This window comes from Cyclopterus lumpus, chromosome 6, assembly GCF_009769545.1.
Source record: "Cyclopterus lumpus isolate fCycLum1 chromosome 6, fCycLum1.pri, whole genome shotgun sequence".
In the NCBI taxonomy this organism is placed as follows: domain Eukaryota; kingdom Metazoa; phylum Chordata; class Actinopteri; order Perciformes; family Cyclopteridae; genus Cyclopterus; species Cyclopterus lumpus.
The window spans coordinates 18077800-18365552 of NC_046971.1; the positions used below are offsets into that span (position 1 = coordinate 18077800).

Consider the following 287753-nt stretch of genomic DNA (forward strand, 5'->3'; position numbering starts at 1 on the left):
TCAATGCATTAGGTAAAAGACAAAGAATAGGATAATCTTTGTGGTTCAAACTTGCCCCTAAACCTTCAGCTGCCGCAAACTGGGATGAGTGGGCTGGAGAAACGGAGGCCAAACCAAACTCACAGACCGAGGCTGTAAAGCATGACGCGTGATCCGATTCTGAGCCTGCAGGGTTGTTATCACACCTTCCTCCTACTGTCTCTGTGATACCGCAGCCCACGCCTCATACTGCGCTTCAGTCCTCCCTGTGCAAAAGATTTCCATAAGAGAAAATTAAATGAACATGTGAAATCCCACGTTTTCTGAAAGCGGAGTAGGATATGAATAAAAAGAAAGAGATGCCAAACATGGAAGGAGGGGTGTGGGGGAGGGAAAGCGGGGGCAGCAGACCAATACCATAACTAAAACATCTGAGTGTTGCTCACTTGAAAAACATTTGGACTGGTTTTCCAAAACCTTCCGGAAGAAAGACTCTCCTCGGAGTAATATCCTTTAGAGCAGCCCGGCGCCGGCTGGTGAGGGCTATGAGAGTGAACGCCAGTAAATGGACTGATCTACTGTTTGAGAGCACGCTGAGGATGCCAGAAGGAACTAAACCTCCGAAATAAAGCACAACTAAAATGTTACTAACATTTCTATCTATTATCCATTTATGGAAATAGAGTAGGGGCATTCAATAAAAAATTCAACGAGGTCCAGTTACAGGAGATTTCGTCATGCAAAGGTCGAAATATCACTGATGTTTACTTGTGCTATGATTTAGTGCCATATATTATATACATATATATATACATTATATATATTGAAGTAACCTCGTAGTTGTATCAACGTCTGTAGGTAGTCAACAACTGACTGTCAAATCAAATAAAGACAATTTATTAATATTTCAACAATATTAATAATCCGTTTTTAAATTGAACTGGATGAATTATAAACAGAAATAGTATAGACTTTAATAATTAATACATGTTCATCTCATAGTTCAAGTAAAATAAGGAGTGGGTTTTTAGAAATAAAATACATAACAGAAAGCTTTTAAAATATGTTTATCTTAAAATAAAGTAATTCATTTTAGAAAAAATGGTTTAATGCCAAGTTCATTCAGGTATGAAATGATGTCAATTAAACAAGCCACTAAATCCATCTTCTAAAAAGAAAGAAAATTGTGTGTGTCTGTACTGGCTCTTGTTTGATGACTTGTAAACTCGTTAGAATCTTTCTATATCTTATCCCGTAATAAAGTATTCAAGGACAAACGTGCTTAAAGTACTTTACATTTCTCACAAGGAAACTATACATTGATCTCCACCACATTGATCAGATTGGGCTCTTCGATTGATTATTTTCCGTGCCTTCATTTCAGATTTGAGTGGATGGGTTTGCTTCACATTGCTGCTTTTGAAAAATTGTCACAGTCTCCATATGAGACACTCAAACTGCCCGTGGGAAGAATGAACATATAAGTTTCCATTCTTGGTTAAAGCCTCTGTTTTTGTTGTCGACGTTTATCTTTTTTTCGAGCACGCCATTTGAAACAACCTTCTATTTTGTCTCTCGCCCAGTCTCTCCCCTGTGGGTGTATTTATAACTTGATTCGCGCCACTTATCGAATTACACATATTTGATTGGATGAGTAGCATCACATGATTTACAACGCAAGCAGGGAGACCTGAACGAGTGTTGTTAGGTGCCATTATCTATTGGTTATAGGTCCGGGTCCGAATAGAGCGGTATCTGGGCCCGGCCCGGACCCGGACCGCGGCACACCTGTTAGGGACCCATGTAATGCTCCACGAAGCTAACCAGCAAGTAGCTTAATGTGTCTGTCGGATGTTTGGAGCCGACTTGGGTGCTGAGAGTGAACTGAACCAGTGAAGCTGTGGTCTGAACTGCTAAACAATGACCTGAATCTATAACACTATAAAGCTATGTAAAGATGCTATCTGAAGATCCATCACTTTAAGTGACCCCTTTCCCTTTGTCATTTTATTGTTTTATGAAAAAATAACAATTAACACTCTTGAACTCTCTTTTAAAGGCTAGTGCAGGGTAGCTAGTCCAGGCCCCTACAAAGGGTCACAAGATAAACGTGAGGGTTTGTCGAAGAAAAATTAAGTTCTGCGACACAAATTGTTGAATGGTACAGTTATTCTAATCAAACTATCTGAGACGATTAGAGGGGAAATGTCTCTTTTGGAAGTGCTACCAACTCGTACACATCTGACAGATGGGGGCCACCTGCTGATGGTCCGCAACAGTATTAAACTGAGACTGTTTCATAACCAGTTGAAAGTTCCTCACAGTAACTTAGTAAGAGATCTGAGTATTTTTTCCACCACAAAGACTGTATTGTAAACTGACTGTGATTATTAGTTAATTAGTTATTTACCCACTGAGGAGCCTACTGTTAATCACCTCATGTTTGATGCTATTAACCATGTCCTCGCTCTTGCCAGACCTCCTATGACTGCTTCAATGTGCATCATCGGAAAACAAATCTCAATAGCCCAGACATTTCATAAGCTATAGATGTCTTTTAAAATATATAATGTCTAGTGCCTATTACCTTGTACAATGCTTAATTACCCGTTGCAGTATTACAACAGTTAAGCATTCACCATATCTCCATGTGGAGTGTGTTTTCCACCCAAAAGGGTGATAAAGGACAAGGTAATTTGAGTATTTAATATTGTAAAGATGTAAAGCCATAATTTAGATCCTGCTGACAGTTAAGAGGGGGCTCCGACCTCAATCATACATGAATATGGTGCTTTAATGTATTGCTGTTGATGAAGCTTATTCGCCAATGAAGTACTTGTTGAGGTTCACTGGTGTCTTTTTAAACTGCAGTGTGTGTGATAATGCTGACGGGGCTAAGTTTGACGGAGGGGGGAGTCTGCTTGCCTTTACCTTGAGGAGCTCTACCCAAGATGCAGCTCCGCCAGCTGTCCTTTTGATGTTCGCTGTGAAAGCCCCTTATTAGGATCAGTGGAAAACAAAATAAATAAGCTGTGAGTGAACTTGTGCTAAAAACAAACGCTGAGGAGAGATGTCCTAATGCAAACATGTTAAGTTGCTTAGAGAGCAGAGACAGAGAGGTAAAGATGGCCTCTGAAGAGCAAGGGTGCATATGGAGGGCTTGTGCGTTTGTGTGCATCTGCACTGTGCGCACAGGGGGAAATAACAGCCTTTGAATGATGGGTGTGACAGAGGCTGATGTCTGCTCAGGGCCCGTGTGGCTCCAGTAATAAAGATACTGTGGCTCAAAGTGGTTTCATTCTATCTTAAATGCTCCTTAATCTCTCCATAAAGGACATCTCTGGCTCCCAATAATGAGAGTGACAAATGCAACCTGTTGGTGGAATTTTAATGGTTATGTCAATAGAGGTAAAGCTGCTGAGCTTACATTTCAGGAGAGCTCAATGTATTTTCTCATCGTTTTTAAGCATTTTCATAGAATTCATTCAGACAGGGCTATTGATACAACGAATGCACTTAGCTTGTGGAAATTACAGCCAACCTACGGTAGCTCTCAGCACTTTAGAGACAGAGAGAAATTATAATTATTATATGCTGTGAGAAGCTATCTTTAACTGCTGATGTAAGTCTAGGAGTAGGGGATGTTTCTCTGTTCATCAATCAGAGTTTTCACAAGTCCTTTTAACTGGATTGTCAATATGCTGTGTGTTCTTCTCTCACCGGGCACTGACCTCAAATCAATGCTTTCATACAAGGAGGGAAATTTGTGGAGCGCACAGAGCGTCATAAATTGTCCACTGCCGCTCTGCTGCTAGATGTCACCTTTGTCATCATGTAGCCATATCTCCATTATACTGCATGAGCATACAGGTACACACATGTTTATGTATGCCCACGTGCACAGAGGATGACATTGATTTTGATCAAAGCATGTGGTTATGTGTCAACGTTGACGGCGAGAGAGAGAGAGAGCTCATAATTTGACGACTTTCTTGCTGCTTGCCCAGATAAGGACCATAAAGAATCAACTGTGGGATAATGAACCTGCATGACACACCTACAGCTGGAGGAGCGACTGCAAGGACGTCTCACAACCTCCTTCGCTCCCACATCTCATTATGAGCAGCGAATGGTTAAGGCGTGTAATTACAGACAGGTGTCAAGGCAGAGCAGGGGGGGGGATGTACGTGATAGAGCTTATTTGACTGACACAACAGCGGTGCTGGAAGGTCAAGAAGGTGCTTATCAAACTCTCGTTGGAAACTGTGTCTGTGCTTCGTGATACCGGTAACCTGGAGCCTGTAATATTCATCTGTTTTGAATTGTAATCAGTTGTTAAAACCATTTTTTAGCAATTAAATTGTGGGCACCATGTTGCAAAGGAAATAATGAACACTAATTATGTCTGTGGTGTTGTGGTTGAAGCGACTTCTTGTTTGGCTCGATGATGATTGACCTATACACTCCTATACTATAAGTATTTACCTGCTATCTGACTATTGATGAGACACCACAAGATCTCACCGACCGACACCAGTACTCAGTAAAGACTCACCTCACCCACAGAACACAAGACAATTTGAATTGTTTTCACTTCTCGTGGGTTTATTTGCAACACACGTATTACAAGCAAACCGAGTTGGTCCGGAAGCACAACTGATGAACAATGAACATTCAGGACACTATAAAGTAGTAGTAGCCACAGATGTCTCGGGGAAGAGACATCTGTGGCTACCTCCAAGATGTTGAACTTGTTGTCAGATTGTGATCTTGAACAGAGTAATAAAATGCCTCCCCGCCGGTTGCTCCTCACGTCTACTCTGACCTCTGTTATGTTGTCCGGCTGGGCAGCGTGGATCACTCATTCTCAACCAGGAGTTACTTGAAATGTGGGAAGATTGTGGATTAGCTCAACTAATCGAAATTACAATTTGAGTGAAGAAATATATGCCTATATTGAGTCAGCTGTAACACTGCACATTCAGAGTGTGTGGAAACTACTTAGAAAGCAAACAGATACGTCTAAAAGGTTAGCTGAGAGTAGCTAAAGGAAATGGATAAATAAGTGTCTTAAAGTGATGGATAAACAGTTAAAGTAATGGATAGTGGTTTAAATGTGTCAAAGAAGAGGTGCTTGATTTCATCTGAAAATGCTTTGGGGTGTGTCTAACAAAATAGTTTAGGAACCACTGGTGGAGATTACCAGCATGCTATTTTCCATTTCCCGACAGCTGCATACATCTCATATTTGTTACCCATATTGATAAGACCTCAATTTGTCAGCCCAGTTAAGGAGACAGAAAGAGGTTGCTGGTATTGAGTGCAAAGAAATTGGTAATTAGCTGACGGCTGACTCAGGCCACTTGCGGCTTTGTGTGTCAGGGTGGTTATGGAAAAACCGATGAAGCACATCTCCCCGGGTGTCATAAAGCTTTGCTTTATGGTCAGTTTGTGTAGCCTTGCAGATTAAGTTCAAAGAAAGACGGCCAATCTTTTCTCCATGCATCTTAAATCCTGTTTCTCCTCAGCTGGATGTGTAGATCAGTTCTGTGGTCTGTGCTGAGATATCCCTGGTGTCAGCAGTGATAGGGCAGCTACAGGAAGGATGGAGAGGACTGGGTGTCTAAAAATACATTATTAAAGGGACAATTTCACCTCAAATGTAATAGTACTCACAGAACACCATGGCCCGACACTCTCATGTTAGATACTTTCCTCTGGAGTGGCTTTCTTCGTCGGCATATGCATTAAAGCTCATAGCTCCACGCGGGCTAAAATTGCAGCCTCCATATGAAGGCAAGAAATGATTCATGCAATGAGTTCCTCCTTAGAATCTACTTCCAGCATTTATCTCAAGAGAGCAGCTCTTCGTGGAGATGAATGGCACACTTCCTTTCTCTGTTTAGACACAAAGACCAATTTAAAATGTGGGAACTGGCAGAAAACCTGCAACTGTCTAATCTCTAAATATACTCCACTGCAGACAGTTGCCACTGCTGAATGATCCAGGTATTATTCTTTCAAGGGTCAAAGTTAACTTCAAGCACAGTGTGAGCAGCTGGTGTTCCCTTGTGTTGGAAACACATTTGTTACTACAGACACATCAGCTGGATTGAAATTTGGCTCAAAGACAAGCCAAAATACAGAGGGGATTACAAGATAAGAGAATGTGCTCTGTTTTGAATAATTTATTTTAAAAAGTCTAGAAAATACAAACCGTTGAAATACACTGACAAAAGAAATGTTCAAACATATCCAGTCATAACATTAGCACGCTTGCATTGCAACAGTTAATCAGTATTAACAAATATGTTCTCATATTCTCAACATCCTCACTTGGAAATTGAGCTGTTGTGGCTATATATATATATATATATATATATATATATATATATATATATATATATATATATATATATATATATCTATATCTATCCCCGTTCTTCCTGTCTTACTCTATAATGGCAGCTGCTCTTTGAATTGTTTTTTTTCTTGTCTGAAATTCTGAGAGAATTGAATAAAAAAACAGCGTAATATCTCCATCACATCATGATTCAGTGTTTTGCTGAACAAGTCGAGAACACATACAGCAGTACAGACTTTATTCTAGATCAATACCTTTCCCCGTGTCACAGACGCTTGACATTTGGCACTTTAATATCTTTAACAAAATTAAAATATTTTTAAATAAGTATTAAATTACTTTAGGCATTATTCAAAAAATAAGATACATTATACATTCATTTAATCAGCATCATGACAGAGAGTAAAATAAGCTGTAATAAATAAACAGTTTTTTAAATGTTTTTATCTAATCTACCATGTGATTGGTTGAAAGGTCCTATTTTCCACTACACTGTGAGACAGGTTTCTGAGTTCGGCTGCAGAGTGAACCTGCTTGTATCCCAGCAGAGCCAGAGTGTCGTTGCACAGGTTCTGCACAGTCCTCACAATGTCGAAGCCCAGACGAAGCCTCCAGCTGTCTGCTGTCGCTCTGGAGTCTCTCGAGGTGGAGTACCTGTAGTTCCACTCCGAAGGAGATGACACGTTACTGTTGGTGTTCTTTTCAATCCACGTCCGCACCCTGTCCTCCATCTCAAGCCCCACAAACCTGTAGATCTCAGTGGCCTTGTCTTTCGGATTGAATGCCAGGTCCTCATATCGCACCAGCAGGTAGCGTCCCCGCAGCCATGCCGGCCTTTGCAGGCCTGTTTCTGCAGAGGCCGCCATGTCTTTGCAGGTACTGGTGATCTGCGTCAAGTCCACATATCGAGGCTGCCGTCCTGTCGCGTTCCATATTTTCCAAGCACGGAATTGATCTGAGAAGGCCATCATGCGTGAGGCGAGGATGGCTCTGGGGTCTCTCACCAGGTGGACAATCTTCAGGTCCAGACGTGGATCCTCTGTCAGGGTGCGCAGGTCCCCCACCTCAGGGACCCGCACAGTCTTGATGGCTACATGTTCCCTCGACAGACATGACATAGAGGCTTGGGTGAGGTTCAGGGCTCCGCACTTCTTGGGACACCAGGTTTCATCAGGTGTAACAGAGGCCGTTACATCCCCTGCATCCAAGCACACGGGAGGGGAACAGAGTGCGTGGCTTGAGCTTCGGCGGAAGAAGGAGCCTGTGACGTGGTCCTGGGGCTCCGGGCGGATGTAATTCTCCATGAAGTGAAGGTCACAGGTGTACAGATTGAGGAGGAGGTCCCTGTATGCTCCAAGCAGAGCCCGGCGGTCCAGGGTGCGACGCAGCCTGCTGCTAGAGTTGGTGAATGCCTGCTGGACGTGGTAGAGAGGTTCAAATACATAGAAGATCCCTGGGTGCTGGTTGAGGAGTTGCCCGGTGAAGGAGGAGCCGCTGCGTGTGGTGGCAAACAGCAGGATGTGCTTCCGAGGCGAATCGACCGGCCTCCAGCTGTCATCGCACAAGGCTCTCCACCTGGAGTCTAGAGGCAAGAAACAACCAAGTCATACATTATGTTACATGTTTAACTTATCTGATACTGAAGTCAGTTGCATCATGAAGTCTTACTACAGGCTTATTAATAACATAACACAAGCTGTTTTACCTGTTTCCTAGAGCCAGGTTCTGATCAAAAGAGTAGTTATTTCACTTATTCCATAAGAGTTAGTTCAGCTCATGAAAGTGAAAATGCCGGTTTTCATCATAATTCAGTCCTGGAGAAAGTGAACGACTGAATCAAGCCAATAAAGCTTAAATAATTTAGATGGTAAACATGCCTGAGTAAGTTGCTTGTCTGCCGGTGGTTACCGAAGGGGCTTATGAAATGGCGGATCTCTAAATATAGTGCAAATAGCTAACGTGTAATTACTGCTGATGAGGAGTTGATTGCAAAGGGGATGTTACTTTCATACACAGGAGCTGCAGCTACAGCTGCGCTATGAGAGCGGATTAATGGAGATAAATTGGAGGATAATTGTAAAAACAAATCACATATTTCATTTCTCTATCCTCCCCACTTGTTGGGAGGTCCCTCGTTTAATGATCTGCTTTCCTTTTTCTTAATTTTCAGTCACAGTTTTGATTCTGACTCTTTACTGAATCTCTTTGCATGAATATTACCAATCAAGTGTGTGCCTGTGTGTCCCCCTTTCTGGTGCTGCACAACCAAGTTTTGGAACAACACACATACATTTTAGGTATAGTTTCTATTTTTTTGTGCAATACATACTGTATGAGCTTATACACCAACAGCTGTATACATGTTTTGCTCTCCTGTAGCGAGGAAGGACAGTACGTGGGACAATCTTGACTGGCTATGGAGGCGTACCTCTGTGGTGTCTGGTCTGGCAGCGGTAGGTTCCCTGACAGGGCCCAGACAGAGAGTCCCTCAGGGTGCGGATGGCTGTGTACTGGACCCCAAGAGAAGCACACACAAGCAGCAGCACCGTCTTCCAGGAACACTCCATCCTGCCCCCCCCTCTGGCTCTACATCCTTCACGCTGACAGGGAGGCACAGAGACACACACAATTAGATTTCATTTTGATGCATGTCTTCAGCTTCATACATGTGCAGCTCCCACTCCTTTACCCCTGCAGCCTTCCACTGGTGGCCAATGAGCAGCTCTTGCTGGAGCAGTTAGGATGCTTGCTTAAGGGCACTTAAACAGGAGAAGGTAAAGTATGTCACAAGAGCTTTTCACTTTTAGATTTTCAGGGCCAGTTCAGAATGTGAACACTTAACCTATTCATTGTGTAACAGTGTTGTCTATTGAGAAACGATCTATAATACTCTCATGTCTGTACTCAGCTTAGCATAAAGCCAGAAATGGACAAAAAAGTTAGTCTGGGTTCATACCTATAAAGCTTACTTAATAAAATGTTATATTGTGTTGATTGGTGAGCTTTAGAGGTTTTGGTAGACAAAAATTGTTACCTTCAGACCGCCGAGATAGCTGTTTTCCCCGGTTTCCAGTCTTTACGCTAAGCCAAGCTAACCCGCTGGTTGTTGCTTCATATTAGCAAGTAAGTGAATAAGAATATTTACATGAATGTAAAAAAAAGTATTCCTTGAGAGCCCATACGTTTGTGTTTCTTAATAAATGCAGAATGAAGGAGAGGTTATACTCTCTGTCTTTCCCAGTAGAGCAAACAGACAGCACCCTTTAGCATTTCTACCAGAAGTCGCCTAGAAGCTTTGGATAAACAGGTTCAGGATTTGCTTCCTCGAGGATCCACAAATTTGTTTTGCAGAAAAACACAAAGGTCGGACCTCTACTGTGAAACGTTAGCCGCATTTTCCCGATCTACAACAGCTCCCCTATTCAAGATAGCCTTCCCTGCGCACAGTTGCATAATTGCATTTCATTTTTGCTTTCCTCTCTTCTGGGTAATTAAGCCTCTAAGCCCAGCAGAGAGCTACATACCCAGATAAATATAGCTGTCTTCACATAGATGAGTGGAGAAGTTTCCTTTGTACACTTCCGAGTTTTTTGCCACTGGGCATGAAAGAGCAAAGGGAGATGTAATTTTCCAAATAGTTTTTGGAAAAAAAAGGTGCTGCCATCCATTTGTCCCTTCGCACCAAACTGATGGTAATCACACCAGATCCCTGGGTGCAAAGTGTGTCTCCATCACTCACTGAGGCAATCATCATCAAAACCACAGGTATGTATATGACACATTAATATATATATATATATATATATATATATATGTATGTATATATATATATATGTATATATATATATATATGTATATATATATATGTATATATATATATATATGTATATATATATATATATATATATATATGTCATATTACTGACAAAAATAAATATTGCCTTCCTGTTTGCTTCTTCACACCCTTTTTCTGTCAGTCTGTCTCTCTCTAGTCGGCCTCTTGTTCATTAATGATGTTTATGTGTCCCTGGCAACTCATATCCTCAGGAATGTATCACACTGAGCTCAGATTGGCTTTTGATGTTCCATTAATCACAAACAGCGTAAAACCAAAGACATTTACTCTGTGGGTGAGGGGAAAATAAATCGAGTTGACATCATGAGCCATTCTGTTTGAATATGACAAAAAAAACAGCAATCGCGGAATGAACCCATCAGAGGGAAAAACTTAGTTGCAGACAGAATGACAGAGTTAGGGATGCTGTACCGTTTGTCTCTTTTTCCAGAACAATTTTAAAGCCGCACAGTGTCTTTGTGCATTTGTTGAAAGACAGAAAAGATAGGTGAAAAAGGAAAATAAGCATGCATGACTGCATATAATGGAAAGCTTTGACCAAGCTTCTTACCATCTCTGACACTTGAGAAAAGAGGGGGAAAATCTGTCAATTTGACAGTCCTGCCATTCATACCCAACATGTCCTGCACAGCTGGCTGACCAAGGCACATCCTATGATTCCTCTGCGACAGGTTTTGTTTTCCTTTCCAGTGCTACACACCCTGCTGCCCTCTGGAGAATGAGGACAGATGCTTCAATGGATTAAAGCAATTTGATCTGCAAATCCTCCTTTCTCCCTGGCTTATAACTCCTCCCGTACAGACACACACCGAGAATAATAGACACTCTGTCAACCGCTGGAAAGGGACTACGAGCTTCAGATGTCTCAGCTTTTGTTTCCCCTAAACAATAATAGTGCTTACAGGGAATAAAAGCCTCGGGGACAGGATCAACCAGAAATTACACTGTGCGGCGCACGCTGCTCTGGCAGGTTTGAGTTGTAAATTCAGCAGCAGTTGCTGCTGCTACGTTTACGTAGCTAGCAGCAAAGGTGTTGGAGGTATAATGACATTTGGGCATGGTGCGGGAAAGGCAATTGCCTCAGTGGAAAATAAAGGCAACAAATGAGGTTAGAAGTTAGTGATGAGGATGGGACTGAGGGATTTGGGATGCAAGTGATTGAGGGATGTGAGAGTGCCAAAGATTTTTCTATTAAGGCACCCCTGTGTGTTCACAGATCTTGTGAGTGAGGCAGTTTATTGGCAATGATCAATCCTGGGGAACAGAGAGTTGAGCAACAGTATAGCAACGCCAAGAGGAGCTTCAAATCTCCAGTTAGTCCTTCTCCATCTATACCTTTTCCCTGTCTCTTTCTGTCTTTAAACTAACACCACATACACACACGTATACATGCAGAGTGCCACAGGCGGAAGGCAGAGCGGCGTGCACAGGAGCTCCATCTGACCCCGGGCTACAGAGGAGCTCCTGTGATAGGAGAGAAGATGAATCTTGTCCTACATCATTCCTCCAGCACACACGGAATAAAGGTGCTACGCAGAAGAAGGAAGAACAGTGCAAAGTGGGCAGTTTGAGTGTTAAATGAAACATAACTAAGAAAATAATCAGTAAAGTTAAGTGAGGATGAAATTAATTAATAGTATAAGAGACCTGCAATTTTTTTCATTTTTCCGTTGAAAAGATGTTTAATAAACAACGTTGAAAATTGGTTTTAAGAGTTTTTTCTATCTTCATCTTTTTTATCCTCTACATTGTGCAATAGCGTATATTGCCATTTTAGAGCCTAACTAAGAAACCACATCCACATTTCTCAGCTGAAGGACAGTATATTGGTAAAATATGTTCTAAACGTGAACATTCAATCAACAGCTACAAATAGTTGGTGAAAAAAACTTTAACTTTTAAACATCTCACGGCTCACAGTAGTAAATACGTAGTCATAGTAACACATCAACAGTTTCCACTTACTGGACAAAGACCATGTGTTATTCATTCATTTGTATTTATTAAGCAACAATATAAATATAACATGAACAATGTACTTTAAATACAGCTACAATGAAATTAAAAAGACACACTTGTTGAACTTCATCTCCCTGTACTTCTTTAAATGTTATTGTTAAAGCCACAGAGCCGGTCTCAGGTGGTCTTCAAGGTGGACATCTGTGAATAAAACAAGTATTAAAAAAGAATATTCACTTTTGAACCAGTTTTTTTAATGTCTTTTCGCCGGTGGCCATAGTTGTTTATTAAGCGTCTTTTCAAAAGAGAGATGCTCACTGGGATATTGCACAGTATACTATTGTATATTGGTTGTATGTAGTACATGTTTACCCTCTTCTTGTTTGTACATCAATGTGTTCCTTCCCATGTACGCTGTATGAAGCCCCACTCACTTCCTGTCATGTACATGTACAACTCAATGTTATAACGCAGGGCTCCAGCGACAGCCCATAAAGACTCAAGCCAGCATTCCCTTACAGTGTACACACATGTTTATGTTTACTGTTGGTCCATGCTGATGTAGCTACACGCTAACATGCTAACTACAAGCTAGCAGCATAACATGATACTAATGGTGCTGATTTGGGGGTAGCGTCATTGTAATAAAGTAGTTCAAGTACTTACAAAGTGTGACCTTAGCGTGAAGCCTCACGTGTATGACGTCAGCTCGTTCACTTTCGACCCGCAAAGTCCCGCGGTCCCTTTCAAAAGTTGTAGAAGCGGTCCTTCAAGTATGCGCATGCGTGTTCCAGCGGTAAACACGCTCGTTATTTCCGTGGATGTTCAGAATGCCCTCTGCTCCCGTTACAATGTCCCGGGAGCCTCGTGCCGCCCGCATGCGGTCTATAGTTCCATATGTATGACGTCTTATATGAAACATTCAGATCACGTCTGTGTGTAGACCACATTTCACCGACCAGTGTAATATGACTTTGGAGAAATACATAACCAAGACCATCTCTCCTTCAACCTACAACTGAAGACATCAACACATCAACATTATCAAACAAACTTGTGTTTTGTAACACGTTGATGTTGTAACCGCTCAACAGAGTCTGGCTGTAACAGTGATGAAGAGCACACGTTTGCACCTGGAAATAGTGAACATATATTTTCAGAGATGTATACCAATACGTACTCAAATCTACAGCGGCTAAAAATAACTTAAAACAATCGTCGCCTTCTTTGAAGAAACAAACACATCTTCACAACATTACGCATCGTAGCAATAAGCCGATAAAGTAAGACAGCTCACTGTAAACTCACCATGACCGCTGAAACAGTTTAAGTCGCTGTGTGGAGTAATCATAGATATATTTACTCTGTTCACCCCTCACATTATCACTGTCATAATACTCTTTGTCGGATTACAGCATCTTGTTCGTTAGAAAACAGTTCAACATCGCAGCGCGTAAAATGCAACAACAGATTATTTTTTTTAAAAGAAAAAGAAAATGTAGCCTTACCATAGACGCGCTCGATCAGATACAGAAGGACTTCTACGGCCGCTTCCGTCCTGTGCGCTGCATTTGTAAAATTGTCTATACGTGTGTGTGTGTGTGTGCGTGTGTGTGTGTGTGTGTGTGTGTGTGTACGTGTGCGGTTGCGTGTGCGTGTGCGTGTGCGTGCGTGAGTGTGTGTGCGTGTGTGTGTCGAGCGCTGCCGCCGGTGTGTCCAGAAGTGGATTCAGAGCTCGAGATGCGCCATGGATGGAGAGCGGCGAGAGGCAGAGCGAGGATGCGTGTCTCGCCCCTCCAGAGACCACACCGACTACTGGAGCCGAGTCTCTAGATTGGATGCAAGATTGCATCGCCGTGCATTACGCTTTGATGCCGTAGGGTACGTGTCATTGCGTCTTGGAAATGCATCTTATCTTAACAGGCAGTAAATATAACCAACGTAGTGAGATATCAGTCTCGCCAAAAAAAGAAGAAAAAAAAAGGCTGCTTCTTTTGCCACCGTGATTTAATTAGTTTGCAGGTGTAGGAGGATTTCATTGAGGCAGCTTACAGCTGTGCATTAATGATAATTTCCTACCAGGAGTGTCATTCCTCCTTCTCTGTCACTGTCATGCTCTCTACAGGGTTTCTCACCACACACACACACACACACACACACACACACACACACACACACACACACACACACACACACACACACACACACACACTTCTCCCATATGAGATAACAGTGGCACAATGACCTCTATTTTTCCTCATTCCAGTGAGGATGACTGCTATCATCATATGAATCCCCCCCCCCCCCACACACACACACACACACACACACACACACACTCTGCTGCAGACTCACGGTGTGAAGGGATAGGTGCCATATCATTGCCCCCGGTGGGTTACTGCGGGGTCAGACTTGGCCTTTGACAGCTCCATTACTCCTGGGAATGGGGGTCGATTCTGTTTGCGCTCTTTCAGATTTATCCCCCCGCTGTGGCAGAGTCACGCTGGCTAAAGTATGTCTTTACTGTGATGTGCAGACAGATTGGTGAAATAATGTCGCTGTCGTTGATGCATCTCAGTTCTCACTTGTATCATTTCTGCTGTTGGATGATTTAAGCCTTAAACCTTCCATCAGGGGGAGATTAATAGTTCCAACTGTTCTGCCGTCTGCATCTCACCCGTGTTTAAACCTTTCAGGCAGTATACCACAAAACAAAGGCAGAAAGAAAATTATCTCAGGAATAAGAACTGGAGAGGGGAGGTCTACCTACGGGGATGCAGAACAGGGCTGAGGCACATCACTAGCCAAAGGTCTTCCTGTACAAGCACACACAAAGTAGGACAAGTTGCCAAGAATGCCCAGTGAGTGGAGCGTGTCCTGTCCTCCGCACCCCTCAGTGCTGATCCCTCGCTCTGCCTGCCTACGGCATCGATTCCCCGGCTCTGAGCAGCCGAACGCCCCCACACCGTCTTGCTGAGATATGAAGCAGGCAATAAGAAAAAGTTTAAATTTCTGTGAGCGAAAACTGAATCCTCAGCGGGCCTCCCTGTTTAGCTAAACCTACCCACACTTGCTCCTCACCACACACACATGCAAAGAGCATAACATCACATTAGAGATTTGGAGTGCCTTTCATTTTCCTTTTCCAGAACTATCAGGCTCTCAACAAATGCCTCGCCAATCTGCACTCTTTCTTCCAAATACCTCTGTGATCCACCCCGTATCTGATATTTAACATGACAGCAGTCTTTCATCATAAAGCGGATGGAAATGCAGCTAAAACCTCTCTACTGTTCGGGATAACCTTGTCTCCTTAGCTCACTTTTCTATATCTGGAATGGCAACTTTCACTTTCTTTTAAAGATTGCGATCCGTCAGTCAGGTTATCTGTCAATCAGCTTGTCACAAAGGCAAAGCAGCTCTCACTAAAGTTAGAAATTTGCATGTGGAGGAAAGCAAGTGTTTCTATAGGCTTTGTCTCATTTGATGGAGCGAAAAAAATAAAGCCTTTATTCAGACCTCCTCCGCTTTAAGTGCAATAAGCAACAACTACAAGTATGCCCACGGAGACAGCTACATTTATTTCAACAAACAACAGGGCACGCTTTCTCTTGTTCCCAGTGGCATTGCACTGGCAAGACCGGAGAACTTCTCTAGAGTTATTGTGGCTTGGATAGTAGCAACATCATGCAGACACTCCATTATTTAATTCAAAGTTAGACGACAATATTGATGCATGCTACATATATGTCTACCATACTGGAAACAGGTGGAAACTCCTAACCTGGCTCTGGCCAAAGGCAACAACATACTCACCACCACCTTCAAAGGTTCCTTCAGACCACCGACTGCTCGGTTCAGACAGGAAGCAAAGCGAACTTTTGCTTTGTGTCATTCGTGCAAATTTGACTGCTGGACGATTTGTGAAGTCTGTGTTTATTTTTCCCAAACCGCCAATAAACCAAATGTAGAGATGTTAAACAAGCTACCAATCCTGTGTGCGTGTTTGCGTTCAGCTCCACAGAAGCTTTGGCTCTTATAGTTACTTATCTCCAGTTTTTCTCCCTTATCTTTTCATTCATTAAATAGAGGGCAAATTGCCCCGATGTCTAATGATTTGGATACTTCTACGATGTGAGCAGTAACTTCGCGGAGTTGCCATTGGTTGCCTGGCAACAAAAATCAAAGTGTTTTTTACACTTTGATTTTTGAACTGATTAAACCAATGTGATATAATGGATTTCTCAAAAATGTAATTGAAAGTTAGTGGGATTCTTAATATATATCATGATTTCTAATCCCAGGCAGGCTCTCCCCCCCCCCCCCCCCCCCCCACACCTTTTTTTGAACAATAGATATGGAGTTTCCACATTTTTACATCTCTGAATTCAATGATGCTGACCCCAATCAGACTCATGTGGTGTCTGAGTCTGTTTGATTGCTTGTTATCCTGAAGCCCACAGAACTTCTGACTGCGCTCACCTCAGCTCAGTGTTCAGTAAGCCATTTCTGACGTACATTTGTTTCGCCCGGAGACATTCACATCGCTGGCTGTTTTCTATGAAATCTCCAAATCACAGAAGGAGCGGACCATCTTTATAAACTGAAGCGTTCAGCTAACATTTACCCAGCCGTGGAGTTCCCGCCCTCCCTGACAATTTGGCAAGGCTTCATTTATTGAATGTAAGCAGTACGGGTTGCAAGTCGAGGTGCTGCACTGCCGGCAGACTGAGAGAAATCCGTTGAGTGACACACAGGATGATGAGAGGAAGGAGGAATGTGGGACATAGAGAGAGAGAGAGAGAGAGAGAGAGAGAGAGAGAGAGGCTTCCGTGGAGAGGAGGAGAGGAAGAGCAGGAGGGGGAACGAGACCGTTTACACACGCCATCTGTGCATCAAAGGTGTGGCTGTGCTGGCTTGCCTTCACGATGCACGTCTGTGTGATTGTTTTTGAGAGATCTCTTGAATATAGATGGTCTCATTTTCACTCCCCCTGCAATTGTTTTTATTTCATCTGCACATGAGTGAGCAAGTCAGCTCTGCAGTTGTGTTGTAGAACCCTGCTGTGCAGCAACAACAACCAATCTACTTCCAAGCTAAGACTTGTAATCATCTGCCCTATGCATGCGCGTAGCCCAACACTTGTAATGAAATTAAATCTTGTTCCTTTCTTTAAAGTTTTCTCCCGGCACCCATCAAGACATCCATTGACAACTCTTTTACTTCTTACATGCCAGAGGAGCCAATTACATGACTGCGCTTTTTCTCGTCTCGCTCCCTTTGCTTGCAAGAAGACTCTCTTCTCAAAATGTTCCGTCTGAAGCTTCACACCAACACATGAAAAGGTATATAAACTAATTGTCACCTGTAAACATCACACTATGAAGCACCATCATGCCAGGGGATTATGAAAACAGAATGATTACCTCTGATGCACCTTCTACTCTCCAACAGTTTCATCACACAAGGGAGTTCAAGTTTTACAATGTGACAGAGTATCACAACATCACAGCCCATTAGTCTCTAAGTAATAGACTTCAAATCAAATCTACTGAAAGCCTTTGAGACTTCCAGAGGGAAGTTAGTTTTATTGAGAGAGTTTGATTGGTCCTGGTCTCGCTTGGATTGCCCCTCTGAAATAACAGACATCAATTCCTGCGTGGCTGCGATCCAACCAGATACCTCCACATGTCTGAGTAGCGAGCAGACCGCTATTAGGAAAGAAAAACCCCTGGTGGCTCGTCTCCCTCCTGCCTCTAACGTCACTGTTTTATTTATTTTTTCGCTACCCAAAGGCTTCCCACTGAAAGTGTTTCTCCTCCGAGCATTTTTTGCTGTGAAACCAGCCCAGCAGCAGTGCTCTCTGGTGCATAATTGGTGCCATTAGCACAACACATCACACACTTTCGGACACTTATGCAGGACAGAGGCATCAGCGAGGAACACCGTGCTTTCTCTCTCTCTTTCTGTCCCTCTCTCTCCTCCCACCGCTCTCTAACCCACCAACTGTTTCACACTCACAGGGCTCACAGCCATCACATTTGTGAGAGTAATGGGCCTGGCAAATTACAGCAGATCGGGCCTCCGCAGGCTCAGACCGGCGGTGACCAGGGAACACCGAGCAGACGTGCTGATTCTACAGAACATAGCCTCCTGATCGGACAGAAAGAGGTGCCCTGGGAGGGGGGCAGGGGGCACCATGGTGCTATCAAGTTAACATCTGCCAGCTGTGATTTTGTTTGTTACATTGGTGTGAAAAATGGAGTGCGTACGTGTGTGTGTGTGTGTGTGTGTGAGAGAAGACTTCCGGATAATCTTGAAATTTGGAGTCCAGTCACGCGTCCCGGTGTGCTCTGCAGAAGTAGCATGAGCCCAAATGAACACAAGAGTCTCCGACTAACAAGTTGTTGAAACACAATTTCCTTGCTGATTGAATCGATTATTCTTCTAACTTTTGTTCTGCTCGGCCCCTGCGATGGCTCAGTTTGCTTTTGCTCAAACACACATGCAGCACAGATAGAGGCAGGCATGCAGGTGAAACCCGCCCTCCCACACACACACACACACACACACACACACACACACACACACACACACACACACACACACACAGATGGTCTGAGAGATGCTTCGACAATTAAGCCGATCCATTTAAAGTCTCTCACTGTAACTAGCCAAAGGAAGCCGGCTGCTGGATCTTGGTGTTCTCAGAGGCGTGCTGATTCCTCGGCGCTCCATCTGCCTCCCGGGGGCCTCTCTGTGTGACCGAGCCCTTTCTTAATTACACCTGAGAGCACCGAGCAGCTGCTCCTCTTTCACATCTGTGTCTGCATCAATCAAGCCTGTGAAGGGGTATATGGAAAGGAAACTGGCAAATATGGAAGACACTCTCTCCCTCCTTCTCTCTTTTCACTCATCGGATTGATCCGTGCTTCTCAAACAGAACAAAAGATTTTTGGTCAAGTTGTCAGCAACACTTTGACAACTCCAAAAAGGCCGTCTGTTCAGTGCAGGTGCAGTATCAGATATTGGCCCAACATCAAATTAAATACAACGATGGAATAAGATTTGTTTTGTTTTATATATAGCAGCTGAGAAAATATTTCCAAACAGGAGCCATATTTCTTCTTTGTATGTATTGGCACTGCTGTGGATCATAAATATGTATCAGGGCTCCAAAAGGTGAAGTGTGTAGGAGGAATACAATCTGGCAGTTGAAAATATTGCTGCAAACACAACATCTCCAGATTGTGTTGCAAGATGAAAAAAACAGTGGTTTTGGCTCATCGATGTTGCAGCTTGTTGCTGCCTCGCTGTACGCGTTTTGCATGTGCAAAAGTGCAGCCTGTAATTTGACCCCTGCAAGTCAAAAGTAATGCGGCACCAAAAAAAAGAAAAGTTAAAAATATATATAACCCAGTTTTAAAGGACAATTTACAATATGCATATTTATTTTTGTTGCCAAGGATTAGATGAGAAGATTGATACCGCTGTTGATTGTCTCATTTAACTCTTGGCTTGAAAGCAAATGATCAAAATTCCCATAATGTCCGACTATTCCTTTAATGCACTTCACTAGAAGAGGTTGAAAAAAAGACATATTGTCAACATTATGTTATAAACCCCTCCACATTATTGTGTCATAAAGATCCATTATTTAAGGTTCAATAAAAGCCTTATGGGCATAAAATATAAATATACGTATGTTACTGCAAATTCATTGATCAATTTAACAATCTGCAGAATGGATACAGACACAGATTCACTTTGTATAGAGCAGGTCATGATAGCGATACTGGAGACACATATAGCACAAACACAAACAAGATCTAATGTGTACACTTCTGTCATGATTTCCTGGACAGGTTTCTAAACATATATGATACATTTGACAATATAGGATTACTCTCGTGGGAGGTTAGAGGAGCAGCAACTGTTATTGGAGCTTGTTGAGAGAACAGGAGCCTATCCAGGCCCAGATGTTGCAGACAACTGGAGGGAGAGCGCACGTGTTTCATTGGCCGTGCAGCAGAGGAGCTCGGGTCCACCTTCTGCAATTAAACAACCTGCGGCTCCTGCATATTAACTCCAAACACTATATTGATTCAATGGATAATCACAGTCTGAGACGAGCATTTGCTCTGTCACTTTGGAAGTTCTTCTAACTAAACAAATCAGATTACATACTGAAGATGCAACATTTTCCAGATCCTTTCTTAAAGTGTTTATTCAAATTCATGACACTGTGGCAACTGCACATATTTTGGTAAAATAAAAACAATACATCCCACTGTATATAAGTATGTATAATAAAATGCAGGGCGGAATCAATATGAACACCGTCAGCTATAGTCAATAACACATACAATCACTTATATACTGTATTGCACACCAAAAATATTGGATCTGCAGCAGATATTCATTCAATATCTGCGTGTGTTTTACGAAATAACTTAAGGTACATTTTGATCAACGATAGGAGAACTCGTACAAAGATATTTAAACATGTTCATTCGTTGTTTGTTCTTCCTGCATCGACAAGATGTGGCGACAGCTTGAGCGTGTTCCTGTGAATCTAAAATAACATTTAAAACATTAAACATTTAAAAACATTTCTATGGTCATTTCACAGAGACCCCTGATGAGTAAGATTATCTAAATGTAGAAACGTGTGTGACTCTCTGTGACTCTGTTTGTGAAGGGTGATTAAAAAGGGAACTGTTTGTTGGCACGCCATATCCCCTTGAGAAGGTGATTTATAGTAGGTGGATGTTGTGATTACAGTTTATTTTTGCTGCAGGAAAAATAGCTTCACTAACCATTCACTAGCCATTCACTAACAAAGACCACGGCAATAGCGATAGGAGTTTACGGATGGAACGAGAGGGTTGGATTAAGGAAGCGGAAAGGGGTCGAGGGAGGAAGGGATGTGGGGGAGCAGGAACGAGAAGGGTAGAGTGGGTCGTGGAAAGAAGGTTGGAGGGGTGCGATGAGAGACCGCTGGCGTCCGGTGGCCGGTGGGAACGGTGGGAGTGGAGACTTGTGAGCGGGGGCCGTCTCTTCAGAAGCTCTGGTGGTGCAGTCCCCTGTTGTACCTGTAGTCCTCTGGGAGAGGAATAGAGAGAGAGAGAGAGAGAGAGAGAGAGAGAGAGAGAGAGAGAGAGAGAGAAATAGGAAGACAAGAACAGGGTCGGGGGAGGGATGTCGGAACGGGTGTCGAAGAGGTAGTGAACGGTTCGTTGTGTACTTAGGGCTCGGGTAAAACTCAGGCTTAGTTTGGGACGTGGTCTTCATTCCTAAACTATGTTTTATAAAACACCATTAAAACTCATTGAGTGTACAAGTAAGGAAACAAGTTAATTTATATAGATACTAACAAACATTACCTACAAAATAAATAAATACTTGGCAGGAATAGGACTTTTTGTTTGGGATTCTTTTGACACTCGAGCTTCAGGTAGTTTTCTGCCAATATGCTCTGCCTTAAGGGCGCCAAACAATCTGTTGATAGGTGAGCAGCCTGACTGGTTTTTAGTCATCATCTGAAGTCAAATAACAGCCATACATACCACAGTGTCAGCCCATCAGATAAGTTAAAAACACAGTACGGGGGGGGAGGTTGTACACTGTGATGGCTGTATTGAATGACATTGCGACAGCATTTTCTTCTTTTTAGAAAGAGAAGATTTTGACAAAATAGAGTTTTGAAAGAAGAAATTGCATTTATCAGATCTATAAATCCAGTATATGTCATTAATTCCTAAAGAGCGAAGGGGAGGAAGGTCGCATCAGAATGAAACTGAAAGTTTACTACGACTCTTTCACATTCACCGACTGCTGTTTTATTATGTTTATTTATTCATCACTCAGAGTTAAAACCTCAGTACAACCAGGATCCACGTTCATGTGTATGTCTTTGGTAGCTGTGGCCTTTGCTCTCCACTTTTTAGCAATCACAGCAACAATCCCTCCAACCACCAGCAGCCCCACCAGTCCTGCGCCCACGGCATAGCCAGTAACATTAGAGACTCTAGATGGATCGGTCTGGCTGGTCACTGGTTTTGAGGTTTCAGGCTCCAAAATTCTGACACTTTTATGGATCGACGTCAAATTGGTCTCCTGTTTAAAGATGCACTTTTGTGGGCCATCCCCGTACGGGCCATCGCTGAATTCATCTTCCCCAGCACCTTCATCCTCATTATCCTCTTTGTAATCGTCCTCTCCCAGGAACCCATGGTCTAATAAAACAACACACCAGTATGTTCCTTGATCTTTCGCCTCCAGGTGGGAGATTGTCAGCGAGGAGCCATTCTCAGACAGAGACAGTCTGCCCCTCAGATCCTCTGGGATGGGAACAGTCTCGTCCTTTGAGTCGTGGATAAGTTCATTCGTGCCTGATGGTTCTCGGCGGTGCCACTGCACCCTTTGGGAATCATCTTTGCCAACATCACAATTCAGCAAGGCGCTACCACCTTCAACAACAACCAATTCTTGGGATTCCCTTTGGGGGCAAAGAACCAGCAAGTAGTGCATTTCAAGCGTGGAGGAGATGCATGAATAGTCCCCCCTAAGGTCATCAGAGAAAGCAGGAATTACCAATGAGAAGTCTTCAGATGTGTCACCGTATGATATGTACATTGTCACGCTGCTACCATTGAGTTTCCCAAGTGGTGTCTGCCATTGCTGGTTGTTACCATCAGAGGAGCATTGTAATACCACTTTGTCCCCGTCTGAGGCAAAAACGTTACTGCTCTCACCGCGGTCAGGTGGGTACATGCTTTGGAAACTGAGACAATTCTTACCTTTGCTGACAAGACAGATATAATGCTGGTCATTCTTTAACGTGCTGCTGTCGAGCAAAAGCAACGCCCCGTTGTCTCTGACCTCCACAACACCCTGTAGCTCCTCCACCAGAGGGTCCAGCGACACACTGCTATCCAGGAAGAGTGTGGGCTTATAAATTGGATACATCTCGTAGTACCAGCGCACAGAGGTTCCCTCCAAACCGATGGAAGTGTTGTTGCACAGAAGCTCAGCCCCTCCATCTCCTTCCTTCACAAGGATCTCTTCAGATTCGACTTCCTCATTGCACACGGAGAGCTGCTGTGTGTGCTGTTCGGCTAGTGTCTGGTTCTGCCAGCATTCCCTCCGATACGTCCCTGAGTCCTTGGGTGTGAGGTGACTGATCTGGAGCCCGAGCAGGTACTTTTGTGTGTTGATGTGGATGCGATTCTGGAGCTCCGCAGGACATGTAACGCACGTGTTGTCGGCCGAGGAGTTGCCAAGCAGCTGGTCTTCCTCCGGTTCACATCTATAAACAACAATATAATCCGCTCCAAAACAATACCCCAACTCGATATTGGTGCCCTCTGCTCTGAACACGAGCTCCGCTTCCTCACTGTAGATCTGGTGGACGAGGAGGAGGGGAAGTAATAACTCCAGAAACCTGATGGAGGTCATGTTGTCTGCCTGTCCTGGGACATGTGTTTGTCACACTGCGGGAGGTGTGCTTATTGTATCCACTTTGGTTTGTCACTTTAGGCCCACCTCCTGCTAACATCAGTTTCCTCCTCCATATTCTTCCACAGACACACTCTCAGTGACAGAGTGAGAGACATAGGAACACACACACACACACACACACACACACACACTCACACACACACACACACACACGCACACGCACACAGAGACTGACAGTGAGTGACTGGTGTGGGTGCAAACTCCACACTTTCATAGAATTGTGACAAGTCTCAGACAACCAATGACGCTAAACAAAATCCAAAAGACAGAACACAAAAAAAAAGTGATGCTGGTTGAACATTAACGGTGTTGATGGACAGGTTTTCACTCACCTGCGGGCGTGGCCAGTCAATATGTTATGAGGGAGTGTTTATGTGCACATGCATTTTGTGGGTTTTCTTTATCATCATACTCTTATTCAGTGAGTCCACTCATCTGAACTAAATCTAGTAGTATCAGGTAATCTATCTGGCAGTTTATTATGTTTTTTCTTTGGTACTCTGAGGAAACACAAAGGACTCATTCAGTCTTGTGTTTGTTATCAGCTGGAAGGCGCTGTGTCTCCATGGTTTCAGACGTGCAAGGGTCAGTAATATGACACGCAACATAAAAGCTGTACAATCAGAATACCCTTAAATCAAACAAAATTTAGGAATGTAGTGGCCTCGTAATGTTGCACTTTGCATCAGTATATGATGTTTTGAGACTAACTGTGGGGGGAGTATAATCAGTTGATACTAAACTGCTCCGCTTGTTAGTTAATAATATATTTAGCTTCCCTCATCTTCTGCACAGTAAGTTAATATGTCACCACAAATCAAATGTTGATTATTGGCTCTACTACTCAACGAGATAAATGCATTTCTTACTAGCGTTGCATTCAAGTTTAAATGCCTCTTGTTCAAAATCGCACAGCCAGAAAACCACAGTAGGAAAAAAACAAAGTTAAACCATGTGGTACACAGTGTAAAGCGTTATTTCTTTTTTAAACTGTGATTGACTGTGCTCATGACAAGGCAGACTCCCTAGCTTTCTCTTTTGGTTTCTCGGGTTGGTAAGTGAACAGCTTGCACTAGTTTTATATGACAAAGGACAAGCACACCGAAGGAAAGTCCTGTACTTTGCAGAAAGTGGTTCAAGGCATAGATTTGGTATCACGTTGGCTTTAGAAGAAATGTCTGGCCACTCATTTGAATGAATGGATGCGAAATCAGCACTCCCCGTGTAATGAGGCACATTTTGATTTCTTAGCTCCACAAAGCATCACCGAGGGCGTGAGCATGTTCAATGGGTCAGCCACAATTTACTTGTCATGCCTCTTCCACTTCATATGTCTGTGACTTTGTTTCAACATTTAATCTGAAACCCTCCATTTTGTGTCTTATTCATGCTGTTGTTCTCTGAGTTTGACTGCGCTGTAGCCTGGTTACAGTTAGTCATTCATTTGTCCCAGTAACTGCCATTAAGTCTCAAGTCTAGACAAGTTACGCGTCTTACACCAGCTACATATTTATCAGACGTGCTTGACAGGAATTGGATCACAATCCCAAACCGATAAGAGGACTCTGATGTAATATGCTTTAGTTACACCTCAAGTGCTGCTCATGTTTTAAGTTCCTCGTTGCTGCAAGAAACAAAGGGAGCGTTGTAGCAGGAGAGGGTTACTACTGATTGTGTGATTTCACTCAAACCCTATTCACATGCAAGGCAACTCTTTAACATTCCATGCAGAGTGAATGGCACTGTTCACTCTGCAGGCCCACATGTAGTTTCATGCCCTCTTCTAACTGTAAAGAAAGTCATTTCCCATGAAACACAATGTAAAATCCAATCTTTGTCTCTCTTCTGTGTTTGTGATAGTTGGACATAATTTATCGAACTAATGAATTTCAGTGCTCTCTGATTACCAGCTGAGTCCTGTCAACATATTGGGTATTAAAAGAGAGAGAAACACCAACCTGTTTTTTTTCCTTTGAGGCGCATTATCTGTTTACTAGTATACATAAACTATAATGAACCCAGCTACCCACTCAGCAGCAGCAACAGCTTCTGTGCTGCTGAGGGAACAGCTTGCAGAGCTGATGATCAAGCATCATGATTAAGCACCAACTGCGAGAAAACTCTCCATGTGTTCAGTCCAATTCAGCCCTGTGCTGATTGCACTCATCAGGGCCCCGTATGCTGCAGGGTTTGGAGGTGCACCAACTGCGGTTTGAGATACAGAATTTTGCCAGAATTATTTAATTGCTGGACATATGGGCTGCAATACTAGAGCAGAGCTTTGAAAAGAGGAATGAAATGGGGGCATTGGGAGCTTAAAATCAAACACTTTTATACACTGCCTGGTGCAATTTTCCTAAAAAAAAAAAGATACTGCAGGGTCACGTTTGAATGAATCAGTTCTCAGTTGTAGTTCTCGGCACCGCCTCTGCGTGGCGCGGTGGGTGCACAAAACAACAGAGACTAATAGTAGAAGAAGAAAACCCACTTTCATAACAAAACGTCACATCCTCCGACCGCTGCTCTCGGTAAGTTCTCAACATGCACGCCTGTGTCAAACGTTACCGATAATCACCACGAACCAGTTAAGAGAGGTTAAATCCTGCAAAGCTCCTCTCTCTTCTAGCAACTAACGTTGGTTAACTATCGAATACCTTTTTAATGTTTCAGCAAATAAAACACTCGACGTTATTTAAGAAGTCTTTTATTTTGAAATCGTGGAATACATGCATTTTATTTATCCGCGCAAACTCCAGTGAGATGTGACGATGTATTGACTCTGCGCCATAAAGTAGGACGGCGTTATGCCTTTGAGTGTGTTACCTGGTCGTGATTGGTCATTGACTGTGACTGGCTCCTGCTTTTCCTTTTTCCCGTATGCAACATCTGGCACCAGCTGTGCCGAATAACCATTATATTCTGTGTTATTAAGGTATGGCTATGATGAATGGCATTGCCCAAAAAAAGCATACACAATTCACATCAAGGTCAAAGCAGGGGGGGGGATTACAATGTAATTTTAATAGATATGATCACTTTACATCAACAGTGTGTCAGTTTTAAATTAACTCAGGTCGCAGCTCAAAGGTTTCCTGGAGGAAAATACATAATACAAATACATTTGCTGTCAGCAATCTGTCAATACTTCCTAAAAAGGGGGATTTCAGATAAGTAGCTCAACAGTGTTTGTTTGCATTTAGCTTGCTTTTCTTATCGTTGTGGCTCAGTGACAAGTCATCTGGAAGCTCTATGAATATCTGCTGGCTGTGCATAAAATCAGGAGGATATTGTTGAACTGCGTCATAGTTCTGTGTGAATAGTGGAACAACACCGATTAGTCATGATTCTCAGTCTCCCGTCTCCATAGATGCACGTGACCGGCCGAGCCAGCCACCTCTGGCCTGACAGCACCATCACAGCTGCGACAGTTGTTGGATTCTTGGTAACTTTGGGGATCTTACGGAGCATCGCTGCAACTGCCTGTTCCTTCTAGCTCCCACTGCTACCTCAGGAGATGAAGCGAGTGCTTTTAGGCTTATGTTATGTTATATGCCTGCTTGGTTGTCACCCACTGCAGTTCCTTCTTCTCTCGCTCATTTAGGTGATCTGCCGTAGGACTTTGCCTCGATGTTGCGTTTGATTGCGACGTCCCTGTGCATACGTGCCACAGCTCTACCGTTACCCCGAAGACCGTGTGCAACACTGAGCTCAGCAGAGAACCAGCAGACCGTGGAAGCCCTCTATGATCTCTCTGTGGACATCCAGAAGGTCCGGAAATTAAAGGGCTGGGTTCTGCGTCAGAGCCCAGCCTACACTAAGGAGGTAGCTGACATGTTGAAGGACATGGGAGCCTCGGGGTCCATCATTGCCCAGATTCTAGCAGTTCACCCCGAGGCTGTCCTCTGTCACCCAGAGCAGATCCAGGCTCAGCGGGAGCTATGGATGTCTGTGTGTCCAAAACAGAAAGAGCTGGTCGGTATCATTGAGAAATTCCCAGCCTCCTTCTTCACCTCGTCGAGCCACCATGACAACCAGCGGAACAACATCGCCTACTTTCAGAGCTTAAACCTCAACAAGCGCATCATCACCAAGCTGATGGCCAGCGCTCCACAGAGCTTCAGTCAGCCAGTGGAGCAGAACGAGCTGATGGTGCGCACCCTGCAGCAGGCCTACCAGGACCTCGGGGGTGAGGAGGCCAACATGAAGATCTGGCTTCAGAAGCTGCTGAGTCAGAACCCGTTTGTTCTCCTCAAGCCCCCCGAGGTGCTAAGGCAGAACCTGCTGTTTCTGAGGGCCAAGGGCTTCAGCACGGCCGAGCTCCTGCGCCTCCTGTCCAAACTTAAGGGCTTCGTCACCGAGCTGAACCCGGACAGCATGCGCCGCACTCTGGCGTACTCCCAGGACACCATGGGCTGCTCCGAGGAAGAGCTGCGGGAAATCGTCCTCAACTGCCCGGCAGTACTTTACTACCCTGACATCATTCTGGCTGAGCGCTTTAAGGGCCTCCTCGGCGCTGGGATCAGCATGTCTCAAATCAAGGAGACTCCGACCGTTTTGGAGCTGACCACGCAGATAGTGAATTATCGCATCCAGCGACTGAGGGTGCGCGGTTATGACGCAAGGACAGGTAGTCTGGAGGTCCTAAATGGCACGAAGAAGGACTTTGAGATGAGCTACGGGAAATTGAAGTTAGGTAGAGAGAGGCCAATGTTTAACCCCGTTGCCCCTTTAAAAGGAGATGACTGACAGGTTGAATGGACTAACACAAGGGAATTAAGGCTGTGTATAAGTGTATTGGTGATTATTTATATCTGTATTTTGTCAGCATCAGATTAGAGTGTCTTAAGGGTTTTACGGTGCACTTATTTCAAGCATTACATTCAAAAAGCTGCACACTTTTACTGCAGGTGTAAATTGATATTGTAAGAGACGAGCATGGTTATGCAACGGCTTCCCAGAGTGATATCAGAAAGTGAGACAAATGCAATGGCATCTAAACGTGTCACTCTTTTTAGGGAAGATGTAGTTCCTCGCCAAATAAAGAATTTATTGCAGCTTATTTATAAGTTACCTCATTACAATGACTTCACATAAAAATGCTGCATGACATAACTGGGCAAAGACAGACATGCTGACTGGTCTAACAAATGCATTACTGAATATCACTGAGGACAAACACAGCTTTTCAAAGCATTTTATTTACAGCCTGTGCAAGTGTCTCAGTTTCACACAATGTTCTTGGCAGCACTATTGTTATCCTCAGGGAGGAAATCCAACTGTCTCACATATCTAATGTTACAGATGGCGACACTTTATTATAAACCAATTCACTACTTAAATGTCATATCATTTCAAATTAGTTTCATTGCACCCACACCGAGGGATAAAACCCGTTTTTGTCTTTCAGTTAGTTTAATCAAAATAGATGTTCCACTATGTTTGGCTTTATTAAGGTGTTAATGTCCGTGCATCATATGAAGGTAAAAAGACCCACATTGATTTGAGTGTAGGTCACAAAATAAATATATAATCTTTCTGAGCATTGTCAAACCAAGAGATTGCATTGGAAAATGGTCCCTCGTCTTGTTTTGAATTCTTAATGTTTCAAAGCCAACAAAAGCCCTCGAAACATGCGGAAGAGTGCCTTTAATGGGAGTGAGCTTCACAGCTAATGAAGCCATGACTTTATGCCTCGAGCTTCCCTCGCTGTCATAATGTGGATGATGGGGGTCACAACAAAGAGCGAGGACTTGCTTGTCTTGAGGGTGTGTGTGTGTGTGTGTGGAAGGGGGGGGTATACGTTAACAACTTCCACTGCCCATCTGCTGCCGCCTGCATCACTCTGCATGGCTCTGTAGTCATGGTGATAGCCACGAGGCAGATGATGCAAAAGTGAGTGTATCTGGAAATGAATTTGAGCTCCGCAGATGGATGCTTGACTAGAGTTCATTTTTAAACCATTCACAACACGGAGCCCCTGAGGGGGCAACAACAATACCTCAAGTACTCCACAGCTGATATACTGAAGGGTTCTTATTTTACAGAGACAATTTCTTAAAAACATCATTTGGCAAGGACTTTCAGTGGTGCAGAGCAATAAATACAAGGAGTTAATCAGGATGTATCAATGTGAGGCAGAAGAGACGAGGCCTCAGGTGTGTACATGCAAATTACCTCTATTTCTTACCCGCTGTCCTCTTGTCCTTGTTGCAGTTTCAACCTGTGCTGTGCTTTTGAATCACACAGACAAGCCAGAGAGGTTAATAAGATGGAGTATAAACTGCCCCTTTTCATTTCAAACATGACACTGGTAGGTATTAGCCACGCTTAACAAATTGCTTTTATGGGTCGTATCTCACCGGAAACAGATGACATCTGCAATTAAAAGCTATGATTTCCAGCTGAAACCAGAGCGACCACCAAGTCAGTGTGAGTTACATTTTATAAAAAATATATATTCATTATTATTATTATTATTATTATTAATATCAAAAGCAACTAATGTAGGAGAAAAATAAGCTATTGCATCTGTAATAATCCACAATATTCAAAGAAAAAACTAAAGTTACCATATAAATTTGAAGTTAATTTCCAGCCTTTTTTGCTCTGGTGTTTCATTCCTTATACAAACATTTGCATCATGGATTGTGATTCAAGCTCAAGAAGAGACTGCTACCTGCCCCCCAGATGAGAAAATCCAAAAATAACAAATGCCTACATTCTGCGGAAGGTAAATAAATGTCACATTGATGGATATTCAATGCCCAAAAGGTAAATACCTTTCTATATTGAACATCGCATCTGAGATTCACAATTTTGAAACATTGGCTCGCCTGTCGGTAATTTTGCTTGAGGTGAGGTGCAGTCTGTTGGGATCATTTCACCGCCACGTCATCTTTTATATCATACACTCTTTCATACATGCCTTATTTTATAATCCAATTGTCCATATAAAACAGTGGTGGTCATTGCGTGTCCTTCATACTCAGAATACTGCTCCTTTTAGGATCTGATGGTCATACCATCCTATGAGTTTCTTTCATAGTAAACGATATCATGAAAATTCCATTGAAATGTCAAGATTTAACATAAATAACGCCATGGTATAGTTTGGCAAAAAATGCAATAAAAAGTCAGTATAAGCCAATGTCAAAATCATAAAGTAACGATTTCACAAAAACGTAATTGGATAGTTTGGCAAATATCATAAAGGTAATAGCATAGTATACATTAGAAATAAAATGGCAAATAAAATGTAAAATTATACTATGCCATAAAACATATTAACATTCTTCTATACATATATAATATAATATATACATATATAATATAATATATACATTTAATGGTTTAGTATTTCATAAAAGATTTAATAGTATAATATAATATAGTATTAGATAAAACAGCCATAGTATAATATTCCATAACAATGCCATATAATAATAATGAAGAAGTGCCATACATGCATGCCATACATTTGTAGAATACAAATTATAAAGAGGCATGATGGTATTTCAAACAAAGATGGTAAAAAAAATCACAATAAAGTCATATTATAGTATTTCATTAAAAAAAAAAAAGACATTAAAAAATGCCATAGCTTTGTATGACATACATATGGCAATAAAAGGTCATAGGATATTAAGTATATTAAGTCAATTCTTTTAAATTAGTACTATGACTTTTTTTATGATAATTTTGTTGGCATGCTATACTAATAAGACGTTCAACTTACTATACTTTGACTTGATATGACATTTTATGATAGATTGTACTATGTCTAAGAAAATGTTTCAACATAATATATACAAATAATGAATGATTTTTTAAAACATACTATTCTATGACTTTTTATATAACACCTAAACTTTCTTTATGAACATTATTAAGGTATAATTCTTTGACTCTTCTCATTTTTCGATTTATGACTAATGCCATACTATAACTTTTATCATGACTTTTTTCAACATAATATACTTTGACATACTTTATAACTTACTCGACTATGACTATTTATGACATACTATATCATAACCTTTTCATGGCACGTGAAATACAATAGTATAATTATGTCTTCACCGTTTGAATGTGTTATCCAATCACCTATACTAAGTATATGCGTGCTTATGAGTCATTGTATCCTATACGGAGAAGGGGGGGGGGTGAAGACAATACAATTTCTCTCGTGTTGTTTGTTACTGAGTTCCTGAAAATGAGATCCTGTGGATCCTTTTGATATATAACTTTTTATTACAGTCCCTGAAAGCTGCAGGTCTGCTGAGACCCTCAGCTCCTTTTATACTTTTGTGTTTGCTGTTGCCTTTATCAATGTCTGCATCTCACTACTACATTTTATTTCTCTGCAACTTTTATTCTATTTTTAGCTTTTTTAAAAATGTTTTACTAACTGTTTTTAATGTTTAATGTTAATTCTTAATTGTTTTACACGCAAACAAATTGGCCTTGCCTTGCTTTACATATTATACTATAACTTTTGTCATGACATTTTGAGACGTAATATATTACGGTACTTTTTCCACACTATATACTTTATGGCATTTTTCTGGAAATCATATGACATGACTTCAACGTGACTTTTCTCATGACATTTCACAGCATACCAAGTCTCTTAATTGCATCCCCGTTTCCCTCACTTGCGTCTTTTCCACGCTCACATTGACATTCACACCTACAGGCTATTTCTGAGACATCCATCAACATAAGCTGCATGTCTCTGTGGGAGGAAGCCGCTGACACATGTGGGGACACAGGATCCCTCCTGCTGTGAGGCGACCGTGAACATCAATCAACCTTTCTTATTAAATTGAATGACACATTTCATGGCATACTATATTACTACAACTACACAAACAAACAGCAATCCACCCAACCTTTCAGAAACGTTATGCATATAACACGTATCAAATAAGCATTTCAATCTGCATTTTGAAGCTCCAAATGTGTTATTAGTATTTTTTGTGGAAAGAAACTGAAGATTACTGAAAACACTGGATTGTGAACCGTGAATCCCTTGTATCAGGACCTTATTTTGATTAAATATTCCAGAAATGCACAATTCAATTGTTTGTTCTAAGATTTACTGTCCACACTGCTGAGGAGAAAACTGGAGATTGGTTATAGACAGGAGATATGATCACTTTAGACTTTTAGACATCAGCCGTTCTTACTGTTGTTGAGGCACCCAGACAGTGAAAAACGTTTTCACTTTGCTTCGAAGAAAGCTATTTATAAAAACAAGTAAATTGCTGCAACATGAGCGTCAGGACCACAGAACCTCAACACATTCTGTTGTAGACTGAAAACTCATCTCTTCTGACCTCGGTTCACTAACTAATATAATACATAAATAACATATTTCTTTGTCTCTTATTGTTGCTAAATGTAGCAATTGAAACAGTTCAACATATTTGCTGACGTTGATGTAGTTGTATGATTCTGGCAAGTTTGGATCCACATGGTTGAATGCACTTATTGGAAGTCACTTTGGATAAAAGCATCAAACATTTACATTCTCAAAAATGTGACGTAAGAAGATACTTTGAAAAGCGAGTTTACTTCATATTGTGTCAATTAATTACATATTTTAATAGTTTTGAAGTCCATATCATCTCTCCAAACCAATTGTTCATAGAAAATCCGACAAAAATATCCAATTGATTTGTACAACTGTTATCAATTCAACACTATTATTATTATGAGTATTACAGATGCACTTAACAAAGAAAGATATTTCTGTTTTTATTTTGAGATTTGTTGATACACTTCAGCTGGACACGAGGATGAACTTAAAACTGTCAGAGTTTCATCCTCAGTACAAAAGATCAGACATGTTTGCTTAAAAAGGAAAATAAGTAAATGTATATTTTAGAGAGCATTGCTGTAAGAAACAACAAATCAGTGTATAAAGTGAAGGTTACATTATGAGTTGAGCTTTGTGGAGCATGCTGGATAAATTCACACATTTTATTCAGGACCAAACCAGCAGCTGTCATAAATTTTGTCTAATTATAGACAAACTGGACTTCTGCGCAGGCCACAGTGCTCACATTGTGAATGAGAGCTTTCCTTTAATGATGGGTGGTCCTGCCTCCTCAACACTGTTGTCATGAAGGTGAACACGATCAACAATGAACACCACATTTCTGACCAAGAGATAAAGAGGTTTTTATTGTCATTGTTGTTATACAACGACATTTCGTTTGAGGCCCGCAGCCAGCCAGCAGCAAACAAGACAGACGAGTACAAGATAAAAATACACAAGGATAAACAATGTACAAGATAAAAATAGAGGAATGAAATACGACCAAAGAAGTGACTCAGCAATAAAGGTGAAAATTAAAACAACAACAAACCAACAGCGATGAGTACCAAGTCCGATAGTTCAGGGTGATAAAAGGCTGAAGTCAAACGGTTGTGGGTTCAATCCTGATGTTTCAGAGTGGATCTTCATATTCAACACCCACATGGGAGAAATGAAATATGCAATGAGACAATGGTCAAGTGTATGAAATCAGATAGCTCAGGGTGAATGTATGTCGTTCTTGCAGTCATGATGTGATGCAGTGACTCACTCACTATGACAAACTAGAAGGAAAAGTTTTTCTACATGTTAAACCTGTGTACCCATTTAGATATCTCTGAAATAACCTGATTATCAAATGCAAACCAAGTCAGAGGAGGTGAACATGTCCTTTCATTGACTCACGCAGAGCCGTCGTGGACAGGGCCTTGCTCTGAAGTGTCAGCGTCAGCAGAATGAGAACAAAGAAAATCATGCAGGTTAGAGAGGTATGATGGGCCACCATGGTTATGCTTGGACAGATGACGAAGATACAGAGAGTCAAGACTATAACATATGACCTCCATCAAGGAATTAGAGGTCGGGAGACTCAGCAGGGCTACACGTCCAAAATGGGCTCTTACGACAGTTGAACTTAATCCCCAACCTATAGGGGTCCGGTAAAGCGGCCACCTGGACCCAGAGACCGGGGAGATAAGGGGGGTTTAGTAGATGTGTGTGTGTGTGTGTGTGTGTGTGTGTGTGTGTGTGCGCTTTACGGGGTGGATAGACTTACATGGGTGAGAAATATATATGACAAGAACGAACCGGAGAGCGACAGGTGTCGAAAGATGATAAATGACTAAAGGCAGAAACCCTGGTGGTTCACATCTGGACGGGGTTTTCTAAATGCAAGTACAAAGGGAGGTGGAAGCTGAAGAGGTCTCTGAGGGCCGATAGGTCGTCCCTTCAGGAGCAGATTCAGACTATAAAGTGTGGCGCATGTTCTTTTTACAGTCAGTTGACTCGGTTTGCTTGTAATCTGTGAGTTACAAATAAACCTACGTGAAGTGAAGACGATCCCGTCCCTCTTGTGTTCTGTGGGTGTTCGTTTACTGAGGTCCTGTCTGTGACATCCGGTGGTGTCTCACTAGTAGTCAGATAGCAGATAGTTGTCAGGTAATAAGGTTTTAAAAAGTTAAGCATCACAACAACAAACCAACCACAACAGTGGCATACATGCAGTGGTATGAGATTGTGTCACTATCTGTTGCTTTGGAGCGAGAGAACGAGGGGGTTATGGAATAGAAAACTAAATGTATTTTATTGTTTAAATGCATCCCTTTTTTTACTTGAAATGAGAAAAGATCATCCATTTATTATTTGAGTATTTATTATTTATAATTCATCCAGTTAAATTTGAAAACAGACGATAAATAGTGTTGATATTATTCAATTGAATGTTCTATATTTGAAATGACAGTCAGTAGTTGACTCCATACAGACATTAATACAACTGTTAATACTGCAGCTCATGTGACGTCGCCACCATCCGGTGTAGCTAGGAACTGCATCGCATATCAGTGGACGTTTAGTCAAAAATTCCCCCACAAAAAGGGAGTTCAAAAATATCACATGGTCCAAAAACCGACAGGAAGCAATCCACAGATGTGCATGTGTGATTTTATGTGTACTAATGGATGTGTACAAATGCCTATATCTTCACATGTTTGATTGGAAATAAAATGCGTGCAGAGTAAATTATACATAATAGCAAAGCTGTTGTTTTTTTTTTATAGATGTGTGTGTGTATAGTGACATTTGTGTGCAACATAGTAAACATTTGTTTTTCTGTGGACCTTTCAAGTCCAATAAAAACTTTCATAGGTAACTTTCCTACCTGGTAACAGTCGCCTTCAACCCAACAGGGAAGCAGGTCTGAAATACATGAAAACAATAAATGTCCCACAGGTTCAAAGCCAGTGTTAGGCTTCCCAACTGACGGCCAATGACAAGAGGTGCTCCTTCCTCACTCCACCAGCCTGACCCGACGTTGCATCTTGATTACCTCTTGCAGATAGTTTACTTCTTCTTTAATTTAATTAAGGTTAAAGGTGCATGCTGCTACCTGCTGTACCGGATTGTGAAACGTCTTGGCTTTATAATGGCGTTTGTCATTCAAAAACAATAGCATCAAATAAAAAACAAACTGTTGACTTTAAAAACAAGTTATATTCGGGATATTAAACCTCTTTCATTCAAAGAAATGTAAATAAAGCCCTTCTAACGTACCAGTGTGTCTCCTATCTCTTCTCATATCGACCACATGCCCTTCAGTCTTTTTTTCCCACACTGAACTTCCTACACAACATTCTGCAGTTACATAACTCACATGCATCCGATACCGTCTTTTTCCAGTATTTCCTCACTTTAATCTACAATAAATAACACATTATTTTCTACATTTACCTCCATCAGTTCTCCCTTTGAATGATGTTGTTATTTCTACCCCCAGAGACATTATCACACATTTCCTTGCAGGTATTTTTCCAGCAGCTGGCATCCTTTAAGTTGTATTACTGTCTCCTAATGGCTTTCATCGACCACTGTCACCTTCTTTTCTTACAGCCCCTGTAAGTAGTCCTGTTGTTTTCAAAAACAACAGACAGTGCTCACAGCAGATGAGTAATTGACTTGTTACATCTTCCAACCACTCAAACATTAAACTCTGCAAATAACTCAACAGCACGCTGACATGATTCTCCCACTGAGCCCAGTCTAATGACTCGGAATCATCACTGCTGCCCATGTGGCCTCTGTGGGTGGATCCTTTGTAAGAAGCTGCATGTAATCTTATTCCGATAACTTAGACCTGTAGTACAGACCATTATAAGTAAAAGGCTATCAATACAATAGGTAGAGGGTACAGACACAACGCCCTCTGTAATCGGTGAACGTTGGTGGTCAAATCTGGTATATAATGTTATTCAGTCAGCAGAAGCATAAAGGTCAGTCTTCTGTTCGTTGTCACATTGATATGCCTCCATCTAGTGGCGAAAGAGATCACATAACGCTGGATGAATAAGGCCAATTTTATTCAAAAGTAAAAAATGAATTCACAAATTGTCAAATGTTACTACATTACAAACACGACCGATTGTCTAAATACAACAAAGAACAAGCTGTAGAATTTCTCCATGCATTTCTAAATCAAAACTGTTATTATATAATCAAAGCAAACCAGTAGGACAATTCACGTGTGGCTTTCTACGCGGGCATCTGTCATGTCTGCTTGGAAAGGACCCGATCTGTATACCCGCAGCGCAAGCTGTCATTGACATAGGCCTCCGACTGACAAACATATCATCTGTGCAGATGCAATATTACTGAGGAGGATGACGAGATGCGAACAGGGGATGTATTTTTAAAAACCAGAGCAGATCATAATGTCCGACGAAGCAGTGATGGAAAAAGAGAAAGGGTGAGACTAAGTGTTTAAAGTATACTTAAGAGACTACAAAGGGTATAAAGGTCCTATTTACACTGCAACGCTCACTGATTATATGATAAGAGTATTAACAAGACTTTGGATTCTTCCACGCACATAACGACACTGTGTGGGTTTTGGCAGCACGTGTCTGACCAGGTCAGTTTTCTGATCTTCATGGAAGCTAACTACACCGCGTCACCAGTCTCCTTCTTGAATACTTGGAATCTGTACTTAATGCCATTCTCTTCTTGAATTCCACTCGGCACATCAGGAAATCTGGTTTAGAAACGAGAAAAAAAAACGAAAAAAAAAAAAAAAAGGGCAAAAATGTGTCAAATACATTAATTAAATGGATGAACAATATCCATACTTAAATGAGCTTTCATTGTGGAAGAAACCCTTCTGACTTAAAACAAGCAACGTACTCAGACTTTTTCAACAAACATCAAAGTTACAAAAATCACTCTCTCAAGGGGGCGGCAGCAAAGCTTTACACATTTAAAATAACTGCATGTAAAGATCCCTCTTTATGTAACCATTAACCATGAACCTTTAACCTTTCAACACAGGCGCGTTCAGACGTGGGCCCCCGAGCCTCTGTGGCGAGGACAACCTGCACGATAATAATCTGAGGAGGAGACGAACACATACCCTTCTTGTTTTTTAAAGAGTCCTCGGTCAAACTCAGGGAAGAAAACGTCGCAGTCGAAGTCGGCCATGACGTCCGTCAGGTAAACCAAGTCACACCACGGGTGCTTCAGCGCGTCCTGATCATCAACAAGGAGCAACAGAGACATTGGTCACGATAACAGAATGGACAACCTGACTTTTCCATGAGTATTGCAGCCCAATATGAGACATGAACAGTCTTTTATTGTGGAAGGAAACATACTGACATAAGGAGGAAGGAATCTAAGCTTTGCATTTGTGTGGCTCCACTTGGCACTGAACATTTCAACAGTTTCCTGTTCACCCTGCTGGTGTGAGATCACGGTTATTTCCATACTGAACTACGGGCTGTTACTCTGTCATTAACCGGCGTGCTGGTGTGTGCACATCGTTATGATCTTATAAATATGACTGAGTGGACCGGTTTGAAGTTGGGTGGGGCTCTGAACACTGGATAACAGGTTTGTGGAAACATGTGTGAAGGGAAGCTCAGCGCTCCGGCTGGTTTACCTTGTAGACCTGCGTCCCTCCAACAATCCAGATCGTCTCAATCAAGTCAGCGAGGGGGGGCTGTGCAGCCAGACGGGCGGCAATGTCCAAGTCGTGACACAAGAAGTGTGCGTGATCGGGAACCGTCCTGTGAGAGGAGACATCCCCATTAGTATGAGAAGGAGGAGTGACCATGAAAACCTCGGATGTGTAAATGATTGTTGATACTCTCACTCCATTGTGGTGCTCAGCACCGCATGCAGAACATTGGGCAGTGGGAAATCCAGTTTTGGGACAGAGTACCAGCACAGTTTCCCCCAAACCATCATGTTCATCTTTCCTGAAATAGAAAAGAATACAATATGTCACACTGAAGTCCAAACTATTGCAGCTCTCACGGCTCTTCTTGTGGCACATTGCACAGGATAGATAACACATCATGGTATCTGTACTTTCATGTCCCCTAAAGGCTCTTTCAGATTTAGCAAAGTATGGATATTATTTTGGTATAAGTACCAAAATACAGGTGGGATTGTGGCTCCGGTTTTAGAACCCAGTCCTATATGAGCTTTAATATGATGTAACATTGATGTTGAGGAATACCTGGTCTCGACACCCCCGTCACATGGCTCCTAAAATTCTTGAATTCAGATCTGCAAGAGTCACATTTTCAATGTTATCGTTTTCTTTTTCAAGTTCTAATAAGTCAGACAACAGTCAGCTCTGTTAAGCTCATACATGATTATGTACTGCCGCTTACAGTTTCCACAGAGAAAATGATGCCTGAGTGAATACGATGTAGTCATACAACACAAATCTACTTTTGGTTTTACTGTATTGTGCAAGCTCCCCATAAGGCACCACTTGTATAACTACTGTATATCCTACTTGCTCTACTGTACCACTATACTTCCATCCCTGTTAACTTTGACACTAGTGCTGCAGCATTTTTGATTCATCAAGTACATAATCAGGAATGAAATGGCAATGTTAACAACTTCATTTGGCATTTGTTCAGTTAAGAAATACCAAGCATGTTTACTCTACGGTTTCATTGTATCGTGTACTTTTGATCCAATAAAGTAAGCATTATAACTAAAGGCGTTTAAACTCTTTCCTCAAAACTTTACCAAGAGGTTTGCAGAGAACGATCATTTGTTTTACCTGTATTTTAGCTATTCTTATTTATTTATTTTTAGCTTTTAGGATGTTTTAATTATGTAAAGTGTCTGAGTATTATGAAAAGCGCTATATAAATCAAATGCATTATTATAATTATTTTTATTATTAACGAGATGTAACAGCAACAAAAAGAAGGATGACGACTGAATAAATAAATACATCAATAAATAAATAAAAGCCTGTTGAGCTGTCCTGTTGCGCACACACACACACCGATAGGCTACACTACACTATAACATCAACACGAAATGTAGCTCACGATGTAAACACGTATAACTTCAAGCTGAAGCGCCGTGCAGCCTACCTGCACAAAGGGATTATTCCAGGTAGGCTGCACACCTGGCCGCATTAAGTCATCACTCTTACGGTAAGTCCCAGGGCATTTCCCCGTCCTTCCCGATGCCCCCGTCATTGCAGGCCGCTGCGATGAGGCGAACCGGCTTCATCTGCGCGCTGTCCCCGCTCATCTCCAAACTCGTCATCGCATGAGCGCACTGTCACGAGCACGCACTCCCAGCCTGCTCGCAGGGGACCAATTTATAGAAGCTCCACGTGAACCATCGCCGCCCACCGACACCGAGTCAGCTGTTCCTCGACTCAGTCATTCGTTAGTCAGCCACACGAGGTCCATGTAATACAACTAGATACATTGACAGTCTTAATCTTATGTGAGAATGGCTGCCGATTATATAAATGAATACATACAACGGTTGGTAATTAACAGATACAACGTGGCTTTTCTCAAAAGATGATATTTGAGTACCTAGAAAAGTGCAATATTTAATTGAAAGTTTTATTATCATTATTATTATCTATTTGAGCGTTGAGCTCTTCAGTGGCGGAGTGACGTTTTCTCTATTGAAGGGCACCGATTAGTGCATTGCATCTTTTTTCCCACCGGAAGTGGACTCTTAAGGGCATTTATGATCATAGCATAGGATCTTTTCACTGTGTTTCCTCCACTGGAAAGGCACTTTATGTTGCATCTCTCGTAGGGAGCTTCATTGTGTGTTCTCTTCTAAAAACGCCCATCCCATCCTGAAATCAGCCAACGCGAATCAGCTGGCCATGTGATAGTAAACAACAGGATACGACGAGGGACAATATCCAGACAGGTGTTACACCCCAACTGGTTTTCAAACCTACTGGTGTCCCTACGCGTGCGTTGCGTTGTGTTCACTTAAAAGCTGCAGCGGTGGTCTGTCTCCGTCACCGGATTCGTCACACATTCACAAACATATTGCTGGAGATGTTCAAGACACATTTCATATCCTTTGCGCGATTACGATCGTATAAGTGAGCACTACGTCCACGTATGAAGAAATACATTTTCGAAAAAATATATATAGAAAGATCGCAACGACCTGGATTCGATCTCTGTCGAGCAAAATGATCATGTCCTCGTTGATAATTAAACACATCTGAAGTCGTTTAAAGATTGACTTATAATGTCACATCTCGTCTGTGTCCAGGGAACAGTTTGGTCTAGGTGATCTGAAAACAACTGGTAACCTTGAGCGGACCTCCTCAAATGTACTGTTACGTTTCGTGCGATTACAGCTTGGAATTTACTACCTAGTCATCCATCTCATACAGGTAATACTTTGTCATTTAAAAAAACTTAAAGGTGCACCTTGGGGCATAAACCAGTTGATATTAACTACTTGACAGTTTCCATCACTTTTGTAGTCATCTGATCTTTCTTTGTATATATTGCTGATATATACATATACACAATATACATCCTAGTCCTCGACTGCACTTTATTTTTTTATTATTCTGTTTACTATTTTTTTAACAGCTTATTTCACGTCATGTTTTGCACGTTTGTATGAATCATTTTGTCCTTTCTGTGGACCCCAGGAAGATTAGCGGCCGCTAAGGCGTCAGCTAATGAGGATCCAGTTAATAAACTAAACTAAACCAGTGGATCCACAGGCTACTTAACATGTGCAAAGATATCTGCAACATTTGAGGAAAACAGGATAAAAATGGAAAAAGATGTGATATGCGACACACTATCGCAAATTATTTGTCTCAAGTTTACATATAAGTGCAAATACAGGCAACGGAGAATAAAAGAAAAATCAAAAGCATAAAGACAGTTTAATTTATTGCCATTTCAATACAGTTAGAATTTGGCCATTCTTGATACAAAAATACATTTACAATCACGTGGGAGACCAAAGCACATGCATCCACAGTGGAACTTTGAGTTTTGGTTACAGAATATTTACAAAAGTAGTTTTGAGACCACAGAACCAAATATACAAAAGCAAATATTTACAAAATATATAATGGCCTTTGTAAGGCCGGCTGAATTTTCAAACCCAAAAGCCTTGCTTCTAATAGTCCTTACGACTGTACATCAGGCTTTTGTGTACTGAAAAGAGAAAGGAAAAAAAACATTCTCACACTATTCACGACAGTGTGAGCTTTGATTTTGTGTTTGCTTTTGAGAAAAGAAACAACCCTTTGTCATCTCGGTCATATTACGTCTCAGTGCCAACACAGGGCCATACACAGGAAATATTCCATATTCTCCGGATTGTGTTGTGGTTTCCCATCATTTAAATGACAATGACATTTCAGATTGTCATTTTCACATAAAGATGTAGAGCCCAAAGCAGTCAAGGGGTTAAAAATCAGCAGCTGAAAAAACATTTAGCTGATTTAATACAGTTTCACCCTGATGCCTGACTGATGTGGGGAAAAGGGCATTCGTGATAATGACTGGTGGTTTTAACAGTTACACACTGTAGTGGAAGACAATAGGTTGGCTCACAACACCCTTGTTTTGAGACTTTATAGATCACTTGTTTCTTCCTTTCATACGTTGCTTTCACCGGCTTCTCTCCCTTCAATGTCAGCATTGTCTCTGAATTCCTTCCGCAGTTCCTGAGATGTGTGACGCGTCCGATCTGGATACCAAGATGTGTTATGGAGCTATAGCATTATCTATAGTTGTTAGTTACAGTTACAGCTGTGTCAGCTGAGGGCACTGCAGGAGAAGATGACTGAGGAAACCTTTGTATTCTCCTTTCTGCACACTATTTGCTCTGCCTCCAGGATTTAGAGCTGCTTTTGAGTTGAGTTTCTTCATGCCGCCGCTTCTGTGTGAAATTACCTCTTTCTGCAATAAAACATAAAACAGTAACAAGTCAGTAAATTGAACAGTAAAGTGAATATACCGATCAAGCCAATACTTCCTTTTGCAGTTCAGCAACTTGGATGAGGGCCTTTTATTGTTTTTGAATATAAGAATCAACTTAATTTGGCCAAGTCTGCGTGCACATACAAGGAGTTTGAAGCACTGTTATGCACACTAGTGGAGGAAAATGGGAGTAAATGTTTAAAGTGTTTTGTGTAACAAAAAATAAATACTGAATGGATATACATGGACTGGTTGATTATGTACAGTGTGTACTTTTAAAGATGTCTAATTACATCTGGCTTGTTTTGGGAGAACAGCAGTAGTTTAGTTAGGATTTAATAATTAAGCTTAATATTCAGTTATCAAATCCGGCAGACCGGGGATAGCAAATATTTGCCATCACGCTGCCAGCTGTCCCACATTTCCTGGGCATCAATTTTAGCCATGTGTAAGGACTTTGCGTAAATACAATTTTCAGTTTCTTGTACAATTTTAAATGTATGTCATGTATTAACATTCAAAGAACTGTATTTTAACCAATGATAATGTTAAACAGCCAACCTACATACCTGTTCGAGATGTTCCTGCATATGTGGAGAGGCCTTCAGAGGACCCTCCAGGACCATGACTGGTCCCAGAGTTGACTCCTCCGACACTACTGCCGTTTGCACCATTGTTGGGATTGGCAGGTACTGTTGCCAGCAGGCCTGAAAGGAGACCAAAGCATGTTCATTTACCCACATGACAACACTTGTTTGTGATGACTATAAAGAAATATTCGCTCTATATTGGCTCTTTTGGTCTCATGAAAATGTTTCTCCATGTGACAGCCAGACTAAATAGTTGCTTCAAAACAGCAGAGCTACCACTGGGGTCTTATCTGCAAATTGGCCCTTTTCAATCACAAAACAGAAGCATTTATTTAGTTGTGGCTTATTCTATGGCAAAGTTGTGTAATTTGTCAAAGTTGTCAAGTTGTCAACGGCAAAGCAATTGCTCCGAATCAAACGGCAAGTAAGCTCTCATATCTCCTGTCCATCATGGTGGTGTATGGGGTTGGGTCTCATAACACAGGTTTCATAGGGAATCCTGGATCGCAGGAGTGACTAAAAAGTCAGAACTATATGAAAAGCCATTTCCTTTTAACTTTTTTTACATATTTGGTTCATGTCCCTACCCAGTCCTCTGTAGCTGGAAAGCTGCTGGTAAATCTGCTTCATGCGCTCTATGTTGATGCGGCTGGCCTCAGCATGGTTCACCATGGGCCTTGGGTAGTGGACTCCAATGGTGCACTTGGCTGCCTTCTGTACTTCCTCCGGGGCATTCCAAGGATCATAGATGTATTTGGCTGGAAAGCCTTTCAATATGGGCAAATAACGCCTGGAAGCAGGGAAAGAAGAGAATGAAGACGGCTTTGGAGGATAACCCATGTGTGGAACATGATATAAACCTTATATTATAAAAGGTAAAGTAGTATATTGCAGCACACTACAGATATGTGTGCGTGTTGTCTGAGATGTTACAGAATTGCCATAGTAGATGTGTTATTGTTCAAACACCAGTAATACAGAGTGTACAAGCGTATTGGCATGGTAAATTAGTTCACACAAATGTGCCTCATTGTTCAATCGATTACTACACATGACTGGATTGTGACACGCCTTGACTAATCAGTCCCCCTCGCCCCCATGTGAGGCTACAAAAGTATCAGAAGCTAACAATGAGATATTAGTTCCCCATTTGAAATGGTGTACAAATACACATGCCATCATGAGGTTTTGAAAGCACGTGCTTTTATATTCACGTGCTGCAGATGGAAGGACTGACTGACCGTATGTAGTCCCCATTGGGGTCGGTGCGTCGTCCAAATCCCACAGGGCAGTAACAGTGGAAAAACTGCTGGAAAAATGAACTGCAAGAAAGCCACATCCAACTGCCAGCATTGACGCTCCAGTCCGCATCTATGAGCAGCTCTTCAAACACCTGTACAAGACACAGCGAGTGGACAGTTGAGACAACGCGTGTACGGACATTCATTTAATGTAACTCTTCTTTTTTTGTCCACCGTATGTACTTAGATAGTACATCCCTTTGCTCTGTTCTTACCTTCATGCCTTCCTCCCAGCTGACCCAGAGGTCTCCCCTGGTGAGGAAGCAGGCCACAGCATGCCTCGCCAAATGATGGATCCACCCCTCCTGCCTCAGCTGGGTCATAATGGCGTCTATCCAGGGAAAGCCTGTCCGTCCCTCTGCCCACTTGGCCAGCGCCTCTGGGTTTCGGTCCCAGGGGATCTGTACACAAACAGGGTTTCCCTCCATCTTGTCAAAGCAGGGGTTGTTGGTGGCAGTCGTATAGAAGAACTCCCTCCACAACAGCTGGCCATACAAGGAAAGTGGTGGGGTGTTGTTCTTCTTGACCTGATAAGATAAAGCGCACAATATTACTTCAAAATAAAAATTGAAATACAAGTAAAATGTTTTTTTTCCAAATATGAATTGTTTGTGTTGTTTCTTGTCTCAACTGTGGTCCTTCATACCTTCTTGTAAAGATCCGTAAGTTTGAAGTAGAAGAGCCGACAAGAGAGACATCCAAAGCGCAGGTAGGGGCTGAGGCCTGTAGGACTGGCCAGCAGGGAGTTGGCGTTCATACGTGGACGCTCAAAGTTTGCCACCCATGCCTGAAAAAAAAGGTGAGTTGACTTTAATTAAATTATCCAGCTGTTATTGCTGATAGAAAATCACCTAAATACATACAATAAATCAAGTCTGAGGAGGTGAAAGAAATCCTGCAAAGTCTCTTTCAAAAATGTGTTTTACGCCACATCTTAGAATCCGTTCTAGCAATCTTTTATGCCTTAAGGTTTATTGGCTTCTGCTGAGAAATGTTTTTTTTTTTTTACGATGATCAATCTTTTCTTTCTAGTTATGATGAAACTGATCTCATCCCCCCATTCTAGACTAAATGGCATCCAATAATTGTAATTATAAGTCAAATAAAAATGTGCAGGCCCTCTCTTGTCCATTTGTCTGCTTTACATTTCGTTCTATCTTTGTCATCGTTATCTAACAAATAGTGAGACGTTTACCAGATATAGGCTGCCTTTTATTATTATTTTAATTCAGTTTTAATTCTACAGATGTTTCGACATTAAGATGGTTCAGATTAGAGGGAAAAAGCTGCTGGCCAATTAATTGGCAGTTACCATCCACACAAAAAAAAAAGAATCTTTGACTAAAATTCTTACAAAATTGTTGAACATAACATCAAGTCAAAGTAATGAATACTTAAATAAATAGTGTGTGTAAATGTGAAACTGAACAATAAAGTCAAATGAATGAAAAGGGGCTGCAAAAGTTTAGCCAACATTTCCAAACCCTATTGCTAGAAAAAATAATGCCTTTCTGAAAAAAATGTAATTCAATGTCGTCACACAGTTATGGCTGAAGGGCACTCCTGTGCCCCCCCCCCCCCCCCCCCCCCCCCCTCCCGACCCCCCCCACCCCACACTCCTAGTTTGAAATACAATTGCCAGTCCATGGGGTATTGAACAGTTGTTTTGGTCATTATCAGGATTTAATTACATACACAGATATAGTGGCCCTCGTAGTGGCCCCGATACAACTGCGATGAAGTGCGCCCCCGTGTGACTGGTGGTGGCTGTGCAGCCATCGGCCACTATCGGAGCCCAGTTCCACCAATAACAAAAGGTTTGTAAGACACCCCATCTCATGTGACGTCCTCTAGTTCAGATGTTTGACACACCTGCTACCTAAAGACCTTTGTTAGCCGCCTTCTAAACCCTTATAACAGGAAGTCCATAACAAGTCTAATTTGTTTCCCCGGGGCATGAATAACTAATGTAAACACTGATGTTACCTGAAGCCCAGAGAGTAGAGTGCAGCTTTTGTAACCAAACCGGAGACTTTTGACACTCATGTTGTCAAAATAGACATTGTGTGTTTGATCACCATCAAGCTTTTACCTGCGTCTATTTCTATTTTTAAAATGTGTCTTGGGTCAGTGTCCACATGTATGTAATGACTTGAGCTAAGTAAGCAGTCAATCTAAAGCTAATCATTACTATATTCATTTCTTATGCTGTGCTTATGCTGTGTAGTAAACGGTATTTTTACCTTTCTCTCCAGATGCCGCTCTAGCCTCATGAGGGCTTCGGTTTCTCCACCCGGCCATACTGCTGTGGTCAGGCCCTCTGTCTCGAAACCTGAAAAACAAACACATTCAAATATAGATTCAAAAATTGTGCAAAATCTGAGACACTGATATAGTTGTGTATATAATATATATAGATTTTTTTTTTTTTTAAACTTACCAAGCTCTTCCAGGGAGGGCACCGCAAACTTGTCATCGTGGTCTTCGCTGATGGGTGTGGCACATTTTTCGATGACCTCGGACGTGATTGTCTCTGCAGGCAGTTCCACAGCATCCATACGGTTGACGAGGGCCTGGAAGCGCTTATACGTAAGAGGAGACTGACCATCGTTGAGTTCTATGATCCTTTAGGAAAGAGCAACGTGAAGAGAATCAACACAAGTCTTCACAAACACAAAGCAGGTGGGGCCAATCAATACTGTTTTGCAATGGTAAAATATAACATTGCTTATGTTACAAAAGTAGAAGCAGAAATTGCATGGAGAATTGTTTGTGTCTAATAAAAGTCAGATGCCGATGTAAGCAGGAAGTGATGTGCAGGGTCACAGGGCAGGAATATAAAATGGGCCTCTGTCTTGAGACTGAGTACTATAATGTCACGGACTGCCTTGGGTGTCTGTCACCAATTTTTTGATTTGCATAAACGGACAAAGACAACTTTGATTCAGAGACTTAATTCTTCATTCCCGATTGTCTGAGTAAATCAGCCCATAATTTCAAACAGGTTTATTACTACAGGACATTTGTTTCAACTAAAAGTGTAAAGTCACTCACTTGTCCAGATTGTAGAGGGTGTGAGCAGTCCGCACCATGACCTCCACTCCAGCCTCGCTGGCTAGTTTTTGGATGGCAATATCACGTTCCTTGCCAAACGGCTCCGAGTCATACTCGTAAGATAGACGGGTAGTCTGCCATTCCTGAGGGACAGCAATAGATTTTTTTGTGTGCAGAAATTTGCCATCAACATCTTCCATCGATTTTCCGCCACTGTTACATGAGCTATAACATTATATTAAACATTATTTTAAAAGTTGCAGTTTATTTCAGAACAAAGCTAAGTATAAGACATCTTCTACTCCAGTTCATCGATCGTACCTTAAAAATGCGAGGGAAGACATCTGTAGGCTGGCCTCTGATGACAAACAAGCGGGAGTTGAGTTTGCGCAGGCTGGCATCTAAGTCCTCCAAGCATTGCAACAGAAACCTGGAGCCAAGCAGACAGAATGATCAATTACTTGATTATAAACCAGAGGGTTACAAGATAAATGTATTGTCATTGTACAATATACACACACAAACAAACCTATATTATATGAGGAGGAGGAATTACAGTGTCTCAAAGTGGCTCTACAGTACAGGTCGCTGATACTTATGTGCCGCTTGCCAGACACCAGCAGGGTGAACAGACGGGGGTGTCTTTGAATACCCTCGGGGGTGTCTTTGAATACCCTCGGGGCTCTCCAAAAGCACATTGGTCACCAATATCACCATCATTACATTACCCAACAGTAGTTTGGTCTATTTAGCAATATTATCATCTAATCAAAACGTTAAAAGACATAACCATACGGTTCGAATACACAAATGAACAGACAAGGTAAAACTAAAATAAATTGTGACCATCAGTGATATTTACAAAATGTTGCATAAAGGCTACAGAACACAAATCTCTCATCAATAAAGAGTGTTTTCATGTGAACAAACTGCCCTCTTCTGGTGAAGTCTTTTTACACACAGTCGACCATACACAGCTCTTCATAATGTCACCAAGACCAGCAGCAGACACACGATGGTGAATGTGCCATCTCTAAGTGAGGTAACTTCCCAACATGCATTACAGTGAGAGGCAGAAAACAGAAAAGTGCTTTCATCTGACAGACGCTTCAGCATTTAACCTTTTGTTAACCTTGTTAAATGAATAATAGACTCTGGTCTTAGAGAAGTGTGGTGGTTTTGTAACCAATCGTATGGTTGTAGGAAAGAAGTCTTGTGTTGTAACATGAATACTAATTATTAAAATATGAGTAATCCTTCTTTTACTCTCTATTTGAAGATTAAATAGAGTGTCAAACTATCATTCTACTGTCCTGGGTTTTCGTCAACACTTGTTATTATAAACAAACAACCTGCACTATGTTGAAACAGATTAAGAGGTTTAGCATTACAGGTGAAGGAATTGAGATGGAGGAGAAACTGAGCATTTATTGTGAACACCAGTAAACATGGTGTATGTGTGTGTGTGTGTGCGTTTCAAGTAGGTCAAAATATTGAAGTCGTGATGTAATCCCCATGGCAACCCACTGACCCAATTTCAGCATCAGATTTAGTAAGCAGGAAAACTGTGTTACTGCGTTTACACACCTCTTCTCAAGACATGTAGGTCAAAGTAATTTATTTACATATGAATTAAATTATGGACAATAGTCCAGTGAATTCATACCCAACTGGTACAATGAGGCCAAATCAGCAGAGGAGAGATTCGAGGATAACGTCAGACAATTTGTAAAAAATCACTTTAAATATTATATATCTATTCATGTAGTTGTGATTTATTTCTATTAATTGTATTTCAGCTAAATGATTAGCTCCTTGTGGGCATAGAGTTACCAAAGCTACTGGGTGCAAAACTGATACAATCATATGCCAAAGGCCGTTACCAAGGAAACAGTCAAAGAGAGACACATTAAGATGCCATGCTCATCAAGCTCGGTGGATTCTTGTGTGAATTGTTGCCATTTGTTTCTTGTGATACAAGCCTCACACCACAGCCGCGTCAATATATATAAACCTGTTTGCTATAAATAAGAAGACCATACCAGATAAGAAAGAAAACATCAGTATCGAGTGTATGACATATTGGACGGTCACTTGCTGATGTTGAACAGTGGCCAAAGTGAGTTTTCTGCCATACATGTTAATTCATTGATATATATGGCAGAAACGCCTGATGTCTGAAGGTGCATTATGTTCCTATTTTAAAAGCAGGATATGTCAGCGCAATCAAAACCACGAGGAATTAAAATGCATAAATCCTTAATGTCTATGAACAGGTTTGTAAATAAAATATTCAGATTGTATTACAAGTTGCATTTAGTAAACTGTATGCTAGATTAGTAAATGTTACACAGCCCTTTAGAGAGCCTCGCTTTGCACTTCTTCTTTTCCTGTTTTTCTTTTGGCACTATGAAAGCTCGTACTTGTTTACAGCTCGAGGGGAAGTGACCATCCTTTTTTATTATAGTTGATTTTAATTATGTACTAGCTCTGTGGCACTCTGATATTCTTGAATGAAGAGTGCCTTACAAATAGAATTCATTATTATTATTATTATTATTATCCACGTGGCGACATCCCACGCCTACACTTAGAGAAACACAGGCTATTTCCAAAGTCAAACCAGTGCAATCCTTTTTTTAAGTGATGCATGAGAACACAAGACACATTGGACAGGGCGGTGGGTAAATCAGTGTCTAGGTTTGTGGTGAGGAGTACATATTCTGCTTCACCCTCCACCCGCACTCACATGTAGCTAGTTCTGACACCCTGCCCCACCCCTTACCTCCACCTGTTGATGCCCACATTGGAGGACCCTGCAAACCAGGGGTCCAGGATGTAAACGCAGCGCAGGGAGTCCGCATCCCGGATCGAGTCCCTCAGAGACGGGTTGTCGTGCAGCCGCAGTCCCTTCCTGAACCAGTGGATGGTGTTGACCACCATGTCGCCTGCTTTCTTTCTTTATCCCCGGTGGGATTACAAGGAGGGTATAGGGGGTTCCCCAAAAACAATCAAAACGCAAAATAGTCAAGTGTCTATATTCACTGGGCGGGGACGCGTCCGACCTGGCCAGTGGGTTAGAGTCGTGGTCCGGGTTTGTGGGACGAAGCCGAACCTTGCTTCATTAACTCATCCACAGAGGTGAGTCTCAGCCACAGCAGACGCGAGGGAAAACCCGGAAAACTCTTTGATTAGTGGCAACGATGAACGTTGAAAGTGGTTTCTGTAGAGCCGCGATGTTTATAGTGTTTAATGTTCCTTAATTGCCTATCGCGTGGGTGAAGAAGCCCACGTAACTAGCTCGCAAGAAGTAGAAGCGCTCAAATGTCTCCGGCTCGTCTCCGCGTGTCCCGTCGGTCCACAATAAGATAACGCGTTGTTATAACCGTGTATACATTGTGGCGCCTGGTAAACACGTCAGACACGCACAGTATCCTTCCAACAGCTCCACTCCTGAGACTACGCAGTGGGAAATGGAGCGCTCTGATTGGTCAGACTCCCGTTATACAACGTTTTCTGTCACGTTTACATAATGTGCCTGCTGCTCACCGATGATTATATGTCACCTGCAGCTGTTGTGAAGGACCTACGTGACGAGCTAAGAGCCGTAATTCCTCAACGTGTTGTGCTCGGGTTCACCTTTGGGTGACGTGAATTAAAGACACCCCTAAAGTATCTGATAAAGGCAACTAATCGGAGGGTTTGGGTCATGTTACTTCCGTGATGGACTCAGAAGTACCCGGATGAGCACATGCGGAGAAGGCAGGCTTGGCTCGAGTCAGGTGTGCTCGATTTAGACACAGAGATCGCACCGCTCACACTGCCACTGTGCGATGGGTCGATCAACCCCGCCCACTCTCAGCAGCGAATAATCTGTGACCAATGGGAGCCAAGTTGAATTACATGATTTGTAATTTGTGAAAGTAAGACACAATAGGTAATACTATTCATCGTTCTAGTTATAATATCTAGCTAGGAGAATTACAGATAGAGGAAGTGGAAATCCAGCCGTACATATTTATTATATTTGACTGTTGTTATTATTTTGGACATGTCAACATACATGGAAAGCATTCTTTTGGTTGTCTATGCAAATTAAGACATCATATAGTTTCGTTTGATTTCATTCAAATACTTCTGTGAAAATGGTATAAGTCCCTCAGATGAAAGAGGAACGTGCTATGAGAGGAACCTCGGCTCCTGTATCACCCTGGAGCAGGCTCTCAACACATATCTGCTCCACAGACCCAGGCCCGTCGAAGCATTAATCTACAATTATAGTAAATATCTATCTGTGCAGGCTTTTAACTTGCCCAAAGCAGTACCATTTGTATTTATCAGCTATCAGCTTGCCTTGAAACAGCCCGCTTCGTGATGCAGGAACCTCAATCTAATATACGTACTGTTTAGTCACCCGAGTTACTTATGTAATTACATGTAGTTTTGCAAGCGGACACTAGACGGCGGTCTTAACCAGAATTGGTTTTGAAAGGCCATGGAATCTCCTTCATCACATTATTTAATCTTTCCCTCTTTTTTCATTCAATTATTTGTTCATTCATTTTGCTTTTTTTCACTTTAAAGAGCAGAGAGTCTTGTCAACATGTGTGTCAAGTTTCTTTTTGCTTTGGTTACAGCAGTCACAGCTTCGGCCAATGGCTGAATAGGACATGATGCAGCTGTTCAACATGTGTTCAGTCAATGCCCTAAGTTGATTGATGATCAACAATACAATACAATCAGCACTATGCTGTGTAAGATAGTGTACATGTTAAGTGTTGTAAATATGCATTGCTTGTGATTTAGCAGAAGATGAGGTAATATGATACAGTTCCAGGAATCTACAGCCAGCCGCTTGGTACGACTGTAGCAGCTCTTTGAGCTAAATGTGATGTTAAAGCTAAATGTCAGCATGTTTATAATGACATGCTGGTGTTTAGTTAGCCTATAATGTCTACCATGTTCTTAGCTTAGCATGCTGACGTAATTGGCACAACATACAAAGTATAGCTAGGCTAATAGGAATGCCATTGTGTTTTTTTGCTCATTAGTATATTCTGTAAAAAAAGGTGTATATTCCAGAGGCAATGCATCCAATTGTATCTGAGATATTTCATCTGGACCAAAGCGGTGGACAGACAAACACCATCAGAACAACTTTGTCATACTGAAAGCCACAAATAGTAACTTGGTTTGGACTAAAAGTTACTTGAACTAAAAGGGCTTTTGGCAAAAAAAATCGTATTTGTTTAATTGGCTCATTCCAGAATTGTGCACCTTCTGACTTGATGCTCCATCTAAATTAAATTTGATTGAAACGGACAGATTTGCAGCAAACATAGTAATACACATTGTGATATTAAATTATCCTCTATAAAAGACCTTCAAGATGAGTTTTACAACCCAACCCTTAGTTTCCAAAATTATCTGAGTACCCTTTCACCCCTTTTATTGGACGATATGTTTCTGACTTCTCTCTTACTTCCTTCTGAGCTGTGCAGACCTTTCAATAGAGCTTGTGGCAACGTTAATGGATAAAGAAAAGAAGAAGAAATTGACACTTTTATTGATCCCCGTGGGGAATTCTTCTCTGTATTTGACCCATCCTTAGTTATTAAGGAGCAGTGGGCTGCAGTGAAGCACTCTGGGAGCAACTGGGGGTTCAGTATTTTGCTCAATGGCACTTCAACATGCAACTATGGGGAGAGCGGGGATAGAACCGGCTAACTCGTGGTTACGGGACGACCACTCATCCCCATGAGCTACAGCCGACCCCGAAGATAGGCCTAGTTATTTATCCAGATGGAAATGTAGGAATAGCGCAAGAGTAATATATTGTATTCTGTTTACATCTTTCACATTTAGAGAAAAACTACTTAAACATTTACATGTCCTAAAGCTGGTTTTGGAGAAACTTGTTTTCTTTCACACACACACTCCGCTCTGTATGCATTCTTGTCCTTTTGGTATGTGACCTTCATAGTGTGAACAGTATGTATTTTTATATATGTGTGCAATGAATATCTACAATATTTACCTATTTATCTATAATAGTATCTACCCGCAGACGTCTATCCCTAGTTCAGAATAAAAGATTTCAGTAATCTATTTGACAGAAATTCAAGCCTTTGGCCCTGATAAATAAACTGAAGTTAGACTGTAAAACACCAGGGTTCACTGTTGCTCCAGAGACGTCGAGCTTACTTTCAAATACAGAGGCTTCGGTCTCATTGCATCTCAGTCCCTCAAAACAGTGAGCAATCTCCAGTTCATGGTATTATTTAAGATTTTCTTTCAACCACCTAGTCAATTTGCTGTTTTTCACGAAGAAGTGGTTTTGTCGGTGTGACAGTATTTCTGCAGTTCTATTCAATGCATTCAACTTAAACCAACTACATTGCTGCTGTTACTTACCTTTTAAATTACATGTGCATGTGCATCCACCATTCTTTCAGGAATGGGGTTCCAGCAGATTTCCCAGAATATATGGGTTTTGGGGGCAAGAATGGCTAGGTTAGTCCATGCAAGTGAACCCAGCGAATGACCTTGAAAGTAATTCAGATCTTTTCATTGAGTTCTCCTCCAGAGGATTAGAGAAGGATACATTATGCATGCAATCTATTATTAATAGTCTTGAGTCATGTTACGATCAGACATGGGCCCTCAGAAAATATCTCAAAAGTCTGATCCCTACGGAGGACTTGTCCCTTATACATAATCGTAATTCTATATTCTACTATTCGTATTCTACTTCTTTACTGTATATAATGTGATGTATTATTTACTGCAGTTTCTGTCTTTTACATGGAAGGATTTCTGCACGATACGCTGTTCCAAAGTTTTGAGTAACTTCACCTAAAGTAGACGATATAGCCAACAGCACCGGCATTGTGCTCAGTTTTCACATCGCCTTTAAAATAAAATTATTAATAAGGATAATCATGGGCTACATCGATGACTTTTTATTGATCCTCTAAAGCGATCCAATTAAAACTCTTTGCTTCTTCATCCCGAGAGTCCATTGGCTGACAGCTGTTCTCGGGGTCTCCACGGCCCCGCCTCCATCTGTCAGGCACTGCGCTGGTACAGCTCCGTGTGACTGTCGATGCACTGGAGTGAGATACTACTCCTGAACTTTATACGACAGCCTTGGATGGACTTTTACCAAAAACACAATACTATTGGTGAGAGCAGCTCCTGCGAGACCCGTGCTGCTTATCCGAACTCCACCGCCGTGAATCTTTTCCTCCACTTCCCCTAAAACCCTCTTTTACAGTATGAAGTGCAGTTATGGCAAGGAGTAGCAAGTCAGTAACGAGGACCCTGGAGGATTTGACGCTAGACTCGGGTTATGGTGGAGCCGCCGACTCCTTCAGATCTTCCAGTGCGTCGCTGTGCTGCTCAGAGGCGCATGGGGGGAACCACTGGCATTTAACCGAATCGATGCACAGTCGACACAACAGTCTGGACACTGTTAACACGGTCCTGGTCGAAGACGCCGAGATCCTGGAGAGCACCGGGCAGTGCGCTCAACTACCCGAGCTTGAGGATGTGCCGTGGAGCCTCGGGGAAGTGGCGAGCGCGCTGAGCAGGGACAAGGAGATGACCCTGCCGCCTCCCCCGCAGGACGTCCTGCTCAGGCTCTCGGTGCTGGTCAGCCGGGTCCTGGTAAGGGTCGGAAAGGAGTCGCAGCGCTTGAGTTTACGCTACGCCAAATGCACCAAATATGAGATCCAAAGTGCCATAAAGATCGTCCTGTCGTGGAGCGTCTCGATGAGCTGCATCAGCGCGGCCCTGGGTGCCTTGTCCCTGTACAGCATGAGCACGGAGGAGGACAAGTTCAGCCGCGGTAAGTCGGCGCGCTGCGGACTCATCTTCAACGTGGGGAAGTTCTTCAGGTGGATGGTGGAAAGCAGGGTTGCGGTCAGGATCCACGAGCACGCGGCCATCTACCTGGCTGCGTGCATGGAGAGCCTCTTCCGCGAGGTGTACGCGCGTGTGCTGCGCAGCGCGCTGCTGGAGCGGGATAACGGAATCCCCAAGTTCACGGTGGAGACCCTGGAGCAGGCCGTCAACACTGACGCGGAGATATGGGGGTCTCTTCAACTCTGGCAACACCTGATATGTGGGAAGAATGCAAACGGTGAGTTGTGTCCACGGGTCCGTCTCCACTCCAAATCCTTACCACACACCGTTTTATGGGATAGTTTGTCACTTGTAGATGTCCCCCGCTTATCTCCCGCACTGGATATTTCCATCAGTATAACATATGAAGGCTTCTTCATTGGATTTACTCCAAACATCCATCTATTAATGTAACCCGTGGGTGATACTGATCCGGACCTCCCTTAGAAATGTACTTGCTGCCAGATCTCTGATAGGAAAATGTTATGCCACACTCTCTCAATCTCTCTTGCCGAGGAACTGTGAACTTTAACTCAAACGCATCAGTGAAAGAGCATTTCGGCAGCTGAAATAGTGCTTCCTATTCTCAGAGAGAGCTGCAGAAGCTGCAGGCAGGTGATGACTGACTGAGTAGAGCAGGGAGAGAGTGGTCCTCTTCAGGCCAGCTGGCCTTCTCTGTCTTCAGTGCAGTGTTACATTACGGACGTTATTTTATTATATCTTCTACTGTATGTGGCTGTTTTGTTAATGCACGACATCAAGAAGCAGGCCCTGATATCCCCGGGCATAGTGCCTCACTTTGAGAGCTTTCAGTGAAAGGGGTTTCTCCCTGTTGGTTTTCACAATAATGCCCTGCAGAGGTGAGTTTTATCCTTTTCACCCACGGAGGAAGGATGTCTTTTATTCCTGTGTACATTTGCTTATTTCTGGGGCACACAATGCCTCGCCGGTATCAAATCAGCTTTCCATGTGTTTAGAAATACATATCGGTGTGTGCTTTGAAAGTATAAGTGTAATTGTCTTCAGACGTCACTGCCGCTCAAACAGCAATACATCACAAACCACTCTAACACACCCGTTTTGATGGATGTTGTAAAAATGCTGCTGTGGCTCCTCTTGCAACAGGTTTACGTAATGAAAGGCCTTGGGGGACCTATGTGCTATTATGCATTATGCAGAGTGATGTGAATAAAACTGAGTTATAGAGAGAGGGAGAGAGAGAGACAGACAGGCACACAGAGAGAAAGAGAGCGAGAGAGAGAGAAACTTAGGGAGACTGCGACCGTATAGATGAATCACCAACAGAAGCCTGGCATCATGAGCAGTGCACTTTATTTCACTGTACCTCTTTGTTTTAAAGGTACAGTGAATCATTTTTGTCAAACATGCATGTGAGCTTTTTTATCCTTTTCTACGTGTGCATACAACAGTATTCACGATTGTATGGCTTCAGCTGCACATCCAGAATCAGACTCACATAAATGTGCGTTCAATGTGACGACAACATACGGTAGTATCATTATATTACTGTATGACATACAGTTTAAATAGACTGCAATATTACATCAGAGTTTAAAGTAGGAGCACGTACTGTACATTATCGAATGTCAATATTCAGCCACTCTGCACACGCAGGCCACTTGGCATGCAGCAAGGCACCAGCTGGAGAAGAGGTGTGTGGTGTTCCGAGGAGCATTGGACCGGTGAATCGGATGAGATGCAAAAAAAGAAACTTCTGGAGCATGAGGAATGTTGATGTAAGGCCCAAGGCTAGACAAGTATTGTGTATAGTTCACAAGGTTGCAATCACTGGCTCGGAAATTGACTTGAAAGCAGCTCAACTCTATATTTTTATAATATCAACACATCAAATGACCACGTGTAATGTGAAAGGAGAAGTGTGGTGTAATTGAACTTATTGTTTTGGTTTTCCTGCATTACATTACCGGCCCAGTGTCTAACTCAGTGTTCATCATCAGTCTTCACTGGCTGGTGAGCACAGTGGAGCATGTAGCAGTTCAAAAGTCAAGTATTTTCCTAAAGGAGTGGGTGGAGACCCAAACTGAGCGGAAAGAAGAGAGAATATTGGAATATTATTCGCCAGGTGGCCAGAAACATGAATGCTAATGTTGCTATTTTGTTGAATGTGTAAATATGAAATGTTATGTTAGCGCCGGCATTAACCGCACCTACTTAAAAGACAATAATATGTCGGTGTGTGCTGCCCAAAGTGGCAAAACAAATAAACAGTTAATGCAGCTTTAAGTCTCATGATGTTCAACAGATAAATAAAGTATTTTGGCAGATTTAAAGATGTCACACACATGTGTGCTGTATCTGATATTTTCATCCATCAACACTGTCCTCTCTTAAGATTGCGACATCAACTTAAAGAGTAATAATATCTGTTATTACAGGTTCAAGACTAATGGGTTACATACAGGGGATGTGTGCGTCTGTTGGGGCTTCAGAAGAAGACTGTTTGAGTTAATATAGGAAGTTCCATAGAGTGAAACATTTTCACCATATTTCTCACTATGACACTGCAGGACCTCTAAACCTCAAGATATACCCTCTATCTCCAGTGGCAGATAAGGCCGAGGCACCAGTCAATCCGAGGGTGGGTTGTCCTTAACCAAGCCACTGCCTGCCAAATTGAACTTCCATATCGCTCCATCCTTTCTCTCCGTCTCTTTCTGCCAAGTGGGAGCAATTGAGGTGATTGTTCCATATTATGCTAACGCTGGTGACTCGTTGTCAGGAGGCCTTTTAAGAATATCTTTATTGCATCTCTTCCACCAAAACTGAATTCCTTTTTTTTTTGCTGTCTCAAAGAAAATAATGTGTCGTCTATTCCTTTATGAACCCCTCAGCTGCTATCAGCTGATAGAATAGATATCCGCACACTTAAATGCAGGGAACACTTTAGCTTTTGGTCTAAAGGACTTTCATCAGAGTTGGTTTAGCTGGAATGGCAGGTAACACACAAATCACATCCCAATCACTGTATGCAGGACACCTGTGCACAACCTGGTGGTCGAGGCTCCACCTGCTGTTAACTATACAGCTTTAAAGTGCTGAACGTAGTACTGAGAGGTTTGAGTGGATGCCACACTTACACAACACAGAAAAAAGGTAGATGGAGCACAGTGTATACAGACAACACACCTATAGAGTCACGGAGCACCTTATAATAATATCAGATCATTTCGTTACATCGGAAATGGGGCTTTGAGAGGGATCAGGCTTCATCATTAATCATTAATCAAAGATCCCCAGCTCTAAAAGAGAAAAACAGATCTCAAAACAAGAATTGAACAAGTATAGAACACTCATATCAAAATAATCATTGAGGCCCATCGGCTGAAGTGTATCTAAAGTGTCAATCCAAAAAAGCTCCCTTTGCCATATCTTTCTTTCCATATCTCCGCCTCTTGGCAATTCAATATGTCCAATTCCCTGGAATCGAAGAGGGGAAATAGGGTGTGGAAATTAAATGAAATATTGGGCAACTGAATAGTTAACATCATTGCGCCTGATGGAGCTCTTGTCTGCATGCCATAAAACTGAACAGAAAAAGACATATGCGTCCGAGCCTATAGAACTGATTCTTGGGTAAACCATATTTTAGAGCTCTGGGATGAGCACTGCTGGCTCGGAGGAATGTGTTCCTTTCACTTCATTTTTAGTATACGGTGGTGATGAGGCTGCAATTGCATAGTTCAATTCACTTAAAAACAAACAAAAAAAAGAACATGTTTATGATCATATTCCAGCTTCTATCAGCTCCCTTAGTAATGAAGAACAATATGGCAGGCTTTCTCTCTTCTACAGAAGTTTAACGCAATAATCGTACATTTTGGGAAAGGCTCTTTGGCCGAAAGTTGAATGAGAAGATTGATACCGCTCTCAAATCTCTACGTTAATTATAAAGCCACAACCATAAGCTACTTAGCTTAGCTTAGCATAAAGCCTGGACACAGAGGAAAACAGCTAGCCTGGCTCTGTCTAAGTCCTACTAATTAAACCCTGTATCTTTATGTGTTTAATTAGTACACAACACAAAGTGCCATAACAACACTTTGTTGTGTTACAGGGGTTATGTGCCTGATAGCTTCTTGTATTAGCAGAGGGATTTCTGGCACAACCTGATCATTTCTAAGCCATTAACAGTAACTTCCCCAGGTCTCCTGCTGCCAACAGCACGGTGACGACCTCAGGAAATTACTGCTTCTAGCCGACAAGTAGTCTGCTAAGCTAAGCTAATGGGCTACCGTCTGTAGCCATAAATTCACCGTATGGAGATTTGTATCAATATTCTCATCTAACTCTTTGTTGTTTTATTAACATAGATGAATTGATAGGCCTTAACACAGTATCTATAATTACCCTATTCTATAACAATAGTCTGTTATACACCTACTGCACCTCGCAGCTACGCATTGGCACACCTAGCATATGGCAGGCCTCTGACACACACTAGCCCAACACACATATACTGACTCGCACACATACAGCAAGATGTCATGGGCTCCTCTAGACATGTCTGAGTCAGTGTTATGTGTTAGGTGGGTGTTGGGTTTCCCTTTTTCGGCTGTGTTATCCTGTCAGAACAGGACACTGCTCTATATGGTGGGATATTTCTTATGGCACCTAGGAACACAGTGATTCTTTGATTTTCTTAACGACGTGTGCATGTCACAGTAAATGTCTGATGGAAAATGATATCCAGTGCTCAGGGATATGTACCACCCTGAGGACAATGTTCTAATCACGCTTTAGGTGTGAGATGACTCTCAAGTCTGGGCTGGTTTGGTTGAAATATGTTAAAGAAAGTTTCACCCTAAAGTCATTTAAAACGTGTAGGTAGTATGCAGCTTGTAATTCCTTACTAATTTTGTGTCATTTTGTGTTGTATTCTTTGGTTGCTTTGTAGACTTACCATTTTGCATTGACATTCAACAATCATTCAGAGGACAATCTATCATTGAGCTGTCAGAGATACTTCTCGACCAATGGTAGCCCCAGTAGAAATTCAATGCAGCCATAGCTTATATCTTTGTGGAGCTGTTGCCGGTAGCATCTGAAATATAACCCTGTTGAAGGGTAATTTGAGGTAATTTGACTGGGGAACAACTGCCACTGCTCTGTGGCATTGTTCTCGCCTCACTCTTACTTTCTTTGCCTGAAAAAACACACAGTCCCTCCAGCACCAAAAAACACACATCTCTGAGTCTTGTCAAAAGGCACTCTGGGAAATGTGGAAAATCCACAGCTGAACACACTTTGGGAAGTGGGTGTTTACAACAATTATAAATTACAGCACTGTAGCATATCCCCTGGAAACCATCGGACCGTTACAGTGTGAAGTGTGAAGCCGAGGTGGGATTTTCCTTTTAAAGCTGTATGTTCTAACAGAATATGACCGGGCACTAAGCACTAAGTGTCGGACCTAACTGTGACACTTTACTGTTCTTCTACTGAGCTGCTTTGGGCTGTTTTAGTTTAGTGCTTCACGGAGGTGAAGGAGTGCAGGTCTCGTTCCACTCACAGGTCTTTTGTTCACGATCCAATGGTTGGGGTTTTGCACTGTGAGGTCGGTGCCTGGTGCACACATGCTTTGGGGAAGGCAGACAGACAGGAATGATTGCGGTCTGCAGCTGTACCACTCTGTACCGGTGGAGACCAGCCCCCATTACGTCTGGGGGTGAGATGCAACATATCTGTCGAGAAACCCTTACACAGCAGCATACACTTTGGCATATAAGGCCTCAAATCAGACAGACTCAGACACACAGAGAGGGACACACACACACACACACACACACACACACACACACACACACACACACACACACACACACACACACACACATACGGCCCAAGAGCAGATTTGGTATTAATTGAAAAGAAATGTTGGAGGGAAACGAGGAATGCCGATGTGACATGGAGCCTGGTACAGGGAGGGTGAGCTCCAGCCAAGCTTTCTTCAGTTGATTACAAGGAGGCAGGCGATAGAATACAGTTAATTCTGCACCCATCCGGCAACACCTGCGATAGATCAAGTGTCTTTTCTTTTCTTCTTTCTTCTGTTAACATCCTGTTTTTTCTCATGCACCTCCGACGGTGACTTCAAAGTTTTAGTTGCACAATGTGTCACTCATTGCTCTGTGTGTTGATACATGCAGCCGATGGCCCGGCGTAAGAGTTCAGTATGAAACAGACACTTTATAAATGTGACTGTTGTCATTGTAGACAATAAACATGACCACGAAAAATAAATTGTATTCTTCTGTTCAGGATCCTATCGGTAGTTACTCAATATGCAGACTGGGTGGAATTGTGCCATGTTTTAACAGCTATCAATGGCAATGTAATCAACATTTGTGGATATCTCTTCAGGGTTAAAAACCACAGCATCCTTAAGTAATTTTAGAAAAACACTGCTGGAGCTGCTGCGGCGAGGACCACTTGTAATTTTCATGCATGACCTTTTACACTGAAATGAGATTTACTCAATTTAAACGCTGTCAGTGTGAATGGAAGTGTGCTTTCAAATCACTCTTTATATTCCCATTTACATTTAGAGAAAAATATTCAATATGTTTATTTCCAGTCGAGATCATTGAGGAAGCTTCAGCTACTTTATTTCTGTCTTCGGAAGATGTTTGTTTTCCCCGCTTGACTGAAGCAAGTTTTTCCAATGTACACGTAGCACATTTTGTATTAGCTTATATGAAAATATACCAATGCTAGATCAAAAATTATTTAACAATTATTCTGCATTATGGAGCCAAATCCAGTGAAGCCGTGGCTAAGAATGAATTGTTCATGATGTCGACTTTGGAAGAAAAGCAGAGGGAGAGAAGGAAGCACAGATGGCAAGGATCAAAACAAGAAAATCCATAAGAGAAGCTGTGGGTGACAGATGAGACCCAGTAAAGCAATGCATCCTTCTTATTATAGCAGGAAGAAGACTGGGCAAACAAGTACCAGCAAGTGGATTAGTTAGGTGAAGCATCAGTATCTACTGCGCTGTTTTTTTTTTGCAGCTCTGAAATTCCTATTGTTGTGTTGAGGGAAATGATCCTGTTTAAGTAACAGGCAGTCTGCCTTGAAGTTATGCAGAAGATACGGGTACACACACTTTTAACTTCCCCCTTTGATGTGAGCTGAGCAAAAGTCAAGGAAATCTTGTCACATTAGTAAAGTGATACGTCTGATAGAGAAAGCTGCGTGCCGCGACACGTCGAGATACTTCTGGCTTCACCGTTGCCGAACTGTCAACCAAATTCCAAAATATGTACATAACACACACATGCAACACAGTACTTCAATCAACGTACTTTGGATAACTGGGAACAACAGGTTTTTCAGCCGATGCACAATGTCGTCTCCCCTGCGGGGCCAGCACCAGACACGAGAGGCACTGTGCCAATCCAGTTATGCCTTTCATCTCACCTGCTGTCACAAATATGATTACTGCCAGCAGCAACATCGCCTGAGAAGTTCATTACTTGCGAGAAAACCATCTTCAGTCACCGTCGGCCTGCTCTGGGTGTGTGTGGCGATCCTCGTCGGATAGAACTGTCATATCGGGGCATCATTTCTCCAAATCAATGAGCAGTCCAGCACCACACAGAGTCAGTCAGTCAGTTAGGAGCTCTTATCTGCCCAGAGCACCAATTGAGACATATTTGAGAACAGCTTCGGTGAGTTGTTTGAGTTGGATGGAGAAACTCATTGATAAGCTCCATCTTTTCCCTCATGTCGTTGTTTCTGCTTCAGCATCTCGCACACTGTGGTTCACTGAGTTCAGAAAAATGTTAAGTGGATTCAGTTGAAGCAATTGTTTTATATTTTGGGATATGCAGAGAGTTGTTTGGCAGAGAGTTGGATGAGAGGATTGATGCCACTCTCATGTCTCTATGTTAAATATAAAGCTCCAGCCACGGGACAGGAAACTTGCTAATTTGACAGACTTACATGAGAGTGGAATTGATCCTCTCATCTTACTCTTGACAAAAAAGACAATACGCGTATTTCCCAAGATGTCAAACTATTCCTTTAAAGATCCTCATAGCCTGTCACTGAATCCTTGACTCTCCTAAACCTTTGACAGAAGATTTGTCAAGGTGAGGAAAATCCTACAGTATATACCCTCTGAGCTGCCAATGTTCAAGTCTCCTGCAGTCAAGCTAATCCATACAGTATAGTAAGCCACAGGGTTGTGGACATGTCTGGGATGTCTGAGGTGATGGTGGGGAGCTAAGCTTCTGTTATTTTACAAACCACTTTACTGCACACAACGAATACAGAGCCATCAGCTGTAGAACCACCGAGCAGATAGATCATGACAGAAATAAACACATTCTTCTTCAGTGTTCCCATGGAAGAAAACAGACTTTCACTGCATGACATACAGTAATGACCCTTCAATATATATACACCGGTTTGTGTTGCTCACTGCAGCTTTCTGTTATGTCATGAATCTTTTACAAGCAGCTGGTGGTTTTGAGTCACCCGTAAAATGGTATACAAATATATTTATATAGTATACTATTCTGTACATCAGCAATGTAATCAGTAAATAAGTAACATATATAACATATGTACATCAGCAATGTAATCAGTAAATAAGTAACATATATACAATATACAGCATATGTCAGTAACTGATTTCCCAGAATGCCTTTCAGCAGTCCCCTAGATGTGCCTGTACTTGTTGTATTAATTTGCAGTTGGAGGGGTAAGGAGTGAAGGTGATAACACCAAGAGAGCAAGTTGTTCTAGTGCTAAGTCTCAAGAGTTGCACCTCTTCCTGAGAACTGGTCTTGTGGGTTTGATGCATTCTGGTCTGTCGAGTTGTCTGTGGGTAAAGAAATGAGTATACACAATGGACAGAGCTTTAGAAACACGGTGTCAGTGTATTGAGAGTAACAGTGTCGGAAACGGTGCTAATTTAACTCACATTCAGCACTCGTGATTACAATAATGGTATTATTTGACGTTAACAATTCATGTAAATAATTATGATATTCAAAAGTAGCATTATATTTATTGTTAACAGCTGCATATGTGCCTTTTTTGGCCTGAAATGAATCCAAATATATATAGGGTCTCAAAATACTGGCATCTGGCTAAACACTGTGCAGAATGCACATACTGGAACTTAGTAGCATTAGGAGGCGTTGAACCTGCTGATGCACTACTGATTCTGTTCCAACGGACTGGTATCCCATTACCTCCCATGAGAGCTCAGAGCACTGACCTTCGGACTATGTGTGTGGTATTTCGTATATATTGTATGCGTGTTTGAGAAAAGTGAATACGCCATTGCATTTTTCTATTTCCAGTGTGCAATTGCCTCAATAAGAGCTAAAGAATCGAGCCAAACTAATCAAAATGTGAATACATTAATGTCATCTATTTGTCGATCCTCACCCCCTCTCTGCCTTTGCCCTTCTAGCTCGTTTCTTTGCCCTTTCTCATTCTCTCTTTCTTTCCTCCTAATTTTCTAGTCTCTGTTCCAGCCCAGCTTTTTTTACTCACTGCAGATAAAATGAGTCCACATTCTGCCACAGCCTTGATGGAGAATAAGTGGCGACTTGAGGTACCCTTGTCCCGTCCTACACGTCTGGCAGTGCTCTAATAGTTCTGTCAATTCAGACTTGGAAGGCCCCACTGGGGAGCCTCAGCCGAGCTCGCTCTGCAGACGGACACATGTGTGTGACCCGTGACAGATCTCCTCCCGATCGAACTATAATCTGTAATCGTATTTTGTACTGCGGAGTGGGCGTGGCAGTGTGTGGGTGATGTGAGAGAAAGCCAATGAGAAATGTGCCAGTCAACAAGACTGTGCTTGGGTATCAATCAACATGTTTACATTAGGTCCACACATCCAGTGTCAAACAGCCTTCACTCAAACTCTGTTCGTAAACAGCTGGACGCCTGACGTCTTCTCAGTCTTTCACTCCAACTGAGTGAGTTTGCTCAACCCCCAGCTGAACTAGCGGCACATGGTACAGATTACCACAGGAGAAGGTATATGTCTATTTTGTTCATGACATTTCTTATTACTAACATATGCTGGTTCATGCTCCCATTTCATTCTTCGAGTGGACCGGAGACTGGCTGAACAACAACCTTAGTACCTTTGTATTTAGCATTCCTCTATGGAGACCTTTTCTTTATTTGGCACATATGCGCTGCAAAACTCACTTTGTCCTATTTTCAATGGTAGGATTTAAGTCTTTAAAGGAGAAAATTAACTAATGACACACAGATCTTTCCAAGATCTGTGTGTCAATTTTGACCATGGGATTTAGAGAAAGGCCGAGAAAAAGAGTAGAACAAGTTTAACACGCTTTTTAAAACTTGTGTTGCACTGTAGTTTAAATGATCTGTATTAACTCTTCACTAAATAAAAGTATTCAATGTAGAGCGTGCTATTGCTAGTCACTGGTAATCCTGCACTGTGAGGACCTGAAGTGCTACTGCATGCAGTCACCATGGCGTTAAGCTAGATGTTGATAGTCAGTAAATACCTCTTATTACTTTAGCTGTTGAACCATTTCAAAGAAACATTTTTGATGAGTTATTGATTAAATGTTTCGAGTAACTTGCTGCCCAGTACTGGTCAGAGGGTGTTAATTGTTGGTACCAGTAATGACATGCCAGATGTAGCCGATGTTGAAGCAAGACTCAATCAGAGGCATTGTGAGGCTGTGCTTAAGGCTCATTTCCACCAGCACTTTCTGTACATTTACAATGGAGAGCAGAAAAAGCAGTTTTTGTAGTAAATGTTGAGATATATTTGACAGAATAAGTGACAACTTTGGACTTTGAATATCAGATGCAAGATTCATGCAAACCAGTCCAATAATTGTCTCAATGACCACACAAATGACCAACTTGCTTGTGGCGCTAGAGGAAAAGGCAGGTAATCACCAAATTCAGTAACATTCGTCATCTGGGGACCATGGACGTCTGTACACAACTTGATTGCCATAGATCAATTAGATGATATTACAAACGGGACCAAAGTTGTGGACTGAACCATCGGTCAGACATTGGCGTCCCTAAAGCCATGCTGATAGCTTGGCTACAAATGCATGTTTGAAAACATAAAGGCTTAAGGAAAGCATCCAGCATGTTCTCAGGTCGAATGGATGCACACAGTACATTTTAGTGAGACACTGCAAGATAAAAGCTGTGCTTGTTGACAGTGAATTCTCAAATGGGTGTTTGCTTTTGCAAAATTTCTGGGAAACGCCCACACTACTGCCATAGAACAATGGTGATCAAAGGCCACTATAAAAGACTCAGCCTTGTCATCATGGTTACTGTTGTTTTAGTTCACGCACTGTCTCTCTGATTCACAGGATGGAGTGGAGTGGAGTGGATGACACACTGTTGGTGCGACAGGTGTATCCGTCAGTTTAATGCCTGGCATGATGTTGCATCAGTTTGGCCACAGTTTGCTCTACAAAGTCTCACTCACGGCTGGAAGTCTGTTGTGTGAAGGACACAGTGAGCTGGGAGGATGAGTTAAAGGATGCTGGGAGGAATGGCTGCTCGGTTTCAGATATTCTCCAAACTCACTGAAAAATGCATGAAGCAAGGACTTTGTATGCATTGCATGGGCATTGCTTATTAAATAATTTATTTGTGAGACACTGCTGTTTAGTTAGATTAAAACAGTTTTAGCTCAATTCTTTCACCTCCTACTGGGTGAGGAAATGTATGATCTAAGTCGTAGATTCTAAGAGACAAAGTGCTGTGTGGTTATTAACGGAATCAGATTGAAAAGATCAGACCTTAAATGCTGGGTGCAAGGCGTTTCATACACCAGTTGCACCATCCTCTTGTTCCAGTGTCCCGATATAACCATTAACCTTCTGTACTGAATACCACGAGATGATGGTGAAATGACTCGCACCAATACACAAAGTCCCACTTCTAAAAAATGTCAAATTCAAGCTCATTCTTCAACCAGGATATAGATTATTGATCATCTCCCGGCGATGAGGAGTGATTGCTATTGTAACCTTTTGCACACCTGCAGAACCTACTCGGTAAATGAAATGATGAATTCAACCTCTGCTGAGCTCCCACAGGGACCCGCAGTGTATTCTGTTTGAGCATTTGCGGCATGCAATCACACAGATAGTTATTGAGAGAGAGAAGAGAAGCAGATGGAAGGCAGGATATAAAAACAAGGGGGAAAACATTGGGCCTGAGAGGCTGAAAACAAGAGACTGCACAATTTGTTTCTGTGTAAGTGTGTGTGACAGATGAGAGAGCTGAGATCTGAAGCGGACTATTAGGGTTGCCTCGGCAGGCGAGGGAAGCTGCATCCATCCTATTTGGTCTATTTGCCTTTCAGTGGCTCAAACCAAGTAAGTTAAGCAGCAACTATAAGCAGCGAAGATGAAAAAAAGGAATGGCAGCCGCTCAGAGAGGGAGGCAGGAGACGCAGCAGTACACTGAACCACTGATAGATGATGTGTGTGTGTGTATGTGTGTGTGTGTGTGTGTGCGCGTGTGTGTGTGTGTGTGTGTGGGGGGGGACTTAGTTAAAGATCATTACGGCTAATGGTGCAAAGTACATTTACTCAAGTACTGTTTTTTTCGAATACAATGTTGAGGTACTTGTACTTTACTAGAATACATATACATTTTTGGCATGATATTTCAGAAAGTATTTGACTCTTTATTGTACCTTTTTATGATACATTGATTTGACCACTAAATAATTACTTCAAATTGTTCATATAAAATCAGCATCTTATCAAATATAATGCACTGATGACGATATATGAGATGAAATGCATCTTGCTTGGAATGCATAATTTCCAATAATACAAGTTATTGAATTATGATTGATATTAATATATGGATTGTTCTTCATACTCACATTCTGTAAACAGTTGAAAGTTATAAGGCAAACTGAATATATTTTATGTTTAATGTTAAAGTACATTTTACTCACACATCTTTAGCAACATTATGAGTGCACAGCCTTTATTTGTATTATATTGAGTATTTTGAAACTTTTGTATTGGTAATTTTACTTCAGTAAACGATCAGAGTACTTCTTCTCCCTCTGCCTCTTACACATTACCAGCTATATGAACTGTTTTCACCGCAGGTTGAGTCGCCAGCACAGTGCAGAGATAAAGTGCAGCGTTTACATCAGTTCACATCACGAAAGAGCTCCAGGTAGCAGGAGCGAGCCGGAACGAATTATGTATTTCAGTTCAATAATGTACAAAGGATGGCAATTATCCTCCTCCAAAAAAAGGACTGGTAACAATAAACCTCAAATTGTTGGAAATTTGACTTCATTTATTGGAGATCTTTCACGATCTTATCTGCCGGTGACGGAGACCTGTGACGGATGAGGACCTCATTCCCACATTGATACACCTGAAGCTCGGTTCCTATTCAAGCTTCCATTGGTCATATATTGAAGACCTTGTTTCATCACGTCACAGATATGAGAGAAACTTCAGGGCCTTCCCAAAACTTTTCCTCATTTTCTATAAGCACCAGTGCTGTCGTGCCTCTGTTGGCCTGTAATCCTGATGCCATCTGACTTCAGCTCTCTGCCCAAGGATGTTTTAGGGCAGTTTTCTCTGTAACAAATGGGCGTCGAAGAAAGAGACCCTGCTCTTTGCCCTCTCCCGACACCTATGGCTGTTTGATAACAATAACAGAGAGTCAGAGAGAAAGCTCCTCGGGGCAGGCGAGTGATGTTGACCCAAGTGTTAACCCCTGTGGGGGCAACAAGTTTATCACGTAGACATCACAGTTTCCACCGCTGCAGCTGAAGGGAGCTGAGAGGGGTGTTGAGTAACAGAGATGGCCTCCGGAAACGACTAAACCCATACAGACAAAGATTCAACATTTCATCCAGAGCATCAGAGGCAGTGCTCTCTGCTCCTCCTATCCGTCACTCTTGTGCAAAGCAGACAATATAAAGCTAACGCATTGATTTTCAGACTGATTTCAGCTTTAATGGATGAAATGATGAGGCCAGTTTGAGCCTGATATGAGGCTGGCTGCACTCCTCAGGTCACTTCTGGAAAGTTAAACAGTTAGAAGAGAAAGAAAGTGACATTGTACATTTACTCATGCAGGCATTATTTGAATCCTTTAAATGCATCTCATATCCTCTCTTGAGTGAAATGTCTTCCTGTCTGTCACGATGTTTGCTGCTAATCCCTGCCTCCCAGTGACTGATGTGGTGGATAGCGCAGCACATTGTCCTCTAGAAACACTGCTGCTCTAATGTCAGAGTATATACTTAGACCAGCCAAGGAGATAGGGTTTTTGAAGATGCTGTGGGATTTGATTTTCTGCATGGACAAGGATTACCACTTGAGATTCAAAACAGATAAAAGTAATTTGCATATTCACTCTGGAAGGATGAGAGCTGACCTGCGCCGTCTAATCTATTTTCATCAAAAGGCATATTGAATTTCGGATTTGAGGGATAACAGATTTGCTTGTACCCAGATTTTTATTTAGAGCAGACGTTGTGAAAGTTAAGAGTGAATGTGTGTCGAGGGATGCTCGACAGAGAGGGGGTCATTGTATGTATAATCAAAGTTGAGAAACCATGAGATTTGAAATGTTCCCTCTTTGTGATGCAGATGCAAGCAAATAAATGCACGTGGACACGTGGCACCTCTCAAGGTCTGATCGTCGGCAGGAGAAAAATGTTGTAAGGATGATTTTGATCTGCTCAGGGACCCAGGATAGATAAATCATTCAGTTACCTCCAGGTGACAAATTCATATTTTCAAGACTTTTTTTTCCTGAGAGGATATGTTGACATTTGAGAAGTAGCTCAAGTAAGTGGGATTAGCTTCATGATAAGTTCTCACATGGAGCTTACATTTTTAAATGATTCTTTATAGATTATCTTCTTTGTGGATTTAAATGTCAATAGTTATAATTAGTTATATTGTTGATGAGAAAACCCATATCTCAGCCTGAAGACAACATGTGCGTATTTGTTTTTTACTCCTTTGGTGTCTGAGAAAAAGTTTTGGACTGCAAACTGTCAGCGCAGATCTGATTAATGAAACAAGTTATAGACATTTGTCAGGCTCCACGTCCTTGTATATATGTAATTTAGAGGATATATATTTTTTGTTTTACATGTTTCTTCTCCGAGGCAAGCTCTGGGTGCAGTTTGCCTCTCAAATCGTATGATATTCATACATCATAAGCATAAATCTCTTATAATGGAGGAACGGCTCCAGATTTATTGAAGCTCTTTATTTTATCTTGGATTTGCTCTGCACCACTGGCAGGGCCTCAGTGGAATTCAAGCATCATTAAGGAACCAGTAACTTTCTATTTCTCTATGCATGGAAACGACATAATGTGGCTGGATCTCATGCTCGGCTGTTCCTCACGGAACGGCATGTTTTGAGCTGGAGCTAGAAATTATGAAGTGTCTCGTTCGAGTGTGGTCTTCACTTACGGTACACTGTATACCCAGACAGTTGGAGTTCAGTGGGGAAAACCAGTCAGTGCGTCAGGCAAAAACTCTGCATTCTATTGTCTTGAAAATGGGAGCGTCAGACAAAACAAACACAGACATGAAGGACACATTTAAACTCTAGTGTGCAGTAGCGCTATTTTGTATTCACTGGAACTGTTAGCAGTGCTTTGAGAGTTGTATGTGGATTTAAAAAGCTCATTGAATGTGCTTTTGATTTCGCAGTGGACGGCTCCACAGCCCATAATGATGGGTCTTTACCGGTGTATAACAGCTCATCTCTGGGGGGCATAAACCACGGTGGTTACATCACTGTGGATGCAGTTCAAGAGGAAAGGAGCAGTATGGCACCCTCAAAAGTGTGTCACATTAGATTGTCTGATCTGTGTTTATGAAATTAACTTCTCTTAATTAGTCATTTGTGTCCGTACAAACGCAGCAGCGTACACACTCAGCTGCTCCTTTACAGTGAGTGCCATGTTGGCTGCGGGGGACAGTGATAATTTATAATCGTTAATTGCTCATCTCTGTCTGAAGTTGCATAGATTTCACATGTTCACAGGGAGCTTTGGTAATGAAAATTGCCCTATGACATCACACCACACGGAGCCTTGTCAGACCTATTTGGATGAGGCACCGTACTGAACAGAGGAGACCCACATGCTTGGGTTGTGGTCATGTTGGTTTTGGGGTTTTTAGGCCCATGGTGTAATGAAGGAAAGATGGCAGTGAGCCATGTGCAGAAAGGCCTATTATGAGAACAACATTCCCAGATCCACGAGCAAGAAGCCCGCGAGCACACTTGGAGATGACAACATTGAGTTTTCTGATGGCAGGCAAACGTAGTTTCAGACAAGAACTGAAAGAAGAAACAGCAAACTGTGGTCTTTTATTTCTTTAATCTTAGTGGGTTATTGAGGCATGTGCACATCTGATACAAAACAAAACATATTGGAAAGCTTTTCTTCTTTCTTCTTTAAGGAAATCCGCCCGTTTGCTTTCTTTCCCAGAGTGTGGTCTCGTGTCTGTGCATTAAAGGAATAGTTTGACATTTTGGGAATTGGTTTGCTTTCTTTCCCGAGAGATGACTCGGCTAAAGGCAGCAGCTGATTAGCATAGCTTAGACTGAAGATTGGGAGCAGGCTCATCAAACACATGAGCTTCAGAGAAAACTCCTGCTGTTTCCCACGGCTACATGTCTTCATGCTAGCATACAGACATGAGAGTGATATTGATTTCTCATCCCACTTTCGAGAAGACAGCGATTAAGCGTGTGTCCAAAAATGTCCACAACTGTACAATAACAATAACGGTTGTAGGCCTACTTATACTTTTAGGTCAGTGCTGATCATGTGAGCGATTATGATGTTTGCGTAGCTTGAATACCGTGTGAAAATAAAGGTCGACGGAGAATGTGAGAGGTTTCTAATCAGAGCTCAGGCCCCAAACCCGGTGCTTACAACTGCAAACTGAATTTCCTCTCGTACCTGTTGTGTTCTGGTGGTGTGAGGTTCCCTGGGAAGAAGGAGATTAATATGTCATACTGCGTCTCTGAGCCCTCACCCTGCGTGCACTCATCACACTCTCCGCTGCGCCGCCTTTGTCCACATCCTCGGTCTGATCCAGCTTTTGACTGAACTCAAAGCACTGATTTAGGAATCAAACAAACAAGCTGCATCGCTTTTTTTCCATATGTAACATACAATATGTGTAGCTTGATGTTTCTTCAAACACAAACATTGTCACTCACACCGACAGTCTTGTTTGTGTCCCGTGAGGGAATCATTTGGCTGAAGCATCCGGGAGAAAATAATAAATAAAAGCAATAAAAAACACAGTTTGTTCGATTGGGAATTCATTCTTGCACTGGAGTTGCAGAACTAAATAAAAAGAAGAAAATGAGGATTTATGAGAGACAAATGTCTCTACAGTACAGGAAGATATATGTTGGAGGCCGCGGCACACCATCCAGATGGCTAATGACTCTCTGTGCCTCTCCTGCAAATGTGAACTGTCATCTCTTTAAACCACTGACACTGCTGGGGGCCAGCCAAAACACTTCTGAATACATGAAAAAAGAATCAATGCATGATCAATAGAGTCAAGCACCCAGCCATTCAAATGGCTACACAGCGGTGTTAGATCAGCATGAGGGAGATCAATGAAGTCCTGTGAGAGCTCAGCTGTGCAATGATGGACGCATGCAGGCCATGTGCCTCTCAAACAACACAACAACATAAACACTGTACAATATAGTACAATCCAATAGGACAACTAAGCAATCTGGACTCTAACTGGCTGAGGGCTGACTCAACACCACGTTGACACACTTAGTCACTGCACATGGTAACCTTCACAACAGTAGTAGCCTATTTATTGCAGGCCCTTTTATTGCATTGTCTTATATTGAACAGTTGCTTTTGTTTTCGCGTTGACTCCCTGTAGAGGCAACTCTGTTTGCTTGGTGCTAGTGGCATCACAGATATTAAATGGGGAGCAGAGACAGGGCAAGAGAGATGAGGAGGGGAATTTCTTGAATGTCACAGAAAACACACAAACCTTATTCCAGTGTATAAATGTATTGTTCTGAGATGATGAAAAATGACATAAAATGCAGGAATAATTGGGCATTTTGGGAAATACTTATTCACTTTTACGGGTTGGATGAAAATATCAATACTCATGAGTAGTATACATCTTCTTGAGAAGGAAAGTTGGCCTTTGGTTGTTTCCAAAAATGTTGAACAATTTCTTCTACATTAATTGGATTGAACTATTTTAAATCACATTGCCAGAAGAGATTCTCTAATTTGTTATACATCTCATTTAATGTTTTATGTTAAAGATAAACTATATTTCTTATTTTGTGAGCCACTATACTCACATTATGTGTGTCATGATAACGTAATAGGAGGACTTCATCAAAATAAAATTAGATTTACGAGTGTATTAATCATTCACTGTGCAACAATAAGGCTGTGATATGCCCTACATTAGTATTTCAAGTAGATGATGTTATGCATCGTATATCAAGGTGCGGAATATACTTGCGTATAGTAGAATATAATGAACTGTACATTGAATATACTGCATATTGTCGCAAGAAAGTTATAGGTATCCAGCACAGAGAATACCGGTTTCTGATTGTTCAAATTGTGCATTATCTCTAGATGATCAGACATACAAACAGACTTCAAACCCAACCTGCGGCCCTGCACTGCATGTTGTTCCCTCTCTCCCCCTGTTTCTGTCTAACTCAGGCTTCATAATGAAGGCATAAAAAAACAAATTTACGTCTGTAAAAAAGATAACAGGGCGATTGGACGTAGCGGCCAGTATATGACGGCTACATATCACTCATTTACAATCACAACACATTGCAAAGAGCTTTAATCTCACGCCCCTGATTATGATGATGAAGCATGATTTTTAACAGACAATGTGAAAAGCTTCCACCTGTTTCAAATACTTGCTGCATCATACCTCCCTCTTCCACAGTTGGAGCCTGCAGGACATTTTCCCTTTTATCTCTGATTAAGGGCAAGAGCTGCTTTTTATGGCCGGACACCTGTGGGTCAGAAACCCTACACACCTACAAAGAGAGTCAGTGTGTTTGAACTATTTCATTCTCCCCTTTGGTCGTTCGCTGCATAACTCCTGCTCTGACAATGTTATTGCTTTTAGTCTTTACCAGTCTGCACACGGCGAATGCAGCCCGGCAGGTGTAATGACCGGCATCAGACATTATTCTCCCTGCCGGGCGAATTTAAACAAACCACTCAATTAATTTGACAGATGAAAAGTGGAAGGTCAGAGAAAGGTCATTCCTATTCATTAGCCACAGTAGCTGTTTTATCTGCATCAGCATAATCCTGTTGTCTTTGGCATAACAGGGACATTGACATTGGTGCTTCGGTAAAGTTTGGATCAAATTCAAAATAGTGCAAACTGAATTACTTTGTGTCCACGGTTACTTATGAAAATGACAACTTTGTCCTCAGGTTTTGGGCGAGGGATGAGGTTTTTCCTCAAGGTCTTTGCAGAAAGAGCAGGACAGGAAGAAAAGGAAAAAGAGAGGGAGGGACAGTGAGAGGACTGCAGTCCGCATGTTGTAGTCATTAGTTTGTGTGGTGGGGAGCTTTATTGCTTCCCACTCGTGTTAAGTCAATCCAACAATTTACTCTGCTGCCCTCGCTCCCTCTCCTCTCTGACAGTTTCATGTACGGCTGTTATGTCTATGGACGTTTCTGGTCAATCAGTGCAATGTTCTGGATGGGTGAGCCAGCAGTCTGTCAGCCCGCCGGCTGAGGCCGTATAGTTCCTCGAGGCAGAATTATGGTGGGTGGAGCTCTCTTAATCTTGGAGCCCTTAACTGGATGGCTGTAGGCCATGCCTAGGACAGCCTCCAGCTATTGATGTCATCGCGGCTTTTCTGGTATCAACACCCTCAGGATGTGTGCTCAGCCGTGGTCGTTTGTTTCTGTAGGACAACAGCTAGTCACAATACTATCCGAAGACTTTTCAAGGCTTCCTTTGTCCTTATTTTAGCCTTGTCTAGCCGCTAGTCGCTAAACATAAGTGAAGCTAAATGGGGGACAAAAGCTAGATGAAGTGTAATGTGGTGGCGCTTTTAAACACTGATTACGGGGGTCGACAACAAAGGCCTATTTTCGTCCTGTAAAAGTTGCTGACCTGGAGCTGACGGGGAACGATTGTGTTTCACATGCTCCTGCAGGCTCTTCTGTCCTGCTCTCACAGCCCGGAGACAGACACACTCTCACACGTTCCACCAAATGGCATCAGCTTCTGCTCCAACCTTCAGATTGTATTTTTGTCCCTTATGCATCTGGACTCACAAGGTCACCGCTAACGACTACAGAAGCCTTTTTGCAGCTGAGTGATTGGCAGGTTGTATCTCCATCATATTTGATGACAGGGGAAGTGACTGTCAGTCGCTGGCCGTGTCATCTCCAGATCCTCTCAAGTCGATTGACTGTCCATCACTGTCCCTGTTTTCATTTCCTCTTCAGGTTTCCTCTCCCCACTCTTCCTACACTCAACTCTTCATCACTCCTCGCTGTCTTTCTTTTTTTCATACTGTACATCTGTCTTTTGGTCATCCAGGTCCCTTTTGCTTCCTCTAACGGTAAATGTGAGTCACTGTCTAGAGTGAGCAGAGAGTGCGATGCCCTCATTTCAAACACCTTTTGCCAAAAGGGAGAAAAGAAAAAAAACTTCTCTTCTGAATTATTTTAATTATTCTGACCTACATTTCTAAGTGCAGCACATTGTTTGTTCTACAGTAGAGCATACTCATGGAGGAATGTAATCAGTTTTTATGTTTAATCCAAATTTACTGAACATTATCGAGTCTGGGGAAGGAGAGGGAACCCTATCCTATTCTCTACATACCCTTCCCTCTAATATCTCAAAATAATATATTTAAGGCAAACATAACAACAATGAATATTCCAGTGCTCATGTCACATATTTATGTAAGCACCATTTACTAAGAAGTAAATGGTGCTTACATAAATATGTGACATGAGCACAGGCAGCAGCTCTGTAGCTTGATAATGACATATACCATTGATCAGATGATGATATAGATGGATATATATGAGATCAGATGACTTTCACCTAAAAAACAATTAATATGATGCCTGTGTCGCGTTTCTTCCAGACAGCTGTTTCAAAGAGCACAGCAATAAATCTAAAAATGTATACCATCTTTGTAAGAATCTGGGACGAGAAAAAGTTTAAAACCCCCTTTTAATAAATTTCTCACACTCCTTTACATTTTGAGTATATGAGGTAAACCGTGCCAAGACTTTATGCGACGCTCGCCCAACCAGAGCTGAGATGACATATGTGGTCTGCATATCCAAAAGGCGTATATTGCACAATATAATATGCATCAGCACTGGATATTTGAATGTCCCCTTGAACCATTGAATCACTTTCATCTGGTCAGAGTGAATAATTCACAACCGTAGTTTCACCAGGGCTACAGGAGATTAAAAAACACACACAGATCTCCTTTCTGTTGGCGCTCGTGTGCGCACTCACGCACACGACACCCCTCGTGGAGCGCGGCTGCCGTCTGGTGTAGAGCCATCTTCTGAGGAGTCAGATTACCTGTCATTCAGGTGGTCGCCATGTCCGACGAGATGATGTATGCCGCCTCAGTGGCAAACATAAACACATTGTGTTATTTTCTGCGCATGGGCCCAAGGGGTTTTCTTGCCTGTGACAGATAAAGCAAAGAAAAGTCCCTCATCCCCCCCCAGTCAGGTGACTCTCTCAGTGGTGTTCTTCTGTTTTGACCCAATAAAGGGATCACCAACACCCTCGGGGATGATATCAATGACTTGCCAGTCAGTTATTGGCAAATAACAATTATCTGGCAAATAACAATTCCCTGCAGGGGCTGATTGGCACCGGTGTGGCACAAGCTGCTATTTTTCACTGACTTCCTTTCCATTCACAAGCTGATGGTATCAAGCCAACATGCACCTCGTCCTCATTCTTGATGCATTCAGTAAACCTGTAATTACTCCGCTGACTTTATTCCCAATACACACAATATACAGGTCATTAAAACTATAGTGTTTTAAAGATCAGACACTGGCACATTGTTCTCACTTTGTACAAATTACGTTTATTGATCAATTGAGCCGGACAGCAATCAGAGAGTTATTAGTCAGGCATCCTTTCACTTCACTACTGTCTTTGATGTTTTTCTATTTCAGTCTCACAGCTGAAAGATTAACAGTGTAATTATTATGCGGCAGTTTGTTGTAATTTGTTTGACTCGCAAGGATTCCTATTCCTGTGTGTGTGTGTGTGTGTGTGTGTGTGTGTGTGTGTGTGCGTGTGTAGGTGTGTAGGTGTGTGTGTAGGTGTGTGTGTGTTTGTAGATTGTTTTCTTCCCTCATTTTACTGCAATCGAAAGTTAATTAAAAACAAAGTGGCTTAGAGATTTAGGAGCTCAGGTTTTGCTTGTTTTTGTCTTGTTGATTAGATTAAACAGAAAACATTAATAGACCATTTGTGTAACGCTGTAATGCATGTATCCTAAACTGCTACCTCAAATGATATGAGTTTAAAATTAGTGGTATGAAAGAGAGACTACATAAGATCCCCTTGTAGTTTCTTTATATTTCTACAACAGCTAATGGCTGAGTGATAATGTACATCCTCCACCCTTAAATCACCATTTATCATTACATACTGTATACAACTGATTAGCAATGTTGTCTTAGAAGTGTACGGAAATGCTTTTTCACATTTTAAGTTTTAGTTTTAGAATTAGATAGTATGAAATTATTCAAATATTACTCTTATTCAAACAATCATCAGCGTCATGTTTTTTTTTTTTGAGGAGCACTGAATGTTTTTTCTCTGCCATTTCTAAGTAATAGAGCCTTTACAGTTTTTTTAATAAAACGTTCATCTTCTGCACTATATCAAGGCAAAGGATACAAGGTGGCAAGGCAATTTCCACCATCAATTCATTTGTACAATCACCCTTAATCCTGGTGCTACTTCTTGTCTGAGATGCCACTGCATGCTGTAAATCGATAGGTTTTCATTGGTTTTCTCTGTACCTGCCTGTTTGTCATCGCCGTATGGCAGCATAATCATTTTGTATTCTTTGTTATGGGAGGTGAGTGGGTGGAGGGCGGAAAGAAAGGATCGATGAATAACTTAATTCTCACCAACAATAGCTCTTTATTTCAGCACTCAGGAGTTTCTTGTTTTGAATGAGCTGAGGTATTAATCACTGCACAAAAACAAATGCAAGCAGGAACTACATGACACTAATGGTTAGGTGATAATGTTGCATTAACCAAAAGTGTAAGATGTAGAAATCCTTCCACCCGTGCCATAAATCTGTGTTCATAAAATGCAGGATTCAGATGTAAAAGAATAACGAACTAATTTAAAAGAGGACAACAAGTTGTTTCCTCCTGTTACAGATATCAGACCCTCAGCTCCATCTAAAAGATCAGAGACAACATTAAAGATTTAACATTATTCCTACCTCCTGATCTAGACTGGCATTTATTTCAACTGCAACACAAAAACAGTTCAGTTTTCAGTATTAGAGATGGGGAAAACATCCACTGAGACGTGATTAAAGCCAGCAGCTGGATGCCAGACCAATCAGGAAATACTGGTTTAGCTGGTGCTATAAGGAGCCGCACTGTATTTTAGACTCCTCCTCAGCACAGGCTTTTCATACATTTTCTAACCACTCATTAACGGCTGTAAGTGAAGTGTGATTCGACAACTGCATGGCTTAGTTAAGTTTCTCTCATCACTTCTAAATTTATTTACAAACCCTTTTCAGTAGAATACAGAACAGAAGTCTATCATAGTGCAATACTTCATGCCCATATATATATATATATATATATATATATATATATAGTTCTAAGAGCGAGAAGTCCTCTAAGGGCTGTCCAAAATTTTAATTTACCGACGATGTGACGCTATAAGCAAATTAAGTAAATGACATTACTTCTGTAGCGTGTGTTACAAGCATATCTATTATAACCGTGATGTCTTTTTTAGCCCCAACCAGGGAGTTTTGTTGCCTACACCAACCCCCATCATTTCTCAAGTTAACCACACGTCGACCTACAAGATGCTAATTAGGGATGAAATCCCGTTCCCCACTTGATTTGGCTCAGACTGCTGAAGCCTCATACAACCTTTAGATACACCTTTTAACATATTTTTGCACCCTTGTTTCATACCTAAGCATTTCCCTTTTATACGCCTCATCTGCTGCATCCTCCCATCACACTGTGCAAGTGTGGACGAGCTGCTAGCTACACAAAAAAGATACCCATTTCCCCTGAGCACCTACCTACCCCCAACAATTCTTTCATTACAGACGTAATATATTTCTTCCTGTGAGCTAACAAATTAATCTGTGCCTATTTCATCTATTGCTGCTCCTGGTTATGTTGCCAGGTGCACTGGGATAAAACATGTCTAGAACTGTGTCTTTTCAGTGGGATTTGGGGGTTAGAGTGAGATGGTTACACATTATAGTTGGCTTTGATTTCAAAACCCAGGATTACCCATCGTTCTCTCCCTTATTTCTCCATCCATGTATGAACCTAACACTTAAATAGTTTAGGTAAGTAATGTTCTCTATGAAGTGATAGATTGATAATATGGGCATGTGACTTTCAAATCACAGACATGTGACAATGCCACGTACAAATTTAACACATGAAACACATTTCATTTGATAAATGCTCATAATTATTCTCCTGAATTTGGTTTGTTTTCAAGGCAGCTCTATCACTGCACTTAGACACAGTGCTGTTGAGGAGACATTCTTCTCCCTGTTTTTTGTGTTTTGTTTCCACAACAATCTCATTGGGCCGGACGGGTCCCTGCTGAGGTTCAGGATGAGTTCGAAAAAAAAGAAAAATAAGCTGTTGAAGAAATGTAGTAGAGTTTGTGATTGGGATGAAGCCTCTGTCGTGGTTCTTGGTGGGTACAGTTACTAAAACAGGGATTGTTAATAGATAGATGATGTGTCCTGACACAGTACCTATATAACATATGCATGTGTTACCCTACAGTACAAACATTTGGTCTAAATGTGTTACATTAATGATTTAGTGTTCAAGACCTGAATGCTAAGTGACTCAGTTCTTCCTGATATTTTATTAGAGAAGACTCCATCTCTACTTTTATTTCACTGTGGCCTTCAGATCACTTGGGTCATTTCAAGGCTTTGGTTCCAGTTCAACACTGTTGGTCACTTTGTGGACGTTGCAGTGACTTATGGCTCAGAATGAAGGACCTCCGCCTTTTTAAATAGCTGTATGATTGGATGGCGTTCATCGATAAGGTGGAGACATCTGGTTGATGGCCCATGACATATTCAAAGGCTGTCATTAATCCGTCACTTTGACATGGCTGGGGGAGTCAGAGCGCTGCACAACCCTGTACGGATAACTAAAAGGTAGCTAATGTGACATGGCATGAAGGGATTCATAGAGATTACTACAACACTTTCAAATCGTCTTACGGGAAAGGAGTCAAAGGACGATTAGCGACCTTGTGAGCAGACGTGCAGGCTGGACTCTCGTAAGGCAGAAAACACATCCGTGCTTAAAGAGGCAGATCACATGCTCTCAGGCACTTCATCTCCACTGCACTCATTGCTGTCAAACATGCACTAATATCAGACATGCACACAAGGGTCACTCATGGGTAAAGGTCAAGAGGGGGCCTTGTTGGAGAAAATTAACTGAAAATCGTAAAGGCCACAAGTCTAATCGCCGAGATGTTTAACTTTAAAATCCCCTCTGATTGGAACAGGCAGTTGAATGTTTTAGAAAACTGTAGAAGGCGGATTTTACTTAGAGGCGTAGGCCCTCTATTCATACTCAAACCCTCCATCAAGACGTTGGCAATACGTGTTTATTGTGAAAGCAGAAAAAGACTGCTCTTAATGGCTTAAGAGCACTAAGTGACCCAATCAGAGAAAAGCAATTACAGAACTCGTTACTTAAGAACAAAGCAACAAAAAAGACGTAAAGGAAGAATGGATGGCAGTTCAAGCAAAAATCATAAGCCCGTTACTACAAGTGTGGAGACGTTTTACAACAAGACTGTTGACAACATGATTAAACTACGACAGGCCTCTGGGTGTAACTGCTCTAATTTTGGACACAGGACTCATGAGCCTGGCACAAGGCTTATGAGTCCATGAGTTCTCATGTAATTTGCCTGTTTTCTCTGCAATAGCAGTCAACCAGTCATGCATTCAATAATGCCGGTCATTGGCCCTTTTGTGCTAATCTTTACTGAAACGCTCTGCACTTGACTTATGCCTCACTGGCTTTGAGACCATAGAAGTTGGCCTCAAGTGGAGAAATAAAATACATTTGGTAAACAAGTTAACACTACACCCGCTTTGAATCACTGGTTGATACTTCATAGGAAGCCTTTCTTTGGAGAAGGATACATGGCTGTTTAATGACAGTACTTCCTGTTGAGGTGTTGATGCTTTGTGGAGACATACAGAATGCAATTTGGACACGTTTGATATTAATAAACTTCAAATAAACACGCATACAACTCTCTGGACTGAGTCCAGTACGTCATCCTCAGTGGGCCTGACTTACACTCACTGCACTTCCTTCTGCTTGAGGGACATGGGAGCTGCATATAATACCATGAGGAATAGATACTGAGGCTATAACCTGAATGTGGCAGTAATGCAACATTGTGAATGCCAACTGCCATAAAAATCTCAAAGAAGAAGAAATATACTTACAAATGTCATGTGGATGCTTGACAAAACATTTCAACCAGACGTCGTCGCCTCCCTAGAGTCAACAACTGAAAGCAGAATGAAACCAGTATATCACCAGTGTTTCTGACTTGAGTGCTTTTCCCCCTTGAGTGTGACTGCATTTATGTGGGTATATGAATTGAATCAACTCATAACATTTAAAACACTGCTGCCATCAAAATACCTCCACTAATCAAATCCATGCTCTACTTTATAACCGCGGTGATTATGTCAAAACTGACTTATTTGAAAATTACCTCTGCTAAGTATTTCACAGATGTTTCTGACCGCTACTCGGCTGTGGATTTCAGGACTGAATTACTTTCTCTCGCTGGGAATATTGGTATTTGTAGTGGTAGAAAAATAAGCCTACTCAAAACCTTTTCTTTTGAAGTAAGACTATTAACTATTAATAGTATAATACCAAGTCATTCATACATGTATGCATGAAAGAGTAAAAGAGGCTTTAGCACAATGTACTACTATGTAACTTGTACCGCTATTTACATTTCCTTACGGTCCGTTCAAGGTGGAGCTTTCAGTGATGCTGGATAGTTTCATGAATAAAAATGCATTATATTGGATTTGTTATATCTTGTGAGTCAAAACTCAACCCGCAACGTAACCGGTAACAATTCTCCTACTACAGGGTCTTTCTCTGAGGTAGAAGTACTCATTAAGTACTATACAGTTGAGTTGAATATTTAGTTCATTTATATCGGGGTACAGTGACTTAGAATATTAACAAAATTCAATAGTTTCCCTATTTAAACATAATAAATAATATATAGCATATACATAATAAATAATATATAGCTGTATATACTGTATGAGATTATATGATGAAAGGCCACTCTTTAAAAAAAAGAAATGAGTGGCCTTTTCTCCGAGGTGGCTAATTTCTAGCTCTGCTTATGCAACAAAGTGCAGTAAGCTGTGCAAATGAAGTGCCACAGCCAACCGAGCAACTTGTGCCTGCCTGGACTGGGCGGGGGGAGTTGGGCCCGCGATAGGTTTGGACTCCATTGTGCCCGTGGCGGCCTGGGACTTAGCCACCATTAATTACCACTAATGAGTCGAGCACGAGTGATCTGGTGGTGATGGACTGAACATTGCCTCTATGGGATAGGGAGGGATGTGGGAAATGGGGGTATGCTGGTTAGAGGGGGTGTTGCCGCACAAATGGCATTTTAATGGTAGATAAATACATATGAATAATAATAAATATTTGAAATAAATAACCACTGAGTTAAGGAGAGTATAAACAAGATGAAGACAGAAGTGCTAGTTTCCTGATGTATCGTGCTCGGGGATTACGGCGTTCAGAAACATTTATCAAGACATTTTGTTCATGTTAGAACAACCCAGTATCAGAAATCTCTGAAGTAGTCAGTTTGAGTAGCGCACTGTTTGTGTCTTTGAAAGACTTTCTGAATCCGTGTTTTGCTGTTTTAAACTTTTAAGTGAACCCCACCTCAGGAAGTGAGCAGAGAGTTGAACACTAAACTTGGCCGTTTCAACAATGACTCCCTTTTTGCATTTATATTCCTGGCGTGCAGTGTGTATGAACCTCACTAATCTGTAGAGTGAAGCAGGAACAGAGAAAATGAGGGATACTGTAAACTTGCGCACGTGCATGTGTGCGTGCGTGTATGTGTGTGTGTGTGTGTGTGTGTGTGTGCACATTCCAGCTCCATGCCTGTGTATTTGGATTTGAGTGTCTGCTCCCTGCCAGTCAGCCTCCTCCGCCCTCCGTGCTTCTCACAGCAGAACCAGTGTGCCTTGGGCAGAGGCTGGGAAAACATGTGGTGGGAGCAGGAGGGAGACCCGGCCCATACCTGCTGCCTGCAGCTGCCTGCAGTCAGTTGGTGCGGGGCAGGCACCCAAAATACGATACCCTTCAATATTTGCTTTGGCTCGGCTTGCGTGTTCTGTTGAAGGATGTACTGTTGGCAATATGGTGTGTGACACTTTTAACCTGCATTAACAGTCCCACTTTGGGAACACACTCTTGTTTGAAACCTTGTGTTTTTGCATGCATCGTGCACATTATTTTGCTGATTTGTGCTTGTGACGCCTGAGGTAGCAGTGATGTTTCTGTCTCGTGAGTTTAATGGATTAGAAGTAAAAGGGAGCTTTTTTTCTTCTATTTTTTGTGTGAAAATGGGCATGCACGACTGATTTAGTGAGTGATATTGAAAGCTTGGCCGATGTTCCCACCTTTTAGTATTAGAGCATTTGTTCATGCTCAAGACATTAACAAAGAGTACATTGTTTTATGTCACAGTTTCCACTTTTACAATGATAGGCAATTCAGTTGAGGTGAGCGGGGCTCCTCCCCGAAGGGTGTTAAGCGTTGCTCACAATGTAATGATCACATTTCCGATACGCGTGCTCTCACATTATCAAAGTGACAGGGATATTTGCTGACGGACGCCCTGAACAGTGCGGGTCAACCCCCGCAGGAGGTGCCGGGGTAGGGGGAAGCAACAGGGAGCGGCACACAGCCCCAGGCCTCATCACTCTCTGCCAGGCATGGCCTACTTCCAGTCAGTGTCTGTGCTACAGGCAGCCACTTTCAGAAGTCAGAATGATAGATCACGCTAGGTGAGTTAAACAATTACGGAGCAATTTGGAGCTCTTTGCCTCATAAATTGCTGGTCTGCCATCCATCTGAAACAACTGAGGAAGAGTAATGAATCAACATTCGGGAAAGGAAAGTCGGATGAATCGCTCAAGCTATTCTTTGATTGTTAATAATAACAATATTAGGTTGGAAGAGTGTTGTTTTTCAGACTCGCTTCTGTGCTGTCTCGCCTTTTCTAGTGTTTAGTTAAGGGCCTTCTAAAACCATAAACGTAAACACTTGCACCAATTAGATAAAGTCAGGTAAAACAACAATGCACATTGAACTGAGTTCACAAACACACGACATGTTGTTTTCATTCTCATATGCACAGGAGAAGTAGCAGAGATTTGTAGCACAACACTGTGCATGGTGTTATCATGCACGTGACTGATAACTGACTCGTCTGCCCACAACAAACCAGCATTTAGAAAGTGAATAAGGAATGACGTGACTCAAAAATAGACACCGATGAACCCGGGGGTCTGGCCTGTTTGCTGGGGTGGCAGCAGTTCTCCGATTATTTCCACCAGTTTGCAGATTTGAGACTCCTGGGAGGAGGAGCAGGTGGAAAATGGAGATAAATGTTGTGGCTAGCAGTCAGGTGTTGGTGCTGAAGGGATATTACTCGTACAGTAGCTTACACCTGTGAATGTGTGTCCATCTGAGACACAACAGAAAGAATCATTGGAGAAAAGAAAAGAACTGTGGCCTGTTTGGAAAAAATAAAAGTGCTATTTTTGCTATGTGGGTCTGTGTGAGTGGTTATTGTGCACCACAGGAGCCACTGGAATGAAACACAGCGAGACCGAAAGCTTGATCAGGATATGGCTGGTGTTATTCTATATTAGTCTTACCATCAACAACCAACATCCTGCCAGTCAGTCTCTAAACACTGGCTTCTCTATCCTGTCTGTGGCTCTCAAGCCCATTTGGTCCAATAAGACATATATCTTAAAAAGATGGTCACACATAAATAGTTTCAGTAATTTCCTGAAAACTGGCCACTGCAGTTTTGTTGTGCAAATTAGTTAGGAGTAAATAGTGCTCATGGGGACTATTTTCAGATGCGGATGAATACAGAATTGGTGCTCTATTGAGTGTTTACAGCACCAGGACAATGTCAAAATAAACTGAAGTGCCGATGTCAATTGTAATGAAGGAACATAAGTGCGGCATTGTGGCTGACTGGTGTGTTTTTAAAACACAATGGAGGTCTGTGTCGCCGTATTTGTCAGTATAGATGATTTTATAGTTTGTTTTCCTTCAACTGTGTCATTATGAGAGCAAGTCATGTTCACTCTATACATCCTTCACTGAACAGTATTACAAATCCTGGTGTCACCATTCGTCATCGCTCCTCACATCCAACACTTTGTTATGTCCTCTCCAGAATCATCGTCTCTTTCACAGCATGTTTCCTCATTCATTGTTCATCTTTTGCTTTAAAAGGTAGCATTTTCCAAAATGATACTAGAGGAAGGTTCGTGAATGTAGCTGCTGCAGCAAGTTTACTGTAAGCTACTGTAAAAATGTTGGGAAACAGAGTTGTGGTTTTTGTTTCCTTTTTTTGATACACGTCACACACACAGACACACACACACACACACACACACACACACACACACACAAAGAGACATGCAGACGTAAGAACAAACATGTGCACAGGCAGTGAGGATTTACCGTCTTATCCACTTTGCACTTTGCCTCATATTTACGGCGCTGAGTTTTTATGTCCAAGAGCGTCTTCACTTAACAGCTCCCAGTGTTGACAAGCAGCTCGAAGTGATGTCACCCCTTCACAATGACCCGGAGGTAAACATCCCCTTGCAGCAACTCACACTTAGTCATATTCTTTAATAACTCCAGTACCCTCAGTGACAGACCGGTAATTTTCAGGACATTGTTGCATTTAGCAGGATTGTTCAGAGGCTTTTTCATTTTTTCATCATAATTCACAGCGACTCCAACCTTGATTTTGCTGTAATGCGACAAACCACACAAACCCACTTTTTTTTCTCATAGGATCTCCCCATGTCAGATCCTATGAGATAATTGTGAGGAACAAAATACCGTAGCTCATAAGGTAGTGCAGAGTGAGCAGAGAGATTACGGCTCAGTGACTTCAGATTTTTCCCTGCTGCTGCTGATTGCCAGTATTGTCTGGAAAGCATCCTGCGGGAAGCGTTCGACTCATGGATATTACACACAGACTTATTACCCTTGACAGAAGAAATGAGATGAAAAGAGAGAAATAATAGCGAAAGAGCTGCTACCTCGGAGTGGAATAACACAGCCTGCAGGAAGGCTGGTTTCCCTCTGATTGGAGAAGATTGCGTAATTCTAGTTGTGCCCTTGTTATGCGTCGGTCACCCGTCACAAGTCTTCCCTCTGTCTGTGTGTGTGTGTCTGTGTGTGTGTCTGTGTGTGTGTTTGTGTGTCTGAGTGTATGGTCTATTGTGTGTTGATGACTTATATAGTATGTACTCACATGTGTGTTTTTAGCTTGGCTTTTCTTTAGATCTTAGTTTCTGTGTGTGGCTATTTCTGAGCTGCCTTCATTGTATCAGTTGCATTGTCTCTCAGCTGACTCTTTAGTCCCTATCTCTATTATCTGTACTTTCTTGGAGCCTGAGCCGGTTGATGCCATCTAATAAGTTCTGCATCAGAACTGTAAACAAATGTGCCTCCAATTGGAACCTGCCATGACACTCTCAATAACTAAATCTAAGGTATTACTGCTGCCATAAGATGTTTAGTAGGTTAATTTAAGGATTTGAAATGTAGATTATCCATCTGTACGTGTATTTTCCTTTTTTTAATTGCACATTTAATAAAGTTGGATTCTGTTCTAATCCTTGGAGATTTTAACCTTCATGTTGATGACAGCTCATCTTCCTCCGCAAAGGAACTTTTAACTTTGACTGAAGTTTTTTATTTTGAGCAACATGTTTCTGAGCCCACACACCAAAAATGCCATATTTTAGACTTGGTTTTTACGCTTGGCCTAGACATCTCAAATGTGTCTGTACAGGACGTCCATTTGAGTGATCATTGTCTTGTTTTGTTTGACCTACACTTCAGCCCTGAGCCTAAGCCCTTAGAAGTTAGGTCTCAGAGGCGTGTTATTTCTGCTAATACTGGAGACAGTTTTTCTGCTATGTTTGACTCTCTTCTGTTCATGGATTGCCTCAATGTGGACAATCTCATTCACTGTTTCACCAATCACTGTGTTAATATTCTGGATCAGGTGGCACCTGTTAAATCAAACTTGTCAATACAGAAAAAAGGGTGCTCTTGGGCAAATGAAGATACCCTGAGTCTGAAGAGTCTATGCCGAAAGACTGAGCGTCTGTGGAAATCCACTAACCTTGAGGTGCACAGACTTTATCTCAGGGATCTTGTGTCCTCATACAATGAGATGGTGGAAAATGCCAGATCTGACTATATTCGTCAACTGGTAGCAGTAAATAAGAAAAACCCTAAAGTGTTGTTTGACACGATCAATTTGCTTGTATGTCCTGCTGCTCCAATTACCCCTGTATTTTGTGAAGCTGACAGCAATGCATTGTTGAGATTTTTCACTGACAAAATTAGGATGATCAAGGAGAAAATCCCTCCTCTTTTGTGTGGAACCCCTTCTGTCATTGAGCCTGTCTCCAGCTTGTGGTCCTCATTTAAGTCTGTGACCCTTGCTGATATCTCGGCACTGGTGTCCAAGATGAAACCCTCCTCTTGCTCATCCGACGTCCTTCCGTGTAGGCTCTTTGTGAAAGTGTTTGATGTAATTGGCCCCTGGGTTACCAAAATGGTTAACCTCTCTCTTTCTACAGGTGTGTTTCCCAATACATTTAAGCATGCCATAGTGGAGCCGATACTTAAAAAGACAGGATTAGACCCGACTGACCTCAGTAATTTCAGGCCTATTTCAAAGCTTCCACTCTTGTCCAAGATCCTAGAGAAGGTGGTCGCTGAACAGCTGTCATTATTCCTGGATCAAAGTAACATCCATGAGACGTTTCAGTCTGGTTTCCGTAAACATCACTCTACAGAGACAGCCTTACTGAAAGTGTCCAGTGACATTATGATGTCTGCTGATTCGGGAAAGTGCACTGTTCTAGTTCTCTTAGATCTGTCCTCAGCTTTTGACACCATCGACCACCAGATCCTGCTGAGTAGACTGAGGGATGAAGTAGGGCTGTCAGGGTCAGTTTTACATTGGTTCTCGTCATACCTATCTGGGCGTAGCTTTAGTGTCACAGCTAACCAAATAAGGTCTGAGTCAGCAGATCTGTTGTGTGGAGTCCCTCGAGGTTCTGTTTTGGGGCCTGTATTATTCTTGTTATATTTGATCCCCTTGGGAAAAATCATCCAGAGATTTTCTGATGTTTCGTACCACATGTTTGCTGATGATATTCAGCTTTACTGCTCTTTCAAGCCGACTGAGCTTCAGAGGCTGAATTCCTTAGTTCATTGCTTACTGGAGATAAAACAATGGCTAAGTGTTAACACCTTGCAGCTAAATGTGGAAAAAACAGAAACACTGGTTATTGCCCCTGATGACTTAATTCCAGGGATTAACCAGTACCTAGGTGACTTGGGCCAGTCTGTTAAACCGAGCCTAAGAAACCTGGGTGTTATATTGGACAAAGACATGTCATTAGTGCAACACTGCAAACAGCTGACCAAAAAATTTTTTTCCAGCTGAGGAATATCTCCAAACTTAGGAAAATGGTGTAACAAAATGATTTGGAGCTGATCATTCATGCATTTGTGTCTACACGTTTAGACTACTGTAATAGTTTATTTTTATGTCTAAACAAGAAGGAGCTGTCTCGTCTGCAGCGAGAATTCTGACTCGTTCAAATAGGAGGACACACATCTCCCCTATTCTCAAAGCACTTCATTGGCTGCCAGTTTCCTTTAGGATCAATTTTAAAATTCTGGTTTTAACTTTTAGAGCTTTACATGGTCAGGCTCCACCGTATATCAATGATCTGATCCAGCCTTACACCCCAGCTTGGGCTCTGAGGTCTGTGGGTCAGCACCCGTTTCCGGACCAGAGGAGACCGATCTTTCCAGGCTGTTGCTTCCAGGCTTTGGAACGATCTTCTGCTCTCCCTGCGCTCAATGGAGTCTGTTGACTCCTTCAAAAAGAAACTTAAGACCCTTTTATTTGTCAAGGCTTTTGTTTAATTGCCTTGGGGCTGCTATGATCGTCATTGAGTTGTCTTGGCCTTTTTTTAAGTTAAATGTGTATGTACTTCTTAATCTTTGTATTGTTTTATTGTAATTATGAAGCGCCTTGTGACCCTGGTCTGCGAAAGGCGCTGTACAAATAAATTGTACTTACTTACTTACATTTAAAACAAAAGTTGAAATATCTTAAAAGGGTTTTCATATAAAATTTTTGGCGACAACACAGACATATCTTCACGTAAAAAGTTATTGCGGCGAAAGCATTAGCGAACAGTTGCTTATTTGCACATCCATTAAATGCAAAACATTATTATTCATTTGGAGTCGCATTTCTAGTGAATTTCAGTCCAATATTTACTCTCTTTTACAGTTTGTTTTGCTCTTCCTCTACCCCTGGGGGAAATATCTCTCTTTAGCTGACAAATGCTCCACCGTGTTCACCACTTAGTCGCTAACTATATCTGTTTGCTGATGAGAAAGTAGCTGCCAGTTAATACAGAACTATTGATTAATGCATCTTTAAGAATCAATCTCACAAATGAAATAGATGGTGCTTTGCTCTCTGATGAAAGTGCTCCCAAAAGAGGCCAAAGACGGGATGGACGAAATCAGCTCATTTGTCTGTTGCTTCTTGATCTCTTGGTGTCTCATGGACACCTGCTTCAAGGAGTGTCAATGATGAGTCTTGCGCTTACTCAAGAAAATCGAATCGAATACAAGATTACACACAAGGCGCCATTATTCATAACAACTAAAACGGCAACACAGGGCGACAAAATGATTAACCGGATTGTTGATGCATCCTGTCTAACAAGCAGAAGCCTTAGCGAAGTGACCTTGAACAAGATGTGAAGCGTTGACTCCCTATCAGCTCCAAGAAGCACTGTTATGTTTCTCTGCCCGACCTCTGACCTCTGCTTGGAGGGAGGGTGTCAATAAAGGATCGATAACAACAGTTCAGAAGGCTTTTGTGTTTCTTTCAGAGTGACACGTGACGCAAGCTCGGGAGCTTTTTCAGTCCTCTGTATTAGTTATTAGTTAATGGTCTTAATACGGAGTGGATCTTCAGCAGGCTGGATCCTGAATGTGGTTGCCCAGCAGAAGGAAATATTTAAATTTTTGTGAACACATTGTTCTCTTTGGGGAGCACGTCCCACTTCAACTAGACATGAAGTGCCTGGGATTAAGGCTTTTTAATTCCTAATAATTATCTGCGTGCATGCAGTGTTCACATGTCTTCACCGTCTTCCAGTTTCTTCATTTAGACATACGTTTGCATGCGTGTTCATGTATTTTCTCGCGGGACTCGTTGTTGTACAGTCCTCCTTTATATGGCTGGCACAAAGCTAACCCGTTAAAGACTTGCGGCTACCTCAGACCATGCTGTAGTCAGTCCAGGCATAACAACACACAAAAAAGTGTTGTTTCATATTCACATTTCTATTTCTACAACTGCACACATGGTGGAGATTATTTAGAATGAATAACGCAGTCATTTAGAGAGGGAGAGGCATTCTAACACGTCTTAGCACACGTCACTACTCTGCTTCCCGCTTTCCATCTCGCTATGATCACTCGCCTGGTATACATATGGTCGCCATCTGGCCTGGCAGAACAGAGCCGGGGCCTAGCGTGGGGCAGCACTACTGTGATCCATGTACAGTAACAACATGATTAACCCTTCAGAGCCACAATTGTGCACTAAAAGGAGTCTTCATCTTGTGTTTTCTGGCATATCTTGAACTGAGTTTGCATTGTGTTTTCTTGTCCCAGGTGAGCAATTACATCTCATCCATCCAAAGTGCTCCCTCGGTGTACCTGTTCGTATGCAGCACATTCACGATTTGCCAGATCAAAGCTTTACTCCGCTGTCTCCGTATCTTATCTGGCTGCAAAACTCAAAGCCAGTGTCCCTGCAGAGCTGCAGTGTGTTTAGGGAAGTGCACTTCTCTGTGTGTGCCTCCAAAATAGATTTAAGTGCAGGGTCGGAGCCACATCGAGGTCAGCGTTCCTGTCCCACTGCTCTAGTCATCCCTGAGACACGTCAGAGTCGATCTTAACTACAGTAGCCTGCCCTCTGACAGACAGACCCAGGGGAAAGAAAGTGTTCAAATGAAGAAAAAACAACAAGAGTTCATGTTTGTTTATTCATATACGGCATTAGTGGCACCGTAGCGTGTAAGTTCTTAAAAAAGATATATATCGTCATGGGATTTCAATGATAAAATGACATGCATGGAACAATCCTCAATCCGCTCGCTGCCAGAAACGAGATTAAAGCAAGAGTTCCACATTTGAGGGGAATACGCGTATTCATGTTTCCAAAACCATTCCTTTGAATAAACATCCTTTTTTTTGTGCTTGTGGTAATATTTTGGTTAGAGTTCTGTTAAGTGCCTTTTTTCTGGCAGTGAATGTGGGATGCGTGTTTGACCATGCACTGGAACTCTTCTGTGTGGCCGCCTTTCACAGAATATGACTAAGGTGCATTCGGTGACATCTTAATGGGAGCCTTTGCACTCATTACTTCTTCTCCAGTGACAGTGTCATGCCTGAGCATACGCAGCTATTCAGCCTCCTCTCCTTAGCGAGGCTGAATAGCTGCCATATGGCAAACAGGACTGGCCCACTTACAGCGAGGCAGTTGCCTAATGCAAAGTCTCGCTCCTACCCCTAAAACAATAATCGACTGCTATATCATTATGATTTGGGCCAGTTAACAACCTAAACACATCGTGTCGTTTAAAAACCTGAGCACATTGCATTTCCAGGGAGATTTCTGGTGCAGTGACAATCATGAAGAAGATAGTGAAAGCCATCACGCGAGCACACACATGGAGACAGTCGGCAGCGTGTAAGAGCTCCATCAGTTCCTCCCTGAGGGTAGACGCTGCCTTGCATTAGGACGCGGAGAGCCAGCGAGTCACCTTGCCTCAGTCCATCCTTAGAGCATTCAGCACTTCACTGTCAGCTGGTCCTGTAATTCCCCTGCACCAAGGTTAAGGAGCTGCACAGTTGAAGCTCAAGTGTAACAGTAAGGTGTTTTTATTCATGTTTTTCAAGGCTAGCTTTTCAGACCACGGTCAACTGACGTGAATGGGTGAATCATGACATGTATTGTAAAGTGGTCGGAAGACTACAGAGGCGCTATACACGTGCAGGTCCATTTTCCATTTACTCATGCAGCCCCAAAAATACAACAATACATGCTGGCAGCCCTGCGTGATTGCTACTGTGGCAGGAGACAATCACATCGTGATGACAGGGATGAAGGTTGTCAGGGTTTAAGTAAAAGACCTTCTACAAATTGCAGTGTCTGCAATGCAATGTTCAACCGAATCACACCTTGGGGGCCTTGAGTTGCACATCAAAAGAGGTGGGGTAATGAAGCCTGGGTCACGCTCTGAGACGGCTTCTTTTTTTTTACGTTGCTATATCATTGTTTGAGAAGAAAGGGGGAGTGAGAAAGGAGCAAGTGTAGCCTTCCTGCTGCTTTAAATGGTTTAAGATGGATTTCCTGGAGTTTGCGAAATGGCTCGCTAAAAAGGGCACATTCTGAGCAATAAAAGCAATAAATGAGGTGTTCCACACTAATCCCTGCTGACAAGTTCCTGCACAAGCAGAGAGAAAGTTCTTTATAATTGATCTTGTTGGCTCGTCTGGAGCTCTGGCTGAAAACGGTAGCTGTTTAGGACACTTGACACTGGTGCAGCAGATGGTGAAGTCTCCTGCTCTTTGTTTTCGGAGTCGTGCCGGTTGTCAGTAGCTCTCTGACCTGAATGCTGATGTGTAGATGAGGTGGTGCAACGGCAGCTGTGCTCTGTTGACTCATCAGTGAAATAACTCATTCAGTTTGTGTGGAGTGGTGAATAGCAAGCGCAAACGTATAATCAGAAGCATACCTTTTGAAATCAGCACCAAAAAAAAAGAACTACATTTTCTATATTGTTGGGGACTGTACGACAATGACTGGAGTAAGGAGGGAGGCGATGTTGCAGTCTCTTGAAAAGCAAAGCAAGCACTATTGTTCTTTTCTTTGAACAAAAAATATGCAACAACCTTTGGTCAAATTCCAAACAAACCAATCTAAAAGCTATTACCATCATAACACACCCACATCTCCTACAGAACTGTTGACAGTCAAATTGTATTGTTGGTAATGTAGCAGAAGGAAGAAGAGTGCGCGGAGGGGGAAAAAGACTCTGGCTCTGCTGTATTGGTTTGATAATTGCACTGTATGTGTTTTATGAGTGCAATTGGTGGAGTATTCTCTTAATAGGTAATGGAAGTCTCATTTTACATAGCTAGTAGAATAACAAAATAGAGGTGTATATATATTATATATATATATATATATATATATATATATATATATATATATATATATATATATATATTCTCACCATCCCTAGCATGTTTAACTACTTTCTCAAAGGGGAAAAAAACTGTCTGCTCCCACAAGATGAATGAAGAAGGCCACCATGTGCATTAAATTAGCAGCATATTATGAGAAAGGAGCCGTGAAAGCTAAAGCTAGTTTGTCCAAAGTAATGTAAGGGCTTAGTAGAGAGTCACTGCTTTCAGACACTCCTCAGAGCGAGGAAGACTAACGAACATCAGAGGTGTGACTAATGAAAACGGATTTGGAATATCACACATGATTTACCTTGGAGAGAAGTCTCTGACAGGTGGACCTGGGAGGCATAGATGCAACGTTGTTATTTCCAAATCCAATTTGTTTCTACAGCACTTTTAAAACAACATGAGCTGACCAAAGTGTTTTTTAACAATGTGGACAAAAACAGCATTACTCTAACAAATGGAAATAATGACATATTAACCTTAAAAAGGGTACACTTTTTTGATTCCCCTTTTCCATCACGATCCCACACAAAATGAGAATCAGTCAAATGGTCTCTTTTCAGACTTTATTTGTGTGTGTTCTACCATGACATAATAATACTGTAATAATGTAATGCCCCCTTCTCTCTCTCTCTCTCTCTCTCTCCCTCAGGTGTGCTAAGCCTACCTGAGGGTCTGACGCTCTACAGGGACCAGCAGCAGCAGCAGCAGCGAGCGGGGAAAAGTGGAGAAGGACTGGCCTACAGTCAGTCGGAGCTGCGCTCCATTGAACAGTGTTTACTGGCTACACGAGTGGGCAGCATCGCTGAACTCAGTGAGTCTTGACCCCTCCCTCAGTACGCCGTAGTCAATGTGCCCTTGAGCCATGCAATTACCCGCCCAACCGCTCGAGTGGAGCTGCTCACTGGGCAACTGGGCAGTGTCAGGTGATGATCATTTAGACAATGCTGTCATTTAAACAAACACAGGTCGTTCGAAAAATGGTTTGGAATTGGACTTTCCCGTATAGAGCCCCGACCTTAAACTCTTCCAGCACCTTTGGGATGATGTGCCAACTGGCCTTATCCCCCAAAACCAGTACCCAAACCCACTAATAGGCTTTTTCATCGCAGACACTTGTCATAGTAAGAAAAGCACAGTTGTTACTAATAGCATTAACAATGGCTCTGTTATATTCAAGTGTTCCAGTAAGTCATCACAGTGCGACTGTGAGCCAGCATGCATTATAGCAGGACCATGAAACTGAAACTGAAAATTTAAATTCAAATTGGGGTGTGAGCAATATGGCTAAAAGCTGTAAGCTCTGGTTTTTAAATGGCTGACACCTGTTATTGTGGGCTGATTGGCAAAAGCTTTTTTTATTCCAATCTATTTCCAAGCCAAAACAACTCCAAAATACTCCATGTTCAATACTTGGTGTTTCCTCCAGAATTGGACTGAAAATGCTTTAAAGCAGTTTTTTAAACCATCTGATATAAACTCTAGGTATTGGTTATATTGTTGTTGTTGTTGCTTTAGCAGCTCTCAGGCAGAGTGACCCACCACACTTATTCAGTGGTAGAGAGTGCATAGGCTCTTATAGTGATGACTTTATATCTTATATATCTCAACAACTATTGGATGCATTGCCATTACATTTTTAAATGATATGGTTTATAAAAGTAATCCTAAAGATAATAGTGACCCCCTACATTTGTATCTATCACCACCAGCAAGTCAAAATGTTCACCTAATCTGTCAAATATCCTATCCATAACTTGGATCGGCACTTGATTTGGACAGACGTTCATAGTTCATAGAAATTAATTACAGGTTTGCAGGTTTTATTGAAGGTGTGCAGCTCAGGTCAGCTGGAAGGCTCCCTCACAATTGGGTTGGACAACCTTATTGTATATATATGATAATGTGATATTTAATAAGTCACAAAATATTGTCCCACTCCATCAGTAAATCACTGAATCATAATCCTGCTGTGCATGCATCTGTGCATATTTAAATGAATGTGAATTAGTGCACTGTCAGTGAGAACAACTCTAATGAACCAGAGCTATTTATTTAGCTTATAAGTTTGACAAGCCCCCCAAAAGTTAATTGAATGTCTGTCCACTCACAATGTACTCATTATTCAAAGAATAATGGGCATCTGAATGCTTTCTGAATACATTTATACAGTACCAAGTCATTTACATTTGGTAATAGGCGTTCGGCTTCATTTGAGAAATAACGTACTGATTATGTTTCATCATATTGTCCTTACTCACCAGAAAGAAAGTGATAATACACAATTGCACCAAAACAAAGTTCAGCACAAGGCCTTCATTAAATTTCCCCCCTTGTTTTCACTTCTGAGGGAACTTTCTGATTTTTGCAAGCTGCGTCGCAATCCACTGAGATACACAACATCGTGTGTTCTCTGTTTGAGAGAGTCATCATATCGAAGATGCTCATTGGAAGTGATGAACTGTTTTGTTTCTTGGTGGCGTGTAATTCTGCTGCTCATTCCAGAAAACATATCTGAGTGCTGCAGTGTCCTCAGACAGAAGAAAAACAAATTCAGCCACATAAGTGCAGATTATCTCCTGATGCGCATGACAATGTTTTTGACACAACAATTTTTATATGTATATATATATATATATATATATATATATATATATATATATATATATATATATATATATATATACTGTATATCTTCAAACCAAACGATGGGGATGGGGTTGTTGAGTCTGTTTCTTTTGTCATGGCATTGGGATGTCGAGACATGGCTGGGAAAAATATTTTCTGTATATCTCGTGTAAACATTTATCATCAGACTAAACATTGAGCCAATTGTCCTCCTGGTATGTTTTCTCAGGAGGAGTGGGGTGCCGCACTGAGGCGAATCGCCAGTCCTCTGTCCGTATTGCATTGATGAGGTCAAGCAAAGACTCATTCTGTTATGTTTGACACTGTAAACACACTCTGAGACAACAGAACATCCGATAGATAATAGCGGAGCTTAGTCCGGTGGTAATGTTATCAGCTCTGGAAATGAGTATTTGTGAACAGACACAGAGCACAAGTCGGGAAAATTAATAATTGAGGATTGCAGAGGAGCAGACAATGATTGCATTATCAGCCTGTCATATTGTGCATCTGAACGAGCGCTAGATGGGAAACAGAGAAGGATAAAAGATGGGAGGATTAGAGAGTTTGATTTTCTAAAATACATTTCTTGGAATACAATAGGGTTTGCTGCTCCAGCGCAGTCACATTTGCATTCTATGCAGGGACAGTCTTTAGCGCTGGCATTTCGACTCAATTATAGAGGTTTGGCACAGATATACCTCTTTATATGCTTTCCTGTCCTCTTCCGCCAAAATGCCAAATTAGCATACCTGAAATGACAGTCCAGGAAATACTGCAATTATAAGGAATCTTGAGTCGTCATCACTTAGTAACGCCGGAAGAAATCCTGGTTCAAATATGTTTCACACAGCGTTGTTTGTGTTACTCGGCATATTGAACTCTGCTGAAGATGGGTGGAGCAAGCAAGATGCATGCAGGCTTTCTCCATATGAATGTGAATCTATGCAGCGGGATGACCTCAAAGAGATACAAGGTCAAATGCCATTGACCTCTCTGTGCAGGCTGATGCGTCGGTCTGCTTCAAACCACACAACCACCGGCAGCATCAAGCACTGATCCTCCCTCTCGTTTCACCGTTTGGGAAATATTCTCTTTCTTGACGACATTAGATGAGAAGATCGACATCATAACGACTGGAAACATCTAGCCTGTTTAGGTAACTCAATATTTAGCAGACATGAGAGACTTGACATGAAGCTTCTCAACTAACTCTACTTATTTAATCTGCTAGATATATTAGGGAGGAAAAACGCCAATTTTTCTTCCATAAATTAGTATGGCGGTCAGACTCAATAATTACTAAATGTTTCAAGGTTGTCAAATGACCCAAGATCTTTATTTAGATCCATTAGCCTTTCAGAGGTCAGTATAAAACTTTTTGCTGCAAGTTATTAATCTGGAAATCCTCCTCTCCAAATCTGGCAGCCTGACCAACCAGCAATCTGTGGAAGTTGTTTTGATGGAGACAGCGAATATTGCTCTGTATAGCAAACACAAACAATCTTTCCAAGTTGTGTGTATTCTCGTTTACAGCTTACCTCAACCGAGCAAAAACCCACTAAGCCTTGTTAGATCGCAAAGAACAAATGTTATTCATTTTGGTTTGTACCACTTTTAAAATGGCATTACACATCTGTGTGTTTGGTGCACCAGCTTTATCCCGTTTAACATATTGTAGTGTCACGGGCTGTCGCTAGGACAGGCTAGCCTGGGGCGGTGCAAAGAGAGAGATGAACACAGGCACGTCCGAGGGTATTTAACAAAAAGTCCAGGTTTATTTCCCATCCCACCAGCAAGGTAACATCCAAAAACAACAAAGTATCAAAAAAAAGGTCCAGTTAGGTAACACAAAACATCCCGGAGGAGAAAGTGGTTAATTAACCAAAGAAAAACTCAATCCTGGTGAATCCAGGCTACGAGGTCCTCTCCCTTGTTGTCCTCTTCCAGGTGCTCGTGGGTTCACCTTCCGCTCTCCTTTCTCCTTCCCAGGTGCTCTCCCTTAAGTCTCCCAGCCCTGCCTCAATCAGGTGCCTTAAGCAGCTGCAGCTGGGTGAGCGGTGAGGCAGGCTGGGAGATGTAGTTTTTGCACTGGTGGCCACTCTGTAGCGCCCCTCCACTACCTGTCCCCTTGTGATGCCACAATATGTTAGTTGGATTTTAGCCTTGACTTCTTTGTCACCTTAAGTTCACAACAATTATTACCTGCAACAATTCTTGCCAGTATTATGAATTTAAGCTTAGCTTAACATTCCACTGTGGCTACTTTCTCATACAATATTAGTCATTGATTGATTTTTTTTAACCACTCTTGAGCAATAATTGTCATTATTATTGGACACAGAGCACAGAGCGCTGCATATTTCCTAAGATGCTTTCTTTCTCTTCTTGCCTCATCTGTATATTTTCATATTTTGCTTTAGTCTAGGTTATTCTAGTGATGCAATGAGGATTGTTTTCCTTCAAGTGTTTCAGCCAAGAATTAATAGAAGATGCTGCTAATGGCCATCGTCAGTACTCTCAGTAATACCAGCAGCAAGACCATTTTCTTAATAAATATATGCATATATATATATATATATATATATATATATATATATATATACTGAAGGCACTGAAGGCTAAATATAGTGCTTACTTTGAATGCCAGGTATTGGTATCTAATAAAGGTAGCATCATCTTATATATTTTAATGAAGGTCCATATCATTAAACTTTGACAAAAACAATATGCAATCAATGAGGGGTATTACATGGTATCACAAACTATCTAACCAGAAGTGCAACAAAGAGTACAACAGTATATACAGATATTCCATCACTGAGTTCATACCATATACCATTGCTCCTCTAATAAACTCTCCAGAGACATCTGAAAGCAAGAGAGTCGTGACGTGATGTTTCTTTGTGTGCAGCCATCTTGTGCAAACGACCCTGCCCTGATTACGGCAGGGACCATGTGTGCTTGTTCCTACACAGATTGTAATGTATGACTCCTCAGACCTTATGATGTGAAGTCACCCTGAAAGTTAGAGACGGGTAATGACGAGGAAAGACCCTCTTAGTGAGAGTTCCACTCATGGCCCGACATTAAGGGGAACATTTCCTCCACGATGTTTCATATTTAAAGAGTTCACTTGGTTCTGTTAAGCTGTTGATTCTCCCCTGTCTTTCTCAGTGAGTCTTTTTTTCACTTAAATGCACCAGATTCAGATGGAAACAATGAAGATAGCGTGTGTTTCTGGTGGTGGCTAGCGTGGTGGTTGCTGGCTAAAAGCCTTGGCTGCTTTCGAATAGACACAACTAATAGCTTAGCGTCTTGTTGATTCAGGATGGCCACAGGCGACCATTACATTTAATCAAGGCAGCATTGCAGCAAATAATTGAAACACAGAAACTGCGATGACGGCAGCTGCTGCACGGTGAAGCCAAGACCCAGTCATCAATACCCAAAGGAAAGCTGCTTACCGCATATTCATTTACCTACAAAGCCTTGTATATAATTCCTTCGTTAGAAATGAGAATGAATTCATTTCCAAAGAATTGCTCTCTCCCGTTTAAACATTAACAAGCCTTCGCTTGCCTTTCTGAAGTAATGAGCAGACTTGTTGTTATGTGGGTGCTGCATTGCTGGTTACTGACCTTAAAGGTGTCAGCTCTCATAAAATCCCTCGTAATCAAAGCAGTGAGCACTGGAGACTGACATGTCGTGATTTTGCTTTTCTAAGGAGATTTTTAAAGCTTTGAAAAGCAAGAGAGTATTGGACTAGTTCTTTAAGGTAATCACTGAAATACCTGAGGAGCCGGATCTGCTATGCGTGTCCTCCACCTCTCCTCTTTTTGTTAGCATAAATAATTAATTACCCGGGATGAGGTATTGATTAAAGGCTTGGATCTTATAATGAAAAGGCTATTGGCTTTTTGGCTTATTAAACTGCTGTACTTCTGTCCATCCTCCCGCTCTTTTGGCCAAAACAAAGAATCCTCACTGATATGGGCACTGAAAACACTGAGTTAATCCTTTTTCAGCAGTTATTTCTGCGTACACCTGCTGAAAGAGCAGTAATCTCACATTATGTGTTGAGCTGCCGCTACTTCACTACTGCTGCACTCTCTCGTTGTTAGAAATAATCTCCTTCCTCCGCCCTGCCAGCATGTCACAGGCCAGCTTCAATAAGACATGAAACCTGGCTGTTGCTGACCACCTCAGCTCCCCTTACCAAGCTTAAGAGGGCACTGTTACAAGCGTATCTGTAGTCCCGTTGGCACAATTAAGAGAAAGACGCAGGAGGAGTAACGGAGAGCGACAGAGAGGAAATGCAGAGCTTAAAGTGTGGTAAAAGTAGTCATTCCCGTCATGATGTGTCCAGCTCATTGCATCAGTAGACGTTGTCCAGCACCTTTCTCTATCAGCACTGTTCCCAAAGGACAGTTGAGAGTTTGCCTGTTTTATAGCATGAATGCTCCTCCCTCATTCAAGGCATCCTTTTCACACCCGCCTCTCACATTGTCGGGGCTCAAGGGAATCTTGGCAGGCGTCAAATAGCGGAATTTTTATGCAGAGCAAAAACCTTTTGTCCAAGGAAATGCCTGTTTGTTCTCGCTGTGTGTTGCACAGGCACACACACACCGTATAGTTCATTTAAAGCGGGGAAGCAAGGGCTATCATGCTCAAATACATTTTTGCCTTGAATAGTATCAAATTGACCCTGTGTTTTCTTTTGTTATTTCATTATTTTTTTTTTTTTTAAATTGACCCCGGTTCAGAATTTCATTACATTTCCTGATAGTGCGGTGGATCTAGACAGGAAGAAGAAGCGACAGCAGTCAGTGAAATGGGATCTGGGTCTGTGCTGTAATAATAAGGGGGGGGGATTGCACTCAGGTGCCACAGTCATAATGTTGTCTTGAAGTGGATGGCGATCTTGACTATCTGTCCGGCTGTGAGAGAAACTTCCCATTCATCTTTTGGTTTTTGATGAACTGAGATTGCTGCACCAACAAGCAGTCTGTTTTATCCCTTAAGTATAAAAAAATGGGCTGAACATGCATTTCCGAGAACTGTTTACTTTCTTTTAAACCTGCCTAGAGAATATTCACATTTTTATTAGCAGAGTCCTCTCAAGCTTTGATTTTTAAAGCCCAACTGGATGACCTTAAAGTACTGACAAATTATGCAGGGGAAATAGCTTGGAGTAGCTAATGTTTATCCATAAATATTCATTCTCCACACAGTACAGTCCTGAGCATGCTTATTCTTCTGCCCTCCCCCAGTGAGCAGCACAGAAAGGACTGGGATGAACCCTGTCTTTTTCCTGACTATCGTGCGGGGAAACTCTCCATTTCCCCTGACAGAGTGAGCTCTGAGGGGGTTGGATGGAATGAGGATGAATCCCCGACATCTTTTTAAAGGCTGTGTGCTCTAAATATTCCTGTCTCTTCACCCTCATGCCTGGACACAAAGTCCTTTTCTCATTACTTGTTTTCCTTTTGTGTTTCCCCGTATGGTGCGTGTGTGTGTGTGTGTGTGTGTGTGTGTGTGTGTGTGTGTGTGTGTGTGTGTGTGTGTGTGTGTGTGTGTGTGTGTGTGTAGGTGACCTGGTGTCCCGAGCCATGCACCATCTACAGCCGCTGTATATGAAGAACCACAACAATGGGACGCCGATCCACCAGAAGAGCAGCGTGATCCACTGGGCGCCCGAAGCGATCTACACGCTGTGTTACTTCATGCACTGCCCTCATATGGAGTGGGAGAACCCCAATGTTGAGCCCTCGAAGGTCACCCTACAAACAGAGAGGTGAGGAGAGCAAACATGTAGATCAAACGTAGACGAGCCCAACATCCTCAACACTGAACCTACCAAATGTTTATTAATCCACAGCTCAAAATGGTTCACAACAAACGTCTTATTATTGCATGGCAATGTTTTCTAAAATGGTACTCAACTGATTATATCTTTGGACATGTTATTCAGAATTATTTTGGGAGAGAATGAATATAGTTGTGACCCTTTTCCAAATATTACATGTCATTTAGCTGACGCTTTTATCCAAAGCGACTTACAATCATGTTACATTAATACACTGTAAACACAGCTACAGGGAACAATTCAGGGTTAAGTGTCTTGTTCAAGGACACATCGACTAGTGCGGGGATCGAACCACCAACCCCCTGATTTAAAGACTGACCTACTAACTACTGACCACTGACCCACAGTCGCCCTGAAATATGATAAAAAAAAGATACACATGGTACACAAGCATTAATTAAACTGCACAAATCCTCATTTTCACAAACAGAATTTAATGCCACCACAAATTCCACATTAGTGGCAGTTATACTCAATATTATTGTATTAACAATGGATTACACAACATACTTGTTTGGGATGTTTGTGATGATGAACCCACAGATAATAATTATCTGCATCTGCGTCTCTCTACAGAGCATTTTAATGTCATTCAGCTCATTGCTTTGGTTTTCCAGCCCTTCATTGTTTTGGTACTAGTTCCCTCTTTACTTTGCGCTCTCATCAGCATTGTGTTCGGTCAAAGCAGGCAGCTGTTTTTAACAAAAAAGCTTCAGAAATCCCACTGGTCAGCACTAAACTGAAGGTCAGCGTCGAGCTGGTGAACAAAGTGGAACATTTAGCAGCTATATGTCAGATGTGATTCTCAGGGGTTGGTGGAGACCAAAAACAGCTCAAATGAGAGTGGATATTGGACTTGCTTAAGTCAGGTGGACAAACAACGACTGCTAAGGTTACTCTGTATCTTCTGCCATGTCAACTCAAAAGGTGATGAATATGTCAAAGTGGTTAAAGTGGTTATTAGTAAAGAGTACATTTCATTTGATGATCTGGACTAAAACTAAGTTTATTATGAACTAATATATTAATATTTAACGAAGAGCACTACTTGTTTATCAACATTGATGGAGATAAACAGGTGTGTGGCTCACCATAGAACAGGAAAGGTAATATAGCACAATGTACAGTTCAATAATAGAAACATGTTTGTATTTGTTGTATTTGGTAGAGAGATAAAGTTGTCAGTTACAATAGTTGGATGTTTATCTTCCATCAAATCTTTTTAAACCAGAACAAGGCAAAAATAATAGTCATCTGGTATTGATTAATCCATCTGACCCCTTCACTTCATTTTGAACTGTGGAACATTATTGCACTTTTAATTGCCGCTCGGACAATAATAAAAGAATGCCAACTCTCTTTGGCTACCCACCATTTACACTTCTGCATCACAGACACTATCCAGCGGTAATGTTCCTCCTGTGGAGAAGTGCAGACATCATTCTGCTGTAACCGTACACCTCTGCAGACTTTTATTATATTTCTGGCTCTCTGTGCTCAATTCCAGAAATGGCACACCAGATGTTTTCCTCTGTAAGGAAAGTACAGTTTTATATAAGTGAATTGTCAACTTAATGGCTTATAGAGTGAGTCCTCTGGGTGACCTGAGCAGTGGCAGAAAGGGGCCATTGAAGCTTAGTCAGTATTGATAATCACCGCCACCCTTGGTGACTAATGCATGAATGACATGAGGCTTACGCAATGTTTCCATGGTGTTAATTCCCCTGATCCTTCATTATGTAGTTTTTGGACACTGCATAGTCTTCAGAAAAGCCCAATACCGTACTAACATCTTTGCAGTTTCTACCTAGAGTTTACGAGCTGTTTATTAAAAAAAAAAAATGACTCATCAAATTCCACTGTAGCCCTGATACCTTGAGGTGTTCAGTATTTCCTTTGTTTGGTGGCAACCCTTGTCGGCTTGCAACAGAGGTGGCAACCTGTACTGACAGTTGAGCCTGAGCAGTCCTCCTCTGGGGCTCCAGACTGTATCGGCTGCAGTGAAGCAAGCTATCAGCCAACGTGTGTCCCAGGTGTCCAGCTCACGTCTGCTTTAGCGCTAATCACCATTTTGTGAATGTGTGATTTTGCTCTAGTTTTGCTTGCATTCAGTATATGTGATATTCATTGTGATATTTTATGCTAATTTGGACACTATCACTGAGATAAAGATGAACTAGTTCAGTGTCAAAAAATATAATAATATATATTAATGCAAAAACTAGAGAGATGTCGATAGTTATTTCTTGTATTTCGAATTTGTTCGTTCACACTATCGCTCAATGGAGACAGTTTCTAACAAAATAGCTAGCTAGCTATTCCCTTTTATTTGCCTCAAGTAAACCTGAATGTAAGGAGGTAACACTCGTTAACAACTAACAACAGCCACATTTTGTAACTACCTGAACTTACAGGTAAACCTGAATGTAAGCAGGTAACACTCGTTAACAACTACCGACAGCTACATTCTGTATCTACCTGGACTTACAGGTAAACCTGAATGTATTTGAAGTGGGAGAAAACATACAAACCTGAACGCACGCACATATGTAGCATGTTAGAGTTATAAATAACGTGTCCATGTCAGAAACAATAGTTTAATTTAATGACATCACACAAAAAAAAAAATAATAATAATTTAAAGCCAATAATGCCAAAATAGGCCTAACGACGACGCCCCTGTGTAGGTCCCTCGCCTCTTGATGAGGCGTTGTGAGCTGCTATAAGGAAGTCTGCGGAGCCAATAACGATACTTGGGCTGTAGGTCAGGCTCTTTTTTGAAGTGAGTACAACAAAAGGGTTTGCATTTCTTAGCAGATTAAACAATTATCATAAGATCCTTGCATCAACTCAGAGGAGCATTGAAGAGTGACTAATTCACATGAGTGACAGACGTGGGCCGAGCATGAGTCAAGGACAGCCCCGGCATCAAGGCATCTTTTGTAAAGTGACGTATTGGACAGCAAATCCCGGAGAACGAGACCAAATTTCCTCAAGTAAACATAGCATCGATCTGTGACGGCTCATACAAAACACACGAGCAGCTTATTTCTTCAGCAGCATTCAAACAAATTGTATTAAAGATTCTTATGAAACCAAACTGCTTGTTAATGATGATCATAATTCTGTTTTATATGATTTAACGATAAATACCATGACATAATATGAAATTGTTGGATTTGACACAATGCTGTGTAAATCGATTTGTAAAAACACAGATAACTAAGCGGTAAAACTTTTTCTTCAGTTACAGTCGAAGATATTATTCTTCATAATGTGTTATACCAGCGGTCACATGGTTGTCTCATCATAATACTTAACATCATCATAATTAGGTGGTGCTCTCTGAAGTCATTGGGTGTAAAGGTGTTGTTTTGCACAATGTAATTATAACAGCTCGTTGTTTTGCATAAGTGAAGAAAGTGTGTATTTATATCCATGCTGTCAGTACAGTAACAAAGGTCAGCATGTAACTTCATGCAAATGTATCCTCATGCATGCATGGATGAGTGGAGGAGACATGTAAGAGTGGTTATTCCATTAATGTGGGCTCGGTGGAGCTGGCTGAGTTCTTAATATATGTCACTGTTAGCTCTGGTGTCAGGGTCCACCATGTGATGGTCATTTCTGTCTGAGCACTATAGTGCAGAAGGATTGCAAAATACCAAGAAACCGTAGTTTATTTTAAGCAATTAGAGAGCTAGCTGTCATAAATACTGTATGTCGGCATGCGCTAAACACACTCAGCGCCCATTGTGTTTACAGAGAACACTATGATGTTCATCATTATAATGTCATGCCAAGCAGATTAAAAGCAGAGCAATTACTTTCCCTGCAAAGTGTTTTGATAATACACGTAATGCCTTATGATTGCTCTAATGATTATGCATCACACATATGTTGCAATGCAATATGTGGGTTCGTATAGCTCATTATATATATGGGCTTCTTCCGAGCTTTAACATCATCAGCATTCTATTAGGTCTCTAGAATAGACGAGATTTAAGAGTGCAGTCATAGACCCGGACTGCATGAATCAGAATAAGCAGTTTTGATCGATGGCCTATAATATGTGATGATCTTAGTTCCGTTTAGACTTCCTCACATCAGAGTGTCTCTCTGTGACAGACTAGTTCTGGGTCTTTGATTTCATCTGCTAGACGGAGTTCATCCTGTTCTCAAACATGCTCTGTGGCTGGCAAGAGCTCTGAAATAACATGCAAATTCGGTCTTAGATGGATTTTCCTTGCAAGTGCCTGTGCATCGCTCAAGCGCTGCGTGATAAGATTGAAGTTCAGCGTGAGTCTCCGGTGGCCAGAACATGTGCCTCTCTCTCCCCCTACAGGCCGTTCATGGCGCTGCCGCCTCTGATGGAGTGGGTGCGCGTGGCTGCCGTCCACACCGAACACAGACGCAGCTTCTCTGTGGACAGCGACGATGTTCGGCAGGCTGCCCGACTGCTGCTTCCCGGAGTGGACTGCGAGCCCCGTCAGCTCCGGTACGGCTGTGCACACACACACACACACACACAAACACAAACGTTAACAAAAATACACAGGAATTTTCAGGGAAAAGATGGTGCATTGCAAACAGTAAGCTTGCATGTGTGACCCACTTTGTGTGCTTTGCCCCATCCAGGACGGACGACTGCTTCTGTGCCTCGAGGAAACTGGACGCTGCCTCCACAGAAGTGAAGTTCCTGCAGGACCTGGGCTTCCGAATGCTCAGCTGTGGTCGCACAGACCTGGTGAAGCAGGCGGTCAACCTGCTGGGGCCTGATGGTATCAACAGCATGAGTGAGCAGGTTAGAGAAGCAGTCAACATCTTCAATAATGCATGTGATTCACACACACACACACACACACACACACACACACACACACACACACACACACACACACACACACACATCCCGTGTGTGCATGGCTCCTTCGCCTTCAAGCGCCGTGCAGCTATAAATATTCAACTTTATTCTGACAGCCTTCCTGACGAGGTGCTCTGCATTATATCACAACCACCTCCTGCAGGGCAAGTAAATAATCAGGGAAGTATTGCAAGGGTCACTCAATCAACATTGAGTTTGGGACTGATCAAATACAGAGTTTGGTACTGTACTTTTCTGTCAGACAAGCTCTTCTGGCGTCCCTGGTGGCCCAGAGGAGATATTGATTTATCTGGTATCCTTCAAAAAGATAAATAGCAGAAAATTACTCTCAACAGACTCAAGGTGCCAGAGATATAGAAGTCTGGCTTTGCTTTCGTGCTACTTTTGTGAAGAAAAAACACACAAATTAAACTCATGTTGAAACTAGAAAGTTCAGATCTCCACCACGTGCGTCTGCAACGACCACTGTTGTATTGTGTGATTGAATAAATACAACTCACATTTAGCTAACCCCCAATGGGCTGTAAGGCAGAGTGAGTCACCGCAACCACGAAAGGTCCCTGAGCATGGAGCATTAACTGGGCACCCAAAAAGTTTGCTGCAGACAGACACAGAGGTGCAAGATTTGCTGTGGACAGACACAGAGGTGCACACTCACTCACGGACGGCGGCACACATGCACAGATGTGAGCAATCCCAGGGGGATTCTCCCAGGGCAGAGCCATAGCTAAGTGGCACAATGTCAAATTGGGGAGATGCCACCATGTTGTTTTTTGCTAAAAGGCAGGAGAGCATATATCTGTAAGTTGTGAATCACTGAGTGCTCTTGTTGTCTGTCCCTGTGCTTGTGTAGGGGATGACCCCGCTGATGCACGCTTGTGTCCGTGGAGACGAGGCCATGGTGCAGATGCTGCTGGATGCAGGCGCCGATATTAACAGCGAGGTCAGTGCTGATGTGTTAGTGTTTCCTGCTATTCTGATTTCGACATTGGGTAAAAAGCACAGAGTGCAGAATAGAGTACACAATGCCTTTATCAGATAAATATGAACGTTTACATTTTTAAATATGATCACCCAGTGTTTTTTTTTTTTGTTCTTCCGGATTGTTTCCATCGAGGAGGGGTGGTGGGGAAAATGTGTGTTCTTCAACATGTGCTGTGTTGTATGTTAGTCATAAAGTGAACGTGTGTTAGCATTGTAAACTAAGTGGTTGGTATTTAATTGGAGAAATCCAATCATGTTGTCCCTCATGTTGTCCCGTGTCCTGCTGCTATAGTGTATAGTGATCATGAGGCCCTGACTGCTCGGCCTCCCATTGGAGGATAAGCAGCGTACAACAGTATACACTGTACAGCAGATTGAAAATCATATGCGCAATAAAACTCACTTGCGTTGGAGTGTTTAGAGCATCAGCCATGACTCATAGGTTTGTTGCTGAGTCATATTTTCTTCGTCAGGGAAAAAAAGTGATAAAGATCGCCTGATTTAACACAAACTGAATTCCTCACACGGTCTGCAGAAAATCGAGATGGCATCTATTGACTTCAGAGAGGTGGTTCAGTTGAGGCCTCATGATCCCGGTCTTCGTTAGTCACCTCAGCAACATGTCCCATCAGCCACTGTGCCAGTCAGTTGATTTGCAGTCCACTACCTTGATGACCCCTGGCCAAAGCACAAAGCACACTATCGACTTGAATACAAACAGACCCACGATCAGTTCATTTTTATGCATGCTGTTTTGAACCTGGTTAGAATTTGAACAGTTAAAGACAAATGTGGTTTGGCTCTGATGTTTCTTTTACCATCCGGACAGTAACACTTTAGAATACTGCTCGCCATTAACATTGCAATTCTGTTGGTTGAATCAGTTACCAATAAACTAATTACTGGTTCCTACTGGTACTTAAATGTGGGAGAAAACCAGCCTATGTAACTAGTAAACTGGGCATTTTAAAAGAAAGAGAAATAATTCTGACATTTGTTCAAGTTGGGGTTACATGTTGTTAACAACACTGACATTCTGCAGAAAGTAATTAGGAAAATTGGATTTTACAATCAGGAAATAATACCAAAACGGTAGCAGGACCATAAAGTAACTAAATGGGATTTTGTAATAGCTCTCAAAACTCAGATGGAGGGGTTATTGAAGAACATATGAGATCTATGGGTTATGGTCCCAGAATGCAGATGGGCGAACTCACCAAAACTACAGCAATGTAGTTTTAGTGTATAGGCCTTGAAGTAAAGGGTAACATATACTGTAATAAGGAACTTAAGCAACTTATAGATAGGGGACTCAACAGGACCTTCTGCCAATTATCAGCGTTGTTTTCCAAACTTCAGTTTTGTTTCCCAGTTCTGTATTATTTCATCTGCATGTCTCTCTCCTAAATAGGTGCATTTGTGCTTTGTTCATGTGTCTCATGTATGTTTCGCCTACATTTGGCCCACAGTTATTTATTGCAGCCTGACCGAGAGAGAGGTCGGGTCAGATCCCTGTCAGAGAGACCCACTGGAAAGATCAGAGTGGTTGAGACGGGTCCTAACTTGATGGATTAATCCATCATGTTCATTAGAAGGCGAACACAGTGACAGGGTGTCCTCTGCAGCCCCAGGGTCCCTTGTTAATTACTCTAGGTTCTCATGTAGAGCTTCCTCCACCTCCTCTCCCCCTCCCCTCCCCCTCTCCCCTTCCTCCATGCAACTGCTTGTTTTGTGCTCCGTAGGCCGTGTCGTAGTTTTAATGGCTTCATATCTCTCTCCCTCATCTTTCTCACTCCAACCTACCCAACCCACCTACCTGTGTCCCTTCCCCAGGTGCCAAACTCAGTGCACAAGCACCCCTCAGTCTTTCCCGAAACGCGGCAGGCGACGCCCCTCACTTTTGCTGTGTTACACGGACATGTGCCTGTGGTGCAGGTAGTGACGTCCTTTCTCACCTGTGATTCTCTCATTGTGACTTCTCGTTGTGCTTCTTCAGCTCATGGTTGGTCATCGATGTCATGTTTGTCATCAAAGCTTCTTTGGTGGTGATGATGTTGATGGTTCTCCACTACGAGGTTCCTCCTGTCTTTGTGTGTGTGTGTGTGGGGGGGGGGGGGGGGGGGGGGGGGGGGGCTTCATTTTATGCTGTTTGTGGGATGAACAAATTGATCTTTTTTTTATCTCGAAAGAGGGCATTTATCCAGTCAACCTTTAGGTCTGAACAATTGTGTTGAGCATAGCCTCGTGCCAATTTCCATTTTTGAGCAAATGGATCAGACTGGATTTAGCCAGTGGAAACACAGCAGTCTAATTGTTATCGAACTCATTTAACTAATTCAGTTTTTCCTCTAAATGATCCGTCCATTGGATTTTTAATCATTCAGTTCTAAAGGAAAATGTTTAAGCCACCTAATACCGCAATTTCTTCTCCGAGGACAACAGCACATGAAAAATACTCTTGCGCATTTACAGAAATGAGTTCAAGTTAAAAAGATTACATTCTGAGTAAAACCATATAGTAAATTGTTAAATATGTAACAATTTTACACGCAATTTACTCAATTCACTCATGCTGTTTATAAATAACGACTTGCATATAAATATTAATGAATATGCAAGTCGTTATTTATTGTATTAGACGGCATACATTTATAAGATTAAGGAACTATTTGCTTATGCTCTCAGTTATACAAAATGCTATCTCTCCAGATACATGTCTTTCAGATGGTGTATGAGCAGGGTTATGTTATTTAAAGAACTAATTACATTTAAAATATAATAACATAACAACATAACAGTAAAACTTGATTCATCAGACTATTTAGCCACCTATCAAATATCAAATCATAGTTATGCATAGACATTTTGTGAAAAAGGCTTGTTCATTTACGGTACTTATCAAAAGTCGGATGAAAAGAGTTGCACCACTTTCATGTCTGTACAGTAAATATGAAGCAGAAGATGGTTAGCTTAGCATAAAGAGTGAGAGAAACAGCTAGCCCGAAGGAAGCCAAGAAAGCAAATACTTTTTTTCTCTGGAAATGTTCAACTTTTAATTTAAAAAGAGGAAACATGAACATTTAATTAGATTTGGAAGAGCAACAGATTTGTCAAAGTAAAAGTTGGCTGCACAGTACAGACGGTATAAAAGTAAAATATTCAATATTCCCTATACAGATTTGTTTTGCATGAGACAGTCACCAGATGAGAGAAGCTGACTTCAGATCATTCTCAGTAGCTCTTCTCCTCACCATTCTCTCTCTCTCTCTCTCTCTCTCTCTCTCTGTCTATCTCTCGACCTCCCATCTGCCCCTCTGTGTGTCCCCCCCCCCCCCAGCTGCTGCTGGATGCCAAAGCCAATGTGGAGGGGTCCCTGCAGGACGGGATGGAGAACTACACGGAGACACCGCTGCAGCTGGCTGCTGCTGCAGGTACAGAGACACAGCATGACTCCCATCCTCCTCTGCCTGCTGTCCAACTGTATTGTAGCGAGCTGACAACACCAGCTGGCCGTCTACAACGACACCTGACTGTCAGCGTGAGCCGAGGCTGACTTGTGACTTCAGAGGCATATTCATCCTGGGGCCTGGAAAAATAAAGACAAACAGCGGCGTGCATGCAGAATGACGATGAAATGTTTGTTTTCTGGTGTAATCTCGTATTTTGTGTCTGTGTGTAAAAGCTGTGCCGATGTTGTTTTCTTCATGCACAGGTAACTTTGAGCTTGTGAGTTTGCTACTGGAGCGGGGGGCGGACCCCATGGTGGGAACCATGTTCCGCAATGGCATCTCCACGGCACCACAGGGAGACATGAACTCCTACAGTCTGGCAGCAGCTCATGGACACAGGTGCGTAACACATATCCATGTAACACATATCCATGTTCAATCATGAGTACACACTCATCAACAGAGGATGCACAAGGACACCTCCTCTGTTGAATTGGTTTGTTTAAAAACTGTATGACTAAACTCATTGTGTGTTTTCTCATGTCTTATCTGTTGTTCCTCTTCACATTTTCAATGTCTGAAAATAAAGACTTACAGTATAATTTCAATGTCACAGATGACATCGCTACAACTACATTTCAACATTTACTTTCTCAATTTATTTATATTCAAGTTGTTTTGTGGAATCTTTGTCCATGTGCCAAGACCATAAAATCCACCATATTAGTTTATGTTAATATTTGATGAAGTATGTCTGCAGAATAGTTTTGGTTCTGCTTTATTTGACAGTGGTTTCCTTTATACAGCCGACCTGCTTTGCACTTACCAAATTACTCTCTCAGTTATGCTTAAATTAATTGTAATTAATGGAGTGGGCCTTTGATCAGTTTTTCCGTATAATAAGTCAACCATTGTTTTTTTCATGAAAACTTTTTATTTAATTACATTTTTATTTATGAGGAATTCTCTTGTCACTTAAACGTATTTAACACCAATTATTGTATTTTATTTATTCTATTTTTGATGAGGGGGTCCTGGTCAAGATGGAAGAATAAAGGTTTCCCCACATAAAATCACAGATAACATACTTAAAAAACAAAACTGCAAAAGGTGACACCGAGCTGAGGCGTCAGTAGAGAACATAGTAGATTGTCCGCTCTACAAACTTGCGATTAGTTCTATATAAGCCTTTCAAGATAGATATGTGTCTATTTGCTTAAAATTAGAAGCTTTTGCATTTAAGGACTTTGTTTTGTCAGTTTAAATGCACTCCGTATTTGTTTATCTAACCGTTCTTGTTAATTAAGATGGAGCTACATGCAGCAATAACAATCAAAGCTGCAAGACAGTTCATTTCAGTAATGACTTCAGTGACAGGCATATCCTTTTTGTTGTAAATGTGTCAAATAATACACATGCACCTGTTTGCCATTTGTGGTGATACTGGCCCGGAGACTCCTGCTATGAAATGCAATTTAATAGAGACCAATCACTTTAAAATTCTCTTTTGCTTTTGTGCTATTGTTCTTCTAGAAATGTGTTTCGTAAGCTGCTGTCCCACACAGAGAAAGGGAAAGGGGACGTCGTATCCCTGGAAGAGATTCTGGCAGAGGGTTCGGAGCTGGAGGGGAGAAGTCCGTCTCAGATTGACCAGATCAGAACTGGGAAAGCCAAACTTAAAGCCCTGAAAGAAGCCATGTACCACAGTGCAGAACATGGGCACGTGGACATCACCATCGATATACGGAGCCTGGGTTAGTTACTGTTCACACTCTCTTGAACCTGTGCATGCATTTTCTGTCACATTCTGTTTGCGACATGTACAGCTTCTTTGTGCATGTTTGCATGCGTGTGTATTTGATATGCTTCATGTGTATTTAGCGCTGTAATTATTTCTCAGGGGTTCCGTGGACTTTGCACACTTGGATGGAGTCTCTGCGCACGTGTTTCCATCAGCACCGACGACCTTTGATCCAGGGTCTTCTCAAAGAGTTCAGCTGCATCGAGGAAGAGGAGTACACCGAGGAGATCATCACACACGGTCTGCCTCTCATGTTCCAGATCCTCAGAGCCAGCAAGGTACTGCACTGTTAGCATTTTCACTCTCCTATACTTTCAAATATATCTGCTTTGTTTACAGTCAGGTCATCAGCTTTACAGAGACTGACGGACCTCCCGAGGCCCTCTCAATATCAATAACCTAAGATGATAATGGTTTATGACATGCCTATGAATATGCCTCCTCGCTCCTCTCAGTTGCCGCTCATCAGATCAGGGCCCTGTCTCATTACTTGAGCTCATGAGCCTGTATTAGATTTAAAACAGCACATCATCCCGTCTGTCACCTCTGTTTGTTTTGTCTACTTTGCCTTGGCGTAGCACTGCCCTGCCGGCATGACGAGCTGTGCTGTCACTGCCAATATGAGAAGAAAACGCTGCAGTGTGTGCGCACACACACACACACAAACACTCGCACAAGCAGACCTGCAGAGACTGGCATGAGTGTGCCATCCCATACCGACAGTATCAGACGCACACACACTGATACACTCGGGCCACGCTAGCCTTTAGTGGATTGCTGCAGTGTCAGCCCTTGTCTCGGTCTCGGATGATGGATGGTGGGGCTGGGATCCTCATCTCTATGAGGGCCTCAGGGACCCTGGCAAGAGCCGCTCCACCATGAGGTGCCCTAGACATCACGGTATGAGCCGATTACCCTTCATGGTCTGCTGCCTCAGCCCACTGAACTCTCCATTCAACAGTTAAACACAGTTCACCTCACTCCAGTTCAGTTTCATTACCTACCATACATATTTACTCATATTGTCACCGGTGAGTAAATGTAGGGACAAGCTGCAGACATGCATATTTGTCCCGGGTGGAAGAGGCAGCTGTTTGTTGGCGTCGTGCTTCAGTAAGATCAACCAGACCGTAGTGTTGTGCACCACTGCTGCAGCTGAATGGCACTGCCCCTCCTTCTCCCTCAGTTTTAGCACTGCACACTCACAAGGGGAAAGGTAGGTGTTAAGGGAGCAAGATCTGACTCTCTTATCTTTCTCTTTCACACGGTACACTCCTACAGGAGCTTGGGCTGTCATGGTGTTCCCCATCACAGGTCCCCTCTGAGGGATTATGGGTGTAAGGCATCAACCTGATGTTCATCCGATCCCCTGTCAAAGGTGTGAGATAGCCACGAATATCTGGCTTATTGGAGCCATTGATTGAATAAAGTGAAAGCAGAGTGTGATACAAGGCTGCAGGAGTTAGACCACTGTGCTCGTAATTGTGTCGGGATGTTTGTGTAGGAGAGGAGCACTAAAGTAAGTACTTTAGTGCCCGCCCAAGCAGCTCTCCTCACTCTCTGATGTTTTGTTTCTCTGTCTGTGTTTTGTCAGAATGAGGTAATCAGCCAGCAGCTGTCTGCAATCTTCACCCAGTGTTATGGCCCTTACCCAATCCCCAAACTGGCAGAGATCAAGAGGAAGCAGTCATCACGCCTGGGTGAGATTGTGAATTGTGTAAATGTTCAGCATTAAGGCTGCACAAGAGCACTATATTGACGGATTTTATTTTGAGTTGGCTGTTATGAGTAAATGCATAATGCAGGAAAATGGGAAGTGCACAAGACACCATCTAGTGTTCAGAGACGAGAATAGAAATTATAACAAAGCTGAAATGTGTCTAGAATGGCGAGTTAGGCTAAGTTGCACACCCTATGTGTCTTTTTGATGATAACCTTATGGCCACATGTTTTTCAGATCCTCACTTCATGAACAATAAAGACATGTCAGACGTGACCTTTTTGGTGGAAGGGAAGCCTTATTATGCCCACAAAGTCCTGCTCTTCACAGCTTCCAGCAGGTACACTCACTTTAACATCGGCTTTCAACCCAAGTACAGGAAACATGTATGGATTCTGCTGTTCAATCGAGGGTGGCTCTATGAAGGCTCTGAATTTATGTCAAAAATGAATGAAGTCATACAGCATCGAAACACTTGACATGCTGTGTTGATACATTTGTTCTGCTGATTCAGAAAGTCATGTTTTCCTGCCATGACAGGACGTCCATTTCACTCTCATGTCGTGTTACACTGATGTAAACCAATCAGTCCTCACCAATCACTCAAGTGTCTTGTTGACAATATGTCTCCAGAGATGAACATAAAATAACAAATTAAGACAAACCCATTGCTGTACAGTAAAAGGTTATTTATGCCCTATTAAAAACATGAATAATAAAACATAGGCTGTGGTACACTAACACTTATACTTTAATTCCTCTCCTTCCCTTTTTCCCTCTCAAGGTTTAAATCTCTTCTAGCAAACAGACCTTGCGGTGAAAACACGTGCATTGAGATCAGCAACGTCAAATATCACATTTTTCAGGTAATGCAATTATTGCAAACAAGGGATACTTTTAAATCACACAGAAACAACACAGTGATACTCCTCCCTTCATACATTCATTCTGTATTCATCCTCGTATGGAAGCTGATATGTGTTTCTTCTTAATAGCTGGTGATGCAATATCTCTACTGTGGAGGGACAGAAGCTCTGCACATCAGGAACACCGATATTATGGAGGTTAGGTCCTTATCACAGTCTAACTGTATTTGAGTTTACACTGAAACGTTTACACTGTAAAACAATTTAGACTCTTAAGGTCACCTATTTGTGTGGCACTGTTCAAATTTGAAAGTAATGTTTATGATCAAATAACAAACTAGGTGCTAAACTTTGGGTTCATTGTTATTGTTTGTTGCAGCTTCTGTCTGCAGCCAAGTTCTTCCAGCTGGAGGCGCTGCAGAGGCACTGTGAGATTATCTGCACCAAGAACATTAACACTGAAACTTGTGTGGAGATCTACAATCACACTAAGGTGCAAAAAGAGAACAGACTGAATACACCCACACTAACACTACTACTGGACAAAGCAATTAAAGGTGTTTTGGATAGAACATGTCCACAAAATGGAACTACTGTTGCACATTAAGTGTAGGCTAGACATTTGATCTGGCTTTTTTGAAAATGTGTTGCAGTTTACAGTGATCAATACACATTTCTTTTCAGTTTCTTGGAGCTCCAGACTTGGCTTCCTATATTGAGGGCTACTTCCTGAAGAACATGTTAATCCTGATCGAGTTGGAGCCATTCAAACAGCTGCTGTATGACACGCCTCCAGACAGCCCTGGCTCTGACATCCTGCAGGACCTGGAGAAGACCTTGGCCATCCGCATCCAGTCCATCCACCTGTCCTCCTCCAAGGGATCCATCGTCTGATCTCCTGACCTTTCTGAACACAGGGACAGAGAATATTCACCGGAGAGTATCAGAGAATATGAAGCTGTATTGAGATGAACGGGAAAAATAAGACTAGTGGACTGTCCAGTTAGGATCTTTGCCTCTGTGAAGCTCATCAGTTGCTAATATGCTTCTTGTTATCTGTGCACAGATGGTCTTTCTGTCTATCTTGTTGATATCGGTCAACTATGAGTTACAGTAACATACAATGACTGTCATAAGATGGCTGTATTATGCCACAATTTGCCAATAACATCACATCACTGTAACAATGTCCCTCATTCTGCAAGACTTTTCTCAGCTAAATAGTACAGGCTACGTGTTACGTGTTGAACTGAATGGAATCGGGTTGGACTTCGGAAACTCAGAGGAAGAGTTGCAACTAACTGCAACAGTCAGAGCATCTGAATTCATGGTAGCAATGTGCTGAGATGAACAACCTCAGTGTAATGTGATAAGCCATCAGTGTATCCCCCCCCTGTAAGAAAGAACTGCTGCCCCATGCTGTGATTATTTGCTTGAACATGTGGACTTGTACAGAGTAATTCATTTGTATATGTGTCAGCATTATCTATGCGGATTACTCTTAAAAGCCAAACAAGACTACCTGTAATGTGACTGAAGGGGGACTTTCACCACGTGACTTTGGGCAACTGGGTGGGAAAGAGGACGTTTCCTCCCTCCACGATACTGTGTAAATATTGTTCATAAAAAACAGAGCTATTAATAATGTAAGTTAATGTATATATACACCCACCAGATGTGTTCTCATGTGTCTTACTGTTGGATATTGCTGTAAAAACAAGAAGCTCCTCTTTTAAAAATCGATGTTTAAATGTTGCATGTCAGAGGGATGACTGTGTGTTTTTTTTTTTTTTTTCTGTTTGAACTGTTGCAGGATTACGTTGAGGAGCTGCTTTCACACTTATATGACTGGAAGTTGAGTGAGGATATTTTTGTCATCGGCATGGGTCACTAAATTTCTAACGGTCAAATGGTTTGTCGTCATTTCCCATGTGGAAGACTTGAGGCCCGTTTAGTGTTGTACTGGGAACACTATGTTTTGAGCTGTGTCCTGGGGATCGTGAAACCACATGACTTCTGTGTGTGTGTGTCACTTGGTATATCTTTCCTCTATAAAGATTAATATAAAGAATTCTATGAATCCGCTCATAGATTCTCCCTGGCTCAAAAACACCCGCACGGGGACATCTATTATTCAGTTTGATGTCAAATTTAGGTTTCTCAACCTGAGGGCGGGATCTGGTTTAAATATAGCACCCAACTGCACACAAGCCCATGCAGTCTTAGATAAATAACCGGAAATAAACAACCGGAAAGAAAAGAACAGGAACTAACAAGTTCCTTATTCCCAGCACACACAATTACGTAATCAAAATACATCAGCCAGTGCTCGTAATGATAATATCTGCATATTGCTGTAAGATTTCTGTATTTACGCATTGTTTACTCATTCACTACTCCCTATATAATAGAAAGTACATGACATATTTGTTTGAGTTTTGGAGGTAAAATTAGCAGACAGTAAATCTTGTGCAGCTGTAAATAGGAAGTGATTTTGTTTATCAGTTTACTGACTGGTGTAGTTCTATGAAGACAGTAAGCTTCAGGTAGGTAGCTTAGCTGAAAAGGCTGCTGTGCAGAATACATGTTTACTGTACCAGTGTTTATTCGGAGGAAGCTAGCTAAAAATAAAGATATACAATTAAATAGGTGCTAAGAGTTTAAAAATAAAAAAGCTATATTAACTAAAGATATTTCATTATTTATATTTATTATTTATATATTCTATTTTCAAAGAAAATGTTGGCTTGTTTATACATTTGCCTCATACTCATATGATAAAGTGCCTGTTCTTTCAGTGTCTGGGAGAGGCAATATGCTGGAGAATATATTTCAGCAGATGTGTGCCGGAAAGTACAAAGAGTTAGAAGTTCAGAGGGGTTGTTACGGTCAGAGAGAGAGACAGACAGACAGACAGAGAGACAGAGAGGCAGGCAGACAGACAGACATATAGGCAGATAGACAGACAGACAGACAGACAGAGAGGCAGGCAGACAGACAGACATATAGGCAGATAGACAGGTGTAAAGCAAATCAGAGGGGGAAAGGAAACATGTAAAGAGAAGTAGGAAGAGAGAACCAGAGCTGTGCAGAGATAACAGACGCGGCATTGTTCTCCAACCTACTGGTTCTCTCTCTTGCAACAGAGGATACAAGCAAAGTGTCACTGTACTGCTGTTGTCAATGAGATGCTGCACTTCTCACTGTGTAAAGATTTAAAATAACAGATTCATGCTGCCGTTAGACCTAGATGATACTTATTTGACTTTTTGCCAGCCTGCTATAGTGAAACCCAAATGACAAACATGATACTGATATTCATTTGTCTTTATATGACTATGGTTCTGCAATTTCTTTGTTCTGATGTTTACAAAATGATAAACTCCCACAATCAAATTACTGTTTTTCTACATTCCCATATATTGAATTGTGTTTCATCTTGTTAGTGTTCCTCGGATCCCCTTTAATGTTGACAGAGAACTGTTGCACTATAGCTTTCTCTCTTTGAGTGTGTATGGTATTTGCTGTGTGTGTGTGTGTGTGTGTGTGTGTGTGTGTGTGTGTGTGTGTGTGTGTGTGTGTGTGTGTGTGTGTGTGTGTGTGTGTGTGCGCGCGCGTGCGTGCGTGCGTGCGTGCGTGTTAGGCAGAGACATTAGAATGGCGAGGGACGGGGGACAGCAGTTGTTAGGCAGTCGCCATGGTTACCACCGCCCAGAAACAATGTTGAGCTGAGAATGCTCCGCTGTGTTAAAGACTGAATGGATTCCTGAGGTGCACATACATGTACATGCATGTGTGTGCACTGGCACAATGAACACTCACACTCACACAATACTTCGTCGTCCAATAGGATTTACTCCTGAACTCCTGTTAGGAGATTCTTATTTAAAGCAGAAATGATCCATTATACAGGGGACCATGGGATTAAGCTGTGGAAATGTCTCTGTTGACTCTTTTCTTAAGCACTGCTGGGCATCTTAATTTACTGGACTGTGAACTGCAAGTGTAGAGCGCTGAGTAACAGCAAGGGAAGTTGTGAGGGGAACTTCACAGGGGCACACATTCAACTATAAGGCAAGAAAAACAACAGATTGACACTCTACACAACGATTTATGTGAATTTCCCTCTGAAGCTGCTTCAGTTGTCTTGCTTTGAACTGGAATTTGCAAACATGTGTCTTTGTGTGTTGCCACACACGCATTTCTTAGTGACTATTGTTCAGTTATGTGAGTGGGTTGATGTGTGTGTGTGTGTGTGTGTGTGTGTGTGTGTGTGTGTGTGTGTGTGTGTGTGTGTGTGTGTGTGTGCGTGTGCATGTGCAAATGGGAGCAGAAAAAGGGTGTTTGCCCTACTAAGTCTGCCCCCAGCGCGAGCCCCTTCTTCCTCCCCTTGTTGTCATGCACAGGCTCTCTCCCTTTGGCACAAAGTAGGCTGGCAGCACAAGAGCCATGTGATTTAGCTCCACGCTTTGAAGGGATCAAATAAAACTTTTCAAAACTGAGAAACGTCCTGTAAAGGGAGAGGGAGAGAGAGAGAGAGAGAGAGAGAGAGAGAGGAGGGGAGTGGGGGTGAAAGTGTAAGAGTGTAAGTGTGAGGGGGAGAGATGGGGAGCAGAAGGAGCTGCAGACAAAAACAAGCTGTCTTCCATGTGATGATCTAATCTCAGTTGTTGAAGGATACTTTATGCTGGACAATATTTCTGCAAGAGATTCAACAACAGGTGAGTATGGAGGGAGCAATGTGAAAGGGGATGGAAAAAATGGTGTCTATTTCGCTCAGGCAGACTAAAGGAGGTGGGGGGGGGGGTTGTTTTTTAGATACTGCGTGATTAATAGCCTAGTGGCTCATTTTCTTTTAGTTTAATGCACTTTTCATTGATTCTTTCCCCCTGATTTCCTATTTCGAAGTACTCTGCTTGTCATCTTCATTTTGAACGTGAACACATTGCCTCATGCTGATGAGAACAGCAGTGAAGAAGCATGTTGAAAGCAGATCAAAAGATGTAGGTCCTGAACTTGCTTTTACAATTCTTTCCCCCTTTCCCAGAGGCTGTAATCCTCACTCGGCGCTCCCCATCCCATCATTGAAGTTAGCCACCAGCTGTTTTAATGATGCAGTGCGACGAGCTCTCAGCCAGAGAGGAGTTCACCTACAGCCACATGCCCACTCTGGAGAGGGGCGGCGGGTCGCTGGGGAGACGGGGAGACAGAGGAGTGGAGAGAGGACCAGACAGGGGGGAGCGGTATAGGCCGGAGCGGGACAGCTTCACAGTGGACGTGAGGGCCAGTGACCTGCAGCTGGCCCAGCCGGAGCCTCTAAAGCACCCCTGCTTCAGCTACAGGGCCTGGCTCTACAGCGTCCTCATAGGGGTGAGAGGAGCAAAGGAGGCACATCACAAGGTCTATCTATTTAGTCCATAACACGCAAATTTTAAAGGTTGGGGTCATTTCTTTTTCTGACGACACAGCATCCCAATCTATAAATTTTGAGTGGCATGGCGACACAAAGTCTTGTTTTGTGCTTCCACATTTAGATGAGGAGAGGCAACAGTATGCCTCCAGAATTTGCAAACTCTAATTCCTAAACTCTACTCTGAGGAAACAAATAAATGAATTCCAAACGTGATTAGTGTATATGGATTGGTGTGATGGGTTTGCTCCCCGTCAGTATTTCAAATGTCAGCAGTTTGTTATGTGTATTGTGTTATAGCTGGTTAACTGGGCACCTCAGAGCTATGTATTGCTAAATATGTGTGTGAGAGAGAATATCAGTATTCTTGTGCAGTCTTCCCTGTTGAACACTTTGATGAGTTTCTGTATTTGTATATGCATGCATGCCTCTGTGTGTGTCCTCAGGGCAGTCTGCTCATCACATCTGGGTTCTCTCTGTACCTGGGAAATGTGTTTCCGGTTGCCATGGACTACCTACGCTGTGCTGCAGGCTCTGTAAGTGACCGTCGTGCAAGTGCAATCACATAAATATATAGCTGTACCTTAATGAGTGTGTACATGTTGTTTAGATTAGACTGTCTTGTCAAAATGCCAATCGCATAACCTTTTCAGATGGCATCTGTTGCTGTTCTTCACAGGGCCTCCCTGCTGCGATCGTCAGTTTTGCCATCGCCAAGAACAGACATGTTGCAGTGAGTAAACAAGGAACGCACCAAAAAGGCCAAAAGATCATTATGTTTTAATGGATTTTTTATTTAATTTCCTCAAGGAAATTTAAGGCTTGATACTAATGAAGGTCATGTGTCTTCTTCTTTTTATTTTTCGAGGTATCAGATTTCCAGGTGGTCTATGTGTCAACATTTGCGGTGACGACCACATGCCTGGTTTGGTTTGGATGTAAACTGGTCTTGAACCCTTCTGCTGTCAATGTAAATCCATCATAGCAATAAAATGGAAACTATCAATCCTTCGGTTGCACAAAAGTCATTTTTAAATTATATTAAAGCCTTTGTTGTGTCTCTGCTCTGTGCTTCTGTCTGTTCTCAGATCAACTTTAACCTCATCCTGATGATTTTGCTGGAGGTGTTGATGGCCAGTACTGTCATCCTGTCAGCCCGGTCTGCAGAGGATTGCTGCTGCCACAGGAAGGTGTGTGTGTGTGTATGTGTGCGTGCGTGTGTGTGTGTGTGTGTGTGTGATTTTAAGCCACCATCAGACGTGTCTCCGTATAGCATTCACTCCTAACTCCTTTCAACCTTCATCCAACTTGTAGCCGGTGATGTATGACAGCTCTATGGTTCTAACGCCTGCAGTGTTCCCCACTCGACTCCTTAAAGCCTATTCTGTGAGTAGCATTTGTTTCAGAGGATAATTATGTCTGGACAATGCTTATCAATCACTGAAGAATGTCTCTCATAGGTAATTGAAGTCATTGTTGGAATTTCTGCTGTATTCGGAGGAATTATTGCACTCAACATGGACGCTTTGCTCCCCGGCCCCTACTTGTCAGTCACATTTTTCTGGATCCTTGTTGCTGTGAGTTTTTCTTATTAAAAATATACTTTTTATTATGACAGAGAGTGCAGTTCAAGATGCCGAACTGGCTTTATCACATAACTTTGTATCTCTTTTTAAATCCTTTGCAGTGTTTTCCGAGTGCTATTGCGAGTCATGTTGTGTCAGAATACCCCAACAGATGTCTGGTGAGTACAAGACATTATGCTTAATTCTTTTGAAGGATGGATGTGATCAGTCCAAATAATCTATTTGGAGCTGTGAGTAACATTCTGCTCTTGAAAGGTGCAAAATAAGGAAAGTTACTGACCTACTGTATGTAATGGAAGTTAATTAACCTTTTAGCCCTTACACGTTTCTTCACAAAAATTGCAAAGATTTGCATACCAGTTCTAATACTAGTGTATCTCCTCAACCACAAGGGCTATTTGAATAATGTTGGTGTTATAATAAAGAAAGCACCTGTGAGAATAGTTAAGATGTATAAATATCAGTATATATGTTACTGGTTAAGTGTTATTGAAGATATAAATCCGAAAGAAATGAAAAGAATAGAAGAAAACACTTCCGGGATGATTATCTCTTTAGAGTGACGCAGCTTCATGCTGCTATTAGGCCTGGATGATATTGACTTTACAACCCTACCATATAATAACACAATATGTTACCAGTCTCTGCAAAGTTTGACTTTCATCGAGTAAAGCAGAACATTTTTAGAGAGGTTTTAGTACAGGCAGTTCAGGCGAATCTCCAAATCGTGCGTTTTGGATTTGTGTGTGCTATTGCAATTATCTGACATAACACGCTATTTATTTTACTTTTCTATCACTAATGGTATTCAATACATCCACATACAGCAGTAACATACACAAAATAAACCAAAATAATGCTCTGTGCCCTCAAATCACATATTTGTCTCATGTCTTTTCATAACTTGGTTATTATCTCTGCCTTACGCAGTCCGATTTGAGTCTAAGAACACTCCTTTTATTGAAAGCACTTTTAGCCACCAAAGAACATCAAGTCCCCACATTTTGGGATCTGATTTGCTGACACTCAAACCGACCCCACTTCCCTGACTCATTTTGAATGTGTGGACCTTTCGAAGCACCAGATGTGTTATTGTCTGTACTTGTGTACTTGTGTTCTTGTGTTCTTGTGTTCTTGTGTTCTTGTGTTTTTGTGTTCTTGTGTTCTTGTGTTCTTGTATACTTGTGTTCCTGTGTTCTTGTGGACTTGTGAAACGTCATAAGTTGTAGCCCAAGTACTGTTTGAATTCAAAAGTCTGCATCTCGCCAAGCACGGTCCAAATGCCCAGATGTGACTTGAACCGCCGATTTTACCGGAGATGCATCGGAGGTGACTTGTGCGTACTTTGGACAGCTAATGTCCCAGAATGCATTTTGCACCAGCAACGGTGAAAAATGGCGGAGGAAAAAATGCACAACTAAAAGTTGACATTTTCTAAATACGACTGTTGTTGAGTCACGGAATGTAATTTTAGGATGTTTTCAGGCGAGAAGTTAGTTGTTTAAGCATCAAATGTTTGGTCGGTTTGTCAAGATTCAGCCCACTTACAAATATGCTAAGATGATTTCGAAGAATTCAGCGTTCATGGTGCCCGCCAAGAACAGCCTGATCTCGGCAGGACTATTTTAAATGATCCGCTGGCTCCGATGTCACCATAGCGGTTAAACATGAGATATCATTTGGTTTGGAGGATCCAACACGCAATCTTTGGTCTCAGAGTTTATTATTTGTTCACAGGTAATGTTAAATCAGTTTGACTGAGGATTAAGATAAATAACCTAATATTTAAATTTAACTTAATATAGCGTAACACAATATATATATATATATATATATATATATATATATATATATATATATATATATATACAATTATATGTATATTTATATACATATAATATATATATATATGATATTTATATTTATAAAAACAATATACAATTAAAATAATTAATTAATAATTAATTTTAAATGAAAACGAAAAAAGCAGGGTTGTCATATATAGTTTGACTGTGAAAATACTTTACAGTGAAGAATCAGAGTAAACTGAGGTGGTGACGTCATCAAGGCAGCTGCTGTTCCAACTGCAGAAAGACCGTCCTGCGTCCTCCTGTCCTTTGGAGTCTGGACTCCAAAGTCCAAACTCCAAAAGTACACAAGTATGTACTTAGCTTACTTGGTATTGAAAAACTGACAATATTTCTGTACAGTTGCTGGGAAAGATTTTTTGGCTGGATGATTTTTTGTTGATGCTTTGTCTGAGAATAGATTGAAAGATAGCATCTGAATCCGTAGGTTGGGGGTTTTACGCAGCCGTTCGCTGTTAGCGTGTAGCATATTGCTAGCGGGCCTGAGAGCTGCGAAAAGTATGTTCCATATTTTTGAGTAATTTACATCTTCATATTTGGTTATGTTTGGTTTTGGTTGTTGAGTTGTGTGCTTGGAGCATGCACAACTGGCTTAGTTATTCTTTGTAGCCCAGGCTCTGCTGTTTAATATAGTATACTGCATCGTTATATTTGTTATTGATTCTTAAAATGTACCTTAATAATGTACATGTACACATGTACCCATGAACAAAAGTTAGCCCCCTATTTGGGAGGCTATAATGATTAAAAGGGTAGATGGGTGTCTGCTACAAAAGTTCTAGACCATTTTCTTTTGTCTTCTGGGTGTACTAACGTCAACTAACATTGTTCTCTCTTCCTGGTGCCTCTCAGGTGGAGGTTTTGATTGCCATCAGCAGTGTGACGTCTCCCCTGCTCTTTTCAGCCTCCGGCTTCCTCTCTTGCAGTGTGATCAGCTTTATTGAAATTTTTCTGCATGATGTGCCTCCAGCCAAGGTGACTTTAATGAAGTAAAAGGGGCTTTAGGAGGCACTCGCTATCCAGCCTTGAGTTCCTTCTGTATTAGAAATACAGAAACAGATTTTAAAGAAATATCATTCAGAATTATTTTATTTAATTTGTGTGTGTGTGTGTGTGGGGGGGGTGTGTGTGTGTGTTCCAGCAATCCTACGACATCCTGCTGCTGATTCTGATGGTGCTGCTGCTGGTGCAGGCAATTCTAACTTCAGCCACCGTGGTGCACTGTGCCTCCTACAAGAGTCAGCTCCGCATGGGGGCTCCAGAATACGATGACCGAATGCAAACCCCGACCCATTACTCTGAGGTAAGGCCGGTCAACGCAAATATTTAAAAATCTGTCTGTTTCCCTCCCCTCTCTCTCCTCCTCACATTTGTGAATATGAAAAAAAACAATATATATTTGATTATTTTCCAGGCGTTCTCGCCAGCTATAGGACATTTAAATATGATGATATAAAAATATATGAGCTGGAACCATAGAAAGCACATTGTGTTGCTCATCCTTCACACACCATGTATCTCAATGTGTAGTCATCTTTCCCCTTCTACATGTCTTCTCTCTCTTCCTGTTCTGCTCCCTCAGCAGCAAGCAGCCAATGGAACGCTGCAGGATTTTGACAAAGACCGAGCCTGGAAGGCAGTCGTGGTCCAAATGGCCCAGTGAACAGTCCGACACACACAGAGACGTTTGAGATGTGGAAACTCTGTAGTCTCAGAGTACAATCCTGAGACTGAATACAATGGAAGAAAGAAAAAGCAATAATGCTCTGTTCAGAGACGGAGAGAGAAAGAGACATGGCAGAAAAGAGAGAAGGAAATAAGGAACTGAGGATTGAGAGAGAGAGAAAGAGGAGTTTGAAAGAATGTATTTGTTTGTGATTAAGAACATAATGCTTTGAGCATTTCTTTTAAATTTGAGATCTGTTTTCTGTTTGTTTGTTTTTTATACAATTGGTGGCTGCTTTCTGTAGTGAGCAGTATTTGACATGAGCATTAAAACATTCTCTGTAGTTTAATCTTTATGTTTTACATTGACACTTAATACATGTGATGTCTCAGAAATATGTGTACTTTATTCCATACAGCATTTATTCTGGATTCATGGATGATGATATTTTGTCAGCATTATTTTTGAGGTCGTAAGAAGTAAAGTATGGCATACAATACTTTGTGTTGCACATTTCCTTTCCAAGTAGTGAAGAATTACTTATCTTAGCACTCTCTTGACTGTAAGTTGTACTTTGTTAAGTAGTTGACCTCTTTGTGTCTTCTTGCTAGTGGTTGAAACAACTTATTACAAGATCAATTATCAACCTGGATGTTGCAGATTTACTGATGTAAAACATTTGAACTGAAAGTGTGTTTTATTAAAGAAAATAATGTTTGGCATCGCCTCTCAGCAAACATGTATGATGTTCTAAAGTTGTTCAATATTGCTTCATTGATCGATCTGCAGATCTGACTGGCAAGAAGCAAAAAATATATATATTGTTGAGTTATTATTCTATTTTTAGATGTCACGCAGGTGATTTGTATTCACTTGTGTTCACTGAAAAAACATTTCACACCCTTGCTTTGTTAAGTATTACTGTACTTTTGTTTGCTACTGCTTATTTACTTAATTTCCTTCCTTTGTTAATTTACTCCCATTCATCTCTGTGTTAGACACTCTGATATGTTCTCATTAAAAAATCTTAATTTCCCTCTAAATAAGATAATGCCTCAGAAGGCCACGGTGGCACATTGACGAAACACTGAAATATTATGCATATAGGTTTTTACTCACGTAGAAACACATTTATAGCCAGTTTTGGTTTGCCAACATGTCAAACATATAGTGCACTTTATTACATCTGTACAATCTAAATCAATCCAAAACAACTGTTCTGCTATAAAAACTACCGGAATGTCATTAAGTTATTAATTCGATTATATGTTTTAGCATGGAGGTCATGGCGTTTCTGATATTCTGCAAGAAAGTGTGTTTCTTTATTGTTGTCCTCCCTTTTCATACATCAAAAGGGAGGACAAAAATAAAGAAACGCACTTTCTAATATATTGTGGTCCAGTACAACACCATCTTATGACCTTAACATCATGAAATTGACACATTTCTGAACATCATAAACTTCGTAAAGATACAATTTATGGCAGGGCTGTACTGAATTGCAGTATAGATTACAGTTATATTTCTGATCATATGAGGCATAATGAAAGGACTGGATCTCAAGATCCCCGCAATGATACCGAGAGGGGGTGAGGGGAGAGAGAGAGAGAGACTATGAGAGACTATATTTGGAAGCAGACGTAGTGAGGTGCGGCTTCCACAACCGGCAGAAACCGGCTTGAAGAAAACTGACTTGTGGCTCCATCGGGCTGGCGCGTGCACTTCGCCTTGTTGCCACAAGCATCACAATGGAGAGCACGAGGCTGCTGGAGACTTCAAGCAAACTTACAGAGCTCTGCTGTACAACTGTCCCTGTTCAGCAGTGATGTAGTGCTGAAGTCATTCAGCAACAGTATTATTAATAAACGTAATATATTAAAAGGCATTATTTTATTGTGCTTCCCAAAAAGACTGTATTGTAAATATCTCCAGGCGTATCAGGGCTGCTCCACTAGAAGGCTCTACTTTATTTTAAACTTCAGGTTGCCCTCCACTGCATCAGGACAAGATGTTCGCCACACCCATTGAGTTTGAATGACAAACAGCTTCCTGGTTCTTCAGTTCCACACAGATAATGCGCGTGCTGGATAAATATAGATTAAGAAAGCCAGTGCCTCATAGTTAGGGTGTAGTCTGAACTAACGGGGTTGTAAAGCCGGTAGTTATTCAACTAGACTATATAACCACATCTTAGTTCCTAAATGGACAATTCCTTTGTAATCTAAAACGAGGAGTTGAATATCGACCTTTTATTGTATTGTATTAACGATGATGTCCCCGTAACACTTCACCAATGTGTTCGTACAGGAATTTAGGTCTGTAATATTTCAATAATAAACCTCTAAAAATGATCATCGCGAGGATATTGATTTTTTCCCCATTCGCCTATAATTGTTGAATTGTTTTTCTCCAGCATCGCTGCTTACACACCGTTTGTCTTGAATGTGAATCTCAATCGCATTTCTGACGGTGCTCTGAACCGGAGAATCTTAATGTGTTATCTCATCCCTTGTTCCTGAGGAAGAGGCGGGGCGGGGAGGAGAGAGCGCAGCGGGTTGCAGGAGGGAGGGGATCTGGAGGGGAGAAAAGGCGGAACAAACCGGTGTGCTCCGATAAATGCTGTAGCTGCTCGCCCGCACTGCAGATTAACTCTTACCGTCCCGGGGAGATGCAGCGAGACATGGTGAGTGGATTGTTTTGTTGTTTCCCCCCTACTGCATGCACATGGCTCGGTTGTTAGCACTGCGGAGTGAGTGGTGCTGGTCTACTTCCCAGTGTGGACAGGTGATGCTGGTATTGAGCATCTTAGAGCCACCAACAGCAGGATTCTCACACACACACACACACACACACACACACACACACACACACACACACACACACACACACACACACACACACACAAGAACACACGCAGAGACGCTGATGTTTAGCAGCTCGTCTCCGGCTGACTATTCTGGAGCTATCCGCCACTCAGGTGCTGAAACGGCTCGTCGTCTGCAGCCAGCTGCGGTTCACTGCAAAGCAATGTCTCTGGTGGAAGTGTGGTCCTCCTGGTTGCGATTATCCCAGAGTCCCGGACTCTGAGACCTGTTAGGGTTCAACACGAGTAAACTAGAACATAATGATCCTCTGATGAAATGTCCCTGCAGTGTTCCTATGGGGACTCACTGGCGAGTCAAAGGTGAGAAAGAAACAGTGAGGATACTCCATAGTGGTGTTGTATCTGTATCTGCATCGTTCTCAAATGTCTGAGAACGAGTGTCATATCCAGGAGCCCGGACAAAGTTCTTCCATCTACGGCCATCATCTAATTAATAAGGAATGAGTGGGGTAGGTCTCCTTCAGCTGTTGTTCTGGAGCCCAGCTCTTATCTTTTTTGTAGCCGTCTGTGCTGCTTTTAGCCAAGCGGGATGCTGCATTTAGCCAAACAAATGTGGGATTCTCTCTCTAAACACTGGTAGCATCGCCCCAACTGAAGGACATTATCTGGCTTACAGACAGACAGCAGAGCAGCTAGAATGTGATGCTGCCCCTTTAAATTTAAATAATGCAAAGTTTGTTTCCTCTTTCTTGAGACAGTGTTTGAGGAGGTGGAGAGTTATCTTGAATGTCACTGGACAGGGTATGTATGGTATGTCATGAGGGACTCAGTTATAACACCAATTATTGCAGGTTGTCGGCATTAACACATGCAGCCTGGAATAATTCTTCTGTGACCATATTTCAAAGAAATCCTCTCTTTATGATGTTCTTCGCCATGTGTGTGAGAGTCCCCTGCTCATTAAATAGCAAGTTTCAGTCCTAAAGATATTAAGTACACCTCGATCAGAGGGCTTGGCCTTTAAAGGATTTCATAGATGTGCGTTTTTGCATCATAAGAGGACATTTAGAGGAGGGCAGAGGGAGCACTAGGGAAATAAAGTAAAAGGGGAAGAAGGAGAGCAAGAGGGTGAGGGTTGTTCGCAGGAAGGGCCGATGTACTCCTAACGGAGGACATTCACCTAACCTTCAAGCCAAACGAGCATGCAGCAGGCGCCAATTTACTGCACCATGCATATATGCATGCTGCATATGCATGGTGCAGTAAGAGTGTGGGTTCACCTGACATCCCAGTGTGAACACGCTGTTCCACAGAGATGATAGCATAGTCAGTGTCCAAAAATAATTAAGGCAGTTCGTCTTTTAAGACAAAACAGAGCGTTCGTCAAAAGCACAGAATACATTCTGTTTTTTTAGTGAATTCCAAGTTAGCAAACCCCCTCTTCCAGAAAATACATTTGCCCTTTAGTGTCCTTGCTCGATCAAAGGCCAACACCCCCTGAAGATACGACCACATTCACACACTCCACTGGTCACAGAGGGAGGATTAGTCATCCTCGGCCACATAACTGCACAATACAGGACGATGGATGGGAACCCAGAGCTTTCTTAAGGAAGTTTATTAAGGGTTTATTTAAAGACGGGTGTACTAATTACCTATTGTGTATATGTTACCACAAATGGCATTTTCAACTTTTATTAAAAACAACAAACAATGTAACATACTGTCCCATCCTAACTGGTTATCTTTTCTTCCAGGAAAGGATTGGTCAGAGCTTCCCCTGTTCGAAGCCTGTGTAACAACTCTTCAAGCAGCAATCACTCTCCCTGGGGATCACAAGGACGCTCCTACACTCAGCCCATTCCTCAACCTGCCACACAGAGAGGATGGACTGAGGAGATGGGGCAAAACAAAAGGATGTACATTAAAGAAGCCGAGTGAGGAGAGTGCTTCTGAACGCCATGCTTGTTCTTCTAAATGAGAGGAGCCGTGCGAAACTGTTGCTGTAAAACCCAATGCTGTGAACACAGACTTACACAATATGACCTGCTGCCTTTCCACACATGGTGACAGAGGCTGAAGCTGGCCACACATTTCTCTGTGTGTGTGAGATAATGAGTATTTAACTTCAGCAGGGAGTCTCTTGTCTCCCCTGCAGTCCAGAGAGAGGTTGTTGTGCGCTCCCTTTGTGTTTCCGGATGCAGAACATCCTCGATCAAAACTTAGACATGGCCACGGCTCTACTCGCCGGTGAGAAGCTGAAGGAGCTGATCCTGCCGGGTTCCTCTCAGGATGAGAGGGGCGGGTTGCTGGCCGGCCTCATGGTGCAGCTCAAACTGGAGCTGCCCTTTGACCGTGTTGTCAGTATAGGGACGGTCATCATCCCCATCCTGCTGGTCACCCTTGTCTTCACAAGGAACTTTGCAGGTGAGACTTCTGCCACTAGAGGGGGTTCAATACCACAGTAAACTGTCAAAGCGGTAGCAGCAACTGTATATTTCAAGTAAGCCATGCACTGCTTTTGTGTCTTCTGTGAGAGACAGTGATAAGATGGGATGTAAGTAGCACATTAGGCATTAGGAAGCTAGAAAGGGCTAGAAAGGCTGAAGGCCGACTGGAGATAGGAGGGGGAAGAGTAAGGTTAGAGGGCCGACAGTGACAGGAGAAATGTTAGTTCGCTGCTGAGTCAGGCTCTCTGCATAGCAGCATTAACCATCTGGGACTGGGCGTTTAAGTCCAGCAGCAGAAAAAAGTTATTCGGTATTTCCTCACTAGTGCGTTTCATCATCATATTTAGGGCTTTGCGAAACATATTTTGAATGACTCAGCATCCTGCCCTCGGTGACTGGGTCAAACTAATGTAATTGCATATGTTGTCCGACCCAGGAACATAAAATAATACACACTGATTTTTAATCTTCAGTAAAAATGCTGAGTTTATTTAGACAGCAAGTGAATCCTTTGTAAGATTAAAGGTTAAAGTAGACCTGCTGCAGTCCTGAACCAGAGAGAATTTTGACAGGAAGAGGTGCTCTTACTTCCTCGTTATGAGCTTATGCAAATCGTCATTTCACTTTGGGCTGAACAGATGAATGATTCTAGCAGATTCTCGGAAATGCAACAGGGGTATAAAAGAAAGAATGAAACAAATCACATAGATGAGAAATATCAGCTCGGAAATGTGAATATGTTGCATTTAACACAAAATCCACATTTGAGCTATTATCTTAAGCACTGTGAAATGAAGACGAGCTCTAACGTTAACTCTGTTTTAAACATCTGTTGCACTATGCAGAGCTACTGAATGGTTACATTTTGACCCACAGTATTCAACGTAGTTGTGTGTATACAGTTTTACGGTACAATGGATGACGGATGAACAGATATTTAAGGTATGTGAACCTTCTTTCACTTTCAAATAAGTGCTAGATAAAATTGTTAAGCAGGGGGATAAGTTTCAACCCGTCTGTTTGTCTGACCTCATCTGTTTTCATATTGCCAGTTCTTGCCAATAACATTCAAGAAAACAACATCATAGTTGATAGGAGTGAAATTCTAAAAATAGGACCCAGGGTGTAGCAGATAATAGACTCAATTTATATTATGAGCTATAATCATCCAAATGTTAAAGTCATTTTTGGGCTGATTCTTTCTATCCATACTTTCCTCAGAGGAATCCATATACTGTTACACACCACACAACTTCACCAGAGACCAGGCACTATATGCAAGAGGCTACTGCTGGACAGAGCTGCGGGATGCTGTACCTGGTGTGGAGTCTCACCTTTGGCCTTCACTGTTTGAACACAAGTTCCTGCCCTATGCCCTGCTGGCCTTCGCTGGAATCATGTACATCCCTGCTTTGGGCTGGGAGTTCCTTGCCTCTACGCGACTCACTTCAGAGCTCAACTTCCTGCTTCAAGAGATTGATAACTGCTATCATCGAGCCGCTGAGGGCCGAGCCCCAAAGATCGAGAAGCAGATCCAGTCCAAAGGACCTGGCATAACTGAGCGAGAGAGGAGGGAGATCATAGAGAATGCAGAGAAGGAGAAAAGCCCGGAGCAGAACCTGTTTGAGAAATATTTGGAGAGACGGGGCCAAAGTAACTTTCTGGCTAAGCTATACCTGGGACGCCACCTGGCTATTATCTGCCTCAGTTCCATCCCCATTTCCTACCTGAGCGCATACTATGCCCGCCAAAGGCAGAATGAGTTCACCTGTGCGCTGGGTGAGCCCCCAGACATTAGCAGCTACTACGAGCTGAAGCTCAGGGTCAACTGTAAGCTGCCTGCTGTGCAGCTCCAGCGCATCATGGCTGCAGTAGATATCGCTCTGCTCTGCACCATGAACCTCATCATCCTGGTGAATTTGCTGCACCTGTTTGTGGTGCGCAAGTCCAACTTTGTATTTGACAAACTGCATAAAGTTGGTATTAAAACGCGGCGACGCTGGCAAAAGTCTCAGTTCTGTGACATCAACATCCTGGCCATGTTCTGCAATGAGAACAGGGACCACATCAAGTCGCTCAACCGTCTGGACTTCATCACCAATGAAAGTGACCTCATGTACGACAATGTGGTCAGGCAGCTGTTGGCTGCGCTCGCGCAGTCCAATCATGACGCTACACCCACTATGAGGGACTCGGGGATACAAACACTCGATCCAAACATGGACCCCTCTGATCTTGGAGTGGGAGAGATGGCCGGGGAGCCGCTGGTCATCAAACGGCCGCGTAAAAAGATGAAATGGATCCCGAGCTCAAATCCTCTTCCTCAGCCGTTCAAGGTAAGGCCTGAGTTGCGATTCAGAAGAATGAATTCAGTATCAATGCTAGAAGAGGAAAAATAAATTCTACTGTACTCTTGAAACTACAATCACTTGTTAACTGCAGCACAGCAGTTCATTTGAACATGGACTTTAGAGGAAGTGCCCTCAAGTTTAAGCTGTAAAATAATGACCTGTATTTGCATTTTCTGTCCTTTGTAAAGGAACCTCTTACCCTGACGCGTCTGGAAAGTAACACCAAACCTGAAAAATCCAAACCAGTCAGAAGAAAGACAGTGGCAGACAGCTTCATTGCACCACTTCTGGATACCAAAAGCACACAATATCCTGCAATAAAAGGTATGCAGTGCTATGAATAGCAAGTCTGTGAACATATTTATTTAAAGCTGTGCTCATCAATATTCTTATATTAACAATGGATCAAATGAACAAACCTAGAGACAGTTATCAGCAAACTTTGCAGTTCCTTTCGGCTCATCGTTCAGCTAATTAATAATAATACAACTCATCTTTCATCAGTGTTGTTCCCAGAAGCACACTTATTTGGATGACCTGTTTTTTTCTGTTTTGTTCTCCTTTTAAGTCAGACTGTTCATTTTGAATCGTAGATTTGAGTGGGATGGAGAAAAAGCACACACGCAACTTCTCTCTGGACGTCCACCCGTACATGCTGACCATTCGTAAGCCCAAGGTGGAGGCCACAGCCGCGGAGCCCCTTCCCTCAGAGCACAACATGGATACAATGTACCTTGAAGGCACACACACTATTGTTCATGTGTCTGGTGCCATTACAGGTAAGTCTGATCTCTCCTTAACTTTGCGCTTTCTGGTTCAGGGTTGAATTCATCACAGTTCACTGGTCAAATATTTATATCTAGTTGCACTTATAAATGCCTGCAACCACCGCCTGGTCCAGACAATAGGCATGATATTGATGACATGTTGTTATATCTGGTAGACTTGCTCAATGAATATTGCTAATGCTGCCTTCCATGATGGCCAATCAGTCTTAGCATGCAAAATGTACTGACCTTAGAAGGGGACACAGAGCCTGTTTTCACTTGATAATTCGATGATCTGCTCTACTTTCCTTCTTGTCGCTTCAGAAACAAAGGTTTGCTCTCCAGAATCGACCATCACTGCCTTTCCTATGATGACACTACCCACCACAACTTACATAAATGGCGTGAGCCCGAACCCTCCCTCCAGTGAGGACCCCCTCAGTCCCAAGTCCTCTCCTCCTCCTCCTCTTCCTCCTCCACCTCCTCCAAGGGAGCCTCTCACCCTAATGGAAAAACCTGAGTGCGACCCACCACCCCTTACTAGAGCCCCTACACACCAGCTGCTGAGTATACATCATACTCTCTTTGAGGAAGAAGAGGACGAAGAGCACCGTAGGGACAGACTTGCAGAGAGACCCGGGGAGCTCATCGCTGCTGGGGAATGTTGAGGGAGGAGAAGAAGAAGGACACTTACACTACACTCTGCGAACACGACCACCATGTCAATCACAGCTATCAACAGCCACCTCTACTCTTTAACTCACACACTTCTGTGATGGACAGTGAGGAAAAGACATGGAACCAAGCAAGCAGGCTCAATTTTTAGATAGGAAAATGACTCAGTGAGGATAAGACACACGTGTGTGTGTTTGATAATGTTGACCAGAGTATTGCGGTAGGTTATGATGTCACATTCATGTCTCAGGATGACTGTGTACAGCTAAACAGCCTCCAATGAAACCAGCAGTGATTCAACAGGGTGCTACAGTGCAGGGTCAAACAGCTATATTTAAAAAGGCAAGGATGAGAAATGAATTATAAAAAGAATAAAAGATACACACTTTACAGATGCATATCTGCAAAGAAGACTAAATGTATTTTAAACACATATGATAACGCTTAGTCCCTTTATCCCAATAGCCAAGTAGAAAGGTAGCTCACGCAATACAGTTGAGATCTGCACAATTAATATGCAAAAGATCACAATACATGTGTGGCAATAATGTATGCGCTTGCAGCATCATATTTCACAGAACGCTATACGTGTATAGACACTGTATATGGTGTGTTTGTGGGGTGTTACAAACAAATATAACACACGTTCCATGGCTTTGTCATTTCCATATTACCGTTGATTAGGAACGTGTATCAGATCTTGACTCGACTATTTGCACGTCATAAATAATAGGTCAATTGGCACATTATTAAAAGGAAGAGCAGAAGAACAGAAAGGGCGAGGTTGTAAGGTCACGTGCGACTACAATGCTGTTTAGAGAAACTGACAGAATTATCTGACCGGTACCAGATATCTATGAGAGAAATGCAATGATGTGGAAGTTTTCTTCTCCAAGACTTTGATAGCAGAGCTCTCCAATATGATTAACGGAGCTGGACTCAAAGTGTGTGACTTTTGTGTTCTGCTGGCTTCTTGTGGGAGTGCTGTGATGTGAAGTGATGAGTAGATGTTAAATCATGCCTCACCCGAAGGTTTAGTACATGATGACTAAGCTTTTAATTGCCATCTTCGCCACAATCTCAACTTCTTTCGATAGTTCTGTCCTGTCTCACGATGTGCCAACATCTGCTATAAGAAGGAATTAATAGTTATAATAGTTGGTCTGTTATTTGTAGTAGAAATCAAGGTATGTTAGCACATTTCACAGGGAAAGAGTGGACAAGGGGATGGGTGCCTATACCACAACCTCTCCATACACATTTCCTGGCAGCTGCATACATGATACGTGCACTGACATAAACCAATATGACATCTACTGTAGAAGACATTAGTACTGTGGTCAGGGGCTTGCCGACATGATCGGTAGACCTATGCATACTGTTCATCGTTTGGGGCATTCAGTAACATTTTCCCATGACATCTTACAATTATCTTTTGGTGGAGAGTACAAATGGTCCACTTCGTTGCCGTGACACTAGTTCGCGAAAACTCCCCTTGTTAGACTGCTCAAGCACACGAAATGCATCCAAAAGCACTTTAAGACTTGTAACACGAGTGTGTGTGAGAGCATGGTATAAATGTTGAAACACAGCTCTGCTTATAACCGATTTTCTGTGTAGATTTGAACACTGACACAGTCGAGCACGTACATCTGTGACAGTCGTAATGCTCGCGGAGACGTGGAGAAGAGTCCAGACTTTGATTGTACTGTGTGAAATGTCATAATGGAAAGTGATTAAAAAACATTTTCACTTTAAAAATAAATGTGCGCGTCCCAGCACTTGTGGACTACATGTACCAGAATGCACTGCGGCTGTCAGATTCAGCCGAGCACTGTAACGCTGCTGCTGTACTGGCGAGGAGCACACCGACACACAGGCTGGCTTGCTCAGTAAGTTGTGGATATTTGTTTTGAGACAACTACTGCGTGTGTTACCAAATATCTTGTACTTGATAATGGCGGCATGTGTTGTTGTGAAACTGTTCGGTTCCAACGTGTGTGATTTGACGACGTTCTTACCAGACTTGCTAGCTTACGTTAGCTTGAATTAGCTGTTCTCGTCATCCGGTAGCGAAGTAACCAAACAGACGAGTGCACAGGAAATGAGACATCGCTGTACCTGAACGTAACGTTAGCTAAGTTTGTAAACTGGAGTTACTGCTTATTCAGTTGTGCAAACCTACTTTTCCCGTTAACGTCGTGTTGCAATTGTTAGTTACGTTTAGACGTAAAGCAACGTCATCAGTCTGTAACGTTGTACCGCAGCCAGCTGTGTCCGTGAACGTCTCACTGTAACACATGTCTGCATCCTCTGTCACACGCAGCTTTCAGTGCTTCAAACATGGACCAAGACAACAGTTCAGAGGTTTGTAACTCTTACAATTATTGTGTGTGTGTGTGTGTGTGTGAGAGAGATGTAGCTAGCTATATATGATGTCCTGCTCACACTGGGTAAGAGGACACATTGCTCAGCTTAAGTCAGTTGGTATGATGCAACGTTAGTCTGTAAAAATACGTTATTCTGTAGTTGTCTTTTTTTTTTAAACCATTGCAATTTCAACTCTTCTCTTGATCTTGTACTGCCATAAATATGCCCTCTGTCTAAGATATTGTTTGGTGTTTTTATGTCTAACAGGATGAGTCAGTCAGCCCATCGGAGGACCCATCAGAAGAGGAACTGCCTTGTCTACCTTCAGGGCAATGTACGTTTTATTTTAAATACAGTGTGTATGCTGAAAGATGGTGTAGTACCTCTTTGATTGTTTGGCATGTCTCTGTTACACAAAAGATAATATGTTAAATATTTTTTAAAGTTCAATTCATTGCAACACCATTTTTTTATTTTGTCATTTCTAATGTAAATAGTAATGGCAATCTTACAAGAGGATATGCCCTATGCTCTATACAAGAAACTTAAACTTAAAACTTAATTCCATTTGTCATATTATATACATACATGCATACATACATACATGTATGAAATTTGGCCTCTGCGCACTTTAGGAGCAGTGGGCTGCTGTGAAGCGCCCGGGAGCAACTGGGGGTTGAGTGCTTCATCGCTTGGTACAACATCATGTTCCGTTTTAACATTATCTTTATATCACAATCCAAATCATGTCAGACCATAACGAGGGCTGTATATAATAGTTCGAAGCTTCATTTATAACGTTGACATTCAAATTGAATTATTATTATTAATAACTGACAGAAACTGTCTTTCCTTTCCTCTGTCACTTTCTCAAACACACTGCAAAGCGGTGTGTTGAAAAAACAGATGTAATCATTTTCAAAGATTCACAACATGTTTTTATGCTTGCCGCAGGGAGGCTCACACCTGTTTTAACAGGGCAGCCTTGCAGCAATCTCACAGCACCATAAATTAGATTTATATAACCACATTAACAAAAAAATATTTTTTATCGGGGTTGATATGGTGAGTAAATATGATTTTTTTTTTAAAAAGACAACGGAGATGCGGGGTGTCAGATCCATGGGAAAAAAAACTCAAACTCAAACTCGTTTATAATTAAGGATTTAGAGTTCACTTGTCAATCATGCTGATTAACTAGGCTCAGCGGGTGGACAGCTCTCTAAATGCACAGCTGGGCGCAGATTCTAGAGATTATTTTATCATCATTGATCATCTCTTCAGTCATTGATATATGCAGCTACGGCTTATCGCCATAAGTGCCGCCAAATAGTTAGAAACAAATCTTTGAGATTGTAACTGAGTAAAATTCAATACTATTCAAAGTTGCTTGGAAATGGAAAAAATATTCTCCCTTTTAATAACTGTCTTTGTTGTTCCTGTGTAGCGGACGGTGAAACAATGGAGCTGCTTTGGCAGTTGCGATCGCAGCGCCGCCAGTCGTCCCCTGAGCTCCCAGAGACAGTGACCCGTCTTACTGCCCCTGATGGCAGCCTCCTATACCTGGTGGGCACTGCCCACTTTAGTGACAGCAGCAAAAAGGATGTGGCCATGGTGAGCCAATGAGAATTTACAACAGGATTTGTACACTCGACTATGCCACTGACACCCTTTTCTAAATCGTGATATGCTGTGAATTGTCAGTGAAATAATGGCATAACCTTCTGAATGTGGAGAAGTGCTGTAGAGTAGCACCTTGAAGATTAGTTGGCCCGTCTGTATATACTGTAAGTACAAGATTGGCATTCCTCTTTTGCCAAGCGTAATCTTGTCTTTTGTTGCACATTGATATTTTTTGTCTTTATTTCCTTTCTCACTGCTCTCTCACACTTTGCCATTTATCTCGTATGCTTTCTTATTCTATGTCTGTCACTTATCTCGCATACCCACTCTCTTCTGTGCCTCACTCAGACAATCCGCGCTGTGCAGCCAGACGTTGTGGTGGTGGAGCTGTGCCAGTACAGGGTGTCTATGCTTAAGATGGATGAGAATACACTGCTGAGGGAAGCCAAAGACATCAGCCTGGATAAGGTTCAGCAGGCCATTAAACAGGTCAGGCTTATAGAATGATGGCAGTTGCCAATGGGGGTATTTTGAAAAACAGTAAGAGCAAATATAGCTGTATGTTCTGATTAAGGCAGTAATGGTGTGGTTTTGATATTTGAAAAAGCTTTAGTCCTATGATGGGGAGAAACGGTAAAGGGGATCTCTCGTTTTTAAATTAATTTATCTGATGCACAAGCAGGATTACTGTAAGTGTTAGAGCTTTAAGTCTTTGCACCTGTTTTGTCATCTTGGGTTTTCTAAAACTATTGTTTATGTAAGCATGCATAAAACCACAGAATGTGCACTACCATCAGTGTATTTAAAAACTCAAATTTTAAGTATGTCTGTCTTTCTGTGTGCCTATTTTAGAATGGGCTGATGTCCGGCCTCATGCAGATTCTCCTGCTCAAAGTTTCAGCTCACATCACAGAGCAACTGGGTATGGCTCCTGGAGGAGAGTTTAGGGAGGCCTTCAAAGAGGTAAATCATGCACAAAACACATGGAACGATCATTACCATAATAACAAATGAAAAGCCTTGTGTACTGCTGGCCGCAGCCTGAGGTAGCCAGTTGAAAAGTGGCATGTTAGACGATCGCTCATATGTGACATTAAGTTCCAGCCTATTAATTAAAAATGGTGAACAGACACTTTAACTGGAACTAATTAGCTGCAGTCATTATAGTTAATGGACACCCTCAGGTATTGGGAATCGAGTCTTTACTACTCTACCATGTATGTTGATGGATATAGGTGAATAGGTTTCTGATTTTCTTTTTTTCCCACACAGGCTGGACAAGTGCCATTCTGTAAATTTCACCTTGGGGACAGGCCGATCCCTGTGACGTTCAAGAGGGCCATTGCAGCTCTCAGTTTGTGGCAGAAGGCCCGTCTGGCGTGGGGTCTTTGCTTTCTGTCAGATCCAATCAGGTATATGTTCACTTTTTGTCACACCAAACTGTGTTGTGAGACTGTCTTTCTCAATATCTACCCACCACATGATCCCGTGCACGAGAAAAGAGTGACATTTAGGGGTATTGTTGTAGCAGTGGCAAACATATTTGCTTTGAGCAATTGTTGCCTGGAAGAAAATGCAGCTACAGTACATGTAGCTGCATTCATAGCGGTCTGTGTAGAAATAGGGATTTTGCGTACATGCAACAATTTGTTGAACATCTTTTAACTCTGATGTGATGTGTTCATCTTTTAACATCTATTCGATTGAGCCTGTGAGCCTTGATCGGGACCTGAAAAGAATATATGCTTAAATGAATGTTTAATTTTCTCACCATTCACTAAAGCTGTGCCACTAATCATCTCTAGATTTTGCCTTTCTAGAAAACATAATCGGTTGACAATGCTGTCTAAAGCTCCTCAATGTAATCGTTACCCAAATGTGTTAATTTTGCATTAAGGGACATTAAAAAGAGACTAATTTATCCTTACAAATTATAAATATTTAAGAATAAGTGTTGTATACACTTTTTTCATAGAGATTTCTTTTATTAGTGGATGCTAAAAAATGCTTCCAAAAACATGATTTTGAGAAAAATACGACAAGTCACTGTTTGTTTGTTCCTCATTCTTTACTTAATACAGAAACATGTCTTCCCCTTCCTATGTGACTACCGCCGACTCTGTTTGTCATGTTTTTAGTAAAGAAGACGTAGAGAAGTGCAAACAGAAGGACCTGCTTGAACAGACCATGTCGGAGATGATCGGCGAGTTTCCCGCTCTCCACCAGACCATCGTGGCTGAAAGAGACATCTACCTCACGCACACCCTCCGCCAGGCTACGCGCTGTGTGGAGCCACCCCATAATGCTCAGAGTGCGTATTCAACTGGTGAATAAGCTCGTAATCGCATTGTCCATATTTGTAGATTTTCAGCTTTCTAATCCTGTTCTTTCCCGGTTGGCATGTATGTGCGTTATAGGTATTGGTTGATACATGCATATATTTTTTATTCACATACATATTATTGTTGTTCTACATGTGTATTTTATTGTTCTTTTTAAATGTTTTGTGAGAATTGTATCTGTATCGGAGTCATCAAATGTGTTACGAAATGATTGCGTAATCAACCAACCGGTAATGACAGCGTGGTTTGAATGCTACAGATGCTACAAAAAGGTGACATTTTTTACTTTATTTCACAGAAACAGTGGGACATTTTTTCCCCTGTTTTACTGAGCTTAAAAATTAATTTTGCATTCATGTTGTGACCACAGGAATTCATGCTCTGTGAATCGTATTGTTTATATTCAGCAGTGCATTTTGTCAGGATAATCTATGCATTGTCAAATTGGGTGAATCCAGACAATTTAGGGCCGGTTTGTCATTCATACTGAAATCTATCCCTAAAGTGATGGATGATTCATTTGGTCAGTTGACAGATGACCTGTGGTTTCTTACATATTGATAAGAAATATAAAGAATATGTGGTTGACTGTCACAGAATATTTTCCATTCTCTTTTCTTTCTAGAAGTGCCTGCTGTGGTGGTGGGAGTTGTCGGGATGGGTCACGTCCCTGGCATAGAAAAAAACTGGGAGAAACAGCTCAACATACATGAAATCATGATGTGAGTTCAGGAAGTAATATAAACATTATTTGACTGTTTCTTGACAATCCCACAGCTGCTCATTCTGTCTGTCTGTCTCTTCCTCAGTGTTGCTCCTCCCTCACGTTTTGGCTGGGTGCTGCGCGCGGCCGTAAAGGGTGTCGTGGTGGGAGTGCTTGGATATGCCTGCTACCGTGCTGGAGGGAGTATAGGTAGAGCCCTCCTGTCTTTACCTGCAGTCCAATCTTTACTGGAGACTCTACGGCCGCCCTGTGCTCTCAGCCAACAGTGACACGACCTTTGACTATTGAAACAATGCATTTTTCACCAGTAGCCTTAAAAACCGGAGGTGAGGCTGGAGGAATGGTTTCACCAGTCCACACTCTGAACTAACAAGGATTTCAGGGGGTTAAGAGCCTCCCAGCTCGCATGTCCCTGTAGATGCAGCAGGGCCGTACTGCCAAATAAACCACGACAGTACTCTCGTTTTCTTCCAGATTTTGTGAAAATCCTGCATTTTGTAAGGTTTACAAATGCCAATAATATCTTGTGAATGCATTTCCAACTCCCCCACCTTAACTTTAAATGAATACATTTCTATTTGACAAGTATCATCAGAATCATCTTCAGTCACGTGCCCTGATGTGACTGAGCCATTTTCCAGGAGGCACTAACGCTGTACTCGTATTCCTTTCTCCTTTCTGGTGCCTGACAGCAATTTCGGTAATTGGCCCATTTCAAGTCCAGCATTTTATAAAAGAGTCATGTACTGTATGGATGGGGAAAAGAAAGTACAATATCAAGTCAGTCACTATACTCGTAAATACAATCTAGGAATAATCTTGGTGCATGGAGTGACCCTTTTTATATGAGATAAATGTCGGAATTCGAAGGCTGATCGTCTTCATTTAAAAAAAAGCTTCTATTTGAAATGCACATCCTTACATATGTACGTAAGACAAAAGTATTTCCCATGTGCACGGTCCTGTCCACATCAACAGACAAGTGCCTCATGTGGCAGCAGTAAGGGCTAATGGCAAAAATATGTATATGCGTCTTACACGTACTACAACCAAATGGTCAATGCAATTTTCTATTATTCTGTCTTTATATAATTATATGATGGACTTTTTTTCTTTTCTTTTTTATAAATCCAGTTTCCCTTAAAATTGCCCATCTACTTTGTGTGATGCAGGATGCAGGCTTAATGTGCCTCAGGATGAGCAATGCATTTGTCTTGTATATTTAATTGTATCGCAGTATAAAGCACGCATTGGCTTGAACCGGCTCTATCTGTGAGTAAGTTGTTCATACTTGAACCAAAATGATGCATCTTGTACAGAAAGACATCTCTCAGAAACCTCCACATGAGAACATCTGTAATTCAGCGCACCAGCTGTTTGTACTTTTATGATAAATATCCAGTTGGATCGTTGAATTGGATAGAGATGATAGAAAAGTAATTGGTTTATTTCCTTCCGAGTTTTCGAACTTGACTGTAATGATTTCTCAGCAGAACTTTGTGATTAGCTTGTTTTGACTACTGTGACAGAAAGAGATCGTTTAGGTTGGTCAGAGTTTGGAGGTAAAGCCTTACACTGCTATCGCTGCTGCCTTTGACCCTCAGATGACCAACACTAACCTGTATCCACAGTACAGAGCTTCTTATTGCACGTGTACAAAACAGAAAGACATCCCGGGAGCTTCATGTGGAAGATGACCTAACAAATCAAACGTTCTGAAGGCATTAACAAGTCTGCAATGGCACAAACCAACATCCTTTTCCAAGTATTCCTTATCTTACTTTTGAGTGATTTTATGTACAGTACTGGAATTATTCAGATTTAATTCTAAGAGCTATGGCAGTAGATCATTTGCTGTCTTTTGTTTGTGAAATGGTCCAATGGACTAATATGGGACTTGAGTTAAAGAAGCATTACCACTCATAAAGTCCTCCACACATCAAACTAACTCAGATCTGTCTTCCAATTGATGAACCATTTATCTTGCTTAAGAGATGAGGATGTTGGGAACAGCTGTCGTCGTGACTCCCTCAGCAGTCTAACGCATTCTAGCTTGAACATTATGTGTCTGTCTGTCTCCCATGTTATGTCCAAAGGTTTATTCTATTGTATGTTGGAGAATTGCCAAGAGAAAACTGTATGAATGCCGGTATTCACTCCAGGATTTGTTTCCCTGTGTTCTTGTGTGGTATTGTCATCGTCACCAAACATTAAATCCTAACTTCTGTAATGAATTGTGAAACCATTTTAAGTAAAGATAAACTCTATTTACTTCATGAATGTTTTTTTTTTAATGCCCTGTTGCTTTACATTAGCTGCAAATATGTTAATGCTCTCAGTGATGATTACATTTACTAGAGTCCAGTTATTTAATTTTATTAAAATGATGTATGTTGCTGTATGTTTGGGTTGATCTAGGATACGATAGAACTGATCTTGAAGGAAACTCTTGTGACAGAGATTGATTGAAGATTACAACAGAAGAGTTAGAACAAACTATCGAGGCAAAATATAAACAAGAGTGATACGTTTTAAGTGTAGTAATAATAATAATACTTGTTGTTTCTATAGCGCTTTAAATGGTACTCAAGGCACTTTACATAGTAAAAACAGAAAGAATAGAAGTAACTAGAAAAAGCATTTCCTTCAGAAAATGCATTGAAATGCTAAAATCTGGAAAGTTTGAAGCTGAAATATTGTTTGAAATGGCTGAAAACATCTGAAAATACCAAAAGGGCAAACTTCCTGCTGAAATGTGTTGAAGCACAAACAGTAGGAGAAGCAGGATCTGAGGTAATAGTAGCAATAGTCGTAGAAGTAGTAGTAGTAGTTGTTGTAGTCACAGTACCAGCTGCAGTAATAGCAGCAGTATTTCAATCAGGAGAGACAAGTGGGTGAATAGTAGTCAACGTGTATGTACTGCCAGATGATGTGACCATGGGTTACGATCAACCATTTGGCACTTGAACTCAGCGGGGAGATTTGAGATCGTGCTGTATTTGCCCTGAGCGGCAGCAATAAATGAATCCCCCCGAGGAGTCCAGACACTGGTGGTGGTGGCTGGAGATACGATGGGCTGCCGAATTTGAAGAGGTGGATGGAGCTGGGGAGGCGGAGGGTCGCATGGAAACGCAGCGGGCGCTAGAAGCATGAATACGGCATATTTAGGAGAGACGGCGGCAGCTGATAGGCTAGCTCAGAGGGCGTGGCTCTGTGCTATTGGCTCGCGCCCGGCTGTTGATCAGCTGGTAGTGACGTAGCTCCTCTGATGGTGACAGCCGGTATGGAATGAGAGCTGCAGGTGAGGGGGTCATACAGGTGGGCCTAGGAGCCTGCTGTGAGGGGGTGGTCTTCCTGTCTGAACTTATGCTAGAGCTTCATTAGTACCAGGAGTTGCAGTAGTAACTAGTACTACTACTAGTACTAGTAGTAGTACTAGTAGTAGTAGTAGTTGTTGTTGTAGTAGCAGGGATAGTCGTAAAAGCAGTAGTAGTCTCAATGCTGTTGCAAGTATGAAGCATACAATGACCTCATTAAGTTTTATTTGTTTACAATTAGATTACTATTTTGTGAATCAACAAGTTTGAAGTAATTAAAAGCAATATATTGGAAGAGATCATATCAAAGCAAACAATACTAATATCATAGATTAATAGAAATCACTATATTTCAAAGAGGAAACAAATTATAAATAGAAAAATGTTAATAAATAGTTCTGTAAATTTGCATATATATTTTGGAATGGAAAGACTGTCTTAATGGCAAAGTAAAAAAATCTTTTCTTTGCATATTTTATTTTCCAAGTAAGGATGACTTATATAAATTAATACATTTAAATGAATTGAACTTAAATGAAGTGGAAAGCCTCTGACCAGAGATGGACGAAAAATAACTTCTGGTACGCTGCAAAATAAACGAGAGGTCGAGAAACTGGTGAGGCGTAAAGATGCAGTCCGATTCATGCAGCCACTGAGAGGAACACCAGCTTATTGGGAGAAACCCACAAGAGATCTTTTTGCCATGATCAGACAGTTGGGAACTCCCACATTCTTTTGTACGTTTTCTGCAGCTGAGATGTGTTCGCCTGAAGTGATTGAGGCAATAAAAAGACAGCAAGGTGAAGAGGTCAACTTTGAAGGACTCGACTGGTCAGCAAAGTGTGACGTACTGAGAAGCAATCCGCTGACAATAATGCGCATGTTTGATAAGCGTGTTGAGGCTTTATTCAGAGATTTGATCTTATCTCCTGCACGGCCTCTCGGCAACGTTGTTGACTTCTTTTACCGAGTTGAGTTTCAGCACAGAGGAAGCCCACACTGTGTCAGCACAGTCTGATCAGAGTCCTGCTCAAACACAGGTGCACCGTGTACCCATATGAGACAGTGAATGTGTGGGCTTCCTCTGTGCTGAAACTCAACTCGGTAAAAGAAGTTTAAGTTGAAAAAGTTCAAGTGGATTTGAACATTTACTCCATTCATGTTTTTTCATTTGGAAATTTGAAAAGATAAAAAATATCCAGTAAAAGTATTTTCAAGGTTTAAAAGTTGAAATGGTGTCTTTAGCTGAAAGTAGTCAGATCTTATAAGCTTTTAAATACAGTACAGTTTTTGAGAAAATCAAAGTTAAAGTCAGCTAAAAATAATTAACAAAATCTATTCATGAAGTAGCCATATGGCGAGAACTTTTCCAGCATTCACAAAGAAGAACATAGATTAGATTAGATTCAACTTTTAGATGTGGGTTCCCAGGAACTTGAAGCTGGAGACACGTTCGACGGCCATCCCGTTGATGTGGATGGGGTCATGCATGCTTCTTTTCGCTCTCCTGAAGTCCACGATGAGCTCCTTAGTTTTGCTAGTGTTAAGGAGCTTGTTATTGTCGGCACACCACCTGGCCAGGAGCTGTACCTCCTCCCTGTAGGCTGTCTCATCGTTGTTGGTGATGAGACCGATCACCGTGGTGTCGTCTGCAAATTGGATGATGGAGTTGGATCCACACACAGGCATGCAGTCATGGGTGAAGAGGGAGTAGAGGAATGGGCTCAGCACACAGCCCTGAGGCACACCGGTGTTGAGTGTAGCAGTGGTGGAGCAGATGTTGCCTGACCTTACATACTATGGTCTGTTGGTCCATAATCCAGTTACAGAGGGAGGTGTCGGTGCCCAGGTCTCCAAGTTTGGTGATTAGCTTGGAGGGGATGACTGTGTTAAATGCAGAGCTGAAGTCCGCAAAGATCAGTCGTGCATAACTGTTGTTCTTTTCCAGATGTGTGAGCACAGAGTGCAGTACTGTGAAAACTGCATTGTCTATGCTCCTATTGCTGCGGTAGGCAAACTGATGTGGGTCCAGTGTGGGTGGGAGGGAAACCTTCATGTGTGCCAGAACCAGCCGCTCAAAGCACTTCATAACGATGGGAGTGAGTGCCACAGGGCGGTAGTCATTGAGGCACGTCGGTTTGGAGTGTTTTGGTACCGGCACGATGGACGTGGTCTTGAAACATGTTGGCACAGCTGCTTGGGCAAGGGACAGGTTGAAGATGTCCGTAAATGGCCCAGTGAGCTGCTCCGCACATGCCCTGAGCACACGTCCGGGAATACCGTCAGGACCCGCAGCCTTGCGTGCGTTGATCCTGCTCAGTGCTGTGAAGACCTCAGTGGAGGAGATTGTGAGAGGCTGATGGTCTGCTGAGAGTAGCATCTTGGTGGCAATGTTCCTATTTTCCCTCTCGAAGCGGGCATAAAAGTCATTCAGCTCGTTCAGGAAGGAGATGTGTGGCGTAGGTGTTGCTTGGTCTGTAGTTGGTGATGGCCTGGATGCCCTGCCACATACGCCTAGGGTCGGTGTTGGAGAAGTGACCCTCTATCTTCAGCCTGTAGCAGTGCTTGGCCTTTTTGATGCCCCTTCTCAGGTTTGCTCTGGATGTGCTGTAGGCCTGTGCATCCCCGGATCTGAAGACAATATTACATGCCTTCAGCAGGAGCCGCACATTCTTGTTCATCCATGGCTTCTGGTTGGGGTACGTGGTGATCCGCTTCCCTGTAGTGACGCCATCAATGGTGGTGGTAATGTAATTTAAAACAGAGGAAGCATAGTGGTCAATGTCAATTTGTGAGCCACAGGTGGCCTGAGGGGCAAACGTACACCAGTCTGTGTGTTGAAACTTCCTGGAGTGTTGAGTCTGTCCCTGTTGGCCACACCTTGATGGTTCTCACAGCTGGTCTAACCCGGTTGATGAGAGGTAAATATTTGGGTTTGAGGAACACAGAAAGATGGTCTGACTGTCCTAGGTGGGGGAGGGCGGTCGCTATGTAGGCAGCAGCCATGTTTGTGTAAACCTGATCAAGAGTTTTGTTTCCTCTGGTATGGCAGAAGACATGCTGGTGGAATATTGGGAGGACTGTCTTTAGGTTAGTGATTGAAATCACCCGCAGCTACACAGAAAACATTTTTGTGTTGAATTTACTCAATTTTTTCTAGGTAAGTTTTTGCACACAACAATTTTATCTAAATCCAGACATATTGTTTAAGTAAATTGTACTAATTATTTTCAACTAATTTCAGCCTAATTTTATTTAGAATTTCTGCTCAAATATTTTGAGTAGAGGTAACTCAAATTTATTAAGTAATTCCAACTAAATGTTGTGTTCAGTTTACTCAAATGGATTAGGTATCTGTAACCATTTTTTTTGTTTACACGCAAATCAGTTTGTTTAAATTTGTACATAATAAAATTGAGTTTCATTAAATTAAATACTATGAGCCATTCTTAGTATACTCTTTTATTCAAATAAAGCAAACAGCATGTTAATACAACTCGTACTTAATCTCATTGAAACACAATGTAATAACACCATTCACTTAAACACAGTGTAGCATAAAAAACATCTTACAGTGCCTTTCATAGCAACAACAAAAAAAAACCAAAAAAAAACATACCAATGGAAGTATTCTTACATGTAATTCACATACCAATCAGCCTCTACTCCACTATAAATGAACCATGACAATGAAAACATCAGAACAGATCTGTGGAGCAATGGGAAACTAACCTTCCACACATTGTTACATGAAACAAACAGCAAGAAATGACATATTTCCACATTCTTTTTCACAACTGGATGTAAACAAATATATAACCGAGACTGTCACATCAATAAATGTCGTATGTGTACAGATTGTAAAGCCCTCTGAGGCAAATTCGTAATTTGTGATATTGGGTTATATAAAATAGATTGAATAAATGAAACAAACATCATATTTTCAGTGTGCCACATCGTTTCCCCAGTTTGATGTTTGACTGGTGCTTTTTTGATTACGTCGACTCGTGCTCTTCTTTTGCCATGCTTTAATGGCACCAGTTTACAAGAGCGGCTGAAGATTTCCTACAGTCCAGCATATATGTTGTTATTTGTTCTTTAGCTCAAGGATTTGGGGGGAAATATTTTCACCATGCATTCGAAAGAGCACTTTCTGAATGAATTCATAGTAGTATCTTAGCTCTTTGGGGTAAGCCATGATCAGAGCATAGATTACTCCCAGAATCTTTGCACAAGCTCGGGCCACAGATCCAGTTGTCGAGGATGATTAGTCCTTCAACGTCATCACAATGTCCCATTTCTCCTCCTTGTTGATGACATATGCGCATGCTCCACTTTTGCAGGTCTCTCAGGATGTCGTCTCCTTCGATATCCTGTATGTTTAACGAAAATAGGAGAGAAAAAAAAAACGTATTCATGAAATTTGTATACTTTACTGTATCAACATTGCATAATAATCCCTAAAAATATATAGTGTTTAATAAAACAATATATCTGTGAGGTGTTATTAAAGATTTACATAGGAATGACTGAGCTTCGTTCTGAGTGCCATAGGTCAGATAAGATTAAGAGATGGACTAATATTAGTTAGTTAGGGTATCTTCTTCTTTTAAACAATTTGGTTCATTTGAATAAAACACACAAATTGAAAGAGATTTAGCCTTTTCATGGAGCATGTTGTTTTACAGTTCTGGATTTCATTTCCAGACCACAAAGCCATACTGTTTTTGATCAAGTATTGGATGTCAGGGAATGTTTAGAAAAGGGTACCTGTTCACAATACTGTGCAGCCAGTTCATTTTCATATGAATATTCTCAACCTACTGTCAATTATAACATGAACTTCTGAAAATTGATGTGGGTGACATTATGATCACATAACATGTGACTGGCAAATCAATTCAAATGACTTACCATATACTCCCGAACAAGCTGTCCCTCATCCTCACCCAGGTGGATGCAAAGAGCCTTTATGCTGCGGTCACACCAAAAACGTTGCGAATATTCGCAGTTAAAATATTTCAACTCTGGCGAATTTTTTGCGCCGCCCGGCGAAAAATCACGTCTGTACATTGACTTTGCATGGGATCTACTTGCACAAAAAATGTGCACCGCTTTTGGTGTGAACACAGCATAAGGATTTAAGGTTGACATCACTTGTCTCCTGTGTAAAAGACACATACAATACAATTATTAAATACATAAATAAGTACAACAATTTCAATAAATTGAACAATATTTATATGATCTAATAACCTAAATGTACAATATAACTTAATTTTTTTAATCATCACAAATATACATGAAATTTGACCTCTTCATTTAAGATGAAAAGCGCCCATTGGAACAACTTGGGGGTCAGTGTCTCGTCAAGTAAATGCACACAGGAGGGACTTAGCCACAACTGTGTGTAAATTAACTGCCATCTTTAACTAAAGACACTTAAGAGAATTATACAACCACAGTCTGACCTGCTGGCCTTGCTCAAGGCAGGTGCTGCTCTTTCCTTTCCTGCTTGTCTAACCTGTATGCCATGGCATCGGATTTCCTTGAGTAAATGTGCACCTTGAAAATAATCCAGGCTGTAGTGAGGCAAATGGAGCTCTAATGGTAGTAGACAGGCACATTTCATAAAGTAGCTCAAATTGGTATACATATTTACCTATTGCAGGATCTTTAGATGTTTAGCTAGTTTCTGGCCAGCAACTCCACCCTTGGTCTGGAAGATAGACGTCAGTTGGGCAAAATGGCTCTCCAACTGTGCCATGAAGGTAGATTCCAGTGGGATGGTTGTAATGCGTTGGAAGTCAGCATGTAACTTCTATCAAAAAACAAAACGACAGAATACAAAGAGTTAGGCCATTGGTACCACACCGTTACAGAATATTAATCCTGAGCAGTACTGCTGGGGTCAGCATACCTGTGAAAAGTGTGTTTGTTAAATGTACTTACCAAAACAATACGAGGTCCTCAAGGAGTTAGGCCCTGTTCCACGTCACACCAACATCAGATAGAAAAAAACTGCATAAAAAATATTCACGGATTGTAAATTTGTCGACGACTCAAATCAGATCCCAAAAACTCATTTTATATTTAAATAAAGTCTCATTATTACTATAGAAATGACCAACAAAAGGCAGAAAGGTTTCTTAAATCAATCATCATTATTTACAAAATAGGTGAAGTATAACCCCCTGTACAATGTCTTGGAATAAAAAATAAATAATATATATATATTTTGATGATTAGTGTCAATTCTGAATTATTACCAGACAAAATATTGTGGGTAAGCTACCTTAGTTAATTTCAGACTTTGGTCATATATCAACCATGCTTGTCCTTCTCTACAGCGCAGCTGCAGCTTACGTTTCATTTCCTCCGTGCTTCCAGAGCTACCGTTACATGTTTAAGCTAACGCTGGCTCATTAGTGTATAAACGAGTAAAAACTACCACAAAGTGAAAAGATACTCGCACGGAAAAGAGTTGAGCAGAGCGACGCGGGACTCCGTGTTGTTTCGTTTTGCAAGAATGACAACTCAGGCAACAGCTTGGCCTCCTTACCGTAACGTTAGGACCCCGTTCTGTTTACCTTCGACACGAGGGGGGTAACGCTAACGATGGCTGCGGTAACATTAACCCATTTGGCGCCAGAGTAGCAAACAATGTTTCACTTTAGTTTTTGTTCCCCCTAATATTACCGTAAGTTAAAATAATATACTTAAAGTCGGTCCATAACGTTAAACCTTTCTACAAGCCGAGGAAGCCTGGAAGGTTAAGCTACAAGCTATTGACGTTAGCTAGTTAAAGTACATTAACATTAGTTAGCTAACAGCTAGCTAGTCAATTTGCATGAGTTAGGTTCGACTTCTGGTGGCCACAAACGTACAAGAAAGTCAACCAAGAAAAGCATGTGGTGCATCACGCATTTATCTTGATAGCAGCATCCAGTTAGATAATTATTTTCACTTAAATGATTCTACTAATGTTAACCTAGCCTTAATGGTAGGCAACATTGAGCTAACGTTAGCAGCAGTAGGACTCATTAGGTAAGACACAGCAGACAGCCTTAACGTTAGCTAACTACTTTTCCTAGTGGCAATTAAATCCTGTTGAAGTAAAAATACAACACAGCAATGAATTTAAAATGTGTACTTACTGAAAAAAGAGCGCTTTGGGAACCCGACAGCAGGAGATACGGCACAGCTTTCAAAATGGAAGAAATTCACACCGAAAGGGGGCCATGCTATCTAAATGTGTATCTAAGTCCTTCCCTTAATCATAGTGTGACAATTTAATAACACTAGCACACTAAAATGTACTCAAAACTGGAGAGTAACTGGATCAACTTCAACATAAATTGATTGAAAGTTTAATATAACCTTTGAAAACAACCATAGTAGGGGTAGCCTACTCTTAAATAAATAAAAAAAGATTGTATATATAATTGTTATATAACCTTTTAAGGATCTGCTTTAATAACAGTTATAATATTGTGAACTTATGAATAGAATCATTGAATTTGAGCTGACTTTCATCATACAACATCAACATCATGCTGCTGCTGTTAACAAAATCAAAGTGTGCAATTTCAGATGCGTTGTCATAGATAATTTGGTTGATCAGTCAGCCCGTTATTGTTATGGATGTGTGGTGTGGAGGACCCAAACGCACGCTCACGCAGCAGTTTTCAAACTCAAAGTGAGGACTTTATTCTCCTAAAATGCAAGGGGAAAAACAGCAAAGAATAAAACAAACAAAACAACCACCAGAATTGTCCAGCGAATCCAGAAGACTCTCTTCCTTTGCTGGAGTCGGGAGGGCAACTCGACCGGACTCGGCATAAACTAGGTGTTTCCAACAGCCGGTAAGGAACCAGACTGGTGACCGGAATGATGTGACAAGTGGTCCTTAAATCAGCTGGCAGCACTTAGTGCAACCCAGCTGAGCCAAAGGAGAGGGGCGTGGTAGGGGGCGGAAACCGGGAGTGGAGACTAGGCTGACAAAAGCAAAACATTAAGCACATGGCACACAACAACAAAACAGACAGGAGGGGGAAAACAGGGGAGCACACACTTAAAGCAGACAGGGATCCTAACAGTTATGTGCAGTTAAAACCTGTTTGTTTTCTTTATCTCTATCAGTAGTCAAGTCATCAAGAAAATTGTTAAACTGAATTAAGCTTCTTTCCAGTATAAGGACATTTAGACTGTCAAATGCCAAATTGACAAAGTAAAGTATTTTAGTGCAGTAAAAATCCACCCAGGGGTTTGGCTGTTGTGTAGCTTTCTATTACGTAACTCTTCTTTCCATACATATTTATTGAATTAGGTTATCATTCACATTCATGAAATGAGGCCTTCCCTTTAGTAATGTAGACTATATTGCTTACTTTGGCTTTAACATGGCCTACGTATCATAGAACATTGTTGCTTCATTACCAGATTTGTTTATTTTGTAAAGCTTCGTTTGGTGCAAGGAATTCCTTTTAACCTTAGTCTGAACAGACCAATTTGTGTCTTATTTTGGTTTAAATTATTTTGAGCCCAGAAGACTGAATTGTACATTAAAAACATTTCTCTTATGTGAGTAGATAGATGGTAGAAAATGCCTTGCTTACAAAACCTGGAGGTGAGGACGTCCTTGAAGAGTACACCTCCAAAAATTGGTTGAAGCGCCGCAACCCGTAGACAGCTTGTCAACATATTGGCTAGCCATATGACTGAAATTAAGTGTTTCTTTAACGAATTGTAAAATTTTAAACCATTTCAGACTGAAAGATTTATATTAAGGAATGTCGATTATTTTCAGAATGCGTGGTATAAAATTAACAAAGGTGGGGCCCTATAGTCATTAGTGAGGCATTCTAATTTAATGTTTTATTTTCATCTTTACCCTAAAGGAGGATTCCTTCCCGTAAACAGAAGGAGAAGTTCGCCCTGGGAATCATTACACTCTTTCCTTCGCTAAAGGATCCCTTTTCTCCAATTGGCTATGTAAGTTTTAAAAAAGTATTATTTACAGACTAGAGTTTTGGGGTTTTCTTCAAAACACCAATAGAATAGATATACAAACAAAACACAGAACATATTATATATATTTGATGGACATTGTTAAAAGGTTAATTTAAGAAATGATGTAAAATCGACTTACTTAGACTGCAAAAAATAAGTGTAAAAGCAGTACATTTACTGAATTCTGCTGGTTACCTTGGATATCTGCACCACATTTCATGGCATTCCATCCAAATATTTGCATATTCTGGAACACGGTGATCAAAGGCACAGAACTTATAGCACTAGAACACTCAGTTAGTTCCCTTAGATATACTGCAGTCTTGAAGCAACAAGCACTAGAAAGGTGTTAGAAAGGTCTTCAGCAGTCTTCTTATAATGGGCAAAATATTAGGAAAGCTCTTCAAAGCTGAGGAGAAGGACGTCATCCCTGGAGAAGTAAATAGAGAAGAGACTGAAGATGGGGAAAGCCGACAGAGGGGGGAAAGCAGGCAACTGGACCCCATCTCCTGTGAGGATATTAGTGTCGTCCCTGGACGACTAAAAAGGAAACAAACGGAAGATGGGGAAAGCCTACAGAGGGAGAAAAGCAAGAGACTGGTCCCCATCCCCTGTGATAATGAGTTGAAATCCAACTCAAAGGATATTAGTGTCGTCCCTAGACGACTAAAGAGAAAACAAATGGAAGCTGGAGAAAGCCTACAGAGGGAGAAAAGCAAGAGACTGGACCCCATCCCCTGTGACAATGAGTTGAAATCCAACTCAAAGGATATTAGTGTCGTCCCTAGACGACTAAAGAGAAAACGAAGGGAAGATGGGGAAAGCCTACAGAGGGAGAACAGCAAGAAACTGGTCCCCATCCCCTGTGACAATGAGTTACTGTCCAGCTCAAAGGACATTAGTGTCGTCCCTAGACGACTAAAGAGAAAACAAAGGGAAGATGGGGAAAGCCTACAGAGGGAGGAAAGCAAGAGACTGGTCCCCATCCCCTGTGACAATGAGTTACCTTCCAGCTCAAAGGACATTAGTGTCGTCCCCAGACGACTAAAGAGAAAACAAACGGAAGCTGGGGAAAGCCTACAGAGGGAGAAAAGCAAGAGACTGGACCCCATCAACTGTGATAATGAGTTAACATCCAACTCAAAGGATATTAGTGTTGTGCCTAGACGACTAAAGAGAAAACAAACGGAAGCTGGGGAAAGCCTACAGAGGGAGAAAAGCAAGAGACTGGACCCCATCCCCTGTGACGATGAGTTGCCATCCAGCTCAGAGGACACTGGTAAGCTATATCCCCATATTTTAACTATTATTCATCTATAAATGATTTAAGAGACATCGAATGATCGTTTGTTGTTTTCGTTTGTGTTGTGAATGTCAGTAAATTCATGTTTCATGTTTTTTCTCTCATCTCTAGAAAGCAGAAACGCACCCGAGGCGGCTCTGAGCGAGAGAAGCGCTAAGAGGAAGTCGGTCGCCGATGACGGACCGGTTCAGAAGGAGATCAAGTTTCTAGACCCGTCAGCCATGTTTAAGGCCAAGTACCAACTGCAGCAGAAACTTGGCCAAGGAGGATTTGGATGCGTGTATGCTGGCTATCGCAGAGAGGATAATCTGCCTGTAAGTTTTTCACATGTTCTTTCACACACATACAGACACACACACACAGTACGGTCAGGAAGTGTAACCAAAAAGTCTTGTTTGTATATCCCGTAGGTCGCCATCAAGCATGTTAACATAGACGAAGGGCTCTTCCTTCACCAAGATAGTGATGGGAACCTGATGCCCATGGAGATCGCGGTCCTATACAAACTAGGAGTCGAATCAGAGCGGCATTCAGCACACATTGACCTACTGGACTGGTACGTTGTGGACAAGGATCTGATCCTGGTGCTGGAGAGACCGATGCCGGCCGTAGACCTCAGCCACTACGTTGACGACAAAGGAGGCTTCTTGAAGGAAAAGGAAGCTAAGGTAAGCTGCTGTAGTCATCTCAGAGTCACAGCCATTAAAACATGTCCAAGCATCTCTGATCCCTCAACTCTCTCTTTTTTGTCTTTCAGATTATAATTACGCAGTTGGTGAATGCAGCCATTGACCTCCAGGAGAAGCACATTTTCCACCGGGACATCAAGCCGGAAAATCTCCTTATTGAGACCTGCATGAACGCTCTGCGAGTTCGCGTCATCGACTTCGGTCTGAGCTGCTTCGGCGGAGAAAACGACGCCTATGACACCTTTTATGGTAAGAAGTCCAGTTTTACTCCTGCTCTTTATTAACTTTACTCATCGGTGACTTTTACATTGAAACAAAGCTCTTCCTCCTCCTCACTGTCTTTTTATTATGTCTGTATATTTTAGGTACTCACTTCCCCCCAGAGTGGTTCAGTCGGCAGGAGTACAAAGCGGGACCCTCGACAGTATACCAGATCGGAGTGGTCCTGTTCTTCATGCGACACAAGGTGGCATCTCCACCGGCGATGACCCTTCTGGACCTGAAGGAGACTAGATGGCTTTCCGAAAGTAAGAAAAACATAAACACAAAAATCTGTTCATTCGAGTTCACGTTGCGATGGATCACAGGACCTCACCCTTTCTTCTCCTTTCTCTACAGATGGCAAAGATTTCTTTGAGGCGTGTATATGTGCGGACCCGGATATTCGTTTCACCCTGGAGCAACTGAGGAATCACCCGTGGCTGAGATAGTATCACACACACACACACACACACATCTTAATTTACAGTTAAACCCTTACGCCCTTCACTTATTCCTCATACGTCTGACAATCAATTTTTACCCCCTGTCATCGTAACACCAGCCGCGCAGATCAGCTGGTCCACTCTATTCAATAAGCACAAGGAAACAATGATATGGTTAGCCTATCATCTTGCTGCTGTCAAATTTAAATGTGACTGTCTCTCTACCGTCAGTTCATTCATGTTGCTGTTATGCACAATTCATGCCGCTAAAATGCGCGCTCCGCATTCATTTCTTTCAAGGTGAAGACAATAATCACAACGTCGCACCCGGATCTTCTCCTCGATAATATAAATATGGGCAGACTGCGGCCAGGAGCCTAGTCGCTGCCCAAACCGTAACATTGTTCAATCTCTGGCATTTCCCTGTTCGACGGGAGAAGAATTACCGTAAATCCCGTAATAGCGGCGGGCCTCAAATAATCTCTCTACTATAAAGGCTGGTCCCATCATTTCCAGTCAAGATGACTCAAAAGATCTGATCAATACACAATTCAGCCAATCACATATTCAGCTAATTACTCACATTCAGGTATTCTACTACTAAATGTGAATCTCTAAAATGCCCGCTCCACATTCATTTAACTTCAAGCGTTCATCATTCAAGGTGAAGACAATAATCACAACGTCGCACCCGGATCTTCTCCTCGATAATATAAATATGGGCAGACTGCGGCCAGGAGCCTAGTCGCTGCCCAAACCGTAACATTGTTCAATCTCTGGCATTTCCCTGTTCGACGGGAGAAACATTACCTTAAATCCCATTATAGCAGCGAGCCTCAAATAATCTCTCTACTATAAAGGCTGGTCCCATCATTTCCAGTCAAGATGACTCAAAAGATCTGATCAATACACAATTCAGCCAATCACGTATTCAGCTAATTATTATAAAATATGGGCAGACTGCGGCCAGGAGCCTAGTCGCTGCCCAAACCGTAACATTGTTCAATATGTGGCATTTCCTTGTTCGACGAGAGAAACATTACCTTAAATTCTGTAATAGCGGCGGGCCTCAAATAATGACTCAAAAGATCTGATCAATACACAATTCAGCCAATCACATATTCAGCTAATTACTCACATTCAGGTATTCTACTACTAAATGTGAATCTCTAAAATGCCCGCTCCACATTCATTTAACTTCAAGCGTTCATCATTCAAGGTGAAGACATTAATCAGCATGTCACACCCAGATCTTCTCCTCGATATAATATAAATATGGGCAGACTGCGGCCAGGAGCCTAGTCGCTGCCCAAACCGTAACATTGTTCAATCTCTGGCATTTCCCTGTTCGACGGGAGAAACATTACCTTAAATCCCATTATAGCGGCGAGCCTCAAATAATCTCTCTACTATAAAGGCTGGTCCCGTCAAAGATGATTTAAAAGATCTGATCAATATACCTTTAAGCTTTTATACCTACGGTCTTTTGATTTGACCAAAATTATAATGCATTGAATTTATATAGCGCTTTTCATGATACTCAAAGACACTTCACATAATTATAACATCCTCAAAGCTAAAAATAAATAAATAAGAATAACTAAAATACAGGTCAAACAAATAAAACAAATAGGGACTTTCTGAGTCGCTCGGACCCTAATAAAAAACAAACACATTAAAAGCAGTTCTGAACAGGTGGGTTTTGATTTGCGATTTGAATGAGGAAAGATCAGTGCAGTCTCGGATGAGTTTGGGGAGAGAGTTCCAGAGGGAGGGGGCAGATATAGAGAAGGCTCTGTCCCCCCACGTCCGGTGCTTGGTCCTATGTGGGATGGACAGGAGATTGTCATCAGAGGAGCGGAGCCGACGAGATGGAGTGTGGTGGTGGAGCAGGTCGGTGAGGTAGGAGGGGGCCTGATTATGGAGGGCTTTGTGAGTGAGGAGCAGGATTTTGTATTGGATCCGTTGTGGGACGGGGAGCCAGTGAAGGTTCTGGAGAACTGGGGTGATGTGATCACGGGAGCGGGAGTGGGTGAGCAGGCGATCAGCAGAGTTCTGGATGTATTGGAGTTTGTTTAGGATTTTGGAAGATGTGCCATAAAGAATACTATTGCAATAGTCAATTCTGGAGATGATGAAGGCGTGGATTCGAGGCAGGAGAGAAGGATGTTGTGATTGATGGTGTCGAAGGCTGCAGTGAGATCCAGGAGAAGGAGAATATTGAGGTGGCCAGAGTCTGAGGAGAGGAGGAGGTCATTGGTGACTTTGAGAAGGGCTGTTTCAGAACATTGCTTTAAAAAAAAAAAAAAACGTGAAAAATCGAGGCTGCCATCAAGCGGCCATCTTGTTAGTTGAAAATTATAAACTGATCTGATTAAGAACATAGATTGCGGCAAAAACTCGTACGGTATTATTAATAAACGTTTTAAGAACAATAGGTCCTTAATACCAGTACCACAAATACGATACTGATATATTTATCCATAATAGTAATAAATAAAACTTCTGTATGGTTCCCTTTTTACCAGCTTGTTCCTGCCCAGCCTTTTGAACACTTAACAAATGGCATTAATATTAGTATTAATACAGCAAGATATTGATGAATACTGTCTCCCCTTGCAGTCAATGCGTGCAGACAGCATGACATGGAGCGGAACAGTGCGTCCGCTCTGATCGCGCGCTATTTTAATCAAGCATTGATTAAAAGAATATGCAAAATCATATTGCTTTTAACGTACGGGTACCGAGGTACCATTTTAGTATCGATACACCGTGCAAAACATTGCAGCAGTAGATGTTGCGGGCCGACATTCAAGCTAACCAGCAAAAACTAGTACGGTAATAATAATAAACATTTTAAGAACAATAGGTCCTCAATACCAGTACCACAAATACGATACTGGTATATTTATCTATAATAGTAATAATTAATATTCCGCCAGTTCCCTATAGAATTCCCTCTTGACCTTCCCCATGCATAGCATTTATGTTCTAACTATTGTCTATTTTTCAGATCCAGGCACAGGCCCATTCGGCAGAGAAAACGACGCCTATGACACCTTTTATGGTAAGAAGTCCAGTTTTACTCCTGCTCTTTATTAACTTTACCCATCGGTGACTTTTACATTGAAACAAAGCTCTTCCTCACTGTCTTTTTATTATGTCTGTATATTTTAGGTACTCACTTCCCCCCAGAGTGGTTCAGTCAGGAGTACAAAGCGGGACCCTCGACAGTATACCAGATCGGAGTGGTCCTGTTCTTCATGTGAGGAGATGACCCTTCTGGAGCTGAAGGAGACCAGTTGGCTTTCCAAAAGTAAGAAAAACATAAACAAAAAAATCTGTTCATTTGAGTTCACGTTGCGATGGATCACAGGACCTCACCTTTTCTTCTCCTTTCTCTACAGATGGCAAATATTTCTTTAAGGGTTGCATGCATGCGGACCCGGATCAGCGTTTCACCCTGGAGCAACTGAGGAATCACCCGTGGCTGAGATAGTATCACACGCACACACACACACACACACACACACACACACACACACACGTCTTAATTTACATTTAAACATAAATTACACTATAGAAAGATAGATGTTTTAATTTGACTAACATTTTATTATTTATGTTCCTACAATTGTCTATTTTACAGATCCAGTCACAGGCCCATCCGTCCGAGGAGAGGGGATCTCTCTTTGAAGTGCCTCTTCCGAGATTTCTTCCCATTTTGGGGAGTTTTTTTCTCGTTTTCTTAGAGAGCTCGGGATGGGTCAGGAGCTGCTGCTGATTTAAAAAAATAATAAAATGTAAAAAAAAAAAGATTAATCTTTTCTTTCGAAATGTTTTACTTTATTATGATTTTTAATCCACTTTAAAAAAATGTTTTAATAAAATACACCTGGAATGTCGGAATCAAAAAGTCAAAAATTGCTGGTGAGCCCAGAGCCACAGCTGTAATCTCAGTAGAGATATTTCCAGATATTTCTTATTTCTTATTGTACGACATGGACTTTATCAAAATGTTAAATTCATATCAAGCCATTTTTCTGCTGACAGGATAAGTTGTTGCTGCATAAAATAACAAAAGAAACGGTCAAGTTAGACCAGCAGATACGAAACGGTCACCTTAGACCAAGAATTAAGAAACAGGTCACGTTAGACCAGGAGGTACAAAACGATCACGTTAGACCAGCCTCATCAGTGTAACCGATAATTGATGCAACGTGTGCGATATTAAGAGAGGTGGTTGTCGTTGAGAGAAATGTTAACGTGTTAAAACACGGTGCGTTTCTGCTGTATTGTGTTTTAATCGTCATATCAACAAAACCACAATGCGTGTGAACGTTGAAGCTATGCTTCATGAATCCTGTGTGAATGAAACGGCTTCTTGCTATCGTCAGTGGTGGTCGTGGACACAGAGTCCAAGTCCAGCTGCTCTTATCTCTTATAAACGCAATAAAAGCCATAAAAATGTTTTTTAAAAAGTAACATACATTTTGGGAAATGATGGGAGGGTGGGGGGTTGGAGACACACAGAGAGAGCACAGGGGGGTACATACTTCCTTCCTTCATTTGCCTCCTTTCCTGGCTTCCTTCCTTCATTCCTTCCTTCCTTCCTTCCTTCCTTCCTTCATTGCCTCCTTTCCTGGCTTTTTCCGAAGCAGTGCAGGCTCTATGAGCATGGCTGCTTCGCATAGCCACACCGAACTAGAAAAAGCATGTCCTTCAGAAAATGCATTGGAATGCTAAAATCTGAAGTTTGAAGCCGAAATATATAAAACAACAGCTGAAAATGGCTGAAAACAGCTGAAAATACCAAAAAGTGAAACTTCCTGCTAAAAAGCGTCAAAGCACAAAAACATTGACCTGAATTGCTGACAATCCTTGTAGTGGAAATGTATAACAGTAAATAATGGAAGCAAAACTCTATTATCTAAATAATCAAAGATATGAATCACAATCCAAGAAATGAGAGAGAGGGAAAAAGTCAGACAGAAGAGAGAAAAAGAATAAAAACAGAGAGAGAGGGAGAAACCAGGGCACCAGGGTGAAGGGTAGTCCTTGGTCCTCTTCTCTTCTCTCTGTACACAACTCTCTCGGCTCTGTCATTCGCTCGCATGGCTTCTACCACAGCTACGCTGACGACACCCAATTGATCCTTTCGTTTCCACAATCTGAAACACAGGTAGCAGCACGAATCTCTGCCTGTCTGACTGACATCTCTCAGTGGATGTCCGCACACCACCTGAAAATTAACCCGGACAAGACTGAACTTCTCTTCCTTCCAGAAAAAGGCTCTCCCACCCACGACCTAACTATTAACTTCAACAACTCAGTGTTGGCTCCGACTCCGACTGCCAGGAACCTCGGTGTGACACTCGATAGTCAACTCTCCCTGACTGCCAACATTACCGCAACAACACGCTCCTGTAGGTACATGCTGTACAACATCAGGAGAATACGACCCCTTCTCACTCAGAAGGCGGCACAGGTTCTGGTCCAGGCTCTGGTCATCTCACGGCTAGACTATTGCAACTCCCTCCTGGCAGGTCTACCTGCTAATGCCATTCGACCTCTACAGCTCATCCAGAATGCAGCTGCTCGACTGGTCTTCAACCTCCCGAAATTTACCCACACCACTCCGCTCCTCCGCGACCTTCACTGGTTACCGGTGGCCGCCTGCATCCGCTTCAAAACATTGGTACTTGCGTACCGTGCTGCGAACAGATCGGGTCCGGTCAACATCCAGGACATGGTCAAACCGTACACCCCAGCCCGTTCACTTCGCTCGGCTTCTGCCAATCGGCTTGTAGCTCCTTCACTTCGGGCTAAACATTCAATAAAGTCACGACTGTTTGCTGTGCTGGCTCCTCATTGGTGGAACGAGCTCCCCATTGACATCAGGACAGCAGAAAGTCTCTACATCTTCCGTCGCAAACTAAAAACACATCTTTTTCGACTATACCTTGATTAGGGAAGGTAGCGCCATAGTAGCACTTTAGTAGCACTTAAATGGCTCTTACTGATAGCACTTTGTAGTTTAATTTTATTGAAGAAATTGTACTTGCTTGATTCTTGTTGTTCTGAGTTTGGACTCATGGTTTAATGCACTTACTGTAAGTCGCTTTGGATAAAAGCGTCAGCTAAATGACATGTAATGTAGTGTAATGTAGACGAGATCTTAACACTGGGAGTGGATGTTCTACAAAACCATTTAAAACCCTGTCAAATCACCAACATATTATTATCAATAGAGAGGAAAGACTGAGCCGAATGCGCTGTTTCTCCTCTGATCTCTCTATTTAAAGACACAAACACACGCGCGTGCACACACGTGCATATAGGCATACACAGTCAGCAGCATGTTGTGTCTGTGTGGTCCACAATGTCATAGAGCACCTTGTTAACCTCTTGGTATACTGCATGCTCAAAACATCATAGCATTGTTTATTAAGGCTGCTCACATAGCATTTATCTTTTTATTTACAGGCCAAAGAAAAGAACCCTCTCAATCATTTTCCAAACAGCACTTTGAACAGGTAAGATGTATTCCAAAGAATTTAACATTAAGACAGGAAATTTGTGCAATAGAATTAGGCATGTTTTTGTAAATGAAAACCATTTTAATTATTTAAGGTAGCAAAGATGTCTTGTAAAGGACCTTTGCCTGGCCGAGGACAAAAGCAAAATGTATTATATTATTTAAAGAACCAACCACTGTCATAACAGCCAGAACAATTTATAGAAACAACAGGGCAACAGACAGGACACAGAGAGAGATATGGAGAGATATGGACAGCTCCTGGGCTGGAATGGCAACAAGGAAACATAAGGTATACATTTTTTTTGGCAGGTGTGGCTTGACTACATCTGTTGCTTGTATTGATGCATGCATATATTGTGTCATACATGAGGCAAACTATGCATGTTGTATCTGAAGTTTGTTACAGTATACTTACAGTATTAATGAAAACAAAATATGGTATGTTTTTCCATTTTGTTTTTGGTTCATTTTCAATAGGTGACAGGAGCCAAAGAATTTCAGAGGCTTGCTGCCGTCGCCAAGCTGGTCCTGGTGTTGCCCCATTCAAATGCAGATGCTGAGAGGGTGTTTTCAGTTGTGGGACTAAATAAAACAAAGACCAGAAATAGCCTGGCATTGGATGGCACCCTGTCCTCCATCATGGCCATAAAGATGGCCGACCTGGAGCCCTGCTTCAGATGGGCGCCCCCCTCAGCGGTCATCAAGTCCTCCAAGAAGGCCACAGGCCAGTACAACCTTGCCCACAAATCGTAAAAAATTCTGATCTCTGATACCTCATTTTTTGTTAATTTATTTATGTGTTGAACCATTGTTTTGGTTAAAAAGGCTACTGCACTTTATTTGTTTCACTTTTTTGTTTCGTAATGAAAAATATTTCTCCCTAACAAATCTTGTGTCATTTTTTGCTTTTTTGCTCTTAAGAATACAATTATTAACAATATAGGTTAGGTTTCAGTTAAGAATTAGTTGAATACCATTGTAGTCAAAATGTCAATCAACCTACCTTGGTCAAATCTTAAACACAGGTCTATTAATTGGGCTATATTGTGGTACATAGACAGTCATTGAGGCACAAGGTTTTCTGGTTGAATGTTAAGTTCAGGTATTGCACATATTTAGCATACCACCCAAAAATCCACTAGAATGCATGAAATAACATCTACTTAAACCAACATGTCCTGGAGGCGGACCACCATGTGTTTGCTTCACAGAATGTAACCAATGTCGTCCATTTCCAGTAGGCCGCGCCTATCAACGACTATGGGCCCCACAAACCCCCAGAATGCAGCGCACAACATCGGCACAACGCCAAATTAATTCCAATTTCCTGATATTTGAGCCATCAACGTGTGTGGCTGCGTGCGCGGCAACATTTTGGTCACCCCTGACAAAATCTCACTCCAAGGTTTTTTGAAAAGTTGGCAGCTCTACAACCATGTTAACTTAAGTTTGACATATATTTTTTTATGACGGCTCAAATGGTTCCGTCTTCACTGCGTGTTTCTGGACAACTAAAGATGTAACACACAATCTCGCAAACATCCGCTCCAGTTATCATGATTACGAAAGCGTGACTTGTTTTCACCTCGTAACTGCGCCAGTGAATATAGACAGACGCCAGCGAGCAGATGGCCTCGTTTGGATGGCTTATTTAGGACCTCGACTGGGACCGTCACGCATCTTCGTCCCCGGTGTGTCCGCCTTCAGACTCCTCGGTACGGTCGGGATGGCCGACATGGGTCTGGCGACCAGTCGTTCCCCGTTGGAGCGGCTCGACTTCGACAACGTCGCCCTAAAGAAACTCCCCGTGGACTCGTCCGAGGAGCTCGGGGTGCGCCAGGTGAAAGGAGCGTGTTTCTCCCGGGTGAAGCTCCAGCCGCTGACCAAGCCCCGGTTCGTGTCCGTGTCGCACGAAGCCCTGGCGCTGCTGGGGCTCAGCGGGGAGGAGGTCGCGAGCGATCCGCTGGGGCCAGAGTATCTCAGCGGATCCAGACTCCTGCCTGGGTCCGAGCCCGCTGCTCACTGCTACTGCGGCCACCAGTTCGGACAGTTCGCCGGGCAGCTGGGCGACGGGGCGGCCTACTACTTGGGGGAGGTGAAGGTGCCCCCCGGACAAGCTCCCGAACTGCTGCGGGAAAACCCGAGCGGTCGGTGGGAGATTCAGGTGAAAGGAGCTGGATTGACCCCTTATTCCAGGTACAAGGGGTTGTTGTTGGTCCAGTGTTAGCTAGAGATATTTTTTCTTATGTTCATTTTGTGAAAGGCACCAGAGATGTGAAACCGTGGAGAAAAGACTATAATCCTTACAAATACTGTAATTCAAAGGAGCAGATGTGGTTGAAGAGTTTTAAAGGGACTGTTGAGCTTGGCCACGGTTGATATGTGCAACTGAATTCTAGTTGGACACCTTTCTTTGTGATGTATCTTTTATTCTATCCCTCCGTAGACAAGCGGATGGCCGTAAGGTCCTGCGCTCCAGCATTAGAGAGTTCCTGTGCAGCGAGGTGATGCACTTCCTGGGTGTCCCCACCACCAGAGCCGGCTCCGTAGTGACCTCTGACAGCAGGGTCGTACGAGATGTCTACTACAGTGGGAATCCTCGCCATGAGAGATGCTCCGTGGTCGTCCGTATTGCTCCCACCTTCCTCAGGTGAGTGCCGATTGTCCCGTCTATCGTGGATGTGTGAGATCCTCAAGATGCACACACATATATAAACACACACACACAGTTGTTTGTCTCAGTTGTGCGCTCTCTGAGCAGGTTTGGATCCTTTGAGATCTTCAAGCGGGCCGACGAGCACACAGGCCGTCAGGGTCCCAGCTATGGACGGGATGAGATCCGAGGTCAGATGATGGATTATGTCATTGAGATGTTTTACCCTGACATCCAGCAGAATCACCCAGATAGGGTGGAGAGGAACGTGGCTTTCTTCAGAGAGGTCAGGGCACATGATTCACACTACATACAAATTTCAGCCAGTGAAATGGCTCTTGAGTAACTAATGACTGTTTTTCTAACATGTACTCGAATCGGCAGGTAACAGATTCACGGTCAGACGTTACAGTTTGGAGCCAAGATCAATTTGGATCCTCTAACCCTCTTAAGCCGACTGCATGTGCTGAGTCACTGTGACATCGGCTCAATTTAAGATTAACACATTAACCAGGCAATTTAAAACTAGATAGAGACTTTAGACATTTTCCTCATCCAATTAGTAGGATTTGCATCATTCATACTCCCCATGGGTTTCGATTCAGATCTTTCTGGAAATGACTGTCGTGTCCCTGTTTGTAGGTGATGCTCCGCACGGCCCGACTCGTGGCTCAGTGGCAGTGTGTGGGTTTCTGCCATGGAGTCCTGAACACAGACAACATGAGCATCCTGGGACTCACGCTGGACTACGGTCCATATGGCTTTATGGACAGGTCAGACATTTGCAGAGTGTTTTGGCCAGTTGCTCCTGATTGATCCAACAGTCATTATGTTGTTCCTTTATGGCTATTTAATATTCATCATCATACAGTAGTAGTAGGTTTAAATGACAGTGAAACCGTCATCATAAAACATGTTGTGGGTACAAAGTCCCCATCACTCATCAGATTATGGAGATGCACCTTTCCTTATCCCTCTCAGCTTTGATCCGGATTTCATTTGCAACGCCTCCGACAACTCCGGCCGATACTCCTACCAGGCCCAGCCAGCTATCTGCAGGTGGAACCTGGTGAAGCTCGCGGAGGCTCTTGCTCCAGAGCTGCCGCCGGACCGGGCTGAGGCCGTGATGGACGAGTACCTGGATCTGTATAACGGCTTCTACCTGGAGAACATGAGGAAGAAGCTGGGCTTATTGAAGAAGGACGAGCCAGAGGATGAGATCCTGATTACGGAGCTGCTGCAGTCCATGCACAACACCGGTGGGATGGATTATAAAGCATGTTCTGTTGCTGATGAGAGAGCATCTCATCTAGTGAGAGGCGAAGAGTTTGAGAATATCATTTGTAGTGAATATATAATTTACTTAGTCATCACTGAGACATCTTAACCCATCGCATCATTGTTGTAACCTTTCCTGTGTCTACTGCAGGAGCTGACTTCACCAACACCTTCCGTAGCTTGAGTCAGATTTCCTGTCCCACTGAGGGGGAAAGTGAAGGAGACGAGGAGCCTGTCAAGAAAGCCACAGACCTCCTGCTGGAGCAGTGCTCCTCCTTAGAGGAGCTCAAGGCTGCAAACAAACTCACTATGGATCCACGGTGAGCTAGCCATGCATGCTGCATGTTTTATAAATGCACTGTGTTTTGTCTATTTGTTACCATCACAGAAAGGAAATATGAATGAAACTCGGTTTAGTTTTATTTGGGGTTTGAGGGATTAGGAATACAATGGTAAAAGCAGCAAGACCTGATTTAGCTGGACGTGTCTTACAATAGCCAAGTCTCTTTAAGGTTTTTTCCCTGCTAGAGATTGCCATGCAATTTAGGATGAAAATACATGCTTTCCAGTAACTTGACCTCTGTCCAGTGCCACTGATGAATCACAAATATTTTTTGACCCACACTATGTTTGTTCCATGATTTTAAAATAGTGTGTCTTGTAAACTAAACCCTTTACTGTAGATATTCATAGTTGCCACAATCATACTATTTGACCACCGTGTAGTCAACTTTTATATGATGAACGAAATAAGTACGGTAATGTTACCATGATTTTAATTGAGCACAATATAGGAACAGCAAAATCATTAGAAAAATATGTTCAGACTGTCCAACACTTTTGTTTTGTTTGGTGTGATGCACGTTGTAGCCTCCGGGTGCCACTAGTGGGGCTTTATGTTATTGGTCTTGCGTATACTACGTGAGTAAAAATCAATGTATAAACAGTACATCAGTGCAAGATGTCCTTAAACAACATTACTTGAGGCTTTGGTGAGTTCAGGGCAGCTTTAATGGCAACACATTTAAACCTGTTATCTGATTTCCTGCCTAAACTTGTATTCCTGTCCATGTAAACATAGTCTGTACACCGGAACCTAATCATGAATTGTTTTGTTCCTCTTGTTACCTCAGATTTTCCGTATTGTCTCGAACAACAGTTAAAACCTGGATTGCCTGCACTGGCAGCGCTGTTCCTCTTCTTCCTCCAACACACCAATAAATCGTATAACCGTTGTGTTTTCTGTCTGCTGATGACAGCGAGCTGGCGATGCTGCACTCTATGGCTCAGAGCAACCCGGCACTGTTCCAGATGATCTCAGACAGGACGACAATTGCGAGGCAGTTAGACAAACTCAGCAAACTGAAAGACCTGATTGAGACCAGCCAGGAAGAGCTGAAAGCCAAACAGGCAGAGGAGTGGAGTCGCTGGATCACACGCTATAGGTGAGATTTAGAGGGGGGGATTCCATGGGGGGGAGGGAGGATTCATGGGCAGATGAAAGGAGGGAGGCAAGATATAGATGTAAAGTGTGTGTGTGTGTGTGTACATATATATATATATATATATATATATATATATATATATATATATTTCTCAAAACTATACGGTTTTGCATATTTTTAGTATCGATACTTCATTAAAATAGCACGCGATCAGAGCGCACTCACTGCTCCGCTCCCTGTCATGCTGCCTGCATGTGTTGACTGCAAGGGGGCGGGGCTGCCCAGCGCTCACTCACAGCGATGATCGCTGGGAAAGCAACATGGCGTCAAGTGCAGGAGCTTTTGCTGACACTGACACACAGACAGTGAAGGAAAGCCCACTGACACACAGACAGTGAAGGAAAGCCCACTGACACACAGACAGTGAAGGAAAGCCCACTGACACACAGAGACCCGTCTGCTAAACGTGTTTCAAAGCCACTCAGACCAGGGAGCAACACGTCAAACATGGCAAAGCACCTTTCAGACAGACTCCCCGAACTTTTCAAAGAATAAACAGGTAATCACATTTGATTATAAACATGCTGCACACCTTAAACTCACCCACATACAGCCTAACACCGTAGCCTTAGCCTAGTTCAACGACCAGCCTATGTGATCATGAGGTCACAATGCACTTGTGTACTAAATGAAACACGATTGATGCAAAATGGCTACATGCTGGTGGAGCCTGAGGGTGGATCTTGAGCTAATTATTTTTATTTTTAGTTCAGGAAAAATAATTCTTCCATGAATTAAAGATAAAATATGAACTCTACAATTGCTCATACTTATGGAAGGAACTATGTAGTCATCTGGTCAGATACGGACAAAAAGCCTACATAGCCGTGTATAATCAATGCTATGATGGCACATGTAGTTTTCATTAATATCTTGCTGTAGGCTAATACTAATATTAATGCCATTTGTTAAGTGTTGGATAAAGCTGGGCAGGAACAAGCTGGTAAAAATGGAACCATACAGATGTATTATTTATTACTATTATAGATAAATATACCAGTATCGTATTTGTGGTATCGAATTCTGGTATCGTGATATTTATGGCAGGTATCGTATCGAAGTTATACTTTTGGTATTGTGACAACCCTATGGCACATATAACAAGAGGGTGGAGGGACTGCATGGCCCGGATAAGAGTTTAGTGGGTGGGTGGTCATGGGTGGAAGTGTGATTTTAAAGGGGGCGGACAGAGAGAAAGAAGAGGAAATGGGGTGTCGAGTGTGCCATTGCTCCACTCCCAGGCTGAGCGTTCTGTGTTATCCCTGCCACAGGAAGCGCCTGGCTCGGGAGCTACAAGGCCAGAGTGATGTGCAGGCTGTGCAGGAGGAGAGGGTGAGGGCGATGGACAGCACCAACCCCCGCGTGGTGCTCAGGAACTACATTGCCCAGAATGCAATTGAGGCTGCTGAGAACGGAGACTTCTCTGAGGTCAGGCTTATACTTTTGTACAACTGAATGTCACGTTACCCTTATCCTAATTTGGACTTGTGTGCCTTTGAGTTTGATAAGTAATTACAATGTTACCTGAATAAGTTTCTACTGCACTTATCTTTTGCATTGAGAGCAATTTTCCTGTGCACTCAAGTTCCACTCGATTCCACTTTTTGTTCTCTTAATTTTTTGACATATAGATCCACCAGCATGTAGCCATTTTGCATTGAAACAAAATATATATATATATATATATCAATACTGCCCTGTTGCAGTGCTTTCACGTCTCACTTCCTCTCTGTGCTGCAGGTCCAGCGAGTCCTCAAGGTTCTGGAGAAGCCTTTTTCTTCGCAGCCGGGTCTGGAGCCGTCTGCATGGGCGGGCGGAGGTGAGGCCACCAAGCAGGGAGAGAGGGATGAAGGAGAGGAACAACAACAGCAAGAGGCGGCCTCTGCACCCACAGCCAGAAATCCAGTTCCCTATGACAGCAGGCCCCCAGCTTGGGCCCATGAAATCTGTGTCACATGATCTTCGTAATCACTTCCTTGTTCGCTTTCCTGCCTAAAATGATGAGAGTTTATTGGTCTTGTGCATTTGTTATGTCCCTTCCATTTAATGTACAACTCTCCATTACTACGGCAGGCAGCGTCGGGGAAGTTAGCATGATGCCCCATAGGCTACCTAGCTAAACCAAAGCAGACAGGCAGTGGGTTGATGTTAGTGGCACAAATGCATATAGATACAAATATGATTTTCAGCATATGTGAAATGTGGTTAATTTCCTCCATTGCCTGACAGTCCTGCTTAAAATTATATCAAAAGTGATTTGATGAGGAAATTGATAGTTGCTGGTTTATTTAAGGTGGATTTCTTTTGGAATTCCTTGAACCCAAGATGCGTTAGAAGAACTGGCACACAACAAAAGGAAGAAAATTACATCCAAAGACATCAGCTCATTCCCTGTCTGCTTGGTGTTTAACTAGCTATTAATGACGATTCAGACAACAAGTCCTCCAGTGACCTGTCTGACTCTGACAAACTGTGAGGTGCCGCCTCAACATATACCAAATAATGTGTGTGTGTGTGTGTGTGTGTGTGTGTGTGTGTGTGTGTGTGTGTGTGTGTGTGTGTGTGTGAGTGTGAGTGAGTGAGAGAAATTATGATGATGATGATTTTGGGCATGTATTTGGATGAAGGAGATTGATTGCACTTAAGCTGCAGTAGATGAACGCACAACACTGTTTTTTTTCTCCTATAATATAAGACATGGCCTTTTGCATCTGTAGTAGCACCTCTTTATAGGCATAGAGCCGCAACCATAATTGACCACTTTTGTTACCTAACATGTACAATAAGCAGCGATACTACTCTACAGTGGACCTGGAGTCGAGCAAAGGGGGAACTGTGTGTTTATATTTGGCTGTTTTAGTCGGTTTGTGAATGTGTAAACCTCTTAGGGAAAGATTTGTTTTGTCTGTGGTGCCTCGACCTTTGGATTAGTTGTCAAAACCAGGCTGTTAAAACTGGACATTTGCACAAAAAGTGGCGGAATTGACATTAAACAATATTGTTTCAACGTTTTATTTTTCCTTAATAAATATGGACCATATGGTTGATCTCTACCTAATAAACTGAGCGGTTGATAGACGTCATGTCCTCTTTGTGCCACGTGCATACCTACCAGAGCTGCCTTCTCCACTCATGAACTAAACTCCACCTCCACATTTCTTTGTTGCCTAACATCACTCCACTCTGATAACATACATGACTTTAAGCTCTTTGTGTAAATGCCATGTAGGCCGCGCTGATACAATCTGACACTGTCAGCTTCTTTGGGACACTCCGGTGTCCTTGACTCCCGAAACAGCCTGGTCTCCCTAACCACGCAGGTGTGTATGCAGCCCAGGCTCATGTCCCAGCAAGTCTCACATATTTGCTTCCCCTACTTCTCAAAGCACAGAGGAACACGCAGTACACGTTGCCATTTAAAGGCAAGCGCTTATTGCCAACTCTTTAATAAAGTTGCTTTCCAAACTGCGCACAGCGACCTATGCATGTAGTCACGCCGTCAGTTTAGTTTCGTATTTCTCACATTCCAGTCTCCTTTTCACCTTTTAATTGTAGGCCTCCCGCGGGACTCGGGAGTGGCTTTTTTTTGTGACCTCAGGGTGCGCCCTGAGCGGCTGACGCGCAGAGCTGCGCAATGATCGAGGGTGAGCGCATAGGTGGGATCTGGAACAATGGGTGTGTAGCGACGAAAGAGACGCAACAACCAAAGAGAGAGCTTCTCCTACACGTTTGATTGGATTTTTAATGAATAGGATGTCCAAGCGAGTCCGACCCGGTTATTACCGCCAGGACGTCAACAAAACCTCATGGGAAGTACCGGAGCGGTACCGGGAGCTGAAGCAGGTGGGGACGGGGGCTTACGGGACGGTGTGGTAAGTGGGTTTCTGCCAAACTGGGAGAAGATATGTTCTACTGGTACTACTGGTACAGCGGGTGTTATGGGGAGCGCGGGGACAAAGAACGCGACGGGACAGATGGTGCCGCAGCCAAACAAAAGAAAAAGTGTGTGTGTGTGTGTGTGTGTGTGTGTGTGTGTGTGTGTGCGCGCTACGCTGAACGCATGCTGCTTCACTTCCTTATATGATGGAGACACTCGCAGCCATCGCGTCCACACAGTCATCCATGACATCGCGTTATGTCGCGCGCATGGGTGGCTCCGTGATAAATGGGTGCGCTCACCCAAGTTTACCGAAGACGAACAATGAGGAGCAGCTTTGTCAAGCAACCGTGTGCGTCTCGCAGCATGCGGAACCCTTTGTTATTAACTCGGTGGGCGGGTACTAAAGTGCCCGGATCGACTCAACGCGACTTCATAACACATGAACAACTCTGAGAAATTGTGCTCGGATACGAAGTGGAGATGGAGCCGCCTGCTACAGCCGTCACTGCTGGAGTCCAGGCGGGGACGGACCGGGACGTACCGAGTAGAGGGGAGGGGCTGCGTGGGGGGTGAACACCGGTGTGGGGCTTATTGTGAACATTCCTGATCGAAGCTGATCTTCTGATGTATTCTCGCCCTCAGCTCAGCTGTGGACTCCAGAACTGGAACCAAAGTGGCAATCAAGAAGCTGTACAGACCTTTCCAGTCGGAGCTCTTCGCTAAGCGGGCCTACAGGGAGCTGAGGCTTCTCAAACACATGAAACATGAAAACGTGAGAGTCAGCATAATCGGTAGTTGTGTGGCCCAGGCCCTCAGGGGTGCGCAGCTATTTCTGATTACATAAGTGCACGTGTGCCGTTCTGATGGAGTTTTGGACAACCAAAGCAGCTTAAAATGTAACTCGAGCATGCTGCATTTAATTGTTAAGAATGGCTACACAAAAGTGTAACGTGGTATATTTCTGTCTGGTGCAGGTGATTGGCCTATTTGATGTTTTCACCGCTGACCTCTCTCTGGACAGATTCCATGACTTGTAAGTGCTCTTTATGCTTCTGCCACTGCAACAGGGCAGTATTGATATATATATATATATATATATATATATATATATATATATATATATATATATATATAATTTTTTTTCTCTTAATGGTTTCAAAGTCGCATCCTGTTGGAAGTTTCCCACTCGTAACGGTTCCTTCTTTTTCCAGTTACCTGGTGATGCCGTTCATGGGGACAGATCTGGGGAAGCTGATGAAGCTGCAGAGGCTGTCTGAAGAGAAAATTCAGTATTTGGTTTATCAGATGCTCAAAGGGCTAAAGGTGGAGCACTCTACTTTGATCGTGGACAATTTATTACTTTACTACTTGAGTTCATGTGCTATGCTAATTAAATCCCTGTTGTATTCTTTTATTACAGTATATCCATTCTGCTGGAATAATTCACAGGGTAAGTTATTTGTTATATTTCCACCATGTATGTGTGAGATAAAGATTACGTGCAAACATTGTTATCTCATTTTAAATGGAGCTGGTGCTTCCTGTTTACGAACTTATGCCCTCCCCCTTTTATTACACTACTGTATTTTAGTTTCCTCTTGCTACTTTGGTACATACTAGGCTCACAGTTGTTTTTTTCACATGGATATTTGCAGGACCTCAAACCAGGAAATCTTGCCATCAACCAAGACTGTGAGCTCAAGGTACAGTGGTACACATCCTGGTAACCCAAACACCAATCATGTGCCTTCATTTAAAGATATTTAATTTGATGGATTTGTGGTTTAAAAAGGGACAACCTACAACTATAAACATCGTTAAAGCATTGCCCAGAATGTCACATCCCAAATGTCTTTTAACCAGACTTGCTTCATCATGATGAGTAAGATGTAGATGCTGTCGTGTCTAACTCAACTGTGTTTCATCTGTCAGATCTTGGACTTTGGTTTGGCGCGGCAAGCAGACATCGAGATGACGGGGTATGTGGTGACCCGCTGGTACAGAGCCCCGGAGGTCATCCTGAGCTGGATGCACTACACGCAGACTGGTAATGAAGAGCTAATTAAAGGAAGGAACTCCCTGACATCTTTCATCGATGTGTGGTCATGTTCAGTGCTCCCCATTAGCACTGCATTAGTTGTCTTAGTGTTCTCACTTGCCCTCAGCTGAGGCCTTCTGCTTCAGCTAGTGATTTACTACATTTCCCAGAATGACCTTTACATCCTCTAGTGAAGAGGCAGTTTAGTTGCTTTGTTTCTTTATTTAAGGATGTCTTGCACATCTTGTTGTTGCGGTGCATTCTAGTCCACCGAGGCAACAGTCAGTCGAGACATTACTCAAAGATAGATGTCTCTGTATGATTGTAAATGTGTTTGAAAAAAACTCAGAATAACTACACAACATGTCTCTGTTTGAAAGTGGCAGTCTTTTTTTTGGTGTTATAAAAAATCGTTGTTACTTTTAGTCAGATGGTAATATCTCGTATTACCCACTAGGTGGTGATCTCTCAACCCTTTTATTGGAGGTACTATTTTTAGGGGATTCAGGCATCTTTAGCTAGGGATCATCTCTATGTGGCTTAAGATTGTAACAACACATCTGAAGTGTTGTTTTCTGCTTCTTTCTCAGTGGATATTTGGTCTGTGGGCTGCATCATGGCGGAGATGCTGCAAGGAAAACCCCTTTTTAAAGGCAGTGACCGTATCCTTTTACCTCACTGACCCGTTCCCTCTGACATGTAACAGAAATTCATAACGCTGAAAGTCATAGGAGTGTAGTTTTTTTTGTTGTTGCAGGATCAAGCAAAACGTCACAATTATCTGAAAGTTTGAACCTGTAAATGAGACTAGGCGCATTTGACCCTTGACACCCGTTCTTCAGACCTAAATCAGCTGACTGAGATCATGAAACTCACAGGAACACCGACCCAGGAATTTGCATCAAAACTAGAATCTGACGACGTGAGTTCAGAACGTGCAGAAACGTATATGTACAATATACACTCCCTGATTTTGTTGTAGCAACAGATCACTCTCCCAAATCTACTGAATTTTAGGAATTGGAAGCTCAATTGGGTTTGCGCTGCATTAAATGGCCTCATTTCTTTTCTTAGGCCAAAGGCTACATCAAAAGCCTTCCAAAAGTGGAGAAGAAAGACCTTCAGAATGTGTTTCCTACAACTAATCCACAAGGTAAGATGTGCCCAGCCTCGCCAATTGATGCATTCTCCGTTTGACGGTCAAACTGAGATTTGACTTTCCGTTTCTCTCGTCAGCCGTGTCCGTGCTGGAGCGCATGTTATTGCTTGATCCGGAGAGCAGGGTAACCGCTGCAGAGGCTCTCACAATGCCTTACTTCTCTGAGTTCAGAGAACTGGAGGAGGAGACGGCAGCACAGCCGTATGACCACTCGTCAGACAACACCGACCAGCCCTTGGACCTGTGGAAACGTAAGGATGAAGGGGAGGAGGAGCTGTGAAGGTGAAAGGAACCCAACATGTTTTAATGATCAGCGCTGTGCTTCTTTCTTTAGGGCACACCTTCACGGAGATCTTGACTTTTAAACCCGTTGTGCCGGATTCCAAGGAAACTGCACTGTAAGACACACACAGTGTTGGTGGTGCAGCGCGGGACCAGAACAAAGTATCATGTCTTTTTTTTTTTTTTATCTTGATGTCAACTGCGAGAACGCTTTGATCACAAAGCTCTCTGAATGCCTGTGGATCCAGTTCACAATTCACTTGATAAGATTTGGATTTGTCATTCAGTGCCAGTAGCTTTCTTCCTGACATTAGCATCAGACCTTTCCATCGTCTCCTACATTGCTGAGGATGATAGTTCAGGTCAGATAATAATATTATTTCATGAGTAACTTGCTTATCAAAGATATATGGGGTGTATTACTTGAGGTACTAAGTTAAATTCACTTCAGTGGTACATATATCTTGTATGATGTTTTTTTTTAAATTTAGACTAGCTGCTTATTTTTTTTGCAATGTTTTGTGAAGTAGCTTCCCCTTAAGTAACTACATTTAAATGGCATTATTGGGATGTGTGTGTGTGTGTGTGTGTGTGTGTCTGTGTGTAGTCTACATGCTCTGACCTCGTTATTTCTCCCAGAGGCCTTAAGAGAACGACAAAACAAAAACACTGCCCAGCTGCTGTTCGTACGAAATCCATCCCAGCAGGTTGTGCACATTGCAACATTCACTTTGTAATTTCACACCAAAAACCGACAAATCGGAGGATGTTGCTTTTTGAAACACAAAACACATTGTCAACGTTGATTTGTGAATCACTCGTGCAGCTTTATCATTAAAAGATTTTCCAACCAAGAAAATTATGCATGTGTTGTTGTAAAAACTTTTCTTCATTCCATTATCCAAACTGCATATTCTATCTAGGCTTGGTGGGGGGGGGCACATTGAGCAAAGGCAGGGTTCCAGACAGGTCGACAGTTTATTGCACATATAGTGACAGACAACCATTCACACATACGGGCACTTTAGAGTCTCTAATTAATCCAAAGCTGCATGTTTTTGGACTGTGGGAGGAAGCTGGAGAACCTGCAGGGAAACTCCACACAGACGGAACCGGGGCTGGGGATCGAACCCTGGCCCCTCTTGCTGTGAGGTGACAGTGCTCTACACAGTACACACTACACCACCGTGCAGCCCTCTGCCCATAGGTACGTGTTAAACCTTAGATTTTGTCTTATGTTGGCTCAATCAACTTTACACGAGATGCAGCAGAGGCAGGATATCTTGATTTTAACTTAATGATAGGAGTCATCAGCAAGCTCCAAAAGGGCTGTATTCTACATTACCCATAATGCAACCAGTAGCAAATGTTGCTTGATTCGTGCTGCCTGGTAAAACCATAAATGACATACCATGACTAATAAACTGACCTGTATGTGTAAAATTGGCATAATTCCCCTCTAAATGACTATTTAATGTTTCATATGAATCCATCTGTTTAAGCAGATGGGGGGCACTTTGTGTTGCTCATACTAACTAACACTAGGTGGCAGCACATAAGCAAGTCATGAGACCAGGCTGCATCTGCAGCTCTTGAGATGGTGGTGGTGATGGGTCCACCGCTTGTGGTCCAGACAGAAATATCTTGACAAATATCGGATGGGTTTCCGTGATATTTGCTACAGATACTGAGAGGCACCAGAAGATGACTCTGTAATGACCTCGGTGATCTTCTGACTTTTCATCTTGTGCCACGAGCAGATAAAAGTCTTTGATTATCCCGTGAAATATTTCCAGATCTAGTTGTCTGGAATGGCACAGAATTTGGTGCACACATTCATGGTTGTTGCACAATGTGTTGCCCCATATTTCTTTGACACCATCATCAGGTCAACTTTTTAATTTGTCCAATACTTTGTTGTTTTTTGCTAAATACCTCCAACACTAATGACATTCCCATCAGCCTCAGCTGTACGATGAACATGGTCAACATTGCATCGAAAGCAACAGCATCGTTGTGCGCATGTTAGCATGTTGACGTTAGCATTGAGCTCAAAGAACCTAAGGCAAAGCCCCGTCTTGTTAGTCTCTTATTAGAAGATTAAACCTGTCACATTAGTTGTGGCGGTGATTTACTGTATCGCAGTTAACACTGACAGCCGTAGTTTTGTTTTTAATATAATTGATGGCTTTGCGTATCAAGCGTTTACACATTCTTTGCAGAAGGCCTATTTGCTTTTAGATTCTGTACATTCCTCCACACACTTTCCATTGGTCGGTGTTGAATTTAACAAGCTCGTCTTGAGTGACCTCCAGGTCCTTGACTCCCATGGTTGATTCTCCCCGAGGAGAAGCTTCCTCCGGACCCTGGGCGCATGTTGTGTCCTCCTCTTGACACACACACACACACACACACACACACACACACACACACACACACACACACACACACACACACACACACACACACTCACACACACATAGTGGATAGTTCACTGAAAAGTCAGAGAGTTCTGTTCCCGCAGCAGACAGGGAAACAGAGGGGAAAGCATATTTCTTTACCCCCACAACTCCCTCCTCCGCAACACACAGCGACAGACAGGCGGACGGCCTCCCCCTCTCCGTCTTGTTTGTTGACCCTGCGGTTTATTTTCAGAGCATGTTGGATTCAGGCCGCATATTTTCTAAGACACACACGCACGTAGGGTTCACATGTGTGCAGCCGTTTGCACAGATACGCCTGGTATGCACAGTTGGACACACATCCATACACTTTGGACTGACACCGACTCAGGAGGGAGTACACGTGGAATGGCAGCAATGGCCAAACACTGATCTGACCGGGGTCACCGCTCTTTCTTAGAGTGGAATGTCAGTTGTAACTGTGTGTATTTGATGTGTCTGGGGGAGGCACATCACTGTGAATCCCACCAGGGTGAGAGGATCCAGGCTGTGTTTGCTGAGATTCATAGTTGATCTCAGTTCCTGTGTATGAAAGATATAACGTTTGTATTTTTTTTATCAGGCATGAACTTGGACATTTTTCAGTTGGTCTCATTTGTCTGAGTAGGAACTACGATGGCTAATGATTCGATAAATAAGAGCCAACACTGTCACTTTATTTCCATCGTAGCTCATCAGTTGGAATTGAAATGCGCCACACTGACAGAGCATCAGGGAGTGTTTATTTCTCAAATAATTTGGGCTGTCATGTCCATGCCGGAGATCAAATAAACAGTTTTGATGGCTCTGTGAAGACAAATTGATTGGAGCTTTTCCAGGAGGAGAAGTAAACGTCTGTCAACGCACTGAATGTCCTTGTCTATGACTGTTTGCGGGCTTTACACAGATTTATGTTTATTACATAGCAGGGTATTTCTGTACATGATGTTCACCATGTGACTGTTTGCTTGGTTCCAGATGTCCGTTTGGATCTGCTCGGCTGCAAGTGAACAGAGGTCTGCGTTTCCTCATACATGGCCACATGTACGTTGTTAAAAAGACAGATACTCTGGGTGAGAGCCGAAGCATTTTTAAACACAAGCAAGAAGCGGCTGTTTAATTGTGCACCGAGCGTGCAGGCTTAAGTCGTATTTTTGAGCTGGCAGCTGTTTAACAGGTCCAGTTCAAAATACATGTTCCACATTTAAAAGAGAGGAAACGCTGCTTCATCATTTCTAAATTAGGCATGTTTATATGTTTTCTATTTGTTTGCTTTAGTGAATGAATGCTTCTGTTTATGGCTCTCATGCTTCAGTATTATTGTGTCTGTGTATCTGTGTGAATGCGGGGCTTGGCAGGAGGGTGCATGTGTGTGGAGGTCAAGTGTTCCCAACCAAAGTCATTCACGTGGCATTCTGTATAGCTGAGGGTTTTCTGTCTCAGCTTTCGCCCCTCAAACCTTCTTCTGTCCCTACACGTGTTCTTTGTGAAATGTATACAGAAGCACACGTGTCTGTGGGATGCTGCAGCACGAGAAAGGGACCTGCCGGCAAAACTATATGGAGGAAATTCCACAGACTCACATGGAGCTGGTGAGTCTCCAATGCTCTGAGCTCCGAGGGGGCACTAGAGCTTGGGTGGGTATGAAGAGGAAATGCATTTGGAGTTTTTAGGAAGTAATGATATACAGGGGAAGAGGAGGAGAGGATTGGAACAAAGGGAAGAGCAAGACGATGAGGACCAGCATGAAAGAATGGGTGGAAGAAAGCAAAGGAAGGGGAGAGAGACATGCAGAGGGCCCAAGGGGAGAGCCTATCTCAGTCAGAACGGGCAGGTTAGTTTACATTAGCTCATCCATTAGCCATCCGCCCCACCTCTTTTAAGACTTCTGTTGAATAGACAGTGCAAAGAGTGCATGCCACAAATTGTGATCCCTCTCCCAGGACAATTTTGTGTCCATCTGTGATGTGTTGACGCATGGGGTTTATGGTGTGTCGCGTTTAGAGAGGCCACTACAGACCCAGAGGAGCGATGGGAGCAAGCTGCTGAACCAAGACGAATTAATGTAAGCTGATTTTAAGTTGAAGTCACATATACAGCAACACTTATTTAGTTATAGTTCAAAATGGTTGTCTTGCGATTAAAAGCACAAACTGTTTTCAGATGTTTTCCATGTTGCTGGGAAGCTTCTGCTGCTGAGCTGAAACCTTTGTACATGCGTGGGAGTTCAAAATGTACTTGATCGTTTCAGCTCATCATCACTGTCTTGCAGCCTTCAAATTGCAAATGTTACATATAAACATACATGACTTTGAGATATGTCAAAAATAGTCAGTACACCATACTGTTTTGCCACACAATAACAAATCCACTGAACTTATAAGGATGATAAAATACAACATAATGAGACAATTGTTAATCTGTTTTAATTAAGTTTCTTATTTATAAGAAGTGCCTAAATCTAATTCTTCCTGAAAGGAGGGAAAGACACATTACAATATCTACATTGAAATGTGTTAAATATGAATGTAGAGAAAACTACACATAAGGGGATGAGTTTGGTTTCAGAAGTGGAGGGGAGGAGGTAAAATAAAATAAATTTAAAAAAAGAGAGAGGGAGAGAAAGCCATAAACTATGATAACATTGGTTATTGTGCTTTCAGTAGTAAAGTATCATCAAACAATGAAGGAAAGGAAAATTAAGGAATGTACTACCGAACCAAACTAGCCAATACATTCATAATTCTATATTTGTTCCATCCCTAATGCAAAGCAATATCCAAATAATACTACATCTCTGAATAATGTTTAATGCTAGCTTGTTTTTTTAGGAAATAACGGAAATAATATATAATTTAAACTAAAACATGTAGATGACGTGGAAGAACCTTTCCTCACTTCTGAGTCTTGTCTGCAGATTTTCCTCTGGGGCAAAACAATTCCACAAATCCCAATGTTGCTCATCTCTTTTGATTTATTCTTTTAGTGAATAAATCAAAAGAGACAGCGAAAGCAGAAGATCACTATATATGGCTGTGAATGCTCCACCTGAAATGTGTCTTTTGAGTATCAAACGCTCACCCCCTTGGCTGGTAAATATTCCACTCACACGGAGAACAGCAGCTTGAATTCATCCTGTTAAAATGGATTCCAATGGTGACCTGATCTTTCAAAAACAGTATCGAAACACCCACAGGAATTTCTTGGACATGTTGTATAATCCACTTTTCTGCTGCCAGTCTATTTGATCGGTTTCTTCTTTTTCTTCAAAGTTGATCTTATCTTATCATAAGGGGAATCAGAAGCTCAGCTGATGTACATATGTGTGTCCTTGTGATTCTAGGTGAGTCCAACATAAGCTGCAGATGACTTGAATAAAGATCTGAGCAGACTCACCCTCAGATGATCAATCCTGATGGATTTTTTTTTACGGTCAAGTGTACACACGACCTTAGTGGTGACTTCATCGGGGGTCACAGCTTCCCGAATGTTATCCCTCACTGCGTGCGATAAACCAGGACAAGGCCTCCAGCTGAATGGGTATCTCATGGGTAGGACCTGACTCTGAGGTGAGAGGTCACAGTATTTCATATAAAGCCTATGTTTCCCTTTTTGTATTGAGGAGAGCTGCCTCTGCGGTTGGGTCAAGGTTAGAGGGAACCTGAAATGCCATCCAAAGAGAGCAAACAGGCGTTTGCATTAAAGTTCCCACCTCGTAACCTTATATAAGTGAGGGTTACAGTACACTGAACGCCTAACGTTATCCAGATTTTCAATTACTTATCTACAAGCTGAGTAAATGCCAGACGGCTTCTATTGTGTTGCCCCCACTAATGAAATGATAAATTGTTTTCCTCCCGTCTCTTATATGAATGAGGTGAAACGCAGGCTGAAAAATAAACAGCCATTATCGCACAATGGTGAATGAAAGACCGTAAAGTCGATTATATAAGCCTTCCCAATCTTCTGAGTCTCCCCAGCTTGATGTGTTTAGGGCTGGTGATTGCTTTCAGTTGTAAAGCCTTACTGGGAGAGCGCAGCGAAACAGAAACGGGCACGTTTTTTTTTTCCTTACTAAAACCAATCCTTGCTGAATTTAGGAAACTCACGCATCAGTGGTATGGCAGAGAACAGGCTAGGGCCTTATTTTCAGGGGGGGGGGGGGGGTTGTTGGTGGTGGTGAGGAATGTCAGCATCGGTGTTGGGGAGATATTCAGTTTTATAGCTGTTTTCTAAGAGATGCCAGTGAGTGCTGGGGTGAGAGCACAGGGACTGGGATCCTGTCCTGGGACTGGGATCTACCTCATGTCTGTCCACGTGGGCAGCCGGGTGAGATACCAAACCAGACATAGTAACCTAGTCACCGCAACTTAATGAAAAGACAACTATGATTTTTAATTCTTTCTCTCTTTGTTCCGACAGCACTCGTGTTTGGCTGCTCGCTCATGACAGAATGCGGTTCTCTAGGTGCTCTATAAATACTCACAGTAGAAGTTGTATAAGAAGTTTAGAGGATATTATTATGGTTCAACATTCAGCATGTAATTGTATGGTAAGCAAACTTCACTGACATGACCCAAAAGGAGTGAATACAGAGGAAATGATGGTAAGACAGGCATGATTGCTAAATAATATATATATATATATATACTCTCAAACTTATTGTCAAAGATTAATTCTCCAGGGTTCGTCTGTCTACTGACGTGAGCTACAGTTTTTTGGGCCGTGTTTCACAAGGAGGTCTCCCTCCTCGAGGGGTGAAAGCAGACAGATGAGAGAGGAAGGTGTGTGTGGCAGATGTGCAGGGTTATAAACTGACAGGATGTTTATCAGGAATGCTGTGGGGCGACCCCAGCCCCCCTGTAGCCACTCTGTAACAGACCAGCGATGATGTGGTTCAAATACATTAGACTGTGGTGGCCGCTAACTCTCCCCGCTCAATGTGAAGGGTTGACTGCTAAACCTTTATATAACCTGATGTAAATCTACCGCCTTATTATTCTAAACGTAACAAGTAAGAGGCTGCTGCTTATTTAACACAAACTATCCAAATACACCAAATTGTTTGGCATTTTCGTCTGCTTTCTTGCCGGGAGGATTGATGTCATTCGCATGTCTATAAATGTGAAGCTATCGTTAATTTGTTTAATATGTACAAAAGCGGATATACAAAAACATCAAATTGTATTTTTACAGGGGTTAGGCTATGTGCTGCATGGACCAGGTGCAGTCACTTCCTGCCTCTACTGGTTGGCACAAATCCCCCAGTAAACCAACAACATGTCGTATTAACTCCTCTGGTTTCTGTAAAGTCGTGGATTATAGGCAAACAAGATTTTCATTGGTGAGTTTTAAAGGTTCTGGTAAGTGGATTTTATTCCCCATCATACACATGGAGGCCTATAACCACTCCTCTATGGACTGCAGCATTGTAAAGGAAATGGATGGATTAGCTATATTTAACTGTAATTACATGATTAGTTTCCATGTGACAAATAACATTGATTGGTTGACTTGTAGTCTTTGTGCTAAGCTAATTAAGCTGCATGCTAAGCTAACTGGCAGTAGCTCCATGTTTAACACAGACATATGAGAGTAGCATCTTCTTATCTGGACAAGCCAGCGAATAGGCCATTGTGCAGCCTATTCCCAAAATGCTGATCCATCCCTTTGAGTCACAGGAAATCATTTGGGGTTGACTTAACATTCTCTCTCCTTTGTCATGTTTATTCAGCAGATTAAGAGATGCTAAGCGAGGTGATCACACTGTTTCCTGAAAACAACTAAGACCCACTCTGAGAGGAACAAATGATCATTAACAGACGTGTGCGTGAATACACATTATGGAGCCGAGGAAATCCTTCTTTGAAACTCAATCAATTGTTCAATGGGAAGACGGGGCTTCACTTTTGTTTGCGTGTGGGTGGATGGAGGAGGAGGAGGAGGAGGAGGAGGAGGAGGAGGAGGAGGGGGGGAGTGGGGGTGTCCCTCCTTGACCCCTCCTCCTTACCCACTATATGTGAAAAAAAAAATGGAAAAAAAACCTTGACCAGCCCCCTTTCCCATTCCCATGGATCGTATTACGGGAGACTCCAGCTCCGAGACATCTGCTCTGCCACGAACAACGCAGCGCGTCCCCGCGTCTCAGACCTGCGACCGATCCCGTCTCCCGTGGCGACCCCTCCTCCATGTCCTCGTCCTCACACTTGTGATCTCTCCGTTTTATTTGTTGTTGTTATTACTATTATTATTATTCTGTAGGGTTAACGTAGCGGTCATGAGGACCCGCGGTGCATGTCCCCTCCACGTTCCCCGGCTGTAAAGTTCACCCGGACAAAGCGCCTTCCCCGCGCCGTCCCTCCCGAGGTGCGTCCGAGAGGCGAGGACCGAGCGGGCGGAGCGGGCGGCCGGGCGGCCCCCCCGGTGCCATCGAGCAGCACATTTCTTTTTGTCCGTGCGCTCCGCAGACTGCTGGCTTTGGGCTTTTGCGGCTTCGCGTGCTCTCTCCGCTGCTGGCTACGTTTGTTGTGGGGGGAAAAGGACAACGAAGGGGCGGATGAACAACACACACATCTACATGTCTGGTGTTTGAGAGCGGATCTTTAATCCGATTATTTCTTTCTTTTTGGTTTTTTTTTTTTTCTGCGAGTTTTTTTTTTTTTTGGGGGGGGGGGGGTTGTTTTTGGACACCATGGAGTCGGTGGAGAAAGAGTGTGGAGCGCTGGGTGGATTATTCCAGGCCATCGTGAACGACATGAAGGTAGGTGACACACATGGAGCCTACACGTTAAAGTAGACCGGGATCGTATCTGACCTTTTGTGGTGGCACCGTGGCTGATCAGACGCATATTTTTACTGCCTTTGTCTCTTATACCGGGGTCCTCCCCCACTGGAAACACCGCTGCAGGTCAAATTGAGAGATGACACATGTTTCCCTTTGTGCTATTTGCATAATGTGCAGCAGGTCTGTCAGCCTCGGGTTTTATTGAACAATACAGTGTCAGCCAGTGTGTGATCCCCACATATACCCGCTAACTAGAACTACATTGAATAACTGAAATGTGGTGGTTTAATGTGTTCGGTTCAGGGGTCAAAACCTAACCTCACCGTGATTTTTAGAATCAAATAGATCAATCAAAAAGAAAGGAGCTGTAGAAAATTGAGAGTAATTTCTATGTTGTGCAGTTATCTCAGTACAACTGCTCTTGGGTGCCATTTGACCCCCCAAACAACTGTTCCCACTTCATCCCAGCCTCCAAGCTTTCTTGGATCAAATGACACAGGTGGAAGCTCTGAAAGAAAATAAGCGTCTCCATCACCTAAACCTCCCGGACAGAAACGGTCATTAAAGGTTATTGATTGTGCTTCCTGATGTTTGGCCCTGTGGCAGGACATCTCTACTAGTTTAATTACCTCGCTGAACGGAACTGACTCACGTTGCATGCTGTTCGTGTAAAACGTGTTCTCTTTCTCCCAACGTAGTATTACAATAATTTCTTACGCAGGAACTTGATGTCTGCCATTATCTATAACCCACATACGTGTTCACCACAACAGATGGAAAGTGGGCCCGTTGGCAGCTCCCAGTCTTCCCATTGTGGAGGACGCTCACGCCACAAAGTGTTGATGGCAGTTAATAAGCCAAGCATCAGGCGGCACTATCCACCCAACAGAGTTCTTATTGATCGCCAACTCGCCGACAGACTATTTATGGGCCCTCGTTTGTCAGGCTCCGATGAAATCAGCTCTCGGGCTACTGGCAGCGCTGGTTTGGGTTCATATATTTCCCCTCTGTGGCGTGCTCATGCCAGGCTTAGAGAGACAGAAGGGGGCTCTTAGAAAGAGGCAGTCTATGTATTGATAAGCAGCAAAGATGAATGAGGCCGAAGCCCTGAGTCAGCACAGTGGCCATGTCCACTGTCGGAGACAGACATATGACCTCATTTCCCCCCCCCCCCCCCCCCCCCCCCACACACACACACACTGGGAGCAACGCAGCAGCGCGGCTCTCCTGTGCTGATTGGGAGCAAAGTTACAGTACAGTGTACAATTACCGACATGATACCCCAGCGGTGCACTTGAAGAACTTTTAAAAAGCCTCTTTTATAGACCATAGACATGTCCTGATATAAGCTGCACCTGTTGGTTGTGTAGCTGTCTGACGAAGCTGCAGCAAGAGAATTAAAAAGAGGAGGAGGTGGACGAAGAGGAGGTAGAGGGTAGAAGCAGGAGCACAATGATTCAGCTGGATTACATCAGCCACATCAAGAATTGGGTCATCAATGGATGTGACTTCCAGGGTCCGTGTGGGAAAGCGACTGTAAAAAAAACAAAAAACAATGACCTTGAGCAACACTGTCTGCCGAGGATGCATCATTTTGGCCTCGCCCACATGGTGGATGACAAGAAGTCAGAGGAAGAGCCTGTCTCTCTCCTTCCTGTCCTTCTTCCCTCTCTCCCTGTTCGTCTCCCCCTCACCTTCCTGGAAGCTGCTGGGCGTGAAGGAAGAGAGAGAGAGATGTTTGTCCCATCCTCCCGCTGCTCTGCATGCAGCCCTCTTTGGCCTCTTCTTCACCCTCCTCCCTCAGCTGTGCTGGCAGCGCATCCCTCCTGCCGCTGGGAGTCACAGGCCACACAAGCTAATTAGACACCTGTTGGAGTCAAGTGTAGACAGCGAGGCTTAGAGGATCACGGCAAACGCTTTTGCTCGGGATGACGGCTCCTAAATCACTTTCTAAGGCGGAGAGAAGCTGGGAGTTAAACGCCGTCCTTTCTAGAATGGTGGTTATAACCGAAGTGATGAAGAGCAAGACTGTTTCCAGATTGCAAGCTGACTATATATAGTCAGGATGCGCAACCTCTTTTGGCTCCTCTCCATCAAAGGGGGACATGGGGGTAATGCCCCTCTTCTCTCTTTCTCCAGGGCTCAAGCTCTTGCTCTAATGGGATCTAGCCTCGAATGTGTTTTTATGTTTTGGCTTCGGCTCTTAGAGCTCAAAGCAGCGTGTGATGATCCGGGCGTACAAGCCATACTATCAGCCCGGTGCACATAAACAGCTGTGTGTATATATATATATATATATATATATATATATATACAGTATGTATATGAGAACGTATGCAGATCATCCATGTACAAAAGACACCTGAACACGCAAACCAGCCAACACCAAAGAACGAGCACGGCTCGATTTATCAGGGACAATAACAGAATTGTGCACTGAGAAATCACATTGATCTTTTTTTAAAGACAAGTCAGAGCACGGCGCTTATACACCAACCTGTTTCCAACCTCTGGGGAAGAAACCAAGCTTGATCCTGTTGTAGAGAACATTATGTCTGTGTGTGTGTCTTTAATGTCCTTGGTGAAATATTAGTTTGACTCATCTCTTTTGCCTTTTTCTTTTCAGAGTTCTTACCCCGTGTGGGAAGACTTCAATGCCAAGGCCACAAAACTGCACTCTCAACTCAGGTGAGAAGTGGTCCCATTGAAGGGTAAAAAAAAGTGGTGGGGGGGATGTTTTTGTGCAATGTTTACGGACTCCTGATGCAGTCACAGGGTAGTGAACATGTGCCGATATATTTACAGGACCACCATTCTGGCAGCGGTGGCCTTCCTAGATGCCTTTCAAAAGGTGGCGGACATGGCGACCAACTCTAGAGGTAAGGAGGGTTTTCTATCGATACAAACTCTCGCACGCCGTGAAGTTAAGACTCTGTAAGAAGTGGTGGGGGCGGGGGGGGGAAGAAAAGCTGCAAAATAAATCAACACTGCTTATTTGTGTCTCGCTTTCCTTCAAGTGGCGCGAGTGCGACTCATGACGGTTCAACCACAGCAGCGTAATGTTTTTGTGTTTTAACATATTTAGGAATACGGTATTGTGTGGAGCTCGGGGTCCATTAATAGACATGAAATAGCTTTTCTCCCACTTTATTTAAATGTTACTCTAAAGAAATTAGGGAAGCTCTGGGGAGGCTGGAGGCGGCTCAGAGAAGTGAAAATCTGAGCTTATTGTTTCTTCGGTCTTTAATGAGGTCTGCTGATCTGCTTTGTCACCCTGCTAGTGGCAGCAGACAGGCAGCTGATTAACACTGATTATTTTTTTTCGGGTTGATCGTCGAGAGCAGTATGTAGGTCAAAAAAAACAACTACACACACACACACACACACACACACACACACACACACACACACACACACACAGATATTCAAAGAGTGACAGCTGTTAGTCGGCCACCTGACCTTTCAGGTCACATGCCAACATGCTTTTAAGCAGTTTGGACTAGCGCAGCCTCCTGCTGACCACTTCCTGCTGGAGTGACTAAAAAGCATTTCTTCAACAGTGTTCACACATTCGCACTAGTTTTACTCCTATGGCTCGTCCAGTACCAGTAGAGTTTATTACCGTGGCGATCCATCAACCTTAAATGATTCCCGATGTGAGTGCAAGATGAAGCAAGGTAGACTAGCGTCAACCTCCTCGCAGCTGGCCGCCTGCTCCAATAAAACCGGTATAGACCATGGCAGGTCTGGATTTCAAAGGCACGGCGTGTCTACTGTAAAAGACGGTAAAACAGCAGAATGATAGATGGACCAGAGAAAGAGAGAGAGAGAGAGAGGGGCGCATTGAGTTTTACAGCCATACATGCATAAAATCCCTCTAAGTGTGTCACTCATACGCCGACTCACTCATCTGCTGCTCTCCCAGGGACATTAACTTTAGGATTAATGTCATCCCTCTGAGGCCACGGACTGTGTGAGTGATGCAGGGAACCCTCTGTGATGAGAGACAAATCATTTGATGGTTTCAAGGGCCTCTGTGCTTGGCAGTGTCGCTTTGTTGTCAGTCAAACGCCATTTGTGGTCCAGACTGAAATATCTAATTTAACTGGACCAAAGTACAGCCTCACAGCCGCTGGTGTGACTCTTGACGGTTGGTCATGCAAAAATAAGGAGTTTGAAGTCATCACTGGAGGCTCCTGAGTTTGTGATTTGTATAACTAGAACATAACAGTAGAGAAATTGATTTATAAAATCCTAGCTGAACATGATTTTCTATCCGCATTGTAAAATGGCCTGAATGTACAGCGCGCTACTACGCATCATCCCGCTGGAGCAGGTTTGCAGTAGAACATAATTTGATGGTTTCAATGTTCGGCCCGTATTCATTTGACAAATATTGACTTTATCAGTTGCTCTTTCTTCTCTTCCAACAGTTACGCCAAGCAATCTAAAAGAGATTGTGCAGTTGTTATGCGCTCTTTACCAGCGAAACCATTTCTGTGTGAGCCGTGTTCGTCTTCCCGTGCTCTGAACCCCAGCAATTCATTTGGCATGCGTGAATGTCGATATTTACTGGAGCTGGCTCGTAGTGGATTGGGATGACCTTTGAACCCCGCACTGCAGGCTCCACGGACATGGTTTAGGCAAATTTGCCCTTCTAGGCTTATGCAATGTTCAAAACTATTATCCTAAATATATTGATGTTCCACTCTTCCCTCTTGCTTGTACATTGACTAACTCAAGGCTCTTCAGGAGCCTGTGTGTGTGTGTGTGTGTGTGTGTGTGTGCGCCTGCTTGCTTGCAGCGCTCATGTTTATCTCAGCGTCTGCACCACCATATAGGGCTGATTGCACCACAGGGGGCAGGCCCTTGTCTATGAACTGTTGGCCGCCATTGCTCTCACCCCGATTCCCCTCTCATGTTCGGGGACGAGCTGCAGCTGCTGGCACAGCTGGAGGTTTCATCGCGTTCGTCTTCCGCTTCTTTTAATCTACCTTTGACACACTCACCCCGTCACCCCGTCAACTCTCGCACACACTCTGCAGACGTCTCTCCCTGCCAAGGAAAGCAACTTTTCCCCTCAGTCACTGCTTTGTGATTGAACCAGGGTGAGAGGACAGGGAATTAAAGAGGATTTCCTGAGTTCCTCTCTGGATGTGTTTTGTTGTCTTTTTTTCTGGCCGGGCAGCTTTTCCATCCGTATGCCATAGTAGCTGTATTATATCTGAGATCACTCCCCAATTTCCACCTCGTACTGCCTCCATGTTCATATTCAGGCTTCCTCTTGTCCGCGTTGTCCATTTTTAGAGTTTGTGGTCACGGCCATGGCGTCAGCGTCTGTGTTTTACGAAGCAGCCGTCGGCAGGCGTTTTGGCACCGCGTCTGACGACGCTGTTTCTCTAAGCCGCGCTGATGGTTCTGTGTCTAAAGGCACGTCTGTCTCGCGCATCTAGGTTCAATAAAGGTCTGCCAACCACAAGGTTTATACTTGATCTATGGACTTGGAGAATCTCAGCTTTCTTACATATAAGTGCATATGTTTCTTTCCCTGGGATTTCGTTTGAGGTCAGCCTAATGGCTTTTGGTATGTTGTCTAGACCATTTTTGTCGCTCGTATTACATTTTTCTTTTGATGTCTTTAAGAGGACTGGACTTATCTGGAGAATGGTGGGCTCTGTTGTTGGTGTTTCGTCGTTGCTAGGCTGAATTATGTTGTGGAAGGTTGACTTTTTTCCATTTTTGGACATGGTTGAATGCACTCCATCCGGGTATGAGATATACAGGCTCGGGGAGTGAGATGGGCCCAGTTGGGGGGGGGTTGTCCATTGGTGGGGGTTGTGGTTGCAGAGGGATTTCCACAGCTCTGGGTATCCAGGCTAGGCAGAGGCGTTTAGCTAATCCTCTTAGCCCCACTCTGTAACACACAGACACAGACTGCCTTCGCTTCCCTTCCTGATCAGCCGCCCCGAGCTTTAAAAAATTCACACTCGGGGATCACCGGCCAGACTGCGATGCACTGCAAGTTTGTGCTGCGAAACCTTTCTCTCTTTGTGCCAGAGCCTGTCGAACGCACCGTTACACAGACATGACGTCCCGATGGGTCATCGCAAACTCTCTCTCTGTCTGTCTCCTTCTCTTCCCCACTCCAGTCCACACTCAGTTGTGGAATGGAGATACGCGGCGAGTAGATCAGTGTCTCAGCGAAGCAGTAATCTGCTTGGCCCCTGCGCTTCTCTGGGATGGCAGATGGGACGGATATCCCCTCTCGCCATCTGGTCGGCCTGGCATGGACGAGATGCGGCCGTGGCCTAGTGCAGAGCGAGATCAGGGGATTACTGTCCCCTGCACTGTCCCAGCAGCGCAGCTATTTTTGCGGACATGTAAAATAATGAGAGTGTGGCCCATGTGACCGGCCCTGAAATCCATCAAGCTTATGAGTCTGTATTGTGCAAGTACAGGCAGGTTAGACCGGCATCTTATATGTGGGATTGACTGCGTGACAAGAGATTATGGGGTGTTTTGAGATTGGATTTACATGCACTATCTTGTCATGAATGATGCGTTATGGTCAGCTGTACCTTTTTTTAAAAAAAAAAAAAGAAAAAATGTTTGTATGTGAGGCTCCTCCGGTATTTCACGACCCCCCAGGCCATAAAGTTGCATAAGTATTAAGAAGGGCCTCTCATTTCTCCCTCAGCTGTCTGCCCTTCATGAAGGAACAGCTCCCAAAACAGCTCTCCGTGTTTACGGGCTTTAACCTCAAAAGTCAAATGTGATCGCCGCATAAATGAATGTTTTCCAGCTATTATAATGACCACATGCAAAGGGGCGAAGTGGCTGGAACAATGATGTCAGGAACGGACGGAAAAAGGAGGGGATATTAATGGAAAGGAAACAAAATTCTGTTCTGCATAACTTTTGTTCTGAGGGTGAATACCAAACTAAGAAGACAAACATGAGGCTTGAGAGGAACACTGTGTTCAGCTATATGAGCGATATGTTTTTTGGCTAAATATCAGCATTATAACTGTGAGCAAGTTGACATGCTGCACTTAGCTCAAAGCAGAGATGGAGTTACATTGAAGAAGACAAATAGCCATATGAGTTTGGATAGAGTTATGCTTATAACATATGGGTGGCCTAGCGGCCGATTGATACTCCCTTGTGAAGACTTTATAGATATACGGTTCCAGTATCATACAATCGTTTTGTAGCAGAGACGAACATTTCAGTCCAACCACCCACATGGAAACGTTTTCTTAACACACACACACACACACACACACACACACACACACACACACACACACACACACCAAGCTCGGCACCGAGGAGAAGGGAGCGCCAATCATAAACATCCCCTCAGGGTGTCTTGTGACTCAGAGGCTACAGGTGGAGGTGGCGCTTATGAAACGCGGTACGAGCAGCAGCGGGAGGTGTCGCCATTGTTTGGAGGATTGTTTGCAAACAAACAACGTTGGCAGAGCAAAAGAGTGGGCGGAACATTGTCAGCTGATGAATAAAGAGAACCATATTGCATTTGGATTTAAAGCATGTCCTGCTTTAAATCCAAATGCAATATTGAGTCATCTGGGTGAACTGGCTTGCAGGCTTTGCTCCATTAAAGACTGAGTCATTCTCAGACTGCTGCCTCCATGTCTGTCTCTGGCTGTTTGTGTTTCGAGTTTGGATGCATGTGGGGTCTTTTAAAAAAAAAAAAAATGTATATAGAGTCCTCCGGTGTCCTCCTCTCTTTCCATTTTATTGCACAATACAGTAGTTCTCTCCTTTCCCCCTTTTTTCACTCCAGTGAAAAGGCACATCTGGACCAGGGCCGGCGTTTATTTTTAGCAGCGTTTATGTCACTGAACAGGAAGCGCCTCCAACGGAACATATCACTTCCTCCTGGTTGCCGTCCTCCTCCTTCAGTCTCTCCAGGGCGCATTTACACAGCACGGTCTGTGGGTGTTTCTAGTTGTGTGCGTGCCGGCCAGACGACAATGGGTTGAGTGTGTGTGTGTGTGTGTGTGTGTGTGTGTGTTTGTGTGGCTAAAACAATTGATCCTGAGGCCGTTTCCGCTGCCTTTTTTTTAATAATGTTGCTACTGGTAAAGAGGGACATTCTATGTGTGAGGAAGTGACGCAAAGGTTTTAAGTGCTGTTTTGATTTCTGCTGCGGCCATACATATAGAGCATGTATACGGTCACTCATAAACATACTCAGTGTCACAGTGGTTATTTCCAGCTTCTCACTTTTCTCTTTTATGCGTCAGGAATTTTATATGTATATTTATTTTTACTGTCCTAGAAACAGTGGGACAAAACAAGTCATTTGAAGACTCATATTGGGCTATGGAATAACATTGAATTGTATTTTGTGACTTTCATCACTTCAATATATTTCTCAAAATTTGGTTTCCACGTCTTAAAAAGAAAAAGAAAAAATATCCCAAAGTAAAATAAATAAAAACTAATAAAATTTAGTTTCTACAAACAATGATGGCCTAGTTCTTTCTTCTCCTTTCAAACGATGTAATTTCAACCACATTGGACTTTGTTTACAAAAGTAAAACATGCTTTTCACCCAAATCTGTCAAGGGAATAACACATTGACATAAAACTGAGTGAAACAGAAATTTACTTTGTGTTACTGTCATGAACAAATAATCTTCTGAAATGCTTATTTCTTTTCAAATTAGCCTCTTAAGTATCTCAACATACACTCACATTTTTGAGCCGAGATTCTGGAGAGTTTCTCAAAGGACTTGAGCGGTGTCTCCGTCTGTCATCTGCAATTTATTGAACTTCAGTGAGATCTATAACTCTCTTGTTGCAGGCGCACAGTGTACTCTTGTTCCACAATCAATGTCCGCACGCGGCTCATTTATCCGCCTTCTCTTCCCTCCATCAGAAGCCATTGCTCCCCTACCAGCAGCAGAATGAGATGCTGCTTTATTTTTTTAACTGACTGACTGCTCCCACTGAGATCCACCGCCAGAACTCCAGCTGTGCTTTGAAGCCAAGTTTTGATGATGTTGAATATATGATGTTTTCGTCAGGTTCAGAAAACCCGGCTGCGTATTTGCTCAACTGGTATACAAACGGGACACGAATCAAAGCGATTCCTCCTTTTTTCCTTTCACTGACTTGTTATCGTGATGTTATCTGTTCCATTGAAAAGATCACGTTCAAACTATTTGAACTATTTTGATGTTAAACATTACATGAACCTTTCATAAATCATATATATATATGTGTGTGTGTGTGGGAGATGTTGTGCTGGCAGCGCCCGTTGCACCTGCAGTAGCCGGCCAACACTTCCTCTGCCCCTCGGCAGTGTGTACTCTTTCTGCCTCCCTTCTCATCCCTCGGCCCCTTTCATCCATCAGTGGCCTCCGCTGTGTCCCTGCCAGTTCACATTCGGTAGCACTTAAAAGGGTAAAGGCAGGAAGCTCGCAGGCTCTGCCAGCCGCGGTCAGCGCCGACGCCAAAGTTGCCAACGGGAGGAATAACTGTTGTCTCACGGGTGATGGAATTTCCTTTTTTGCTAAGCGGCGACTGCATAAGAGCGTAGCAAAAAAAACACAAAAGAACACTTCATATTCCTGGAAGTGGAACCGTGAGGATGTTCTGTACCTTTTTCGCTCTAGAGCGCACACAAACATGCTTTGTTGACACAGGAAGCAGAGGAAGAGGGAGCACCCACTCGACTCGGGAGAGCCGGATTCTACTCGAAAATGCAAAAAAACAGCAGAATCCGCAAATGAAAGCTGAGTCGAGCAGCAGGGTTTAGATGCTGTAAGGGAGAGATGGTTAAGCCAAGCTACCATGTTGAAGACATCAGGGAATGAGACCCGTGGAAGTTTAGCTCCCGGCTCCTGGCAGGAGAGCCCCCTATAAAGCAGACCTATTAAAACGCTGCTTCTACCTCGAGGAGTTAATCAGAACCAGAGGTCTGGATGGAACCACTCACTAAACACTGGGACCACACTGTGCTGGTCCTGTATACTGGAGCTTAAGGATCCCAGAAAAAAAAACAATAATGAGATTTTCACCTTCTCTCTAACAATCCCGTGAACTTCTCAGCATACACGGCCGACCAGATGGCAATGTGTATTTCTGTGCCTTCAGCGACATGCCTGGTAGTAATGTTAATAATAATGAACCACACATTAGTGCTGTTCAGTTGCTCCCAGTTGTTTGCTCCATGTATCGCTGGGACGCATAACCGCTCTATTCCACCCTAGTCTGTGTTTTGCTTCGTTCATGCATGTGTGGACGTCTGCAATGAGGTCGACCCGGCTTCCCCCGAAGCCCCATGGGTCCAGGTCTGCTAAATAATCACTTTACCAGCTCCTACGCACTTTGAGCCACGTTTCAAGCTACTGCAAAGTCTAGTAGTGATTGATCTAAATGGGGAGACGGTCAAGTCCATGTTCTATTTGTTCATCACAAATCTCAAAATTGCTTCAAAGGGCTTGAATAAAGGACACCCCCCCCCGCCCCCCCAAAAAAAGAAGAAAACGTAATACTTATACTAAAGGGCCAAAAGAGGAGGAAAGTTCAGGAAGAGCAACAGAGGACTGTTGACAAACTGTCCTCCCAGCTTGTATATGTTTGTCACATGCCTGTGTGTCCATCCGGTTGAGGCCAGAGGCCAGCAGGGCTCTTGGACATAGACAGGAAGTCTCTGGACCTCCCCAGGATGTAGCTGTCAGCTGTTTTCCCCCCCCCCCCCCCCTTCTCTGGGAGGAGGAGAGGAAGAGAACTTGGCAGGTGTGGATGCGACAGGAGAGTGGGTGGGGGGTTAGGGGCTCTCACAGGCTAACTGTGACATTGGGAAGGTCTGTTATACAGATAAAAGAGCCCACTTTACTCTCTCTCTCTCTCTCTCTCTCTCTCTCTCTCTCGCCCCGTCCCTCCTTCAGTTTCCCTCCGTCCTGCAAGAGCTGGTTTGCAGCTGCGGACGCCTCCCGTAATGCTTTTAAGAGGAGAAAGTCAAAAAGGAGAGGCCCATAACCTGTGCGCACGTGTCCTTAAACGTTTTCGCACTTGGCTCCATGAAGCAATGAGCCTGTCAGAAAAAGAGGCCATTACATGACGGATACTCAACACCAGTCCGGAAAAGATGGACACCTCTTTCCCTATTTATAGCAAGAGCTCAGCGTGTAGTTTCCACATGTTACCTCAATCACTTCCTGCTGGTGTTTTTTAACGCCTGCGTGTGATGACCTCTCACCTCTAACGCTCTCCTCTCTCTTTCACCTCGAAAAGTGGCGCAAACCCGTGGCCGCCCTCAGCTTTCTCTCCCTCGACGCACAAACACACTCAAGTTATTTCTACGTCTGTCTCGACGGAAAAAAATGGCCAGCCGTGAGACGGATCGCGTTGCTCGGCGTCTTTGAACCGGTGCAGCCGTCACTAAAGTTGACAGCCGAGTGGTGCGTGAAATGGTCTTTGAACTGGCAGTGTGACGCGATATCAGCTGGAGAGACACTAACTTTCTTTTTTGTGTGGAAACTGGAAAATAGCACAGATCTCACCGGAGCATTCCTTACTCTGTGTCTTATTTCAGGCTCACTAAATTAGTTTTATTTTCACTCTCTGTATCACTCTCTTTTGCGGCCTGTTGTTTTTTTTGCAGCGTTAGAGCCAGTTTCTTTCTCTCTCTCTCTCTCTCTCTCTCCGCCCTGCATGAATGGTGTTTAGGAAACAGAGAGAACAGGAAAGGCAGAGCAGGCAGGGAAGAATAGAGGGATATCCCCTTACAGGGTTCCCTCCTTTTCCCTCCAGGATAGAGGGGGTGAGAACCTTCGGAAAGGGCGTAGGGGGGGGATGGTAAATCACACCACCTGTCTATACATACGCACACGCAAACCTGTGTACATGCTCCAAAACTCATTCTAGAAAACAAATACAACCGTGCATGCCTCAATTCTGTGAGGCCTGTCTGCTGCTGAGAGATGTCCTCCCTCTGTTTGTTTGTGTGTGTGTGTGTGTGTGTGTGTGTGTGTTTGGCGAGAGACCCTCAGATTAGCCCTATGTGCCCCAGATTACAGCCGGATCACTGCTGCCACATATTACACCGGCCTGTAAACCATCTGAGAGACAGTGGGCCAACCCGGGCTTTAGGGACTGAAAACCCCATTTAATTACGCTTCAGCAGAGAGGAAAAGTACAGTAACCAATTCACACACACGCTGTCATTTATGCTGTAGTGAGAATCACACGGGCAATCTTCAAGTGTCAAAGGGGAGAAATGGATGTTTCGTGAAGAGGGCGCGCGAGCGAGCATAGGGATTTAGTTTTCTGTGTCACATTTGCTTTCGCCAAACAAATGTGACATTTATGGGCTCTGCTTTTACAATCAGCACTCGTCCCCCTAGTGGCTGCAGCTGGAAACGCCTCCCGAGCAGGGGGGAAACGTGCCCCGATGAATCCATCTGACGGCAGAGAATTGGACCTTTCAAAGGGCTCTCTTGATGTGTTATGTCTCCTTCATAGAGAATTATATATTTTTCTCGGCCTAGAGGCGTATATGTGATTTGTAATTCCAACCTCTTATATCGTGGGTGACAATTTGTTTGTTTTTCCTCATCCAAGGTGCCACCAGGGACGTCGGCTCTGCTCTGACAAGGATGTGCATGCGACACCGCAGCATTGAGGCAAAATTACGCCACTTCACCAAGTAAGTGTTCCCCCCCACCCCCCCACACATTGCAATTTTCTCTCTTCTCTTCTCTTGCCTTGAGAGGATTATTATTTCCAATTTCCTGGTCCCATCCCATCTCTGCTGACCTTCCTCTCTGCCACTCTTCACTGAGTGTTTTTGTGCCACGGAAATAGAGCTATTTATTATCCTTCTCATGCTCTCCTCACGTGTTGCGTCCCCTTGTTCGCTGTAGTGCTCTAATGGAAGGCCTGGTTACGCCACTCCAGGACAGGATAGAGGAATGGAAGAAGACGGCTAATCAGCTGGACAAAGACCATGCCAAAGGTGAACAACCTTGGAAACACAAACTGTAAGTACTTGTTTGTGAGCACTGTGTATTTGGACAGAAATTGACAGGCCTTTTTTTTTTTACTTGCTGTCCACAGAATACAAGCGGTCTCGCCAGGAAATCAAAAGGAAGTCGCTAGATACCATAAAACTCCAGAAAAAAGCACGAAAAGGTGAGAGAAACAAGAACCTGTTAACTAATGGAACAAATCACACGACTTTATTGCGATTTCAGGGGTGATATGAATGGTGTATGTCTCCTTGGCTGCTGGTCCCTGGTCTGAACCACTGGTTCAGAGTGAACTGCCACCATCTAGAGGGTAGAATCAGAAATGGCAACTCAACCACATCAACATGCCTGGCACGATTTCAAAGGCTGCTTACCAGTTTGAGTATTTGTCAGCTTCTACCTTATAAATCAAATAAATGATCTTCTTTCCTGGCTGTGCTCGCATTAGCCACCACTGCTGGTTGTAATTAAATTCATATTACCACACGGGATTTACATCAGTGGGCTGGTCATAAACATTCAATGTGCCCTGATTTGATGCAGCTAACACTGCCTGTTCTTCTGTGCCCCCTCCCCCCCCCTGCAACCTTCCTATATTTCGTTCTGGCTATTTCCCTGGCTGTAGAGCTTCTAGGTATGTCCGCTGTGCTTCCTGAGTTTTTTTTAAATGCATCGTAACCATTCTTGGATCAAACTGCCAGACAAAGAAAACCCTGTGTTGTCTTTAGCATTTTTGGTTAAAAGAAGGAATTGTTTGAAATTCTGGAAAATACGTTCATTTGCTGTCTTGCAGAGAGTCAGAAGATTGATACCACTCTCATGATTGCGAGATATGAAGCCGCTCCCAGCAGATGTTTAGCTGAACTCTGCTTATTTCACCTTAAAAGCTGGAAACAGCTAACCTGGCTCTGTCTTATGGAAACATGTTTCCAGTCGTTGTGCTAAGCTAAGCTATCTTATTAATTGGCAAACTGTTAGATCCTTATGAGACCCTTAATTTAATCAGTGTCGTATTAAATGTGGGTGCGCTGACAGATTAGACAATTAATGTCTTTAACCTATGGATAATGGTACGACCCTTAAGGGGGGCTGCCGACTAAAGACAGAGGGATTACGATCGAGGCAGTTGCAAACACAACTTGTATTTTCAAGTTGCACAGTGGTTAAAGTGATTGTTTAATTGTTTGAGATTTAACCAAATATGCAAAGATATATTGGAAGCATTTTATTTTTTTTATCTGGCAGTACATGTCTGTCTAAATCATGCAGTCAGAGTGGCAGAAAATGTGACATCTCTGTGGTCGTCATTGCATCCTTTCGCCTGCCTTCATCCATCATCCAGCGTCAGACATTCTGTTTACGTCCGTGTGTCTCATCCCTCCATTTCCGGATCCACCAGTTGCTTTGCATCGACTCATGATAGATGACATGTTTCAGCGTCCTCTCATTCCAATGTACAATGTTTGTCAGTGCGTTGTCCTCCAGTACACAATCAATTCATCATTATGTGTTCTAATCATCTCTCTTTTTTACTCTTTCCCTGCCTCTCTGAACTGGGTGCACTTTTCTCCCTTCACGTCACTTCCATAATTATCATCCTCCTCTCAAATTCCCAATCTCTCTTCATTCCTCCTCCTGTATCTTCACTCAAACCCCCCCCCCCCCCCACCCCAACTCGTTCCTCATTTCGCTCCACCCTCCCTCCCCTACTCTGCGCCTCCGCACCCTTGCCTTGCACAGGTCGGGGTAACCTGCGCCCCCAGCTGGACAGCGCCATGCAGGACGTCAGTGACTTGTACCTGTTGATGGAGGAGACGGAGAAGCAGGCGGTGCGCAGAGCGCTCCTGGAAGAGAGAGGGCGCTACTGCACATTCATTAGCCTGCTGCAGCCCGTGGTGGTGAGGAACATGTAGCCTCTGTTCACCTGAGAGTTGTCGTGTGTAAAAAAAAAAAAAAGGATGTTTTTACTCTGATTGCTCTTGCTGTCCATGTGGCGGCTGCTTCAATCGATGTCCCCCTGTTGCTTCTCCAGAATGCAGAGATTGCCATGCTGGGAGAGATCACACATTTGCAGCCAATTGTTGACGACCTGACTTTGCTGACTGAAGACCCGCACAAGCTGCCACCAGCCAGTGAGCAGGTAACAGGTGTAATACTACTGATTCTACTAATGCGGCGTGTGGGATCGGACACATTCAGCCCGCTACTGAAAATAGTCCCCAAGACACTATTTACTCTTGTTTTAGTAACATTTGCCGCTACAATTTCACCACAATGTGACTTAACTAAAGAAGCTTGTTCGGCGCTTCATATATTCCACAACGCTGCTTGAGAAATAACTTTTATTTTTTTTACTGCCAATTACGTTTTCTGAGAATCTCTAACCGTTCGCACATTTTTTTTCTCTATCTCGTGTAAATGCGATGTTGACAAGACTATTGTTGCCGCCGCATCGTCACCCTATGATTTATATGTTGACGCAGGTGATCCGGGACCTGAAGGGCTCCGACTACAGCTGGTCCTACCAGACCCCTCCTTCCTCCCCCAGCAGCACCGGCTCCAGGAAGAGCAGCATGTGCAGGTATATCCCACACACACACACACACACACACACACACACACACACACACACACACACACACACACACACACACACACACACACACACACACACACACACACACACACACACACACACACACACACACACACACACACACACACACACACACACGCACACGCACACGCACACACACACACTTACTTGTTTCGTATGCCGTGTCTGATAGATTAACTTGAGCTGAGTGGATCTGAGCCGTTTTGAGTAAACATGCACATCCTTGATTTCAAGTCCCTTATTAACACACTTAAGGAATAAATAAATATTGAAGGTTGTCACGAGCACATGAGCCGATAACTCCGACCCTCGCTCACTCCACAGCCAGACTGTCGGTGACAGTCGACATGGAGTACTTGCCAGCTTCTCAGCTCTTGCACCTGATAGATTTTCAATTCTCAAGCTTCTTACCGCCAGATTAGCTCAAAAGCTGTGAAACATTAAAGCCTGACAGCCATGAGCCTACACGAGAAACCAAATTCTACATATTTGTACGTCTAATGGTGAAAGTTTAACATATGCACCAAAAAGCTAATATCTCCTTAACGGAACTTGGAGAAACAACCTTGGTCTCGGCTTGACCGATGTAGAGGTTTCAGTTCATCCAGTCTGTAAAAAGGCTTTTAATAAGCTGAAGGTCATAGTATTTTCTCTGCATGCCATCATTCAATGGTGGGTAATCACAAGATTGGTGTTACATGGAATATGGAAATGTGAAAAAGAAACTTGTGATCAAGAGACGAAGGTCTTGGTAGCAGAATGGAAGAAAAACCAGCTCACTGCGGACTTCTTTAAAGACACAGACGAGAAAGAAACGGGGCATAAGGTTAGTGTCGAGTAATGAATCATTTCAGGGTATTTAATTCGTCTTATTTAATTTGGCATTCTTCATTCCGCCTCACCCTAGAGGGCAAAGATTAAGGAGAAATGATAACTTCAGATAAATTCCAGAGCGAGAGGGGGAGGTGGGGCAGAGCAGTACAGAGGGGAAGGTGGGAAGCATAAGTTGCACATCTTTCAAATCTGTGGGCGGCAAAGGGAAACGACGCTGAGTGAGAATAACAAGACAAAAAGCACGGAGACAGCCGTTAATGTTCAGAGGGAAATGGAAATCAAAGAGGGGATCACTTTTGAATGCTCTTTGATGAACCGGAATTAGAAGGCTGGTATCATTTAGAGTTTTCACATAACACTGCCTTCATGTCTTCAGCTTTTGTGATACATTTTTCATTTAGCCGTTTCTTCTTTTTTTTCCGTAACAAGTTTCAGAACAAAATAGAGTGGGGGGGGGGGGGGGGATGCTATAATCACATGCATGGTGGTATATTGTTATAAAAGAGTTACGATGCCCAAATGAACACAATCCACACAAGGGGGAAAAAGTGAAATAAAAAGATGATTTGCTCCTGTCATAATTGAATGGAACACCTACTGTATGTTATGAGGACATGTTATTATCTTTTTGACACACTGAAAAACATTTCAGTCAATCTTGAATTATTCCATGCCATATTAATATCTAATCATTATACAGAAAACAAAGTGAAGAGGTGTTTTGAAATGCAAACAACAAATCAGTACTTGGGGAGTACGCACTCTGCAGAGTGCGTACTGTTGAGACATACTAATTTGTCATAACATTGTACCTTGAACTTTGACCCTCTTGCTCATATTTCTGCCTCGTAGAGGATTGTGGGTCAGAATAGCCAGAAAAGCGTGCTGTGGTGCACAATGCAAAAATGCTACCGGATGCAGAGGGACATCCTGGTATTTGCTTGCCTTTTCTGTATTTGAATTACTATGTTTTGGGAAATACCAAATATTTTTCTGGCAAAGTGTGGTAGTATGGGTATTGGAACGCATACGTAGGGTCCTGTCTTTTATTGTGAAAGGCTGTCTGTCATGACTGCCATCTACAGTCAGACCTCGCTGCTGGACATCATGTAAATGTAATACACCTCTTCACCTTGTTTTTGTGTGTTTGTCATTTGATTTCATGTCATGATATCATGTCTGAAAGATTAAAAAAAAATATATTCTGTTTATTTATTTTTTTATAAAGCAAAAAGGTTGAAAATAATTGTCATTGAACACATTTCATTTATGCATACTTATGAAGGAAATACAAATCACTTTTTCCCCAGATTGATTTGTTCCTCCAAACGTATGGCGTTTATACTGATGTGATGTCTTGTCAACAGCCTCCTCCTGATGCCCTCTGCAGGAGCCCATCGGCTCAGCAGCGTCTCCTCCCACGACTCGGGCTTCGTATCCCAGGACGCCAACACCCACTCGAAGCCTCCGTCGCCCATGCCTTCTGACATCACCAGCCAGGTAGTCGTCTCAGCCATAATACCAAAGTGTATTCTTTGATCAGGGGAAACTAAACCAAGCAATAAGCAGACTTGTTGGCTTTAGAGATTCCTCAGGTAGTAACGCTACAGGGCCGGAGGACACGGAAACAACGCCACTTTCCTGTCACAGTAGATCTACAACAATTCTCTCTTTTTAACAATCATCCTTTTTTTTCCCAATTTGGCACCTTCACTGTTGACATGTTTGCATTTGAGACAAAACCCCCGTCTGTCTCAAAACGAGCTCCCTTGCTGAACAACAAACCCAAACAGCTTTTCTTTTTCTGCTGCTCCAGAGCGTTCTCTTTTACAAATGTTGAATTTTTATCCTGCCGGTCTGATAAAGTTTTTCATAGACTCTCTCGCAGTCTGAACAGAGTGTAATGTACAGAACACACTCAGCAACACACAAGCGCAGCCACTGGTGCAATGTTCTGTCCTGAATAAATGATCTTACAGGCTACTTTATTATTGATCTAGGCTATGGTCTATAGATCCCCTTGGAGACCAAAGTACCTCCCTCGTCCTAAAGCTCATCTCTTCTCCAACTCTCTCCCTCTTCCTGTACATCTCATCTCTCACCTATCGTTCTCACTCCATTTCTTTTTCCCCTCCACCGTTTTCTTTTCTTTTTTTTTTTTTTTTTTTTTTTTTACTCCATCTTGCCTATTCCCAGAAATCAACAAGCTCAGCCTCCTCTGAGGCTTCAGAAACCTGCCAGTCTGTCAGCGAGTGCAACTCTCCCACAGCGGTTAGTACTGCATGCATCTCACCAATCTACTATTTCACACACACACACACACACACACACATACACACACACACACACACACACACACGCACACACACGATGTGCTTTGCATTTCACTCATTGTCTCCTATAGCTTAAAGAGGCCCGTGGGCTCCTCTTGACAGCCGCTGTGCGGTTTGACGTGGACTATTCATGGATGTTGAGCACTCTGACTCAGACTTGTCTGTCCGTTCCGCAGTTTGGCTCATGCTCATCCTTCGGTACCTTCCGCCCTGCTTTCTCTCACACTGGCACCATCAGGCCTCTCTCTGTCATACTTCCTGCGTCCCCCACATTTAACCACTCCCCCGGATCCAACACCCCCTCACCCACATCAAAGATTCCTAGCTGGAAGGTTTGTTTTCATTTGCAATTTTACTTTTGGGTTTGCTTTGTTTCTTCTTTTGCTTTCTTGTCTTTTATTGCCTACGCGCACATTAATGAGCCGAAAGATTAACCTCACAGTCACCATTTTGCTGTCGCTCATCAAGCTTGGTTTTAATAATCTTTCTTCGCAAAGATGTGTGAAACTGAGACGGCTATATCATTTCACAACACTCTCGCAGCTTGATGTAATCTGACCATGTCTACATCGGCATCTAACCAGTTCATGAGCCTAACCGGCAGCATCCGTGTTCAATTGACTTGAAACGACTGTCGGGCGGCAGACGCAGTTGTAGGACAGTCTCATTGTTCGGTCTGCTGCTGTAGGACTGGGCCAAATCCTGTGAGCCATCATTGGCCAGCACTCTGCAGCGTAGGAGGGGGTCTGTGGATAAGATGAGAGAGCTGGATGCTGCGCCCAATCCGCTGGGGTATTCTGGGATGCAACCAGATGATCCACACAGAGCGAGAATTGTCCCAGCAACCATTGTAGCCAAGGTAAGAATAAAACACATTTGCATGCCTCAAGTCTTGTATCATGGTGAATTGCATATGTAAATGTGTGCTAATCTATATGTACTTCCCACTTGTGTGTGTGTGTGTGTGTGTGTGCGTGCGCGTGTGTGTGTGTGCGCGTGTCTGTGTGTGTGCAGGTGTCTCAGCATGGTGAGCTGCTCTCTCCAGCAGCCAGCACTCTAGCTATGGTTCTGACCAGAGGCTTGAGTATGGAGCAGCAGAAGAGCAGCAGGGACTCTCTGCAGTACTCCAGCGGCTACAGCACCCAGAACAACACCCCCTCCTGTTCCGAGGACACCATTCCCTCACAAGGTAACACTCCCTCCCAACGTCCACACAGTCCGTCACGAAAAAACACATGTTATCTATATGCAGCACGGAATTTCTGATTGGCCGTGTTGCTTTTCCATGTAACTTTTGACGTGAATGTGTGATACACTTGTGCTATATTATTTTACCTTGCACCATAGCTCTTCAAAACATAGTTGCTTTCACCGTTCTTTATTATTCAGTCAGAGAAAAGTAGACGCTCATGACTCGCTGTCCCTTCTAGGTTCTGATTACGAGTGCTACTCTCTCAACGGGGATGCTGACAGCGAAGGACAGGCAGACTTTGACAAGTCCTCCACCATCCCACGCCACAGTAACATCGCTCAGAGCTACCGCCGCATGATCCAAACCAAGAGGCCTGCCAGCACAGCAGGTCTGCCTGCAGGTAAGACCCTGCTGGGCACTCCGAACGGTGCAGGCGGAAGCGGTGCTGGGGCCATCACCTCGGGGACCGCAACCATTCGCCGGACTCCATCCTCCAAAACCGGAGTGAGACGCACGCCGTCCACATCCGGCCCCATTCCCATCCGGCCCCCCATTGTGCCAATTAAGACCCCAACAGTGCCAGATTCACCGGGTTTTGCAAGCCCGTCCCAGCATCGTGCCGGCAGCGAGGAGTTTCTTTATGGCGATGATCCAACTGCGAGTGACTACATGAGGGCTTCTCCAAAGCGCATGAGCCTCCCCGACGCAGCTTGGGGCTGTGGAGGAGGAGGAGGAGGAGGAGGAGGAGGAGGAGGGGTGGACAGGACCGGTTACGCCCAGCAGGCCTACGGCATGGCCGCCCACAGTGCAGAGGAGGACCCTTTGCTTGCTGCCAACCGCCACAGCCTGGTGGAAAAGATAGGGGAGCTGGCTGCCAGCGCCCGCGCCCTCGGAGAGGGTCACTTTCCTTTCCACAGCCTACTGCCAGGGGATCCGGCTCAGTGTGTGCCCCCGGAGCAGTCCTCTACGACCCAGGAGGACATGGATATGCTGGTGACGATACGCCGGGGGGTGAGGCTTCGCAAGGCAGTGACTGATGACAGGTCGGCTCCCATGTTTATGCGGTAGCTGTTGTAGAGGAAAGCTGTGGAGAAGCAGCTGGGGTGCCAATATTCACAAACTGAAGCTTTTGTAGTGAAATGCAACAGCACTCATGTGATGCATGAACGGAGGTACAAGTCATAAAGAGGATGTAATGTGGTGAATGAAGGCCAGTTCAGTGTAATAACTGACCACGGACACTGTCGAGTCATTTCATGTCATGTATGTATTGTGTACGTACAAAGTAATCCATATTTTGTTTGTTTTTTATTCTTCTCTTTTGTTTTGTTTTGGTCTGTGGGCTTCGTGTGTGTGCACCTCTGCTCCCCGTGTGACCAGTCGTTTCAGGCCAGTTTGTCCCCTTTTGCCCCAGTTATGAGGACATCACTACTGTAGGGGTTGACTGCTCTGTCTTCTTTCTTGCTCTTATGGTTATTATATTATTGTGCATTTGTTAATCAACACGGAAAGTGATGGGCGGAGTGCTCTGTGAGCCTGTCTGTATGTTGTATTTCTCATCATTACTGTACAAGTACCGTATTACTGTTTTTGTTTGATGAGCTGAACAGCAGCTGTGTAATTCATGTAAAATAGGAGCAATATGGCAGTGTTTTTATTGCTGTACTGTACTGTCAATATATTCTGCAATTAAACAGCCTTTTTACTGTTAAATGGCTCGATTGTCTTTATCAGAAAACGTAAAGTCCTCATTAAAAGATAGAAACTATATTTACCAACATTTATTAGTTGACCAGTATATTTACATCTAAAATGTACTATTTACCCGAGTTCCGCAAGTTTAATTTCTTCTGTACTTTCTCCACTTTAGATGGTTTAATTGAATTTAATTAGTATTTGCTCAGGAGCTTTCTCTACTTCACATTTTATACTGCAGTTAAACTCAGTATTTTATGAATAAAATAGTGCACTAATCTTAATTTTCCACTTGTCTGTGTGGTGTAGTTTTATCTGAAACCCAATTACACATATTTTCTAATCTGCTTAGTTCTCTTAAACTTTGCCCTCAGTCAAACTATTTACAACACTGCAGTACCGTACAAAGACGTATGAGGGCGCCAGAGAGCCTTCACTGAAGCCCAGCTCTACTGGCCCCAAGAAGAAACGGTAATGGAGGATGTCGACGTTAACACATTGGACGGACTGGAAAGAAAAACGATACGTGGGACAAATAAAGGCCAAAAGAAGGTAATAAGAAGGTTTCACAGCCTCCAGAGCGAACTGCATTCACGTGACGCCACGAGGACCAGCACAATGCCGGCGTGCTCGTGTTCACAAACACACAGAAATAGCCCTAAACGGTAACGTTACATCTGGTCACCACGACACATGATGACACACGGATAGTTGGCGTTAGGTAAGGCTCACGGTATATCTTACACACCGGTACACCCGGTGAGAGCAACAGATAGACCGCCGTATTAGTAGATTCACTCGGAGTGTGTAACTATTCCCACTGGCCAGTATTTATAGCTTTTATTGTGTATGATAAACTCTCAGGACCTATTCAGACGCAGGCTATGTGATATTTATGTTCCTGGGAGCTGGTTAAAAGCCCCTCATTATTCTGTAAATGAGAGGTCCTGCTGGAAAACGCCCCCCCCCCCCCCCCCCCCCCCAACAGTGATGATTAACCACAGGCCCTTCTCCTGGGTAAGGGACCTCTATTGGAGGGCACTAATGTATGATCAGGCCCATTTAGACTCCTATTAAGAAGCCACTTAACAGTGGTTCATAGAGTTAGAAGAAGTTAAGGAACGAGGCAGGGTTTCTAGAATCAGAAGGGACTACCATGAGTCATCACTGACAGTTGTCACAGAGAAAAGGAGGCCGAGAAGGTCTGAATAAGACGAGATGATGAAGATCAGACATTTGGATCCAGTGGTCTAAGCTTTATTCATGAGGGGTGGAGCTGTCTTATGTGGGTCCCATATAATTAGAGATGCTGCCACAACTGAAGACATGATTAAATCTGCTTGGCTCGGGAAGCCATCAGTATTTTTTTTCCAAGATTCTGCCCCAAATGGGTCCCTCATAATCCTCTCAGCCTCATAAATATCACATTATTGAATTTACATTATTAGTTCATCGCATTGAACTGGCCGAGTAATGGAAACCTGCCTAATGGCTTGCCGGGATAATTTACTGGGAGAAGTATTGAGGAGATTCATTATGCGTTCGAGGTTATGTTCTCACTCTCTAAACTATTTTTCAAAGAGAACATCCTCGCTGCTTCTTTCAAAAAAATAATAATAATAAATCTGAGGGACACCAAGCTAATTTTAATTTAATTTTTCAATGACCATCAAGTCTTGCGTCTTTTGATCCTGTGAGAAATCTTTTGATGTGCTGATTGAAAGTCTTAATTGTTCAAATCAATGAAAATGTATAATTTTGCTAATCTCTGTGGGTTCAACCCCAGGCTCCACTAATCATAATAAAGTGCTCTTCAGAAAAAGACGTGGCCTTGAGCTTTACACATTTTGATTCTATCATAACAGGCCATGCATTAAACATTATATTATTTTTGGCTTTTTTTCCTTCAAAGTGGCTGCTGTTCTCATTTTGTTATACTTTCTGAGTCTTTCAATAAACAACCGTCAGCTCATATGAGACGTGGCATTCGAAGTAAAAGGCTAAAGAAACGCTCGGTAATTAGATGCTTTGGTTTTGTTGCTGTTTTTCCACACAACTGACATTTTCCAAACCAGATGGTACCTCCACTGCATTATTATCAGTGAAGGGAAATTCTGAACCTCGTTGCACACGTTGCTCCATAATTAATACCTCTATTTATAAACAGTTTTGGTTTCTACAGCACATCTTAAATACTATACAGTAGGTGGTAGGAGCCTGAAGGGGATCACAGATCAAATCTAATTAGCCGTACCTAATACATAAGGGAAACGTCTTTATATTTATCCAGCTCCTCTAAATGCTTTTTGCCGTCAGGTTGTGATGAGGGGAAATGTCCTAAGGGGCTCATATACAACACTACAATGAACGGCACTACAGAGCTGTCGTGGTGTTTCCATAAATGGCTCTTTGCAGCTCATCCGGGGCAACGTGAGGTGTAAGAGTTCCATAAATGTTCACTATAAATGTCCACAGATGAGTAACAACCAGAGAGTTGGATGCTTAGTCATCCATATTAATTGCCCTGTCATTCTTTGATAAACCTGCCTATTTTGGACAATTATTTCATTGACTTTTGCTGAACAGTCTATTTTTAACTCAGTAGCATGCCTATTAACTGATGTTAGTGCCAATTGCTCTTAACACTTCCTTCCATCATTTCCTTTTTCATTTTCCAGTAAGAATGATCGACAACCTGCAACTCGCAGAACAGAAAAGGGGCAATATGGGACCTCCATTCCCCCCCAATCCCATCATCCCTTGCCTCTAAGGAGCACACAAGCAAAGGTAGAATGTTTCAAAAGCTACGAGGCCTGAAGATTTGCCTCCATTTGAGTGAAGGGAATGGATTCGGTCAATTATTCATTAAGTAAGCATGAAGCTGTCTAATGTTGCGCCGCCGCTTTCTGGAGTTAGATGTTTTTCCTTTAATGCCCTGCAGCTCTCAGTTATCTGTTGGAAAAGATGAATGATGATACCGTCTCATGATTCAAAACAAAAAATAAAAATATTTTTTTTCAAAAATTCATTACAGCTTTGTTTATTTGTTTGTTTTATTTGGTGTGTATGTTGGCGTCTCATCTCAGTTGATGACTGCTGCAACCCTCAAGTAAACTATCCCTCCCACTTCTGGCCCCCGTGATTGAATTAGCCTTTGCTACAGCTATCTCCCATGCTGGCGGTCATGGTGAACTTCACCATGTGAGACAACACGATAAAAGACAGGATTTAATTTGCATTCATGAACGCACTTAGGAAGTTCAAAGAGAAGTTACAGAGCAGAATGGTCCCCTCAGACAGATATCAAACGGTGTCTATTTTAGATTTCACCTTAAATGTTACATTTTGGTAATTTCCAATCCACACCCTCCCCGTCTGAGGCAATTTTAGTGGACATATTTTGAAATGCCTTTTTCCTAACCGAGGTCAAAGATTGTGAAAACACTAGTGAGCGTGGCCCGTGTGTTGCGGGGACACGGCCAACAGCTTGCTTGCATCATGTAAGCGATCAACCAATATGAGCTTTGTGCTCCAGCTGCAGGCTTGTGATTCAAAATTGTCTGGGGGCTCACGGCCAGTTACCGGAGTTATTGCCTGAAAAGAACAGTTTACTGCGAAGAGTGGTTTCGGGTAAAATTGCAGTGATGGATTGGGGTGGCAAATTGATAAGGATCTTTCAACAGGAGCTTTGATGAGTTTCCAAAGTGAATACAGATGTGTGAGCAGAGGAATGACATTGAATTACCGAGCCGGCCTAACATCACAACCTCAATGTGTATGAATATTGATCCATGCACGTCTAAAGTAAAGGTTGACATGGCATGCAAGACAGAGTGCACCCCTGTGCCCTCCAGCCCATTATTTCCTCCTCTTTTGATAATTCATAGCCTTGCAGTCTGTGTAATATTTAGTCTTCCGACTTCTCAGAGAAGTGAGGGGAATTGGAAGTGTTCAGTCTGCGGGAATTAGCCGCAGACGTGCACCTACAGATTAGGTTTAGAGTGCTCGGCAGCCTAGCAGAGTGGGAAGAGAAAGGAAGAGCAATCAGGGGGACACTAATGTGAGCTCGGTTGGGCACATCACACCGGCTGCAAAGACAAGTGGAGCCACGCAGGCTGTCTTAAATCATCATGTGTACACAACAGCCCAGATCCCAGCAATTGCATTTAAATTGAAGCATTTTCCAGATTTTTAGTAGTTGTTGTTGTTGTTGTGTGTTTTTTTGTTTGTTCACGCTGTAAATGAAACAGTGATTGTGTGAACATGTGATGTGCAGAAATGCAGAGCGTTGAGAGAACTGTCACCTAAAGTTTAAAGAGGGATTCAGGTCGTGGATCCAGTTCCACGGGCAGGGAGGAGTATGAGTGCAGTGCGCCTCTCGAGCAAGGCACCACTAACTGCTTCACCGGAGCCAGCGTTAGTTTCCAGACGGAGCGTGGACACGAGGGATGATACCCTGCGCGCTTACTCGACTTTTCTTCGGACACATTTCTTCACGCTGAGAGCGGATTCGTGGCGGATATACAGCTGGGGAGGCTCTTGCTTGCGCGTGCACGGGCTCAGCGGAGAGGTTTGAGGCGGGGACCCTCCTGACCAGCACACAGGGTGGGTGGGGTTCACCGAGGATCTCCGTGCCCCCGGGTGCGCTGCCACGCCCCCGCGCTTGGCGCTGTCCGGTGCTCTGGTGCTGAACGCTGGGCACGAGCACAACCTGCTGCCCGCACGCAGCCGACAGGAGAAGGATCTGTCGGGATGAACGCGCTCTAAGTTGAGAGAGGGGGGATCGCAGCGTGGATAACTATGAAGGAAATATCTCTCAAGTGCTTCTCTGTTCTTTTTTAATGGTTTTCTACCAACCCCTCCAGAGGGGCACATAACTTGGGCCGCCAACATGATTTGGGGTGTTTTGTTATGCTGCCTCCTGACGCCGGCTGCTGGACACCAGACACGGGAGCGACTGCCTTTCTTTCACGGGCATGTTTTTGAGAACTCCCCGTCGGCTTCCAAAGTGAACGGACTCAGCATTCCGGTGAGGCGCATCGACGCGCAAAAATGGTGCCCGGTCTCCGGGTTGCACTTCAAACTGTACGGGAACGGCAGCGACGATTTCCGCCCCTTCGCCCACCACAAGCGGGGGAATATAATGCTGAAAACTTCCCGTGTTTTAGACCGAGAGGCTCGCTCAGAATACCTGCTGAGCCTCGGCCTGTGTTGCCAGACGTGCGCGTCGGACTCCGTCGTCTTCGAGGTCGCGTCGGTGAAAGTGGACGTTCTGGACACCAACGACCACGAGCCGAGCTTCCGCGGCGCAGACGCCGTGTACTTAACTTTAGACGACACCACGGCGCTGCGCAGCGCGGTGTACCGGCTGGAGGCTGTCGATGCAGACAGCGGCAACAACGCAGAGTTGACGTACATTTCCGTCCCCAAAAACGGCAGTTTCTACGTCGTCCCGAAAACCGGGGAAGTTTTGCTAGTCGACTCTATCCTGGGGCTCCCCTCTAAAGTCACGTTCTGTGTGTTTGCCAGAGATCACGGGTGGCCCCCTCTGACCAGCAAAGGGGTCGTGGTCACTGTTGCGCCACAGCGGTGGGTGACGCGTCCGGCTGAACCAGCGGGGTCAGCCTGGGGGGGACGGTCGCCGAGGGCTTTAGTTGACCCCGGCACGGTGGTTTCCCTCAACGTGTCCGAAGATGCCAGCATCGGCTCAGTCATAACGAGCCTGAGTCCCACCAGGTTCCTGTCAGCCGCCTACGAGCTGGTTCACCCGGAGTCCGAGAGCTCTCCGGTCACCGTGGGGCGCGACAGTGGAGATATCACGATAAGCAGGAGGCTGGATAGGGAGACAGAGCCTTTCCTGGAGCTCACTGTTAAGATTCAGGATAAACGAGGTGTGTATCATTCCTCCATTAATCTGCACTTAAGTGAGGTCATGTACCCCCCCCCCTCGATGTCGCCTTCTTTTCCCCTGTAATTATTTTCATTGTGGGGATGATGCCCTATTATTTTAATGGATGCCACACATTACATACCCATGTTAAAACTGTTCTGCCATCTGGACACATCCCCCTTCATCAGAGCCCCTCAACAGGCCTGACATATCCGGCTCATCCTGTCAGCTGCAGCACAGGCTCATTCCACAGGTGTGCCTCATTATCATCCAGCCACATATCTGAAATATGAGCTCCAACAATGCAATGCATAAAACCAAACAAAAAAAGATTTTCAAAATGTGTCCAATCCATTATGATGTGCATGAGATATTTCAATTATGATTGAATATTACAATCTCATTTGTAGCTGGGAGACGTTTTTTTTTCTCTCTCTTCGGTTTATGTTTAAGGGTCTTTGAGAACCGGTTGCAGTACATCCTTGATTGACAGAGTTTGCGACTGTGAAGTTGTTTGCAGAGCTAATCCTTGCAGAGTGGCAAACCACCACGACCCTCGCTCCCTCTCATCTACTGGTATTACCCCTCTAATCCTCCTCTCATTCACTCTCTATTCCCAGGGATTTGAAGTAGCACTGCCACAGCCAGGCAACCTCTCAAATGCTCATAGGAAAGGTGAAACGATTGCGTATCAATAGTTCAAGTTATGTTTTGCTCCTCCAAAAGTTTCTCCTTAAAAACAAGAAAACAAAAAGAAGAAATCCCAAATGATTTGCTTTGTAATTGAGCTGCGCAGTGTGCAGGAAACGGTGTGCGCTGTTTTCACAGGAATTGCCTGCTGCAGTTCCATTGCACAGTGTGCTCTAGATTGTAATTGCATGCCTGATTGGGACACGGTTCATGCCATGGGGCGTCTGGAGGATTTTCAGAGAGAGCAAAAAACATTCAGAATAGGCTTCTTTTTTTTTGGTTGTTACGCACAAATGCTTAACAGAAATAAGCCACTCCAGCCTGACACATATTCAGATACCTTCCTCCATTTTACTTCTCTCTCACCTGCGAAAATCTCCTCTTCTGATCAAAGGCATGGCATGTTCTTTATCCTGCGACTACAGCTCTCCAGACAGAATCCTGACGGGAGTCTGGAAGGACAGGCCTTTCTTCTGCTCGTCTCACTCCCAATCCCTGCATGCACATCCCTCTGAGTCCATTTTAGCTGTTCTATTTTTTTATACTTAATTTTTTTTAGATATAACCCTAATCTCTTTTGAGAATTTGCTTCTTCCCGCTGCTTGTGGGTTTGCTTGGGTGTTGCAATACAAGTGCTGTCTGTTCCATAAATAAAGGAGTTCCTAGACATATTAAAAGAGAGAGAAGCGAATACATTTGTATATGTGAGTCTTTGTAGGTGTATGTTTTGTATGCAAGTGTGAGACTGCACAGTCACCATAAAATTGACCCCAGGCACGATAAAAACAGTTTTAATAAGGCCCCATGTGTTGTGTCTTCTCAACTTATTTCCCAACCGTGGTCTCTGTGTAGCACAGAGCCGTCTGGTGCTGACAGTCACCTGCTGCATGTCAAACACTTTCAGGCAGCAGTCTGCCAGCAGTTCAAAGCCTATTCAAGCCATTGGCATTCAGTGCTAACCATAACAGTATTTACTACATTATTCACAGGAGGAACAAAATAATAGGCACACCTTAACACAATTCAGAGCCACAACAGGACAAACAGTGGCCTCAAAAACCAGAACCAGAGTTAAAATAATGCCTCTCAGACAGGTACTGCCTGTGCCATTGTAATAGTAATAGTAATAGTAATAGTAATACTCGTTTTATTTTTTTTATTTTTTTTTTGCATCTCTGTAGGATCTGTTCTCTAATTGTTGAGTCATCCTTTCATTTCATTCACACGCCCTATACTGTCATTTTCATTCTAACAGAGATATACCAATCCAGCTTCTCCTCCTCTTCTTCTACGACACTAACATCGCTGCTTCCCCTACTTTTATTACAACTACCACCACTATTATCACAATTACCATGACGCCATATTGTCTTTCCTGTATGTAAATGTCTACCGTATTGTTTTCCTTTGAACAGGCTCAACTTCCTAATGTTCACTCTCATGGACAACTCCAAGAATTCACAGTTGTTCGCTACTGTGTGGGGGAAAAGAGTATTGTGGTTATTAACTGGTGAATGTAGATCTACCAAATGGGAAGTGAATGTGTTCATTAGCTGGTTAATGTGGGCATGGAATGCAAATCACACTGGTGTGCGGCTTTCTTATGTTAATACGCTTGCAGTTGGTACATCGTTATGATTAAAGCCATCAGAAGAGCGGTTATTTGTGTTGTTCAAATGGAGATTAAAAAGTCTAGTTTGACACTTAGATATCTCAGAGAAATGATGCTGGCACGCTTTAGATAAGGGGGAGATGGAGCAGCAGCACTGGATTACTCCCAGTATGGGGTCCATCCTCATTGACATACTTACCTGAAAGAAAATGTGCTTACCAAAAACTCATCCTCGGTCTCCCCCCATGCCTCTAAGATGTGATTTGTCTGAACACTGATCCGTCTTTTGTAGTCTGTTGTATTAATCAAAAACCCTGTTGAGAGGTTTTATTTGAATAAATGTTGAATAATAAGGTTATAATGGGCTAAATATGCCAAAATGTTTTTTACGATCAGGACACAGGCCTCATCTCCTAAATGTGGTTGCTTCTCATAGTCATGAATATAATTCAGATAATTCACCATATCTCTAATATCTGCTCATATCTGATTTAATTAGTCGTCGTCGTGATTGCCATTTTTTGCAGGAATCGACCATTTAATGTAACCGTGCATGCTCCGTGTAAAACGGGTTCTCCTTTACTCTCTCTCATTCCTAAAGTTATATTCTCATATTACATATTACCATCGCTGCGCGGTGATTCATTACACCACTTACTTTTTAATCACGCCCACAAAGTTAGGAATTACTTTCTCTTTTGCAAAAACAAAGCAAACATTTTCTCTTAATTTCTTTTCTTTTAATCATTGCTGTGCTCGGAACTCTTTTACGTAATCAGAAAAAAATGAGGTTTTGCGTAAATCATCATCAGAGTATATGTGTTTATGGCAAAGCTGTAAAAGATCATAATAAGACATAATAAGGACTTTACTGCATGTGCATAGACTTGACATCAGGACCCCGAACAAGCGTAGACACCGTTCCACTCAGATGTTGTATAACGATCTGGCTCAGGGGCCCATTGAAGTCTTCCTCCTTTCTCCTTGACTAGATCCCCTGATAATGTTGGAGACATATTTACCTGCTAATCTATATTCAGTACACCAATAATCCCCAGAGAAAACAATGAAGTGGTATTTCTCCAACACAGCCTCTGTGTATCAAACGATGTATAGAAGGAAAAAAGTAATGGAAGTAGGCCATGACTCGGGACTCACAGAAACTGGTTACGTGGTGTTGTTTTTGAGGAGAGGGAGTGAGGGACCTCTACAGCTCTTCCTGTAAAGGATTTCAGCTGGCCCACAGAGGACGTCAGTTTAGATTTGTATTGGTGTTTTTTTTTTGCTTTTAGCTTTTGGTTTGTCCCACCCGAAGAATCCTTTTCTTTGCACCTGAGTGTGAATCTGTTAATGGTATTTGACGGTTTAGGAGGAGCATTGAATAAGTGGTGCAGTTCTCTGTGAGTTGGAGTGGGGGATGTCGTGGTGGTTTCTCCCTCTCCTTTTGGGTTCTGTGGGCAGGGTGGCATTCAGCTTGTGGTAATCACCTCGTCTCATCCTGTTTGTCAGGGAACCATATTCTGCTCTCTCTCCGTCCTACTCTCTCCTCCTGTCTCCGTCTCATAGTCAGCAACTCGCCTCATTCTGCCTTTAATCCAATTTCCCCTTTGATTCCCCCCCCCCAACACACACACACACACACACACACACACACACACACACACACACACACACACACACACACACACACACACACCACACTATATTTGCATATTCTCCTTGTGATGTGAAATGAATTGAGAAGAGACCCGATCTCATTTCTGTTTGTAATTTGTGACTGTGGGGCTGTTTGTTTAAGTAGAAAACAATTTCACAAAAAGCTGTCTGCATTTATTCAATTTAGTAAGAATGCCTCAGGGGATTATGCTTTATTATGTGTTTGTGTGTCTGCGTGCGTGTTTGTGCGTGCGATTGTGGTTGCATGTGCATTTTCTTTTCACATGTACAAATCGAGTTGTGTGCATTTGTTTGTGTTTCCGTCTGTGCTTGTGTTAAATGTTATCATTGTCCTTTCAGTTCCCGGATTCCCTGCAGAAGAGATTCTCAGATGTGTTGCATGACAACATCCTGTGAAGCTGTAACATGCCTGCAGCATTTGATTTCTGCTCTGTGGTTCTTCAGATATCAAATGGATGTGTCGAAGCAACATCCCTGCAGCCCTCTCTTCTCTATAGTGCTAGTATGTATCTGATGACATGTAGGAGGGAAGGGTACCGTGTGCTACTTTTTTAAAGATGGGATTAAGCACAGAGAGCAGGGGGAGGAAGGAAAGTGGCTCTCCTGCAGATGTAGAAGAGGTATTTAAAGTGGGTACAAGGCACTATATCAGGGCACAGAGAGGTCAGGACAAGCTGTAATGCTGGAGGCATGGTCACAGCGTGCGGCTTTAAGAAGGTTGAATCAGGCAAAGGTGGAAAACCTGTGAGAGAAACAGGGAAGGACGGAGGCCGAAAAAAGATGGAAGGAGTGTTTAAATGCATGTCTGTGCGAGATTGTTTTTTTCCTGTGTGCCAATAAGCTTTACTGAAGATAAGTAAAGGGCAGCCAGATCAGACGCATGGAGTTGTGTACTGCTGATAACAGGTCAGCTTGGTGAAACATAATTGTCAGACGGTTAGAGGGCGGAAAGTGAGAAACTATTTGGATGGCAGGACGGGAATGAGGTGTGCATGTACTCTGGTCTGTAGAGCGGATGGCTGCAGGGCAGGGTTGGGAAAAATATAGTACTGTACAAATGTGAAAAGGGCAATTTGTGCTCGGGAAAAAAAAGTATGACCTGCCCTTTGGAATGGCATGAAGAGAGAAAGCGAAAGATTGAGCGATAGAAAGACAAAATATTGTGTGATCTTACCCGAAACGATACCTTCATTTACGACTACTGCTTTGTTTAAGGAACAGTGTGTGCAGCATTCAGGGGGAGGAATTGGTACAGATGTAATATAATATTAATACACATGTTTTCTTTAGTTTATGATTCTCTGAAAATAAGAATTGTTGTGTTTCGGTTACCTTCAAATAAGCTCTACATACGGTGCTGGTCCTCTTCACGGTTTCTACAATCAAAAAGTAAAACCGAACAATGGCGACAGGTCGCGTTTGCGTGTTTTGCATCGGCCTCGCGATTCACGTCCTGATTCTTGGAGGTCTTCATCACTTAAATGTATGTCATTGTTGGCCATTTGAAACAACAATGATGCTGTTGCTGTTCTTTTTTTTTCTTTAGAGGAAACACTAAAACTGGGTCAGTGGCCTGCCGTGACTCGATGAGTATACCTGATGACATATACCGAGTTCTATCAAGACATTATAATGACAATGACAGAAACTGCATTTGACGTGAATAAGTCATGTCCGATCTGCATGATCCAATTAATCACAGCAGATCGAATTGGCGGAACAACCAGATCAACTACAACGGGGAGGAAAATATGTGTGTGTGTGTGTGTGTGTGTGTGTGTGCTGATGTCAGAGCAGGACAAGTTGTCCAACACATAATTATACAGCTGAAGATGTGAAAAAGAGAGCAGCACAGTGTATATGTCTGTCATTCTGCTTACACAAGCAATGCATATCTCATTACAGCAGATATCTCGACCCGTGTGAATTCCGATTGGTGTGTGAGGTGTGGTAGGAGATGTGAGGGCTGCAGAAGCACAGCGCTGTGAGGACAGTCGTGGTGACATGGAGTTTTTATTTGGCCAGGGGTCTGCATTATTGATGCCCATTACCACAGACATTGTCAACTCCAGACATTGCACGCAGGCAGGCGCTGTCAGGTAAATGTCTTTCTGACCTCCAACGGCAAAGATTCCCAGAATGCCTCAGTACAACCTGGTGTCTACCTGTGTGATAAATGAGGACGACTGGCACATTGTTACAATAAGCTTATCGCCAACTGCGAAGGTTTGGTTTTATTTAATCTAATCCAGGATGCGCTGAAACCAATTTGGTGGGAGACAAATGTTTGTGATGATGTAATTCAATCTTCTGCTATTGTGTTGGGCACATTTGGAATAATTTGTAATGAACACGGTAACGTTGTATTCTACTGGCTGTCCCCTTCACAGCTGCCATTTTCCTTGTCCATTTAAAACGTGTGTTTGAGCTCCACCTTTGCATGCCGCGTAGCCTCTCTGTGGCTTCCCCCAAAGAGCTGAATTGATTTTGTGCTATTGATTAAACCCATAGCTGTTTTGCTCGCAGTCACAAAACATCACTTTAAACAACAATTTATACGTCGCAGAACCGGCTGTGACAGACTGTGGCTAATAGTTTACAAACTTGCAGAGAGGTAGGTGTGTGATTGAGTCCGAGGGCTGATAGAACTATCCCGAAGCGCTCTAATGAATCTGCCTTTCAGAAAAGACTGCTAGAATGAGCAAGGGAAAATTGGAGCCAGCGCTGGGATATGCCATGGGAATTCAATGCTTGTGCTTATTTATCTATTTGGTGTTGAATTTCTCAACCTTTTGTACCCAAAGGTCCAATTAACTGAGCATAACAATGGTTTCAGCTTCGCTCTCGGTGGCCCAAAAGAGGCACTGATAAACACACAGGACACGGACATCTTTGAAAGCTTTGCTGGGTGAACTGTGAACAAGGAGATTTTTAATGCTGGAAGAGAAAAAAAATGATCACATGGCTGGCCAAGTTGCCTAGTGATATGTTTTGACATGCCATGAACTTTTGCTTCGGAGGAAAGCGCGCAAATTGCAGAAATTGCAGTAATTGCGCAACAGCAATTTGCAGTGTGAGCGTGGCTTTTGTTGAAAATAGGAAAATGACTGGCATGCAAAAAGACATGTTGGACCTTTTAGTCTTGCTGGCAAAGAGGAAGACTGAAGAAGGAAAAAGGAAAGGGGACTGCAGCTCCGATTAGAAAATGTGTTTGAAGATGACGTCCATCTCATGGTTCAGTTATCTAATCAATTCCAGGAAACAGGGAGACGGTCTACAACTCCATCACAGCCAGAGGATGACTTATTACAGTAGCAGGTGTTTTTGATGCAGAGAAAATGTAGTGCCTCTCAGTGCTGATGAGCCTCCAGGAGAGAGCAAGGGCTCCATTGGTCGTTTCATTTCATCAAATGTGACTGAGTGTGTGTGTGTGTTTGTGAGTGCATGTATATGTGTGTGTGTGTGTGTGTGTGAGAGTGAGTGAGTGAGAGATATATAGAGACATAGGCAAACAGAGGATCTGAACATCACAAAGAAGAACATACATACAAAAGAACGTTTCTGTTCCTGCTTGTTTTGTGATCTGGCTCGGTCTGTTTATTCAATGCTTTTGTTATGCTTTCTGTATTTGGACATTTCTGTTATGTCTCTTCCAGACTCGGCGGGGTGTGCGTGTGGAGCATGTCTGTGAGGCTTTCTCTCTTTTTCTCCAGCCAATTTGTGTCCATTCTCAGCTGAACCAGTGGACGTGGATGGCTTTCTTTCTATATTCCTCTCGGCCTCGACAGTGTAGGGCTTAATTCGGTGGACTAATCGGACCATATGGTCTCTACAGTCTTATGATGTGCTGAGAAGGATGGGATAGGGATGCTGCTGCGTCGTTAGTGGTGCCAGCCTCGCTGTGGAAAACACATAGACACGCGCCACCGCCACACATTAAGGATCAAGATCTGGAACTGAGTGCACAGAGTGTGCAGCAGTCCTCATAAGCCCTTTTACTCAAAAGGAAACAAAGAAAAAGATTGAAAACAAGAGCGTGTTCAGACGTCATTTTTCACAACTTATCGACTCATAATTACTCCTGCCCTTTCTGCCCGACGCCACAGCTTCTATTTAATCATGTCATTTCAATAATGAATTGTTTGAATGCGCGTTAACTTGATGGATAAGGCTGACTGAGAAACGGCTGCATCTGTCAAATACTAAATTGAGAATCTGTCCCCAAACTTTCCGTTAGCCACATGAATAATCATGCGCTCAAAGTTACAAATGAGTCACTCAGCCTGTCTTAAAGGAATCATTTGCCGCCTTTTATGTGGATGTCCCATTCATGCTGATGTTAAATGTAATCCACTGAAAAAAATTATTCAACAGAGCTGCGATATTGACCGAGAAAGTCGGGGTCTTGTTTAGTTCTCTGTTCCAACCATCAGCTACTCTGCATGGTTCGGTAAAAAGAAATCCTTAATTCATAGAGTAAAATGTGAAAATATGCCGTCTCTCCAAGTAGGAAATAATGTGTCTTTTAATGGAACCATATTGTGATAAAATCATATATTAAGATCCCATGCATATTAACGTTGTTGATGGCAACAACCACCAACTAACTCAAATGTCTCAGAAAATCGAATAACTTCTCATAGAGCAAGAATTTATTTCACATATACAAAATAGGCTTCCCCATGTGGTCATTTAAAAGAGGCTTTTTATTTATTTAATTACCAGAAAACAGGCTCTATCGTGAAATTCATCACTATTGAGAAATGAAATGGAAGATTCGTTCCACATCATCCAGCAGAAGGCTTTGAGGGGCATTGTGGCGCACGGATACCAAAGCTGAAGTATAGCCTCAAACATTTTTCACATTATATCCCAAACTCAGATAGCGATGAGGTTGGCGAAATATAATTTTTGGATTGATTTCGAGATCACCATATATTTACAGTAAATCCGACTGATGGAGCTTTACTTTAAAAAATAAAGATGTTAATATGCGATCATGTTCATCCAATGTGAATGTGTGAACATTATCACAGATTTGGGGCATTAAAGTTGATTAATATCGGTCTTTACATATGCTCGATGTTTTTGAACGTAGCTCAGAAAACAGACATTGTGATAAATGGTGACGCGGGGGAGTTTAACACTTGGTTTCTCTCTCACAGTGGGTGATAAACATTGATCTTGTTTAATCTAGCTGGTAATGACGGGAGATGATGGTCCTCACGGGACAGACTGCTCCCTGGATTAGATATCTAAATGAGGACTTTATCCTCATCCTCTTCCTCTTCCCCCATTACCAATAAGCCATGCTGCGGTCACATGCTGAGTTACAGTTTAATGCATGTTACGAGTGCAGTGCGTTGCATGTTTTGTGCACGTGTGTGTGTGTGTGTGTGTGTGTGTGTGTAAAGAGGACCCATATGTAGTATTTTATTTTTTTTGCGTTTGCATTGGAGGAACACTGTCAGACTCTGCTGCGCCGTAATAATCTGGTGTACTTCCACAAAAATACATTTGCAGTAATGCAACACATTATTTTATCTTTTGCGCAATAACAGTCAATGATAGGGTGTTCCCAGAATGCATCCCTCTCTGGTGTGCTAAACAAACAGACCCAGGTTCTGGTTTCAGTGATAGATTAACGCTGTCTCACCCACACACTACGCTTGTTTTCCCATTAAAATCTGCGCGGCTCCCTCTGTTGCTTCTGCCTGGCCCTGGTCTAGCTGTGCACATATGTTTGTGTGTGTTGCCGTCTCTAACTGTGCATGGGCTGTGTGTGTGTGTGTGTGTGTGTGTGTGTTTCTTTGCTTATATATGTGCTTCTATGGAAAGATATCGAAAGGGCTCCGAGGACAACCCCCATCAATCACCAACTCAGAAGGAAATGGAGAGAGGAATGGAAGACGGAAAGAGAGATCGAGGTCGCCACAGGAAGCAGCATTTGGAGAAAGGGAGAGGGGGAGACAGAGGAAAAGTAGATGGAGGGATGGAGCAGTCCGGGTTGGCTCTGATTGAGCTGGGTAGTGTAGTTTATATTCTTTAGAGATAAGGCAGCACTGCTCAGCAGCTTCCTCCCCCTGTAGCTTGAACTGAGAAAGCGTGAATGGGGCAAATTGAATTAATGCCGCAGCACACCATAAAAGCCCTAACTATAATGCATTTTAAAATCCTATAATGAGCAGGGAGCTAAAATAATTTCACACTCCAGTGAAGAAGATGGTCCTCAAACAGATTTTGGGCCTGGCTGACACCGCCACGGTTTTTGTCATTAATGTGACTCTAGGTGCTATGTTGAAATGATACTTACTCTTACTTCCTGGGTAGCAGCGTTAGGCAAACTTAGCGAACAAACCGTTCAAAATCCCGCATCACATGCAACGCTTAATCAGAGCGAGGGAGCGGCTGCGTGCATGCTGATGTCTCGCTTGGGTCAGCTTTACAGTCTCGGGGTAAAACAGAATTTCGAGGAGGGCACATCTGCTCTGAAAGTACTCCCTCATTACTCTCTATTAACAGCCCATTCAGTGATGGGGACAGCGGTAGTAGTTGGACCGTATCCCACATTTTTCCACACACACACGATCATACGAAGGCACACAGAGAAAAAGGCACAGATGTGTGAGGTTCTAAGTCCACGCAGAGGAAAACACAAAGTATTTTTCACTGTTTCCCACCCGCACATGCTCTGAGCTCCTCATCATGAGATTCGTACCGTCGTAAAGCTGCAATGACCTCTTCATCATCAAACCAGGGAGAGCGAGAAAGATAGCTCTCTGACACACTAACACTAACAGACGGGTGCTGATAGAGACTAATGACAAAATGAAAGCCTCTCGTATGAACTGCACTTTCATGGCTGGGATGGACGAGAACAACATGGTTTCCATTTCCTCTTTCCTTCTCTTTTCGACCTTCACGAATATCGAACCCAACCTTAGTGTTCTCACTATTCCTTGAGGACATTTACTTTTGTCTGGAACTACGTTGGGTTTCTTTGAACTCCCTACACGTTCCACTGAGGTGTGCGTAGGAGCATCTCACGCATCTGCTTTCGACTGCAAACGCACACAAACAAAACACAAATGTACACAGCTACAGTTACTCATCAGTCAAAAACACAAAACACACCCACAAGCACACACACATACAAAAAGTATGCCACGCTGACATCACATCCATACAGGCACAGACAATTTCACACACGTGAAAGCCCACAAACACACATGAATGCACAAACAAGACCCAATTCAATACTCTGACACCTCAAACAGTACATAACACACACACACATGTACACACACGATATAGACAAAATGGGAAAGCATACACACCACGTACACGCCCAGAAGGAGTGCAGAGAATTGAGAGAAAGGCCACACAACAATGTATGTCTGCATACTTTGTATTGCCGTTGCACATCCATGTCTTTTGTAGTTGGTTGGTGGGTGGAAGGGTGGCTGAGTGCACCGTACTGTACGTATGCATGAGTGCATATTATTTCTACACTGAGTGTCTACTCAGATTGCAGCGACATACAGAGAGCATATTTCACAGGCCGATCTAATTATGTAGGATATCACAGATAGTTGTGAAGATACAATACTCGACTATTAATGTAGTGCTTATGTAAATGAGACCTAATACCTTTCCACAGTTATTTCTCCCAAGTTCCTTTTGAGAAGAAGCAAGGATTCCCACACAGTCACTTGTTGTCACTTAATTTAATTTGAAAACTTCAATTGGTTTATTTACCTTCACCTGCCCAACAAGAGCTCAAAGAAAACAGAGTATGACATTTATAAAACTGAGATTTTAGCTTCTAGTGTTGCCTTCCAATTAAAGTTTTCGGGATCCACAGTGTCCTTATATAATATTCTCTGTGAGAAAAAGAGAACAGCTGTTTTGTTTTCGACTGTTTCAAAGTCTAGATAAGAGATAATAGAGTCCGTCAAGCCATCAGGGCCTCGACACTTTGAAGCCACTTGCCTGAAGAAATGTATACTGCAACATTGTGTCTTTTTAGTTTTTTAGAAAACCTAATTACTTTTCATTCAACAGTCAACCTTTTACTGCCCTCATTATCCCGTAGGACTAATATGGATTTGTTAGGAGCACTGGGTCCTGCTGGCTTTGATGGTAAATTTAGCATTTCCTGAAATGGTGAGTCGACTATTAAGCCTGTTTTTATGTGTTGAAGTGCAACTCTTTTTTTGTTTGGTTTCTGATGGTTTGTTACCAGTTGTATTGTCCAACCTGACACAATAGATGAACTCTGCAACAATTGGGGGGGGGGGGGGAGTATTAGTATGCATTGCTGCTGGAGGCAGATAAGAATATCAATATCAACATGATCTCTGTGCATCTAGAGAGCAGACACGCTGAAGGTCAGGGATGTGTGTAGCACGACGTTAGCTTAGCACAAAGAGCGTGGAAAGCGTTAGCCTGGCTCGTGAAACTTTAGCCTACTCTGGTAAATATTCCGCCTGTACTGTGCAACATGAGAGCTCGGCCCTGCAGGTCACACATTAGAAGTCCTGTTTGTTAGCTCTCCTGGCAGACAGACAGTGGCCCCCAAATACACTGCAAGAGATTTAACCTTAAAGTTGATTTTTGTTTTACTCATAGCACCTTTCTCCACTCATAATATCGGTGTTCTGAGGTGGCGAGTGGATTGTATCACATGAACAACTGAATCCACTCTGTTCAGTTCAAGTATGTTCAGTTGGTGTTGTTGATTCAACTGGGAGAGTTTTGTCCTGTGTAATTTGGGATGTTCTGGATGCCTAAAATAACTTTACTGCAGTCTGGCAGAAGGTAACAATATTGTGGTATTTGCATTTTTTATTGTTTCCTTTTACTTTTTACTTCATTATATTTACAATGTTTGACTGTTGTAGCTAGTGCTGGAAGATTATTATTTTATATAATAATAATATCATCAGCTTAGAGAATTGGATGCATTGCAATAGATTAAACCAGTTGTCAATGTTTTGCTTTAACGACTTTTCATAGTGAACAATTAAAAATCATCAATCCAATTAGTGAAGACCTTTCTGATCTGCTCCCATTGCTAGCAGAAAGAAACGTCTCTCCATCTATATTTATCCACATATTCTGATTAGGGTTGGAAGTAAAACTCAACCTCGATCAACGTTCTTGACATTTCTTTATTGATGCAGGAGGGTACAATAACTGCTGGCTCATATATGTGGAAATGTGTAATGTGGCAGGCATTTTCTCAGGCGATTGCATTTTTCTCAGTCAAATATACAATTAGATTTTAGCACATTCAGTAAAAATGACAGTTTTGAGCATTTGGTGTGGAAGAGGCTGATAACTGTGATAAATCATTTCTCTTTATTGCAACATACTGTGGCCAAGGTAAATGCGGGGGAGGTGCAACAAGGTACCCTTTGTCAAAAGGGTTAATGAGATGTCAAAAGAGTTTGGTGTCCAGCACAAATAAAGCTTAGCGTTGGTATATTGAGGCCTGCAGGTGAATGCAAAGCAGGGAACGTTTGTACCGATCAACAGGCCGTTTTCTTAAACATTTATCGTCAAATGATAAATAAGGTGTCCTTTGTTAATGTAGGACATAAGGCAACATGACCGACCATAAAAACAGACGTAACCATAGATCTTCTCATGACGCTGAGGCCTTTGTGTGTTGGAATTTGCGATTGTAATATCACACTATAAAGGTCCACGGCAGCATGACTCACTTTCCTTTTTAAAGCAAGCCAGACATTTTGGTGTAATGGAAAATTGGAACTGGCTTCGTTGACAGCTATTGACTTGAAAGTAATGCGAAACAAAAGAAACGTTATGAGGAGATGGTATGAAATTTATTTCTCAAAGATGCCAAATATACATTTCTCGTGCCTCACAGCGAGAAATACCCCTAAACTATCTCAATGGGAGGGTTAGTTGGGTTCCTGATCAATCCTGATGGCTAAGTATCGCTTCCAGAAACTAAGCCTCCATGCTGACAAAATACATAAACTGCATTTCATTGCATTTTCTACAATTTGGGCAAAATAACAGATCCTCCCCTCTTCTCATGTAGAGCATTAACCACAACACAATCTATCAATGTGTAATAATGATTTCCTCTAATGGTAATACCAATGCTTTGAGTAAAGTTTCAATCGCATCATCTTTTTGAGATTGTGTTCTTGTCACAGTTCAGCTCCTCACCCATCCATCCATTTTCAATACCGCTTATCCTCATTAGGGTCGCGGGGGCGCTGGAGCCTATCCCAGCTGACATAGGGCGAAGGCAGGGGACACCCTGGACAGGCCGCCAGTCCATCGAGGGCACATGTAGGGACATACAACCATTCACTCTCACATTCACACCTATGGGCAATTTAGAGATCAATTAACCTGCAGCATGTCTTTGGACTGTGGGAGGAAGCCGGAGAGCCCGGAGAGAACCCACGCTGCCACGGGGAGAACATGCAAACTCCACACAGAAGGACCGCTCCGACCGGGAATCGAGCCCGCGGCCCTCTTGCTGTGAGGCGACAGTGCTAGCCACTACACCACCGTGCAGCCAGCTCCTCACCCTCCTCACTCTATTTTTCAGTCACTCCCACCTCGTCAGTCTAACTCCTTTCACCTGTTCACTCACCTGCCTCTGATCCCTACTCAAGTCCCTATTTAGGCTCCTGCCTTCCAGACACACCTGGTCAGATTGTTCTTTGGTTTTTTTTTAATACCGGACTCTCCAGCACTTGTTCTCAGACTGATCTCCTGTTGCCGACCCTGCCCGTCCCCGTTTGACCCGCTAGCCCGACTCCCGCTGAACCCACCGGCCTTCTGGTTAATCGTTACTCTGCCTGCTGTTTCCGGAGCTTTAAATAAAAGGTCAAAGATCCCTGGAAGTCGTGTGATTGCATTTGGGTCCAGATACGAACCGTGACATTTGGGCAGTTTCATACTTTCAAAACGTTGGCTACATGTTCAAAAGTTACTCACAACAAATTCATGGACACACAAAGATTGTCTTGGTAACACAGAAACACTGCTGACGAAAAGAAGTCTCCTTAATGCAACATAACTACAATTCCTCGCAGCGGGCTTTTCAACCTTAAACTAAATTTGTTTACACCTCTAGGGACCGTGGGTTTGTGTTTGACGTCACACATTGTCTTATTACCACAAAACAAAGTTTTCATAGTATATTAATTTGACTGAGGTTTCTGGGCTGAAACCCGAAAAAGATTCCACACAATAGAGTGTACAGACATGACATTTTGATTATCTCAGTGAGGTACATTTGTATCCTCATCTTTATGGCCTGCAGGAGTTGGCTGAGTCATTTTCAAAGTGACTAAGGTTCTTGTCATGGATGTATTTTTGCTTCTCTCTTCTGTCGCTTCATGTTCAAATGATGTCTGGTCAGCATGTTGCTTCAGTATGTTACTTAACAAACTTTGCGTGGCACAATCTCAACGTCAGAGGCAATGCAAACACACGCAGGTGTTAGTCTGAAGATGCAAACGGTGCATAATCTATTATTCAATCTTTTTCAGACAAGAATCTCAATCTTCACCTTTTTCACAGCAGACATTTGACTAGCAGCAAAGCAGGAACATTATTCAGAAACTTAAAGATGGCTTCATTTCATTAAGGTGGGCCAGTTTCAGGGCTTTGGTTGTGTGCCTGCTCACTCACTGACATGGCTCACTGTGGCACTTCATTGATGGGGCCACTGTTAATGTTATTGCTGTTAACACCTTAAATAATATGCATAAATGCATAATAATAACCCAGTTTTAATCCTTTGTCCCTGCGTTAATTGTTCATATGACTTTTTTAATGCCAAATATATGTAAGTAAAAAGCTTCAGTATATCTTCACTGGTCATATAAAACCAGTTAGTGCAGCGCATGTGTGCTTGCATCTGTGCCTCCATATCACGCTAAACCGTAATATTGATTGGAAAATTCAGTGGTCCAATCAAATGCGAAAGGATTAGATTTAAATCCCTCTCGTAACTATGCACCGCTCTAATATTCAGTTTTACTGGGAAATACGTCACAGTACAGAGGCTAAAGACACTCTGTTTCCCTGGGACTTTAAGAGCCATACAATGTGTCTTTATGTAGGGTTTGTTAGGGTATAACATAAATATTTGAGTGTGAGATGCAGTAAAGTTGGGATAGAATAACGCAAAGTATTGGCCTTACACCATAGACATCCAATATCATCTGCATGCTAACAAATGCCTCTGCATATTCTTTTTAAAGGATGATATATTCTTTATTAGATATATATATTTATTAGATATTAAGGGGTAAATTATCCAGTCTGTTATGGCTCTGTAAGTGTTTTCAACAAGTTGGTCCTCATGCAGCATGTGACCGTTATCAACAATGTGGCGTTGTGTGTTATTGCATTACTATTTGGTTGAATATAGATATACTGCCATCTTTGAGTAGATGGTACAGCTGATCAACGTGGCCAAGCTTGAGGTTATACTTTGCTTGATTAATGAGCCATGGGAGGCTGGAATGTAATTTCAAAGTTTTAGCTGCTCCGTTTTGGACACATTCTAATTTTGCGAGGATTGTTTTGGATGTATACTGTCTACCAATAATCCAGGTGGCACAAAATGAATGATTTAGCAACGTGACCCCAGATCTTCACTCGGCTCAGCTGTCGCCTTGTTGGGTTTCGTTGGGAGGCAATAGATATTATCTAAATTCCGTAGAGAGATGTTAATGTGTTTGAAGAATTAGATGGTTATTTGAGCATGCAAAACCAAATTCATAGGCCATGCGAATAAATCATGTGCCAAAGTTGTTTTAAATGGAATTTAAAATATTTCAGCTAATTATATTTCCTTTCCCTGAAGGCTATATTCTGTGCCAGCATATCTCTATTGAACACTTGCTCCTCTCTAAATCCTCCTCTTTTATGCGAGTGAATGGGGCACATTTTTCTTGCTCAAGGCAATAAAACAAAATGGATTGAATTACTTTGTAATTCTTTTGGCTGAACTATAGTGCAAAAAGAAATGAGCCCAACAGAAAAGAGGTTGAGCATACAACTGTGATGAGATATACACTGAACATCTTCAGTGGAAGAATCATTTATCACTATTAATAGTTAAGGGCTTAAGTACACTGCTCTCCATCGCCAATTATAGGTTTAGCTATCTATTGGATTGGTGAGACACGCGTTTGTCCATACATGCATCTATCTATTAATGTATCGGCTTATATCTCACTGCTGTAGAAGCGCAATAGCTGGAGAGTTGGTAGCTATACTGTGAGGGCTGTGGCGGCAGCTCTAGCTCCATTTGTGTTGAACTGCATGGGATATTTTCTCACAAAAGTCACACATTTTTCTTCCACAAAAGTGCTTTGTCTTTTGTGTCTTGGTGGCTATTTTGAAAGTGATTGTTCCTTTGAAAGATATGAAGCTTTAAAACATGGTGGAACATGAAGGTTTGTCGAACACTAAATGTCCCCATAAGCCCCACGGGGGCGGGAATAAACACTAACACTCACTAACATCTGGCTTTTGTCTTTAGTGGAAAAGGTTGCATTCGGCATTCATTCCTGGAACCAATGACTGCAGTAGTCAACGGTATTTATCGCCCCCAGCGTCGATCAGCAGTGATGGAAACAAACAACAGGGCGGACACGCTAATCTACGCCCTTTTTGCTGCACTTTCTTAGAGATCTCAGCAACAGATACTGTTGCTCTGCGTTCAAAAGAGACGGAATAAATAACAGATAAAAAGTAAAGTAACCAGTACTACATTTTCACTGGCCTTCTTGTAGCTTCCTTCTACTAACCCTGTTTCTGACATCGAACCATCATGTCAACATTGGCCGCTTTATCGAACACTTTTATGTGGATTTTCTGCAGAGATGCAGATTTGGAGTAAAAAGAATGTGCAGAACTTTAAGACGTCTCCCATTCCTAACGGCTCCTGGTTGAAAATGCCTGCATGTGTGTTTACATGGTTAGTGTGTCAGCCTTTCTGAGTCCAGAGTGTGTGCTGTCGGGATCCCTGAGTTAATAGATTTCTGTCCCCGGTGCTTTTAGCGTGTTGATCTCCTGCTGACGGCTTCACACTCTGCTTTAAGCGCAGTGATGGGGGGGGGGCTTAGAATAGAGCCTCCTTAACACTGCAAACACTTGGTTAATGTACCTTATTACACCCTCATTGAGCTGATTTTCACTTTCCATTCACTCGCTGCTGGAAAAGCACCACTGAAATTCCATGTCTCTAGCGGGCCATTGGTATTTATGCTGGCAGACACAATTTGTTTAATTCCACACAGAAATATTTGTATCCTAATTTCCTCATAGGAGGAACAAGGGGTCCATAAGAAGACCCTCCGATATTAATTTCACTGTATGTTCTATATCCTAATTTTCTCCTCTTGTGGCCAGTGCTCTGCTTCTGTATGTTCTGATTCCAAACATGGATGCTGCAGCATCTTTTGTTGTGCTCCGCTGTTTGTTGTGCTTCCCTCGTTCCCTTCTCGTCTCACTGTAATGTTATGTTATTGCTAAGCATCACACAATACTCCATCCTCCACGCTGCATGCCTTTTCCTCCTCTCTGTCTCTGTAGATATTTGTGTTTCTGTATCTGTGCCTTGCTTCTTCACTCGGTTTCCTCTCATCCCCTTCCCACACACACACACCCAGTGTCTCTGCACTGTGGGTAGTGTACATGTGTGCACAGAAGCACTTGAGACAACATTTTTTTCTTTTTTTTTCATACCGCCAAGCCACTTAGCAGCTTTATATAGCAACTACCCAAGGAGAGGATTAACAGCAGGAAACATCAACAGGCATGCTTGCAGAAATGTAGAACACACACTCACGCACAACTGGCGCGCACACACATGCAAACACTCCACACGCACTGTAGTCACTGAATCGTGGCCAAACACACAGTGCACCCCTGTCATCCACTTTTCAATACATTGTTGTGTTAGTCATCCAGCAGATGCTCTTATACTTATGGGATTGTAGCGTACAGTATAGACCGACTTTTCATCCCACTGAGCGAGCAGAAAGCCTATTTGACTTTGAAAGATTCAGTGGAGCCTGTGAGCCTTCTGCCTCGGCCGGTTATTTGATCACATCTTTTGTCTCGGTCAGGTGGGGCAGGTTGTGTCGGTTTGGTACTCGTGGGGCATCGCTCACAGCCACTCCCTCTTAACTCACCGGATCAGAGAGAAATCGCACACACGTTTGCAGCCTGAGAACATGCAGCGTGCACTCTCGCTTGCCCGCACACACAAGCGATCTCTCACCTCGCAAACGCACACACACACACCCACACACACACCCACACACGCACACACACACACACACACACACACACACACACACGCTTACACTAGTACATTCTTCATTTATCATTCCAGAGCTGATAGGCTCTAATTATCTGCCTTGGCTCTGATTAGTCTCTCTGTAACAAGCTAATTAGATGGAGCCTTGTAAAATCATCACCACCATTACCACAGAGACATGGTTGGGAAAGACACCAACAAGCAGGAGGGAGGCAAGAAATGTGTCTTGCACTGCTCCCTGCAAAGATTTGATAGTCAACTAAATGTTAAGTGCTGGAGCTCTGATTTCTTTTTGATTAAGTGCCTTTTAAACAAAATAATCTTTATCCTTTCTCATTATTCATCACCGAAGGATTGTTCCGTCTTACAGGGCAGGATGATCTGGCTTAAATTTCATGAACCCGCCGCTGTCGACATTTTAAGCAGATAGCATCTGAGCATTGATTAGTTTCCCTGGCCCAACGATACAGTGGCTATTTATCTAAACGAACTATTGTCAGATTCGAGTCAGAACTTTTCTCTGCGCATAGCAACTTTAAAGCCTGAGCAGAAAATTAGATGAATTCTCTCCTCTAGCTCCTTCCTCCCCCTGTTATTATCCCTCTAACAATCCTTTTAGGAGCTGTCACACACTTTATAGCTATTGTGTTTCAGCTGTGAACACTCCAGAGCTAGTCTGTAGTGCAACACATGGTATTTTCCATCAAAATGCATCTTAACTGTAAGCCAGTTGAAATAGAAATTGGGATCTCAGCATCCATTTCCTGCTTTCCAACTCATTTGAGCAAAGACTACTGTAGCGGCTGTAAAAGATTTATTATAGCAATTCATACAGTTTGAGGACTTTATAGCATCTGCTGCATGCATGTATTGCTCATTACAAATACATGTTTTTCATTATTAGCTTTAATCGACTTTAAAGACACACCATCTCACAGAATATTAGTGAAACCGACAAAGTGGAACTGTTTTGTAAAGCGACAGCACATCTGTTATGTTGGCCCTCAGCTAGTGAAAGGATGCACGGAAAAACTCCAACTGCGTATGTCTTGGATTAAAAAGTACATATATAGCCTGTGGTCACACATAGGAGAGCTTTTACATAATAGGATTTGAAATCTATAGTTACTTTTAGCCCTTAGGTAACTCACCTCTCTGCGTAAGTGTGCACTGCTATGTGTGTGTGTGTGTCTGTGTAAGAGAGAGAGAGAGAGATGGAAAAAGAGAGAGAGAGAGAGATGGAAAGAGACAGGAAGATGGCAAGAGACATGCAAATGTCAGCTACATCAAGTGTGCAAGCATTTGCCTGGGTGTGACAGGAGGACTTGCCTGTATGTCAAATGTCTGCGATTGTGTTTATATCTGTGTGTGTGTGTGTGTGTGTTTGTCCTGGCTGGGGGTTCTTCTTCTCAGGGGTAAGGCAGATGGCCTCTGTGGATTGCAGCCTACTGAACTGGTTGGCAGCTCTTCTGACATTCCTTCATGCCACGTTGACACAAGATCACAGCCAATATCTGCAGATATTATGTCTTCGCACAGAAGCCTGTGACTTGCTCCACTTTGCAGGAATAGAGTTCACCCAAAACGTGCCCTAGATCGGGCCTGCGACACTGTGAGGAGTTCTTTTGTGAGTGTTGTTTCCCAGATCGTGTCATTGTATTTAATGCGGATAACGATCCCCTACCATCAGTTCCAGCTAAAGGCACGCTACGCTACGCTCCTGTCACAGACAATGCAACGCAGTTGTTCAGGGATGCCAGGAATCTTCTTATTCACACCAGTGAGGCAATGTGCAGGCGACAAAATGCCTGCAGCCATGAGGCATCATCCATTGGCCCCTGTGTTAAAAAATCAAGGTAGCTTTACACAGTCTTGGTAGATGAGGTTGTGGCTGAGGCTCTCTCTCCCATGGGAACCTGGATGTCTGGATTCCTGAATGGGAGCCATGATGGAGAATGAATGAACGACGTCACGTCGACCAGCCTCCACCATGGGCGCGAGCAGAACTCCTGAGATCCACTGATATGGTGACGCAAAAGAAAGTGGAAAGATAGCGGATAAATTGCCAAGATAGTGTGGTGAAGGACTTGGTTTGGGTTTTTTATATCAAGAACATGCAGAGGGCACTGTCTCTTAAATATCCACCGTGTAGGATTTAGGGGTATCGATTAGCAGAAATGGAGTATAGTATTCATGATTATAATTGTATTAGTTTAACTAAGAATCGTTGTGTTTTTGTTCCGTTAAAATGAGTCTTTCATATGTACATAAGGTCCTCAGAGCCTGTCGTGTTAGTAGCCCAGAACAGATAAACCCAAATCTGTCCCTAAAGAGGGACCAGTAGATGTGTTTTTACACTACGTGAAGGCCACCATAGATCTCCAACACACGTGGAATAGGAGGGCTCAGCGGAGGGTTATTTATTTAGTTAATCTGCAACCTCACTGCCAAATGTCACTAAATCTTCCACACTGGCAGTTTAAATATGTGTTCGGCATCAAGCTTTTGTCAGGGAGCCAAAGAGGCAATACAGGCATTTTAATTGTTTTAAGCCATGGTAGGTAATGTATTTTAGACACCTTTTTTATATATTTGTTGACATTTTGTTTAACTTCCCGACTGCAATCACTAAATCAATTGCTCTGACACAAACACACACAAAAAAGAGAATCCGGTATCTGTGGCTGTTGCAAGACTATAATAAGCCCATCCAATCATTCCATTTGACCCGAATGTGCTGTTAGCTACTTCGTAGAAAAAGAGGCAGCACTGGGCTGGGATTTTTGGTTGAATGCTTTCACAATCTGGCTTACTCTCGCTGAATGTGCCGACCCAAGCTTTGAAAGAGAGTGCATTGAGTTTTCTTTGGTAGTTTTTGTCTTTATCTTTCCCCAACGAGCTCCTCAATCCAGGAAGCGCTCCTACCCAAAGTTGTTTTTATTCTAAACATCATTATGTTTTACTATCTACTGGAAAGGATTTATATCTCCCGTACCTGTTCCCTCAGTTGACTCGCTGCTCGCCATGCTTCGGGTTCCCGTGGCTGCTTGTCTCCCCTCCACACACACAGTTACATGACAGCTGTCACTTTCAGTAACCACAGCTTTGTCACTATCTCTGCACAATCCCCCAGGCCCTGACTGGTACCTGAACAAGGTGAAGCTGAAGATCACTGATGTCAATGACAACGTCCCTGAGTGGAATATGAAGCCTTACCCTTACCTGGCTGTAGTGTCCCCTGAGGGCCCCGCGAGAACGTTTGTCTACCAGCTCCAGGCTCGAGATGGGGATGAGGCCAAAAGCGGAGAGGTGGAATACTTTCTGTCTGATGGTAAGTGTTCTGCTGTTTACACCCACACACACACAAGGAGATGTATGAGAAGTGATATTTAAACAGGCTGTGCTATTGTAAGTATAGGTTGGCAGAGCTATGCAGCCTTCGAAATAAATACAACTAGTCAAACTCCAGCACAGCAGACAGCCACAGGCGTTCACACATTCATTCATGCATTCATACACTCTTTAGGTGTCCATTAGTTTCTCTGTCTCTCTGTCACCCTATCTCTCTCTGCCTCTGGATCTTCATCCCTCTCTCTCTCTTCTACACACGCTTGTGCGCACACACACACACACACACACACACACACACACACACACACACACATAGGCACACAGCCAGAGGACTTCACACATTTGTTTATGCACTTATCTCGCACTCGTGTCTATCTGTCGGCTTCTTTCTGTTTCATACACACACATAATCATGCGAGCATGAACTCACACACACACACACACACACACACACACACACACACACACACACACACACAGTGGGCTGTTGGAAGTCTGCCAGAGTAGTAGACCCCCTGGTGGTTGAGGGGATAAAGGCTTGTTGGCATGTCAGAGATTGGGGGGATGTGCTAATCTTGCCAGTGGGGCTTTACAAAACACTACAAACTTCCCTTTGACTCACATTAGGCCATTGCTTAACTCTTTTTATGCGCGTTAAACCACAATTACCACAAGTTACCCATAGTCTATATGACCATGCTAAAACTCTTGTTAGCAGTGAAGCTTGAGCAAACTGAACAGTTTCCTTTCAAAGTAGTTGGACCCAATATCCAAAAATTATTTATTTAACCCTCTTATGATGCGCTTAACTTTTAAGACCCCAAGAGGATGGCTGGCCTTTTGATGAACAAGGTCAGTCTGTCTAGTCTCAATTTTGTTGTATTCAACCGTAAGAGACACAACATATCTTTTATTTAAAGGCGCCCCGTGTAGTTTTCTTGTGAACAAACAAAAGTTATGCTTACATTCAGTGTATCTCATCAAAACAGTAGTGGTCTATAAAATGTGTTGAATGCATTTCCCTCCTTATAAAACATCTGCAAAGCCCATTTTTAGTATTTAAAATCCTACATTATTTACATCCATGTTTGCTTGCTTGCAGTCTTCTTCATTGCCTTTGGCACATTAATACATTTATGGGTGCGTTACTGCCACCAACTGTCAATCTGCAGAATAGTGTGAAACCGATGGCAGAATATGAATCTCGATATATTACAAACAAAGAGGGGGGCTCACTAAATACAACATAATAATAATGCATAAGAATCCAGTAATACTCCATTATGGTCAGAAACTCCACAGAAAAGGTTAATACAGCGGTATTATCACAAATGTACTTTGAAAAATATTTCCATATTTATTTAATTGGTTTCTCTCGTAAGATCAAGATCTTTTTTGCAAAGTCGATAACATGCACATTACACAAAATGATAGCATGTAGTTCTCTTGTTGCTAGTGAGAACCATGTAGTGTACAGTGATGAGAGCAATATTAATCTTTCATTCAGTATAAGTTTGAAATAATAGAGACATGGCTTGATTAGCTATGTCCATAACAATTGCATCATCTAAAAAAATATTACTTGTGTTTTTTTCTGTCATGCAGATGAATTAAGTAGAGATTGTTAATTTCAATATAGCACATACAATAGATATAAATGTAGGTATGATGCAAATTAGCGCCATTAGAATACCATAATTGATATGTCGATTACGTTATTGATGCTGTTAATGCTGAAACAGGGCTTTGCAATTGAATAACAACAAATCTGTCTGTACAATCACAGCTTAAATGTAAAAAAAGTAGAGATGTATGTGTAGACTATGCATCAACAGGTATTAGTGGGATACATACGCCACCTCGGCTGCATTGAGACCAGAAGCGGTTTGAAGCGAATTCGAGACAAGGGGTTAAGAATATTTCAAAATGATTTGATTTTGGAAGTGGAGGAAGTGGGTTCATCATGCCCTTTATTTGCCAAGGATGGACCACAACGAACAATGTTTGGTCCCCTTCTCTTCATATACACCACCTCCCTTGGTCCAATTATCTTCTCTCACGTTTTTGCTGATGACACCGTGCTCTACCCGTCCTTCCCTTAGCATGCCTCAGCGATGCCTCGAGATGGAAGAAGGAACGTAACCTTCAACTCTCTAAGATTGAACTCCTGATGATCCGACCAAGCTCTTCAGTTTAGCACAACATTAGTCTGAAGCTCAGCGCCGCCTCAGGTGCTCCAACAAAGTCTGCAAGAAATCTAGGCACCGTCATCAACGTTCACTGAGAATGTTGCATCTGTCACTCGCACATATAACATCAGTCATATCAGGTTTTATCTGACTGAGTATGTTGCTGGCACTGGTCCTTTCTCGTTTTTTACTACTGTAGAGACGTCTATGAGAATATTACCCTAATTCTAATTTGATTCGGTAAACATTGCAAACATGGGTTTATGGGGTCATCGGCTAGTTTGAAGTCTTACAACTTTCACTCATGAACATTAGTTGTTACCATTTTTGGTTGCCTCAAAATATATTATTCTGCATTTGGTTGTATGTAGCTCCACCCTCTCACTTCTGGAAGCCAGGATGGTGACAAGCAAAATATCAAACTTGAGCAGGAGTATTCAGTCACTATGTCACAACTCCCTTTCTCAGTTCTGCCTCCCACCTCTCAGTCTGACGTCTCACCTCCACACTCAAGGCTCCATCTTCCTGTTTCCATCCTCCACCCTGCTCCCTCCTCTCACCTCTCTCCTCAGATTCCTCCTTACAGCTGCAGAGGAGAAAGTTGTGAGGAGGGAGGTGAGAGGAGGGAGGAGGGAGTTGTAAGGTGAGAGGTGAGAGGATAGATGAGGAGATAGGTGAGGAGATAGGGGAGGGGTGTAACTGTAATGAGATAGGGTAGAGGAAGGAGCTGAGTGGAGGGAGGAAGGAGGAAGGAGCTGTATAGAGGGTGCTGTTAGGATGGAGCTTTAAGCAGGCAGGTGAGAGGAGGGACGAGGGAGCTATAAAGAAGTAGGTATGAGGAGGGAGCTGTAAGGAGGAAGCTGTGGGGAGGAAGCTGTGAGGAGATAGGGGAGAGGGGGAACTGTAAGGAAGGAGGAAAGAGCTGTAAAGAGAGAGAGGACAGGGGGGAGCTGTAATGCTGCGTTCACACCAAAAGCGTTGCGAATATTCGCAGCATAAGGAAGTAGACGAGAGGAAGGAGGAAGGAGGAAGGAGGAAGGAACTCTTTAGAGGGAGGGTAGAGAAGGGAGCTATGCGCATGGAGGTGAAATGGCAGACTTAGAGGTGGGAGGCAAAACTATGAAAGGGAGCTCTCCAGCAGCTCGAATCCCTCAATCCGGTTTATGAGCCTTCTCATTCGCTGTGGTACCAGTCCTTGTTTCAGGTGACGCAGAGAACGAAGTGTGAGAGAACAATTCTTCTCACAGGCTTCTCTCAATCTATTGTCTCTCGGATTGTACCTCATTTGTACACCGCTTTGGCGCCTAGCAAATTTAAACATGTAAATGTAAATTCAGTTTATCGTCAATGTTGAATGTTCACCATACTGCCTGAATACAAAGTAGTAATTAAAGTCATTTTAATAAAGCTGCTTTCAATACTCTGATCCATTGGGTGTTGTGTAATAGTAGAGGCTTGTGTTACCTTGTCTTTATTTAAAGGTACTCAGTGTGTGCGTTAGATTCTTTATTTATATGTCCACACTTCAAAATTTGATACGTAAATTAATTGCATAGACACATCTCATTAGAACTGCAATTTGAACATGAATCACACCCATCACATATTTCCAATTGTCATTTGGGTATTCACATTAGTATTCAAACCAGCACTATTGGATTGGTTAGGATCCAGCACTTGAAAGTAAGGTCATTGTATTTCCCTGTAGGTGGTGAAGGCTGCTTTGCAGTGGACAAGAAGACAGGCCAGGTGGTGACCACAGGGTTGGTGCTTCAGAGGGATAGAGAGTACTTGTTAAGCGTTGTGGCCCTTGACGGCCTGGGCAGCCGCAGTGCCCCCGCCATGCTCTCTGTGGTGGCAGGAGCCAGAGCGCCGCAGTTCACCAATACTAGCTACGTCATCTCCATACCAGAGAACACGCCTGAAGGACAGCCGTGAGTACCGCATGTGTTAACATTTACTCACACATACATAAACAGGCATGATGAATTAGGGCTGCTATTAATATATATAGTATATGAATGTATTATGTAGTATGACTGTATGTATATATATATAAATATGTATATGTATATATATATGTCTGTGTATATATATATGTGTATATATATATGTGTGTGTATATATATATATACATATATACTGTATATATATATATATATATATATGTACATATATATATATATGTGTGTATATGCCTGGGCAAGTGGAGAGCAACGAACAAATGCAGAAAGGTTGTGGGCCACTTAAACTAACTGTGGGTAACTGCTCAACCTATATTTATCTTTCTTTGACTGAGATTCTCCAAAGGAAATCCACAGGCTGTACAGACTAAAAGGTCCCCTGCACAGTAAATTCCATCTGTGTACTTTCTTTTGTGGACCCTAACTACTGAACATACTCTGTAATGCTGTTCCCTGATAAAAGACAAATGTTTCTTCTGGTTCCTGTTCAGAAAAAAAAGAAAAAAGATTTATATACTGTATGTTAACTTGCTGTTGCTCCGAGAGCGTCTGTTATATTGTTCTGAAAACATTACTTTAAAATAAAAGCATGTAATACACTAGTTTTTAATTTATTATTGAATTTTGCGCATAATGCGTTTAATCGCTGTTAATCACAGAAAAACCATGCAATTAATCGATCAAATTTGTTCATCTTTGCCCAGCACTAATATATACATATATATAAATATACCATCATACAATGTTGTAAATGACATACAATTAAATACATACATATATTACATACAATAAAAATATATATACAGTATATGTAATATAAATTGCAGTAATGTGATATCTTTCTGATGTCTTTCCTTGTAGTTAATCAGTTATACTGGGACTTTTATTCAAATGTGGTCTATCCCTTGTGGTTATCACCAAACACTCTTTGTTGGATTCTTTATTGTTGCCTCAATAGGTATAATTACTGAAGAACACAATAAGGCAGCGCAATATAAAAAATGTGAGTGTATAGTTGAACACTATGATGGATGCATGCATGAAAGCATACTAATTTGCTCACAAAAGGACAGTTTTAAACAAGCATTACTGTCTAATAATCTTCATGTTTGACTAGTTGAAAATGCATGCATAAATGCCTCTACAGAAACAAGTCCTATAATAACTAATACAGACATGCAGACACAGTCTTCTCTTAAGTCTAGATTTCCAAACAATACCTCTTAAGATTCATGCTGATGAATATTAATTTGGTCACACCAGGGCAATCAAGCATGAATTGACATATCATCATCTCACACCATTAGGGGAACGCAAACTCTCTAAACCGTAAAAACAAACATTGATATCTGCATAACGTTATTACACAGAACTGACAAGTACTGATTGACTGTTTATAGCACATAGTCAATGGGCCATACAGTAATTGATTTCATTACAGCGCAGTGCTGATGTAGGAAAAGAGGATTTAGATTTTAATCCAACGTATGTGCAACTGAAATCAAATAATAAAGACTGTTTCTCCTTTCCTTTTTTCAATACTTGTTTTGTGTTCTGCAGCTTTGTGGTGGTGTTTGCCATTTCCTTCCAGCAGCAGCCAATCAGCTACAGCCTGCTGATCAATCCCAGTAGCCTTTTCAGCATCAGACAGGAGACGGGGGAGATCAGTCTGACCAGGACGCTAGACTACGAGAGTGATCAGCGACGCTACCTGCTAATGGTGCGAGCTAGCGAAGAGCCTGGCAGCCTCAGCACTGCCACAGAGGTTAGTTTATTAGAGAATGATACAGGAAGCAAGCATGAGTCACACACAAGTTCACGCAACCAAGCCCAGAGATGAGGTCTACTGTGATGCACACGCTTTACTGTAACTGCTAAGATACTCTGGAATAAATACAAAATATGCTTTGTTACTGAGATTTGCTGCGTTGTGCTCTCCCACTGGACTTTCACAAAGCTCTCAGACAGACCCGTTTTCACCTAAATGTTATGCGGCTGGCAATTCTGCCTTAACAGCAAAGGTCTGATCTCAGCGCCGACCTTTTGCCATCACACTACTTGGCGATAACCACAGAATAGAAGCAGCAGAGTTTGTGGCTGTCTACAGGAATGGCATTTTTTTCTACAGTTTGTTTCACCCTTTTGTCTTTGTCTAGCAGTAAGTGCTTGTTGTTGACAGTGTGATCTGGAGATGAACTGTGGAAGATATAGCACACACTCTGATGCACATGGCATATGAACCCATAATCCGAAACCCATATTTGCAAATTAATATTTCTGGATAAACTATTCATGAATTCAGGATCATTTGAATTATTAATTCAAAGATTTTGTTCCCCAATTATCATGTCAGGCACTGACTTTGTACCACAGATCCGGCAGGCAAAATCTCCCTCTGTTCAGCTGCATGTTGTGGGGTAGGAGATGGAGACTGGGACCTATCCCATGCTATTTCAGGACTATTACTCAGCTGTCACTTCACACTTTACACATAGTGGTGACAGGGAGCTTGTTAGGGGGGGCGGGCTCATCGGCTGAAGGCCTTTGTCGGAAAAAACACACATGCTCAGAACATTTCTATTTTTGAAAAATCATGAAGTGGAAGATAAAGGATGTGTTGAACTGGCAACTTGAGAAACTATAAAATGCAATTTAGATTAAGCTTTGCGGTCAGCCTCCTTCTCAGAGAATTTCCTATGGTTGTCTCCTGGATGTGAGGGTTACTAAAAAGAAGCTAATTTTATACTCTTCTCTAATTTTGTCTGTTTTTGCTCTTTTCCTCTCCCGGTCTTCTCCTCTCTATTCCTCTCCTCTATCCCATCACACTGGCGCTAATCAGGTTCAGGTGTTGATAACGGATGAGAATGATTGTGTCCCTGAGTTCCTCCAATCCATCTACAGTGTGGATGGAGTCCCTGAGACTGTAACCACGGCAACATCCCTGCTGCAGGGTGAGACTCCTCTGACCCCATATTTCACGTCCATCTGTTTCTTTTTGAAATGGAGGAAGAAACTATCCCAAAACTTTTTTTTCTGCAGGAAAACAACATATTATTCTGTGAGAAAGCTAATGCTGCATTTCAGACCTTGTTTCAGCTTATTGAGCCATAATGCTTCACTTTTTCCATACCGAAAGAAACTAATATATCAGATCTGTGCTCAAATAGGCTCAGTAATACTGAGCTAAACTAGCTGCTACAGAGACAGCATACATTTGTTTTGATTAATTATGTACTGTATGAATGATGGCATGTCAGTTTATCTGTTACTGCATGAGGCTACCTTATAATTATCAATTATGAGGCTGAAGGCGAATGTCTTGCCATTGCCACTGCTTAACGTGAGCAGAAATGTTTCGTAAAAATACAGACCAATGAAGAAACATTCTGGCCGAGGGAAGAGTAGACATTTTCTGTAACCTTCATCAGATTCAGTTTCTGTTTAGTAATGTTCCTTATAATGTAACATGTGTTTCTACCAAATAGGTGTTGCCACTGTGACTTTCACCTTTTTCTAGTTTGCTGTTTGGAAGAAATGCACTTCAGATTGCACTCGTGAGATTTCTTTTTTTACATACCTGTACGTTTAAGATCCTTTTGCAATATTATGCTTCAGCCTTAAATGAACACGTATTTGATACATTGGATTTTTTACATTTTCTTGTACTTTGCTCGCAAATTAACCGGGGCTCAAGGCAAATATACATATATATCTATAAAGTAATATAGAGTTCCGAAAAAGTAATGAAATGCCGCATTGTTCAGGATTTCACCTTGTTGACTGTTTAGTTCTTCTGAAATATTTCTGCACCTGTAGGACTTTAGTCGCTCTTAGGTGATTTGTTAGAATCTCTGGCTGGGCAATTGTTTCTAGCGGATTCTCGGTGAGAAAAATGGAACTAATTTAATCTTAAATCGTTCAAATACACAGCCTGGAGCTATAGAAATTGTTAGCGAGCCAGCGGAAGGAGAAAATGGTACACAATAAAAACCGACACATCAACAAAAAATAAAGCATCCAATACAACAGGAAGAACTCCGCAGAGGAGAGATCAAAGGTAGAAGACAGGGAGTCTACTAAAAGAGCTACCTATGGGAAAGTTAGATCATTTTGTTACAAATTGACTGGCTAATACATCATGAAAATGTGAGAGTTTATATTTCGAGTTTATAAAACTGTTTGAACTGGCGGACGGAAGCCCAAAATGCCCCAAACAACTCAGATCAAGGAGGCAAAAACAGAAAATAAAATAGTAAAAACAAGTTAATTTCCCAATCTGCTGGACTGCATGCTAACGAATGAGATGTCAAAGTTTTGAGGCACCAAGGGAGTGAAATCCCCATTACCCCATCCGCTCGCATTGTTTCGGGCAGAGACACAGATGAATACAATGAGGCTATCACTTCCACTTTACCCACTGAGGAGGAAAATATATAAATAATCTTGATTTAAAAGGACTTGTGACAGTGAGGTTTAAAGGAAATTTACTACTTTAATTCTTTAACATTTAACGAGCCTGTCACATTATACACACTATACAAACAGTTTATCGTAAAGTGCCAGTCTTGAACTCCAAAGAAACATTGAGGAAAGGATGAAGCTTTGCGATGCATGGGCTGCTGGTGCTGATTCTTCACACGGAGGAAATAAACACATGAAAAGAATATGCAACTTGCAAGCGCTCTGAGCTAAACACCGGAAGGGCTGTGAATGAAGTAGTGAGTTTAAGTGAAATTCACCATATTTAAATGTGCACTACAACCAAGGGTGCCAGCGTATGTGGCTGGAGTCCCATCACGCATTAGAAACACATTTATAGTATTTCTGTGTAATTACCTCAGAACTTAATCAATCATTTAAAACATCTGGTTCATTTCATTAGGTCCTTTTTCTATTTTTAAACTCATCTTTGGAAATGATGGAAGGGGCACAGTGCTGTTTGTGTGCTCGTAGCTGTCAGAGCTTGTGATCGATCACATGTTTTGCAAAGCCATGAAGAGATGATGCTCTACAGAGATGTCAACATAGTCATCAGCTGATGCCATCTCAGCAGCTCATTTCAATTAACTGTAAACTGATTACTTGTGCGATGTCTTCTCTCCCGCCAGTGTTGGCCACGGACTGTGACTCGGGGTTAAACGCCGAGCTCACCTATTACACCCTGAGCCCGGACTTCAGCATCTCACCCCACGGGACTGTTTTCCCTGCTGGCCGGCTTGACTACGAGAGACCCAACCATCTGTATGAATTTGTGGTGATGGCGATGGACACCGGAGACGAGCCTCACTCTGGCACCGCCACGGTCCGTGTGAGGATGGCAAACATCAACGATGAGGCCCCGGAATTCTCCCAGCTTGTGTGAGGAGCTTTACCACTCCATCCCGTTCATCATTTGTCCTTTTCATTTTGGCCAAAGTCGTTTGCAGTTTATTCTGCCCTTTTGCCAGAAAACAATACACTTATTGAGGGCTCAGAACGTAGCATCTGGAAGAATAAATATTGGAATAAAAAAGTGTGAGGCCAAGACAAAGGTGCTGTGAGTGGATCAATAAGCTATTATAAATAGTATACAGTGTATGGGTCCGTATGAATGTTGATTCAGATAACACAATGAGTTTATTTTCGAGGCACCTTTCATACACAAAAGGCATACATGCGGTATGCATTTTTACTGTGGCCCAAAACCTAACGGCAACAATTTGGCTAAAGTTCAGCTGCAAAGATCAAAGTTGGTCAGCCACATGACAAGTTTAAATAATTTTCCTGCTGCTGGCTCTCCTTTATCTCTGATCCACCAGCTGATCACTGCTCACAACATCGACGCTTTGCTCTTTGAACAGACAACGTAGTTACACCACAGATATGATAGGTTGTTACATTAGACATCACAGGCCTGCCTTCCTAATAGTTCATACTAGTAGCCAACTTGCATTCACTGCGCTGTCGTAGTAAAAGCATCACCAGCGAGACAAAGTCGATCTATTTTATTTGGTGTGTTATTCACAGCCGTTCGGCATCAAAACTACCTGTTACTCAATTCTCGCACATTAACCACAAACACAGTGTGTTACTTTCATAGCATGTTCTGGGGGTTTGCTGAAAACGTCTCTTGTTCAGTAAAATCGGGCATTCAGACGACGTTCGCTGGGGTTTATTCGGCCTTCTCTTAACGTAAAGTAAACTGACATTCGGATGCAATCCAGTGTGTCCTCGACCGCCTCTTTGGCAAAGCTGTGTGGGTGGGTGGGTGGGTGGGCAGTAACTGTCACTGTGGTTCCACTGCATTTATTCCCCCAAAAGAGTAAGCCGCTTGTCCTGTCAGTCATGTTTCAATGACCTTCACAGAAGGCTGTTGCATACCTCTGTTGCTCGCTCTTGTTGCATTGTCAGGTGTCAGTCTCGGTGGGTGGCTAGACACAGAGCCAAACAGGTTGGCAAAGAGGTGCGGATGTAAGCAGACAAACATAAAACGGGGGCGAAAAAGTCTGGAACATGTTTGCAGGGCGAGCGAGAAGAGAATACCAAAACATGCACAGCGAGTAGACGGGAGACAGCCAGTCAGATATATGCAGATAAACTGAGAAGCCTGTCGGCAGTCAGACACATTCTCTTGCCAGACCAGCAGACAGATAGTTAGAAATGCAGGCATTTTGCCAGCTAGGGTGTGTTGGACGCTTCGTCATACTGTGGCATGTGGAGATGTAGATAAGCACTTTGAGGGCAGAAGAGGAACAGAGTGGACCAAAAACAGCGAAAGACAAGACACGTCGAGGTGGACTGACGGATACTGTTGTGTTTTTGAAATGTACTTTGAAATGTATTGAGATACACATACATACATACATACATACACACACACACACACATACGACATGTGAGTGGACAGGCCACTGTTTGGATGACCTCTGAGTTGCCATCTGAATGAGTTATAGAGAGCCTAACAGTGAGGGACGGACACGCAGGCCAGCAGACGGACAGGCGGGCTTCCTCCGTCTGAGTACAACTTCCCAGGAAGAAAAGCCAAGGGAGTGTATATGTTTCAACCCAGAGAACTGCGGAGAGGTGGCCTCTGAGCCGGGTGACAGATTACAGGTCACTCATGTTGCCACGGAGACTGCTCCAGCTGGCGGAGATGAATCACCCATCAGCGTTCTTCTGTAAACTATCAATCACCTCTGACTTCTCACTACAGACACCAACGCCCACACGACACACATACTTAGATAGACGCTCGCACACACACACATACACACACACATACATACACACACATACATACATACACATACACACACACACACACACACACATTGGAAGAGGATACAGCACAACATCTCAGAGGAGATGAGTTCTGCTGACAAATCAACTCAAACTCTGTGAGAACCCCGCCCCCTCTTACAGTGTATCCAGCTCCTCCCGCTCATCTCTCTCCCTTCTCACTCCCACAGATCACTTTACCTGTCATTGCAGTGCCGGCTGTCTTTTCTTGTCACTTGCCCCTCTCTCCCCTCCCCTCTGTTTTCCTTTTCTTCCCAAGTCACACAGTTCATCTCCACACCATCGTGCTTTGTACCACAATGGTAGATCCGTCTCCTGTGTCATGCTGGGCAACTCACTGCCCAGCTCCACAGAGCAAGCAAATCACTGTTGACATTTTAAAAGGCACTGGATTAAATGGCTAACGGTGGGCTGGGTATGTGGAAGCCCCATTTGTCCAAAGACTTCACCATCCCAGTAGATATCATCATTTGTCTCTAGTCTGGCCAGCTAAAAGGACAGGTTAAATCATTGTGACAAGCAAAAGCCACAACAATACGTCTAATAAGCCTACTGATGCTGTGGACTGTGTGAAAGACTTGTATCTCCTGTCTGTGTGTGTTTCTATTATTGACTTTTGACTTCCGTGTGTGTACTCTCACTTTCTTGCACTTGTAAAGCTTGAGTTCCACTTTGCAGATATCGAACGTTTGTGTCCGAGGACGCGGGGCCCAACACCCTCGTCGCCACAGTTCTAGCCAAAGACCCAGATGGCGATGGTATAATCTACTCCATAACGGCAGGAAATGAGGAAGGAAACTTCGTCATTGACAGCCAGAAAGGTGATACTTCTTAATTTTTTCCAACGAGGCTTCACATTTGCAGCTCTCGTTCTAATTGACAGGCGTTCCATCAAATCACACATTCAATTTCCTCTAATACATTCCAGCTACAGTGGTGGGCAATGAACGCCCTCTGCTTTCAAAGTCAATGTGGAAAGATATTGAAAGTGGATATTAAAAACTGAAATTTCAATACGAGTGCTGTTATTTCTATGATTGGGAACATAAATAAAAACTATAGGACATTATTGGGGAAATTTTCCCCCTTTTGTTTTTTTTCCTTTTGCGTATCCAGAGAGGAATGTTTCTGAGCTTTCTCCATTGGTGACTGCCCAGTTTATCTTTTTTATTTACCCTTTGATCCGAAACCAGTGGCAATCACTGTGACATTTGTCACCCAACCCTTTCAATTCAATTTCACAACAACTGCTCTATCATAGCTCACAATCTTCAGGCTCAACTCTGCGCTCTGTCAGCTGCTCTTTCTTTTGTGTCATCTTTTTATATTCCTCTCCACCCTTTCTGTGTATCCTCAGAGCAAGAAAATGCTCTGGCTGATATCCTTTGGGCGCAGGAGACCCACGATACTCCTTCCCACTTACTGTATATGTGAAGAGTGCTGGCTCATTGAATAGCTGCTGGAGCTCGCGTCACATTTGTAAACAAGGTTGACATTTAAGCCGGAAGAATTACCGTGTACATCCCACACTCATTTTAATGTAGTGGTGCAGTGCTGTCAACGTCACGCATTGGCATTAGGAGCTGGGGACCCTTCTCTGCTCTGTGTGTAGCCAGGATCACAAGTAATTTGGGAGAGAGGAAAAGCCAGGCACTCGCATCCGTGTGTATCAGCACGCTGTGTTGTCTTTAATCAAGAGCACTGAAATACATGAATAGAAACGCACCGAGAGAATAAAAAGATCTCCCGATGCTCTCACTTCAATGAGTTCCCCCCACATCACAGGCTGCTTGTTCGTCCTGCAACCTCTGATGTTTTTGTATTACTGCTGACGAGAAAGTTGTTGACTCAGATGCCGCATCCCTTTATCCCACCTTTTATCTTGACTGTTACATGAAAGACAGACAGAGAGGGAGAGAGGAACAGCTAATAGGCATCTGCTGAGCCTGGTTAACTTCTAACCCGAGTCACTTACTACTTTATGTTTTTGCTGAAGTGTGTGAGCTGGATGGGCATCTTTAGGGGAGAGCATCCAATTATTAGATTAGCAATGGGACAAAATCACCACTGTGAAATTGGGTTTTTGGATTTTGTCTGCCTATCAGATTTTTACCTTTCTGTGGACTATGTGAATTCTTCCACCAGTCGCTATCTCGCCCCCGATTTGTACAACAACAACATGCTGTATGCTCTTGCTGCTGTGTGTTTATTGATAGCACATTCCTCACCGCGCAAGGCCACAGTGGCAATAGCGTCCTGCTTAATGACTAATGCAATGGCTGTGCTTTATGTGTAAGGAGGGACCATGTTTTATAATGTGTAATCTTATGGGACTGTGGTCTTTGTAGGGTTGATTCGTCTCCGCTCCACTCCCCTGCCCAAGCTTCAAGGCCTGGAGTACATCCTGAATGTAACGGCCACAGATGACAATGCATCAGGCGGCCCGCACCCTCTCGTCTCCACCGCACGAGTCATCGTTGGAGTTGACGATGTCAACAACAACAAACCTATATTTGAGGAGGTGAGGATCTTTTTAAATGTTTTTTCAAAGGTAAACTTTACAATCTTGGTCTTTTTCTCAGAAATCATCAACTCATCAAGGTGCTTAGTGCAAAGTCAACACAAGGTGGAAAAAAGACAAGAACTTCCCTTTAATTAATTTTTCAGTTTCAGAGGGGTGGGGGAATACACTTAGTTGCTTGCGTGGGATGATAAGATTGCTTACTATAAAGACTGTAAATACGAACCAGCTAGCATGGCTCTGTCAAAGGTGACAAAACAAGCATTATTTTTGTCGTTGTTGTTGTCAATCTGAAACCTTCTTAATAGCTGACAGTCCGTTGTTTTGCCTCAATTCAAAGAATTAACTATATTGTTCCCTTCTTCTCTGATCTGCCTGTGTGTCTCATGCTCTTGGTGCACTTCAGTTATTCCTCTATCTATCACTCCTTCCTCCCTCTCCTCATCCCACTCTCCAGCTTTCATTTTTTTGCCCTGGCGTTCTCATTTCCCTGGCCTCTGTCTCTCTCCGCTCTGTTTTCCCAGGAGTTCTGATTAGCCTGCACAGCCACTCTATCTTCAGGCGCTCCATTGGGATTTCATTTAATTTATGGAAAAAAAGTGCAATATCATCACAATATACTTTACCTGTATAATTAACTTTTTCCTTAATTAGGAATGACTTGAACTTCGGCAGAAGACATACTCTCCTGAGGTCTTTCTGAGGCTAGAAGTCTTGGCAACTTGATGTGTTTTAAATATCAAGTTACGCCTCAGAATCCATCTGGGCTGGAATGACCTTATGCTTGATATTATGTGATTATTATGAACAGCTTACCTAGAGGCCACACGGTCTGTGCCATCACGTCCCATGAACCCTTGCATTATTCTTCTTTATATCGCTCGCTCACATCCTTTGATCCATCTTCCTCCCTCTGTTTGACTCGAGCTCCTCCTCGCCTATTGTTTTTCATTTTTCATGGTCATTCTGTTGAAAGAGTAGCTTGCATTCATATATGATTTCAAAAGAGAAAGACTCCAGAGAGCAGCTCTTTATCTGGGGCATATGTTCATGTGGGGAATGGATTGAATTCCTGGTTTAGACAAAGCTGTTCACTGCTGGCTCTTCAAAAGAAATCAGCTCAAGTGTTTTTATTTCCTCGGATGTGGGCTATTGTATCTATAACATTCATATTGTTTTTGATGCACTGTACCTCCCTATGTGTGCGTAGTGACCTTCTACTTAATGAGTTTATTCTCTTTGATCCGTGTTTTCTCATTTATCGTACCCCATATATGAGTTTTGCTTCATGTATTCGTGTGTCTCTCCTTTCTCTCGCCCTTCCCTCTCTCTATTTCAGTGCCAGCAATATCGTGAGCAGGCTTCAGTGCTGGAGAACCAGCCAACGGGGACTTTTGTGTTGAAAGTGCATGCGGTGGATGCAGATGAGGGAGCAAATGGAAAAGTCAAATATGGTTTAATGCACCGAGACAGCACCACGCCTGCCTTCAGAATTCATCCAGAGACAGGTAGAGTGGTCACGGATTGTCTGGGCTAAAACAGGTCTCAATTAGAGCACTGAGTTCACCGTAGATGGTGCTGCACGTTAATGGTAATGGACATCTCAACGTTCCAGGAGAGGAAATGTTCCTTTAATTCAAGTTGCTATTATCAAGAATGAGTCAACTGCTGAAACCTGTCTGTCAATCACCATTTAATTTAATCTGGTCGAGCTTAGTGTTTTAAAAACAAAAACACATAAAGGAGGGAATGCAGTTCTGAAGTCCTAACACATTATTATGTCACTTCTTTAAGGCTTCTGTTTTTTGCTCTTCATCTCAAGATGTAATAACAAAGTCACTGCACTTGAAAGGGATGCTTGACTTAATCAGAGAAATGTGCAATTGTTTGCTCATTTTCTTGATGTACTGTATGTGTGGATGCGTTAGATTGACGTATGGGTGGATGGATGTATCCATTGATAGGTGAACAAGAGATTGGTTCAATGGGTGGATGAATTTAATTGCATTCATGTGTGTGTGTATGTGTGTGTGTGTTTGGCGGGGGTTTTGTTCTGTATTCACAGGAGTGATTGTGACAGCCAGACGGTTCGACAGGGAGCGGCAGAGAGAGTATTCAATTACAGTAACGGCCACTGATTGGGCGGAGGAGCCGCTCATCGGCATCTGTCAGCTCACTGTCCAAATAATGGACCAGAATGACAACAGCCCCAAGTTTGAGAATTTGCGCTATGAGTGTAAGTAATAAAAACAATATACCTGCTGGTACAACTGAAATAAGTAAAATGTGTATTGTTAGAGTTGGAGGATAACAAGAACCTTAAAAACGCTGAGGTACTAGTGGGCCTTGTGTTTTAGGATTAAGTAATTGGATTTAATTGAGAATGTGTTTTAGAGTGTGGATGCAGTAAACAAGCCTTCACATTGGGTATTATTTTTTGGGGGAAATGAAATACCATTAATTATCCTGCATAATGAATTCCATCTCTATGTGAAAATTGGTAGACAAAAAACAACCTTGGAAACAAACTAAATTAGTTTGACATAATAGCCATGTCCCAACCAACAGGCCTTTACCAAACTATGCCAACGGCCTTGCACGTTTCTTCTTTTTTGCACATACATTATTTCTACCCCCTGTAGACTTTCTGAGAGAAGACACTTTGGTCGGCACCAGTTTCCTTCGCGTGGCAGCTCACGATGATGACTTTGGAACTAATGCAGCTATCACTTACTCCGTGTCTCTGGAGCAGCCCGAGTACCTGCAGGTCAACCCTGTCACTGGATGGGTCTACGTTAAACAGCCTATATCACAGGTCAGTCTGCATTTATTAGCAGTCTCTCTGTCAGCCAGTACACACACACACACATACACACACAGTTTGTATCACATGGCGGCCTGAGGGTCTGTGTCAACAACGTTAATGAATAAGCCACATCTAAGTGCCTCTGTCTGCTACTTCCAATCTGGGGTATGTGTACTCCCAGAAGGGATGCACGTGGAAAGAGCAAAGCGAAAGAGGATGGAGTGAGACTAATTCAAGTTACAAATGACTGTAAATCGGTTTTAACAGCTTGGGATTCCTGTATTTATATTTGATGGCCAGTTGTGTCTATTTCCCTACTTGTGTTAAAACACTCTCCTATTAATGTGCATATAAATCATCTCAGCAGTAGCTGTCAAAAAAAAAAAAAAAAAGATGCTGATTTTAAGTGTATGGCACAGGTTTAAGATTTTTAATTATTGTAAACTAAAGACTTCGGTGTCCATCTTAAATACACTGACTTTGATATGAAAGATTCAAGGCCTTTTAATTTCAGTTTATCATCTGAGGCTTTGATAAGGAGACGGACAGCCTGCAGCAGCTTGAGACGAGTCGTGTATTTTGAGGCAATTAACTGGAACAATTTAGAGGATGAAAGATTGTGCTTGTGATTTAAACTTAAAAAGCAGGATGACCTCCACAGCTGTTTTTAAAATGTGAATTATTATAGTAATATAGATACGAAAAAATAGCTATGAAGATTAGCAAGTTGTCCTTTACTGGTTGATGTTTCTCAGCTAATTGCTGTACTGCAAGTCTTATACCGTGTCAGTGATGTAACGCAGCTTTTTACACTTTTGATAGGTGTGTTAGCACTATCAGCCTATCAGCACTTTTCTTCCTGTTCTCCTCTTTCACTTATTCAAATGTAAGACTTGTTCTCTGGCTAGAAACTTGCTAAAGCACCATAGAGCATCAGCCATTTTTTATTTAACATGCTTTTTAGTGCAGTAGTCTTAGAAGTTTCTGGAAATCTTGCCGCCAAACTCATGCAAAATTAAATGTGTTAAGCCCAAAACCTCGCTGAACAAAGCTGTTGCATATTTAAAAGTGGTTTCAGAAGCTGTGTGAATCATCCCGCAATCTTTTTCACTGTAACTCAGATTGTAAAAGCACTTCATTAAATGTTAAATGTCTCAGCTGGTCTGATACATTGTTCTCTTTTGATTTGGTCATCACTGTTTCTGATTACAGTGAAGTATTAAGGCCATATTTCACACCACTCTCCAGAGTAAAGTGTGGAGCTCAGTTCCCAGTGCACTTCAGTGGAATATGAAGGAGCCAGGGTATTGAACTACAGTGATTATTCTCATGTCCTAAGACATGTCCTAAGTGCAGCCAGAGCCATCCTCTCCATACTGAACAGTGCAGCTCCACAGACAATGAAGTGGAGAAGATGGAAGAGGTTGCCGTGACCATATCCTGAATATTTTCTGGATCTGACACTATTACTGCAAATTAAATTCTGTTCCCTCAAAGTAAGTCAGTCGTTCCTTTGTTGTGAACGCAGCAGCTGCTTGTCCACGTTGGACATCCCAGAATGCAATCTTTGTTCTCTGGTGTCAAACTTTGGAAAAGAGTTGTACTTGTTCACGAATAGTAATTGGATTGTCCCGGACGTAGACAATGAAATGAAAAGAGAGATTTCGTTTTATCTGATGCAAAATAACAGAGTGGCTGGGCCACGATTTGCATTAATAGAATAATGCCTCTGATGGCTGGAAAGTTACATCTTAACAACTAAATTCTTATACGAGCAATTTTTCATTAACAAAGTGGTGCACATGAATTGCATTATCTTTTACTGTGAGTGGTTGGACTAAACTGTCCTTCTGTGGGCAAAAAGAGGCCCTTTAGTGGATCTTTTTTCTCACTCTGGTGCGAGTGTAATGTTAATTTTACCCATTATCTAATTCATATGGAAGGAGTAAAATACTCTAATGACCTCTTAAGGAAACGTGTAGCTTTCCCTGCAGTGTCCACTGTGCTGAAATACAGTTCTTCAGTCAAACGTACTCCCTTATTTCCTAGCGGTTCAATTATAACACGAGAAAGGTAGAAGAGCTTTTGTCCAACTTGAATTTTAGCCTAATGCATTTTTGTAAGGCTCACACTGCTGCATCTGTTGTTCTTCACCTAATTAAATCATTTCCAAAATGGAGTTCATGCAACGTGTAAAGGCAGGAGCTTGAAGTCATTACGGCCCACCAGCTACACACTTATTCACATTACAGAGAGGTCTATTTAAACACCACGTTCTGCACCGTTACTGGTTATTGTCACCGTTCAGTTTCCCACAGCCCACTGCTGAAGACACAGCCATGTTACTCAGATTACAGCAAGATGGTTTCAGAGCTATTTGTGGATTGCATTACTTAATTTCACGATGCATCACTATGTTTTACACATCTAGTGTGTTGACATAGGAGACGAGCATGCAGTTGAGCAGGGTCAGTCAGTTTTATTAATTTAGTGGAATTAGAGCTGGGGCTGGATCAAATAGTTTCTCATCCATTTTCAGTCAAACGACTCTGTGCAAAGCAGCTAATCGTGTCAGTGCTAAGTATCATGAGGGTACTTTTAGTGACTCAACTTTTGCAGAGAACCTATATCACGCGGGACATCATGGCGACCGATGGGGGGGAACGAAACACCTCTGTGGAGCTGGCGGTCACCATCACCAACGTGAAGAACCAGCCTCCACAGTGGGAAAAGGAGAGCTACAGTGTCGTCATCCCTGAAAACGCCGCCAGGGACACACCGATAGCGGTACGTGTAAATCAATAGTATACTGCTTATATTAGCATGTGTGCTGTTGAGCTGGTCTGTTGATCTTTGCCCTTTTTTGTAATTGAACCGGATGAATGCTTGTTTGCTCACCCCCCTGGATTAGTGCACAGACAGTGTTATTCAGACACTGTTCTCATTGTGCTGGAAATACACCTTTTAAAAGCGTGTCAGTGCGCTGCAAAATCTGAAAATATGTCTTAGTTTGATGCTTTTGGAGAAAGTTGACATTGGTTTGCCTGTGCTAGACAAGTTTCATGACTCCAGGCATATTAAATTCATTCAAAATGTCTCATTTGATTTGAGGAATAAAAAGCTGTCAATCTGGAACAAATCCCTTTCACCTCGAGATAAGAAGTTATTGCAGAGCTCAAACAAAAAGGTTTAACTGTCATCCTACTCTGTTTCTTACAGATAATTTCAGATAATTATCACAATAATTGTAATCAATATTTGAAATAACCGATGCTTCTTAAATACTACAAATGCGCTCTGACCTATCGTGTATTTATGGAGCTATAGCTCAGCATGGAGTAAAGTCAGTTAGAATAACTCAGCATAAAGACAGCTAGTCCGGCTCCGTCCAACCTTTTACAATATGGTTACAAGCAGCTCTAGAACTCTCAAATTAACACATTATGTGTCTTGTTTGTTATGCCAGACTGTTTCCCCCAGTTTCCAGTCTTTATGCTAAGCTAAACTAAGCTGATCGCCTCCCTGCTTTAGCTACTGAGCCCCAGAGACATGAGCGTGAACATAAGCTAAGCTGACTGTGTCCTGGCAATATCATGGAGTGGTAATTATCTTCTCATCTCACTGTCGGCAAGAAAGCAAATAAGCTTATTTCCACCAAATGTTGAAGTAATCCTATAAAGCAAGAGAGTTGATCGGGGCGTAAATGTTCACCTATGACTGAGGGTTTAGTCAAGCCAGCCACAGGGGTTTACACTGAGAAACAGATTCACTGAAGGAGTGGACCACAAGCTTTTTGACCATTTGCTCAGCTCAGGATTGTTTCTGCTTTTTTTTAATTCATTTTTTTGCATCGGTCTTCCCAAAACTCTAAATTTGATTAACCTCCTCATCCTATTCAGACTATCAAGGCGACTTCTCAGCTGGGTGATCCGAGGGTGACCTATAAACCTGGAGGATGGCATGGTCCCCGAAACCAATATGCAGTTCGTTTCTACCTCTCACCCAACCGCGAGGACAGCTCTGCGTCCATTCTGGTGTCCGAGCCCCTGGACTACGAGACCACACCCGTCTTCTCTCTTCGGGTTCGAGCGCAGAACGTGGCCGCGGTGCCTCTTGCAGCTTTCACTACAGTTTATGTCAATGTTACAGGTCAGTCTTATTATATTTATGGAGCATATCATTTAGTGTAGCGAGAGATAATTACCTACTGGTTTATTCAGTTAATTGTCAAAATGTTATCTACTCACAGTATCATAGGGTTGAAAGGGTAATGATACAGATATAATAACAATATGATATAAAACTAAACTGCTGTATTTAATTAACAAATGTATTTATAGAAGGCTTTGTTCATTCTTTTTTTGCAATACATGTCAAACACAAAACGGATTTATTTGTCTGAGGTGTGACATCAAATGACTAAAGGATCATTTGATTACCTTTTAGCTGTGAAGTGTAATGTTGAGTTCATCTGCAGGTGAAGTAGTCCAACACCCAGAATGTTTAAGTCAGCAACTTCAAAAAACAGTGTTGCCCTCATGTTATTTTCTCTAGAAAATCAAACCTTTGAATCTTTAATAGGTGCAGTAACAGGAGCCACATAATGTGTTCCCTAATTACGGTGTGGAAATTAACACATTATCAATTTGCCACCAAATCTCTCTTCTCTCCTCAGATGTCAATGACAATGTGCCATTTTTCACATCCTCCATCTACGAGTCCTCAGTAACAGAAGGAGCCCAGATCGGGACTTTGGTTCTCCAAGTGTCTGCCCACGACAAAGACCTAGGTCTTAATGGAGAGGTGTGTGGTTATCTGTTATGTGTCTTCATGTTGTGTGGGTGTAAAACAATGATGAGGTGTTCAACCACCTATAGACGAAAACATCCCTGTTATGCTAGAAGGGGTATTATCACACCTTAATCCCTTCAGTGTGGAAGCTTGTATTCCACAGTTGTGAAGATGGTATTGGATACTGTGCCATCACAGGTGAGTGACTGACCTGTGTGACCATATAGGTTGGATACACAGTATCAAATCTAATTGTGTCTGTAATGAGAAGACAGTCTTTGGGACCTCTTGACATGTACAGCTACAAAGCCTTTAATTGCTGCTATTTCTGCAGGTTATTGCTCGTAGGAATACTGTGGCTTGATTTTCAAATTCCCTGCACTCCACAGATTACTTACGCTCTGCTGAGCGACAGCAGTGGTGACCACCATCTGTTCCGCATTGACCCAAAACTTGGCATCATCTACACAGAAGCTGTGTTTGATCGTGAGGCCCGTAGCTCCTATTTGCTGGAAGTTCAGTCAGAAGATGGCGAGGAATCGGCGCGACCCGGCAAGAACAAACAGCCCAACTCAGGTTGGAAATTATAAGGATTTTAATGGTCAGACTTTTTCATCTAGCATTGTGTCATTAAATAGGTTAAGTACACTCACTGGGAGGAGATTTACACACATATTTGTACAGTTAGCTCAGCTTAGCACATAAAACATGGGGAAAGAGCTCGCCTGGCTCCGTTCAAAGGTAACAACATCTGCCCACAAGCATCTCTAAAGCTCACTAATTAACATGTTCGTTTGTGCAATCCGTACAAAAACCTGTAACCCCTAGCTAAGCATTAGCTTTGCCACTATCTTAGCTTAGCACCAGCCTTTTCCTTACAGACATGAGAGTGTTATGAATTATTTCATTTAACTCTTGGCAAGAAAATAAATAAACATATTTGTCTAAAATGAGAAACTATTCCGTAAAGACAATTCTAAGACCATTTTTGGGGGATTTGTATGCCATAATAAGGCAGTGACAGTTACTTCAGATTTAATGTATCCCCTATCTTTTGTAGTCATACAAATTGTTGTTTTTCAATGTATTTACATTCTAGACACTATGTGAGTTGGCAAAATTAACTTTGCCTGGTGCAATGTCCCATTCATAAAGAAACAGCGTTGTTCTTGTCCTATAAGCCTACAGGGCAATACTGAAAACTTCATTTTCCATATTGCCCTGTAGGCTTATAGGACAAGAACAACGCTGTTCTGTGCACTGTGTTTTAAACAGACCACATTGGCATGATTCGTTAATTTACACCTCAGGATTGATGTTTTTTAATTTTGGTTGTTCAAAATGTAACCAGTGTGTTTGTTTACCATCTTCTCTTTGTGACATTTTGGCAGACATGAAACCTGTATCTAGAGTGACGTAATATGGCTTTTTCTTTATTCAGAAGAGCAAATGTTTGCGTAGGAGGTATTCGGGGTAAAGGGTGATGTTTTGAAGCAGTAAAGCCTTCTCTTCAGAGTTGCAAGGGCTGCTTAGCATCTGCAATGAGCCCGAGCTATGTCTCGGGCTACGAAGCTCCCACCTCCAGAAGGGCTCATCTCCTCTGCAAACATTACCTGTCTCGCTGCGTCACCTCTGGGAGACACCAAGAGGAGGGACATGTAAAAACACCACCATCATCTCTCACTGCAGCAGCTCCAAATTAACATGTCACCCATGTATATAGTTTGAGCAGATAATTTACTCTTTCTAACTAAAGAAATAAACAGGGTAATGAGGAGGGCACCGATAAGACACCAGCACTTGTCATCTTATAAATATTTAACCTTCCCAGTAGAGAGGTTCTTTATCTACTCTCTGCAAAAAAAGCAGCTTGTTGAAGAGGTTTAGTCCCATTACTGTTATTCGTTCTATTTATAACAGTTACCCTAACAAAAACAATACACTCTTGAAAAAATTAATGTAATGTTTTTTCTGATTTCCGTGTCAATGAGGCACTGTGCGTTTGGTTAAGTGCTTCTTCCCCACAACAGTGATAATAAATTGTAGAATCAATAAACAGAAGGGGGGGAAATACACACATATTAAAAGTGTGTGTGCGTGTGTGTGTGTGCGTGTTTGTGTGTGTGTGTGCGTGTGCGCGCTATGCCGCTTAATCTTCTGCCATTCTGTTATTCTTGCAGACACAGCGTATGTGAGGGTTTTCATCAGCGACGTCAACGACAATAAACCAGTCTTTGCTCAGCGACTGTATGAAGTCGGTGTCGACGAGAATGCCGATGTGGGCCTGGCTGTTGTCACCGTTAGTGCTAATGACGAGGATGAAGGTATGCTTGATGAGGCAGCAGACTGAGGAGGTCCCAGGGAGATTTCACCGGTGCCACTTCCTAGAATTAAAGGTTAAGGAACTCAGCCAACCAGAACCCATATAAAAGTTTTTGTGTAACACTTAGAATCCTCAAAGAAGTTTCTAAATTGCACTTTCTTTATTTCTCCCTCCCCCTTGAAATAACAGTAAGCAGTAAGTATGTTGGCAGTCTGTCAGTGAATTTTCCAGCGGGGAGTCGTGTGCCAAATACACACCTTTGTGCAAAATGGCCTGCATTTTTAGCAGAAAGCATAAAGCGACCCTTTGGGCAATCTTTCCCAATCCGGCCTGAGCTCTGATGAAATCATGCCGTGTGCTTGATTTAGCAGTCGTATTTGAGTGCTTGGTAATGCACTGTTGCACATATGTTCCAGAAAGAGTGACACGCTCCCACACAGTAGGTGGGCGGGATTTAACCAATAAAGCAGTTGCTCATCCTCCGTACAGCAGTCGCCTAAGATCCCTTTATCAGGCATGTTTAGGTCCGTTAATCAAGTATTTATGGCGAGCGGGGGCGCAGCTTAGACTGGGCTGCAGCACTAATGATGAATAGCTGTGGAATAACACCGACCCCCAACATTAAAGTTGCAATACTGTTGCACTTGCGTCTGAGAGGCTACGCTCAATCTGTCTTGTTTAAAAAAAACAACACCCTGGGCTTGACTGCTGTAAGCCTGCCAGATCCCTGTGGGAGGCAGGGAGCACTTTGTCAGCTGGGGTTGTGTTAATAGGACAGATTAGTGTATTTACATGGGATTTTAGCTACTTTAAACCAACAGGATGATTGAAAACGAAGACTGTTCATTCCAGGAGATTATCTTATCTATTCCAATGTTAAACCGGTAGACTGGCTGGTCTCTATGGAGACATAGTAGATAAGTTCAGATATTGACTTCCTCTTTACTAAACTACATCCCCCCACTCGTTCTCGGGCCTCAAAATCATTCCCAAGAGGACCCTATCAAAGTGCATTACTGTACGGTGCTTTTTACTCTCACGCTGCTCCCTTTTACTTTTTTCGGCAGTCTTTTTTTAATTAGTATCTGATTAAAGCCGAGGAGACGAGGTACAACGTTACCATTTAATTAAGTAATCAAAACAAGAAAGGGATACATGAAAACCTACTAATGCTTAGGTCTTGGAGGAAATGAGGTGTAATACTCTTGTGGTTACTTAGTTCTGTTATTGCTAGAATAATAGTGCTCCCGCTTAAAAAAATAAAAGGGACAATACTGATTTATTCAGCAGCTGCCTACTACCATCTTAAAATGTCTTCAGATTCCAGTTACCTTATTAGCAGAATGCAGTGACTTCAGTGATTTCACATTCCCAGTCACGCATTTTGTAATTCCTGCCACAGGAGCCAATGCCAAGCTGCGCTACCAGATTACATCGGGCAACAAAGGTGGCGTTTTTGACATCGAGCCAGAGGTGGGGACGATCTTCATTGCGCAACCACTGGACTACGAGCAGCAGAAGAGATACAAGCTACTCGTCCTCGCATCCGACGGGAAGTGGGAAGACTATGCAGCCGTGGTGGTTACTGTGGTTAACAAGAACGACGAGGCACCGGTGTTCTCCATGAATGAGTATTATGGATCGATCACGGAGGAGCTTGATGGGTCACCTGTGTTTGTACTACAGGTGAGCTGCTGAGATGATTACTGCTAAGAGGTTTTACGCTGCAGTTTCTTGTTCATCAATCTCTTCAATCAATAGATTTATGTATTTATCTTGACAGCTTCTGTCAGTGTAGCTGTATGTGGCAGCTGAGTATTGCTTACAATTGATTGTTATTTCAGTGTATCTACTGCAAGTCTTTTTGTGTTTAAACACTACTGTATTTTAAAATATTATAATTATCATTCCATTAAGTTAGAGAGACAGTAGTGAGCGATCTTGTATGATGAATTTTACCAATAAGGCCGTCAGACCCACCCTGAGTTGCAAGACACATGCCTGATCAGAGTGCATTGCATTAATTTAGGTGGTCAGGAAAACACTTAAATTGGCTGTCTAAAAAAGCCAAAAAGACCTGAGTGATGTCTGAAAAGAGATAAGATAAAGTAGCAATTTGGGTTTGACTGGATGAATGAGTATCCGTTTTCTTCAGAAGTTGTCTTCATCTCTGCAGGTGACAGCTACTGACCCAGACAAAGATGCAGACCAGGGCGCCATACGGTATTCCATTCATGGCCAGGGGGCCGAGTCACATTTCATGATCAACGACATCACAGGGGAGATGTATGCCCAGCGCACCATGGACCGAGAGGAGCGTGCTGTCTGGCGTTTTGTTGTCATGGCAACGGACGAAGAGGGCGAAGGACTAACTGGCTTCACGGATGTTATTATTAACGTGTGGGACATCAATGACAATGCCCCTGCCTTTACGTGTGCACCTGATAATTGCCACAGTAGCGTTGCGGAGAACTCTCCTCCTGGAACATTTGTTGTGGAAATGACAGCGGTAGACGTTGACGATGCAGCCGTAGGTCAGAACGCAATCCTCACATACTGGATTACAGAGAATGTGCACAGGGCAAACAATGCAGAACTTTTCACGATTGACTCCAGCACCGGCACTGTATCTGTGGCAGCAGAGGGTCTCGACCGAGAGTTTGCTGACAGCCACCGGCTGGTCGTGGAGGCCCGAGACGGCGGGGGTATGATAGGTACAGCTACTGCCACTGTAGCCGTAACAGACATCAACGACCATGTGCCTAAGTTTAGAGAGGACCAGTGTGGTGCTCGTGTGCTTGAGAGCACTAATGAAGATGCTCCTATCCTGGAGCTGAGCGCTGTGGACCCTGACGCAGGCATGTACGGCCAGTTGGCCTTCAGTGTGGTGGCAGGAGACGCAGAGCAACGATTCTACATGGTTAGCCACAGACTGGAGCAGACGGGTACTCTGAGACTGAAGAAAAAGCTGGATTTTGAGAAGCCAGTGGAGCAGTGGTTCAACCTCACCATCAAGGTGGAGGACTCTGACTTCTCCAGCCTCATCCACTGTCAAGTTCTGGTGGAGGATGTGAATGACAATGCTCCCGTGTTTACACCAAGCTCCCACCTGCTCTCCCCTTTGCCCGAGGACGTACCTGTAGGAACCAGCATCATTCAGGTCGTGGCCAGTGACTCCGACTCAGGACTGAATGGGGACATTTTGTACAGCATTTTCCCTCAATCTGACCCATATGAACATTTTACAGTCAGCCGAGCCGGCGTGGTCACAGTTGCCACGCCGCTGGATAGGGAGACAGTGGCGAGTTACGAGGTGGTTGTTATGGCGACAGATCGGGGTACCCCGGCACTGACTGGCAGTGTCACGGTCCACTTGCCGCTGCTCGACATGAATGACAACGGGCCAGAGTTGGAGACGGCCTACACTCCGGTGCTGTGGGAGAACAGTCCAGCACCTCAAGTGGTCTGGCTCAACCGGAGCTCGACTCTGCTCTATGTTGTGGACAGAGACTCCTCGGAGCACGGGCCGCCTTTCTCTCTCTCCCTGCCCTCGCTGTACTCCATCCACTTCCACCTGCAGGATCACGGGAACGGTTCTGCCACGCTCACTGCCCTGCGGAGATTCGACAGGGAAAGGCAGAGCGAGTTCCACTTGCCGGTGATTATGATTGACAGCGGCGATCCACCAATGACAGCCACTAACACTCTTACTATCACCATTGGCGACCAGAATGATAACGCCCATCAGCCAGGAGAGAAAGATGTGTATGTGCATACCCGCAAGGGTGAGTTGCTGGCTTCCCCTCATTTCACTTTTCTTTGCCCCTTGCTTTCGCTACAGAGCTTTTCACTGCAGGCACATATTTGAATGAAGATGGGAAACTGAGGCTACAGCTGAATGGTAAAGTTTTCATTCCCATACCTGCTCGGTGTAGTCTGGAATTCATAATTGCACTCTTTCTTTTACCTTTTACATTCCAGCAGTGTTTTGTTATGGTAATATCGTTGTCAAATCCTTTCTCAAGCCCTCAGCACGTCCCTCCCTCGGCAACCCTATGCCTAAAGCTCATCTGAGCACCACATTATGATGAGAATCATCATTATTCTTTTTTGTAGTTTTTTTTTTTACCATCCAGGTAAGGTGGTTAGATATGTTGGCTTGTTAATGTTTTGATCGCACACTACATAGCAGTTTTGGTAATTGTGGAAAACAGGAAAACCGTGACTCATACAGGCTGCCATTGTTTACCCAGCTCCAGTACTCTGGCACTGCAGGTTGATAATAACATAATCCATACAGAGATAGCCGTGCTTCCTTAAGCTCCAAGCTCTCTGAAGTGGAGCACTGAAAGCCTATTCATTCCAGCACTGGGCCTCCACAGTTATGAGCATAATAAGTAGAAAAGAACACAAGAATGCAAGATAAGGAGAAGAGAGGGACGACAAGATAAGTGTTCGCATCAGCAGATTCTGTCCGGACTGAATCAATGTGTGCATGTGTGTGTGTTTACCTTGAACAGGAAGGATGGCAAATGCGGCACTGGGGAAGGTGTATGCCCCAGATCCTGATGACTGGGACAACAAGACCTACACTCTGGAGACAAGCGCAGCCAAGTAAGAGCTCTCTGTTAAATGCATATCATTATTTTCTCTGAAAACATGCTGATCTCCAAATGTGCAGCACAAGTACAAGTGCTAAAGCAAAACAGTACTAGAAGAACTGCCAACATTGTAGAGGTTGAAAAATATAGAGGATGTGGACTATTGAGGCTGTATTTCTGTATCAAGGCCTCCTTCAGTGATAACAGGTACTTCTTCTAATCTTGAATCCAATTCCCTGGCATCTAATATGAGCTACACTTTCCAAAAGGGACTCTAATAGTAGCGTCAACAGTGATTGCCATTCTGGAAAATGCAATCAGATTCAAACAAACTATCTCGGTCCACCTGTGTGGTGTTCCCGAGATGAAACAGACCATACAAACGCTGTTTGACTCCATCTGGTTCCTTGGGCAGCTATTTAGTATTCACACCTTCAAGATCAGATAAGAAATACCAATTGCACATTTGTTTTATTCATATAACAAATTCTGACAGTTACCATGACAACTATGAAGCTCTTTTGGAAACAAAGAATGTATTTTCTTTCTTCTTCTTCTTCTTCTTCTTGGCCGTTTTTTCTTTTTCAGCCTTTCTGTTTTTTTCTCAACATGAATTTGCATTAACTTCCTGCTTGAGTAAACCTAGGTACCCTGAACAATTCTCTACTTGCCTGTCTGTCAGGTACTTTTCTTCTGAACAAGAGCTCAGAAGCCACTTGTCTCATTTTTCTCCCTCTTTCTTTCATCTATCTCTGAAGCCGTCCTTTTCTACTTAACAGCTCCTCTGCTTTTCTCAGATACTTCAGCCTGAACCAGAGCTCAGGAGTGCTGACCGTCAAGCCGAACACTCCAGCAGGCAGCTACTGGTTGAGGGTCGGTGTGTCTGATGGGGTGTGGCCCGACGTGTTCTCAGGGGTCAGAGTTCATGTCAGAGAGCTGGAGGAAAAGTCCATCCTGTTGTCCGCCTCGCTGCGTCTGACCGGTAACGTTAGCAAAAACACTGACTTACCTCATGGCATAACACGATATTGTCTATAACAGTTTTTCAGTTGGATTCCCAGTCTCAATCCTCCTCCACAAAAAAGAAAGCTGGTTCTTTGTTGCCGTTGTTGTTCTATTCTTTTTTGAAGCTGATGTTGAAAGAGACAGCATCTGCCACAGTCGTGAATAAATTGGTACTTTTCATTGACTGATTATCAGGTTGTCAATCCAGTTAACGCACAAATAATAGGCTGTCAGTAGACATTTTAACACTCGCATTATTTAACAGTTCTAAGCATTGTAAAGCAATATTTCACACTGCTTGCTGGTAATAGTTTCCTTCTTCGTCCTATTCTTTTACACCCTGAAGTTTATGTTAGAGTGTTCATTTTTCTGTCAGTCTCTCAGAGCAAATGAGAGTTGTAAAGGTCAATTTGGAAGTGTCAGGTAAAGCCCTTGACATTTAAAAAGCCATTCGGCAGCTATTATGGATGCCTCTGACTCCAAGTCATTATCATTTTTGGAGATTAAAGATGACTACTAACATTCTCCAGATATTATTGGAAGGTGGCACCACAAATGTGATTGATTTCCCGGTCATTACAATATTTTGTACAAGGCAGCTCTGCAGGACCCTGACTTTATCTCAGTGAAGAAATAAAAGATTTTTACTTGACTGCATCACAACTTATTATTCTTATGGATGATTCAGTGAGGAAGTGGATCAATAGCCGGAGATGTAAGACTTGTGCCTATGGAATAAGCAACACTTTGATCAACTCCGTAGTTGTCATCGACCAGTCAGTAGTTCTCTCTTTGTCTCCTGAAGGCGTAACAGCGAGAGGATTTATCGACTCTCACGTCGAGGGGAAGAGTCGGCTGGAGACGTTCTGGGACTTCCTGTCTGAAACCTTGTCTGTCAGACCGGGGTGCATCAACATTTTCAGCATAGCAGACAGGGAGGAGAGAACCGTGGACATCCATTTCTATGTGCTCACTGACAACGGCTACCTGCGCCCTGAGAAACTGCATTCTGTCCTCACCGCACATAAAAAGAAGGTATATATATATATACACCATTGTGTCTGATAGATAGAGATCAATGCTCATATATCAAGTGATACACTTGGGAGCTTGAGTGGGAGAGATAACGGGGCTCTTTATCTGCCCTTTTATTTTCACACCAACTTCCTGTCCGTTTACTGCCTGGCCCTGTCATGTCTCTCCCATTCAATTCTTCTCTTTGTCTCCTTTCCTTTTTTTATGCTTCTTTCTGTCATCCATGTGTTGAATGAGCATAATTAAATCCCTCAGTCATTCCTAATTTGATGTCTTACTCCTTTTAAAAATCAACCAGTTATAGAAGAATAAAAGCATTTATGTAGATTAGGCCCGGCCTTTCTCTTTTGAATTGCGTGTGAAGTCTTTTAACCCTCCAAATGTATATCACTGTGCGCTCAACCACATTGGAGATACAAATCCTTGTATCTTCACTGACAATTATTGTAATTGCTGTGTTTGTCTCCCTTCTCCCCTTCTCCCCTTCTCTGGCTCTCCGCAGCTGCAGTCACTGCTGCGTGCGAATGTGAGCCAGGTGCAGGTAGATGAGTGTGTGCGCACCGACTGCAAGACAACCGGCGGCTGCTCCACACAGCTAAGCATCAGTGACACGCCAACCCTAGTAGACTCAGGTGCCTTATCCCTGGTGTCAGTGAAGGTGACGTCCTCGGCTGTGTGTGGCTGTGCTGCCAGGGAAACGACCCACCAGCCCTGCTCCTCTTACCCCATTAGCCCCTGCCTTAATGGAGGGACCTGCGTGGACACCCAGAGTGGATACAGGTGAGAGGCATGTCTGCAGGCGTTCGTGGCGACTGCAGTTGGAAGAGGCACTCAAAAGATAGGAAAAAGGAATGGGAGGTGCTGCACTATTCTATCTAGTCCTGTCAGGCTTAGTGTAAGAGTGTCATCTTGCTAGGACCAGAATTACTAACAGCCCCTCTTGTGAGAAAAAAATCTCCTTCACCTGCAACTTGACCGAAGTTGCTTGAGCTGCTTTGCTGTGTTGTTGGCTGAATATAGAGTAGCAGGTTTTTTTCAAAAGGCTTTGGGCTATTTGGAATACAGCAATGTGCATGTATGTGTATACCAACCTGAACTCTGAGTGGCCAGATTAATAAATTAGGCCTTTAGATTTATAGTCTGATATTGAACATTTTAAATGCTGGCCTGCTGTGTTTTGCAGAACTTGACAGTAAATAATGAACACAGCTTTTGTATCAAGTTCATCAGCCAGAACTTTGAATATTAACCCTATTAACCCTAAATATTTGTAAATGTGTGTAGTCAATATAAAGGCCTTCGACTTCAAGTGTATAGGTCTCTGTGGGAGTCTATCGCAGAAGAAACACCATGCAGTTCATTTCATGCACATTCTAATGCCCAGATTAAAGAAATATAGGGCAAGAGGATTAGTACTCTGGCCCCCCTCTATGCTCACAACTTCTCAAAATCTCCTTTAATGCCATTTACATGCATGCATGCAAGTTCATGTAACAGTGAACAGAAATCTCTCTTTTTTTACTTTATTTTTTAAATTGTCTCTACTGCAGCTAAACTGGACACTGCTGCGAGAAGCCCTTGTTCTGTAAGAAGACTATCTCCCCATATGAGCTGTATGTGCCCCCATATGAATGCACTACAACCATAAAGAATCCAATTTGTGCCTCTATCCTCTGTCGACGGAGCTTAACAGGCAACCTCAGACGGCAGCTGATCATATATTGTCAGAAGTGAGAAAAACATGCCCTGCACTTCTTGATTTGGATTGGCTTTGCTCTCATGAGTCACAGGAAAGAGAGGTGAAAGAGTGAGGTGCTGCGCACGCCATGTGCATATGTATGCATAAGGCTACACTCCGTCTAAGCTGTCCCTTTCGCTGCGTCTATGGATCAGTATTCCTGACATGTGTTCCTCCGCTGCAGAATAAACAGTGATGGGGAGAAATAGCCCCTAACAGCCTCAGTACACACAGACTTCCTCAGACATTGCATGGAAATAGATGGCTATGACATTATCAGCAAAGCCAGCTTTTCTACATGCCTACATTTCAGGAGATAGGAGTGATCAACCGGTGCCTTTTTTTATTTTTCTTATCACTCTATGTATCTATTCCTTTATGGCATTTTTGTATGGTTATTAAAATGTACCATTACGGTCTCACACACAAACACGTTGAAGATAGGCATGAAAAAACGTTTAATTTCCAGTTTCTGCTGGAGCAGTGATCCCTAACACTCGAGCTCTAATCAAAGTAGATAAGTACAAGAAGAGGCAATTGCACAGATATCAACCAAAGCGTGTAATACCTTAAGAATGAGAAGGGGGCGGGTGGGGATAAGTGAGAAAAAGTCCAGGAAATCAGTGACGGCACGGTGCATAGAAAAGAGAGAGAAATAGAATTAATTATCTGCTAACAAAGAAGATGCGACGTGCCGAGCAGGAGCGTTCTCTGGAGGGTTCAACCTGGGCAGCCAAGATAGATGAAGAATAGACTGGAGTAATGTTGTGTTCATAGCTAATTGATTTAAGGTAGAACTGAATATTCAGGGCTTTGTTGCGAATGCAAACAATTGATTGATGAGAGCACTTTTTTTAGCTGTGTGTGGAAAGTCGTCAAAGCCCCTTCCTGTGTGAATCAACAAGAGTGTCACGTCCACCACAGAAAAGTCACCACGCTCAGACCCAGAGATTGGACAGTGTGAAGATTTCACAGACCACAAAACATGAACGACACTGATTGTTTCTTTCCCTGTCTTTCGCATTGATTTTCCTCACAGTTCTTTTTTGTCTCCCTTCTCGGTGCTACAGGTGCCACTGCCCCCCGCAGCTCGAGGGGCCAGAATGTCAGCAGACAAGGCTTAGTTTCCTTGGCAACGGCTATGCCTGGTTTCCCCCCATAAAGCCATGCTTTGATAGCCATCTTTCACTGGAGTTCATGACTGAGAAAGACGATGGACTGCTACTGTATGCGGGCCCGTCGGCCATTCTGCTGCCTGGGGACAGTGAGGACTACATGGCTATAGGTAAAGTCTGGATTATTAGATGCCTGCCAATGGACCTGTGGGCCGTTATTGCACTACAATTTTAAACTTAATTTTCTGTGTTTAATTACTCAGTGGAAGGTAATCAGATATATGAGCCAAATTCTGTCCGTTAGTGTACTGCTGAGGGATATGAGAACTCACTCTACCAAATTACACAGCAAGTACTTTATGTGCTGCTATACAGAAAACCCAGTTTAACTGTTTAATGTGAATGCAATACGTTGTTGTGGGCCACATGCAATAGTCCACAACAGTGGTTCAGCTCCTGAAAAGACCTTGGCTCGTAGATATTCAGTGTCTCAGTCAAGATCACACCGGCAAGGTTTATTCTTGCTGACACGAAGACTCGAACCTCCAGGTGAAGGAAAGTAGTACAGATTTTATCAAACTGAATAGGTACAGTGATTGCTACGTAGGATTCATACTTTCAGTATATTTATAAATGGAAATTCGATTGCATAGGACTAATATTTAAGTGCAACCTAACGTGCATTGTGATGACTTACGTTACTTATTGGTACTATCGGTAGTGGTAAATATACTAAATAGCAAAAGTAATACATTTACTGGCAAAGGATAACGATAAATGTTAATGATGTATTTTGGGCTTCACTGGACTTATGAAGGGGCTCAGTCGCTGTTGCAAACACACAATCACCCACTTATACATATTTATTTAGGGTCTCCGGTTCGGCCTTCAATTATTTTATTTCTAAAATAAGGCCAACTTTAACCGCTGGTTCACCACAAATATCAATCTTTTTTTTTCTTCTTTTTTTTTTTAGATCCTGTCTCAGATTTCAGATTTTTAAATCAGATTTCTACCAATAAAATGAAGGTTAACTCATTTGATAGGCTCACATCATTTTAAAATGAGATTTGAAAAGGTTCTGCAGCAACATCTCATTTCAGAAATAACATCAACATTACTGAATAATTCACAGGGCTCCTCGTGAACAATAATTTGTGTGAACCGACCTTTTAATTCATTTATATCTCCTATTTTGAAACCATGTGTCACTATTTTCCATCATTTTCTTTCTGGAGAGCAGGTGTTAGCATCGTGCTATTTTGTATTTTCATTCTCTTTTTTTGTTTATAGTGTATGTTTGTTCTGAGTAGCTTTCATATGTCCCTTGGGCCGATATGAAATAGTCGCATCTTGACATTTTTTTCTTTCTTTCCAATACATTTCATCACAGTTTTTTTCTTGACCTTGTTGGTACATTTAGTCAGAAGCTCTTTTTTCTACAAATCTCTGAGAGCCTTTTAATGCCTCCACGTCACTAACAGCTGTAGCCAGAGGCTTTATGTTTTGGGGTTATTCATACAAATATCGTGAACGTGATATCCCTGGAACGCCTTGAGGGGATTTCTTAAAATTTGGGCAGAAACATCCACTTAAAAGACTTCACAAAGAAGAACTGAATGGATTTTGATGGTCAACAGTCAAGGTCACCAAGTCCTCAGGTCCATTCCATCCTCATGAACGGGATATCTCAGGAATACCTTGAGGGAAATTCATTACATCTGTCACAAACATCCACTTGGACTCAAGGATGAACTGATTCAAAATTGGTTGTCAAAGGTCAAGGTCAATCTGAAAATGATGACATTTTGGACAGACATGGATGTAAACTGCAACTTGACTGGTTGGCGGAGGCATACAACTTCTAGTTTGAGTTGAAGACGTTTCATTCAGGTAAAAGTACAATCTTTATTTTACTTCTGAACTTTCTTTTTCCTCAGAATTGATTGGTGGTACGCCTAGCCTGAAAATTAATCATGGTTCTGGAACCCTGGTCCTCCAGTTAACAAATAACGTTGGGGTGACTGACAGACGCTGGCATCGCCTTGATGTGAGGAGCAACAGTAAAGTAAGAGAAGAAAATCTTTACATGTTGTTCTCTCTTCCTCCCTGTGTAAAGAGATGTCAGAGTAAAATAGGTGCTGTAATTTGTAGAGAGGCTGGCTATCATGTAGTCACACGTCCATATTTGCTGCAGCTATGACCTCTCTTCACTCTCCCTCAATTTAAAGGAAGTGCGCTTCACTCTCGATCGATGTTCCAGTGCAATTATCATGGAGACAGAAGGCGTGGACTCATGGGCAGTGACAGAGGACCGCTCATCCTGTGAAATCCGCGGGGTCACACCCAACCGAGACAAGTAAGAGCAATGATTAAAAGTCTGACCAACACTGCACAAAATACCAACCAGGTGGTTCTTCTGGTCTAAAGGGAGACAAAAAGTACTATATTATGGAATAAATAATTATTCCATGACATATACATGAACATGTAGACATGAATAAATACATGTGGCTACGCTTTTTTGTGAAAACCCCTCTGTGTTTATGGTGGAAGTAGCCAACGATGTAACATTCTCCAGAGGTCCTTCTGGGGATTTCCTGTGGTTGCAATCTGTTAATCTTCTGAGGTCTTGTTCCCTTCACTGTTTTTAAATCTAAAAGGATGCTTGGCCCATAGGGAAAAGTGTCTTAGCACCACATGTCCCCATCGGGATAATCCTACACCGAGTGCAGCATTAGTAGTCACAGAGGCAGCAGTTTGCAAGGTGGTAAAAATGAAGAATTAAGAATACGGTCAATGTTTCTAGATAGTTATGTATACTGCTTGTACTGAATATAAAGGATATTCATGTAGAGGCTTTAGTGATATAATTGTGCTTATTTTGAGCAGAACTTACATACATTTACAGAACATCACCCACACAGTTGTAGCTGAGAATTGTCTATTTGGGACTGAAAGCTACAGTAGTGGTGGGACTGTACAAAAAAAATTACATTTAATTAAGTCCTAATGATTATTTTCATTATTGATTAATTCATTGATATGTTTTCTGATTAACTAAATTAATAGTTCAGTTCATAAGATGTAAATAAAACAGTGACAAAATGTTCCTACCGCCCAGATGCCTTATATAGAACAGACAAAGCAGCAAATCCTCAAATATAAGGAGCTCAGGGCAGATAATGTTTGGTATTTTACATGCATATACATTTTTTGTTTACTATTTAATTTATTGATTTATTGTTTCAGCTAAAAGGGATCTAACAAAAGCCAGTTGGAGCATTTTTATGGTTCCCTGATGTTCCCTATAAGTAACATTTTACAAACTTTTTTTTAAAACCGCTAATGTTCTCTTAACATCACTCTTTCACATAAAAAAGAATAATGTTCCTATCTCTGATATATTATTCAACACACGTCTTTTAGATACATGTTCAATTAAATAGTGTCTATAAAGGTGTTTGTGCATGCATGAAATCATTTCATGAAATCTAATCAGATACTGAGTCAGACTGTTTTAGGCTCACTATGTTCAATATCTCTCTGGAGGGAAGAAACTGTTGGTGAAATCCTCAGATGTACTTCTTAAAATGTTAATTCCATTTTTCTGGCTGTGTTTCCCCCAGAGTTGAGCTTGGACAGGCACATGTGATCATTGGTTTTGTTGTATAATTAAAGCTGTGAATTTATGATTGTTATAATTATATCAGGATGTTGCCACATATTCATTTTAATAACTTAAACTCTGATTGCTGTATTTGAGTTTTAGGTGGTACAAATAGTTATGTCATTAAACAGCGAATGTGACATTAGCAGAGAGTTGCTGTGCTGAATCAGTTTGTGTTTTCATCGTTTCGGTCAAATGTAATTTACGCGTTTTGCTTTTATTTATAAAAGTATAATGGAAAAAAAAAAGAATGGAAAAAGAACAAGAATAAGATGTCATATTTATTGTCAGAGAGCAGTGACAGTGATGACAGCCTGAGCAGGAAAATAATGAAACCATGAATCTAAACATTGACAGCTCATATGCTTGTATTCTGTTTTTCTTTATATTGAGAGGTGTGTTTTGAATTTGAACCATGACCATTTATATGGGGCTGTTTCCTTTTCTTCTCCTCTGTGTATACTTGCATATTGAGAGTTGCTTTTCTTTCCCAGGTATCTGAATGGAAGTCAAGTATTGCAGCTTGGAGGGGTCAACAATAACATATCCTATGAATACCCACAGCTGCAGCACAAACATTACACTGGATGCATAAGGAACCTACTTGTGGACAGCAAGGTACTGTGTGGAACAGGGCGGGTTCATTGAATACACACATTGACGCGATAGATGGAAGGATACATTGGTGCTGCAGGCTCGGTGTTTAACTCCTATACCTTTTATTGCGCTGTGTATACGTCAACACAGTTGCCAATAATGATACAAAAAAAGAAAGCGTGCACACATTCTCGTGCACTCACACGAGACCGGGACCTTCTAATAAAAGAAGTTCTCCATAGCGCGTGTAAAGATACAGAAGTCACCAAAATATATACTATAGTCTCAAATGCAAATTCCTCTCTAAGCAGCAGATTGGTACCTGTCAATATTATGTTATTGTGTTTTACATTATTGGATTATTCAAATTAATGCGTAAATGTAACAGCATTGTTATATTGTTCAGCTAAAATTAGCCGCTCTATATAGAGCTCAATAGTTAAATCTAGAACAATACGTACTTTGTAATGTGATCCTTGTTTTGAATGTAAAATATTAATCTGCAATATAACTGAAGCTGTAAACAAATTTCGTGAACTAAGAAGTACAGTATTTCTCTCCGAAACGTTGTGGAATAGAGAATACAATGGAAATACAATATCGATACAACTTACAAGTACTGTGTTGTAAGTCAAGTACACTTCTGTTGTAGCGCTGAAAGGCTTCACACACTTATGTGTGTTCTGCGCCAAACCAATAACCTCTTTGTCATGCTGCTACAAACAAAGAATCCCCTTCTGAAGTGCATTTGTTGATGATTTGATTACAACTTAAGTATCTTGTGGCATTATTTTGCTTATCTTTCAATAATACTTTCTATGTTTGGTGTATAGTTCTTTACATGTTTCATTATATTTGTATATATAGTAGGTGTTTCTTTAGGTTACATCTCTTATTTTGTACATCTTTATGTTAATGTGACTCTTCAATTTCCCTGCATATGATCAATTGGATTAATCAAAATATAATGTATTATTAAACAGTCAGCAATCAGATATCAATTTGTAGTATTTAACGGCACGATCTGCAATCACATTTCCACTTTTCCAGTGTCATTGTAAAGACAGCAACATCCACCCAAGTCTTCCTCCTCTTCATTCTTGTCGTGTTCTTCTTGTTTGCAGCTATATGACCTTGCGTTCCCAGCTGAATCCTCCAACACTGTGCCGGGCTGCTCTCTTATTGATGACCAATGCAACAACATGGAGCAATTGGCCTCCTGTGGCAAGAGGGGTCGCTGTCTTGGCGAGTGGGGCTCTTTTAGCTGCCTGTGTGAACCGGGGTTTTCAGGGCCTCAGTGTGCCCACGGTAAGCATATGAATTTGCTTTCAGTTGACCGTGGTGTTTTAAGGAAAGGAGAAGTGAGATCTCAGTGGAGTTTGGGCTTTTAAGCCTCACAAAGTGTACAAATCCAAAAGGGATGTGGGAAATTCTGCGCTCCAAGGAGCTCTCTGCTGCAGTGGGAAGATAACGTTGCCTATATAAAGTGCTTTTACAGAGCACCCCCCCCCCCCCCCCCCCCCCCCCCCCCCCCTCCCTTGCTGTGATATCCTCAATTATTTCTCCTTTGACAGCTGAATTAATTGAACAAGCCTTGTGTGTTTTTGGTGACAAGTGGCTCCAGAGTTCTCCTTCGACGGCCGGAGCCACATGCAGTTCCAGCTCTTGTGGTCATTGCCTGCGCGGGAGATGAGGGTCCAGGTCGGGCTTCGGACACATGCCACATTTGGTGTCATCCTCAGCCTGCTTTCCCAGGAGCAGAATGAATACCTACGTTTAGAGGTGAGTCACAACTGGTCACTCCTCTCCACCTTGACAGTTCTGATTGTCTTGTCTGTGGGCCTCAAGATGATAATTAGGGCCCAGACAGTGATTTCCATGCGAATACTTGTCAGGCTGAGAGTGAGTAATATCTGGGTTGGAGACATATGCGTGGATACTGAGGGGGCCGGGTGATTGACATATGTATGTTCTCAACAAAGGTCTTTCAGTAAGTGAAGAATGCTGCTATTTAAGAAATTAGTTCTTTGTTCAAGGTTATTTCTGTGTGTTTCAAAGCACAATTTAATATTGCAAGAAAGCAACTGTGGGCACTGTCATTCAAGGGCAGGGTGAAGGTCACAGCCCCTGCTCTGAACTTGAGTCTTTTTGACACAGCTTGCTTCTGTATGCATGCTGCCACAGCTGGTGTGGAGTGGTGCTCACGCAGAGCGTTTCTCCAGGAGACAAGTCTTCCTCACTTTGCCAAACCTCCGTAAGAGCAATGCTCTCCTGCCTGACACATCCCTGAGTGGATAGGAAACCGGGGTTTCGTCGAGACCTTTTATCTCATTGACTGGCAGGCCGAGTGCAAACAGCACCTGGAAGTAAATCGCTCTGTTAGGACTGTCACTTTCACAACTCACAGGTCAGCTGTTCTCAGTGAGCCTGTCTCCGTTATGGTATATTCCACACCACTGCTCTGTCTTTGAAAACATCTTGTCTTGTGCTTGTTACTTGTTAGACAGCATTGTTTAAATCAAAGATCTCGTCTCTTGTTCCTCTGTGGATCTTTGAACTTCATATAGAAAAACAATGTCGTCCTCTTCCCTCGTTACAGTCGCACAGTGACAGAAATAGGAAAAGGCTGTAGCCTTTACTGTATGCTGGCTGTGAAGCATCTCTGTGAAACCCTCTCTGGAGTTGAATTGGTGAGCTGTATAAAACATCTGATGTCTGTCTGAAACATTCAGCCTGGTTGTCTCAAAGCTCTTAGAAACACTTGAGCTCAAGCCTGGTGTATTTGCCGACAACAAGCCCTAATTTAAAGGGCTGTCTCTCTACCCTTTTTTCTTAAGGGTAGATATGGGATAGAGTGCACACTGAATAAATAACCAGACTTTCTCACAAAGGTTATCAAAGGCTAGCTCGGTACAAACAACATGCAGCTCTCCAAGGAGTATGGTGTCTCATCTAATGCAGTGTGTGAAGGAGTTTTTGGGGAGCGACGACTTTGTCAAAGACCAGTGACCCTTTAGAACAGTAAAACTCTAAAATCATAGCCTTTTTTTATTTTATTAAATGTGACTTGAGTTTAAAGTTCCGCAGGAACTCAGACTTGAACATTTTGTTTAGATCTCTGGGGACGATGCAGAAAGTTTATATAATATATCAGATTATTTCTTCTGAGTATTGATTGAGTCCTTTGCTCATTTTTGTTGTGTACATGAGGGCAGGATAAGCCACGGGGGGGGGGAGCAAAGTCAGCTTTTACTGTGTGTGTGTGTGTGCGTGTGTGTGTGTGTAGGTGTGTGTGTGTGTAGGTGTGTGTGTGTGTGTGTCCAGTGGGAGAGAGAAGCATTTGAAATGCCCATGCTGAGGGAGCAATAGTTAATGCAGGCTGGGTTGAATGTGAATTATCTTGCCCCACTGTTTCCAATTAAGCTTTGGACATGTACAAGCTGCAGTTATGGGAGCCCTTCATTGGTTCGGTCCATTGTGTTCGCTCATCCTTAACTGCTGAAGATAATTGTTGTTTCTTGTATACCTTCCCTTCGGGATCCCTCTGGCTTCCGCCATGCAGGGTTGTATACAGCAGCTCTGCAAAGCATTATAGCTGCAAAATTACTGAATTAATTTTCACCACTGAAATTTCCATGCCATTTTTTTCTGGCAGGTTCACCACCGAGAGTCTGTTCTTGGTTGTTAAGTAACACACTTCTTGTCTGGCCCAACCTTTGCTTCCTTTTCTTTCACCACGGGAGCTGGCCTACTTCTTATGATGTTGTTATGCTCAAGATCTGTTTTTACCCATCAACACAGCACAATGTGGCAGGAGTCCAGGTCTGCCTGTTTAGAATTTGTGTCGCCCCATTTTACATTTTTATTCACACAACTATTTCAAGCCTTGAAATCCTGATCAATGACAAACCAGACCAGCTTGTTTTGGTTTCAGCAATGTCTTCCACATGCAGTCCAGTAGTCAATCTGGATTCCATCCATAACACACAAACGCGTCTGTATAATTTCTTGCTTCTTTTGGTTCACTGGTCTGTTTCAATGCCTGCATTTTAAATCAGTAAAGCTCCACTGTGTATCTCAGGTTATTCAGGGTCTGCTGGCTGTTTTCTACAACCTCGGCGATGGAGACTACAACCTGACACTGCCCTACCATCGCCTCAGCGATGGAGAGTGGCACGAGGTGGAGCTGGATCGGTATGGCAGAGAGTTCACGCTGCGACTGGACGGAGGTGGAGGACGGCGAGAGGTTACGGCCTCACCTGGGCGGAGTCAGGAGATCATTATTGACCCCTCCGTGGTGATGCTCGGAAACTCTTTTCCCTCAGGACACAACCGGAGCTTCCTCGGTAGGTGGCTGTGTATATTAGGTTTAAATGCGTGAACAAATTAATTTATGTTGAGTGTAAGAATCATTTGGTGTGTTGTATGAATCAACAGGTTCATTTGTAAATTAATGAATTAGCAAACACATACTGAAAGGAGTGGATGTCACAGTTAACTTGTATACCTGTTCAAATTAATGGGCATATACGTAATTCAGTGTTTATTTTACCACTCACTGGCGCTTCTACATTTCCCAAACTAATCCAAAGGTGTCAGATCCCTTTGTATCAAGCAGATGAGAGAAAGGGAATCCGTGGGACTGATCTGTATTTAAATGATGTGTTAGAGCCTCATGTTTCCCACAGAGTGAGCCAACTACTCAGCAGCGAAAATATCCTGCAAAAAAAGAAGTCCATGCTGACAGCTTAGCCTCAGGCTGTTTGTGTGTTTGCATGCGTGTGTCAGGGAGTCTGTGTATGTGTGCCAATGTGCGTGTGTCTGTGTGTTTGAGTACCAGGGTGTAAATGCGTTTCCATGAAAGATTTGGCCCGAGGACTGGTGTCTTCGAGTGTCTTTTGGCATTGTAAACTCCGTTTTTTCTCTCTCCTCTTCCTTTTTCCTTATTCCACCAGGATGTTTGCGAGATGTGAGGTTTAACGGCCGCTCCATCCCTCTGGGACGGGAGCCGCCTACAGAGGGGCTTCAGGTGGTCACTTCGCAGGGCATCTCTGTTGGATGCTATTCAGAAGCCTGCAGGAAACATCACTGCTCCCCTCCCTTGGTCTGTGTGGACCTCTGGAGACACTATGAGTGCAGGTGCTGTAAATAAATACAGAATAAATAACCCAGGGTGTTAATGACACCGTGCAGGCACGTTCTGTACACATTTGGACACGCACATCCAGACCTGCATACCACAGCCTTGCTTATAATAAAATTACTAACACTAGCACTCAACTTGCATATTTTGCAAAAATAAACGACATCAAGACCCACACAGTTGCACAGTATAGATTTCCTACAGCAGGTATATAGAATAGTATGACCTTTTGGAAAGGAACTTTAAATGTCAAGTAACTTATTAACAATATTAACATATGGTCACATTAGGTTGAATGCTATTTATTAGCATTTGTCTGGTATAAACAAGTTCTGGGAATTGGAATTGTACGAGTTTTCCTAGAAACATTACGGCCCCGCGGAAAAAAAACAAAACCCAGAGCAGGCAAATCATCTGTGACCAGATTGCAGGTGCATTGGTACAGAAATACAATTAAGTCAAGAGGACCAGCCTGGGAAATGAATTAAAAAAACTATGTTACAAAGACAGACAACTGAGTCACCATTATAAAAATAATAATCAATAATTAAATAATTATAATACTATACTTTATTTAATAGCATAGTTTTCTAAAATTGCTTCTAATATTAAGAGCAATTATCTAAACGATAAAGAAATACTGACAACAAGAAATTGGGTAACACTTTATAATAACTGCACGGTATGAAGTATTTTATAATATTTCATTTACAAATGGTAAATCTATCATTTATAAATGTGGAACAACGCTTTATAAATGATGAATTAAGTGTGTACTCATACTTAATTAATGCTTCATAGCGTGTAGTTATTATAAAGTGTTCCAAGAATTTTTTTTTTTGTTGTCCTTTTTTCAAAAAGGGTTTATAAGCTCTAACTAATAACTTTATTAATGTTTAATAAATCCTTTACTAATCTTATAACACATTTGTTCTGGTGTTTTATCCTCATCTATCACATCTCCCAGATTTAAATCCATATTTGAACAGTTTATTCATATTTAGTGTATACTTAATGGGTTGCCTTATTATACATGTATTAATCTATTACTGAAATGGGTATTTATTAATGATTATTTACATAAATGCATAACTGGTAACCATAACATTGTTCTCATTAATGGCATATTAATTATCAACATTAGTACATTTATTAACAATAATTAAATCACAAGCTCCAATTTCTAAATCCCCATCCACATATAAATAAGAAAAATCAAGCATGCCGTAATCAAAACAAGTTATACAGTACGACTAAAAAAAGCACAGTTTGCTCATTTATGTAAAAGTATAATGATCAAAGTTCCAAAGTGTCCACCAGATGGCAGCTCGGCTGAGTTCGGCGTGTGACACTCTGTAACTGAGCCTGACAGAATAGAGGCTCACAGTGGGGACTGTCTCAGTCTCAAGGCTGCGTCTTTAAACTCTGCAGGATCACCGAGTCTCAAGACTCCGAAACAGTGTGGGACTTCCCACACCCTATCCGTATTCTGTGATGGCAGCACAGCCTCAGGTTACAACGCACTGTGAGAAGCACGGGGCAGGGCTGAGTGATATCCAGGGGATGTGTGGTACAAATACATTGTGGAACTACCACCACAAAGCCAATCTTGGCTTCTCAGTTTCTTTTCTCTTTTGTTTTTATACAGTACAGTCGACACTTTGTAACCTTCAAAGAGCATATCTTTGAATCTGGTTTAAGGACTGTAACACCTCAGGGATTTAATTTTACCCCGTCAGTTTGGGTGTCGCAGCTCTGTAGAACTCAAAGCTCCTTTTATCTGAAAGCTTCCCAAGTGTCTCTTGTCTTTGCTTTACGCTACTGTGTCTCCGCTCATGCACAGGTGCCCTCCGGGCCACATGACCAAAGAGAGCTCCCTGGGCAAAGTGTGCGTCTACACGCTGTGCGCCAGCCGGCCGTGTCGCCACGGCACCTGCGTGGCTCACTCTCCATCCCGCTACTCCTGCCGCTGCAGCGAGGGCTACCGGGGACGCCACTGTGAGGTGACGCTCGCCATGTTCCACAATGAAGACGGCAACAGCCTCAGCCTCAGCTCCATGTTCGCCATCAGCATATGTGTCATGGCCTTTCTAGGTAGCTATGTCGACTATGTCCTCTTCTACCTGTGGTAACCCAAAACGTGTGTCATCCGCTCTTCTCATGTTTCTTTTTTCATCTATTCTGGATCATCTTCTCTCTTTTTCATTTGTGATGCGCTGATTTTCATCTTGTATTTTAATTTTTGTTTCTTCTAATCTTCATGGTATAATCCTCACACTGTGTTTGGTTTTGTCTGTAACACAGTTTTGTCTGTTTTCTGTTAAATCTACATACACATACTTGTACAGTATCTTGTAGCCATATTGATCTCTTGAGTTGAACCAAGATGTGATTTCCTCCATGGGAGGTCGGCAGAAAAATGAAACTGATAGAGTAGCAGGGAGGGAAACATTGTATGTATTAATTTATGATTCACAGGGAAGCTTTTAAAGCCCCGGGAGAATTTTGGATCTTCTTTATGTGTTTTTCTATATTTCTCATCACGTCTGTGTCCCCTGTCTATTCCAATGTTATGCTCTGACTTCAGAAGTCAATTTCTCTCTCAGCCTTACATTTTATGTGTCCAACCATTTTATATATCCCACTCTCTCATTTTACTCCTTTGATGTATTTCTTCTTGCTTTTCCATCCACATTTCTGTGTAAGTTTCTGTTTTCCCAAATCCCCCTCAATGTGTCCATATTGTCCATGCACTACTATGTACACTATTGTAATCAGGGATCACTTACATCAAGAAAAACGGCCAAAGTACAGACTTTACTTTAATTAAGGTTATTCAAGAATAACCCTCGGCTAAAGGTTAGATATATACAATGCGGTGATATGATATGGACAAGCATGGGGCAAGATTCCTTTGGTCAGAGGACGTGCAGCGAGCGGCTTGCAAGAAAAACAGAACAATAGAAAACAGAATAATCTGCAGAATCATTTGTGCCAAAATGCAGAAACATTTTAGCCATTCACAACAGCAAACATCATGTCTCCTCTCGAAACTTTAAACTTGAAGAAACTGTTTGTTCATTGTGTTTTTTAGAACACATGCTAGCTGGAAGATAATGTACCGGCTTGCTATTTACATCCTATTAATAAGAAATAGACCTCTTCAATAGCTGCCCGCGGAGGACTATGTCTTCAATATTAAGTATGTGGTAATGTGGTCTTGAGCTCTTTGTTGAGGTATTTGAAAAATAAAGAAAAAAACGTTACGCCATATCTTGTAGAAGTGAACAGACTACAGTCTTACAGCACATTCCCAACATGAGTGCAGCATGCAGTCGGCACTTCGATTGGCACATTAACAATTTCATTTATAATTGGCACATTATAAAGGATAAATGCCCTAACCAGAATATTAAAGTCTTAGTGTGGCTGAGGTATGTTCATGAAAACAAACTAGCTTCATCAAATCAAGAAAAATGGGCAAATGAGGTTATTTTCTTGAACGTTATGCATTGTTTTGTGGCAACATGTTTTCACCCCCAACCTTGTCAAACGCTTGGTCAGCGACCCGGAGCTTCAAAGTATGGCACTCGGTACCCCTCTATAGCGATGTGGCGTGTCAGTTTCCACTTGTTACATCCATAGTGTCTTTTCAAAATACGTTTCCGTCTTCACCGTGAGATATGTTTCGACAACAAAATCCCTTGAGGTTCAGGGAACAAGCAAGATGGATGTTAACTTGACTTACTAAGGTGTGTAGCGACCCGTGTGGACCAGAGTCCTGTGTGTCTTTGTTGGATCCATCCACCGCCGTGTTCCGCCTCTCTTTATACTGCGTGGGTGGTCTGACTGTCCAATCATGAGGCGGGTGGGTTTAGACTGGAGTTAGTTGAAGGCCCGGTGCAGCGGTATCAGACATTGAAGGGCACGGACCAACCGTTGATATTTGACACGTTGGGATGAGAGTGGATTGTTTGTGGGCCAAAAAAAAAACATTGAAGAATCATTGAAGAATTCAAACTGTGATGAATATGGCAAATAAATGAATAAACCAAACAACAAGCACCAGATTGAGGCAGTGTTGTGACTATAAAGTTCAGTTCACAAGAGTGTATCAAAGTAAGAATAACATTGAAGTTTTTTTGAAATATTTCAAAGTAAAAAATGAATTGGCAAACCTTAAGCGTTGGAGTTTGAGGGCTTTTATTGAAAAAGCCTCCTTTTGAAGACTTAGGCTGATCCAAGGCTGCTTTCTGATATATATATATATATATATATATATATATATATATATATAAGGGGTCATAAGTTCAGAAATCAGACCAGACATGGAGTACCTAAGCTAAATAATTTAGGATATGTTTCTTAGTTGAAGAAAGCATTTTTAAACACTTTATTCTTCTCTGCATCTAAATTTAATTTAATTCAGGGGCCTTAAAAAGAAGGACTTTGAGCTTTGAGGAAGTAAAGCCATCTGGGCCATTTGGCTTCATTTGCAGGTAACTGTTAAAGATTTAAAGATTGTCTTTATATATTTGTGCATGATGTGACCAAGTGGAACAAACTGAGGAATAGAGAGCCTTGAATTGAACCCTGAGGAGCACCACCAGTTGATTTTTCTGAACAAGAAATACAATTGTCATTTTAACTTAGATACATCTTTTTTTTAAGTTGTATTATCATATTTTTTATTAATGATACGTCTTCTGTTTATTAATCAATAATTGTGTTACGTGTTTCAGAGCATTAAGTGACATCTTTAAAATCCAATACCCAAATATATCCATCCATCCATTTTCAATACCGCTTATCCTCATTAGGGTCGCAGGGCGCTGGAGCCTATCCCAGCTGACATAGGGCGAAGGCAGGGGACACCCTGGACAGGCCGCCAGTCCATCGAGGGCATACCCAAATATATAACATTTCTAATGTTTTTCTGTTTAGTTTTTTTAAACAAAAAAAGACAATTAATCAGTTATCAATATACTTATACTTAATTTCCTCTTGACCGACAAACCGATTAATCAGCTAATGTCTCCGCTCTAGTCCTGGTGACGCTGCACTTGTGCAATACAATTGCACGATTGATGGTGTCATAAGCTGTCGTAAGATTTACGAGGACCAAGATTCAATACCTACCCACATCTGCTGCCAGCAAGGCCTTTTTAAATGTGTATGCATTGATATCGCTACAGAAAAGATGATGTGTCCCTTTAATTCATTGTTGAGTAGGACAGGGATGAGTTCATTGTGTTAGTTTAAAGCAATATAGCTAAGAAAATGGCATTTCTGGTCCTCACAAAGATAGAAGGACAAATGTATGTGCATGTGTATGAGTGGCTCTCATGTTGCTGCACCCACTGCCGTCTGTAGGGCCTCATACTGTTTATGAGTCTTTCTGTCAGAGACAGGCTTTTAAAACGCTCGGGCGATTCAATACACCGTCTCTGCCTCATAACTGACTCAACGTTTCCCTCCAAGGCATGTGGCGAGTATTGGGACATCAGTTGTTCTGACACTTGAGAGTGAAACGCATAAAGCGCTCTTCAATATTTGATAATGAATTCAAAGTGTGGCCTTGGCATCGTTCATGAAAATTCATGCGTTGCTTGCATTGGCAACTAAAGAAAGGTGCAGTCGATTGAAGTCGCTTGCCCGCTGTTGCTGATGAGGCATTTATATTCAAGGCTTAAAATGTTCACCTCACCAAGAATCACCGTCTGTTCATTAGCACAATTCAGACTGGAAAGGGCCGTCTTTGATGACTGTACAGTAATTACATGTCCACACCTTTTAATAAGGGAATAAAATGCGTTGTCTCTACCTGAATGCAAAAAGAAGAACCAGTTTTCCTCTATTATCAAAGGTCCTGAATATGGAAATAAGAGTAATCCATGTGAATATGTAGATGTTTCATGATGACCCTCATCACCCATAAATAGCCTATACTGCACTCGGCGAGACTGCTAGCCGGGTGCAAAATTAAAGGGGGACTCCTTCTCTCCCTCAACATGCATTAAAAGTTAAAATGATCATCCATTATTGAGTTTTACATAAGCCATCGCAGGCCGACCAGAATGTGAGTTAAGCATGAGCTATTGACGGAGCCAGATGAGGTGATTTCTGTCCAAGCCTCATTAATCCAGCATCAAATCTGACGTCCTGGTTTTTTAAGAAATTAGCTTCCCATATGGGCTCTGGATGCTAAGCAATCATGTAAAGTGCCTGTACTTTTTTATTCCCTGATAAATAAATTATTTTCTCAACTCTTCACCATCACTCATCTGTCTCATTTCCTTCCACTCGTTCGTCAGTTTCCTTTCCCCTGAACCTCCCATTGATGTTTCGTCCACATCGCACTTCATCTTTTCTCATTAACATCAGACTGGAGCGACGGAGAAAGGGTTAAGTGTTTCGATCAAACTGTGTTGTCGTTGTTTACTCAACGCTCATTCATAATACGCAGTCCGGTCCGGGCTAACATCATAATACCCTGCTCATAGTATCGGTTAGAGGGCAGAGAGGCAGCAGCATTATGGATTGATGAACGACTGCGATGTTTGTTCTCCACCCTGAGTGATATTGATCTCACTGGAATGTAGCTACACACACACACACACACACACACAACTCTAGGCAGCAGCGGCTGCAGGCTTACGGGCAAAGTTTTTCAGCAGGCAGCTAGAGCAGGTGTGTGTGGTGTTGAGGTGAGCGCAGGCCTGCAGCACCTCCAAGCAAGTCATTCTGGGGCCCAGAAGAAGGGGCCGGCTTACCGGGCCTCATCAAGATTCTGGTGTTTTTCTGCGAGTGCGCTCTGGCGCGAAGGAGTCGGATCGGCTGATCAATACAGCTCTCCCTCCACCCCATACTGAACACAATCTCTCTGTTTCTATATAATATTAGAGCAGCATGAAATAAAAGTGTTTCAGCTGAGGTGTTAAAGATGTTCCAGGGAGTGAGATGATGATTTCTTATTGAGATAATGTTTTCCTCCCGCAGAGATTAGCTCCCAGGGAGTTGTTTTTCTGTCGATGTTTATGAATGTCAGCCTGTTAGTGTGACCCAAAAGAGCCGTCAGTGCATTCTTCTCTTTCGAAGCACTTACTTTAAAAATCCAGACTAATGTGATTACCTTGCATTTCTCAGAAGATTTCCAATTAAACTGATACTTAGCACACACCGTATAAACCATTCGAGTTGAAATGGAGCCCATCTAGTGTGAGAGATAAAAAGCCGAGGCCAGACAGAGGCCAGAGAGGGACTGAAGAACACAAACCGTGAGACACTTAATGACTGGGGGAGAGAAGAGGAAAGACGGAGGGGAAGTTCCAATACAGAGAAACAAAACAAAAAGAATTACAGATTAAGAAAAAGAGTGAACAAGTAAAAAGAGATAGCGAGGAAGGGAGAAAGAGAAAAAGGGGGGAAAAGGGAATAGCAGATGGGA

The 287753-nt window shown here is 42.6% G+C and overlaps 13 protein-coding genes and 1 long non-coding RNA gene across 25 annotated transcripts in view; 10 read left to right on the top strand and 4 right to left on the bottom strand.

Annotated features, from left to right (window-relative positions):
* Positions 1 to 6795: 6795 nt before the first annotated feature.
* On the bottom strand, positions 6796 to 23715 carry si:ch73-62b13.1 (uncharacterized protein LOC100002270 homolog). The gene is made up of 3 exons (XM_034535789.1): positions 22961 to 23715; positions 8772 to 8943; positions 6796 to 7925 (listed from the first exon to the last, which is right to left on the bottom strand). The coding sequence occupies exons 1-3, from the start codon at positions 22991 to 22993 to the stop codon at positions 6796 to 6798; spliced, it is 1335 nt and encodes a 444-aa protein (XP_034391680.1). The 5' UTR covers positions 22994 to 23715.
* A 2468-nt stretch (positions 23716 to 26183) lies between these two features.
* Positions 26184 to 28740, top strand: mterf2 (mitochondrial transcription termination factor 2). 3 transcript variants are annotated; one of them, XM_034535791.1, is made up of 3 exons: positions 26184 to 26209; positions 27049 to 27123; positions 27283 to 28740. In XM_034535791.1, exon 3 carries the CDS (start codon positions 27309 to 27311, stop codon positions 28425 to 28427), a length of 1119 nt encoding a protein of 372 aa, XP_034391682.1. In that variant the 5' UTR covers positions 26184 to 26209; positions 27049 to 27123; positions 27283 to 27308; the 3' UTR covers positions 28428 to 28740. The 3 variants fall into 3 exon arrangements, with proteins under 3 accessions (XP_034391682.1, XP_034391683.1, XP_034391681.1); XM_034535792.1 differs by lacking the exon at positions 26184 to 26209 and adding an exon at positions 26221 to 26613; XM_034535790.1 differs by lacking the exon at positions 26184 to 26209 and adding an exon at positions 26221 to 26613 and having other exon boundaries at positions 27049 to 28740.
* An 8316-nt stretch (positions 28741 to 37056) lies between these two features.
* zgc:153031 (uncharacterized protein LOC557552 homolog) lies at positions 37057 to 40326 on the bottom strand. The gene is made up of 6 exons (XM_034534970.1): positions 40178 to 40326; positions 39233 to 39282; positions 38864 to 38969; positions 38651 to 38777; positions 38123 to 38238; positions 37057 to 37747 (listed from the first exon to the last, which is right to left on the bottom strand). Exons 1-6 carry the CDS (start codon positions 40291 to 40293, stop codon positions 37657 to 37659), a joined length of 606 nt encoding a protein of 201 aa, XP_034390861.1. The 5' UTR covers positions 40294 to 40326; the 3' UTR covers positions 37057 to 37656.
* A 1575-nt stretch (positions 40327 to 41901) lies between these two features.
* cry1b (cryptochrome circadian regulator 1b) lies at positions 41902 to 51700 on the bottom strand. The gene is made up of 11 exons (XM_034534969.1): positions 50696 to 51700; positions 48232 to 48340; positions 47911 to 48053; positions 47297 to 47481; positions 47100 to 47188; positions 45503 to 45643; positions 45072 to 45383; positions 44797 to 44948; positions 44143 to 44345; positions 43535 to 43672; positions 41902 to 42944 (listed from the first exon to the last, which is right to left on the bottom strand). Exons 1-11 carry the CDS (start codon positions 50851 to 50853, stop codon positions 42862 to 42864), a joined length of 1713 nt encoding a protein of 570 aa, XP_034390860.1. The 5' UTR covers positions 50854 to 51700; the 3' UTR covers positions 41902 to 42861.
* A 3331-nt stretch (positions 51701 to 55031) lies between these two features.
* On the top strand, positions 55032 to 119092 carry btbd11b (BTB (POZ) domain containing 11b). The gene is made up of 17 exons (XM_034534971.1): positions 55032 to 56053; positions 95504 to 95665; positions 103072 to 103276; positions 107694 to 107846; positions 107987 to 108152; positions 109087 to 109176; positions 111051 to 111152; positions 112555 to 112648; positions 112930 to 113065; positions 114200 to 114420; positions 114567 to 114745; positions 116062 to 116167; positions 116425 to 116527; positions 116972 to 117053; positions 117183 to 117251; positions 117433 to 117546; positions 117738 to 119092. Exons 1-17 carry the CDS (start codon positions 55201 to 55203, stop codon positions 117945 to 117947), a joined length of 3045 nt encoding a protein of 1014 aa, XP_034390862.1. The 5' UTR covers positions 55032 to 55200; the 3' UTR covers positions 117948 to 119092.
* A 2558-nt stretch (positions 119093 to 121650) lies between these two features.
* On the top strand, positions 121651 to 127737 carry mlc1 (modulator of VRAC current 1). The gene is made up of 12 exons (XM_034535337.1): positions 121651 to 121774; positions 122101 to 122423; positions 122910 to 122999; positions 123143 to 123196; positions 123332 to 123433; positions 123552 to 123653; positions 123778 to 123849; positions 123924 to 124040; positions 124151 to 124207; positions 126770 to 126892; positions 127059 to 127220; positions 127500 to 127737. The coding sequence occupies exons 2-12, from the start codon at positions 122163 to 122165 to the stop codon at positions 127578 to 127580; spliced, it is 1221 nt and encodes a 406-aa protein (XP_034391228.1). The 5' UTR covers positions 121651 to 121774; positions 122101 to 122162; the 3' UTR covers positions 127581 to 127737.
* Positions 127738 to 132469: 4732 nt separating this feature from the next.
* On the top strand, positions 132470 to 136985 carry panx2 (pannexin 2). Its single transcript, XM_034535511.1, has 5 exons — positions 132470 to 132834; positions 134079 to 135193; positions 135397 to 135532; positions 135802 to 135987; positions 136300 to 136985. The coding sequence occupies exons 1-5, from the start codon at positions 132606 to 132608 to the stop codon at positions 136641 to 136643; spliced, it is 2010 nt and encodes a 669-aa protein (XP_034391402.1). The 5' UTR covers positions 132470 to 132605; the 3' UTR covers positions 136644 to 136985.
* A 1475-nt stretch (positions 136986 to 138460) lies between these two features.
* trabd (TraB domain containing) lies at positions 138461 to 145985 on the top strand. Of its 2 annotated transcripts, none has more exons than XM_034535662.1 (10): positions 138461 to 138542; positions 138977 to 139017; positions 139288 to 139354; positions 140468 to 140634; positions 140992 to 141132; positions 141496 to 141606; positions 141916 to 142055; positions 142782 to 142969; positions 143611 to 143707; positions 143795 to 145985. In XM_034535662.1, exons 2-10 carry the CDS (start codon positions 138994 to 138996, stop codon positions 143976 to 143978), a joined length of 1119 nt encoding a protein of 372 aa, XP_034391553.1. In that variant the 5' UTR covers positions 138461 to 138542; positions 138977 to 138993; the 3' UTR covers positions 143979 to 145985. The 2 variants fall into 2 exon arrangements, with proteins under 2 accessions (XP_034391553.1, XP_034391554.1); XM_034535663.1 differs by having other exon boundaries at positions 142782 to 142954.
* Positions 145986 to 150538: 4553 nt separating this feature from the next.
* Positions 150539 to 153546, bottom strand: LOC117732823. Of its 2 annotated transcripts, none has more exons than XR_004609634.1 (5): positions 153393 to 153546; positions 152979 to 153047; positions 152689 to 152847; positions 151941 to 152190; positions 150539 to 151399 (listed from the first exon to the last, which is right to left on the bottom strand). It is a non-coding gene; the product is annotated as an uncharacterized LOC117732823 (long non-coding RNA). The 2 variants fall into 2 exon arrangements; XR_004609633.1 differs by having other exon boundaries at positions 153322 to 153546.
* An 81-nt stretch (positions 153547 to 153627) lies between these two features.
* LOC117732821 (probable serine/threonine-protein kinase MARK-A) lies at positions 153628 to 162258 on the top strand. 5 transcript variants are annotated; one of them, XM_034536012.1, is made up of 8 exons: positions 153628 to 153726; positions 154797 to 154891; positions 155927 to 157317; positions 157453 to 157655; positions 157752 to 158009; positions 158099 to 158279; positions 158396 to 158557; positions 158649 to 161247. In XM_034536012.1, the coding sequence occupies exons 3-8, from the start codon at positions 156417 to 156419 to the stop codon at positions 158738 to 158740; spliced, it is 1797 nt and encodes a 598-aa protein (XP_034391903.1). In that variant the 5' UTR covers positions 153628 to 153726; positions 154797 to 154891; positions 155927 to 156416; the 3' UTR covers positions 158741 to 161247. The 5 variants fall into 5 exon arrangements, 4 of the variants coding, with proteins under 4 accessions (XP_034391903.1, XP_034391905.1, XP_034391902.1 ...); XR_004609632.1 differs by having other exon boundaries at positions 153634 to 154891; positions 158649 to 159034; positions 159399 to 160249; XM_034536014.1 differs by lacking the exons at positions 158396 to 158557; positions 158649 to 161247 and adding exons at positions 161912 to 162050; positions 162142 to 162258 and having other exon boundaries at positions 153634 to 154891.
* A 4393-nt stretch (positions 162259 to 166651) lies between these two features.
* On the top strand, positions 166652 to 173239 carry selenoo1 (selenoprotein O1). Of its 2 annotated transcripts, none has more exons than XM_034535355.1 (9): positions 166652 to 167471; positions 167722 to 167925; positions 168037 to 168214; positions 168571 to 168701; positions 168910 to 169187; positions 169358 to 169526; positions 170466 to 170651; positions 171983 to 172139; positions 172452 to 172670. In XM_034535355.1, exons 1-9 carry the CDS (start codon positions 166918 to 166920, stop codon positions 172668 to 172670), a joined length of 2076 nt encoding a protein of 691 aa, XP_034391246.1. In that variant the 5' UTR covers positions 166652 to 166917. The 2 variants fall into 2 exon arrangements, with proteins under 2 accessions (XP_034391246.1, XP_034391244.1); XM_034535353.1 differs by having other exon boundaries at positions 166656 to 167471; positions 172452 to 173239.
* Positions 173240 to 174117: 878 nt separating this feature from the next.
* Positions 174118 to 178932, top strand: mapk12a (mitogen-activated protein kinase 12a). Of its 2 annotated transcripts, none has more exons than XM_034535497.1 (12): positions 174118 to 174583; positions 175234 to 175363; positions 175566 to 175624; positions 175803 to 175914; positions 176012 to 176041; positions 176247 to 176294; positions 176524 to 176638; positions 177220 to 177291; positions 177472 to 177551; positions 177704 to 177782; positions 177866 to 178039; positions 178123 to 178932. In XM_034535497.1, the coding sequence occupies exons 1-12, from the start codon at positions 174456 to 174458 to the stop codon at positions 178188 to 178190; spliced, it is 1095 nt and encodes a 364-aa protein (XP_034391388.1). In that variant the 5' UTR covers positions 174118 to 174455; the 3' UTR covers positions 178191 to 178932. The 2 variants fall into 2 exon arrangements, with proteins under 2 accessions (XP_034391388.1, XP_034391389.1); XM_034535498.1 differs by having other exon boundaries at positions 174293 to 174554.
* Positions 178933 to 186496: 7564 nt separating this feature from the next.
* mtss1la (MTSS I-BAR domain containing 2a) lies at positions 186497 to 208994 on the top strand. Of its 2 annotated transcripts, XM_034535813.1 has the most exons (15): positions 186497 to 187271; positions 189922 to 189983; positions 190101 to 190174; positions 199899 to 199983; positions 200201 to 200292; positions 200394 to 200468; positions 202046 to 202203; positions 202338 to 202445; positions 202789 to 202886; positions 205124 to 205256; positions 205953 to 206027; positions 206266 to 206421; positions 206778 to 206948; positions 207104 to 207278; positions 207520 to 208994. In XM_034535813.1, the coding sequence occupies exons 1-15, from the start codon at positions 187203 to 187205 to the stop codon at positions 208347 to 208349; spliced, it is 2361 nt and encodes a 786-aa protein (XP_034391704.1). In that variant the 5' UTR covers positions 186497 to 187202; the 3' UTR covers positions 208350 to 208994. The 2 variants fall into 2 exon arrangements, with proteins under 2 accessions (XP_034391704.1, XP_034391705.1); XM_034535814.1 differs by lacking the exon at positions 206266 to 206421.
* A 4873-nt stretch (positions 208995 to 213867) lies between these two features.
* Positions 213868 to 287753, top strand: part of LOC117732540 (neural-cadherin-like) — a 75845-nt gene continuing 1959 nt past the window's right edge. Inside the window, 33 exon segments of the mRNA XM_034535549.1 lie at positions 213868 to 214867; positions 237313 to 237510; positions 241428 to 241653; positions 243244 to 243448; positions 244523 to 244634; positions 246792 to 247041; positions 249640 to 249782; positions 251310 to 251482; positions 252822 to 252990; positions 253548 to 253718; positions 254125 to 254297; positions 256908 to 257075; positions 258188 to 258232; positions 258234 to 258267; positions 258270 to 258437; positions 258964 to 259091; positions 259469 to 259655; positions 261260 to 261403; positions 262805 to 263088; positions 263579 to 265187; positions 265923 to 266016; positions 266801 to 266985; positions 267814 to 268043; positions 268546 to 268823; positions 270852 to 271066; positions 272837 to 272964; positions 273128 to 273255; positions 275061 to 275184; positions 276288 to 276471; positions 276779 to 276945; positions 279245 to 279509; positions 280119 to 280302; positions 282150 to 282400. Coding sequence (XP_034391440.1) covers positions 213868 to 214867; positions 237313 to 237510; positions 241428 to 241653; positions 243244 to 243448; positions 244523 to 244634; positions 246792 to 247041; positions 249640 to 249782; positions 251310 to 251482; positions 252822 to 252990; positions 253548 to 253718; positions 254125 to 254297; positions 256908 to 257075; positions 258188 to 258232; positions 258234 to 258267; positions 258270 to 258437; positions 258964 to 259091; positions 259469 to 259655; positions 261260 to 261403; positions 262805 to 263088; positions 263579 to 265187; positions 265923 to 266016; positions 266801 to 266985; positions 267814 to 268043; positions 268546 to 268823; positions 270852 to 271066; positions 272837 to 272964; positions 273128 to 273255; positions 275061 to 275184; positions 276288 to 276471; positions 276779 to 276945; positions 279245 to 279509; positions 280119 to 280302; positions 282150 to 282400 — 8020 coding nt within the window.

Excerpts from the sequence above, each read along its gene's own strand:
- si:ch73-62b13.1 (XM_034535789.1), bottom strand. The coding sequence starts at position 22,993 with ATGACCAGCATTATATCTGTCTTGTCAGCAAAG. Across the intron at positions 8,944-22,960 it reads TATCTGTCTTGTCAGCAAAG|CGTGAAGGATGTAGAGCCAG; the intron begins GTAAGAATTGTC and ends CCTCCCTGTCAG. Across the intron at positions 7,926-8,771 it reads CCAGACCAGACACCACAGAG|ACTCCAGGTGGAGAGCCTTG; the intron begins GTACGCCTCCAT and ends TCTTGCCTCTAG.
- mterf2 (XM_034535791.1), top strand. The coding sequence starts at position 27,309 with ATGTTGCGTTTGATTGCGACGTCCCTGTGCATACGTGCCACAGCTCTA.
- zgc:153031 (XM_034534970.1), bottom strand. The coding sequence starts at position 40,293 with ATGACGAGTTTGGAGATGAGCGGGGACAGCGCGCAGATGAAGCCGGTT. Across the intron at positions 38,970-39,232 it reads GACGGGGGTGTCGAGACCAG|GAAAGATGAACATGATGGTT; the intron begins GTATTCCTCAAC and ends TTTCTATTTCAG. Across the intron at positions 38,239-38,650 it reads GAGGGACGCAGGTCTACAAG|GACGCGCTGAAGCACCCGTG; the intron begins GTAAACCAGCCG and ends GTTGATGATCAG.
- cry1b (XM_034534969.1), bottom strand. The coding sequence starts at position 50,853 with ATGGTGGTCAACACCATCCACTGGTTCAGGAAGGGACTGCGGCTGCAC. Across the intron at positions 45,644-47,099 it reads AGCGGCATCTGGAGAGAAAG|GCATGGGTGGCAAACTTTGA; the intron begins GTAAAAATACCG and ends CTTTTTTTTCAG. Across the intron at positions 45,384-45,502 it reads TTACGGATCTTTACAAGAAG|GTCAAGAAGAACAACACCCC; the intron begins GTATGAAGGACC and ends TTATCTTATCAG.
- btbd11b (XM_034534971.1), top strand. The coding sequence starts at position 55,201 with ATGGCAAGGAGTAGCAAGTCAGTAACGAGGACCCTGGAGGATTTGACG. Across the intron at positions 107,847-107,986 it reads TGCGAGCCCCGTCAGCTCCG|GACGGACGACTGCTTCTGTG; the intron begins GTACGGCTGTGC and ends TGCCCCATCCAG. Across the intron at positions 117,054-117,182 it reads TCAAATATCACATTTTTCAG|CTGGTGATGCAATATCTCTA; the intron begins GTAATGCAATTA and ends TCTTCTTAATAG.
- mlc1 (XM_034535337.1), top strand. The coding sequence starts at position 122,163 with ATGATGCAGTGCGACGAGCTCTCAGCCAGAGAGGAGTTCACCTACAGC. Across the intron at positions 123,000-123,142 it reads TACGCTGTGCTGCAGGCTCT|GGCCTCCCTGCTGCGATCGT; the intron begins GTAAGTGACCGT and ends TGTTCTTCACAG. Across the intron at positions 123,850-123,923 it reads GACTCCTTAAAGCCTATTCT|GTAATTGAAGTCATTGTTGG; the intron begins GTGAGTAGCATT and ends TGTCTCTCATAG.
- panx2 (XM_034535511.1), top strand. The coding sequence starts at position 132,606 with ATGCAGAACATCCTCGATCAAAACTTAGACATGGCCACGGCTCTACTC. Across the intron at positions 132,835-134,078 it reads CTTCACAAGGAACTTTGCAG|AGGAATCCATATACTGTTAC; the intron begins GTGAGACTTCTG and ends TACTTTCCTCAG. Across the intron at positions 135,194-135,396 it reads CTCTTCCTCAGCCGTTCAAG|GAACCTCTTACCCTGACGCG; the intron begins GTAAGGCCTGAG and ends TCCTTTGTAAAG.
- trabd (XM_034535662.1), top strand. The coding sequence starts at position 138,994 with ATGGACCAAGACAACAGTTCAGAG. Across the intron at positions 139,018-139,287 it reads ACCAAGACAACAGTTCAGAG|GATGAGTCAGTCAGCCCATC; the intron begins GTTTGTAACTCT and ends TATGTCTAACAG. Across the intron at positions 139,355-140,467 it reads TTGTCTACCTTCAGGGCAAT|CGGACGGTGAAACAATGGAG; the intron begins GTACGTTTTATT and ends GTTCCTGTGTAG.
- LOC117732821 (XM_034536012.1), top strand. The coding sequence starts at position 156,417 with ATGGGCAAAATATTAGGAAAGCTCTTCAAAGCTGAGGAGAAGGACGTC. Across the intron at positions 158,280-158,395 it reads CGCCTATGACACCTTTTATG|GTACTCACTTCCCCCCAGAG; the intron begins GTAAGAAGTCCA and ends TGTATATTTTAG. Across the intron at positions 158,558-158,648 it reads GACTAGATGGCTTTCCGAAA|ATGGCAAAGATTTCTTTGAG; the intron begins GTAAGAAAAACA and ends CTTTCTCTACAG.
- selenoo1 (XM_034535355.1), top strand. The coding sequence starts at position 166,918 with ATGGCTTATTTAGGACCTCGACTGGGACCGTCACGCATCTTCGTCCCC. Across the intron at positions 169,527-170,465 it reads AAACTCACTATGGATCCACG|CGAGCTGGCGATGCTGCACT; the intron begins GTGAGCTAGCCA and ends TGCTGATGACAG. Across the intron at positions 172,140-172,451 it reads AGAACGGAGACTTCTCTGAG|GTCCAGCGAGTCCTCAAGGT; the intron begins GTCAGGCTTATA and ends TCTGTGCTGCAG.
- mapk12a (XM_034535497.1), top strand. The coding sequence starts at position 174,456 with ATGAATAGGATGTCCAAGCGAGTCCGACCCGGTTATTACCGCCAGGAC. Across the intron at positions 177,292-177,471 it reads CCTTTTTAAAGGCAGTGACC|ACCTAAATCAGCTGACTGAG; the intron begins GTATCCTTTTAC and ends CCCGTTCTTCAG. Across the intron at positions 177,552-177,703 it reads CAAAACTAGAATCTGACGAC|GCCAAAGGCTACATCAAAAG; the intron begins GTGAGTTCAGAA and ends TTCTTTTCTTAG.
- mtss1la (XM_034535813.1), top strand. The coding sequence starts at position 187,203 with ATGGAGTCGGTGGAGAAAGAGTGTGGAGCGCTGGGTGGATTATTCCAG. Across the intron at positions 202,887-205,123 it reads AGGAAGAGCAGCATGTGCAG|CCTCCTCCTGATGCCCTCTG; the intron begins GTATATCCCACA and ends TCTTGTCAACAG. Across the intron at positions 206,949-207,103 it reads CAGCAACCATTGTAGCCAAG|GTGTCTCAGCATGGTGAGCT; the intron begins GTAAGAATAAAA and ends GTGTGTGTGCAG.